Source organism: Pangasianodon hypophthalmus, chromosome 17, assembly GCF_027358585.1.
Source record: "Pangasianodon hypophthalmus isolate fPanHyp1 chromosome 17, fPanHyp1.pri, whole genome shotgun sequence".
Lineage (NCBI taxonomy): Eukaryota > Metazoa > Chordata > Actinopteri > Siluriformes > Pangasiidae > Pangasianodon > Pangasianodon hypophthalmus.
The window spans coordinates 7,112,702-7,353,696 of NC_069726.1; the positions used below are offsets into that span (position 1 = coordinate 7,112,702).

The following is a 240,995-nucleotide window of genomic DNA, read 5'->3' on the forward strand; positions in this document are numbered from 1 at the left end:
CACGCATAATTATTTATGGTACAGTGTTCAGTCCACACAAAGAAGGGGGCTACAAATGGAAGGAGACCTTATTTATTCAAGAAAGTGAAATTAGAAATAAAGGTTTGATCATAGACACAAAAAAGCCTGTGCATTATGGGATGCAGAAGCCCTCTGATGTGCAGTGTCTCTTTTAAAAAAATAAATAAATAACATACAATGAAAACCTTTTCACAATCTCTGTGCACCCCACCTGCAATCCTGTGGGCTTGACAACCATAACCTAGCAACCATGCGGACTCCATAAGAACTAGAGAATGGCAATACTTGTGACTCCCTTTCAGAAATGCAATGTAAAGAAAGCAAGGACGAATTAAAAAAAAAAAAAAACAGACCATAGAAAATAGGGGATGGACACAAGCACTCAAAGTCTTTCACCCATGAAATGCTTGATCTGAATAAGAAAGAGCTAACTCTTGTGTCTTAGCAGACTGGCATTGAAAGGATAAGGAAGGAAAAACTCCCCATCTAAAATAAGATGCTTAAAACACCACACACACACACACACACACACACACACACACACACACACACACACAGAAACTTCTTCTGTAAACGTCCAGGTCCTTTAAGGGCCTTTTGTGCTTCCTGTGCTGTTTATTCGCCTCATCCCTTCTACTGAAGAGGCTGTTATTGCCAACACTGGAGTCTGAGGAGAGGGAGCAATAACGTGGAGGAAAGCATGAGGTTCCCCAGCTGATTTGGGAACCCAAGCAGAAGTAAATAGCCTGCTCACAGTGCACTCTCTCGTTTGGGACTTAATTAGAGTTGAACTTGGTCAGTGACCCCATAGTAATGGAGCAGCAGGTCACCGCTATGACACCAGCCTGCCTGCCCCGTCACTCCGCTACACTTGACTAACCTTTCATAGATGCCTACTGACACATAAGCTTTAATAGAAGCATTAGAAGGGGGAAAAATCTGTTTTTATTGTACATTTTGGAATTACAGAGTGCTGACAGACCGGACTGGAAGGCCCCATTTACACTTGCCCATTTCATGCGTCGAGTCTCATATTCACAAAGGGATTATCTACATAAAATTAATAGTGAATACCGCTACAACCGTCTAGTCCATTTCAGCACATGGATTTTTGTACTTTGTTACTTCTACCTCGTTGTACTTTATTTCTATTGGCATTTGAGTAAGTTTTTCTTATCTTTTCCCCCCTGAGACATTACATGGTTTTGGATGAGGCAATCATCTTTTGCACAAAACTGTAAACAAGTGAAAAACACAGGGCCTTTAAAATATTATCAGCATATAATCTGTACAATCTGAAGGAGGATCACTGCTAGCTAGTAATCCATCATATCTGCCAAAGATGTAGCAATATGCTGTATAGTATCATTTAATTTGCTAAAAGGCTCTCAAACCGATACGTCTGTGTATTGAACAATACAGTCAACAGACTGCATAATAAAGTAGGCTGTTCATAAAATATTGCTAATATTACATGAGGTGTAATATGCATTTAAACTTAACCAGGCCCACACTCCCTGAAAAAATAGCATCCTCTTTATCTCAAATCGGGAGAGGCTTCTCCTAAGCACAGTTTTTCATGAGCTATGATTGCATACATTTCAAACCATTGTGAAACATAATCACAATGATTATGTTTGCTGTATCAAAAAAGTATTGAATTTAATTTCAATTTTGTAATATCTATTAACGCTAGTTCAAATCATGTGACATTATTTTAAATAAATCAGATCATATTTACAGTTTACAAATCGGCTGTAAACATTTAGCATTAAAAGCTAACATAGTACGAAAAACATAGTAACATAGTAGTCCACTTAAAATTGGATTCAGTCCTGCTTTATAACTAGCTATCTATGATTATGTAATTAGTTAGAGAACAGTGGTGCCTCATTAGGGCTTTCAGTGTTGAAATATCAGTCCAGTCTGCATTTCACTGTCTACGATTTGTGCAGCCATGCCAAACAAACTGCATTATTCATACTGACTGCTCCAACAATAGTTCTGTCTGCTTGACTTCACTCAGGCATCTACCACCATTATTGACAGAGACTGCACAAAAATCAATGAAATAATAGTTTTTCCATGGGATTCTTAAAAACGATACTGTTTTGCAAATGCATTGTGTCACTATATGTTTTGATACCCAAATTACACACACACAAAGCCTCAAGCTAATGTGTGCATGCTGATGAACTCAAACTTGTATGAATACATACTGATTTGCACCCTGTCCGCATCCACCGCTCCACATAACCTCTCTTTTGAAAGCCTGAAAAGTGTCCACATGAGTGACAGAGAGGTAAAAAACAGCAACAAAAGCAAGAAAATTCAAGGACACAGCTTTTCAATGATGTCTTCTAGTCTAGACGTATACTCTATTTTCTTACAGAGAAAAAACAATGTTTTTAAAAAAAATTTAAATGAACATACATTATAATACATGGCTAGTTATTGTAGCGTTTATATTATGAAGTACTTGTACAACAATTATGGATGATATTTCAAGACCTTGGTACAATGACTTCTGAGACATCCCATTTAACTTGAAGAGTAAAAATCACACAGAAGGACAATTTGTGAAATGTGTTGTGTTGAGCAAGAACACAAACCCCATCTGTCTCTTAAAAGGCAGTTGTTTTTAAAATAAAAAAAGCACAGGAATGTTCTCCTGTTATTGTCCTTGTGTTAGTTTGCTGGAAAGCTTGTCCAGTTTTTGGACAACAACACTGCAGTTGCTGCCCCACACCCTCCACTTCCTCCTATTCTACTCTAAGAGGAAGTCCGATACTGGAAACAGACTCCATGCTGGCTCCAACATAGCTTACTATATGTCCTATTACTGCTGTTCTGCTCACTATTCAATTCAATTCCATTCAAGTCAAGTCAATTTGTTTTATTGGTAATAACACTATTGTCAAAGCACTGAAATGACAAATGACCCCAACGTTACAGATGTGAAACGTAATTTAAAATATCTTCACTGCAGAGGGGTGAGTGCAAATAAAGAAATGGGAGTCATGTTAACTGTTTCAGATTTACATTTTAACTATTAAATTTGACTTTTATCTCACCTTGCTATTCTAAGCACAATATAACCTGGAAGTAAGATAAATGAATATAGTACATATGGCTCAGGCCAGCTGCTGGGAGAGAAAGTCTTCAAATTCATTAAACATACATGTGAATTAAGAACTTTGGTATCTATGAACTTAGATGTTTACACACTTGGCAACATATTAAATCAACATTAAGTGGAACAAAGCTGAACCACAGCCACACAAAACAGATGTTGTGTATAATTAAGTTGCCACAAACCACAAACCCATTTCATTCGATAATCCAGTACTACCATGTGATTAGTGCCCTTTTCTTTTATGATTGTGAGTTTTATAAGGCCCCGTTGAGTTTGTTTATTGGCAGAGGCTGCTGAGTATGGCCATTCTTAAGAATACAAAAATATGAGTAACTTCACCGCATTTACCATATACTTCCACAAGCATAAGACATTTCAATTTGGTTTAATGTCTAGTTATTGCCTGACCATGCTACTATAGCACATCTTTTTCTGGACAAATTAGCATCTTCTGATGAACTACAGAAATAATTAAATTAAGGACAAGCCAAAAGTCAGGTGCATAATACAAACTAACAGCTTATCAAGCCAGACAAAATCTTGAGGCTGAAATTGGTCTAAATATGTCTAAAAAAAACATTGTTACAAAGACATAGCCAAGAAGAATGAAAGAGAAAATGAAATGTGCTCATGAGTTTCAGGATGGTTGTATAAGGCCACTGCATGGTAGTGTGTCATCCTTTTACCTGTCACAATGTTGTGATTGTATGCAGGCATAAACCAGATCAGTGTTCACCTAATAAGGGAACACAAGCAATTACCAGGCGGTGCCAAGGCTTACCAGTCATTTCAAGGGTCATTTCTGAGAAATCATAAATTATACAGATCTGATTATATGTGACTCATATAAACAGGATTTCTATATGGTTGTTTCTATTCTGTTGCAAATTTGGAATATGTGGGTAAAAATATGGAAGGAAGATTCCAGAAATTTGAAAAATATATCGCAAAAAAATATACTGAGTGTATTTTCCAGTCTCTGCATGACTGTGACTGGCTTAAAACTGCAGAACACAAACACAGATCATCTTTCTGTATGAAAACAATTGTTTGTGTGTGTGTGTTTAGGCATGTTTTATACAGTATGTGTTTTTTCATGTATGGTTTTGAAGTGTGTTAATGTTTTATATGGGCTACCACTAGCTACATACAGAATGTAACTGTGGTTCTACGAATAACAGCCATGGGTCTTGATAATCACCAGGATATCTTCTTGTGCACATTTTATGTAGTGACATATGATGCAGTATTTTTAAAAAAAAAAGAAAAGAAAAGAAACACTGTCATACGAGCCATCTTTGTCTGTGACCTTCTTGCAGAGTTCCCACTGGACCAGAGCCAGCTCTGAATGACAAGGAACCCTTGTGTTTATCCAGAGTTTATAAAAGCATAGTTACACATGCAACTAGCATTCTATTTCATACTTCCTAATGGCAGTGTGAATCACCTGGATAATCAACAATGTCAGCTTAGGACTAAGTGGATAGGTTTTCAGAGAAGACCACCACACTTGACCACTGGCAATAACCTTGTATGACCAGGAGAAAATACATGGTGATACCCATGTAACAGTAGCTTTGTGGAGCAGCACACCTCTAAATAAAGCCAATGAGGAGCAATCGCACTTTGTAAAGTGGTTATGTTAGGTAGATGCTGGTTGCCCTACCTGGCTATGGGCTCTGGTGATGATTTCCACCACCCGATTGACCAGCCTCTACTTTGAAAAGAAAGTCTTTCCTCTGTTACAGATGAACAGTCGGCCTGAGGATCGGATGGCCAGTACCCAGTCTTATTTGAACCATAGGGCACATACGTTCCAGGTACAGCAAGGAATGCTCTGTAGGCCATTTAACTGATGTACAAAATTGGGTGATATGACCTTGGCAGAAATCCCACATTCAACCACAAAGTCACCCCAGAGTAGTCTAGCCACCAACTCATGCAAGGCAAGTTTAGAGCCAGAGCATTCAGTTCTCCCATTCTTTTTGATAAACTGCTAGTTGTCAAAGACACACATTTCAGTTTGACACACTTGCATAGGCTTGTATGGAGAGGCCTAAAGGGACTCCAAAACAAGAAAGCAGTATCACACAGGGCTCACACAGGGCCTTGCCCCTTTCAGAAATAAGTAATAATTTTATTAGCACCCAGAGAGATGTCATACATGATGCTCAGGTGCACTACAATGGCTGCCATACCGCTTTACCATGCCACCCTAGGGCATACATGACCTAATTACTAGGGGCTCTTTCCATCAAGATTGTGTTTTCTGGACTGTTGGGACACAGTGCTTAGTTGGGTATTTATTCAGAGGGGCCAAGCCTACAGACATAGGTCACCTGGCTGAGGGCCTCAAATCGCTCCATGCATTTGGGACAGCAGATGTGCTTGGGAGGAAAGCCACCAGGGTGTTCTGACCACCAGCAAAAGGAGTAGTGGAAACTAAGTTCTTGCAGGCTATCTCAAAGCCACAAGCAGAACTCTTTGGCCTAGCTGCTGAAGTTTGTGTAATATAGGTTAAATCTGAGGTACAGCAAAATAATAAAGTAGATGGTAAGGCTAGTAGTGAGACACTGCATCCTGTCCTGGGCTGTCTGTGTCTGGTAGGAAGAAACAACCAGCAATGTGTTGATTTGGCTTTGGTAGTCCACCTGCACCTCACCAAAAGTTTCCCATTTCTGGACTACCATTTCCAGGTGCAGATGCCACTCCCATTGTTATGTGTGCTGTCTTGACAGTGCTCCACAGACTGTAAGGGAAGTGTCCGTGGTGAATCTTTATCTCTGTTAGGTTACTGCTCCCAAACAGACCCCTTTCATTAGAAAAGCCTTGGATCACAAGTAAGCTAAAACCTGGGCCCCTCTCACCAAGACATGTTTCAAATTGTGGTGTTTGTGGTCCAGTCATAGACTGATAGCCCACTTCTGGAAGTCAGTTCGTTCCAGCAAGCCTAGGAAAATTGCCAATGTTGCTACCAAAATCAGTCCTAGCATCCTCAACAGAAGTTGGTACTGCAGATATCAGCCTGGCTGAAACTGACTGGCAAGCATAATAATGTCTGTCACATGTTGCCATGACAGGGCAGCTAGCATTTTAGCAGCACAATGATAAATGTGACCTGTGACCTGCTTTGATGTTAGGAAGCTCTTTTCTGAGCTCACCTTGATACCAAATGCCATAATGTGTGAGAGGAGGGTAAGCATGTCCTACAAGACCTGCTCCTTGATGGAAGCACATAGGATCTAGATGTCCAAGTCTGACAGTATCCTTATGCTACTGGCCATCAGGAAAGACAAGATTGTTTGCATACATTTCAAAAACACCCATGGCGCTAGAGAGAGATTGAAATGTAAAACTTTGAATTGGAATGCCTGTCCCTGGAAGGCAAAGCTTAAAATGCATCCAAGTTCTAGGTCAGTGAGGACATGAAAATAAGCATTATGATGTCTCCTCTGACATCTTCAGACAATGAAGAGTTCACTTGCTGACTCTTAATATATAAGCTGGTTTAACATACACCAATCAGCCATAACATTAAAACCACCTGCCTAATATTGTGTAGGTCCCACTTGTGCCGCCAAAACAGCTCTCACCCATCGAGGCATAGACTCCACAAGACCGCTAAAGGTGTGCTGTGGTATCTGGCACCAAGACGTTAGCAGCAGATCCTTTAAGTCCTGTAAGTTGCGAGGTGGGGCTTCTATGAATCGGACTTGTTTGTCCAGCACATCCCACAGATGCTGAATCAGATTGAGATCTGGGGAATTTGGAGACGAAGTCAATACCCTGAACTTTTTGTCATGTTCCTCAAACCATTCCTGAACATATTTTGCAGTATGACAGGGAGCATTATCCTGCTGAAAGAGGCCACTGCCGTTAGGGAATACCGTTCCCATGAAGGGGTGTACTTGGTCTGCAATGATGTTTAGGTATGTGTTACGTGTCAAAGTAACATCCACATGAATGCCAGGACCCAAGGTTTCCCAGCAGAACGTTGCCCAGAGCATCACACTACCTACACCTGCTTGCCTTCTTCCCACAGTGCATCCTGGTGCCATCACTTCCCCAGGTAAGTGACACACACACACACCCGGCCACCCACATGACGTAAAAGAAAACGTGATTCGTCAGACCGGGCCACCTTCTTCCACTGCTCCATGGTCCAGTTCTGACGCTCACATGCCCAATGTAGGTGCTTTTGGCAGTGGACAAGGGTCAGCATCGGCACTCTGACCGGTCTGCAGCTACACAGCTCCATTAGCAGCAAGCTGCGATGCACTGTGTGTTCTGACACCTTTCTATTATAGCCAGCGTTAAATTTTTCAGTAGCTCTTCTGTGGAATCAGACAAGACGGGCTAGCCCTTGCTCCCCGCGAGCATCAGTGAGCCTTGGACACCCATGACCCCATCGCTGGTTCACCGGTTGTCCTTCCTTGAACTACTTTTGGTAGGTACTAACCACTGCATACCCGGAACACACAACCTGCCGTTTTGGAGATGCTCTGACCCAGTCGTCTAGCTAGCACAATTTGGCCCTTGTCAAAGTCACTCTGATCCTTGCGCTTTCCCATTTTTCCTGCTTCCAATACATCAACTTCGAAAATTGACTGTTCATTTGCTGCCTAATATGTCTCACCCCTTGACAAGTGCCACTGTAATGAGAATTTTATTCACTTCACCTGTCAATGGTTTTAATGTTATGGCTGATCAGTGTAAATTTGCATAGTTTTGATACTCCAGCATTTGAGGACTGAGCTTGGTTTAGCAATGACTGTCTAAGCTGTGTTTGGCCCTTTTCCTGCTCTTTTGAGAAAGCTTTGGATTACCCTTTGTCTCAGTTATATCTGCTCATGTTTTAACCATTGCTGGCTTAACCAGTTTGAGATGTGAATTCCAATGCTAATCCTGTTTACCTCTGCTTGTTGCAGATATATTGGCTGTAAAGCAGCCTGTCACCAGCCCCTGCCCTTCAGGGGGTTGCTCCATGGAATAGTTGAGTGAGGTGGCCACAGCACACAGGGCAGATTTTGCAGTATTAATGACACTAGATACAAAAACGTATCCAGGTAACTCTCACCACCCTTGGCATTTAGGAGGTGTGAAATATAAATATGGTTTATATAGGTATTCGAATGCAAATATTATCAAATGTATTTAATTTCACAAATATTATCAGTCTTAACAAAGGGCATATACTCATACACTCTATTTGGCCAAAAGTATGTGGACACCTGATCATAACATTCATATGAGGTTCTTCCCCCAAACTGTTGCCACAAAGCTGGAAACATGCAATTGTCTAGAATGTCTTTGTATGCTATATCATTAAGATTTCCCTTCATTGGAACTAATGGGCCCAAATATATTCCATCACGACAATGCCCCAAAGTGTGCACAAAGTGAGGTCCATAAAGCCATGGTTTACACAAGTTGGTGTGGAAGAATTTGAGTGGCCTGCACTGACACTTGACCTTAACCCCACTGAACACCTCTGGGGTGAACTGGAATGCCAAATTCATGCCAGGCCTTCTTGCCCAACATCAGTGCCCAACCTCTGTTGTTCTGTTGTGGCTGAATGGCAAAATCCCCATAGCCACATTCCAAAATCTGGTGGAAAGCCTTCTAAGAATTTAGTGGAGTCTGTTATAGCAACAAAGGGGGAACAACTCAATATAAATGCTCATGGTTTTGGAATGGGGTGTTCAATACTTGGGTGTCCACATACTTTTAGCCATATAGTGTAAATGTAGTGATGCATGGAGCTAAATGTTTATTTATTGTGTACAATACACAGACCTAACACCTTGCTAAAAGTTTATTTGTACAACAATCAACATAAAATACATTAGTTAACAACCAATCCCATATAACTACCGAACTATCCAAACTAATAAATCCCACCTACCTTAGGCCACTTGGGGTTGAGCAGACGAGCCTTGACTGCATCATCTAGTGCTGCTTGGTACTGGCCAAGTTTGAGGCGGGCAGCTGAGCGGTTGCTGTAGAGGATGCAGTTCTGTGGGTCAGCGCACAAAGCTTCACTGTACAGCTCCACAGCCGTGCTGAAGTCACCCAGCTGGCACGCCTCGTTACTGCGCCGAACCTTCTCCATGAACTCAGCCTTGCTCATAACCGGCACCTCAGCCCCAGTGGGTGCTGCCCTGCCCAGCACCCGAGATCCAGCTCCTGTAATCTGCAAACATATGAGAATGAGAGTTGCTTATACAGCTTTCAAAAGGTAATATTTAAGCAAATGTTTTGAAGGAACTGGTATGGTTAGGTGTGACAATACCAATTGCTTTGTTGACATCAGAACTGAAGTAATTTTAAGTGCAGTGTGCCCAGGTACAAAAGTTGTAAAACACACCAGGTAAACATTTGAGCAAAGTATATTTCTAAATTCCTTTTACTGCCCACTAAATCTGAAGTCAAATGTACTGCAAACAAGTACAAACTTGTAAACGTGTGCACTAGGGGGCAGAGTCACATATACCAAACCAGAATATCAGAAAACAGCAACAAAAAAAAGTGTCAATTTGCTACAATAATGACAATGGATAAAAGAAGCAAAAGTATTCAGAGTGATGATGAAAACTTTAGTTGTATACAGTGTACTTGAAAATCATGTGTGGGAATATTTAGGCCTGCAGCAGAAAGTACAAAAGGAGATGTAAAAAGGACTGTAAATGTCCAGGCCTGATAAGGGGGAAACATTGTAAGTTAGTGTGGTTAATGTGGCTCAAAAATAAGGAAATGCATTCTAGGTATTTTAGCATGGCCCGAGTACAGAGCTTACATCAACACACTGTCCATCCCAATCCCAGCGCTACTGAATATATAGATTTGCATAAACCAGTTCTCTGCATTTTGGCACAAATATGTTTATGTGCATCTTTGCAAAAATATAAATCTACCCTAAGAGCAAATCTCTCAAATCCATTAAAATATTCTAGCAGTTTCCCTAACCAAACAAATTATCACTGCAGTTTTTTTTTGTCATCCTTTTTCAAAATATGAAGCTATAAACAGACACTGCAGTGTAATGAACCCCTAAAACAGGGTTTTCTAGCAGTCTGTTAGTGATTGTAGCAGACTATTGTAGCTGTTTGGACTTCTGTATGTGGCAGACTATTGTGAGTTATTTTGCTACACGTAAAGATAAGGGAGCAGCTGCAGGAAGGAGGAAAAACACGGACAATGCAGCTGGAAGTCTCTGCTCTATGCTTTTGGCTGCAAGGAACACAGTGGTGGCTGCTGCTGACTTAAGAGTATGCAAGAAATTTATGGCTAGCCACCTCAGAGCTTCACATCTGGAGTATCCCCAAGAGCAAGAAGGGACGGACAAAGGGGGAGGCCGAGGACGCCTGGGGAGAGAGAAGGAGGGCAGAAGCAGGGATGTCTGGCACAGGCCACACCTCTCCTCTAACAGAACTCTGGGATAGCGCAGTAATTACTTCCAGAGAGAGAAGAAAAAGAGGAAGGTCATAGAAGGCAAAAGCTACGGCTACAGGACGAGTATGAGAAAGTAAAAACACACTGGAGGGAATTCATGAGTCAAAAAAAAGTAAAGGAAGCAGAACGTTTGTGAACTTTGTTTTTTTGTGTGAAAAAACAGTTGATTGGAGGACAGGATAAGGGCATTCTGAGGACAGAGACTGGGTTATTGTGTGAAACAGAGGAGCATGAGACAAGGAGAATAAAGGTGCATGAAACAAGATGTTGAAAAAAAAGCAAAGCACTGTCAAGGCAAGGAGGGGAGAGAAAGTGAGGGGAAGAGAGACAGACTGAAACTGAGGTCAGGAGAATTAAAAGGCCAAGAAAGCACAATGTGTTTTAAGCTATCATACCCCTCTTTTAGATGAGAAAAAGAAAGAACAAAATGGAAGGCAAAGCATACATTAGTAGACTGTATTGTTCTTAAGTTTTTATTTTTTAAATGTACAAATAAATTCATGCCTACCTGCAAGTGATTATGTGAAATAGTCTCCTCAGGCATGTGAGTTCTAGTGAGGTCTAAACCATTCTGTGTGTACAGACAGTCTGCCTGAGAGTAAGACTGTAGTGAGTATTATCCAGGCCAGACACAGATAACAGTGTTGGGTGTGTTTATGTTGGCTGTTGACCACATGGACACGCAACAAGACTTAATGAGAGCCTTGGTGGTGGTAATTCTGCACAGACAAATTTGGGTACCACCAATTCAGGGAGTTCAGGGAGCTAGAGTCAACCTTCAGCTGAAGCAACAAAGTGCAGAACTCGTGCTACATAAGAAGACACATTTGTCTAACCATCCTTGACTTCAATATTAATGCAGCTAATTAATGATATGCCTACACCTGAATCTAACCCTAATTTTAATCTCAGTAGCCACAACGAAACCTTTTGGCTCTTCTAGTTGTTAAATAAAAGCTGCAAATTTTGTAACAACAGCTGCATGTCCCCACAAGGTCAAAACCAAGGTCAGATATTCCTATCCTCATGGGGACATTTCATCCCCACCAAGATATAAAAACATGCCCACACACCCACACCCACACACACACCAGAAGCACGTAAATGTACATCACAGCGGGCGTGTACAGACCCACCACATGCACAAAAATGCCACACGTGTAGAACCCAAACTATTCAACAGTCCAAACATAACAGCTGTAAACTTTCTACAGACACAACAACTAAAAGATGAAATATAGGGCAATTAAAATCTCTTGTAGATGCTTAGGCACTTTTATAAAGTGATCATTTACTTCATTCGTGAAACATCTGTCAGGCGACCTTTCATAAATCATGTCAAATATTTTTGCTATCCCAAAAAATTTCTGATTGGATAATCTGACAGGAGAGAAAAGCACACTATCATTTTTTTCTTTTCAATAGCGACACTGTAACAGATCTCGTATTTAAGTTTTAAAATGAGCGATTTTTAAGTGACACGCTTCACCTAAGATAGCTACCTAAAATTACCATGCTCAATCTGTTTAAACACCCGAACACTTGCAGGACAAAATACACACACATCAACATAACTTGAAAAAAATAAATAAAAATACGACTTTAAATTAATTCTTATTCATGACAAATATAATTAAATCAGTTTGTCAAAAGGTTTAATTTTGTAATAGCTTGTAAACGTGTTTGCTTGATACAGAATTGGATTTGATTTTTTTTTTTTCTCTCCCATACCCAGTCCAGTATTTTCTGCTGATATCATCATGACACTGATACTGGATTTAAGAGCGATGACGTTTCTGTTACGGCATGTTGGAGATGCTGCTTCATTTTCCCTCTTCTGTGGTTCTTCCTCACATCAAATAGCTAACTGAGGCACTAAGTCAAACTGCAGACTCTTTCCAATAATACTCTGGGCCTCAGCTCATAAAGAAGGAATTTTCAACCTGCTTCTTGGGCCCCGGCTCAGCAGAACAAACAAAGTGCCGGCACACTTGCTGTTTCGGTCAAGACCCACTCAACACGAAACAGACAAAACACTGAAACTATCGTTTCTAAGTAGGCAGTACCGCCACCTGTATGGCCCAGCCTCTGGCAGTGGGCTTTATTTCTGCTTCTTCGCTCATGTCACAGGGCCAAAGCACATTCCTGGGAAAAAAAAAAAAAAAGAAGTCTCTCTGTTGGCAGGTAGCTGAGGGAGAAGGGGATGCCCACTGTCATTAGAAGCTGTAAAGACTGAGCTTCACCATGGCATGACGTAGATGTGGAACAGCTGCTCCTCTGGCTGCCCATCAGCCAAAATCCAAAAACATGAAGCAGATCTCAGAACTTGTCCTTTTAAGAGTGTCCAAACAGCACAAATGAAGAGTAAATCTTAGATGTTTACGAGTTGTCATATGACATAAGTGGAATAGTTTCATTAGAAATTAACTGTGTTGCATACTGCCTGGCTCTTTTATTTTTGTGACACCTTTTGAGGGGAGGGATGCTTGAGATTCAAATAAAAACAGAACAATGGCAAATGTTTTCAGGGCTCTATTTAAAGAATCGGCTTATAGTGCTTTCTTGTCATAAATAGCCAACTGCAAGCAGGTGACGCTATGTAGCATAAGCCTTGTGTCCACTGACACCCTAAGTAACAGAGTAGACAAAACAAAATGAACCCAATCTGGACATTTTTCACGAGTAATGATAGAAATCAACGCAAAGCAGACTGCAAACTGTGCTCAGGGAAAATATCACAAGGGGGTACTATAGCATCTTCCTGCAATAAAAGTAATCTATTAATCTAAGTTCAAAATGAAACAAAACCCGTTCTTCTCCACAGACACCCTACTGGGCCAAAGGTAATGAATGCAGCTAGCCAATTGTATTACCAATGGTGAAGGTGCAGTTCATTTTCCAGCAAAATAATTTACTCTGTGTTACATTCAAAATACGTCCAACTCACACACACACACTGAGCTTTTCGGTGATCATTAAGAATTCGGTTTCTGTTTTTCATCTGTCTTTCTCCACTTTCCCTAAATCCCTTTAAAAGTCTTCCTTCCTTCCATCCAAAATATATTCTTCCATGTCTTACTTTCATAGCAGCGTATGATGGTCAACAATTTTCTTTCAATGTCAGTTTGAAATATAACTAAATTATTCAGTCAACCTTCATGTCTAAGTGTATTATCACAAAGACTCCTTCCAAAAATGTTAAATAAATGTGTCCTAGTAAAAAGAATCACCATTTCAACAACTACACATGTTTTTAATTCATACAAGCCCCTGTCTATGTCATTAATATAGAAACGATAATGTATTAGAATGTTAATATAAACCTGTGAACATATTAGAATGTTAATATAAGCATGTGATTTGCCTTACAGCCAGAACTACTGTTTTAAGATTTCCAGCCTAAATGAAAAAGAAAACAAAGGTGAATCTGTTGCTCTCAGAGAAATCATAAAACCACTGCAAAACATGTTACGGTCAGTCGGCTGGAAGCACAGCAGGAGCCACGCAGACAGCACTGAGAAGCTGTCAGTCAGAATCCTGCTCCAGTTTCAACACCTGTTATGTGAACACTAGTGTACTGAAGTGTATACAGTTGCATACTGAGCACTGAGGCGATTATTCTACAGCAGAGGCATCCAACACCAATCCAGGGGACTAGAAGAGTTGATTTCAGGTGTTTTTCCTGCTCTAACACTCCTGCTAAAAATTTGTCATGCTATCTGAAATTAATGTAGTCCTGTGTACATAGTACTTATGTTGTATTTTATGATGCACCATGACCCAATACTGATGTATGTGGATTTACAATTTTGTGTTTCAGCCTGGGAAAACTTTATAATAATAACGATAAATAATATATAATAATAATCATTATATAAATAATAATAATCATTAATATTTAGATTTAATTAGGATGTTAGGCTCATTATTTAAATGTGCATAATAATATTTTGTATATTTTCTGGAGCCCTGCAACTTTTGATTGCTAAATTTTTCATTTCACATTCATTAAAATTATTGTTAGATTCAGGTCGACATCACTGAAAGGCCTATTTGTCTTTGAGTTATTGAGGTTTTCATTAAACCCATTCAATTTAATTGACCCCTCACACTGGCTAATAACTATAAGAACTCTGATAATAATGGGCTGTGATTTCCACTACTGTAATCACTGTTATCAAGTTTTAAAAACCAAAGTTTAGAGCTCCTGGGTGGTGCAACAGAAAACTGTTCGCTGTATTGTCGAGCAATTACGAGTTTGAATCCCAGCGATGCCACAGCCATCTGTGGCCGGGAGTCCAAGACAGCAAAATAGGCTGTGCTCTCTGGGTGGGAGGAATGATATTCTCACGCTCCCCTGTCAATCACAGCGACAGAAGCCGATTGTGGGCGTTTGTGAGCTCATGTATGCAGAAGACGGTGGACAGTGCTTTGGCTGGCTTCGTATGTCTCAGAGGAAGCATGCTTGCCCTGACTCTCTCTGTTTGGTGGCTGTCGTGGCTGATGGGGAGAGCTGGCTGCTGGGTGGGAATTTACCATCACCAGATTAGGGTTTATAAAGTTATTTCACAATTGTGTTGCAAAAATTATGTTTGTTATTAGAATTAAAAGGACAGCCAATCAAAATCACACACTGAACATTTGACATATTGGTTGTGAACATGCCTACTTACAGTATCTCTTACAGCAGTGGCGCAGTAGTCTCAAGACTTCCCGTTTGAATACTTGCGGATAATGCATGTTGAAGGTGGTAGTTAATTTTGAAAGACTACCTTCGCTTTAGGTATAGTTTGCGAGTGTGTATTCGGGGTGCAGCCATTTAGCCACAGGTATAATTGGAATTAGTGTGAACAAATAACTTGGCTAACTACATTATAATGGAGAGCCTGGATTGCTTCAGCACAGACACGACTTGTCAGATGAGGATTTCTTTTATTTATTGTTGCAGAGATACAGAGCTGGAGTACATGGAAGGAGAGCTGCAACAGCAAAAAGTGCAAGTGTGTTGAAATTCTGGGAGAGCATTTGGTGTAATTTTTCTGTGGCATATTAATGTCCTTTCCTATTTTCCTCACTATTCTGGCAAAGGTTACTTTTTTGAGAAAAACTATAAAAATCTTTAGCTTTCGTCTCTTCAGATGCACTCCACTGGCATTCTTCATTCTCCATATTCAGGATACAGTTTAGCATAAACATGCGTCCTCACTGTTTGTATGATGTGCATCATTTGTTTACTCACAATCTCACGCCAGCTTACTAGGCTTTTGGATCTATTTAAGCTATATTTTTGTATAGATTTAGATGACTAAAACAGGTAGCTAATTATAATATCACATGTTGGAGACTGCAGTTTATACAACATCGCTGTTGAATTCTGGAATCTGTTTTGTCAGAAGCTGTTAATTAATTTCTCATTACAGTAGCTCTTTCAGTAGTGTCGGCTGCTAGGCAAATCATAGGTTTATATGCATGCACTCGTTCTAACTGAAGTTCTCATTTCTTTAGTAACAGCTAATTGACAGGGACTTGTGCAGACACTCCACATAATCTAAATCTAATCCTAAACAGATTAAAACACATGCTGTAATTTAACAAAGAAAAACAAATAATCACTGATTTGTTGAAGTTTTCTGTAAGGAATCGCTTGTTTAACATTTATGAAAGGAATCTCCAGTGTCAGAGCTTTGTAAATAGTTACAGTTAAAGCTGTTCCTTTAAGTTTTCTGCCACGATGGAGGACGTTGTGTTTTGCTGTTTCTCTAACAAACCGCATTCTTTTGTCTAATCACTTTCGAGAGAAATTAGCTCTTATAAAGTGACAACAGAAACTAACTTGATCTGTGGATTTTTCACAACATTAAATGTAACTACACAGTATACGGACAAAAAGTTTGACAGGTCACGCTTTATTACATAAAAACACAAGAGGTATAAAACACTTCGGGGCATGTTGTTATAGGTAAATAATCAACTCTGGGTTGGTAACAGAAATAGTGTTTCACAATGGGCTTCATCACAAGACCCATTATTGATTCTTTTCCTATAACTGCGATCCCTGTTATGTTTTATTCCTTAAATATTCTATAATATATCTGATTACTGATTAATATTAACTGAGCACAGACCAAAAATCACCAAAGCATGGTTTGCCATTAAAGATATGTATTGCAACTACTTAGGGCAAGTGCATTAAAATTAAAAAATTTCGTTCCTCTTTAAATGCTGTTATACATGGCTGCTTGTGTGACGTCGGTGTTACCACTTCTGTGCCATGAGGGGATGTCGATGAGAGCATCTTAAAAAAACTATTGAAAGGACAGGCTTGTATCACAGTATACACAGTACATAGCAAAGACTCCTTCTCATTGATTGGGCTGGGTGTGTGGCAGTCCAGCTGCTGCAAACATGCAGGCTAAAGACAGTAACATCCCAGGAACTAAAAAGGAAATCAATGGTGGTTACATCTGGAATTAACTGACGAAAGAAAACAACAAGTAAATAGTTAAGTCTGAAAGGGCTTTCAAATGGATAATAAAATGGCATTCATTTTCCTGAACTGGTAAGTCAGTGATAAAGTAAGCATCAATCAAACAAGGGGGCGGGGCTAAAGACACAAATGGCATTCTACACAAAAAAACAAGTATTAGTAACCTGCATTGCTTTTTCAGAAAAGGATGTTTTAGCAGAATATGTAAATGGAAACAAATCAGGACTGAATCTTTAAATGAGCCAGTCGAACCCAAACACACACACACACACACACACACGTTTGTCTTACTATCCTTGTAAGAATAATTATTAATGCAGCTTATTAGTGCAATACTTACACTGAAATCTAACCTTAAACTTAATCTTAACCTCAGTAACTAATGGGAATTTTGCCTTTTAGTTTTTTAAGAAGTTGCAGTTTTCAGTGTGTGTAAAAAGCAGTTTTCGTCACAGAGACCAACCAAATGTCCCTTACACTGATACTGCTATCCTTGCGGGGACACTGGGTGCCTACCAAGATCTCTCTCTCTCTTTCTCTCTCTTTCTCTCACTCACTCACTCACTCACTCTCTCACTCACACACACACTTGTCTTACTATCCTTCTGAGAACCTTCTGTTGACATAACTATTAAGGGCAGCTAATTAATGCTATATTTACACCTAAATCTAAGTTTAAACCTAATCTTAACCTCAGTAACCGATGGGAAATTTGACTCTTTTAGTTTTTAAAGAAAAGATGCATTTGGCACTTACCAAGATCTCTCTCTCTCTCGCTCTCACACAGATACACACACATATGTTTGTCTTACTATCCTTGTGAGAGCCGTCTATTGACAAAATTATTAATGCAGCTAATTTATGCTATACTTACAGCTAAATCTAACTTAAAATGAATCATAACCTCAGTAACCAACCAGAAATTTGACTCTCTTAGTTTTTAAAGAAAAGTTCCATTTGGTGCCAACCAAGATATCTCTATCTATCTCTCTCTCTCTCTCACACACACACAAACACACACAGTATCAGTTCAGGGAAGTTTTTTTTGTTTGTTTGTTTGTTTTTTCACAGCTAGAGTGAATAAAGATAAGGAGTGATTATAGCTGGACACAGCTCCTTACTAATATCCATTCATAGTAAGGCCAGTAAAAGTACAGGGAGTTAGGATTAAATTAATGAGACCTTAGAGCAGTTTCCTTCATGATTTGAGCTCTGAAATGAAAATGTTGTGGTACAACTTCAGTATCATTTTGTTACAATAAGATGACTCTACCAGAACTGGAGCCTTTTTTTTTTTTTTTTTAAGACATCCAACACTGCAGCTTCTGTAACGTTAAGCTCCTAAGCTAACAACTAAACCTAAATCCTAAAGCAGAGACACTTGAGGGAAAAATACAATAAAAATAGTCATAGGTAACCTAAACAGTAGCTAATTCTTAGTCTGGGGTTGAGCTGAACCCTTCCCCTATCTTACAGAGGTAAACTGTTGGCACGAATGACCAAAAGAAAAAAAGAAAGAAAGAAAGAAAGTGTCGCCATCCGTCAGGATGAAAAGCGTTAGCTCAGGAGACGCGGTGTAGCGGCTTCAAGTCACAAGACACGACTAAAGAGGCTCATATTTCACACTCTGACCGTTTTACCTTCTCTCGTCTCGTTCCTTGTTTCTCCATCCTGTCCTGCTTAGATTTCCATCAACAACAGCAATGTGAAACTTTCAGCCCATGATAGGTTTCTCTCCAAGCCGAGGGGAAAAAGGGCCGCTCAGAGCCAGGCGAGTTCAGAAGAAACATAAAAGCCCGAACTTCGGAGCCGCGCGAGCGAATACAGGGGGGAAAAAACAACAACAACAGCAGCAACAACAGGGCACGCGCGGAGTTTATGCACAAACCGTCAGCAACTCCGAGGGAAAAAGTTATTCCTGGGAAAGTGCGCCATGTTGTCAAATCCGCTTTTCGTGCGGATTTTTCCCCTCCTGGTAGAGGCGGTTCAGAATGGCATGGTTGCGGCGGTGAGGGCTCAATTAACTATTCGTGACATCAGGCGGGAGTTGAGTTACCTACTGTAGCGCGTGCATGCTCCTCTATCACAACACATGCAGCGTGCCAAACGCAAAACTGCACAGCTTTATGCTGGAGTCATAGTCACGGTTATAACCTGAAAAACCTGTGGGTTTTTTTTTTCTTCTGTGCATGACCCAGAATCGTGCAAAAATTAAAAAAAAAAACGACAGGAAATTAAAGAAATGTGGTTTTATTTACAATATTTACAACAATAAACGTTCATGTAATATTTGCATGCATTCACATTATTACTGCATAGTGTCCAGTTACAGCAAATAAATGCATGCTGGAAGCCTCGTGCTCATGTACTGTACAGTTGCTGCACTTCTTTTCTCTTAGGCCTTTTTGGTTTCTGGAGCTTGGACTGCATCCTCAGACACTTTTTGTGCAGTCTGATTGGAGAGTCTTTCCTCTTGGACCGTTTGGAGTTATACCGCTTGGCTTTGCGCCTCGGAGCCGCTAGATGTCGCCAAACAGCCGCGCCTTTGGTCCAGCGCTCGATAAGAGGCGCGTCATTAGAAGAAGAGGTGGAGCAACTGTTAAAGAAAGAGGATTGAGGTTTAAAATGGCAGCCTGGTCATTCTTCATCATTATTAGCACTTTGTAATTAGCACAGTGATTCAGGGAATGGGATTTGTATTTCAGTGTCTTGTTCTATATGCTTTGCTCATTATTTTGGTAGTCAAAATAATACATTTATAGATTCTTTAGACTCCTAGATCCTCTAGGCTCTCTAACTACATGTAAAAATATTAATAATAATTTTAAAAAAAAAGCATATACTTGAGGGAATCACTCCAGGGACAATTAATTACCTTAACAATCCAGTTTCGTGTCTTTTCTCTGTGACACTCTCACAATGTAAATGATATGGAAGGATTAAAACATGACAGGGTGTGCTGTTACAGGAAAATAATCAACTAAGGGATGGTGTGATGTTGCCTCACATCAAGTGGTTTTACTTTTACCACCCCAAAGTTGATTATTTTCCTATAAAAGCATGACCTGAAGTATTCTATCACTGTTATACCACAGCAATTTTTCAGGGATTACAAATTTTAATTCATTAATTAACGAAACAGCGTGCTTTTTAACCGTTTCTTGTTACATTTCACATTGTGGAACGTCCACGAGACATGTTATTTCCTATTATCACTTATATAGCAGCTATAAATAGTCATTCCATCACCAGCCTCTCCAGAATGTGTAAAGTCCTCTGTCCTGAAGACTTTCCCATGGCGGAAAACTTACAAAACACTGACACCCAAGAGAACTTCCATAAATGATAAATAAATGTCTCCTTACAGAAAGCTTTACCATACCAATGTCATTTTCTTTGTTAAAAAACAATTTTTTAAATCCATTTATTAGATTATAAAGCTGTAAGTCCCTCTTACTATAGCACTACTGACAGAGCTGCTGTTAATTAATCAACAACTTTAGGCCATTTACATTCAAAATTCCACAGTGCTGTGGTGTAAAAAAATTCTCTTTTCATAAGATCTGTGCTTTTCACAAGATCTTATGCCCACTAATGTGCATTGCATGGACTATATTTATAATGGTGCACTGTTGGATTTCATGAGTGAACTGGATATTCAACTATACTTTCAATCTTGACTGCAAAAACTACAGAATCCCAAAATAGTGCACTATATAAGAAAACATGGCATGGTTTCTTCCAATGCTGTTGACACTCAGACTGCATTTAATAGCATTTTTACCCTATCCAAAAACCAGCAAATGTCATTTTACATATTCATAAAAACAAATGATTAATCTAGCCGCACTCTATTTAATTAGGTGAACTAACCTTTCACTCCCAGTGCAGTTCTGAGGCAGAAAAAAACAGGATTGAGACACAAAGTCCAGCAGCCAGAAATGAACCTTGTCAACTTCATCCTCTTCAGCAAGCTCTCTGGCAAGTCTGTTGCACATATAGCAAGCTTCAGCTTTTCTGTGTATGTCAGCTCTTTTTCAGTTCTTGGTATTAGAATGCAGTATATGTGTCTACCTGGCTGTGCAGTTGCAGTGGTACAAGGTGGCGTGTTCAGCATTGCGCAGGCCAAATTTCTCCCGCAGTGCAGGTATCTGATAACGACAGGAGTCCAGGTCTTTGTAACTCTCACAGGTGTCCACTTTACCTATAAGGCAGAAGGTTGGCAGTGAGAAGGTTAGAAAGCCTTTTTACTCATATTATATAAATATATAATATAATAATATTATATAAATCAGGTGAAAACTCATTTAACAGACACTTGTTGTACCTTTTTGTCTGGTGTGTATCTCAGGATGGGCATAAATCTTTGGTGAGCCTGTTGTTTCTGCTTTTGTTGAGACTGCTGTTTGTGTCTGTGGTGAGTCTGTTGTTTGTCTCTGTTCTGTGTCTGTGGTTGTGTGTGGTGAGTCTGTTGGTTTTGTTTTTGTTGAGACTGCTGTTTGTGTCTGTGGTGAGTCTGTGGTTATGTGTGGTGAGTCTGTTGGTTTTGTTTTTGTTGAGACTGTTGTTTGTGTCTGTGGTGAGTCTGTGGTTATGTGTGGTGAGTCTTTTGGTTTTGTTTTTGTTGAGACTGTTGTTTGTCTCTGTTCTGAGTTTGTGGTTATGTGTGGTGAGTCTGTTGGTTTTGTTTTTGTTGAGACTGTTGTTTGTGTCTGTGGTGAGACTGTTGTTTGTCTCTGTTCTGAGTTTGTGGTTATGTGTGGTGAGTCTTTTGGATTTGTTTTTGGGGGGTCTGTTTTTTCTGTTTTTGTTGAGTCTGTTGTTTGTGTCTTTGGTGAGTCTGTTGGTTTTGTTTTTGGTGAGTCTGTTGTTTCTGCTTTTGGGGCATCTGTTGTTTGTGTAGTTGGTGAGTCTGTTTGTGTCTGTGGTGAGTCTGTGGTTATGTGTGCTGAGTCTGTTGTTTCTGTTTTTGATGAGTCTATTGTATATGTCTTTAGTGACTCTGTTGTTTTTTCATGAAGTTCCGCCTGCTGAGATGTATTAACTGTAACAGATAGCTTTTGTGGTACAGACACCGATGATTGCTTTTCACTGGCATCTTCAGTGATAATGTCAGATGACATTACCAAGTCATTAGTAACTGTTAGATCTCCAAAAGAGACTGTGTGATGGATGCTTAGATCCAGTTTATCATCTTCCAATCCCGGGAATGTGGAATTGTAATCTGTTGCATCCCTCAGCAGAGCATATGTTGTCATCTGACTGTGTTTACACCTGTTACAAAAGATAGGAAACTGAGGATTATTTTTGTAGTGTATAGTCATGTAGCTCTATTCAGTCACTTTTTGCTTTACATTTTAAGACAATGAGCATTTCACACTGCTAAAGCGTTTTTAAATACTCTAAATATCTCTACTGAAAGGTAAGTGGATTTTTTACACATTGTAATTATTGATCACATACACTAAAAGTTTACTTTCCTCCCACATTTACTTCTATTATATGCCAACGAAGAGCAGTTGAAACTGCGAAGATCGTAGATTTGCTTTGGTTTTGTAATTTACATGATATCAAGGGGATAGCTTACATGCCCCACCAGGTCCTTTCTGCACACTCCATTCTCTGTGAAAATTCAAAACACCGCATCTTGAGGAGGTTGAAGTAGCCGTAACCTACCATACCAGCCATATTATCATTGGCATTATGAAGGCAGTGCCGAAATCTGCAACAGAATCACAGTGACGGATTGCATTAAGATAACATAATAGTGTTATCTCAGTAGGTTACAGTAAATTAAATCTCCTTGGCTGTGGCTCACAAATCATGTTTTGTCACGTCACCAAAGGCTATGTAATAAATAGCTAGTGGTGGCATGTCATACAAAGAAATATGAAAGTTGTAGGGGTATTTGTGGTAATATAATAAGACTTACTTGCTATCACAGTCACAGTGTGATAAAGTGAAGAAGTTAGTGTTGAAAACACCATAGCCAAACTCAAAGGAAGCAATGGTTTGGTCACAGTGGTCATGCTCCCTACAGCACTTATCAGTCTCCTCAAATAATCCTAGAACACAAGAGGACAGATGTAACAAGAAAGCTGTCGATGACCACCAAGCACGGTAGACACAATATCATAATCGATACATTTGTCTAACCTAAGTCTGAAAAATCAGATGCCTTGTTCCCAGAGCCACACCACAAAGTGCCTGGAATCATCCATGCTCGCTTTGAACGCTTCAGATTTTGTGAACTTTCTCCACTGTTCTGGTAAACAGTTTTGCGGTCCATACTTTCAAGGTCTCTGGTCCTGCGCACAGGCTCTCTCAGTTCTGGCAAATATCCCACAGCTACACAGGGGCCATCAGGTTCAACCAACATACTGATGTTAAAGCGTCCATCAGGAATTTCTGAGAAAGGCCTGTCTCTAGCTTCCCAGCACTTTGATGAAAAGCTTTTAATAATGGCACGGTTGTTGCTTGTAATACAGTCCACCAGGCTGTTTTCCTTGTTCCAAATGCTGTCAAATAAGACAAAAGATCTCTCTTTGCCCACTGTAGTCTGGTGAAGGAACATATAATGTGTCTGTCCATTCGAGATAGAGCTAGTCCAGAAGCAAAAATTGCTGTTTCTTGCAGATGTCCAAAAATGACCAGCAGCAGAGAAATTAAGAAAAATTGAAACAAGGCACACTATAACAAGAGAAAGGCAGCGGCCATTCATTTTATTTTTAAATCCAGAAAATAAAACTGCAAAGGTTGTGAGAATTTACTTGAAAATGATCTATAAGGAAAAGCAGTTATTTTAAATTATTTACTACTTGAACTTCAGAAAGTTGCAGAAGAAAGCTACTGAATGTCTCTAACACATCTACTCTAGCTATGAGACCGGGCATTACACCCTGGGTTTTATATCTTGGGCAGAAAGCAAAACTTTCTTCATGTATTGGTCTTACGTCAACGTCAGAGGGAGTGTCAATAAACATGGCATTTGGTTAATAGATTTTTTTTTTATGTAGGACCAGTTATGGTAGCACACACACTTGTTTCTGTACTTGTGGAAACTGACATGGGCACACACACACACACACACACTGTGTGAGGCATCATACATTTACTCATATACTTTATTATGGTTTATCAGCAAAACTTTCATCTTTTATCATTAACAACAATAACATGTTATCTGAACGATGACGTGCCTTTTAACAACATGACAACAAGACAGAATTCAAATTCCAGGGGAAATAAAAGCACATCTGCTGCAGCTGTTAAGAATGCAATCACTAGAGCTGAAATTATGTCAGTGTCTAACAATTTAAAAGCAAAACAGTTTATTAATATTCTCATGTTTTCATCAGTATTGACTCTATGTATATTAAACAAAAGCCTGTCAGCAATTAAATGTAAAGTGTTCAGTACTTTACATTAAAAATCTAATGATGTAATGCTGTTCTGGAGATGCACTGTAAAGATAAGGTGAAAGAAGTCTGGTACACTTAGAGAAGGCTGCAGAGTTTACTTAGCAATGCAAAGTTCACGTTGATTCTTCTTGCGTGTCTGTCTGCAGTGACTGGTCAAACCCTCGCCTGATTTTACATGAACTTTTCCGCCCTATCACCACTGAAGGGAAGTTAATGATTAGCTGTGCATCACAGTAAACTCCCCTTCAGCAATTCAAATTCTAAAGACTATGAAACATGAGATTAAAAAGGATTACATCTAGCTCCATTAAAGGTCATTTGACTGTATTTTTGGGGGAACTCTTAAAGGTTCTTATGTAGAACTTTAAAACACAGTGCCTCCATTTTAGAGAGGGATCTTCAGGAAGCTAAGAACCCTTAAATATCCAGGGGGTACATTTTTCTAGGTGTGCATACATTTATGATGGCAAAAGGTTAGTTTTTGTAATTTGTACTGTATTTCTTTATTTAATTCTTTTAACATATTTTAAACTACACCCTTAGAAAATGGGTTCAAGACTGCTTTAATGTGTTCTTTGTATAGTTTATAGTTCTCCACTTCCTAAAATGCTTCTAGTTTGAAACCCTTTCTAACAGGGAAACACTCAAACTGTTTTTGGCACATTTTTATTGATTCTTGGAAGCCATGACCTTTACATGCCTCATTAATCTGAGAACATCTTTTATCTTGTGTAGAATATGGACAATGCATATATAAGCAAATATTGTTCCCCATAATTGATTGGTGAATTTTCTGCTTTTAAGACCTATTATGTTAAAAACACAACCTGCCCCCCGACTGCTCCTTTCAGTGTTTTAAAAAGTGCAGCATATGGACAACCTCATATCTGAAACCCCTGCCACGCTAAATAATGTGGTAATACCATATCCTGCTTTGTCAACAACGCTTTATGCCATTCGAGTTGATCAGAATGACATATCAATGTCCTGTAGTGCTTTATAACAAATCAAACATCCTGAGCTGAGGTGCAGACAACCCCCAGGCCTCAGATCAAAAGGAGAACAAAAATATCATAATAGCATGCCCCCTATCTTATTACATAATATGGAAGTGCTGTGTGGATGAGCATGCTGTGCTGTTATCAATGTTCATTTTCTGAATACTTTCCTGATAAAATAGATTCACTGGACTCACTGGCATGACTTTCCATCTGTCAATAAAACTGCATATATATAATATATATTAGTATTAGTTTTCTTTATATTACATTGGGATTGGTGTCATATATGATTGCATAGTACATTATAAGGTATAGGTGATTCAAGTGCCCACTTGGTTTCATTTGTATGCTCACCACATATTGTCATATTGTGTGAACATACGAGTAAAAAAAATCATAATAAATCATCCTACTGACAATGGGCATCACAGAGACGTCCTCCTCCACAATGGAAGATGAGATTATGTCACACACTGTCAAACTCGTCACTTGAACTTTGTGCCAGATCTTCTGAGACGGCTGAAGGTGAAGACAGAATCACCTCAGTGCAAACACAACACTCCGGTAATGCAAGAGGTGTGTCCCTGCCAGGTTACAACATATCACTTTCTGTGAGGCTGTTTATTATTAATGACTTTATTGGCTACATTAGGATAATACAAGTGTATACACTGAAAAAACACTGAATAAATAACAAATATATTAAATAATCTTTTAGTATCAGTCGCAATATAACGTGGGCAAACATATTTAAGAAAGTGTCCATGCACAAATAACATTTTCTGAATAAGCAAGCATTTAGTCTGTATATATACACTCGCCATCCATTTTATTAGGAACACCTGTACATATGCACATTTATGCAGTTACCTAATCAGCTAATCATGTGGCAGCAGCGCAATGCATAAAATCATGCAGCTACAGGTCAAGAACTTCAGTTAATGTTCACATCAAACATCGGAATGGGGGAAAATTGTGATATCTGTGACTTTAACTGTGGTAGGGTTGTTGGTGCCAGATGGGCTGGTTTGAGAAACTGCTGATCTCCTGGGATTTTCACACACAACAGTCTCTAGAGTTTACAAAGAATGGTGTGAAAAACAGAAAACGTCCTGTGAGTGGAGGGTCTGCAAGCTGAAACACATTGTTGAGATCAGAGGAGAATGACCAGACTGGTCTGAGCTGACAGGAAGTCTATAGTAACTAAATAAGCACTCTTAACAACCGTGGTGAGCAGAAAAGCATCTCAGAATGCACAACACATCAAACCTTGAGGTGGATGGGCTACAACAGCAGAAGAGTACATCAGGTTCCACTCCTGTCAGCCGAGAACAAGAATCTGAGGCTATCATGGGCACAGACTCACTGAAAATGGACAGCTGAAGACTGGAAAAAGACCAGGTGATTTTTTTTTTCCAATCTTCAACTCTCCAGTTTGGGTGAGCCTGTGCCCATGATAGCGTCCGATTCCTGTTCTTGGCTGACAGGCGTGAAACCCAATGTGGTCTTGTGCTGTTGTAGCCAATCCACCTCAAGGTTTAATGTTTTGTGCATGCTTTTCAGATCAACACAGTTGTAAAGAGTGAATATTTGAGTTACTATATCCTTCCTGGCAGCACAATCCAATCTGACCATTTTCCTCTGACCTCTCTTATCAAAACGTGTTTCCACCCTCAGAACTGTCACTCACTCAATGGTTTGTGTAAACTCTAGAGACTGTTGTGTTTGAAAATCCCAGGAGATCAGCAGTTTCTGAAATTCTCAAACCAGCCCTTCTGGTACAAACATCCATGCCATGATCAAAGTCACAGAGATCATACTTTTTCTTCATTCTGATGTTTGATGTGAAAATTACCTGAAGCTCTTGACCTGTATCTGCATTACTTTGCATTGTGCTGCTGCCACATGATTAGCTGATTAGATAACTACATGAATGTGCAGGTGTTCCTAATAAAGTGGATGGTGAGTGCATATATAGTATATATATCACCCTCAGGTACGTCAACAATTATTACTCAGTTTCATCATTGTTTTTCTATAGTGTAAAATACAATTTTGGATCTGAACATTTTTGAAAAATATATGGGAATATCAATATACAACAACCTGTATATAAGATGTAGCTTGATACGTTATACCACTTACTGTGCAGAATTTTTATCTATTTTATTACAGCAGTCATTTGTCATTAAAGTCAAAATTATTTAGGGGAAGATGCTCATAATTAAAATACTGTAATTACGTCACATTTAAAGTCACATTTACTTTCTCAGTACCTAATGTAACACGGTTTTTCTTATCATCCTTTGCAATAGTGGATTAGATTCAATACAGTTAGACAGTTAAAGATTATCTAAACCACTAATTACATAATAGCTCGTTGTAAGAGCATGAAGCAAGAAGTGCACTATCGTACATGAAGTCAGGCTAATTAGCACAGTAGGAGCAGTTTTAAGAGGGATGAAAATGAATGGTGGAAGACAGGATCGTACGGAGTCACAAAGTAAGATCTATTAGGATATGGAGATCAGCGTATTTCAGTCATCAGCCTCGATGTTGTTTTGATTGAACAGCACATGCCAGCGTTCGATCTTCTTATCTTTGTTCTTCAGGCACTCGTACCAGTGCTTCAGGCATTCTCCTTTGGCTGTGATACCAAGCTGGCAGCCTCCTGTGTTTCATACCACAAATATTTCATATATTTCATCTGCTTGCCATTATGATCATATGGAGAGGAATCCATGTTAAATTGAAATTTAAATCATTCAAGTGGACAAACATGAAAGATGGCGCAATAGTTTTCAACAGTAACATGTGAAACGTGTCGAAATGAAAACAAACCTTTGTTATGTTGTTTTCATGACGCCTGTTCTCTTACTGAAAAACGATGTGTGGATTTGCATTCAAAGAATGTGAGAGAATTAAATGCATTTATCTCTTACGCAACTTATTGTGGTTCACTGTGCTTTAAACACTCCGGCACAAAGCACTAAGCTCGATGTGAAAGCCTTCATTGTATTTCAAACACTAAATAAGGAACATTTAACTGTTTTAATCTTCTTATACCACAGCAATTTGCCAACAAATACAATTTTAATAATTAAAGAATGATATGTTTTATCCATTTACAGCTACATTTAATGTTGTGGAACATCCATGAAACAAGTTAGTTCATTTTATCACTTATATTAAAGCTTATAAACATTTGTTGCCTCACAGCCTCTCTTTGTTCTCTCTCTCAAAGTTAATATATACAAAAAATGCAGGAATGAAGACTTTCCTCTGTCGGAAAATGTTATAGTTTTACCTATAAAGTTAAAGTTATAGTTTTGCCTCTGACTATAACGAAGCGCTGACAACTTCCAAAAATGTTCATTTCTTCTCTCAGAAAACATCACTACATCAACAAGTACACATTTTAATCGATTTGTGTGGAGCTTCCAACCTGCATAAATTGATGTTATAGAAATTATAATGTATTAGAACCAACTGGAACTACTGTCAGAGTGGCCATTACATAAAATAAAAATTTATTAATTAAACCTTCTGACCAGTCAGAATTGAGCATTCAAGAGCGCTGTGGTATAAAATGTAAAAACTGTCCAATCAGATGTCCTCTGACAAATTCGAAAAAATTTGTTCAGCCTGATGATGTGCCACTGACTCATGAATGTATTAAAGAGCTGAAGATGAACAAATCTTGGACAATTTTTTTAAATATTTTGCAATAGGAAATGAACTGAGAAATAGGTAGATAGTTTCAATTAGTCATTACCATGAAAGAGATTAACTGGTGTTCTGCCTGTAAGCCTGCATAACAAACATATCATCATTCAGGACAAGGCTTATGATTGGACAGTTATTACATTATAGCTTTGGCATGTTTCAAACACTGCGCAGTGGAATGAAATTTGAAAAAGCTTGAAAATGTGGCAATTCGAAGTGTCCTGAAATAGTCTATTCTGACACAATTTCAGTATTTCATTCTTTATAAGCAAATCCACACATTCAGTAAAAAAGTGCAAGTAATGTAAAAACAATGTAATAAAGATTTTTCATTTTACCACATTGTCCACAAGTAATGTGAAGGGTGCACATTGCCTGTCACATTTTTCCTAATGTGCATTTTTAATGTGACATGAATTTCTTTCCATATTCATCAAGGTCATGGCCTTCATTATCATGACTTTGGCCTGTGGAATATTGCATGCATATGCCAGTACATGACATTTTCCAGCAGTTTGGGTGTACAAAATAAAAAAAATAAGGAACTGTAGTGTAATAATAATAATAATAATAATAATAATAACAATAATAATAATTGTTATTATTATTATTATTATGTTCTTGTAATAATGTCACTATACCTATGAAATCATTGGATTTTCCCATGTCATAATCCCAGACGGAGATATCCAAAGTCTTCTTTGCTAGTTCACTGTGTTTGATCTCATAGCTGAATTCCTGCAATAACAAAAACTCAGTCAGCCGTGTGTGAAGCATGTCAGTGGCAGAACCCATTTCATGTGACGTGAACAGAATAAAGCACCTTCTTTGTTTTAAACTGACAGAGCTCATAAATGTTCTCTCAAGGTGTCATGTCAATGGTGCTTATTAATAAAACAGAAGGGTATTAGCGAGACAGACGGAGAGAGCAAACCTCATTAAATTCAGGGTTGAGGGTCTTCTTCTTGATCTGCGTTTTATTCTTCGCTTTCTTCCCCATGTCAGGTTTCAGAGAACTACAAAGCAGCATGAAGACAATAAACATGACAATGTGCAGTTCAATTATGAGCTACACTGGAAACTAATTAGCTTAAAAAAATAATCTATCAAATAAACGCTAACATGCTTAACAATGACTGTCATTTAGCATGACCTCATTTGCATAAGGACAGATGGTGGCAAGGTTTTATCCCTTTGGAAATGAGGTTTTTGGTAGATCTTGTGTAGCCCAATTGCATAATGTATGTTTTTGTCTAGAGCACCTCATGAAAGTCTCCATGATGAGAAAAAAATAGGAGTTTGATATTGATGCTTTAAAGACTGAAGGTGTTTACAATGTTATAGCTTTTTTAATACCTACATCTTGACATAAGGGTCAGAGTAGCCATTGGCATCCATGGGAGCCAGATGAGCACAGCGGACGATACCCACAATGAGTTGACTCTGCTGGCTGTTGTAGGTGAGAGACACCAGAATACGTCCTCTCTCCTCTGCATCATCACCCTCGTTTATCTACAGACACAACCCAGCAGACCAGACACAGTTTGTTTCGACTGCTCTGATATTTTATTCTGCTCAATTTTATGGGACAAGACAAATATTACAAAAAAGATTAATTGAAAATCACTAACCACACCATTAATGAGCGCAAACATGAGGATGCATACTCATACAACAAAATGAAGATTTTTAGTATATTCGGTTTCAAGGATGTTCCTTTATTATCACAAATAATAATAATGGTCAAATAGTGTACATTATTATATGGATAGTAAAAAAAAGGTCAAAGGTTCAAATATTTCCCTTTCTGAAAGTGCTATATACTGTATATTGTCTTTTATACAATAGTTCCGGTCCACTAATTTGATTGGTTGAGCGGCGTTCCAAGAGTGCTTATATTTCCTATAACCACACTGCGATGTTTCACTGTGTGTATCACTCCGCTCGTCTGTGTTAGCAAAGTAAAATTCCACTTCCTGGTTTGAAACTGCTACTGCAGTAGTGTTCTCAACATCATCAGTGGACATAGCAAACAATACTTTTCAGGAATATAAATTTTGACCTAAAATATGAAAGGTCATCAGATGAAGATGAAAAGGAAGGAAGAAAGCACCTTTTACCAAAAGCACCTTTAACGCGAATGTACAAATCATTGTGAGCTAGCTAGTGAGAGAGTGTGGCTTCTTTGGGATCTATTTCTGGTAGTGGAGAAAAATATACAGAACATTCGGCCACATTGTGTCCGAAATGTCACTTATATATATTTATACTTATATATATACTTATATAAATGATTCTATATTAATTTCTATTTATAGAACTGTTGTATAAAAGCAATATCGCACTCACAATCATGCAGTTATACCGAATATCGGCACGGCTGCGATTACCTAAGGCTGGATCACAGCTGAGCCAATATTCAGTATAACCGCACTCTTGTTCATATGATATTGCTTGTGCTTTGCCATTATAACTTCCTTTTACATCCTTTATGTATGATTTATTTACCTCCTCCTCATACAATGCCATACCACGTATTGCACCTCCAGCAGCTGTTCGCTTCACCTACATGTGGGAGAACCAAAAGCAGACGGTGAAATCCAAGAAGACATATCACAAGAATATGTGTAATCTGATAACATCAGTCAGTAAGTCAGTGATGCAGCTTACCGGAATAACTCTCTCCAAACACACACTGAAGTTCTTCTTCTGGTTCACTTTGAGCTTCTTCAGGACCACACGGGTTTCCCCAATGAACTCGTTATGTCCAAACTTGTCTTCATCGCTCACAGAGAGTCTGACAGGGAACAACGTGGATGCTGACCCTTAGCAATCTTACAAATGTCATGCCTTTAATTAAGCGGTGAAGTCTCTGAACAACACAAATCGATAAATATCTTCATTCCTTGTATTTATTTATCTTGTATAATCTAAATGGAGGCAGTGAACTGAAATAAATACACAATCAGATTGTCTCCTTGATAAAGCTGATTATTTTTGTAACTAAAAGAGATCAGCTAATGAGTAGTCGAATGTCAGTCAATACAGTATTTACAGCACTCAGTAAAGAATCTGATATCTCTAAACATCAGCTCTATTGCCATTTCCAAATGGAGAATGATGTTAACTCTTGCCTTACATTTACAGATTAAATTCTGCTAACTAAAAATAGGGTTGTTATAATAAACTGAGCCTTGGGAACACCAGAGGCAGGAGAATTTTCAGGAAGTGATTATCACAGATGACAAGTAAGATGACCTCCTGGACCACCTCAACCTCAGATCTGATCAGGTGGCTATTCACCAGCCCTGAAAAATGGCATAAACACAACTCTTCAATACCTGATTTATGTATTAAATGCTACGGAATTTGGCTTGCTTAGAAATCAATCACGTATCTAATACTCCTATATCTACTGTTCAGTCTTCTCTTTTTAAATCTTTGGTGTATATTGCTTTTCAGCCTTGTGATAATTAGTTGTATTTTGATTAGCTGATAATACACAGGCCACCCAGCTTAACTCAGTGGTATAAAGCTGTACACAATGTAGCACTTCTTTAAAGATTGACCTATTTGGAGGATAATGAGAACAAACCATTTCAAGTCCTTGACATATTTCTGGATTAAACAAGTAACGCTCTTTTTTTTTTTTATTTGCTTATTATATCTGCTCATAGCCTTTGCTATTTGATTAAACACCATTAATGATTATACTGCTCTCTTTCTTTGATAATTAACCTTGTCTTTTACATTTGGTATAGAACAAAGCCCTAAATATAACATAATTATCACATTACCTGAGGGTTTTTCTCTGCATGTCCTCATTGGTGATGCCGTGGTAGACCAGCGTCTCATTCCAAACTGGGTTCAACGTGTTGCGCAGAGTCTTTGTGCGTAGCTTGTTAGACTAACAAAAAGAGAAAAATAAACACTTTCAGTGTTTATTTTTATATAAATAAGTTGTCAGGATATTTATAATTCAATCTTTTTTTTTATTCAGCTTCATGAATATGTAGTTCTGAATGTGCCCTACATAACATTGCAAGTGTTCCTAGATGTACATTGCAATGTAAACTAGAGAGCTTTTTGAATTTGTGGAGATTCTGGATGCAATCATTTTAAACAAAGAACCTGTTTGCCTTCTGTGTTCTGTGCGGCTGTGCCAATATAATCATACATTATTTAAACCATATCAGAGTCAGTATTCTGACACCATTTTTGCTAAATAAAACCCCTTCTTGGACCAATGTCAACTACACACACTAGGTTTGAGACTAAATAAACATTTAGTTCCCATTAGTACCATTATTTGAAGAATCCTCCAACAGGCCTACAGAATACACAGACAAGCCAACTAGATTAAATGATTTATATATATATATATATATATATATATATATATATATATATATATATATATATATATATATATATATATAAATATTATACAGTCCTGCACGTCCAAATGTTTACCTTGCTAGCACCTGGAAGCAAATGCAGTTTGACATATGGATCAGCAAGGCCATTGGAGTCCATTGGCTTGAGGCCCTTAACCAAAGAGACAATGATAAACAATTTCAGAAAACATTTCAGAATCTTTCAAATATTTACATGAATTTCAGAGTGTCTTTGTATTTGGTATGTCTGCTTTTTGCTTTAATGACAGTGTGCGATCGAGCTGGCTTGGACTCCAATAGTTTGTGCAAAAACTTATGATCCATTTTACATCATATCCTTTGGAGTAGCATCTTAACACATGCTTCAATAGAAAAGATTAGGAATGAGGAAAATCGGACCTTTTCTACAAAGCAGTTAACATGGTCAATATCATATATTTGCTTACATTTAAATAGAGACCTGGAAATAGTGTAAAATCTTGAATATTAAATATTCAATATATTGAACATTTAGTTTCTTTGTTTTAAATATTTCAAAATTCTAAAATCTTCTGTTTATTTCCAATTTTAAATGGAAAAGAACCATCTCAGATCAATGTGATCTCAGACTTACATATATATATATATATGTATATATATATATATATATATATATATATATATATATATATATATATATATATATATATATATATATATATATATATGTGTATGAAGTGTGGAAATGGACTTTAGAAGAGCTTCTTATTTAATGCAATTTTGGCCTGCTCACAGATGGAACACGATACCTTAGCTCTGATGATATTGCAGTGCAGAGTGTTGTTTTCCTCCTCATAGAGCAAGCTAAACTCCAGCATCCCCAGTGTGGCTGAGAGAGGGCAAAAAATAGCAGCAAGAGGAAATTGAACCTGAAAACAAATTCCAAACTACAAACTAAAGCTACTAGCCTGCAACCAAGATGGAGGAGAATCACTAAAGAGCTGCATGGTAAAGAGCTTAATCGTGAGCAGGGTGTATTAGAGTCTTACTGGCATCATCAGAGTCGTAGTCCTCTACCTCCTCGCCTGTGGCAGGAGTGTGGGTGCTGTTTGGAGGCTGCATAGTAGGTATTGTCCTACTCTCCATCTGAAGGACTCCTTTCTCAAGGACAGTTACAGAAACACATTGGGTGATCTGTGATCTGACCATCATGTGTAATTCAGTTTTACTCCAAACAGAACTCAAACATACAGCTCTGACTCCATACAGCATAGAGAAGAGAAGGAATTATCAAAGTTCCTCTCAGAATGAGAATTACTGTTACCTTTCAGCTCTTTTTTTTTACCTTTCTGCATTAGTGAGCTCGGATAAGACGGCTGCACAGGACTGGCGCTCTTGACAGATTCTACTTTTTTCCATGCTGTCAGATTAGACTGTCTCTCTGCACCCGATTGAGTTTGAGTTTGACTGATCTGAGCACTGACAGGCAGCACTTCTTGCTCAGGAGGCTTCATTTCTGCTGAGTTGAAACAATCAGGAAAGTGATATTACAATTTTCAGGTTCGTATACACTTTTATACGTTTCAGACTCAATATTAAATCTCATTGCAATATACAGACACTGACTCAGAAACTGCTGCTTTCTGACGATAAGCTAGACACTGTCTACAGTTGGGGGAACAGCATAATAATAGGATAAATGTACTTATTCTGTTTGTTACTATGCACAATACACATTCAGACTTCTATGTAATGTATTCATAGTACATTGTTAAACATGAGCCACTATTGACAGGGTAGAAGTGAACTTTACAATACAATAGCCTGTAAGCTAACCTCTTAAACTCAAAGAACCTGAAGACAACTAATTGAATAAGAATTTAAGAGGCTAACCTCCATTCTGTGTGTTGACATATGAATGAGCAGTTGTGCCCTGTTGGGATGATGGTTCAGTTGGAGCATGTAGGTCTCCTGCAGTGCTGAACTGTTTCGGCTTCGAAATGGGTAAAGGTGCAGGCAAGATCTGCTGTGGCAACCCCTTGAAGAACCAGGCACCAGACTGCTTCAACATCTTGAAAAGAGTTAAAAGTACATATATCATAAGCCTGCATTTTCCCTAACTTACACATGGATGGTTACAGACAACAGTTTTCCAGTTGAGAGTTATCAATGAAATGGAGTAATCTCTGGAGAGAAAAAGGTTTATCTGTTTTATCACTGAATTCTATATTTTATTAAAAGATTATGCAGCTGAATTTCCATAAAGAGGATATAAAATAATTATTACTGGTAACTTTCCATTAATTTCCAAATTATCCATACAAAATTCAGTTCTTGAGATGCCAGATGTCTTTTGTGCAAGGAAAAAAACTTTTTGAGGACTTTAAAGGGTTGATACTATTAATTAATTAATAGTGCCATAATATTGGCCTCAGATAGCATGCCATAGTATTTTAAGAGGATTTAAAATGACATAAATATGGTTAAAATTACATAAATGTGGTTACATCAGGCTGTCAGACAGTGACACTGAACTTAATACTGCTCCTCGCTTGAGTAGATACTGCGCAAGAAAGTCTGTAGTTATGTCTGAATAACGTTGTGCAAAGCACAACCCTCAGTGATTAACCACACAGTATGAATTTCCAAAGAAAACATACTGGTGAAATGTTACTAAGATCAGGGGCATCCCTGCAGGGAGAAGAGTGGAACTGACTACCCAGGTGGCCTAGATCAGGACTGTTCAGTCTTATCTGCAAAGATCCACACCGAACCTTAAATGACAAGCCTGGACACCTGTGTCATAGGTGGAGTAGGCTTTCAAAAAGCCTGGAGTAAAAAGAGACTCACAGAGACTGGAGTCAAAATCAGGGTGGAGAATATCAAGTGCATGCTTTTAAACTCACAGTGCACCACTCTGGGTAGTGTAAAAATGTACCCTTGCAGCCCCTGCATATGGTGCCCCTGCATAACTCCAACATTATCATCAAGTATGCTGATGATACCATGGAGACAGGTCACATCAACAACAATGATGAATCGAACTCCAGGGAGGAGATCCGTAGTCTAGTAGCATGGTGTTCCACCAACAACCTCATCACCAAGAAGACCAAATAAAAGCAGCAGACACTCTCCTGTCTAGAAGTTCCATCAGTGAGACTGAAGTAGACCGTTTCTCCAGCTTCAGGTTCCTGGCTGTCCACATCTCTGAGGATCTGTCCTTGCACCAAAATTCTTCAATTCTGGTTAGAAAGGCACAACAGTGTCTTTACTTCCTAAGGAGACTGAAGAAAGTTCATCTGTCTCCCAGATCTTAATAAGTTTTTATCACTGCATCATTGAGAGCATCCTGACCAGCTGCATCACAGTGTGGTATAGCAGCTCCACAGTGTCTGAAAGAAAACCCCTGCAAAGGGTGGTGAAAACCACCCGACACATCACTGGTGCCCAGCTCCCAGCAACCTCATCAGGGACTCCTCCCATCCCAGTCACAGATTGTTCAACCTCCTTCCTTCCAGGAGGAGATACAGGAACATTCGTACCAGAAACGGCAGGCTCAGGGCCAGCTTCTTCCCCACGACTATTACCCTGCTAACTCTACACTACACTGTTAGGCTACTGATGTTTTACTGCCTCTAATCATCCTGCAGTTCTATTCTACACAGTATATTCTGTATTATCTCTATATAATTAACGATTCAGTATATATCTTAGGTTATCTTTATATATCTATATATTATCTGTATATTCATTGTATATTATCCATGGATAATCTGGGTACTGTTGTATATACAATGTACATATCTCTTACATATATTTATGACTACTAATTGCATATATTATACTTTTTTATACCTACATAGTGTAATTACCATTCATATTGTTATCTACTCAGTAGCTGCTGCACATATTCACTGCCCATTGCCTTGTTATTTATTTACTTATATACATATTTAAACTGCACTCTGTTAATTTGCACAATGCTACTATTTGCACTTCCAGTAGATGCTAAACTGCATTTCGTTGCTGAGTACCTGTACTGTGTAATGACAATAAAGTTCTATCTATCTATCTATCTATCTATCTATCTATCTATCTATCTATCTATCTATCTATCTATCTATCTATCTATCTATCTATCTATCTATCTATCTATCTATCTATCTATCTATCTATCTATCTATCTATCTATCTATCTAACAGGTTTACCCTCCAAGTGTGCCTTTAGACTCATTTAGAGTCCCATTAGGATCTGAGAGCGAGCAGTTTAATAAGTTCCACAAAGATTTAGACTTCCTTATTTAATTCTGTATCATCACTATGTTAGATTTATAGTCAACTAAGGTCATATAACAAGCTATTGTTAAGCATGTTTACCTGACAGAATGCAACTAACTTCTTAAAGTGATACAAAATTATTTACAAAAACTGCAAAACTTCAAACATGGCATGGATTTGCACAGAGCCCAATTTGCATAACATAAAAACCACAGAGGAAACCAGGATTTTAACCATAAAGTCTGAATTATTGAAGAATCCAGGCAATTGTCAGCCCTTTGTATTATTTGCAAATGAGGGTGCTCTAGATTAGGGACAAATAAAATACTTTAGTGTCTGCATGATCATGTTGTATTATGGGATGCCGTCTGCATGCTGCCCTGTGACAGCAGTGACTCATCAAAGGCATGAATCATCTCATTATGGTGAAAGAGCCTCCTAAAGTCAGAGGTGCTGAACCTGTCAAGCAGAAAATGACAACCATATGCACCGCTCTCTGTTTCGGTGTGTTAAAAAAAAATAAACAGTTAATCCCCTTGAAAAATTCAGTGACACTTTATTTGAAGGGTACCTACAGAGAGATGAATATGAACTGAATATGAATAAATGGAATAAACAGTATAGATGGAATGAACAGTATATATATATATATATATATATATATATATATATATATATATATATATATATATATATATATATATATATATATAGAATGCACACTTTGGACTGCCTGGATTAAAAAAGTCCCATCGGTCTATTCAGCAGTGATTGAGGACTGTGCTACCTCTGTTTTTATCCTGTTTTTCCTAATGGGGCATAGTAGTAAGGTCTATTTTTAAAAAAATACAAATACAAATACAGATACAGACCGTGGCATTGCCTTACACTCCTACTTCATAGGGTCTTTCTGACACATACTTAAGCATATTCACTGCATGTAATGCTGACGATTTATAAAATGCTATGTCAAAACTCTTGAGTTGATATTAGAGGGTTTATGTGACTTTTTTCTTCACATGAAAGAGAGAAGAAGCCTCAGTTATAATTCTGGGTCAACTGATCGAGATTGCCTCTGACATTTTTTTCCCTTTATCTTGCAAGTTGATGGTTTGTTTTTACTAAGAGCACATACAACACACTGTAGAAGGTATAAATAGTGTTACAAATGCAAATTGGAATAACACTTTAGTCCGAGGGTATAGCTGACTGGTATATGGACTTTGTAAAAATGTAAATTTGTAATGATGCTTGATAGTTTGAATGCAAGGACACTGAAGAGCATTGAAGAGCATTGAACCAATGTTCCTCCATGTTCCTAGAATAAATAGATACAGCAAATACATCTCCCAAAAGCTAATGACAGATCAACATGAATGAGAACTTCCAAAATAATAACTTCAAAGATATGTCAACCCATAATTATAATTTATGGTTCTTCTCTCTTTCAAGACAAAGTTATTATATATTTTTCATCAAAAATATTTCAGATTTTTACATAAGCCTTACACAAATCTTCCATTATTGCTTTCATGCTGTACTTCTGCTTGAAGCTACTGCTCTTGTGACTCACACTCTGCAGTTATGGATGGATATCATAAAAATGTACACTTCCCAAAACAGTTTGCCCAAGTCGCACCCTTTCTTCAGTGAATAATCTCACCTGGATACTGTAGACTTGCTGCTGTAATCATAAAGCCTGTCTTGTGCGCACACACTTAGATCTGTTTGCCTGTTTCTACAGTTAGAAGAAGAGTAATGATTTAAAAACCCAGTATCCTTCTCACCCAGAAGAGGATGGTTTCCCTTTTGACTCTGATTCCTCTCAAGGTTTCTTATTCATGTTGTCTCTGGGAGTTTTTCCTTGCCGCTGTCGCCTCTTGCTTGCTCATTAGGAAACTAAATCTACATTTGGATTGTTGTAAAGCTGCTTTGTGACAATGTCTACTGTAAAAAGTGCTAAACAAATAAAATTTTTATTGAATTATTCATGCCATACTTGTGAATGTGATATGAAAGCCCAAAATAGGTCAAAGAAATTGTTTCCAAAATTTCTTATACACACTGCACAAAGTGGCTGTGTGACAAAGGACCTATGGACAAAGGACATTATGAAATGACATTATTTAATGATTTCTGACCTCTTTGTGTTCACTGCATATCTTGCACAGCCATACAGGGCAGGAACGACTGTTACTCCGAATGCCACACTTGGTGCATATGTGCTGTGGTGGGCAAGAAAACACACACACACACACACTTACATGTACACACATATTGGCCTCAAGAGACTGTACAAGTGCAAACACACTCACAGAGGCCAAATAGCATCAGCTTTCAGTGCATTTCCACAGCATGTGACATCACTAAAGATGGACTTTAGTGCTGATAAGGAATATTACATAGACTTTTCACAGGATGTGTGCAGCAGCTGCACCTGTGTCATATAACTGAATGTTTGTTTGGTGGCACACTATTTTACAATATAGTAAGTGCAGAGTATTTAATAGCTGGATAGTAAATACTTTGCATTATTGGATGTTACAGTGCATAATAAACTACCCAGCTTGTATAATAGAATGTGGTGCCACAACACAATAATTTCAGAGCTTAGCAAGTAATAATGTAGCATTTACAAGTAATACTTGGTGTAAGATGAATATGCAAATGCATAATAAGGATGGTGAGAACTGCCTCATATATTTGAGCATTTTATGCTTGGAAATAACACAAAAGTGGTACTACCAGCTGTCTCAGTAGGGGTGCGTGAATATTGGAATAGAATATGTAGGTAGGTATAAGCGACAAATTTGCAATAAGAAAATAAGTCTACTTATTGATTTGCATTGCATAATTATTAACCCCTCTTGAACTTTTCCACAGTTTGTAGTGTTACAACCTGGAACTGAAATGGATTTGATTGTGTGTCCTGAATCTACACAAAATAGTGTACAGTAGTTTGCATATATAAAAGTTGTGATTGCATAAGTATTCACCCCCGTTACTGTGAAACCCCTACATTAGTTCTGGTGCAAAACACTTGATCTCAATGTAAATAAAGATGGATATAATTGCTCTAGAGAATATCACGTACAAACCCACATTATTATTATTATTTCTTTATATTTCCAACCTGCACCACGTATTACTTACAATACTACATATTTACTTATTAATGTCTGAGTAAATATTTTACTGTAGCACCATGTACCGTATACACTGACTTTGTTTCTTATTATATTATTATACCACACAGCACCTGTGATTGCTCCATATTAACGTATAAATAGTAAGTAGTTACCATAAATTTTTAAAACCATAAACTTAGGATTAGAAAAAATGTTGTAATTGAGTCAAACCACTTGTGTATTATTATATACAGGCCACATAGATTTTACTGTAGCTGTAGATCTGGTACAGCTGTAAAGATCCTAAGACTCCTGCTCTATACCTTCTTGCACTCATCACACATGACCATGCTGACTCCCATCAAGCCGAACTGCTGGCCGCAGAGCAGGCATTGCGAGTGGCCGTCACCGCACGCCGTCCTCTTTATCGTGTCCAGCCGATTGACCAAACGTCTGCAGGACACAACAGCGGTAAGCTCATTACACACTCCTTCAACTACTCCTTAAAGCCCTTAAACACTCCTTCTTAAATTCTACTGATAGAAGGAATCAAAAAAGTCGCTTTGCAAATTAAGTGTTGAGGTCAGGAGTATGGGTGGAATGCATTAGCAGATCAAATAAAGACAGATTGCTAATCAGAAAGATTGATAGAAAGCTGTAGTTTAACATTCACTATTAATGACTTGCAGAGGTGTCCAGCTCTTCCTGACTCATGCAGCGGTTGTAATGGAGCCAAAATGCAGTAGCAAACACCGAGAATGATGTGCTTGTGCTGAATCATTGTAAATCACTTTAGAAAAAAACGTTTTAATGAGTCCATATTTTTCCCCAATAAATTTCTCTTTCCATTTAGATCTAGTAGAAGTGGATTTACTTTTGCTTCAGTTTTCCTCAGTGAAATAAAGTCTTTTTTGCATCAACCAACCAGGAAGTAGACTGAGATCAGAGCACAGACTCAGCAATGATCCAGCACTTTTTGATAAGTTGAGGTTCATGTTTGGTCAAAGAGACTTGAATTAGAGGTGTGCACAGCCCGGGACTGTTCATTTCATCCCACTCCTATCTTCTCCCGAAGAATTCTGGCCAATCCAGCCCATTCCTGAAGGAATTCCGACCAATCCCGTCCACTCCCACAGAAAGTTTTAGCAATCTCTGCTGAAGGTGAATGAATGACCGGAGTGAGCACCATATACATTCTCATGTTAATGAACGTGGCCTTTCTGTGGTTGTCCCAGCACCAGTGCACACCTAATTTGAACACTCTAATCTACAGTCTACTGGTTGCTAGTACAAGGAAGGAGCTGAAAAATGGTGTCAGACTGTACTCAGTAGCAGATCTCACCCAATCCGCTCCTGCTCCATGGCCTCAATTAGCTCGGCCCGGGCCAGCACACTGTTGATGATTTCCTTCTCCTCATCCGTCAGCTCCTCAGCTCCAGTGAATTCCATCTGGCCAGTGTATAGCTGTCAGCCTGTCCTACAGCCACAAGGAGAGAGCAGCAGGTTCACACATGCACACTCGCATATAATCAGCAGCAAATGCATTCACTAGGAGCCAACAATCTTGAGAAAAGAATGTTATTAGCTAGCTATGGCTATATTTTAACTGAATACAGTCGAAACAATTAATACCTTTGGGAAGTAGAAGCAAGCACATAATGAAACATGACATGAAATAATAACAGCAATTGTTAAAAAGGCAAATGAATACTTTTGACAGCCCCTATTATCTTAGGAGCTAAAACACATTATTTATGACTTGTGTGCATTCATTCTCTTTCCAGATGATCTCTTACTACTACTGACAGTGGGTCTTAACTAGACATTGTCATGTATGATCCAAAGTGCTATGGCATATTTCTGCTTTACTCTAGAATGTAGATTGAATGTCAAACAAGCAAATAGGTCCACTAAAACAGATTATTGGCTCGTAAACTGGCTGAAGGTTCTGGACTTGGTTGTTTTTATAGCTATGACAGATTGCTGCAGCATGTGCAAGACGCAGTCATATTAACGTATCCCTTTGTGTTTGAATTAGAAACCTAATAACATTAAGTCAAGTATATTTATATTATCATCCCAACAAGTACAAGCATATGCAGTGGAACAAAATGTTGCTTTTTTTCTAGGACTGAGGACAGGAGCACAATACAAAGGACTACAAAAAAATATTTTAAAAAATAATAATAAAAAAAACATGTATCATGGCTAGAAGGCAACCCTGTTGTGTGAATGTCACAAGAATTATTGATTGGAGTCACCGAATGTTACCATAGAAACAAACTCATTCCTCTGATCAGGTCTTGCTCAGTTCAGCACCTTCTTTACCAAACGCATCATAAAGTTATTCTCATCTTCACTGGGAGAGTGAGTGTTCAATTTGATGCTCGCTCTACCATTTAACAAATAGCTGTGTGCTGCGATACTTATGGAAAACTCAGCCTAGTTTAGTTCTGCTGAGTGTTTGGGGGTCAGCAGGGTGACTGCCTCAGGTCATTCAACCAGCTGGCGGGACGATCAAGAGCTCATTAGATGGGTGGGGGGGTAATCCACAATGCCAGCGGCCTTGCAAATTCATTTATGGTTTAAGTCCACATTGAAGGAGAGAGAGAGAGAGAGAGAGAGACCCTCATAACTGCTTCAGAAAAAGACTGTCCGTTGAGCATTATACTCACTGTAAATAAGATCCAGTGTGTTTAACCCAAGGGTTGCAAAGTCACCATGTTGGTAGAATTTAAAGATCACTCCGCCCTGAAGCACATTAAATATCTGTGATGTGCATAGTGATTTTGGTGCTAATTTGTTGGTTGGTGCTGTATTTTCATTATTCTCATGAGACGTTAGGGGTCGTGTGCCGCTCTGGTGTCACAGGAAGACATTGCTAGTGCAGTCACAAAACTAAACAATCTCAAATATAAAGGATTAATGATACCAATGCATCATTCACTCAAATGCTCAATCAACATAATGTAACCACACACACTTCTCCACTAATTTATGGGAATAAAGCATTAATGACAGCAAATCCAAGCAGTTCATTAATACAACAGTGTATTCCAGATTAAGGTAAGCACTAAAATGGGTTTTTGTTGTTGTTGTTGTTGTTGTTTTAAATTAGCTCACTTATCTGGAGGAGGAAGAGTTGTGCTATAGCAGGAGCACATCCCACATAAAGAGACTGCTGGGTTTTTTTGAGTTTGTACCACACACAGTGCTGTTTTTTTTTTTTTTTTTGAGTTTGTAATACACACACACTGCTGGCTTTGTCAAAAACATTCCACCAGACAACAGATGTTTGATCTGTCCATTCAAATTGAAAGGCTGCATATCACTGCATATTTTAGGCATTTACATCGTGGGACGCTGCAGTGATTGTGATTGGTCACTATTTCACCGGAAGTTTTGAAACGCTTCTACATACTGTATTTGTTAAAAAAAAAGAAAAAAAAAAAAAAAAAAAAAAAGAATGTGAAATAGGTTAATAAGATTGATACGTCATAAATACTTTTACCTCTTTTTTTAAACATATTGAGCATAGACCACTTCACGTGTAAAGCTGTGCTTTGCATGTAATACTGTATGGTTAGACTTACCAGGCTCGTGAAATAAGCGTAATTTCTCATCTTTTCTGTAGTAGTTGGTCTTGTATTTCACATGGTAACGTGGTTTGCTTGTAAAGTATATCACTTATAGTACAAAATACTGCACTCCCACATTACTACAATACCCATAAGCCAAATAACCTCCTAGTCGATCTGAAAAGTAGGGATTTTTAAGAGACTACGGAGACTTTCCTTGTTCTGAAAAAATTCCTGCATTATCGTACCTTGTTACCACTTGAATTACAAATATGACTGTCTCTTTGTGTGTAACTACCACAGAGAAGACATGAAATTAGGCTTATTTTGTGATCCCAGTATGTGTAATCATGTGTCGGGAAAAGCTCGGCTCAATATCTTTTAAAAAGAGGTCAGATTATTTATTACATATTGATCTTATTTAAATAGTGTAGTGGAGAGACTGGCAGAGAAAGCAAATGCTGGACTCAAACTTCCAGAATGCAATGCAGCTATACTACACAGTTGTGACGAGCTACAGCAGATACTCAACTGGACTACAGGATGATGAGTATGATGGTGTTGATAGCGGTATTACCATGAATGTTAAAGCTTTAGAACTTTAGATCTGTTTGAGCAGAGTGTACAGACAGTCTAAAGGACTAAAGCGCTGCTGCAGTGTTGAAATGAACCAAAGAAAACACAGAACACAGAATTCCTACTCCAGAGCTTGGGATGGTCTCCTCGTCTCGGAGTTCAGCAAGTGACGTCAAGTCAACATGGCTGATAACAACACCAGCAGTAAACAAAGTATAATATATATACAAGTATTTTCTTTAGATCAATTAGAATACAAGCATATAAGCTTGTTATATCTATAAACTATACAGTTTAATGTTTTGAGGAAGAAAACATACTTTACTCATCACAGTTAACTGGCTAGCTTGTTGCCAACAAAAGACAAGCAGGAGGTTTCAGTGGTTTTTTCCTACTTTAGCTTGACCACACACAGAGATTGAAAATGGCATAATTCCAAGGTAAGTCAAATGCAGCATAATTTCCATTGTAATCACTATCCGCAAATAGTCAAATAGCATTGTGGGTAATGTAGGAAACCTTTAACCAAAGTGAAATCAAACCCTGATGTCAAAGAAAGAAATGAAAATAAAAAAAACTCAACTCAGAATTTCATTACAAAATAAATCTTCGACACCACTTACGGTCACATGTTAATTATAATCATGCTATATTTGCAACAAAAAAAAAGCTTTCGTTCACACTGCTCCATTAGCATTGCTGACAGGAGGACAATGTACTCAGCAATAATAAACAAAGTGGTCTCTGAGGAGTTAGTAGGGGAATTGACTCTTTACTGTTAAAAATCCACTAGCAAAGAGCAGCAAAGGGTCATGCTGAGGTCAAAATTGATGTGGTCGAGTCTAGCGTTCGAGTCCTCAACCTTAGATAACCAGATCGTTACTCTAATACACTAAAGCACCTAAGTGCATAACATAATGCTTGCCATTTGCAAGACCTTTTATCTTATTTGGTAATTAAGGTCTGTTGAACTATGGGTATGGCCAAGACCATATGTGCATCATTACGCTAGGAGTACTGTATATTGAGCTCGTAGGCTGTTAAGTAAATAGCGTGCTGGGTATTTATACCACTGCTTTATTCAGCTCTGCACTTTTACAACCTCTCCTTTTACAATGAGAGTTTAGTTGACACCATTACGTCATTCATTAACTGCTTTATCCTGGTCAGGGTTGCAGTGGATCCTGAGCCTAACCCTATGGATGGAGAACCTTAAGGAAAATACAATTCTTATACATGCACAAGGTTATAAGAACGTGGCACGTATGCAACAACTAGTCACTGGTGGTCAAATGAAATTGAATTACTGTTTTGTGTTGGATGACCACCAGAGAAGTCACTTCAAATCAGAATGGTGTTTCACTGGCCCTCATGTAAAGTGATTATATTACACTCCCTCTGTAATGGCAAGATGCTGACCTGTGTGTAAGTCAGTATATTAGTGTAATGGTATCCATCTATAAGAGTGAAATATAAATTCATAGACCCTTCATTACATTTGTAACCTCAGTCAGTAATGAGAGTGGACCTTGATAGTTTTTCATTCACTCATTCATTCAGGGTCACAGTGGATCTGGAGCCACTGGGCATAAGGCGGGATTACACACTTAATTGGATTGCAGAGGCACCACCTACATTCACACACTCATTCACATATTTTAGCATAGCCAATCCACCTACTGGCATGTTTCTGGGAGGTGGAAGGAAACTGGAGAACCTGGAGGAAACCTACTCAGACAGGAGGAGAACATGCTTAATGCCACAGAGACGCTACGCCTTGATCATTTTTGCGAAACATTTTTAACAGGTTTTTACTTAGCAATAAATAAATTCTTGTATGACTATTACAATATGTTTAAAATGCTTGTGCCTGGGGCTAAGAAATAAAAATCTGTTTTATTGTTTGAAAATCATGACATGTATCACCACCTCTGCAATATATTCTCCTACACAGCTGCAGTGAGATAAAATTAAAACGTCTGTGGTGTGCCTTTTGACATTACAGTATGCCATATCATCAATGAGTCAGTGTGCTGATCTTTCTAGCTCAACCACTTTAGTCAGATTCAGCTTTTGCCCCATAGAGGCATGCTAACCACTGATTGAAATGTCGAGGAAAGAGTGCTGACAGTGAGGGCGAACTAGCTGAAGATGTGACTGATTGCTGTCTGGGGGTGGAGGGCAGGGAGAGGCAGGGAGGGAGTAAGGGAAGGAAGGAAGGAGGGAAGCACTGAGAGTGTAAAGAAGTGAGAAACACAAATGAACGGAAACTGCAGCGCATTCAGCATCATTGTAGCTATTCATCTCATCAGCGCTTTTCAAAGCCTGCAAATCGAAACGAGCCAGGATTCGTGCCCTTAGCTAATAGTTCAACATTCAACTGACGCAAAAAAAGGCACTATCTCGCTTTTCGGCTTTTTATTAAACATTTCAGCTCAGTGCTCTCTTCAGCGTGTAGTAAAAGAGGGTATTAGAATCTTTGGTGTATATCATCTGGATTTGAACACACAATTAGTTTTGGATATGGGACATCGTTCCATGCTAATTCACAGTTATACATAAGCTCTATGTATGGTGTGTCTGGATGTTACATAATAACACAAATCTGCAGAGAGTGTGGTGCAAAACACTGGCAAATTTGAGATCATTACCTACAGATATGCCAGAGGTGTTTTTACAGACTCTTAAATCATACTCATGCACTCCTGTCCAATTAAAGTTCCCTGTCACACATGAAATTGAATCTGGATCCATGCACTTGCTATGGATCATCTGTACCAGCCAAAGGGACAATAATTTATAGTCAACCTCTAAATGTCATTTACTATTCAAGGACATTCAGGACACTGACTGGATTAGAAATTTATTATCCGCACCATATTCAATGCCATCACTTCTTTAGGTGCAAAGAAAGGTGATGTACTAATTATTCATATGTAATGAGCTTCAGGACAGGCTGAAAATTGCAGTAATGCCAAGCACATCAATCTGAGTTAGTATACTAGTGTACGCCATTATGGACTACAGTTGGATAGATGTTGAATTTCAAGCAATTATCTGGCTGGCAGGAGTTAAAATTACAGATTTCCAATGAACTATTGCAGTGGTAACATACAACACATGAACAGAAATAAATCATAATAAATGGGAGAAGACTGTAAGGTCATGTATATTTTTAGCTTGAGTTTGTAATGAAAAATATTACATTTCATTAGAAGATTTATGAAGTGCAACCTCGAACATGACACTATGCAGGCATAGTAAAATAATGAAAAATACTATTTTGGGCTCAGTTCCATTTCTTGCTGTTTCTGGTGTACCACTAAGGCCTACACTAGAGGTCTTTTGTTTACATGCAATGAGGCCTTGCACAATTGGAGAGGACTGTGCCCATTTCAAGATGATTTCACACAGCAAGACCTCCCTGCCAAAACAATGTGCTGTGAGCGCTGGCAAAACAATATGCTCTGAAAACAGATTATATGGTACTCTAGTACTAAACTGTAGTGATAGAGTCAACTCCATTCTCTGTCTCTAAAGCTATATTTGGCAAATCCATGTGTTTATTCACACTTGAGTGACCCCAGTGCCAATCTTTCCACTCATCCTCAGCTGTTCTAGCAAGCCCCGTGTTATTTGACTGTATTGAGGGCTCTGATGGTGCGATGTGTCGGAAAACCCCCAGGGCATCCAGACAGTGTCTGGTCCCCTTTAACTCCAACACCTGCTCTTCTCATCCTTCCAAACCCAGGCCTTCTGTTGGTATTTTTCAGCCTCCACTTCAGCCAAAAAGCAGAAATCAAAACCATACATAACTAAGTTTAACAGAAAACTTGATGTGTGTGGAGTGCATGGGAAATAGGTTAATGAAATTCATAGATCAAAAGCGAGACATGGAGATTTAATTTGGAATGTTATTCAATGGATGAGAGGGGAAAAGTGGCAAGATGAAGACTATTCTAAATTCAATAATGTGTTACACAAACACATCTGAGTAAAACAAAGTCTCAGAGAAAAGACAGGAAGAGGACAACAGAGCATGACTCAAAGAATGATATATTGTCAGAACTTAAGCATATCATTTAGACATTATATTACATATTACAGGGTGGAAATAACAATTGTCACAGTTTCTCCCTTTGCATTGTGGTTGCCATGGCGATACATGATACATGCTAGTGTTTGTTTAGTTTTAGTTTTAGGCCTGTCTCCGCCCCTGTCCTGTCATTGGTTTGTTTCTCAAATGTGTGCACCATTTCTGTGTTTACTCCAGTTAGTGTGTCTGTGTATAACTTGCTGCTTGTTGTTTAGTTTTTAAGTCTTATCTTGCTTTTGTACTGTTAAATCTGAGTCTTGTTTCCTGCGTTTCAATGTACTGACTGGTTATGACATTTGCCTGTTTTCAATTCTGATTATGGATTGCCCTAATCAAATACACTGCACTTGTGTCCTGCCTCATTTGCTTGCATGCTGCAATAATCACTTTTGTTTTTTTATTACTGAAATCCCAATTATTTATCTCAATTATTCAGGCAAGTTTTGTTGGTTTGTTGCAATTTATTAATTTATCATTTTAAATAAATGGACTACAGCCTTTTCTTTCACGCTGTATATTCAAAGCCCATTCCTTTAAACATATACATACTAGGCTCACTAATCACATCTTAATCATTTGAATGCTAAATATAAACACAATTAGGCTCATAATAAATAATTAAACAAATATGCCACCATATTCATTGCCAATTCCCACCCACTAGCTAATTTGTCCCATTGCACGGCAGCTATCATCTGCAGAGGTCATAGGATAACATGTTTCCACTGCAGCACATTAATCCACCACATCTTTTCAAACTGCCACTTATGCAACGGAAGTAGTTAATTAGCTTTTCTAATTACTTAAATTTTCATGTACATATAATATATGTGCTACTTGCCTGGGATGACCAATGCTTCAGAAGTTGGAATAGTGTTAGAGTTTTTAACAGAATGTACAGGAAAATGCATCAATCCTTTGTTTTGGAGTTGATTAGAAAAAAAATCTGTTCATGTGTGTCAAAAAATAATGCTACCCAGTTTGCTGTAATCTTCTTGGAAAGCTTCCACTGGAAGAATTTGTTTCCATTCAGCCACAAGAGCATTAGTGAAGTCAAGCACTAATGTCGGGCTTTTAGATTTGGCTTGCAAATGACCCATCAAGCTCATCCTAAAGTTGCTGATGGGGCTGAGGTCAGGGCTTTGTGCAGGCAAGGCACATTCCGTCAATCTGTTTTCTAAACCTGATTTCTGATAGGACCTTGCTTTTGTACTGAGACAGGAAACTATCCGCAAAGTGTGAAGCTGAGTGCTGTCTAGACTTGTGTGCCGTAGTGCTCGGGGGCCTAGTCAGAACCATGAAAACCTGCCCAAGCCCATTATTCTTCTGCCACCACACTATACAGTTGGTATTATGCATTGAAACAGGTAATGTTCTCCAAGCATCTACTGCCAGACAGTGATGTGTGACTCATCACTCCAGAAAAAGTATCCACTGCTCCAGAGTCCAATGATGATAACTTTACATCACTCATGCAATGCAGCTCTGGCATTGCATTTGGTGCTTCTAGGCTAATATGTGGTTACTTAGCCATGCAACTAAATGCTATTTAGCTCATTGTTCTGATGAAGTTTTTTTTTTTTTTCTTGCTAGACATTTTCACTTCGCTTCCCATTTTAACTTCACTTAAGCAGGGAAGGTGTAGGGCAGGAATTTGGAAAAGCGTCAGTCAGTGATGGTTTTTCCACTGAAAGTCTGTGAGCTCTGCAGTTTTTCTATTAAGAGATCACCTCAGTGGATGCAGTATAGCAAAGGGATAAACAGTCAGCAGAGAAGGAGAGTGAATTCAGCAGGACAGGAAGAGATGAACTCTCTATAACCAATAAATGAGACAGCATCTGTGAAGGGATCCATAGCTCTGGGGCAGAGATACCACGATGATAAAACTGAAATGCAATTCTGTTCCTGATGAAAGAAGAGCCAAAATGTTCCATGGCAAGTTGCAGGGGCAAGGGTCATCCAGAGAGAGGTGGCATCAGACACTGATTTCCCAAGGTGGAGATGGTGGACCATCGAAAAGAAACCCTGAACACTGTAATCCAGGTGTGCCAAGAAAGAAAGACGTACATCAGGAAGACTGATACACTTAACCAATAACATAAGCTCAGGTTTGGCACTCAGTAAAGACAGTCCATGTCATGTTTTGCCAAGAGATTCCAAAGACTCAGTTGGCACATTTATATAAATACAGTAATCTGATTATCACAAGACATCAGCTTTTGGCAATAACTCATCCAACTCATTCAACAACTGAATTACTCTCAACAATAAATGCATTAACTCAAATTTTCTACTCTGTTTTTGAAAGCTTCATCTTTTACCAAATACTTATTTTGGGAGTTTGCCTTGTAAAAATGTTGCTTTGTAGCCATTTGCCAGGTGTTGCGTTAAATTAAGTCCGTGGCGTTTATTGTTTTTGAGACATCTCTAACCCGTCCGGTTATGTTTACACACGTGTAGATGTTAATAAAAAAAGATTAATGATAACAAGTTCTGCATAACCTGATTATTGGGCTGAAATCCAGGTGTCTGTATTGTTTTTCTTGAAACCCAGTAGCAGTTTTAAACCAATTTACTCGTGGTATTCTGTTTACATGACCAGATGAATTATCTGGTAACTACTCACATTATTGGTGTGCATGTAAACTCAGTGAGTATTTCTCATGAGAATTCTAAGGCAATAAAAAAGCCAAGAAGAGGAAACACAGGTGATGGAGTCCAGCCAAAGTCACTGGTCATAGACTCAAAAATCCTCAACTTGTCCTGGAGGCAAAGGTGAAGTAAATGATCAAATAGTTGCCAGAAATCAAGAGAAAGTGAAGGGATTGAAAAGTCACGCACACACCCTGCCAGTATGATGCAGAGAAATGGTATGATCAGTGTTGACATAGCAACCAATAATGGGTAAAGACGGTTCTTGATGAGTACAGCAGAGCAACAAGAAAAGAGGAGCACAGAGGATAATAATAATAATGCCATCATTCTAAACTGTAACTGTAGCATCGGTTCTGTTATCTGCCTCTGAAATTTCATTTGGCAAATCTGTGTTTATTCACACTTGAGTCACTGCAGTATCAATGTCTCACCTCCAATCCTCAGCTGTTTCAGGTAGACTTGTATTGTCTGGCTTTATTGAGGACGCTGATGTCAAGATGTGTGCAAAAACCCTAGGGGGCATCCAGACAGTGTCTGGTCTGCTGTAACTCCAACACCTGCCCCTCCTTGATCTTGTGAAACCACAAAAGCACTACAAATCCATATCACTAAGTAGGGAAGCCAGTAATAAATTGCTATTTGTTAGAATATTTATGTGGCTACACCAAAAAAAATTCAACATGATAAATGAGAAATAGAACAGGAGTTTAAGAAACTATCAAAAAGCCCCTAGGCATCCTGTACATGGGAGATGTCAGGATTGCAGTATAAAAGGGAAGAAGAGAACAGAGGTGATGCCTGTGGCATCATCACTATTTATACGGGACACAACAAGCAGGAAGCCCAGGAATAGGAAGAGATGATGAAGTAAGAAGTTGGATTGAATAGAAGAGGATAAAAAGAGTAAAAGATACAGTATATGATGAAAATGGACAGAGTTTGACTGAAAGGAGAAAGGGTTTGGGAAAGAGAATGAAAAAGAGAGGGTTGATTCACAGTAGATGTGAAGAGAGATCAGCAAAAAGGGTGGAAAACCCCAATCAGACATTGCTGGGATGATTGTGGTTAATTAGATGTGGTAGCTGTTCCAGACAGAAAGAGAATCACAGGAATGAGCAAAGGCTGAGCCATTATGCAAGAGGGCATTGTGCAAAAACACGATTTTCTCCCAACCTTCATTTATTAAGTATATCCTTTTGTTCTGGGCAGAAGTTGTAAATCGTGATCATTTATTTAGATGAGATGCATAGAAAAATATGAATAAAATACTGTGGTGAGCAAAAAAGTTTCTCAGAACGAACAGCACATCAAACCTGGAGGCGGATGGGCTACAGCAGCAGAAGATCACATCGGGTTCCTCTCCTGTCAGCCAAGAACAGGAATCTGAGGCTAGGCTTTACACTGAAACTGGAGAGTTGAAGACTCGAAAAAGTCCAGGCGATATTTTTCCAATCTTCAACTATCTTGACTGACTATCAGGAGTGGAGCTCAACTGGTCTTCTGCTCTTGTAACCCATGGGCTCCAAAGTGTGATGCATTCTGAGATGCTCTTTTGCTTACCATGTTTGTAAAGAGTGGTCATCTGTGTTACCATAGACTTCATATCTTCTATGAATTTTCTGCTGCTACTGGATGTTTTTTTCTGTGTAAACTCTAGAGAATTGTGCCTGAAAATCCCAGGAGATCAGCAGTTTCAGAAATACTCAAAACAGCCCATCTGGCACCAATAACCATGTCACTGTCAGAGTCACCGAGATCACATTTTCTCCCCATTCTGACATGAAGCTCTTGACTTGTGCTTGCATGATTTTTTTTTTTTTTTTTTTTTTTTGGCATCGTGCTGCTGACACTTGATTGGCTGATTGGATAATTGCATGAATAAGCAGGAGTACAGGTATTCCTATTAAAGTGGCTAGTGAATGTATATCAGCATGGGTGGATATTTTAGGATTCAGGCCTAGTCAGCTTTTGTACAGTAACATAAACGATTTTCAAAATGTCACTCCAAAAAATGAAAAGGTCTAATGTAAGCAGCCTGTGAATTCAAGATTGTCAAACAAGAAGTAATAGTATATAAATTCCCACACCAAATTAGTTATGCTTACAAAGAAGGTGTCTAAAAAACAAATGGAACTCTATACACTCTAAGAAAAAAAATCTAAATCTACAACCCTAAAGAGCTTCTTAAGTCTCTCTGGGGGATCCTGGGTTCGATGTAGTATCCTACAGCAGTTCGTTTTTCTATCAGTGAAGGTTCCAAGAAGCTAAGAACTGTTAACTTTTTTCTAATAGAATGGTTGTAAATTTCCACTGTTTTCATTTCCGAAACAATACCTATAGCAAAGCATGACTAATACCTGATACTGACCCGATTCTAAAATCATCATAATCTTCAGTAGATGCTTTATCCTGGTGCATCCGGAGTCTATCCCAGGAACATTTGGCATGAAGTGGGACTACACTCTCACTGGGATGCCAGTCCATCGCAGCGCACCATGCACACACTCATTCACATGGGGATTTTCTGGTAGTAAATCCTCCTACTGGCAGAGAACAGTGGACTAATTTCTTTGTGCACACTTTATGCTTGGAGTTATGGTTGTTCTAATACATAAATCAGGGAAACCACTACAGTGCTGAACCTTAGCTCAAGGGATTTTATTATAGTTGGAATAAAATCTTTCTTGTGTATGAGGCTCCCGAGTACAGTGATGCGTGGTCTGCTACAGTGCGTTGCTGGGAGAAAACCCCTGTCACTTAGCATCTACTACTCGTTGTGTTACAGGCAAACTGTCACTAGCCCAGGGAAGGGAATGGCAAATTGACATGAGGGGGAAAAAAAGCAGCGCTTTAGCTGCACAAGACTGTGTGGGATGACTCTGGGCTGAAGGGTCTTCATTCTGTGCTCGGTGTGTATACATGTCAGCTTACACACTGCACGTCCACTACAAAATAGGGCTCTGGAGGGATGATTCAAAGTGTCTATTCAGGAAGATCACTGGTTAATGGTTTATGAATGATGATGATATAAAAATCCCATAAAATGATTCTCGTAAATGTCAACATTGAAGCTTAATATAGTAATATAGTAAAGATTTCACTGATGTTTAATATGCGCTATAATGCCACCACACACACACACACACACACACACACACACACACACACACACATCAGTATTAACACATAGCAGATCAACCACCCACCCAGTTTTACTCGGAGGAAGAAGCTTACCATCTTATTAAGAACCTCAGCTAGTTCATCCCTCCATCACCATTTTGAAGACTTTTTCTCTCATGAGATTAAACCGTGCTTTAATCCTAATGCTATTTTACTACACGGCTATATGGCAGGATGTAAAATTAAGCACTGTGAGGCATGTGCTTGACCATCTGTCTGAGCTGGAGGAACACACACCTCTGACTGTAGAGTGTTTATTAACGTCATAGCGGCCATGCCTCTTTGCCAGAGATTCCCTTCGGGAATTTGCTAGAGGCGTCGCTCCAGCACCAACAGGCAACAACAAATTTGTCCTGAGCACACACAAAAATTTCCTACTGTCTTGCCTTGTCTGTTAATTTCATTCTGTATTATTGATTCATTACAGCTTCCTCGTGTGAGGGAAGCCCTCCTACGACACGTCAACACAATGTGCCCATGCTTGTGATGTGACACGGGGTACAGTGGGAGCGTTTAAGCAGCTGTTCAGTCTCAGCTCCCTATTAGCAGACAGAAGGCTTTAAGTGCCTTGTCTTCTCTCTGCCACATTTACTACTAGACTACATTTCATCTCCTATTGCTCTGACTATAATGCTTTATACGAGACATCAACTTCAAAAAATAAAAACATTTCCGACATGCTGACTGGAAGTCTTTCGGCATTGTTGTAATTCTTGCATTGTTAATGATGTCCATTTGAGTCCAGTGCATCACATGACTGACTTAAGACAGACCTAAGATATTAGATATTATCTGATTGCCTAAATGTTGAGGTAGAGTTTAAAAGTGGAAACATGACCTAGTGTCGAGACTCTCCTTCCCAAATTATTTATTTTTATAATTCATTTTCTGTCAACTCCCAGCGCATTAGCACACTCCAGTGTTGCACATCAGGTCCACCATTAATATGCATGAAGCCTAATGCGTCTTTCCGATCTCCAAGCCTCACATACTGCTGAGTTCAATGTATACCTGCAATCTGCAACACTGCTGTCTCAAGCCTGATAAAAAACCATAGCTGGCATTCAAACAAAGCTGAGAGTTCACCCAGTGAGAGTTTAACTAAGTGTGCTTTATACTATTCTATACTAACTTTATACTTCCAGATGAATCTGTGACTCTCATCACACCCAAATTTTACCCTGGAGTCTTTAGTGTTTAAAACAAAGAACCCAAAAGAAAAAAAAAAATCTCAAAAATATCTTTCAACCTAATGAATAATATAGTGGAAATCTTGTCTGTAAGCGAGCAATCACTTTTTATTGCTTTTTAATACTATCAGACACACGGTCTAAAAGCTCACAGTCATCTCTCCTTATTTAATACACTGATCATGAGTCTCCTGAAGGTGTGTGCAAATCCCTGTAGTGCTGCTCCAAATTACTATTGTCAAGATGCTCTGCAAGGCACAAAAAGCCCTCTATGGTCACACTCCGGGAATGAACAATGAGACCCAAACTTACGATTCAACAATTCATTTTTAACAACATATATCTTTCCCCTATGTATGTATTTATATATATATATATATATATATATATATATATATATATATATATATATATATATATATATATATATATATGATGGCATGCAGGTAACTGTATATGATTTTAAATTATTTTTAAATAGATAATCATGTGATACTCATGAAATGGCAGGTCAACTACAACAAATGTAATTGTCACAAATTAATTAATACTTGCAGATAATTGGTACAAAAGAAAAACTACTTGCAGATAATTGGTACAAATTAATTAATACTTGCAAGTCATTGTCACAAAGGAATAACTACTTGCTGAACAGTGATTATGGTTAAAATACTTTGTAATTCATTTCTAATCTTTAACATGCCTCAGCGTTGTAGGAAAGTAATGCTGTTTATTGCTACATCATGTCAGACCCTCCATTCATACAACATCCATACATTTCCATACAGTAGTGTATCATTTGAACAGTGTTATGTAACTAGAATGAGCAACTCACATCCCCAAAATTCAGGCATCAAGAAATTCAATCATACTCCATTTCTTTCGTATTTGTAAGTGTCAGTTCTGGATCAGAAACTCCAATGCTACTAAAGGATGAAGATGTCACGGGAACTTGGTGGACGTTGTGAAGAAAACTTACCTTACGACTGATGATCTGTGCTGCGTTCCGACGCAGGAGAGGAGAGGAAAGGAGAGGAGAGGAGCGGGATCACTCTGCCTGTTTCAGCAGGAGCTAAACGCCTATCTGTGTCTCCTGCACACACTGTCTCCTCAATGTACTGCTGCTCACAGAGAAAGAGAGAGAGAGAGAGAGAGAGAGAGAGAGAGAGAGAGAGAAACCTCCACCCCCTCCTCAGCCGCCTGCATTAAATCACAGAGTTGCTGAGCACAAAAGCTCCTACCTACCGCGCACAAAGGCTTTTTCTCCCTGATAGATGATTTACAGTGAATAATAGTGCTCTTAATTGCTATTGTTAGAAGATTTCTAAGGTAATTGCTTTTTTTCCACTGCTATGATGCAAAAATCACTGACGAATCCAATAGGTATTAACATGGGCCTATTTACGCAAAAATATAGATGAGACCATTTACACTTCACCCCCTGCCGCCACATCTTAGTTACATTTTATTCATTTGGCTGACTTATGTTTGAGATAGGATACAAGCAAGCACTTGAGGGGCTACAGGTCTTGCTCAAAGACCCAAGTATGGCAGCTTGACAATGCTAGCATTTAACCTCACAGCCTTTTATTCAGGAGCTCAAAGCTTTAAGCACTCAGCCACCATTCTTTTATGAAACAGATCAATGTTTTTCCTTAAATTCCTCTTAGATTTGGGGTGAAAAATGAAAAAACATAGGCTACATTTATTTTCAACACTATCCACCACTAAGCAACTTAGTTACAACTTAGCAACTGAGAGGATAACATTTTCATTATGGACTCAATAGTGGCAGTGTGGATTTCACATTGGGATTCAAACTTTCAGCCTTCCTATCAGTAGCCCAAAGCCATAACCACTGAGCCACTGCTGCCCTCTAAACACACATTACATTGCCAAAAGTTTGTGGACACCATATCATCAGATCCATGTGAGTCTTCACCAAACTGTTGCCACAAAGTTGGAAGCACAGAATTGTACAGAATGTCTTTGTATGCTGGAGCATTACAGTTTCCCTTCACTGGAACTAAGAGTCCCAAACCTGTTCCAGCATGACAATGCTCCTGTGCACAAAGCAAAGTCCATAGAGACATGGTTTGCATGTGGAAGATCTCGAGTGGCCTGCAGGCCTTCTCGCCCAACATTATTGCCCGACTTCACTAATGCTCTTGTAGCTAAATAAGCACAAATCCCCACAGCCACAATCTAAAATCTAGTGGCAAGCCTTCCCAGAAGAATGGAGATTATTATAAGAGCAAAGGGAGGACCACATCTGGAATGGGATGTTCAAAAAGCACATATGGGTGTGATAGTTAGGTGTCCACAAACTTTTGGCCATATATGTATCTCTATTTTACTACATAACAGAATGCTATGTTCACTTAATTGTGAAATGGTTGCAAACCCATTCAGCACGGCCTCCTTATTACAGAAATGAAGTCAAAGTCACCAATGTTCTTTATTAGCAAGCTCAAACGTTCATATTCCTACTGAAGTGTGTTTCATTAAGGACTTAAGAGAGTCAACAAATGTTGACTTTATTAAGGCAGGAAAAGTTCAGTCAGGATCAACCTCTAAAGCAGTTTTGCTTTGAGTAGCCGAGTCGATACACAACAAGATCAGGAAAGCAGAGAGCAGACAAAGCTGGAGAAGGATATAAAATAAATAAGATAAAGTGTTTATGGATACAATTACGCACAACAACCATCATTCAGCAGTGAAAGAAACAGAGACACAAAGACATTAGAAAAGAGTGGAAAGGAAAAAAAAAAAACAGCCAGAGAGTCACAAAAACAGCCAAAATCATTAGAGGCTAGTGAAATAAAAGTTGACATTTATATCATATTCAGAAATAGCATTATTCTCTACACATATACCTTTGGACCATTTGGTTACTTGCATTAAAGGTCTTCTTCCTTTGAATGTAAGAATATGCAAATGTGTATACTTACTTGAATATAAAAATCTATAAAATTTAATTAAAAAAAAAAAGAAGACTCAGACCAATCTGGGAAAAACAGAAACACAGCTGTATTACATACTTTTCAATGCAGAATGAGACAGAAATAGCTTAATAGAAAATCAGTCTGTATTCTAGATAACATGCCAAAAATTGACCCAATTTTACCTGACATCACGCTTCTTTTCTCTATATACCTGTATCAACTTGACATTTTAGCTCCAGTCCTGTGGATTTGCTGCCATGAACATTTCCCTGCATCTTCACCCAGGTACAAAGATGTCAGCACAGTTCCGATAATTATCCCAGCACTTTCGATCCACGGCTTGCTAATGAGCTAATGTGCTGAGTCAGGTGTATTTGCAGGGAATTACCAGATGTAGCTATAAATACCGCAGAATTTTTTCCCACACACTATTAAGTAGCCTCACTTAAAACTGGAGTCAAAGGCCCTGATAATGCATCATGGCTTTATTGCCACCTTGTGGCAATTATTCAATAGAATAGTAAAGTCTGGCATAATTAAGCCTGGAGATGTCTAAGAAATACTGTGTATTCAGTAAAACCCTGTGTGGAGCTAAGGGTTTTAGTGTAAGTAATGATTTTGTGAAGGTTGTATTGTCAGAAACAAACAAAAAGTTATAGAATATAAATAAGACGACGCAAAGTATTCAGAAGTTCTCAAACTAATTTTCAAAATTCAGCTTCTCAGAAACGTCCCTGTTTTCTGCTTGCTTTAACATTTTGTGTAGGGCTCGGGGGCTGTAACCCTCCGAGTTCAGGGGCATTGCAGTGTTTGGGTCACACAATCTGAAATGCTGGAGGAGTGTGACCAGAATGAAGAAGAGCACCGTATAACCTGAGGTATCACCCAAACACAAGCTGCCACCAGCACCCTGCCTCTAATTTTCATTTATTTTAGAGCACAGGTCTTCAATCTCTCTGCTGGGGCCTCTGCATTGCAGAGTTGTTGTGCTATTTGTTGTTTTTTTTTTTATCTGAATCTGCTGAGTAACCAGTGCAAAAGAGGGAAGAAGTAATCAGTCCTGCTGGAACCTGGATTAGAAAAATGTGTTAATTATAGCTTGGTGCCTTTTGGTTGATAAAATTCTAATCCCCTTTCGTATTTTCATATTCGGTACTCAGACCTATAGCCCCATTACTGACATTGGTCGTGTTGCAGGTAAAGGAATCAAGGCTTACCTGCAGAGAATGCCATGAAGTACTTGGGCTCTATAAATTCATCTTATTTTCCCTGGAAGCACAAACATCAGTGCAAAAAAAAAAAAAAAGTGCACCTCCTACCGCCTCAGAAGCACTGCACAGCTAATGAAGGACTTTTGTCCAAAGCATCCTGTTTCTCTGGATTCTTTGTGCGCTATTAGGAACTGATTTAGTCCCCTAACAAAAGCCAGGCTAAACAGAAACCGGCATGGGGCGATAAACAGAAACGTCAGGCCTGCTCGTTAATTAGATGAGACCGTCAAACACCTCAGGGATGTCATAGCCCATTAGCTGGGTGGTCCTGGTGGTGGCATGGAGGATGCCCAGCAGGGTGATGTTAGCCAGACAGTGGAGCTTGGGAATTGCGGCCTGCATAAAGGGCAAGTGAGACTTGAATCATCATAACAGTAAAAACCATGGTGTTAATCTGGATATTCAGTTCAATTCAATCCAAATTTATTTGCATAGCTCTTTTAACAGTAGACCTTGTCACAACGCAGCTTAAAAGAAATCCGGATGTAGGTTTTGATCCTTAATGAGCAAACCAGAGGCGAAGAAGAATATCCCTGAGATTACAAGAGAGGACCCCATCCTCTTCTGGGTGATACTGGATAACGGGATTATAAACCATTACAGTATACATACAGTGTATAAATGTGTTAAAAGGATGTTCAGTGTGTGTATATTGTGAATTAAAGTCCTGGGATGAGTACAAGGCTTGTGACAGCAGTGACTTTTTATTTTGTTGGGGGAGGACAACATTAATAACGACAACGCCTTACCAAGAGTCGAGAATTTGGGTATTGGAAAAGGGAGACACATTTTTCTCAGCCTTTGTGTCAGAAACAAGGTCACTGTGGTGCACACGCATTTCTACTGTAAGATATATTGCTGAGATTGGGTGAGGGGAAAGGGGAATAATGTCTGTACATCAGAAACAAGGTCACTGTGGTGCACGCACATTTCTGATGTACGGACATTATCCCCCTTTCCCCTCACCCAATCTCAGAAATACAGTAGAAATGGTTCTGTACATTATAGACACATCACCCGCACCAATACTTTGCCTTTGTTTTGTGGAAATGTATTAGATTTAATTCCAATTATTTGCTATAAAACAAGATCTTGGTGCCAGAGGTGTGTTTTCAGACAGACAGACAGACACTTTATCAATCCCAATGGAAATTGCAGAACTAAACTAGAACTTAAAATAATCCAACTTGGCAACCCTGACATTAACTGTCCTGGCTACTGCTCCTCCCTCTAGAATGGGGCAGCATAATTCTTGCCCCAGTGGGCCATTTATGACCATTAGGCACACATTCTACCCTACAATTGCACAACATCTACAAACGCAAGTAAATAGCATTTTTTAAAATTGTTGGTCACTCCTGAATTACTTTATCTTCATAACATTTATCAAATGGCTGATATATGGTTCACCTGCCTCTATGGACGAGCCACCACTGATGTGCAATTAACAAACACTCCATGAGATTTTTTTTCATCCTGCACCTCCATAAGTGATAAATAGAATAGTGAGAATGGTATCTCAGGTGGTGCCAACCTCTTCTCATCCACTGAAGAGCCCTTATCTGCTCTCTGGAGAAAGAAGTATTGACCTGAGCTTTTAAAGACACACAGATAACAGCCATTCATGTTACAAGGAACTGTCAAACAAAGTTATCAGCCCTCTGAGTTTCATTCTGGACTCTAAGATTTGTGAAAGTAACTGGCACTAAAAATGGGCTGTGAACTAATGCAGAGATCATAATAAGATTGTTCATGGGGCCGGAGATTGAAGTGCCACTTCCTATTATTAGGAGCTTGTGTTTATAGCAGGATTAGTCTTTTCCGGTTTGTGAAAACAGCAGTCAGTGATGTCCACTGGTTCTCCTGGGAGTCTGATATTCCTCAGCCACAATAATCTGATGTGATTTTTGAGAGCCTAATATTTTTCAAAGACATTACAAAAGGCCAGTAACATGTATCTCTAGAAACGAACACTGGAGCACAATCACTACCAGCTAAATGCTGATTTCTGATATATAAAGTCTGCTTTAGAGTAGCTAATACTTTTGTGTAGTGAAATTACCCTAAATATACAATTTAATTCTTCAAAGGAAATGCTGCAAAAGCTAATATTTCACACGGAGTTTGGCAGTGAAAGAGAGAACATCACCTCATACCCATATATTAAAGAACTACTTTGATAGTAGTACTGGATCAGTCAGAGGAAGAGTGCTGAGCATTCAGTGCTCTCAGACGTGTATTCAGTTACAGTTACATGTGCCTTAATCGATGCCATACTATGCTTTCCAGAAGTGGTCTCCTATAGAGAAACCAGTCCAGTCCATGTCTGGATTCCAGGAATTGTAGGTAGTGCATCATGTCAGTGCTCTCTAAAGATAATTAGCCATCATAAATGTATCTGGGTAATGTAATGGTTTTATCTCTAAAAAAATAAAATAAAATCTAAAAAAGAAAAGTGCACTGAAAAATGATTGCAGTTACATAATCAAACATACATAATTGTTAGTGATTTTGTTTAGAAAGATTCCTATTCCGCAATAGATTATAGAGTGTTATACCAGTGTTTCTATAGTAACAATAGTATTTGTTAATAGTAAGTTCTTTATAAGGGTTTTAAATTGTATTTTTAGGGTAATTTCACTACACAAAAGTATTAGCTACTCTAAAGCAGACTTATATATATATATATATATATATATATATATATATATATATATATGAGAGAGCTTTTTTATAGGAGCCGGTTGCATGTAGTGAAATCAGCATTTCCAACTTATGAAATATTCAGAACTATACAAGGAATGTCCACTTCAGACTCGCATTGGATTGATGTCCAACAGTCTGAAGAACCACAACACCAGGTTCCTTCTCTAACACATTTAACCAGCTCAACAAGGACCAAATACATTGAACCAAGTGTGTTACAGAATTTTAAAAAAATTTTAATAAATAAATAAAAACACACTACAAACAGATGTCTTGATTTAGGTCCTGTGTGCCATTACTTCATTGTCATTACAGCCCATAGGCAGTGCAGGAGCACAGCTGGCTTTCCTTCCAACATACACACTGAACACATTCCCGCAGTGCTTAGCCAGCTGCAAAGCACAAAATTATCACACGACACAACATATCCACCCCACCCCCTATTGCTTTTTCGCTTTTTTTAAATCAAGAAATACATTAATTTGGCAGATGTTATTCAAAGTGACCTTCAAGTGTAAGATGAGCAGATTAGGCCCTCGAATTAATCTCAGAGCCACCACTGCTCGTGATATTACAGTAACCAAGTGTCTTACAAAAAAAGTACATACGATGTAACATACGAAGCAGCATCTGGTCAAGATCTCACATCAGGGTTCGTGTACTGCTGCACCAGAAGGAAAGTTTTCGGGTATCTGAAAAAGAAAAAAAAGATTCACCCAGCAGTAGCACACAGCCCACCACTCTGATAAGCAGTTTGCTCTTAATGCTTTCCTCCTCCGCTACTTACAGCGGTAAACCCCTCATTTAATTCTGGAGCATGTGCTTGCAGCTCAGTAAGACTTGTTGGATAAATTAACTGGCATTCCACATGCAGGGATTTCCCTTGCTGGAGAGAACGACACACAATATTAACTCAAAACGTCGTTTTTCTAGAAAACACAGTTCAGCAACTTTTTCCTCAGAGTGACTGACAAATAATAACCTTCAAGGTTGTTTAGGAACTGAAAGTCAGAGATTTCTTCCAGTGCAGCCAACTCATGATATCTGTGCCACAACAGCCATGAAATCAAAGACGAAATGTAAGATTAGGTGACTATGATGCATCAGGATCGCAGCTAAGAATGCACAAGTGTGTCATTTTAGCTTTCACCGTAAACTTCCAATAATAGCAAGTACACAAAGTATTGCTAATATTTCTATTTTTTTTTGGATGATCAAGAAGTATCAAGAGGCAATATGTTCTCTTGTCAAAAACAAAATAGTTATCCAGGTCACAGTTACGTTGGATCCTGAGGCAGGAATACACCCTAGATGTTACACCCATCCATCTCATCCATCCAAACTGAAGGTTTTGAGAGGAAGTCGGAGAACCCAGAGAAACCCACACAGACACAGGCAGTAACTCGAGCACAGGGGACCTGCTGCACCACCATGCCACCCCATTCACATTTGAATAAAAACCAAATAAGACCAAAAAAAACCAAGATATGAGCTTGTTGTTTATTGTTATAGACAAACTGATAAACGGTTAATTGCATTGATAGCCAGACAACACAATAACCTCTATTAGCTTCGGCAGGGCTCACATTCTGCCACGAGAAAAGTTGCTGGGTTAAACATACAGTATATTTTATTGGCATTTAGATATGTTTAGTAAGTACATTCTCCTCTACAAGATTCATGTACAATATACAAGTTCAAAAATATAGTTTGTTTGCATTGAATTCATTTCCCATTTACTCTCTTCAGGATGACAAAAATTCACATTTGCATGTTCTGGGGCCATGAGTCGGACTTTTCATGGTGATGAATCTAAAAAGATCTGGAACTAGACATGGAGCTCCTCAAAGACAAGTGTCAATGTGTGTGTGTACCCAAAGACGTTAGTAAGTGCACAGACGAAACCAAATGATAGACCACAAAGGTGTGCATGGGCTCAAAAATTGTTTTTTTTTACATTTTTAAAAATAATATTAAAAAAAATTAGGCATCAAGGAGCTGAAAGCTTATCAGCAGTTTCTCAGGAAAACACATGACCCTATCACACTTACATACAACACCAGAAGCAACACACACACACACACACACACACACACACACACACACACACACACACACACACACACAAGTACAATAAATGGATGCAGAACAGTTTACAGATTACGAGCCCTGAACATCTGGGCGATCCTCACCTGTGAGAAAACAGAACACTTAGCTTCGTCTAAGGCCATGTAAAGGTATTAACAGAAAAGATTAGTATTGTAATTATGAACATAATTCAAATGGCAGAACTACATTCATAAGTGTCTGAAGAGAACTAGTGAAAAATATAAATGATAAGAGCAGTGGGGGGCGGTTGATTAAGAGACACGCTTCACAATTTTGAAATGCTGAGGCAAGAAGGATGAAAGAAACGCTTTAAACCGTGTGTGGAATAATACATTAAATAACAAAAACAATGGGAATTTAATTTCAAAACGAGAAATACTGTTGACAACATATAAATCCAGACAGATTGGAGAAGAGTTTGGTATAGTCGAAGAAGTAAAGACAGTAACAGACGGTCTGCTGGAAAAGTAAAATAAAAATAGTACAAATTCGACAGACATACCTGCAAGAATACACACCGTAAGCAGATGACCGCATAAAGAAACATTCCCATCGAGAAAAAAAAAAAAAAAAGTCGAGGATTTTTCATCAGAGAGGACCTCAAAATCCTCTGAACATGCAGTCATGTTGTGTTTTCAACAAGGACTCGGAAATTGAGTTCTTATGGTGCTCATACATACGTACATAACAGGCAATTTATTAAAAAGGCAAACAAAAAAGGCACGTTGTTTTTTTTAAAAAAAAAAAAAAAAAAATGACAGATGATAAAAAAAAGTTAGACCAACAATGATTCAGTAACTTTGACACAACCAGGATGGGGCTGTTTAAAAATATCCAATCCTAGAAATCCACGGGTCAAGGGACAAATGAGATGTGCTGGATTTTTGGATTGAGTCTCCCGAAAGAGTAGGCGTTTACCTCTTTCTTCCCTTAAAAGTAAGCGCTACACTGTAAGTAGGGCGTATTGAAGTGGGACACAGCTATATCTTTGATGAAGGGGGGAGAAGAAAAAGAAAAAGAAAAAAAAAAAAAAAAAAAAAAAAACAAGCACGCCGATCAGCTAGGGCTCTGAGGAAGAATTTCCCTGTGAATCTTTTACCTCGTGCCCAAATCTCTATGAGAATAAAGAGACCATGTATGGCTAGTTAAGGCTGTGTGTCAATCACAGGCCTTTTCACGTTCTTACATAATTCTCTGAATAATTCTAATATAATCTTGCTTTGGTAAAAGAAAAAAAGACGAGCAAAAATGAAAAAGAAAAAGAAAAAAAAAAAAAAAAGACAGAAAAACAAGGACAAGACAGCTAAAGCTCTTTTCTACATTTTGCTAACTGCAGCCTGAATGGATTGCGGAGAACTCCACAGCGGATCAGTTCGTTTACGCAGGGGCTCTCTCTCTCTCTTTCTCTTTCTCTCGCTCTCTCGCTCTCGTCTCCATCGTCACGAGTAAGGCTTCATGATGTTCACAGTGGTTTCTTAGCATGGGGGGGAGGGGGAAAAAAAAAAAAAAGGCTGCTTTGCAGGGAGGAGAAAGGAATTTACTCCATCCACATCTCTCCCATACAGACTGGTCTCCGTTTTCTTTTCTTTTTTTTTTTTTAAATTCATTTTCATACATTTTATTTTCGTCTTTCCGTGGAGCAGTGATCACATTTCAGGCATTCAGGTGCGGCTGGCGATAAGGAAAAATGGTTGCTGCGGAAATAGAAACCAGAGTTTAGATTAGAAGAGAGTCAACACTGACATTACAGACAGAAACAATACATTACACATATATTTAAAAAAAAATACAAATAAAAAAAACACACACATACATTTCACATAACATCATACAGCAGTTGTGCTTTTTTTCCTTTTTTTTTCTTTTTCTTTTTCAAAATTCAACATATTTCCATAGATGTGGATAGTTTCTGGTGTAACCTCCTAATGTACAGGGATCTTCATATTTAACAGTCATGTGATATTGAGTATGTCATTTGCTTTGGTTTTAAAAATGTTAGGATTAAAATATAATCTCAGTCTGGTTGGTTTGCTGAAGTCTTCGGATTCATAAATCCAAATCATAAATCCATTAGGTGGCTCACCAGGCAAGTGAGAGCTCTGAATGTGCTGCTCAGTGCTACGTTTTGTTGCCCGGATGCCTAACTGACTAGGCTAAAAATGGTAGCTAACGTAATGTAACAGCATACAGTGAGCTAGTCAGCTAGTTAAGTGCAGTAATACACACAAACGAGTATATAAATTCCTGCAGAGGTGATTACTCAGCCATAGCGATTACCCTTTTCTGAGAAAGTGTCTGATGTAGCACTTTGTGGTTGCGCTCTTCACACAAAGACAGCAAGTAGGTTGCCAACGGTTGACTACAAGCTTCTGTCTTTTCTCTTCACACTGCACATAAGATACTACTCAAAGCCTTTTTTTTCTGCATGTTTAATTGAGACATTTGAGTGAATGTTTATTTTGCTAGGTTTTGTTTCCACATAGCTGTGTGTTCCTGAGTAAGAAAAAACTGTCTGTATTTCACTAATTAATCCGATGTGTAGTGCTACAGTTGGTGGGATTGAGAACGAGTTAGCCCATGCCATCGTCACAAAACTGAGGTGTGTCACTGCTTGTAAAGTCAATACTAGGGATTTTTCCTAAAAGACTAATAGCAAGCACATGTAATCATCGTGTTCCCTGCACCCAGGCTACTGATTTGTCCTCCCCTGCTTTGGCCAGACTTAACAACATTGATTAGCTGAAGATTAAGCAATCAAAAGGAATTTATGAGGATTTACAGTTATGAATACTGTAAATAGAAGCCTGGAAACAAAACTTCTATTTTTTTCATATCCTCTAATACATGTGTGCACTTCATTTTTATTTGTTTGTTTAACTTTGCATATTCCCACATGTACCTGTGAGTTGGACAGTGCTGTAGTCGGAGCCTCATCTGTGACTCTTCTGCTGCTGCATCAGACCCACATTCTCATACACTCTGGAGCTGTCCTCCCGCATACTACACACACACACACACACACACACACACACAAAAACACACGAAAACAAAGCATCTTCATTTAAAAGACAGCTACTAGCTACTTCAGACACTACATACAGGCTTGTGGGATATGATTTTATCTTCCCTGTATACAATATACGATATCAGACTGCCAAAATATCCAGTGCCATTTCCTCCAATTACACCTTAGTACAAGTTAATACTCAAAAATACATCAAAAGAGCAGTCTTTCATCTTTTTCTCTCTAATGAAACAGGAGATTAGTTAATCAAACTATGAATCTGGAATGATCTGCACAGTTGTACTGAACTTTCCAATATTAACTGCCACCTGCAGGAAGCCCCGTCTCCTTCACCCTCTCTCACCCTCTCTCACCTCCTCTCGACTGCGCGGTACTGCAGAGTCACTTAAACATTCACCATCCATGCGAGGTTTTCATGAATGCCGGCGTTCCTGACAGCACAGCTATTTTATTAGCTACATTATTACGCATTCCTGTACTCTCCTTAAACCTGAAATGGTGGAAATACTTATTTTTCTGTCTTTTTTTTTTAGGCTAGCGTTTCTGGACAACTAAATTGTTGATCGAGATTTTTTAAATTTGTAAAATTCCATGCACAGCCATCTATTAAGCAAAACAATAATTGACTAAGACTTTGTGATTTAGACTTTCAGAAACTAAGATTAAGAAAAAAAAAAGTGGTTCTCCTTTCTGTTTTGCTTTCTCACAAGTCTACAGAGTCCACTACTACTATCTGTTTTTATTCTCTCTGTTATCAAAAAGTAATAAAATTTTGCTAACTGCTATCTGACCGTCTTTCAGAATTAAAATCTAATATTACCTCAAATAAAGAGAAGAAGTGGTGTGAATTGTTAAAAATGGATTTATGAACGTATGTATAAACCTGAGCGTTCTGTTAAACATCCAGCAAAGTCTGAATGGGGGAATAAAATAAGAAATGTAATAGTGTTGCTCAAACGCCTGCAGAATGTGCTGAATAAACAGATCTAAAACTGTCTGGGTGCGGCCTAATATTCGACAAAAAACTCCTGATCGATAGCACTCCGCCTGAGACTTCCAGCCTGCTACGACACACAAAAGTAAACACAACGGTGTAAGGATTGTTCAACTTTCTGTGTCTACTGAATAAACACCGGTGAAAAAAATACAATACAATACACAAACAGTAATGCTTTTCATTCGTGACATACACAAACCACTTCACTGCACTGCTTTTAGGTCACTTAATCTCTTCAGTGAAAAACAATCAGCAGTGCTTTGCTTTTTTTTAAGAATTAAAAAGCTGATTTCATGTCAGAAACGAATGGAACTCCCTGCTGCACTGCATTTCACTTTCATCACGCCGTTGCACTTGGGCCACACTGAAATGCAATCACAGCCCTAAGCCTTACTCAGGGAGTGTGAATGTAATCAGAGAAGGGGAGAAAGGCTTGCTGCAGGATTTAGAAGTTATTATCAAAGTTCGTTGAGCGTGAAGTAATTCATCAGTGAAATTCACTGCGTCATGAGAGGTGCAATGAGGGTTTTGCTTTTCAGTGTGGTACATTTTCTGCATGTTACTAATGAAAAGCAATACTGTCTGTATATTGTATTTTTAGTTTTTCCCCATTGGTGTGATTGCATTTCTTCTCCATAGATTATGACCGCCCACTCTACATTCCAAGTTTCAATACTGCCCAAAAGTCTAACATTAAACTAGTTAAATAATGAATTTAAATTTCACTGGCCTTTATGAGCAATTAGTATATTATATATTATAAATTATAAATATTATATATACACTGTATTAGGAGCGTATACATGATGATTGAAATATATGGCATCACAAAAATAAACTGGCACTTTTTTAACCAAACAAAAAATGGATGAAAGAGTACTCACTCAGCACAAGTTGGCGTAGGGGTGCAGGGAGGAAGCGGGCTCTGGTCCCCTCCGCTCAGATCCGTCAGTGAGTACTTAATATTGGTGTACTCTCGTCCTTTGATTTTGCTTTTCTGAAATGAAGAAGCCAAAGGATTCAAGATAAAGCACAATAATCAAGGCTAAAAAAAATAGAGGGCACAGAGTTTGATGCTGATTTCGCATGGCAACCTGAAAATGAAACATTTCACACAACGAGTATAACAGGTACCTTGAAAACAGACGAGTGTACGCACCTGCTCCTCCTCTATGCGGCGCTGCAGTGTCTCTATGTAATGCTGAACTGCCATGTAGATGAAGCGGTACTGGGCCTCAGTCTGCACCATTCCTGAGCGTTGTGACCGCACCATCTGGATCGTCTTGGGCACATCAATATCACAGTCCACTCCTGCACAGAGACAAACAGAGATTTAACCAAAGCCCATACTTTTGAGTTTTAACCTTTTAAAATTGTCAGTTACAGATCCCATTCCCCTTTTAGGCTTTCTGTCGTAGGACTATGGCTTTACCTTTTTCTCTGATGATGTCTATTAAGATGTCAATCACAATAAATGTCCCGGTTCGTCCAATCCCGGCACTGATGAGAAGACAAAAATAAATATAAACATCGCATTTGGGCATCAATGCATCCTATAAGCACCAACATGTCACTTAAGAAAGATGTTCAGGAAAGGAAACTATTTTTGTGTCCTTTATTACATTGCTTGTATTGCATTACGTATTAGCATATTTGTTAAGCGCCCTTGGGTGTTATATAACACATATTAAGACAACATAGATGTGGAGACAACATACTGCAGTAGATATGAGAAAGAAACACAGCACATGTGTAAAGGATTTCAGGCTTTAATTTTGCTTTACCTGCAGTGCACCACGATGGGGCCAGCCTCCAGAATGCCCTCTTGCTTCAGTTTGACTTCCTCCAGGAAGTCCAGCACACCACCGGGATCGGTGGGCACGCCATGATCGGGCCAGGCACGGAAATGGTACTGCCAAACAGTGCGCTCTGTGTTTCCCTGCACAACAAGAGCACTGCAGGGTTACAGACACACATACTGCTCAAACTAAAAAAAACCTGGCTGAAATGACATGCCTTTAGGTGACCTGATCCTGTGGCGCTAATCTCACACACACACACACACAGAGAGAGAGAGAGACAGACACATATGTGATGCAACACAAAGCAATAACAAAAAAATTAATAATTAATCCAACAACTATCTGTATCATGCTACATGGCAGCATCTGCCTTTATTTGACAGATCAATAAACTAGTGTGCAAATCACCTAAAAACCTTTCTGTTGGAAGATTACTGGTCAAGGACCTACTTTTCACGAACAGTTCAGCGGCTCTGACAAATGGCAAAGCTTCAAGGTTTATGGATTTCTTTTGATTACCTGTCCGACTTTCGAAAGCTTCAGCTCTCGCAGGATGTAATCATGGGCTGACGTCTCCTTGACGTTGCGCACGCGCATGGCACCGTATTCCTTTAGCGCCGACACGTCCGGCCAGTACTTCACACACTTACTCTGTAACAAGACACAGTGACATTAGGTTCTCCTGTTCCGCATTATAATCTCTATATTTCTGTTAATTTGCCTGAGGGTCGAGATTTAATTTTATATTTTGATACATTTCAGAAATAGAGACTGAAAGTTAGGGTCTTATATTCATAACAGCCAGCAGTGCTTAAAATACTTGACTCCCTTGCCAACAGCAGACAGAATTTAAACTGATGGGAGCAGGACATAAGCATTCCAACAGAGTGTATAATTAGATGTGTGAATATATTTTTTTTCTTCATCTTCCAGGAAATTGTAAAATGAAAATGAGATAATCTACGAAACAAAGAAACATTTTATATACAATACATACTGACATACAGTGCCAAGAGATACATACCAAGCTCAAAACATCACATTTTATGATCACTTTAATGATGCCACAAAAATCTTTCAGTGTCTCCACATAGCTGGAGGATTTAAACACTTCCAAAGGAAAAAGAACAAACCTTGCTCCTTTCAACCTCTTTAGTCGTCATAACAATGACACGAGAGTTTTCCTGAAACACCATCCTCCAGAAGTCGCTTATTGTGTTCTGCAGGCAGCCCTGCGTGGCGATGTAGCTTTTCTTTAATCTGGCGTTGTTGCACTTCGACTCTAACTCCGGCTGCATGAGGAGATCAGCGGTAAATGAAACGATCTGAAAATACACAGTGCTCTAGAGACACACTGTATTAACTTTGTCCTGAAACTGGCATTGCCTTCTGCCTTACTCTGATCCTGCTATTAAATGTTAATCAAATGTGATCTATGCTCATATAAACACAGTATTTTCCTTTTAAATGGTCATCTGTTTATATTTATGAGTGCATCATGTCATTATTACCATGATAATGTTAGCGTTGATGTAATCAGAGCCCGGCTCGTTTGTGTCGCCATCGTTGAGGACTACTCGCGTGTGGTCGACTAAGAAGAGGATTACAGAGGAAGTAAAGTTACTCACATGCTGAACACACAGCTCTCTGTCTATGTCTCTTCTCAGCCACTTCTATACGGCTCTGCTTTAAGTTAACAGACATAAAGTAGAAGAAAAAGAAACCAAAAATACACACAGGGAAGGATGTTTTTGTATCTGTTCTTGTTCTTGTTCTCAGCGCGTTGGCCCTCTTTGCGACTGTACAGCAGCTTGCACTCCTGCTGTTGAAGTGTCTATGCACAGTGGGAGAAAGCGTAGAAATGGAAATCATAAATCTCAGCATTGCTAAGAGAGTGCAGAGTAATGTAATAACGTCGTTAACTATGTTAACTGAAGCGTGGATGATGGCTCTCACCTCGAACTCTTCCCAGAAGCCCTGTTTGACCTTATCAGTGGCCTCAGCTGGCTTGCTGAGCTCCCGCACTCTGCTCTCGATCTCGGCTGCGTTAATGCGTGTCGTGTTGAGAGGCTTTAAATACAACAGGCAAGAAGTCAACAATAAGGCAACTTCTGACTTATAAGTACAAAACAGTTCTAGACAGAGGATCAACGGTTCTATGTAGAGGATACAGAACTTTAAATTTTAATTTTAACTTTAAAACTTTCATTTAGTCTCTCGGAGACTACTCTTAAAGGAATATTTCTGGACTGTACATCCTTAGTTTTAGGCTTTTACCACAAGGGAAGTAGATTAGGCTAAACTTTGACCTCAATCTCGATTTACTCCATTTACAAGACAAGTGCATATGCATGTTAGTGAAGCCTGAAGTAGGGCTAATGATTATTTTGCTTGCTGAATTATCTTTTGATTTTGATTAGTTGGATTATTTTAAGAATATATTAAATATCAAAACAATTATTTACGAATTATTTCTTTCCAGCATTACAACAACTGAACGCTTAACTAGGCTCTAAGTGATTCATTTTTGATGTGCAGAATCGACTCCGAGCATTGGGGTGACTCGACTCTTCTTTGGATCGACTTTGATGTGAACCGAAAACAGGATGGTGACTTAATGACTTGACATACAACATATATTATAAATATTTGTGTATGTTAAAAAGGGTTTATTGTAGCATTCATCAATGCTACTGGGTCAAAATAATTTTTTCTACTTACAAGGTCATTTATTCACATAGCTTCTCTACTTCTACTGGCATGAAGTGCAGTGAAGTTTTGACTGCCACGGTGTGCTTCTTAATATAGATGAAATTACTGAATGAAATTTGCCAACTATTTGATTTTGTTGATTATTATTGCAGTCCTACTTAGTCCACCACCAGTCTCATACACTTAAATTATAACCACGAATGAACTTTTTTTTCATTCTAGGATAAAATTACTTGGTGTGTGCAGTCACTCTGCCTAATAGCCCACCTGTTTGAGCTGAAGCACGGTGCCTAGTGTTTCCACCATGGGGTTTTTCTTGTAGTGTTCCACCAGGTCTGTCAGGGAGTCAAACTTCTCCCCTCCACCAACATCATACTTCATATCATGCTGAGAAACCAAAAACAGAAATTCAGCTGTTTATAGACAGTCTAATAGAAATCTGTTGGTCCAAACAAAGCAAGTGAACAAGCCAGATTCAGTGAAGTCATCCTCAGTCACGTTTCTGTAAAAGTACCTGGCAGCGAATCATGACATGGGTGACTTTGGGTTTGCTGTCGGTGCTGTCTGTTTTGTCATCGCCGGTTCGCACGGAGAGTACAAAATCCCCAGGGTGACTCTGGCTCTCTCTGACCAAGAAGCTGCCGTTCTTGCCTTTCTCCGTCAGCAGCTTCTCGGCTTCACGGCCCGAAAGGTGACCATGAAACCACCTTGGAGAATGAAATGTCAGGATATAACAAAAGCATTTATTCAGTCAGCAGATGCTTTTATGGAAAGTGACTTACTGCTATAGAGCAGGCACTACTACATAAAAATATGAGCTATAAAACAAAGCCAATCATAAAAAAAAAAGGAAGGAGATACAGGGGTTGAGATGGATTTGGATGAAGAATCACCTCTCTGACGTCGGGTCAGCGCAGTTGAGTGGGTACTTGAGCTCGATCACATCACCGTTCTTCTCCTTTAGCTGCCCGTGGTGCTCCATGTAAAACTGCACCAGCTCAGCCAACGTGGCAAATTTCTCTCCTCCGTACAGGTCGTAGTAGTCCCCCGTGTTCTGGATCTTAATGTGGGTGACTGCTCCATTTCGCCTAAATTTAAAAAAAAATGAGCTTCTAAATTCTTGCTTGCAACATTAATTCCACTGAGACTTTGTAAGCTCACGAAATTGTGTGGGCCTGTATTCATTTTTTCACCAACGTGAATTTTTAGGGTTAGAAACCATGCATATGACTAAGACAGAAGCTAACTTTAGAGACAATTTCAGGACATTTTCAACATATTAACCACCAGAAAACGTTGTTCTTAACGATCTGTGCCAAATTTAAACTTCACCTAAAACACGACGGAGCTTCAGATTAAGCCGAGCTTCAGATTAATGCTTTTTCCCCCAATGACAATTTCAGAACTTACTCTCCACTCGTTGTGATAGTAAATATAAACAATTCCTAACATTTCAATAATCATAGCTGAAATAAATCGCAACTACAAATTATTTGGGTTTTTTTGTTTGTTTTTTTTAATCTGACAGATGCTTTTATCCAAAATGCCAATCCGACCAGAACAGTGAAGATAAACTTTGGACTAAGTGCTACAAAAATTAGTCGCAACACAGTCAGTCAAAAGAATTATGCTTCCCATAATATCTAATAAAAATAATAACTAAGGAAATATCAATACCATTTTTTCAGGCTGAGTTAGAGTCTTTTGCCACTGATATATACTGATGATGATGATGCCGAAATGAGTAATTGACTTAGTATTAACCAATCGGGGCGTCATGGTATGTTTTATTCATATACAATGTTGTATCTTTAATAAAAAGTGTGAGGACAGCCAACCTGAGCGTGCAGAGCAGTATCAGCGAGCGCTCTCATTAAAAATGAGCTCAAGTTGCCGTGAATTGCACCGTGCCTCATGACCAAAGTTCTCACAGAACAGAAGTGCGCTCACGCATGACAGTTTCTCTGCATCACACTCGTGAATACCTTTGTGCGCACAATGCACGGCACCTTGTGCTCATTTTAATGACCACGTCTGCTGATAACGCTGTGTGCGCTCACGTTAGCAGCCCTTGCGTTCTTTATTAAAGAAATGCTGTACGTTTATTTTCAGGTTACTTGTGTAGTAGGAAGATGCTGTAGTAGATCCTCCCGGATCTACAGTTTCACAGTTTGCAGTATGCTTTGTTGGCTTTTCTTATTAATCATGCAATATATCCAGATTGCTCTTGTGATTTGTTCATTAGAATGACAATATACACTATTTTTACATCACGCAGTATCATGTGTTGTTGGTTATTGGTATCGGAGCATTTTTACGAATATGAGTAAATAAGCACAGTATCAACCCAATAACCGATACCAGGATCAGTATCCATGCATTTCTAGTAATAACAACAATAGCGTAATCTAGACAACTGCGAAACTCCTGGAACACTTCAAAATTGATGTGAAATTGTTTGGATGAGCTACATTCTCAGCCATTTCTTGAAGGTTGTGAATATTATAAGCAGGACCTAAATGTAACACCCATCCTCCCTCAAAATATGGGTAAAATGTGCCAACATTGCTAACAAGAACGTCTTAGCAGGCAGGGAAAAAGATTACGCATCAGGTGATACATACTGAAAAAATATTACATGGCCATGCCAGCACATTTTAGCCTGCACTTTGTTTTGTCTAGCAGTCTTATGGATTTTCGAGATGAATAAATGCTTGTGAATGTAATGTTCAATTTAAGACGGAGTTCATGACAACAATCACGATGACAGCGGAAAGAGAAACAGAGCCAATGTGTTGTAACATCGCTGTGCATGAAATGGCTTACAGTTCAGCTTGGAAAACAGATGGACAGGAATGGTTTGGCTCTGACGTGCCACCTAGTGGATGTCACTTTTAATCCTGCAGACTTATACAAAGTACACAGTATGCGCACAATATCGCTCGTGTTCCCGCTGCTTCTGCACACACAGGGCAGCATCACACACTCAGAGGAAAGCATTATCTACCCTCTTCTGCATACACGAGCTCACAGACACCAGCGATTGGCTAGTGTCACTGTGACTGGCAGGGGAGACCCTCAGAGAGACCTTCAGACTCAGAGCACAGCCAGTTTTGCCTCCTTGGTTCTCAGCCATGGACTTGAACTCACAATCTGCCGATGATAGGGCAAACATTTAAAATCTAAAATACTAGGGCTAACAGCTATACGTAAATATGGACACCTTTGTTACCACTATTCATAAGGTGTATATTGTATGAATGCTGGTAGTCTGAGGTGTAATGACCCAGCTAATGCTAAATAACACACTCATACTTACAGCTTCCTTGCATTAAGGCTTTGCTATATATTTATTCCCTTATCACAAAATAATAAATCAATTATTTGTATTTTAATACATTTAAGCAGTGAATGGCTCAGGAGTAGCATCCCGGTATGTGTCTGGGTTTTCTCTATTTGTATCAAATTAAGCTAAATAAGGTCTTCATAAGAGATAAGTACGCATCATCATGTTGATAAAAAGAAAGTGTGCCTCATCTCAATAGAGATAAGACATCCTGTGTCAAACACGATGATTTTTACTAAGTTCTTCAAGATATAATGTGCGTACTACAGCTTCGCCAAGAGTAATGTCAGGGATATAAGTCCTTAAAGTAACCGCAAGAGCATGTGACCATCATTACGAGCAGCAGATTTACAATAAAAGGAAGTTTTTTCTCTGATATAAAGGAACAAAGTGCTGTGAAGATGCAATAATATGCAGAAACAGAGTTGAAAAAAAAAAGGAAGTAGAATTTGCAATGGAGATCCAAGAGCTCCAAAGTGTGATGAATGTATATGTGTATGTTTGCATTCATTTATTATATAACGTAATAAGCTAGATAGTTAATATAGTTTGAATATACAGCAGTTAAAACTGAGGAGGTCCGATGAGAAAAGACTGATGTTATAAATGATGCATTTACTGATGCTTTTACTGATCACAAGCCATTGTGGTTTACACTGTCTAGCACTTCAAGGAGCCCAGTTTCACCACCAGCTACACAGAGCGAGGTTTTTATACTTAACACATTTTTTTTTTAAATTGACACTTCACTTTTGTGAATTATATTAGCACAAATTCCTAAATCCCTGTGGGCTCCATTTTCTCATAAAAACAGACTCACGGCTTTGTGCTATGAGCTCCTTAAAGAAACTGTCTGCCATGAAATGGGTCTGGAGACATAATTTGATTCCGTGCGTCGACGTATTTCTGACCAATGAATGAAAGAGCTTTTTACAACAATGTTTTCAGCCCTACATAACCCTCAGTCAGTGCTGGCTCGTTTAATTCTGTGCAGTGTGAAAGTAAAGCAAGCAGCAAATAAACCAAAAGTATACATTTTGCTCTGATTTGGTGAATAGGTGTCCTTATATAAATATAAAAAAAATTATAATAAATCAAGAGTAACTTAACAAAGTAAGAGTTTAAAGGGCCCACGAAATAAAATTGCCCTTTCATAGCTTTCTGTACTAAGCCACAGCGTTCAATAAATAAATAAACAAATAAATAAATAAAATTGTTCTGGAGATATTATTATTTTAATTTTATAGTTCATCACTTCTGGAGACAAAAAATTTTGATGCTTCGTAAATTCTTGATTGTCCAATTAAATGCTCTCTAGAACCATATGCCCCGCCCCCCAGAGGCAGGTCTTGCTCTGAAGTAGTACCTGGTCAGCCATAAACATGATTTGTTGTTGCAATTTTGGTTGTGTGTCTTCCTGCATTCTATTCGCATTTGGTTGAAGGAAAAAAAAATGGTTGGAGTTTATTGAATTGGAAGAGGCACTTCTCAGGAGTGTTTTTTTTTTTACCAACTTATGTTGCTTCGTCAGACTGCGAGAGAGAGAATGTGATTTGTTTTTATGCACAGTCAGGGCTTTTCCATTACTAAGAGTAACTATGAGACTCTATTTGCTGTTCTTTATTGTTTAGTCTTGTTTAGATTTGCCATGGCTGTGGCTTATCTTGAATCCTATTGGCTGAAGAGTTAAGCAGCTCTCCAGGACATCGCTCTAACTTCCTGTTTCAAAAGGAAATACTTCAACATACAGATTCATTTCACAGTATTTACATGGGAATTTAAAAGAGAGAGCAGTTTAAACTGTGTAGCATTTCTCACAGCCAAATTGCTCAGTGTGTCTTTGCTGCGTTCGGTATTCTGAGGGAGAGGTTTCCGACCACCGTGCCCTCTCCCCCTGTGGTAAGCCTGTGGTGAGCTATAAGCCTCCCCACAGGAAGGAGGGAAAATACTGCCTTTTAACATGAGGCAGAGAAATAAAACTGTACTGGGAAACCAGCTTTCTAGAAAACTCGCTTACAGAGTCACGCACTAATGTGTCTCTTTCTCGAGAACATTTGATCGGATGCAAATTAACGCAAGTACAGGATGAGTCAGCAAATTTCTTCCTGGGTATTATACTCAAATTAAACAACGAATATTTACAAAACACATTTTTGTCATTTTTTTGACGACAAAATGTGTTTTATGTTGTTATGTCTACAACACCAAGAAACTCACACAAAAGGCTCTAAAAGACCAAATTTGAGCTCATGGGTCTTTAAAAAAAATAAATAAATAAAATAAGACAGGAAAAATTTAAACTGAAACTGGAAATTGAAATTTGGTTTATTATAAGCCTAAAAACATCATCTGCATCTCTGTTAATATTAATTAATATAAATTATTATTACATTAATTTATCCAACAGCCTTTAAAATGTATTTATAGGCAATAATCCTGAGCAGGCTTGCAGTTTATTACAATATACAATATATAATATACAATATATTACTGTGTATCAATCTGATTTTCCTGAAAGTAGTGAATCGATATTAGTGTGACGCAGTTTATAAAATGAAGATAATGGGAATCTGCAGGACTTCACACTTTAGGAGTGTGTTTGCACTTACTTTAGGAGTAAAATGCATGTGACGAGATGCTTGATCAGCTTGATCAGCATTGAGTTCACTCTCAAAACTTAATAAAACATTAACTAAGGGAGGAGAGCATGATGTTCATTCAACAGCGCAAACATTTTTCTGATTTTGGAGTTTGCAGCTCTGTTCTGCAAATGTATTCTCTCTCCAGGAGCATCATAAGCTCTCAGAATGGGAATAAACAGACACACTGTTCAGTCTCGCGGCCCTCTCCGAGTGCGTTTTCATTTCCCGCCTCTCTCCGAGACGTCATTTTTGTAATTCTTGTTTCGTCCAGATACTCGCTTCAGCTTTATATGCTGCTGTCTCTCTGTGAGTGCACTGGATTCTCACCTGACGGACAGGGTGAAATCACCCGGGTTGCTTTTACTCGGTCGGGCCAGAAAGCTTCCGTCCACGCCACGCGTCAGCAGAAGGTTCTCAGCCTCCACACCGGTGATGTTGGGGTGGAACCACCTGTTAACACATCCACACTGACTTCAACTGGCACAAAAGCTACAACAAGTGAATGCAACTGAACATCAACTGGATGTAAAGCAAAGATGACAAGTGATCACGTGATGAGCCACTGGCTGTGACTTGATGCATTTGAGTAACAGTGTAGAGCAGGGGAGTGGAAAAAAATTAGCATCATTATTAACCATATCTGACTACCAGTGAACAGATTAAATGATTTCTCAGCATATTTCCACAAACATAACACAGCGGTTGTGTGAAGTCTCTGATAGTGTAACTACTGTCTCCTAGAGCTTTAAAGCTGTTCGAGCTTTAACAAAAGAAAACAAACACATCTTAAACAAGGACATCACTTTAGCTGATGGACTATACACTTATTACAGAAGTAGAACAAGTTGTGTTAATAATCTGATGCTTCATTTTGTCACAAGCACTTTTAAAAAGCAGCTAGCAAAGCTGCTAATATTAAACCCGTGACGTGTCCGTTATGATAGAGAATATAAAACAGGAGTTAGCTAAACACAGCTGGTGAATGAGCAGGGCTTCAGGTGAGCTAGCTCAGTGTTCTGACATTGGTACAATGTTTTTATTTCTTTATCTATCTATCCCTTGTCTTCTGGACAGTTAGCCTGCTAGCTAGCTCACTCGGCTGACTGTTAGCTAACTAGCCTATAGACTGGTGCACAAACCTGCTAGCAAGCTAACACAGGCAAGTTTGAAACACTGGGCGACTCAGTTCATGAGCAATTAAAACTTTCTGGGTTTTGTTCCACTTCTAGCTCAACCTGGAAGCAGAGTCCGGACATATTAGCGTTAGAAAAACAACGCTGTCATATTTTGCTCGACTACTAAACACCAGTGCATAGCGTTTGTTTTGTTTTGTTTTTTTTATTTATTTATTTCCACAGCTCTCACCTCCGAGATGTCATCTTTCCAAGCCTTGTTTCCTCACTCCGGATACTCGCTTCAGATTTAATTTCCTCTCAAGGCAAGCGACTGCGCCGAAAACCCCGCTGCTTTTCTCTGGCAAAAAACCGGCATAAGGAAAAGGCCCGCTCAAAACATGTTTAAATAAATGACCACATACAAAAATAGTCCGAGGAACAAAACTCGGTAGCTAGGCCTCAGCATCGGAGACCTTTCGAGTCAGTTGTAAAACGTCACCAAACATGCGACAAAGCAGAACTGCGTAAAACTCATGCGCCCTCTAGCGCTGGACCTGCTCCTGCACCCGGCCATGAGCATCAGCCCTGTTTATTAACATAAGATAAGTTAAGATAGGGTAGGATAAGATGAGATAAGATAAGATACAAGTTGACACAGCAGCACAAGTAGGAGGAGTAACATCAAAGAAAAGAAAAGAATTTCCATAGAAATAATAGAAACAACAAAATAGATCTGTGTGTATGTACTGTACATATGCTAGAGTTCTATTTGTGTGTGTGTATATATATATATATATATATATATATATATATATATATATATATACACCCACGTACATTTTCTGTACCGCTTATCCTACACAGGGTGGCGGGAAGCCTGGAGTCTATCCCAGGGGACTCGGGGCACAAGGCAGGAGACACCCCGGACGGGGTGCCAATCCATCGCAGGGCACAATCACACACACTCACACACTTTAGAGATGGCAGTCAGCCTACAGTGCATGTCTCTGGACTGGAGGAGGAAAAATGAACACGAGGTGTACACGGAGGAAACCCCCGAAGCATGGGGAGAACATGCAAACTCCACACACAGGTGAGATTCAAACCCCCAACCCAGAGGTGTGAGGCAAACATGCTAACCACTAAGCCACTGTGCCCCCTATATATTATCTAGTGCACTGTTTGGAGATTTTGGCCATTTTGTAGCCATGTAGACAGGGCAGCTGGTATAAATGAGCTAGCAGAGCTTTTATTCCGAATATTAAGTTTTATTTTGCCATCCATATCAGATTATTTGCTGTTAACAAATGTCTTAAAGTGGATTATTTTGGATTTTTTGTAGAATCAAGCACAATAGCACCACCAATGGTCATCAGAAAAAAATACACAGAATGGTATAAAGAAGTGAGGCTGGGGCTGATTTCTTTCTAGCCCAGACTGTAGATTCATGCAGGCCATCAGTGACTGGTGATTGGTGTTCCCTAGATTTCATGTGCATTTGGGATGATTTTCTTTTAACACATATCAGTGATACAGTGGTGTTTGTAAAGGAGGTGGATTATTTACTCTATCATCTGTTTCTTCCCTAAAATGTCTTTTCCCAAACTGTCAGCACACTTCCAGTTCGAGATGGGTAATATTACAAAAACATCATATCACAATAATTCAAGATATTTATATGATACACGATATGTATCACAATACACAGATGTCCAAACTACCAGCAAATCAGTAGTGTTGCTTTTGAAAATAAACCTTTAAACATTTCATTTGATGCTATTACAAAAATAACACTGAAAAGGAGGAAAAGTTTTTTTTTTTATATTTTACAATTTTTAAGTTTCAAACAGCAGAACACTTTCTCAAACCAGTTGTTTGTTATTTTTATTTTTTGTTACCACTTTTTCTGTTCTGATACTGATACTGGAACCTTGAATATCAGTCGATACTGATACTCATCTGATATTTTTCTTTTTAAAAAAATTACTAAAACACCAGTTGCAGCTTCCATAGAAAAATCACTTCCATTGCAAATATAATAAAGTATAAAGTATATATACAATTAAAATCAATCCTAAAAAAAAAAAAAGAAAGAAAGAAAGTTATATGTAAATATTTCCAGTTAAAAAAAAACATTTTCCAAACCCATTTCCAATCTTTTCCATTTGTTGCAGGATCAGGAAAATATTTTTTCTCCACTACTGATCCTTTTTCCCCCCCCTTTTTTCCAGTCTGGTACTGAATATGTACAGCAGGAGTACCCACTTTCTTGCACATTTTAAGTGTTTTTCCTGCTCTAACACACCCACTTAACTCAGGAAGAGCTGTTAATTAACTGATTAATTGAATGAGGTGTGTTAGTAGTAGGCAAAAGGCTCAGATAGGCAGGACTTGGGGGTTCTCCTGGGTTAGAAACCTGTGAATTACTGTATCATTACAAGCACACAGTTCATACCAGGGTTCAGTTTTGCACCAAATGTAGAAGAAATCTACATATATGTACATATAATACATCTACAGTTGACATGCATGGCTCGTCCTGATTTTCAATGTATTACTCTGAGCCACTGGGTTTTTTTTTATTGCTGTTGCTGCTGTTGTTGTTCTTTTTTGCTTTCGCGTTTCGTCTCGTCTAGTTTGGACCTCAGCGCGACCCGTCATAAGCTTTACGTGGCAGTACCACTAAAGCTTTCGGTTCAACTCAAAAATAGCCTCGACTCTCTCCACATTCCGTCTCTGCTCATGGAAAGAGAGTCTGTGGACTCTTAATGGTGGTGGTGGTGGCTTTCTTAGCGTTTAGTAACTTCAGTTTGAAGCGAGAATGTTGACGTTTTCGGAGCTTGTCGTCCTGCTCGGGGTTTTGTGCGCTACAGCGAGCGGCTACTTCGTTAGCATAGATGCTCACGCGGAAGAGTGCTTCTTCGAGCGCGTGAACTCGGGCACTAAGATGAGCCTCATGTTCGAAGTAGCCGAAGGAGGTTTTCTGGACATCGACGTTGAGGTGAGAAGGTGAAATTTAAGGGCGCAGGGCATGCTGGGATTTTTGTTTTTGTTTTTGTTTGAGTGCTAAGGTGCTTGCTAAGTCGCTACCTGCCTGCTGTTGAAGCGGAAGCTAACATATGCTGCAAGCTAAACAGGTTATAAAGACGCTTCCCGAATGGCTTCCTGTAGTAGCTGTAGTGCGCTAGATTTAAGTGTATTAGACTTTGTTTACTTCACTATGTAGCGCGCCTGTAAAGGGAATACACTACTAATTAGGACGCAGCCAGCCTGAGTAACTATTTCACCTGCTAGGTATTAAAGTAGGCTTCTTCTCATGCACTGGTCAGTTAGCTGAAGAACTATGGTGACTAATTCATGTTTCTTGTAGATAACTGGACCAGATGGAAAGCAGATTTATAAAGGAGACCGTGAATCCAGTGGGAAGTACTCTGTGGCCGCCCATATGGACGGCACTTATAAATTTTGCTTCAGCAACAAGATGTCCACCATGACTCCCAAAATTGTCATGTTCACCATCGACATCGGTGAAGCTCCCAAAGGCCAAGACATGGAGACAGAGGGTAATAATATATGACGCATGTTGTACTTTATCCGCTTACTCCATCCATATGGTCAAATCACAGTGTTAATGCTTGCACTCCAGTCTCACATTTTCCCTTTCAGGTATCAGAGGTATACTGATCAGACACTGACGTGTTCCTAAGCCGAGTTTACGCTGTACGAGCTTCGGCTTGATTTCGCGAGCAAAAATCGCACTTCAGAAAAGAATTCTTCGGCCGTGAGTTGAGTCTTGGCAGTGCTATGTGATTTCATCGGTCTTTCATTGGCTGTACAACATGATAAAATCTTACTCCAGTTCTATAACATGCAGAGAATTCCTGTGTCCTTCATGTAAGATTATAGAGTAAAGATCCTCTAACGATAGACCTACACTTAAACAAAATTACTACGTTCTGCTTATGTCATCAATCAGCACGGTCCTGGGTTTGTGCACAAAACGGGGTTGTATAAGCAAATAAGGATATTGTTTTCTGTTTATTGACGTGTTTTGTTTACATTTCACCATTGCCACTACAGCATTTGTAGCCGTCCTGTGAGTTTCGCAGGACAATCCTGTGTTATTCGCCAGTTGGTGGATTTTAGATGAACATCATAGCAGCGCTCTGAATTTTAAATCAAAAATTTCTGATAATGCCAGAATTTTGTTGTATTGGGTCACAGTGGTGCCAAAGTGAGTACGTCAGATTGTGTTGAAAATCACCCATCTCAAAACTCACGACCAAAAAATCCTTCTGCAGCGTACAGTTTTTAGTCTGCAACGGAAAAATCAGGCCTAAAATCGTCCACTGTTTAGCAGGCTTTAAGTCTGAGTGCGAGTGATGCTATGACGGTCATCTAAAAGCCGTGTCATGTGGGACAGCTACAAATACCGTAGAGGTGATGGTGAAACGTAAGTCAGACATGCTAATAGACAGAAAAGTTATCCTTATTACCGCAAGTTCAGGAAGATTGTCTTGTTTATGTGACCTCGTTTTCTGCACCTGACTGGATTGTGCTGATTGATGCTGTGTGCAGATCGTAAGAATTTTTTCCATCGTACAATCTGACGTGAAAAACACATTATCCCACTGTCTATCAGAGAATTCAGCCAGGATTTTCATTTGGATCATCTCGTACAGTCTTAAAATACTGCTGAAATCACATCGTGTACCAGCCTTAGTAACCGCACTGACTCGCCGTAAGTTCCCGGCATGTGAAATGTCGCAGGTGTGACGGCTGCAGACGTCAGATTGTTTACATTGCTATCGTTTTACTGTAATTCTGAAACATTGCAGTAACACTTTCTGTGAAGGCCACATGTATAACGACCTGTGAATACATTCATAACCTGTTAAAGCCTTCATATGGCATTATGCACGGTATTATAAGCATTACAGTTTGTAGCCATGTAAAGATTATGGCTTTGTGTTTATAAATTAACAGAACACCCTAAGTAGTGTTTATAATACTTGTAATCGCCAGACATCAAAGAAATTCTGACTGAATTTATATAATAATATCAAAAAATTTTTTGCTTTATATAATGTTGTAGTATGATTTCTCATTAAGCTCTCTGGTATAATTTATTTACTAGAACTAAAGGGGAAAACAATCAGGACCGGTCTCGAAATACATCATGCAAAGCGTCTTTCTTTGGAATTGGTGCCATAATTTCATTGTTATGAAATGTGATATGTGATGTGCTGCTGACATGATTGCCTTATAAATGCGTTGTAACGTAATATGAATGCGGTCATAGTTCATTATGAATATGACCTTCATATATCTTTCCACTGTATAAAATGTGTGTTTTACCTTGGCCCTGACTGTTGACTTGCTCCTCTTCTCAGGCGGTGGTGACAGCTGGGATGGTAGGCACAGGCAGCATAAACAAGATCACTTTAACATGGAAAACTTAATGTGTTAAACATGCTGCTTTAACTCTAACCTGTGTCCTGGTTTGGTTTTATCTCTTAATGAAAGCCCTTGTTGCCTGTTGCATTGTGCTTATAATAAGATGCTGAGGAGTAACAGGGTGTAACAGTAGTACCGAGTGTCTCATGATTATATTGATACGTTTTAAAATTCATTTCCGAGTTGGCTGGTCAACATTTTATGCATGTTGTGTACCATAAACATAAACTTACATTTTGACAGCAGAATGAACAAAAGCACTTTGCTTGGCACTTCTGTTGCATGTGCTGACTCTTGTCGTATTTGGAGTATTAGGCTACGTTTTAGAAATCTAAAAAGCAGGAAGCAGTTAAACCCTCCATTTTAGTAATTTTTTTTGCTACTGTGCTGTATTTTATATATTGTCTCTTTTTCCCCCTCTTCAGCTCACCAGAACAAGCTAGAAGAGATGATCAACGAATTGGCCGTGGCCATGACGGCCGTCAAGCATGAACAGGAGTACATGGAGGTCCGGGAAAGAATACACAGAGCAAGTAAGTCACCGCGCATTCGCTCTCTCTCTCTCTCTCTCTTTTTCAAGCTTTTGATGTGAAGAATGCACTGCTACATTACATATTACATATAATTATTCTGTAGTCTGCATATCGTACATAAACTATTTACCAGTAATGATTAAAAAATAAAATTAGATTTGAAAAACCTAAACCACATGAGATTTCTTTGCCTTAATAAGTCTTATCTGCAGAATAGATCTACTTAACTCTTAAGGTCTTGGTGTACTTCGTACTTCATGTGAATTAAATGACGTGATTTTTGGAGAAAACTAACAAGCGCAGCTGTTGTGTGAAGGCTTCACTCGCTGTGTTAAGCACATGGCAGCTGGATGAACTCTGTGGATGAACACGCTACATGACAAAGCCCGAGATCGGAATATTCATACAGACAGCCAAAAAGAAATCATAGAGAGTATGCTAGCTTGTATACCTTTAGAAGAATGTAGTTTACAACCTTCATAAAAGTTTCACTGAGGTGTTTATATCATCTATTCTGCAGTCCTTTATTCTCCTAACTTTTTGTGCCTACTTGCATTTCATTCCTCTAAAGCTTGGGGCTTGGTTTGGGTTAAAGACAGTTAAGTATGGCCTTATTTTCAGCAATTTCAGATTAAGCAAAACAATAACCAGCAGTTTAGAAAGCTTTATTTTATTAAATAATAGTGGTCAAATCCTGACTAGCGCAACAGAAAAGCGTCTGGATATTGCAAGTTCAAATCCCGGTGAGACCACAGTCATCTGTCACCAGGAGCCAAGAACACCAAATTGCCCATGCTCGCTCTTGCTCTCTCTCACTCTCTTCTGTCAATCACAGCATCACTAGCCAATCATAGGCGTCTAAGAGCTCATGTATGCGGAAGAGGGCAGATAGCACTTTCCTCCGTGTGTGTGTGTTACGCTGCCCTGTGACGCAGTTTGAAAAGATGTAGTTGACAGGCTTCACGCATCTCAGAGGAAGCACATGTGAGCCTTCATCCTGCCTGGTTGCTAACTGTCTTATGATGGTGGGCGGGAATTGGCAGGTGACCAAATTGGGGAGAAAGTCCAGAAAAAAAAAACTGAGAATGCATCCTACTGTGTAGTTGAACGTTTGTTAATTGTAAATATTAACATCACAGACTTGTCCATTTTCTCTTTTTGTTTTTCCTCCTCTAGTTAATGACAACACCAACAGCAGAGTGGTGCTGTGGTCATTCTTCGAAGCCCTGGTGCTCGTTGCCATGACCCTTGGACAGATTTACTACCTGAAGAGATTTTTCGAAGTACGACGAGTCGTGTAAAAAAAAAAAAAAAAAAAACCACGCTTCCTCTCTACTATCAAGACAGTCATTCACTACTCCAAGGATTGGCTATCCTGCCTCAACACCTTTCAGAAGAGTACTTCAGTTTCCATTATTGTCTTTACTTCTGTGTTTGTTTAGATTTCATTTAGTTCATTTGGGGAGCTATGGTCTTTCAGGCAAATCTTTGGTGTTCACTTTTAATTTTTTTTAACCCCAGTTCTTACTAATCTGTTTTATTTTGTGGAACTTGTTTCTTTTTGCTTCTTGTCTAGTTTAATCTACTTAATGGACAAACAGTGAAATAAAGAGGGTGTATTGGCTGTTGCTTAGAGAACGCTACAAGCATTGCATGGTGTATATTTCATGATACTGTAGAATGTTTTAATTGTCCTCAAAAAGAATGATTTGGTTGTTAACTTGAAATGAAAACGAAAGTGGTCTGGGAATTGACTTTTGATGCACACCCTTCGTAGGCTTTTCAGCTTCTTTAACTTATATGGCACATAATTAACGTGTATTAGCCAACCTATGGAATATGACTGTTTACGTATTAAAATGGCTTTATTGTATTTTCAGTCATTTAAGTATAATTTCCATTTTGCAGGGTTTTTTTCTGTTAACTGGGGAAGGGAGTAATTTATGTACTTTTTTACTGTTACATGTCTGTATGGACATTTAATTCTTTAACATTTGCTATACAGAAAGAAAATTGGCCATGACTACTGCAGAACTGATGATAAAACTGTACAATATTGTAAAGTAGGATGTTCAAGTGAATCAAATATGTACTTGATTTAATAAAACATGATGTTCTTTGAAAATCTCATTTCCTCCAAGTGTTAACTCTTGGCTTGCTGTTCCTATATGCACTGACAATACGTCCAACGTCATATACCAAGGTGTTAATTAATACGCCAAAATAATGTGCTATTGTGTGTGTGAGTGTGTTATTAACATTATTTCATGTGTGTTATTGTGACCTCTATTCTACAAACGTCTCAGAACTGAAGTTATCTAAGGTCAGCTTGATCGTGAAATAAGTAAACACACCATGGCTGTGCTTGGATTACAGGGAAAAAAAAAACATCTCAACAGCTTACACATTAATCCTTATAATTAACATTCTGTAATGAAATTTGAGTTAATTTTTAAACTTCTTTCATTGACATATTGATCTCTTGTCACTTTTATTACCCAGAATGCTCTTCGACTATTTGCTGATAGTGGCGCCAGTGAGAATTATTCTTTGCTTCGTCTCTACCTAAAGAGAGTGATGCAGCAGGGCTTTAGTCCTTTAGTCTGTCTAACTGTCTCACCTCCTCATCTGTACACTGTTCAAACAGCACAACTTCCAAAGCATCAACTTTCTGGCTAATACTTCCATCAACATCATCACGCCTGTCAACCCACAGATCAGAACTAGCTGAACAGAGTCTCTGCTGTCACTCAGCACAACTGTGCATTGCATTCTGGAACTTTGAGTCCAGTGTTTGCTGTCTCCACTACATCTACATTGGATTTCTCATTAATGGGACACTGAATGAAAAATGAAGAGTGAGAAAAGAATCTCCCGCTCCATCGTGTTTAGGAGCTCACAGTGAAACCTGATTGTCACTTATGTTTGAAATCAGTGGAAACTGACTCCTATTGGACACCGTTGGAACCTGGCTGGCAATGTCCCCCTGTGACTTTAGTGTGGTACACAATCAGTAATTATTAATTCTTACAAGAATAACAAAAACACCACACCAACCAACAAATTAGCACCACAATCAATAAACACATCACAAATATTTTAATATAAACATATTTAAAGTTTTTCAGGGTGGGATTTTCCAATAAGGCAAGAAACTAATACAAGTGAAAAAAATTCTGATTTTTTGTCTACATATTAGGATAATATGCCTTATAAAGCACACTAACTAGTATGAAACCACTTTTTTTTATGTTTAGAAGCAAAGATCTCATTTTCATGACCTGCATTCATGAAAATGTACACATTCATATCATATCTCTAATTAGACTGATGTTGCAGGGGAATTTCCCAAAATGTTGGATTATTGTTGGACTTACATTTGATTTTTATGCTGACAAAAATTTTATAATAGTACATGGGATTTTCTTGATTAATCAATAAATAGCTTAAGGTATAGGGGCATGATGGCTTAGTGGTTAGCACTGTTACCTCACACCTCTAGGGTGGGGGTTTGAATCCTACCTCTGCCCTGTATGTGTGGAGTTTGCATGTTCTCCCTGTGCTTCAGGGGTTAACTCCAGGTACTCTGGATTCCTCCCCCAGTCCAAAGACATGTGTTTGTAGGCTGATTGGAATCTCTAAACTGTCTGTAGTGTGTGTGTGTGTGTGTGTGTGTGTGTGTACCCTGTGATGGATTGGCACTATATCCAGGGTGTCCCCTGGGATAGACTCTAGGCTCCCCATGATCCTATGTAGGATAAGTGGTACAGAAAATAGATGTAAATTACAGTATATTTTAAGAATATATTCTCTAAATGTCTTTCTCCTGAGAGTGTCTTCACAGTGAAATAAAGTTTTTAATTCTACTCCTTTAAAAAACATTTTTATGAAAATTTACTCCTATTTAATAATGACTCATTTGCATACATAAATGTAATTTTTCTAGTGCAAAAAAAGAACACTTGTAAGAATATCATCAATCTATTGATAAAGATTAATTGTGATATCTATTATTTTTTATAAATACTCCATTCACCTGTAGTGTCTCGCCTTTACAAAATAATAATAAAACATTTCAATTTACTGTACTGTGATCAAAAGTGGAACGCAGTACTTGTGCTTTTGTTCCCACCCGGATCGCGCACTCTGTTGCATCGAAAGCATGGAAATGTGTTTAGTGAAACAGAGAAACTGAAAAGCAGAAAAATGGAGAGTATAAGCGATGGAAAATGGGATAGTTTACCAGTGAAACTTCACGACAGCATACTGCTGACTCTGAAGAAGCTGGGCTTTATTTACATGACTCCAGTTCAGGTATTTTGAACGTATTTTTCAGTTATTTCTAACTAGCTAGCCTCTTACTCAGATGTTCTAACATAGTGTTGAAATGTTTCATTTTAGTCAGCATGCATCCCTCTCTTCATGAGCAATAAAGATGTTGCAGCTGAAGCGGTAAGTGCTTTTTGTTAGTATTTGTCTAAAAATAACTGGGGTAGTGGTAGCTCAGTGGATAAGCTGTCATGAGTTCAAATCCCAGCACTGCTAAGCTGCCACTGCTGGGCCCCTGAGCAAGGCTCCTAACCTTCAACTGCTCAGCTGTATAAATGAGATAAATGTAAGTCACTCAGGATAAGGGTGTGTACCAAATGCCATAAGTGTAAATGGACAAACAATAGTTATTTTGGACTTACCTAAAAATCTGATAAACCTGCAGGTTACAGGCAGTGGGAAGACTCTTGCTTTTGTCATTCCTCTGCTAGAAATCCTCCTGAAACGCGAGGAGAAGCTGAAGAAAATGCAAGTAAGTGAGATCAATCACTGCTGTATATAAATATCAGCCATATTGATTCATTATATTATGTTATACACATATTTAAATAATACACCCAACCTCCATCCAACATACATAACGTTACTAATTTATTTTAGTATCGCAATTTAGTATTTAGTTTTGCATTTATTGCACATTATTGCACATTACACATCACACAAATGGCACACATTGCACAAAACTGCACATACCTGCACTTTATATCGGTACTGTTGGACTGCTGCTGCCACCATCCAGAAATATATTCTTATACACTTTTTAAAAAATCCCTTAATATTTTATATGTATATATTTTTCTTATATTTAATATCTTTCTTTATGTTTTTCTTTATATATATATTTTTATGTATATATTTTTCTTTATATTTAATATTTTTCTATATTTTCTTTTTATGTCAGAACAGTTGTATAAAGCATTTCACTGCAAGTCGTACTGTGTATGGTTATGCATGTGACATAAAATTTGAATTTTTAAACACATGTATAACATAATGTAGTGTATAACACTGCTGTATATAAATATCAGCCATACTGATTCATTATATTATGTTACACATGTATTTAAATATCTTATTTTATACTAATGAGATTTTTCAAACCGCACAAATATCATTGTGAAGACAGAAAGGAAGAAGCTGGACCAGGAAGCATTGTTAAAACCTGAGGTCTGCTCTGTCCTGCACATTTTATACTTTCCCAGCTCACATCACTCCTGATACACCTAATCAGCTATTTAACAGAGTGGAAGTGGGTGTGTTAGAGTAGGGGAACACTAAACTGTAAGGACAGGCGGTTCTCCAGGACTAGAGTTGGGAATCTGTGGTTAAAACAATGCACTTGTTGTTTTTTATTGGTAAAGTCATGCTTAAAACCCAAAGACAGACTTGGTGGATGGTGGATAGATGAATAATGTAAAAACTGGCAGAATGACAAAACCCAACGGGCTTGGATGGGCGATGGACGCAGGTATGACGCGTGTACAAGCCCTTAATCTATGACCAGGATGCCGGATGTGGATTGTCTATGCTGGATAAAGTGGTTGAATGAATGCTTGAATGCTTGTTTCCCACTCACTCCTCTGTTTATAGTCATTACTTGTGCCACTTTTGCAGGTTGGCGCTTTGATCATCACACCGACCCGAGAGCTGGCGATCCAGATCAGTGAAGTCGTGGGCCAGTTTCTTGAGGAATTTCCTCAGTTCAGGTCTGTTTCATAGGTATAAAGAAGTACATTATCATTTCTGGCAGAAACCAAAGAAATGATACTTAATCTTGAGTCTCTTGCTAACTATTTCAGGCAGATTCTTTTAATTGGTGGAAGCAACCCCATTGAAGATGTCGAAAAGTTCAAGACCAATGGGTGAGTGGTGACTGGTTTTGGCGTTTTGGTTGTAACTCAGATTTGGTCTAGTGTAACGTGAGATATTTAAACCATAGGGCGAACATCGTGATTGGAACCCCTGGGCGGCTGGAGGACATGTTCAGGAGGAAAGCTGATGGCCTTGACTTGGCCAGCTGTGTGAAGGCTTTGGACGTGCTTGTTCTAGATGAAGCTGACAGACTGTTGGACATGGGCTTTGAAGCAAGGTGCTGTTTAAAACCAAACTGAAAGCGCTAGTAGTTAGAAAGGCAGTCTAGTCCAGTTTAGTCCATCACGGTTAACAAAACATCTTACCCTGTTTCAGCCTGAACACGATTTTGGGCTATTTGCCCAAGCAGAGGCGCACAGGCCTTTTCTCAGCAACGCAGACTCAGGAGCTGGAGAAGCTGGTGAGGGCTGGCCTCCGAAACCCGGTCCGTATCACGGTGAAGGAGAAAGGAGTGGCAGCTACTAGCGTGCAGAAGACACCAGCGAGGCTTAGTAACTACTACACAGTAAGCAGAATGACAAGAAGAATGTCTAATATGTGTGTATACGTGTATGTGTATATATGTGTGTGTATGTGTGTGTATATATATATATATATATATATATATATATATATATATATATATATATATATATACATACATATCTCAAGGAAATCAAATGAAGTAAAGCTTATAATTGTGTGCAAAAGTTTGCACACTTTAACTTTAATAGTAAAACCAACACATTTGATGAAATCAAATAGTGCCTGTACACTTTTCCATCTAGGTTATTGTAAGTTTGTTTTTCTATTTTTCCCTAAAATGTTTCTGATTGTTTTTCACAACTTCTATACATTGTAATTGTAAAATTGAGAGTAGAAAAATTTCTGACATGATTTATCTTGGTTTCATTTTTTTTACATCACAAAAACCTGCAGTGTTAACAGGAGTGTGTAGACTTTTTATAACCACTGTAACTTGGTGTTAATGCTTTATTTCTTTATTTCTCATCTTTTTGGCAGATCTGTAGAACAGAAGACAAGTTTAACACGCTGGTGGCTTTCCTGAGACAACACAAACATGAGAAGCAGCTCGTCTTCTTCAGGTGTTTGCTGAAAGCTTTTATGCAGAAGTGAAAGAAGCGAACCGCCCGAGTCCTTTCTTTCACATTTTATCCACTTTCCAATTACTGTAAAGCTCCATCAATGTCTTTATTCTTTATTAATTAATTTATTTCACAGCACATGCGCTTGCGTGGAGTATTTCGGCAGAGCGCTGGAGGTCTTTATCAAAAACGTCACCATTCTTTGTATCCATGGCAAGATGAAGGACAAGCGGAACAAGATCTTCTCTGAGTTTCGGGAATTAAAGAGGTACCGGACCTCGTTTTACTGTAACGCACTCAGTTCCCTTTTTCCATCTGTTAAGGTATTGTTTATCCATTGATCACTTCTCCTTCTTTGAGGATGTGCATCTTTCCTTGCTCACAATGTATACTGTACTAAAAACAGGGAAAAACCTTTTCAAATCTGTACAGTAATGGATGAAAAAAGGAGTCTAGTGTGTACGTCCATGTTGTTTGTTGGCAACAAGTAGTGCTCTTTATTTTAACTGATCAAGGCTTTCAAATGTTTTTGAAAGTTTTCAATGTAAACCGTTTTGAATGTATAGTGTTAGCGAGACAAGGGAAAAGATATTTTGCCGTACTTCTTATTAATCAATCAGGGGCATCATGGAACGTTATTTAGCTGTGTTTATGTTTTCGTGGTTTAAATAGCGGCCATGAAAATCCCAGAGGTCCGTGTTTGCGTACTAAGGCTACATGGGTTGTCGTTTTCTGTATTATCTACACATTGTGCATGTCACATGGTATCACCTGGTATTGATTGTTTGTATCTGAGCATTCTTTATGAATGCAAGTACGAGTAAATGAGCAGTGCCAGTATCTATATCAGTGCAATCCTCTGATATTTTCACAATTTATAACGAGTCAGAATGCTTTGACTTATTATTGGAATACATGGGGTGAATGATTCTTTTCCAGCTTCACTGAGATGTTTCTAACTTGCAGTGGGATACTCGTGTGCACTGATGTGATGGCAAGAGGCATCGACATCCCGGATGTGAACTGGGTGCTACAGTACGATCCTCCCAGCAGCGCGAGGTAAGAACACAGCTAGTAGATGTAACAGACTGTACTTGTATGTCTCGAGAATGATGTTCAACAAACCCAGTGACCAAATACCTCATTTTTGATAAATAAAGTGGCTTTCGTAATTCGTGGTTTTGTAAATAGATGACTGTAGGGTTTTCACAGTTTCACTGTTAGTCACTGTGCATGATCAGATAGTGGTTCTCATCTCTTCAGCTGTAACTCAGTAAATGCACAGAAGAACACGGCTAAGCAGCTCGGCACGTTTCTGCGCTAGTTAGTTTTGTTGTTGTTGTTGTTTTGGATCCACTCAGTGCTTTACCTCACATCTACTCTCTCTTTCAGCTTATAATGACATCGAGACAAATACTGACAGTGTGCCACATTTTTCAAGTTGGATACAAATGAATTACTTCGTAAAGTGTTTATGTAAGACATTGATGAAAATCCTGTAATTTTGGGAAAACGTTCGTAACCTACCCATGCTCCTGAGTGTGTAAATTTCCACATAAGAACAACATAACTAAATCTAAACCTCGACTGATTGGCTTCAATTCATATAAATCTATGAGTTCCTGCATTTGTATATAAGCATTATGCGGTCAAGTTTAAATAGTTTGTGTATTTTTAATTACACACAAATTTCAAAACTTACAGTGCTGCTAGAATGTTTATGAACCCTTTACTATTTTCTGTATTTCTGCATAAAGTTGCCCTAAAATGTGATCATCATCTAAGTCTTACATAAAAAGAACCCAATTAAACAAATGACACAAAAACATTATAGTTTTTACATTTATTTATTGAGCAAAATTATCCAACATTAAATATCTTTGTTGGAAAGAGTGTGTGAACTTCTAGGAGTATGAGTTAATTTGAAGGTGTAATTGAAGTCATGTGTTTCAGCCAAGGGGATGGCAATCAGGTGTGTGTTTAGCAGGCCCACCCATGTTTCTAGAACTTATACTTGGGTCTTCACTATCAAAATCTGGTCTTCACCACACAGGTTTATGGAAGTGTGCCATGCAGAAATACAGAACATTGTAAAGGCTTCTCAGACTTTCTAGCAGAACTGTAAAGTGTGCAGCACTAAGTGACCGATCTGCTTTTCGCAAGGGCTTGATTTTAATATTAAAGTAATAATAAAGTCAAAGTTTTAGGGTGACGCAGATTTTAGAGAATGCTTTCTTTCCTCAAAAGAACATGAAACATTTATGTTGGTTATGTCATTGTCAGTTTTTAAATATGTAAACATATATAAATAAAATTTAAATTGATTTTACGCACTTATAGCATTATCGTATCCCATATTGCATTATTTATTGCATTAGTTATTGCATTTCACATTTTTCTTCAATATTGTGCAGCCCTCATATATCGAATACACCTTATCTGTAATTTGGCTCCAGATTTTGGCCTTTCAGGTGCTGCTGCACTCTTACATATTATTTATTTTTTATCGGCATAGAAGTGAGTCAAAATAACTTTCACTTCTACCTCTGAGAAAGTATATTTTTGCCTTTTTGTGTGAGCTTAGCCTTTTATGGAGTCTTGTGAGCGTCACTAAATGCATATCAGCATATGGTACTTTAGCGGTGATTGTAGTTTTATCAACATAGGCATGTGAATATGAAGTAAATCAGAACTTTCAGAAACTTTTGTTAATCCTGTGGAAATTTTTAGTCTGGTTTGGCTTATGCAACTATTTACACACAACGTTACTCAAAAATTGATAAATGAGGCCCAATGTAAGAGATTATATGGAAAAGTCATTCTCAAATATGATCTTTTTATTTCCATTTTGTTTATGTTATATAGTGTATATATAAGGATGTGCAAAGATTTCATAATAAATCCTTCCTTAAACTTTCACCAGCTTATCTGTTTTTAGTCTGTGTTCATTTTAAACTAGGTTAACATACCGTGAAAATTTTAAAACTTTCCATATTTCAAAAAAAAAATTCCCCTAGATGACTGTGTTTCCCTCCTGCAGTTCTTTTGTGCATCGATGTGGCCGAACTGCTCGTATCGGAAACCGAGGCAACGCTCTGGTCTTTCTCCTGCCAATGGAGCAATCCTACATCAGTTTCCTGTCTATCAATCAAAAAGTAGGTATTGGTAGAACTTCATCTTATCTGATCAAAGTGCGTGCTTGGTTTGTCAGAGAATCTGATGTTTTCATGCTTTCATATAACCTGATAGTCATGTAGATCCCCTGCTCTGCTCACCTGGATCCCCCAAAACCCATTATATCCCCCAAAACCACTGAGATATACTGATTGAGGCTAAGCCTCTAATAGTAACAACCAAATTGGCTGATAATATCCATATATTTTAAAGCAGGATTCAGGAAAACGTCCTGCAATACAGTCTTTAAAATAACTTGCTGTGATCTGCTGCATTATGTGATGTGTAGGTGTCGATGATATGCAAGCATTTCATTTGTACACACCCTCCAAATGAAGCTTTCACTATTCTTCCTAGTTTAATGAGACCCAAACATCAGAAATGAATTAAGTCTTCATTTCCAGCTTCATCTGGCATGGAACAATTTGAAGAATTTATACTATAGTAACTTTATGAGTCAGTAATTGAATAATAACGAGTTCAGAGTCGAAAAGGTGAGTTGAATGAATAAATAGCTTGTGTCCTACAGTGTCCTCTCCAGCCATATCCTCGTGTGAAGGACGTAGTGGACGTGTTGCCCAAACTGAAGGCTCTGGCTCTAGGGGACAGGGCCGTGTTTGAGAGAGGAATGAAGGCGTTCGTCTCGTTTGTCCAGGCTTACGCAAAGCACGAGTGCAGCCTGATATTCCGGCTCAAAGGTCAGTGCTAATTAACGTCTTATAGGACGTGCACATTGTTTTAACAAAAGATGTCATGAAGGCTGATGGAACAAGATTTGATGATGCAGCGAGTATGTTTTTTTAAAGTTGCTCTGTCTTCTAAATTATTTGCATAACTCTGTGTGTGTGTGTGTGTGTGTGTGTGTATAATATATACATATACATATATGTGTGTGTGTGTGTGTGTGTGTGTGTGTGTGTGTGTGTGTGTGTGTGTGGATAGATAGATAGATAGATAGATAGACAGTATATTTTTTGCATATTAGTATATAATGGAAAGGTTGAAAGATTCACGTTTTATTTTGGAAGACACAGCAAGTGCAAACTTATCCATATTTAATCAGCATATACATATTTTATTTAAAACACTACAGGGTGTGTTTTAAAAACAGGGTGGTGTGAAGCAAAGACACTGTTACCACTCCAAAGTTGGCTGTTTTCCTTTAAAGTCAGGTCCTAAAGTATTTTATTCCTTACATTTAACATAAAAAAATAACATACAGTCAGGTCCATAAATACTGGGACAGTGACACAGTTTTGGTAATTTTGCCTCTGTACACCACCACAGTGGATTTGAAATGAAGCAGTCAGGATGTGACTGAAGCGTAGACTTTCAGCTTTAATTCAAGGGGTTTAACAAAAATATTGCATTAACCGTTTAGGAATTACAGCCATTTTTTACAGAGTTCCTCCATTTTCACAGGCTCAAAAGTAATGGGACAATTGACTGATAAGCAGTTTCATGGCCAGCTGTGGCCTGTTTCCTCCTTATATCATGATAAATTAAGGAGATAAAAGGTCTGGAGCTGATTCCAAGTGTTGAATTTGCATTTGGTATCTGTTCATGGGAACTCTCAATATGCCGTCCAAAGAGGTGTTGATGCAAGTGAAGGAGGCCATCATTAGGCTGAAAAACCAAAACAGACCTATCAGAGAGATAGCAGAAACTTTAGGAGGGCCAAATCAACAATTTGGTACATTCTTAAAAAGAAGGAATGCACTGTCGAGCTCAGCAACACCAAAAGCCCTGGGAGACCACAGAAAACAACTAAAGTGGATGATTGCAGAATTCTTTTCTTATTGAAGAACAACCCCTTCACAACATCTAGCCAAGTCAGGAACACTCTGGAGGAGGTAGGCCTATCATTGTCAAAGTCTACAATCAAGAGCCACCTTCATGAATGTAAATACAGACGGTTTACCTCAAGATGCAAATCTCTGGTAACACTCAAGAACACAAAGGTCAGATTAGACTTTGCTAAAAAACCTCTAAAAAAAGCCTGACCAGTTCTGATGCAAGATTAACTTGCACCAGAATGATGGGAAGAGAAAAGTATGGAGAAGGAAAGGAAGGGCTCATGATCCAAAGCATACCACATCATCCGTCAAACATGTGGAGGCAGTGTTATGGCATGGGCATGTTTGGCTGCCAATGGAACTGGGTCACTGGGGTTTATTGATAATGTGACTGTTGATAGAAGTAGCAGGATGAATTCTGAAGTGTACAGAGCTATACTTTCTGCTCAGATTCAGTCAAATGCTGCAAAACTGATAGGACAGCGCTTCACAGTACAGATGGATAACAACCCAAAACATACTGTGAAAGCAGCCCAAGAGCTTGGAAATTAAATGTTCTTAAATGGCTGAGTCAGTCACCTGACCTCAACCCAACTGAGCTGCTTTTCACTTACTGAAGACAAATCTGAAGGCAGAATGACCCACAAACAAGCAGCAACTGAAGATGGCTGCAGTAAAGACCTGGCAAATCATCTCAAGGGAGGAAACTCAGCATTTGGTGATGTTCATGGGGTCCAGACTTCAGGTAGTCATTGACTACAAAGGATTTACCTCCAAGTAATAAAAATAATCCTAATATTTATGATTATATTAGTTTGTCCCATTACTTTTGAGCCTGTGAAAATGGAGGAACTCTGTAAAAAATGGCTGTAATTCCTAAACGGTTAATGCAATATTTTTGTTAAACCCCTTGAATTAAAGCTGAAAGTCTACGCTTCAGTCACATCTTGACTGCTTCATTTCAAATCCACTGTGGTGGTGTACAGAGGCAAAATTACCAAAACTGTGTCACTGTCCCAATATTTATGGACCTGACTGTATATCAGTAGAATATACTTTCCTAAGTCAGCCTAAAATATGTATTAGCCTGTTTAATATGGAAGTTTGGAGTTCATGAGGCGTGTTCTCAATAATGAGCTTTTCTTCTTGCTATCTTGATCCAAATTTGACTTCAGCTGGTCAAATGTGCTACAGAGCAATACAGAATGTTAATAGAGTTTTTTTCCTTTTTAATTTATCACCTGCCTGTATATATTTGTATTTTGTGAGTATATTTAGAGGCGTGTGCGTAATACCCCTGTTTCCTCGTTGTATCCATCAGATCTGGACTTTGCCGCTTTAGCTCGAGGCTTTGCTCTTCTTCGTATGCCCAAGATGCCTGAGTTGAGAGGCAAGACGTTCCCCGACTTTGAAGAGATCACAGACACGGACTCCATCCGCTTCAAGGACAAGAACCGAGAGAAACAGAGGCAGAAATCATTACAGGAGCAAAAGGAAAAGGAAAAGCAGGCACCATCCCTAAAAAAGAACTTCATTAGGAACAAAGCCTGGTCCAAGCAGAAATCCAAGAAGGATAAGAAGCGGAAGATGGCTGCCAAAAGGAAGATGAATGAGGTTGGTTTTTGTTAGACTTATAGATTTATGTGTATAGATATATATCTATATATCTATATTTATCTATCTATCTATCTATACACACACATACAAACCACAGTGCTGTTGAATTCTCAATACTGATTGGTCAGAAGTTGTTGATTAATTACCTATAATAGCAGCTCTGACAGTAGTGCCAGCTGCATGGCAAATCACAGGTATATATTAATGTGCTCGTTTTAATACATTATTATTTTTATAGTAACAGCTAATGCACAGGGACTTGTATGATATTTGCTCTACATAATAGTATAACTAGTAATAAAGTGATTACAATTGTGTTGTTATTTAACAAAGGGAAATGTATAATCACTGATATGGTGAAGCTTCCTGCAAAGACGAGTCTCCAGTATCAGTGTTTTGAAACGGTCAGGTTTCCACCACAAGAAAGCGTTCAGGACGGATTAGTTTGCACTTTCTGGTTTCTTGGTAACAGGATAAGCTGCATTTTGACTTCTGTACTTTGAGAGAGAGAGAGAGGGAAAAAAGAGGCAGGTGAACAAACAACTGTTTAAAGCTGCAATGATGCAAGTGAAAAATTGAATCACTGACAAATTGCAGTGGCATAAGAAGAATAATACACAATAAGAGGTGGTGATATAGGAGAATAATCAACTCTGGTGTGGTAACACATCACACCACTCTGTCACTTATTATTTTCTTATATCAGCACATCCCATGCGGTTTATTCATTATTTAGTCATTTGGCAGCAACTGAAGGTTTAGGGCTCAAGCGTGTACATCATTTCTGTCTGATCTTATTCTAGTCAAGCATAAAGTATATAGCGGCACTTTGCAAATGGCTGTTGATTCAGAAACAGTTACAGTTACAGATCTTCAGTTATAGTTTGTTTTAATGCCTGTTTTTGTCTCAGGGATCAGACATGGAGGATGAGGACATTGACGAGCTTTTGAGCGACACACGTCTACTGAAGAAGCTGAAGAAGGGCAAAATTAGCGAGGAAGACTTTGATAAGGAAATGAGTGCTGGAAGAAATTCAAAGCATAAAAGAGCAGGTCCCTCTCACGAGGACAGCGCAGAAGGAGAGAGTGAATGAACACACAAACCTGGACTGTACTTCAGATTTCAATTCTGCTGAGATGTCATTGTGCTGCATCAGCACAGGCAAAAATTCATACAACTTTGTGGTTTCACATTTGTTATTGTTGTATATCAGCATCTATAATTATTAAAGCCTGTAGGATTTCTGTAGTGAGAAGAATACTGTATATGTATTGCAGAAACCGGATTTTGTAAACAACATTTTAAGAATTTGACATTTGATTCTTATCATTTCATGCAGTCTCAAAAGAGGCTTTTCTGTAATGTCAATTTAAACGTGTCTTTCGTTGAAAGGGGGGTGAGAACGCATCTTATAGGGCAGAGTTGCATTCGCAGAATATCTTGTGCAGAATAAATGTCCATGTATTTACATTACTTTATGGTGTGACAGTTTTTCTATAATTCCTAATAATCAGTAGATTTGGTTAGAGTACACAAAATGCAACAGTTATTTAAATCAACATTAGCTAGACATGAATTGCGTAACAGTAGTAGCCCTCTAAGAGAACTCCCAGTTTGGGTGAAAGGGCTTATTTCACAGTCCACAGTCCAATTTTGTAATGAAAACAAAACCTTTAGGACAAAATTAAGACAAACATTTTATACCAACAAGACAGTAACTGTAGTGTGTCAGGTTTCTTGTTTCATTATATTACAAGCAGCAGTTTTTCTTGATATGTGTTTCAAGTCTGCCTGATATCATAAAATCCTCTGTTGTCATAGCAACCTAAAAAACCAAGAGGTGTATTACGTTTTCTCTTAAACTAATTTTGTGTTCATTTTCTTCTTGTTGCAAGACATACAAATTAAATTTTTTAGCTTCCAGGAATAATAATAGCCAAAATAACAGTAATAACAACAACAATAACTATTATTATTGTTACGACTGTAGGTGAATTGTAGAATGGAGGTACAATTATTTTTCATTTAAAAACAATGGAAGATGCAAATTTTGCACTCGGATATATTGTGTATTTCACATGTATTGTGTAAATCACAATAAAAGATACTTGGTGGTGTTATTTGGTTTGAAATCAAATAAAAAATTAAACAACATATGCATGAATTACCTATTATATCTGATGCATAAGCATAAAAGAGTGAAAGCAAGGTTAATATTGAAATACGAAATATTGAAGTATAATGCAAAATATTAATGTATTGAATTGTGAAGTACACTATATGGCCGAAAGTATGTGGACACCTGATCAGTTGCACCCATATGTGGTTTTTGATCATTCTATTCCAGATTCAATCCCCACCTTTGCTGTTATAATGACCTCCACTCTTCTGGAAAGGCTTTCCACTAGAGTTTGGAGTGTGGCTGTGAGGGTTTGTGCTCCTTCAGCCACAAGAGCATTAGTGAGGTTGGGTACTGATGACAGGCGAGAAGGCCTGGTGAGCAGTCAGCGTTCCAGTTCATCCCAAAAGTGTTGGGACGTTCTAAAACGCTGAATGTGGTTTAATGTATTAAAACAATGAGCAGGGAAAACCATTTTCTCTCACATTTCTTTTGTCATAAACACTACTGCTAAGACAACAGCACCATAATCCAAGTGGAAAGACAAATATTTATATGTTAAGAGTTTTCTCCCCATAGAAAACCATTATAAAGAAAATGCAATAAGACAGTGATATTGGAGGACCAAGTTCAGTATACACCTTATTAATAAAACATGTACTATACTGTACTATGTACATGCAAGCAGATGAACCCATTATCTGAATGCAGCGTGCAAAGGTGTATACTGAATTTGGTCCTCCGTTAAGCATTTTCTTTATAATGGTTTTCTATGGGGGAGAAAACATGTAACGTAAAAATATTGTCTTTCCACTTGGATAACGGTGCCGTTGTCTTAGCAGTAGATAATGTTTATGACAAAGGAAATGTGAGAGAAAATGGTTTTCTCTGGTCTTTGTTTTAATACATTAAACCACGTTAAGCGTTTTCACATTAAGTATTTCAGAATGTCCCGAAGGTGTTCAGTGGGGTTGAGGTCAGGGTTCTGTGCAGGACACTCGAGTTCTTCCACTCCAACCTTAACAACCCATGTCTTTATAAACCTCGCTTTGTGCACAGGAGCACTGTCATGCTGGAACATGTTTCTTCATAGTTACTGTGAAGGGAAATCTTACTGCTACAGCATACAGAGACATTCTGTACAATTATGTGCTTCCAACTTTGTGGCAGCAGTTTGGGGAAGAACCACATACTTTTAGCTGCAGAGCATATAATGTGAAATATGAAATAATGAATATTATAATGTATATTATAAACAGGCAGCTTTCTCCAATATTAATAAGTCATTATTATTTCCTCAAAAAAGGAAATGTGTTAGCTGTTAGCAAATCAGTTCACTTTATACTTCAATATTCCATGTTTCATTGAATTTCCATGTTATAATATTCAAGATAGATAGATAGATGGGGTGCCAATACTTGTAGAGTTGAGTCTATCACTAGACAGATATTGAATATTATATTATGCAGTGGAATTTCAGTGAAACATGGAATATTGAAGTATAAAGTGAAATATTATGAAATGTTGCAGTAGGGAGGTCGCGTGGCCAGAGCGCCTCAGCTCTTCTCTTTCCTTTCCGGAGCGCACTAAGTGCGCATGCGCCGTTATTAATCCTGCTAACCTCCAACATGGCGGCGAGGGGCCATGTGCAAGACCCTAACGACAGGAGACTGAGACCCATTTACGGTACGAATTCATTACTGCACGAGTAACAGAACGCCTGTAATATGTGTCTTTGTGCATGTGCAGTCAGGGCGGTGAAGAGCTGGCTGTATTTGCGGTTGGTTTGAGAGGCGTGGAAGCCGGTAAGGCCCTCTCAGAGCTCCGGCCGCGGACTCGCTTAGCCTGCGCTTCCCAATGACAGCGCGCTCCAGCGCACGTTTGTGCTCGTTTGCTAAGAGCTAACCCGTTTCCTTTTAGACTGACTTATTAATACTGGAGAAAGCTTCTTCTTTATTATTTCCCCTTTAAAGAATTCGAGGTGTGTTGCAGTTGACGGGGGTTTCTTTAGCTAAGTAACATTAGCTCGCTAGCTAGTTAATAGATGTCAGGTGAACTAGCCATGTTAGCTAGCTAGCTAGTTAATAGATGTCAGGTGAACTAGCCATGTTAGCTAGCTAGCTCGGACGCCACAGCTTTATTAGCGCCGTGGCTTTGAATTGGGTTGTTCATGACCAGGTCAGTTAGTTGTACTTTTATTCAACATTAAGAAAAGCGAAATAGTGCAGCAGTTTTGAACACTCCTGTCCACTAAAGGCTGGTTTCGCACCTCATGATAATCCCAAAGGAGATCTCAGTACGCTTTCCACGCTGTCTAGCTTAAGCTGGTTACATAGTAGTTTTCCAGAAATGAGGTGTGAGAAATGGAGAGCATTTGTGTGTGTCGTGTCATTGAGCCGTTCTCCTCATTCGCTGGCTAATCTGCTGTGAATGAAACCCTGCTCAAGGTGTCGAAGATGTCCTAATTATTGACAGCCTAGTGTGCTGATGAGAGTCTGCTGTATTCCTCTGCATATTAAACCCAATCGGGTGAAAATCATTTGCAAGCTCATTTGACTGTAAAAGACCTGGACTTCATTGCTTCATGTCTGCTCCCATCTCCATTTTCTACATCTTAGTTTTTTCATGTCTACTAAATATAGGCTGTACTTTTTTGGGGGGATTGCATACGAGACATTTGGTGTCACTGTTCTGTTTTCTCTCTCTCTCTCTCTCTCTCTCTCTCCCTTCTGAGCCTTGACTGTAGAAAGCTCTTAAATCAGATTGTCATGAAGTGATCAGTCCAGCACACTTCATACTTTTTATCCATTAATAGTTACATTTAATGTTGTGGGTTGTCTGTGAGAAGTTAATTCCTGTTATCACTTGCATTATAGCAGCTTTTCCTGAACCAGTCTCTCTCTTTCCTCTCTTTTGAAATTAAGAAGACAAAAAAATGGCATGTTGGAGAGAAGCTGGAAAGCACAACATGGCAAAAAAAAAAGTGCTGACACCTGCAACTTCTTCCATAAATGTTAAATACACATCTCCTGGCAGAAATGTTCGTGTTGTTTTTCTTCGTTAAATAACGACACGCGTATGCGCATCCCTGTGAATGAGCTGTCATTATAGAAACCGTAACATAGCAGAAAAAGCACACTGTTATATAAACCTGTGATTTGAACCCCAGCCGACACTACTGTCAGAGCTTCTGAACACCTTCCGATCGATCAGAGTAGAAATTCAGCAGCACAGTGGTATAAGTCAGTACATCACATCTAATATTACAACCACTCGTCTTTGTAACTAGCGTTCCGAATTAATATTTCTTTTAAGAGTAAATGCAGAGCTCATTAATCGGACGCTTTTCAGCTGTTGTCCTGAAGTACCTGTTCCTCGCATAATGTGGTGTTTTCTTAGCTCTTGGCACACATGATCCAACTAATTAGTTATTAAACAGGTCCTTTCTGAGTCCACATAGCTGTTGGAATAGGAAAAACACTGAATGTGTAGTGATGAGGCGCTCCGATGTGAACGGGATCCTCACCAGATCAGTCACTGCTCAGTGTTATTAATTCATTTATTTATTTGTCATTTTCTGCTAGTAGTATAATTCATATCTTGCATGAACAAGTACTATGATGAATCTGTAAGTTTTATCACTATACATACATACATATGTGTGTGTGTGTGTGTATGTATATATATGTATATATATGTGTATACGTATACACACGCACGCACACACATATAAAGCATTATTTGAATATATAAAGCTGTGGTTTTGTGTAAGTCATGTTATCTCTATAGCCTAGTTCTTCCTGTAGGGTAGTCGAGTGTTTGAGCAGTTTGACTGTAGTCATTTTACACGAACCTCTTATGTGAAGTGTTTCTATTAAAAGTTGTTCATCTGCAACTTTAGCGGTTAAAAATATATTGGTATCGAGCAGTACTTAAGGTTTAAGTCTCGCTATCAGAAAAGAGAATGTAGTATCCTGCCGTTTCTAGTTCAAGTCGTGGTGCCCTACAAAATGGAGTTTGACTGCTGTGTGTGCTGCTGCTGAGAATTTTACAACTTTGTTACTGAAAATACTGTTTAAGTGAACAGCACGAATTAAACAGAGCTGTTGCTGCTCTCTGACACAGGGACACTATGTTGCTTGAATAGATTTTTGCAGTTGTCAGTAATGTTGACAAATTGTTGTGGCTCTAAAAGGGTCTAAAGGAATATGTTAAGCAACAAAAATCCATGAACAGAATAATGAAGTGAACTGCGTATATGAATTTCACCTCAGGGCAGGAGATCCGTCTAAGTCCACGTATGTTGCATTCTTTTCTTTTTCAGTTTTATGTGTAATGTGTATATAATGACACGAGATGTTGAAAAAAAATCAATGTTTTGGACTGAAAACAATAAATAATACAAACACATTTAAAAAAAAAAAAGCACTCATTTCTCCTTTGCTTGTTTTTCCTCATTTCAGATTCTTTGAATGGTTCAAATCAGTAAACACTATGGAATGGTGTGTATGGGATGTGTACCAGCAATTACCGTGTAGATTGCTGTTAGTGCCTGATGTACTGCTAATATGGATCACTATGTGCTTTATAAAAATAGCAACAGGGCGACGGTAAAGGAGGGCGACATGACGCCTGGAAAAAAAAAAAAATGTGCAGGATTTTCCAGGTGCTGCAATTTGAGAATATTTTAATCACTCAAAATGTATTTCTTCATATGTTATTTCCATAATTTAAATCCTATCTTTTAGGAAAGCAGAATAAGGTTGCAGAGTAGACATCTTAACCAGAGAAAAGAGCATGTAGAACAAAATACTCGTGCTTCCAGGTCGAGTCTATTTACACTGAAATGTAGTGCAGTAGCATTGTTCAATGAAAAATGTGATTCAAATTTTAATTTAAAAAAAAAAAAAAAAAAAAAGGTACATCGGGCACTAATGCCAATCTTTAAGTAATTGCTGGTATACGTATCCGATATACATCATTCAAGATCGTTCATTCATTTCAGCCCCAAAATGACTGCAATGATGAAAAACAAGCAAAGAGCTTTTTGTAATATTTATTGCTTTATAGCAAACCTAAATTCGTGTTCCTGTAAAGAGTAGATCTGCAGGATGTGACCGTCACTGACACCTGCTACCAGGGACTCCTATACCAACACCTTTTTTTTTTTTTCCCAGTCGCAAAACTGGAGTGTAATTTGTATGGAGTAATGCGTGAGCTTGCGTTTGATACTTTGTGTTGTGGAAGACCCAGGATAGGTGGAGCAGCTATTCCTAATAGAGCCAGTGGTGCAGTGGAGGAGGCTCTGAAAGAGGATCCCCGCTGCAGGGGGACATGCCGTCAGCGCGATTCTCACCCAGGCATGTGCTTCTTCAGAGATCTTCAGTGACAGGCAGCAAGATATCATTTTGGATTTTGGAGGATGTTAGAAGAACCTAGCTGTTTTCCAACCGAAAATTCTAACTAATACAGTCAGTGTTCTCTTCCTGTCGTTAGCTTTGGACAGCATTTCTAATACTTGGTAACTCTGGCTAACAAATTTGGTTGCTACTTAAACAAGTCTATGATGTGTGTGTGGTTATGATGTGTCATCTTTCTCACATACCCCATACATGTGTATCGTGCTTCAGGGGAAGGTTTGCAGAAAACCGTGTAGTTGATTTTGCGTGAATGTGGCTCATTATCACACATTTGACTCTGAGCTACAGAGACTTCGGGACTTCCTGTGGTGAGATGAAAGCTATCTTATCATGGCACTCAGTGTTCAGAAAAACAGCTCTTATCCAACACTGCTTTTGGAGGGAGGAGATCATTTGGATACATTTCAGTGGAGATTTCACACATCTCAGGTTCTCTTCATCATAACCTTGCTTCGTTAGTCCTGGCTGGAAGAAAGAGAGAGAGTTTGGTGCGAGCAGCAGTTGCATAAGAATTCCGATCGTGTCAGCTCGCTTTGACCCTGCATTGATCCGTTACGCACTCACTTTGTCTTTAATCAATTCTGTGTATGGTAGTAGGAGGAGTTCGCAGTGCTCTGTGTTTTCTAGCTGCATCCAAAGGTGTAAGAGAAGTTTTGGAGATTGGAGGAGCTAACAGTATATGTAGGTGTGCATCAGAAAGACTGAGTGCTTAAGGCGAGACATGATGCAGATAAATCGTGAACAGTTTTAGGCTTCGGGAGAGCTGGGAATAATGTGTTGTGTTAGTAATGTAATATTTATTAATGTGAGCAGGGCAACAGATGGTTAGTTGTATTACTAGATAAGAATGTGACAATGTGCTTGAACCATGTGGCCAATTGTAAGTCAGTTGCCCCGCCAAATGCTAGTACGCTAGCCACTCTCCTAACATCATCCTCAGGAGAAGCCATGTAGCTTCTCCTGATATGAGATATAACGGAAGTGACTTGTACAGAAGATGGAGTGAGGGCTTGATTACATTTCAAGGTTTATTACACCTTTTACGACGAACAGCCTACTTCATCACGCAGCGTTGAGTGTATTGTTCAGTACTCAGACATAACAAATCAAAAGCCTTGTATTGAACAATACGTTAGAACGGGGTGCTCACACTTCTATGACAAGAGATCTACTTTTTCATTTTATTATTATTATTATTATGGTAAGATCCACCATGTAAATTATGCACGTACACTCTAAATTTGGAGTTTGAGAAGGTATTTTGATGTTATGCGATCAGTGTTAGGAAGTTTCATCAAGAAATTGCAAAAGTAATGTACAGCAGCGTCAGCGGTGGACAGAGAGGAGGTGGGTCAAACTGGCAGGTAACAGGTGATGATTCTCACCCGTGTCTTATTACCGCCAGTCTATTTATTTGTGTCTCTTTGTGTGTTCAGTAACTGCCGTGACCAGAGACAGAGAGTGAGATATAGTTGGCGGCGCTTGTGAGACATGCACACACACACACCTACACGCCGGGAAACGCGAAGTTGAACTTGACGGAGTGAAAGCTGCGAGTCCTGGATGGACCTGGAGTTGTTGTGCGTTTGAGTATTTGGAAGTGCGCTGAAAATCATGGACTAATTAAAGGAATGTCTGGAGCTCAGCAAAAATTCTGCCATGTCTCCCTAGTCTTCCTTCACACCCTCACACACCAGGGTTCTATATTCACCTATTAAGAGCACCCCTGCGTTAGGATATGTGGTGTAGCCAAACCCCTCCTGCCTCTGTATTTTAATCGTAATGAAGGTGCTTCACGTTAGAGACGTGTTAATCAAGCTTTCAGTGAACTCGCTGAGTAAACAGAAGGATAGGATTGGGTTGGTTGAGACTGGGACATGATGTTACCTTCAGATTTAGCTGAATGATGAAGCTTAGACATCTGTCTTCATATTGCATTTCACTCAGGAGGGAAGAAATGCAGAAATGACTTTCCACATGCAGTACAAAAACACTGATCGTGGTTTGAGTTGTATATAGTAATATCATGAATACTGCTGTGTATTCTGTAAACAAATAAAAAAAAAATCACAACAGCTCGCCAGTTGACTTGAGGTTGGCACACGGATTGTACTTAAATCTGAATTGTAAATCAATAGGTAAGCAATATTCAGATGAAGGCAGCTTAATTATTATTGTAATGACTATTAATATATTCGGTACAAAAGAAAGCCTTGTATCTTCAGCAGGTCAAGCTGAGTCTGAAGATGTTGAGATAAATGACCTTGTACAGTGCAGCGTTTTGATAAATGATTTATGACTCTGCTTGCTGTTATAATTATTTTCAAAAAAGAATTAGGGTTTGGCGCAGCGAGTAGCATTGCCGCCTCACGGCTCCAGGGTTTCCAGTTCTATCCTGAGCTCAGGTTACTGTATGTGAGTTTCTGTTCTCCATGTGAGTTTCCTCTGCATTCTCTGGTTTCTTCCCACCTCCAAAAACATGTCGGTAGGAGGACTGAGTAACATAAAATGCCCCTAGGTTTGTACGTTCAGGATGTATTCCCACCTCACGGTCAGTGGATAAAGCAGGTACTGAATGTAAGTGAGTAAGAGAAGTGTGAAAGAAGTAGCTTGTTTTTTTGTTTGTTTTTACATTTTCACATGATTTTCTTGGTAATTGAGCATAAATTAATAGCTGTTCTGGTCAAACACAAGATACTGACTTTATGCCTCCAGTGTTATGTGTTTGTTAGCTAGGCTACATAAGATCTAGACATGACAATCTCTCAAATGACGTATATGCATGGATGCTATACGCTGTACATATTCTTAATAGTACCTGTTTTTGTAACGCCTCGAATAGCACATGTAAACAGAAACGCATCTTTACTGTTGTAGGACCACACGTCCTGGAAGTGCACCAAAACAATCATCAACAAAACCTGAAAAAGCACTTTCTGCTTTTAATGAGCATTTATGATGTAGCGCGTCCTTGCTTTGTGTCGGCCTTTCAGAAAAATACAAGTCACAGCGCCATCTGGTATCCTCCACCCCCTCCTGCTGCGACGTAGAGCAGACTGTGAGCACGGAGTACTTCTGTTTTGGCAGTTTTAGCACATCATGTAGATATTAATTGAACACTATATCTCGCTGTCTCTCCCAGTGTGAGCACACTACTCAAACTGAAAGGATGCAATGTACAGAAGACAGAAGCCGCTTATGTCTCTGAATAAAATTCATAACTGTGGCATCGCTGTCAAAGTTGTAGCACCACGAGCAATGTTCCAGATATTGTCCATAATCCATCACAGTGTTTTTTTTTTTTTTTTTTTAATGATTGCAATGGCTTGGGGCAGTGAAAGCTTTAAGGATGATGCCTATATACATAAATAATTAAAGATCTGTGTACTGCTTCTGTTGCTTAAAAACACGGCAGAAACGTGGTGTTCACGAGACTAATGATGTATGTCTCTACATGACTCATTTTGTTAGACACTAGTTGAATTTTTGCCAGTAACCATTTTTATATATATGTATATACACATACTTACTAATTATTATTTTCTCATTTTCTCATTTACACCGACGCACTGATCTCACTGCTTGGTCGTTTTCCATGATTTCCATTTGCTTGCCAAAAGTTTATTTTAAAGCTGCATCAATATCTTTTTTAAAACATATGTTTTTGGTACTTGTTGATACTGAAATGAGTAACGTGCTTAGTGTTAAGCAATCATGGGCATCATGGAACATTTTTTTTATAGCTCTGTTTGTTTCCCCAGTTTAAATAGTGGCCATGAAAAGAGCACACATGCATGTTCCTGCACTTACGCTCCTAGCCTCGTTCTTCATCATGTTAGCTAGTTGATTTTAAATGACTTCCTTTTTTAAGATGTAAATCACTTCTGTACAGCTGTAAGTAAAGTACGTTTCATTGTTTTCATTGTGTCAAAATCCCTCCCTGTCAGTGAACGATAAAGACTGATCACCAAGAGCAACATACAGAGCAAGAGCTGTTATTTTCACTGGTGAGAGCTGTCAAACCAGTAAACGTGTAACGAAACGGCGTATCGTATCGTTCAATCCGCTTCAATACTTCTCCGTATTCCAAGAATACATTCAACCTGGTGACACCAGTGAAAGCTTGGCCCGAGAGCTGATGTTTAATTTGCCATGTTTGTTTATTAAATTCTAGTGCACAGCTTTTGTGCAGTTATATGCTGCTAACAGTTGCCAAATCTGTTAGTATTAGCTTTATTTGTTAATTAGCTTTATTAAGCATCATCATCAGTTATTGTTCTTTTATAATGCTGAATGATTTAATCAACTGAAAATGGACAGTTAATGTACATATTCAGTCAGTGCTTGTTTTTGCTTTATCAAACATGAAGCGTACCGCAGTTTGAAACTGAACTAAATGTCAAATGTATGACTAATAGACTAATCTATTACTGACTAATAGATGTGAAAATGCTTTTAATCTGATCGATAAATAAATGTAGCCCTCGTGAAATTAAATGGACTCCAGACTATAGCGTATTGTGATATGCACCTTGACAGTGATCATTTTAAACTACAGCATGAATCACTTTTTAAGCCATGCTTCAAATGTTACCTTGCAGATGTTTTAGCAGTAAATGAAATGCAACTTCTTTTCGTAGTGACCGCTTTGAAATAAGCTTGGCTGTAAGTAGCTGGCTAGAGGCAAAGGAAAAGGACAACCTGGTGAAATGTCTTTGTCCTCTGTGTGGTCTAGTTACTTTTAGTAGCCAGTTGTCATGATAAATGGCCTTGTGCATTCTTTTAGTGTAACCGGAGCACTGATCTCACACACCAAACATCACAGTGCACAGTCTCGGACAGAAGCATATTTAAGATAGAGTTGTGTCACTATCCTATTAGCTCACATATCAGGCTTGTACCCTGTGAGCAGTGTAATCTTCAGAGTATTCTCAAATTTGTTTTCTACCTGCACTATTAGTGTACTTGGCTTTGTCAGTCCTTCCATGCTACAGTCAGATGTGTGGATAGTACATTTTTATATCATGATAATTGTTTAACTCTCCTGATTTAAGATATTATTACAACAACATGCTATCAAATAAAACTAAATAATTAAAGGTACATCAACATGTGTTATGGACTGTTCAGTGATGTAATGTAAAGCAAATGACTTCAGTGATACTTTCAAAATGAGTCCTGTACTAATCCAGTCTCCTTACCTCTATTGATGTTGAAGAAATATTTTTTGTTGTATGACCAGGTATTTGCACATTTCTAGTTGTAGCTAAAGCATTGGTGCATTTGATTTCCACTGCTCTCTCTCTTGCGGTAAATGTCTTTTCATTAAACAGCTTTTTTTTTCTTTTTTTCTTTTTTTTTTTTAAATCCTTAGTTGAACCTTTTGATAGATCGCCTATAAAAAGCTCTTGATCAATTGTAGCTTAGCAACTGTAACTAGGCATGTTTGCCTCTGGCAAGCTTTCTGGACTTAGTGTAAAGTAATTCCACAGCTTGGTGCATGTGGTGCTAGGAAATCAGGTAGCAGATATCCTGAAGCCCAGTTAAACCTATTAGAAGCATAGTATTGTAGTGGATATGTATGACACCCTGGAAAGAAGATTGGCCCACCTAATTAAACGACAGCACTGCGTGATAGAGATCAATCTAAACAGTCTAACCAAAGTCTAGGACACAGCGAGAGAGTGTCACTGTGTTGTGTGCTGATAAAATATCTATAATTAGTGAATATGAATGTATATGACTATATGGCTGTTAAAGAGATTGAAAGTTATGATCCAAACTGAACACTTCTTTTTTTTCTTTCTCTCTGTCTCTATAGATTATCTTGATAATGGCAATAACAAGATGGCAATACAGCAGGCTGACAAGCTGCTCAAGAAGCACAGGGATCTCCACTGTGCCAAAGTGAGTAACATCCAAAGTATCCCAGACCTCCAGTGTGCACAAATGAACCTTTTGATTCAAAAACAAATAAGTATACTTTCTGCTTAACCTACACTACTTTGACTCTCTCTCTCTCTCTCTCTCTCTCTCTCTATATATATATATATATATATATATATATATATATATATATATATATATATTACACACACACATACACATGCATGCATATATGCCAGTTAGGATGAGAGTGTCTTAATATAACCAGCAGCTGAGTATAGTAACAATTCTACATGCAGACCTACAAAACAACCACATCTCTAATGCTATGTATAGAGTGCAGTGCAATAACTAAATCTCCTAAACTATTTTCATTTGAATTATAATAGGCTTGAGGTAACTGAAGATAGTATCAGGAATCTCTAGTTGATTCCAGCTCTTGATGGCCGCTGAGTTAGAAAAATTAAATGTCTGTCAGAAGACGTGGTGTCTGCAGCTATAAGATCAACAAAAATAAATTGTTTTATCTCCTAATATGTTTCCTTTTCACCCCTTTTGCATCATATATGAACCTTAATAACCTGCTGTCTGACTCTGGAGCAGAGCAGCAAAACATCTTTCTCTGATGCACCTTAGCTTCCCTTGTCCCTGCTTCCCAAGCTATGAATGTCTTGGCTTGCAAAACATGAACAGGGGCTCAAATTAGTATAGTGAGATGATCAGTGATAGTTAGGTGGGCAAGTAAAATGACATTTTGCACACGATTGCACTAAATTATACCCTACAATTTATCTCAAGACAGTGGTGTGGTTTTTTTTTTTTTTTGGGCTGCATCCACCAAACCCAGATTTGTCCATCAGACTGCCAGTGGCGGGAGATTCCTGACGATGCCACAGCCATCGTGGCTGGAAGCCATTACGGCAAAATTGCCCATGCTCTCTGTGTGGGAGGGATGGCTTACTCTCTCTCCCCTGTCAGTCACAGCGACACTAGCAAATCGCAAATCGTGGTTGTCTGTAAACTCATGTAAATGGAAAAGGGCAGATCCTCAGAGTGTGTCACGCTGCCCTGTGATGCAGCACGAGCAGCAGTTTGAAAGTATGCGTTTGAATGGCTTCACGTGTTTCAGTGTTAGCTTTTACCCTCCCCGGTTGGTAGCTGTCCTATTATGGGGAGAGCTTGGAGATTATTTATTATGTGAATACTATGTAAATGAATTTTTTTTGACAATAATGTGACTGATGATATAGAGATTATTAAATATATGTTAAAAGCAGAATGTATATCTTTATTGATATATTTTGTCTGGTGCTGTAGGTTCTAAAGGCTATTGGTCTGCAGCGCACAGGGAAGCAGGATGAAGCCTTCACTCTGGCTCAAGAGGTGGCCAGCCTGGAGCCCACTGATGATAACTCGCTCCAGGCGCTCACTATTCTCTACAGAGAGATGCACCGGCGTGAGTGGCCTACAGCAGAGTGCAGCATTAGTGCATGCTAGGGCTATGATACAGACAAAATCATGTTGCCTTCTATTGTTACCACAGTATGCAGATATGTTTAAAAAGCACATAACGGTTCATCCAAATGCATTGATTTCTGCATGAGATCTTACCAATTTACACCATAAGTGCTTTGTTGTTTTAGTGTCATTATAAAATGGTTACTTTCTCTGTCTATAGCGGAGTTAGTGACCAAGTTGTATGAAGCAGCAGTCCGGAAGGTTCCTACCAGCGAAGAGTACCACTCGCATCTCTTCATGGCATATGCACGTGTTGGGGAGTACAAGAAAATGCAACAGGTGCTCTTTGGCTCATTTTGGTTGCTGAAATTTCAGTGCCTCCCTAATTAGAATATTCTCTCCATTTTCGATGTCTACATCTCATCTCCATTATCATTCTCTCTAATGTCTTTGCTTTTCTGTCTCTCTTTAAAACAGGCTGGAATGGCTCTTTATAAGATTGTTCCCAAAAACCCGTATTACTTCTGGTCGGTTATGAGCCTAGTGATGCAGGTATGTCCACTTGCAGCACAAATTTCTCACGATGTGTATGCAGGATGACAATTCTCATATGTTCTAACATTGTGTGTCAGGCCATTTCAGCCCAGGACGAGAAGCTCTCCCACACAATGTTCCTGCCTCTCGCTGAGCGCATGGTAGAGAAGATGGTCAAAGAGGAGAAGATTGAAGCCGAGGCAGAGGTAAGAACGTTCTTCTTGCTCCAGCTGGACTCGTGCTTGTCTTCATGACGTTGAGGTATAACGTGAGTTGGGTGTTGTCTCTTCCAGGTCCAGTTGTACTTCATGATCTTGGAGCGTCTGGGGAAATACGATGAGGCGCTAGAAGTGGTGCGAGGGCAGCTTGGAGGTGAGGATGGAGCCATAAAATGTGGGTAAATGCTTTTATAACCTGAAAATCAGTTTAAGACTGAATTGATTGGGTTATGTGTTTGTGTCCTTCACTCAGAGAAGCTCACCAGTGAGCTGCAGAGCCGGGAAAACAAGTGCATGCTGCTGTACCGCCAGCTAAAGCGCTGGCCTGAGTGCAATGCCCTGTCACGCAAACTGCTCCTCAAAAAGTAAGCCATTTTCTCTGCAAGAGTCTTATAATAAGTTGCCAAGTGCCTTAGGGGGTTTATACTCGATCAGCTGCCATTCTAATAACCGACAGCCTCAAAAAGGAGGCTTCTTTGTGTATTGGTGTCCCTCTTATAATGTTTCTTGGCCAAAAAATAAAATGATCTATTCAGAAGGTGCACAGTTAAACTAGTAGAAGTAGAATTAGGTCTGCGGTGGTTATGAAGTCCGGAGGTGACAGTATCACCTGGATGCGTAAAAGCATTGCTGTGAACTCCGCCATTTCTTTTGCGTGATTTGGCGCTTTCTTTTGCACCCTGAAATTTCCAATTGCCTAAATATAATACTCCTTTTTCCTTTTCCTTTTTTATCGTTCACATAACCAGTTCAATATAACTTTTTAATCATACAAATCGCAATGTTCAAACTGTTGTATCTGTCCAAAACAAAGTTCAGTACTTTTGTTTAAACTTTTGTTTAAACTTTACTGTTTAGTGTAGAACATGTATCAGCCAAGAAGAAATAACAAGCAGTGGTGACGAGCTTAAAATAACTAGCTTGATATTTCCTGAAACTAAGTTAACCAATAGTAGTAATTAATAGTAACTGCTTTGTACTAAGAGTGGTTTACAAATAGAAAAGCAAAATCGATGTTATGCTATACCCTGTACAAAGCATGTAACTTATATTTTGTGCAATAAATGAATAAATAGCTGCACAAATGACATCACAGCAGTTGCTTTTCCTCAGTTTGGCAAAGTAGCTTCAGTGAGGGGGAAAAAAAGTAGCTTTAATATAGTTATCGACTTTTTATTAAAAAAAAAAAAAAAAAAGTGTAGCTAGCTACTTTATCAAAAAAAAAAGTAGTTTAGCTGTACCTTGCAGCTTGACAAGTTACAATTGCACAGTAGCTTCCCCAGCACTGTGTATTACATATCAGTGGTTGGGTCTGGGCCATAAGTAAATATCTAGCCCAAAACATAAGCTAGATTCCAAATTGCTCCCTATTTTCTGCCTAAGTGCACTAGGTACAGGATGAATATTGCCTTTAAGAGTATATAGTGTCCTAATTGAAGCCTTTTGGGATTCAGCCTTAGTCTAGGTATTCAGCTATATAAAACAACCACAGTTGTGTTTAGATTGCATGGCCTGATGAGTCATTTGTGTAAAACAGAGAAAAACATGGTTGCATCTTAACCTTGTAGCATCTGACTTCTGTTTTCCACCACATTTTTTTCTGTAGTGCACTACCCAAGGGTGCGGAACTCCTTCTTCGTGTTCGGGTTAACTGTGTGCTGCCAGGGCTTAAATAATAAAATATTATGCCTTTGAGATTTTGATGCTGGTGTCATGGTTTTGTTCTTGCACAATAATTGTGCTTTATTTTGTACAATAGTGATTTTATTTGCTTTAAAAAGAAAAAATATTGGCATAATCTATTATTGAATAAACCTGAAAAATTGCAAAAAAAAAAAAAAAATTCATTACCAGGGTCTGTATCACATCCAGTCAAACATATAAAAATATTATGGTCTTAATTGGTCGTATCTTTTTTTCATAATTTCTATCAACAAACATTATCAGAGATTGCGTTCTTTGTCCATATCATGCAGCCCTAGTTTATAATGTTGACATCAACAATATGTCCTTCTCTCTCGCCTGCCTCTCTGCGTTCGTTACACACTGCGTCCTGCCTCCACACCCCCACACTCCCACCCACACACACACCCTAAAGTGCATTTTTTTTTTTTTATCTTCAGAAAGGGTGTGGACTAACAGCAGTCATGGGTGGACTACACTCCATATCCACTGCACCAGGATAAACTGGTTATTGAAGATGAATGAATGAATGAATGAATGTTCATCCTTTTTAAAATATTAACTAGAACAGACATTTTGTACCACCTAAACGCTTAGCTAGCTTGTTAACAGTACTTGTTAATTATTTGAAGTTCTGTCTGCTAAGGTAACCCTTTGCTGACAAATGTGAAAGGGGAACTCTCAAAACCAACAGACTATGTTTATTAAATTAGAATTTTTTTCCAATAAACAGATTGGAACCATGACAGAAGAGGGCGAGTTATTGACTAATGACCTTTTCTTCCTTTCTTTCCAACCATCCAGCCCTGATGACTGGCAGTTCTACTTGTCATATTTTGACTCTTTATTCCACCTCATTGACCAGGGCTGGACACCTCCAGAGGAAGGAGACCAGTGAGTGCCATATATATTGCAGCAATTGAGTATATCGAGTTAAACCTGGTCCACTAGATTGCATCTGCTTTTTTACATTACAACTATTTACTTACACAAGAGCACTAGTGTGTAGTGACAGGAGCATTTTTTTTTTTTTTTTAAGTCCATGAGTTGCCTATACAGCATATAAACAGGCATGTAAATATAAGTAATATACCACTATGTAGAAGTTTATTCAGATATTATTTAGTGATTAAGACCAGCCAGACTCATTAGGACAGAATTTTGCACAGTGACGTCTCAACGCTCCAGTGTCCTCTCTGATATTATTTATGGTTCTTTCCCCGGTACTGTAGTTGTCTGGAGGGTGAAGTGCACTCTTTGGTGGAACAGGCCATCAGTTTTGTGGAGGAACGGATAGCAGCAGAGGATGGGAAGGAGTCCAGGCCACTCAGGGGCCCCTACCTTGCTCGTCTAGAGCTTATACAACGTCTCCGGCTGAGGAGCTGCTCACAGGAACAGCAGCTTGGTAATTCAGCATTGTTGCATATGTTATAGTCTGATAGTACTTCAGCTGTCTGCAATAGTTAAAGAGCCACTCCAGCACCTTCATTTCCTGTATTCACACCCCCTGTGTCACCTGACTGGCTGCAGGACGCACTGATGTTATCACTTGATAGCAGATAGAAAGCTGAACGGTAGAGAATGTCATTTTTATAGCTCGGATACTCTTATTAGCCCTGTAATTAACAGCACTGATCTCAACATTATAAAACATATTGTGTTTGCACACTCAGCTCTTGACTGTAGCAAGTCTTTGGCTGTTATTTGCGTGACACTGTGTTTTCTGTCTCTTGTGTGTCTTCGTAGATGTGCAGGAAGTGGCTTTGTGTACATCAATCTTATTTCTTTTGGGAAAGAAATAAATTATAAAACCATTAGTACAGGTTTCTATTAATTAGATTTTCTAATATAAAAATTTTGCTAACAAAATTTACTCACTGTGAGATTATGAGAAAGCGCCATTGTCATGGAATGATGATTTAAAAAGCCTACACTGCACAATAAACTCTTTGATTCTTTGGTGCCAGACTTAATGTTAAATGTGTTGATAGGAATTTTACTCAATGCCGAAGCATATAACTTACAGGTTCAGTGTGCAGCATTCAGGGGAAAAAAAGTAAACATATTAAAAAAAAAAAAGTATAAAAGCCAAGTTTTTTTTTGTTTTGTTTTGTTTTTGCTGGCCCTCTAAATAATCCTTTTATAAGGTCTGGTTTTTGCTATTTATTACTAGGCAGTGTCAGGGTAGACGAGTCTGTATCAGATGCACACAGCAATTTTTGTCAGGGTTTGAATGAAATCAAAGTTCATATAGACAGACTAATACACTAGTAACAGTAGCTTTTGTTTAAATTTTGGAATGATGATGAATAATGTAGTTTTAGACCGTGTTTTTCTTTCACATTTCTTAAATGTGTTCTTTAATGCTGTTTTAGTTTATTTTAACCTGAATAATTAAGTTGAACTTTGAGTCAGCTCCCAGTTATAGCAGTATTCTGATATATATACCTGATGTATATCAAGAGCTGAGGGTTCGAACTAGGAATTTGTTAGCATTAAACTTTCATAAACTAATTGCCTAAAATTCATAAATGGTTTCTAAGGTTAGAAAAATTATTTACATGTACATGTTTGTGAAGGCAAGTATTTGACCTAAAAAAGCATGCAATGCTCATGTTTGTCCAAAATTACATACTCTCAGAGAAACCTGCCCTTCTGCTGCCTTTAAGATTTGAAAGATTTTAACTGGGGTGAAGACACGCCCAAACTGCTGCCTGTTGATGATTTTCTGTAGTGTCCACAATAAGTATATCCTCTATATCAAATATTGTGAACAATAAATGAACAATTTGACATGTTGCATGTGATTTGTGTTGCTTATGACTTCACGTGTAAAGCAGGCAGAGAGGTTTTTAGTGACTGTTTCACGTTGCCACAGTAATTGTAGTAATATTTATAGAAATATGCTTCTCATTTTATTCATATCATGCTTTTCACAGGTGAGCCTCTAGAGCTGATGTTTCAGTTCTTTGTAAAGTTCGGAGACAAGCCATGTTGCATCACGGATCTAAAGGTTTTTCTGGACCTTATCGTGCGGGACCAACATGTCCAGGTAATCCCAGTCTTTCGGAAAATCTCCCAGGACCGTCTCTTTATTATAACGTGCAATTCACTCCTCTAAGTTGCCTTTGTTTACCATACATTATGCACTTCTGCTTTACTATCAGAAATGACAAACAGGTATAAAGTGCTGTTTGTTTGCAGCTAAGGTCTCACAGAGCTGACTCAGAGCATTTAACAAGCCCCAGTGGATTGTGTTCTAATCGTTCTGTGTATGGCTCAGTTCATTAACAGGCTGACGGAGGCGGTGCCCCTCGGGGCTGCAGATGAGGCTGGCACGGCCCTTCCGGGAGACACACGCTCACTGCAGAGGCACCTGTGTGTAACGCAACTCAGCCGCTGCCTAGGCCTGCAGCACGCGCTCAGTCCCGAAGGCAAATTGGCCCTCATCCGTGAGCTCAAGCATCACTACCGCCATGGCTTACAGTTTGGTAAGCTCCTGCTTAAAAGTGAAATGCTCATCCCAAGTATGGGTTAGGTTCAGACAAAATTCAGTGTCCTAATGAGCCTTCTTAGAGATTCATCTCCTGCCTTAGTCTTAATCTAAGGAAGAGCACTATGGACGATTGGTGTTTCTTTAGCCCCTTAAACTCCCAGGAACCATCATTGTGTCTGACCTGCGTTCCTCACTCTTGCAGCCGTGTACCTTTCCACTTAGTTCCATGACTGTTACAAAAAAACAGTATGTTCACTAAATACTATAAAAGAAAAAATAACCGAATAATACTCTAGCACCCAAAAGGGGTAAAAAATGGCATGGTCACATAAAGTCTGTAGTGATGTTTTATATTTTTAGTGCTGATCCTGTTAAGGGCAGTGGTTCTAAAAACAAGTTCTCAGGGCCTGCCAACTACCAGACTGTCCACATTTTTGCTCTATTCACATGTTTGCGCTGGGATAGAGCAAAAAATGTGGACTGTCATTCTCAAACCAGTTTCCCAGAGTCAAGGGTATAGAGGGAAGGGTCTTGTACTGTTTTTCTTACTGCATGCAAATTCCATTTAAAGTGAGCACAAGTTAAATTGGTTAAACCCTGTGTTGAAGTGGCATGTTTTCTCTCTCCATTCAAAGGAAAGTCCTGTTTAAAAACGGAGCTGCAGTTCTCGGACATGTATTGCCTCATGGCTGCTCACGTCTACATAGATCTGTGGATAGAGACTGGTAAGCTTTGTTCTTCAACTCTCCTGTGATGAGTTTCCCATGAGTCATGTTTAAAAAAAAAAAAAAAAAACAGATCACATTGAGAAGGCAGAATGAATCTCTCGTCCAACACTGTATGATCAAGTCAATCCTAACAATATAATGCATTTCAGAAGTTTAGTTTCTGCTGTCTTCATGGTTAACTGCTCTGTATAGTATATGAGTGAAGTTGTAGCATGTAAGAAAGCGTGTTGTATGTTTGTGGACAAAAAGAAATGAAAACGCTGTTTAGGTCATGGGTCAGACACCTAGTGTGCATGCTGTTTTTAGTTTGCGTTTCAGTGAGAACGGAAAACCTTTGGGAAGTGGACTAATAACAAATGGCATTTTCAGTTTTAACTTGGTTCGTGTGGACTAGGCATTAGAAGAGGGAAAACAAATCTGTATAGCTGCACCTCTACTGGACCTCCTGGAGTTTGGTACTCCTGAGATAAAGGTTGTTGTATTTGCTGTGGCTATTGTTAATTGAATTATGAAATTGAATTTGATTGATCTGATCAATCACTATATTCTGACTTGTAATATTTACCAAGAAGTTGTGGCACTGTGTTTCTGTCTCTGCTACCTTATGCAGTTTCCTGTGTTGGGGATTGTGTGTTACAGGTGATGAGCACATGCTGTGGCAGTGTCTAGGGTTGCTGGAGGAAGGTCTGTCACACAGCCCCTCTAACGCGCAGTTCAAGCTGCTGCTCCTGCTCCTCTACTGCCGTCTGGGAGCCTTCGAGCCCGTAGTGGACCTTTACTCCAGCCTGGACGCCAAACACATTCAGCATGACACCATAGGGTGAGATGCTACTTATACACAGTGTGGAATTCTGGTAAAATCACTTCAGAATCTCATTTTGTTTTATTCTTTCCATTCACAGATACTTATTGACTCGCTATGCGGAGTCCTTGGGCCAATTTGCTGCTGCTTCTCAGTCCTGTAACTTCTCCCTCAGGTTTTTCCATTCAAACCAGAAAGATGTAAGTTGTTTGTTCTGCTGAGAAAAGTGTCCGTGCCTTCTTCCTCATGCTGCTGTCATTTTCCTGCTTTCTAACTAACTTTCTCTCTCTCTCTCTCTCTCTCTCTCTCTGTCCTATTTCAGACCTCAGAATACATTATTCAGGCATATAAGTATGGTGCATTTGAGAAGATCCCAGAGTTCATTGCTTTTAGGAATCGACTGAACAACTCGTTGCACTTTGCCCAGGTGCGCACAGAGAGGATGCTGCTGGACCTCTTCCTAGAAGCTGACATGTGAGTCTAGTTTGTTAATAGAAACAGACCCTCTAGTGTTCCTGATTCAATCATCTTTTTAGTAAAATCAGGCAAACATATGGCCAGTAGTTACTTTGATAGGTTTGAGAGACCATGTGAAGTCAGTTAGTAATTCCTGTAAAATACTCAGTGACCTCAAATCTGCACCACCAGACACAACATCCTGATTTGCCCACTGATGTAAGGACATTTTAGCTAGAAGAAAGTAAGATTTTACTGTTGTCTGGCATTAAAAACCACAGCAGCACTTTTTTTCTCACTGAATTTGCATAGTTTGTCACATGTCTTAAAGAAATTGATCACCTACTTTAAAATTACATAATTAATGTAGGATGATTAAAAGAGCATTATCACTACAAGAAATGTCTCCTTTTTGCATCTGTGTGTATACACATGGGTGTTTATATGTATGTTGATCTGTGCTTTTTGCAATTCTTATTCAGATCATCCACTTTAGAGGAAAGCTTGAAGTCCATGTCTCTGTGTCCTGAAGAAGACGACATTCCATGGGACAACATAAGGGACAACCGGGACCTCACTGTCTTTGTCAGCTGGAACCCAAAAGACCGGTACAGTATAGTGATCTGTTGATATTCACACACACATGCACTACACACTCTTAATACTCATGCACACTGATCACCTTCCTGTGATACCCCTTTTTTGATTTGATGTCTGCAGAAGGGTTTTTAGTCCTACGTATTATGACTGAATCTGTTAGTATACACTTAATGTGATTTGATTAAACACAAAATTACATGGTTTATCTGATACTTAGAACACATGGTTTGTCATTTGTTAACCCTGGCATCACTACTGAGAAAGCTGATCTTTGAATAATGAACAGAAATGGTAACTGTGAGTATGTCTCACCTACAGAGAGCTGAATGAGGAGGACAGGCAGCGCTCTCTAGAAGAGGAGTTACTGTGGCTGAAGATCCGCTCTCTGACTCTGAGGCTTGTAGGCTGCCTCTCCTCACTGTGCCATCCTCCGTCACTGCACAACTCGGAGAAAACAGCCGAGAACGGCGTGTGTGCCAAACCCTCAACCCTGCAGCCATTGCTTTCTCTGCTGGAGAACACACTCAGCCAGGCGGCTCAGTTCACCGAAAAACACTCGCAGGTGAGCCACTGCACCGAAGCCCCTCCAGCCCAAACCCCCCCCGCAGCGTGCGTGCGTGCACACACACATGGGAACATTTTACAAGGTGTTAACTGTGATTGTATGATTGTTACAGTCTTATGCAATTACACTGGAACTCTTATGTAACATTGAGTGCATTTACACAGACACTGTTAATCTGATCCATTATCTGATTTTGCCTTTTTGTGAAGACATGGTCATGCTACTAGCAAGAAATGCTATCTTAATGTTGTTAGCAGAGTTCACTAACTGTGTGCCTGCATAAGAATGAACAGTGTCGCTTTTTTTCGGTCAAGGGTTTTCTGAATTTCTTTTTTCTACCATTTCCTTCTAGCCGATATGAGATAGCCAAGATTATACTTGGTAGACGTGAAGTCAGCGCTACCAAAATACCAATCAGATTTACCCATCTGCTTACATCAGCTCTTTTCTTTTCTTTTTTTTTTTTTAATAACCTCAACTAAATTAAAGTGGTTTCTTTCACTGCAGACTCTTTGTGCCTGAGTTTGAGCAAAGCTGCACCCAATTGATATTTTTACCCTTTCATTTTTATTATATTACTTAAGTAGTAGTTTGTGCAGTAATGGTAAGTATTTCTGCTTCGGAATTTGAATGGTAAAAGGAATGAGAATTAGCAGAGTGGCTGCCCTACAACTGAGATTTACACCTAGTACTGTAAAAAACTTTATTGATCAGTCTAACATTTTAGACTAGCTGGAACAGAGGAGTTGCCGTGATGTCAGGTCAAGTGGCTTTATTGTCATTTCAGCCATATACAGCTAGTTAGTACACAGTGAAATGAAACAGTGTTCCTCCAGGACGTGTACTCCAACCGCAGTCTTGGTTGATTTCTGCCGCTTTCCCTGAGCATCTGGCGCTAGAAATGTGTACAAAACCAACACACCACATAACTTGTGTAAAAACAAAAGCACAGTGGAAGTACACACTTTTCTATCACTAGCACTATCCGAGTTTCTGCCGTTGCTGGAGAGACGATGCAGTCAATCATTATATGATCTGACACAAACACACACAGCAGGTTTTAGTTATAACTAAATTATTGTTAGGTATATAATTTTCTTCATAATAATATGAAAGCTAAATAAAAGACCGGAATCGTTTTTTAAATAAAGGACTAAAATCATAAAGAAAAGTTAATGGTTTTTTTTAATGATAATGAGTATTTGTAATTGCTTTATGTTTTAAATGCATGTTTTATTGTGTGTGCAGCAGCAGTACCCGTTGCTCGGTCCTCCCTCCACTCGGATGGCGCAGGCTTTAGCCAGCGGGAGTTGCCAGTGTCAGCTCTCTGTCCTGCAGCTGCCCCTTCACCTACAGGAGCTCGAGGCTGCCGGTTTGGGTACGATCACATGATGCTGACACGCTGAACAGTATGGCATTGCATGTGGTTGGTTTGGGGCGCGCACACAAGTGAACTCTCTCTCACTCACTCTCTCACACACACACACACACACACACACACACACACACACACACACACACACACACACACAGCAGTGCTGTTAACTGTTGTCTCGTATTTACACTTTTCCCTTTGTTTCAGATCAGTCAGCAGAGCTTCAGGCTCAGATATCTAACCTCTTCAAATCATTAACAGTGCAGCTTCAAGGTACTTTGCTTTTTTTATTTATATGAATGTTCTGCATTTATTTAAGGTGTATCAAATAAAAACCTGCCTTCTTTCTCTGCTAGATATGCTGAATAAATGCAAAGGCGATTTGTTGGAAGTCAAAGACAACCGAAGTAAGACGCAGCCTTCTCTATTAGAAAGCCTAGTTTACTTTGTCGAGGTGAGGCCTTTGATTTACCAAGTGCTTACTTTTCATTTTACAAATGCTCTATTATCACATTTTTAGTAACATGACATTTTTCCTTTTGTTTTTTTTTTGCCAGACGATTTGTGTTGTCCTTTGGGTGTCTAGTTACTGTGCTAGCACGCTGCGGCCGCTCAAGTCTAGCTTACAAAAGAAGAAGAAAAAGAAAAAGGACACCAGTGCAGTAACAGTAAGAGCATCTTTATAGTTGGATCTGGTTTGGAAGAGGAAGCTCTGCAGAAATAAGCTTGTATTTATTTCTGTATTTCTCTCTCTCTCTCTCCCTCTCTTTTTCAGCCTGTAGTGCTCTCTGGGTTCCAGGAATTCACTAGCAGCCTGCAGAACATTCTCAGCCAGGCTCTAGATCACATTAAAGATCAGGAGAGCAGGCTAACAGCTCTGAAGCTGGAGAGTCTCTCTCTGGAGGGCTTCACGCAGACTGAGGTCAGCAGTGTGAGCCATTTCCACTTCGTGTATCCATGATGGGCTTATGTCTGTTAAGTAAAAGTAAACCTGCACAAAAATGGTTCAGTGGTTCATAAACGAAGATAATACACAAAAATCAATCACTTTTGCTTAATTTTATAGTGAATTTGAACTTAGTTGCTATAATTATTTAGGAGGGGAAGTAGCCTAACAGTGATATCATGGTGATGTTTCATGTCACACCCACTTTTTGTTCAGTCTATCCTGGCAAATAATTTATTTTGGAATTATTTTCATATTTTGTGACAAAAGACCAGACATTTGCATGGTGTTAATTGGGATTTTTTTTTCCATTCAGTTAGACAACATGTCTGACATTTGAAGGTGCAAAATATTTTTGTGAGATAAAGGTTAAACAAAAAAGCAGTTGTGTTGAACTTATGTTGGTTGCATAAGTATTCCCATATTGTCCAGTATTTTGGCTCCATCCATCTTGCATCCAGTCCCTACTGTTGAAATGCATCCCCACAATATAATGCTGACACCACCATGCTTCACTATGGGGTTAGTGATGAGCACTGTTGTGTTTCTGCCAGGCATCACACAAAGAGTTTAGTTTATGTCTCATCAAAGATAATTGTTTGCTGTAAATAATTTTGCAAACAACCCCCACCCCCCCCCCCCCCCCCCCTACCCCCCACCCCCGTTCCAGTTTGAACTGTAATAACACTGGGGGTGTTATTAGTTTCAGGATAAAAAGGCTTGATATTTGTATGTGTGTTTTTGTGACTGGTGTATTTTTTTGTTTGCGCAGGAGGAGAGCGCCTTCACGAAGACTGTGATGGATAAAGTGCAGAGCAGCTACCAGCGCTCACTGCAGGAGGTTGGGGAGCTGCTGAGGAAACGAAGTGACACCCTCAAATCCCTGAAGATCTGATCGTCAGCCCGTCTAACACCTCTGTCTCTCTTGTCCTTCAAGGCGGTCCATTCACTTCTGCTTGTCTTTGCTCTTTTCTGACGCCACCTCCCTCCCACAGGCACGCACAAAACTCCCGACCGGTTCAGCACAACCATCTGCGGTGCTCTGAGCCACCGATCAAGTGGATCCCCATGTCCTCAGAATGCTAGAGAGCTACGTAGGCAAACCAATAAGCAATTTTAGAAGAGCTGCTCTATAAATTATTGTACATAGTGTGAAGACTCACTCGAACTCGGAATTAAAGTGAACTGCTTTGTCCTTTTTCCCTCGCTGTCTGATGTTGTCTCTTTGTTGGTATCTAGCAGTCGATGCCCCTCTACCCACCGTCCCTGTCAGCTGCTCCTCCTCCTGAGACCATACCAGAGCTTGACTCGATAGTTTTCAGCAGATGAGTGGCTAAGCCGCTGATGGTGCTTCAGTTTGAGTCCTGCTTTTTGAAGTAATGTATGGTGGATGTGTGTGTGTGTGTATGTCTGTGTGCGTGTGTGTGTAATTGCATTTGCTTCAAACTGGCCTTTGAGCAACACAGAGTGAATGTTGCTTGATGCGGTTCATTTGCAGTTTATCAGTTTTATATTGCTACAAGCAGAGCTCATGTAGGACACTGATGTGTGTGTGTGTGTGTGTGTGTGTGTGCGTATATGTATACACAAAACACTGCGAGATGTAGCTTTCCTGCGTAACGGTTTGTTCTCCAACTGCAGGAACCGTTTACGTGAAGTAGCGCTTTATTATGGGGCTTGTCTCAGTTAATTCACAAATCAGTGATCTTGCATAGATGTAAATGCTCATACAGTCTTTAAAATCTGGATTGTTTTTTAAAAAAAAAAAAAAACTTTGCTTTTCACGCAGGCCATCGGTTGTGTTGCATTACTAATGTCACTCATTAAAAAGGGGACAAACACTTTTTTAAGATGCATCATGTTTACTGTTTATACTGTTTTAGAAAAAATTGTAAATTGCACTGAGGTTCCCTGAAATTGTGAGGATTTTTTTAAAAATCGATGCATACCAAAAAAAAAAAGGAAAAGAAATCATGTCACTATAAAAGCGCAAGCAGCTGAAGTGGTTGTTCATGTGTTGATCTGTAATAAGGGGAGTGAAACAACTGTTTACATATTGCGTTAGGATGAAATGACAAGCTTCTTATTTATAGTTGGGGGTAGTGTGTGCTGCAGCTTTGCTCTGCTTTCGAGTTGTGTTTGGGTAGATGGGTCAAACCTTCTTTTTTTTTTTTTTTTTGTTATTTCTTTTAATCAAATGAAAGGTGTGGGAGGATTGTGCTGTGTGAATGAACAGTTTTTGTGGCGCTCGACCCTCAAAGTTCGCCGAACTGACACACTAGCGGACGATATTTCTGGACTGAAGAGCTCGCTTTGAGAATGCCGAGAAGTGGTTGACAATCCGTTGTCTTTTTTTTTTTTTTTTTTTTTTTTTTGTTAGAAAATATTATTTAAAAAAAAAAAAAAAAGGAAAATAAAAACACTGGAATGTGAAAGGATGTTTTTTTTTTTTTTTTTTTAAATAAAACAGAAACATACCAAAATGAAATGTGACTTGCCATTTGAAACAAGCAATGCAAACGTTTAGAATGTAAACGTTAAATACAATAAATACATTACTGTAACTGCAGTAGTATAGTTGAAACCTTTAACATTTAGTGTGAGGATTTGGTTTTCAGGATAACCATATTGAACTTTCCCTTATTGACTTGCCTTCAGAAGAGAGGGCAAACCATGGAAAATGTGATTCAGTTTCCCTATATCTTTTTCTGTGTTAAAGGTTAAATTTAACTACAATTGGGCAACCCGGACTTTACATTTGAAATGAAACCTTATCTTTATGAAGCAGTGTGAGTGTATTATATCATCATTATTATTGTCACCATTTTGAAATTCACATGCTACATTTAAAAGCAAATTTACTCATATTGCTGCTGCCTGTGAAATTAATTGACAGGGCTCATCAAACGAACTCCACTAGAGCTGACAGTAATGGAATGCTTTTTGCTGTGTGCATGACCAAGTGGGAAATGGGAAGTCACGAAGGATCTGTTTGAACGGCTCTTGAGTTTTTCCGAGACCTCTGACTTGTCCGAGTTGCAATTCCGTGAGGTTACTTCAGCGTGGCAGTGCTCATAGTAAATCAAAAGTAAGAACAAGAAATAACAGCGTGATTTAAGGTTTTTAAGCAGTCTTTTGAGTTTCCGTTTCTAATTGTTTATATAATCTCTAAATACTGGGTGATACTTTGACTTAATTGAAATTGAAAGATTTTCAGACTGCTCTTTTGTGTAGTTTTAGGCACTATAAACAGTGAATCATCAGATCATCATATTAAAAAATAAATTAAGCACTAACTAAACAACTCTTTAATTCCAGTATTTGTAGAGAGAGGACAGAGCCCCCTAGGGCTCCTCTGTTTCCGACTTCAGATGTCTGAGTTCAGCTGAACCCTGTAATGTGAGTTCCCAGTTGTCGTGGACGCAGCATTTGACCACTGACATACAACTAGTGATTGAGGAAAACGGAGTGGCTTGCATAACTAGGTCATATCCATGTTTGGGGAAAGTGAGAGGTATTTCAACCAGAAAACAAAAAAAGGCTAAAATTTTGAGGAAATTAGAAGACTTTTTATCCTGGTGTCTGTCTTAATTCAGCTAACAGGGAAGTTCTACTGATTTCTACTGTAAAACATTTAAAATGTTTTAATTTAAAAACAAAAAAGAAGCTATTAGACTCACATGAAGATACTTTTTTTTGAAACGTAATTCTAATTGGAATTCCTTAATTCAATTATAGCACTAAATTTTGAAAATATTTCCGTCATGTGCCAGTCTTTTTTTAAATTTTTTAAAATTGATTTTTAAAAAATACTTTTTTAAAGTAAATATTTGAATAAATATTTAAACTTTGATCATAGGTGTGGACATACAGTGATAATTGTGTTACTAAGAGACATGAGAACATGAATTAAGTATTTTTTTATTGTTTAATATGCAAAGTGTAATTAAACAGGTTCTGGCTCTGAAATATAAACATGACCAAATATGACTTATGATTAATGATAAACTGCATTTTTATAGTTAATTAACATGTAACTAATTCTGAACATAAGCAAAGGACATAAAGCAGCAACACTGCTTACATCATGTACCAGGGCTGAAGTGTGTAGGTTTGTCTGAACGCTGGATGTTGAACTAAATATCTGTAGACATAAACTGCAAGTGCACTGCTGTGATCCTGCTCCTATCTGCTCCATAGACAGGTTTCATATATATCTATGCTTGGGGATTTCTCATTTCCTCCAATGATGCACACAAAGGCTTCTTGAGTGTTAAATGTTCCCTGTGGAGTATGTGTTATAAACCAGGACACTCATTTATAAAACATTATTAAGATCAGATCTTATCCTAAATTCCATGCATTAAAAGGGATGTACCATTGTTTAGGTTTTGTGTGTCCATGCACCTGTATGCTCAGTTCCCCTCTGATGGAGGAATTTAAATAAGTCGTGCCAGTTCCATGAATCTTAGACCGATTATGAAAATGATAAGAAAAAAAAAGCAAAGAAATAAAACACATTATGCATTAAATTACATGGTGTCAGAGAAAAGGCAGTGTGAAACGACTAGGTTGAAAAAAAGGTTTGTACAGAATCTTAACTTACCGATAACTAATAAGTAAAGAAACAATGCATGAAGGTTTTATGCAGAGAGCATATTTTCCAAGACTTTTTGGCTCATGATTAGTGGATTATTTGCCACTATTGGCTAAAATTGGCCAAAATCCTTTTAGCCTTTTAAGAGGAGAAAAGTGGCATGACTAATTATAGCCAGTGATATAATTCTCTAGAATTATATATATAATATATATTCTCTAGGTGAAGTCTATGGGTAACTCCATATTTGGGAGTAGTCTATGCGTGTCCTTATAAATAATGCGTCATTAACAAACAAACAAACAAAAGTATAGCAATAGTAGCTGGTAACAGTACATTTTAGTCCAGTATGGTCTCTTTAATGGATGCAGCTACATTCCCAGGGCTTATTATAATAAAAGTGTTAAGATTGCAGTGTAGGTTTCTGGGTAGAGCTGTACTGCAGTTGTATGGCATAATGACTGGTCATTTTTGGTGTCAGGTATGTTCACAAAAAGAAGTGTCACTTTGCATTAAATCTTTAACAGTCATAAGGTTATGTGTAATATTTTTCCAGCACGTCAGATCGCAGTGGATTACATTTAATAATACTTTCTTTTTCGGATTTAGAGAAATACAAAATAGGTCTTTTCTAGGCACAAACAAATATTAAGAAGTGCACAATCAAACAAGGATAGGTAATACTCCCATAATTATGCAGCTCACATTGCTGTGCAAAGTTCTTGTACTTGGACTTGAATTTGCCAGCTCAGAGTGTTGCGAATCCTCACCGGAGACACGAGCTCACCAGATAAAGATGTTCTAAAGTCACCCTATAGTGTAATATGTACAATATCTTTAATATAGTGCATCTTCTCCAACCTCTCACCTTATATCAAGAGGTGCTACGGACTAGTGAGTGGACTGACTAAATGTTGTACAGGCTGCTGCTTTAGTCTGTAGTCTCAGGGTGGCACTTCTTATAAGCCTCGCATTATTGTGTCATTTACCCCAGCCCACTCCACTGACTGGCTACTTCCCTCTCTTGGCCCGCCCTTTCCTTGAACTAGTCTTGCCTGAGCTGTGTGTGGAGGGTCCTGGCGTGGATGCTGCGGGGGCTGAGGCGATGTTGATCTGGCCCTCCTGGATCTCCTGGCGTGTCTCGGCAGGCATGCGGCTGATCTGCTGCTGCGTCTCCAGATAGAACATGACGTCACGCAGCTGCTCCTGGAGCTCGGCAATCTGGGCATCCTTGTTAGCGGTGGCCTCCTTACCCCGACCCTCCTCTTCTTGCAGCTTCGCCTGGAGCTGCTGCTGATTGGCTCGTAGACATCGGTTCATCTCCTGCTCCTCCCGCAGCTCCTGGCCCAGCTTGGCCACCTTGTTGTTCAACTGTGAGCATCTAATAATGGGAGTGGACATGAAATGTAGAACTGCTCTATATTCGACTTCCAGTCTTCCATACAGATAGTACAGAAGCCCTGAACTGCACATGCAATGTTATTTCAGCTCCAAACTCATTTATTTATTAACTTGTCATTATTTCACGATTATATATTGAAGTAATAAGAAATCATTCATTTCAACTGTCATATAAGATCCGTCATTTTTTTCATCTCTTATTATATGATATGCTGTATGTTAATGCATTATACACTTGTATAATAAGATAAATATTGATATCTGGAAACAGAGTTAAATTGAAATGAAGATATTGAGCTAAAATAATGAATTAATAATTTAACTCGAAATAACCACATGACACTTCTGTAAGATAAACAAAGACATGCAATTGCTGATTAAAAAATTTTTTAGAATATGGGTAAATACACTATAGACAGCTAGTTACTTTTAACTGTAGCATCTCAGTGGTAGAATGAATTTGCTGCAACACTGAAAAATCAAAGATTTCTCATCTCGGAGAGTATTTAAATGTTACTGAAACAATCTGTACTCTCCCTCTGCGTGCATGTGTAATTATATGTCTATCTAGGCGTGCTCGACTTACTGCACTGTTACATGTTGCTGCTTGCATGTTATGTTGCACCCTATTTTAAGTGAGTATTCCTCTTGTAAGGCTGACTGCGTAGGTGTGCTATTGTATTTTTAACAGGCCTGAATACTCAAAATTGCTCTGACCACTTGGTGCTCTCTCTTTCTCTGTGTGTGTGTGTGAGTGTGCCTGACTGTGTTAGGGTGTGGTTCTTGCTACAATTATCCTGCACTCATTTCTAGAAACTGAAATTTCCCTCACAGGCAGCAGAGGGCTCTAACTGTACACACAGCTCCTACAACGGCTCTGTGCTTAGATGGTGTTCTGCCTCATTTCATCACTTCAGATAAAAGCAAATGCCAGAAAAGTAAATAGAGTGAATATAGCATAGACGTTTACTTTTTCTCCATGGTCTGTTTCTCTTTGGTTAATTCGTTCAGCTTGAGCTCCAAGTTGTCGCACTTCTCAATTGTCTCCTTAAATTTGGCTTTCATGTTGTTGATCTGAAACCAAATAACTCATTATTACTTTTTTTTTTTTTTTATCTATGTAGCTATAAAATAAATCTTAACATTAATGTTACTGGTTGCACTTCCAAAACTAGGTTTTACCTCTTCTGCTGTTTCTTTTTCTAGATGAACAATTTTATTTTCCCAGTAGATGCGTTGTGATTCCAGTTGGCTGGTCAGCAAATAAGAATACTGGGAAAAGGATGGTGAGTATTATAAAATGTGTAATTGAACCCAATGAATTAATTATGTGTGTTAAACTGGAGCTATCTCAAAAAAAACACACTTCAAGCTGTAGTGCGTCGATCTTCTCATCCTGACAGGAGTCACCCTCGCACTCGTACTGCACCATTTTGCCGTCTGTCTTGCTGGCCACCAGCCGATGCACGTAGTTATCTTGGATTACATCGACAACAAAATACTTATTCACTTTACGCAGGAAATCTGTCTATTCAGGCACAGGAGGCCAGAAATATGCAGCATGACACATAATGTTTGCTGTAGGTTTGCATACCTCCTGCGTAATCCCAGACTCTCTGGTTGGTCAGCTGCATGGCGTAGGTGTGCTGCGTTTCCTCAAAGTGCTTGTAGGCATGGCGACTAACATAGCGGCCGCACCCGATGTGGCCGCAAATCAGGCAGATCCACAAGTTCTGTGGACAAAGTGTAACTTTTGCTGTGTATGCATTTAAATAAGTTCTACATTTAAAAGATATACCTGCTGTAATCATAAACTGCTCATCCCAGGACTATTATTCAAAGTATGCTCATACTGAACATCCTTTCAACACCAGCTTAGTACTACTGGCCTTTACCCTTCTACAGGCGCATACTGCAGTGATTTATAATCCCATCAGAAGCTCAGTTTTGAGTCTGGTTCCTCTTAAGGTTTCTACTTCATGTTGTCTCAGGGAGTTTTTCCTTGCAACTGTCTACATCAGGATTTCTGTAAAGCTGCTTTGTGACTGTCTACGGATAAACACACTATACAAATAAAACAGACTAGAGTAGAAATGAAACATCTGGCTACCTCTTGCACGCCGCACTCAAAGCACTTATTCTCCTCCACAGGCTCTGGGGTCTGACAGTACCTGCACACGGGGCACCTAGAAAGAGACAGCTGGCTGTAGGCACTCTTAAATACACATTCAGAACATCATCAATTCTAGCGGTTGGCAGCTTTATTGTCCTCGCCTGAACGTCACTGTCACTTTGCTCACCTGATAAGTCAAAGGTCATCTGCTACAATGCTACAATAGCCTAAAAGCAACATGTCATGATATTGTTTGGAAAGACCAAGGAAGAATGGAGAAAATTCCCAGCAGGTCTTTTTTAAACAAATAAAAGATGTTAGAATAGTAAACGTGAATAGTGAACGTCAGTGCATTATTATGAATGACGAATACAAAGGGGAAAAAGTCAGTATATCAAAAACTCATAACCTCAGTTAAAAAAAAAAACAAAACAGCTGGACTGAAATGAAACAATCCACTCACAATGAGCTGTAATTATAGAACAACACTTTGTAGAGTTTTGGGAAAATTGTGGATAAATTATGTTTGGTTTAGCCTGGCTTTAGATCTGGAGTAGCTGAAAGGTGAGTGTGTAGAGTGCGTGTTACTCACGAGGCATCCTCCCAGCGCTGCAGGCATTGGCTGTGGAAGCTGTGGTTACACAGGGTGGTGAGTACACCGTTCACCGACTCGTCCATGCGCTCCAGACACACCGTGCACTTGGGCAGCTCGGTCAGGTCCATCACCGGTAAACTGGCCCCCTGATGGGTTAAAAAGCAGTAAATCAGCCCCATAGGCTTAAAGAGCTCTACAAGACATGCCACTATTTGGAATAAAAATTAGATGTTCAGAATAAAGTCACAATATTATAAGAATAACGTCAGTATTACAAGGAAACGAAATTGAAATTAATTGAAATTGAAGTGACACAATGACAAGATGTACACATAATCTCATAATATTCTATTTTATTATATGTAATAAAATGGAATATTCAACCTCTTTAATAACCCCTGTTAATAATGCAGGGTTTTATATATATATATATATACATATATAAATAAAAATATATACACAGAAAAGCAAGATATATCATGTCAGATGACCTTTAATGTGATATAGCTACCAACGAATAGCTACCAAGGGAAAAACAAACATTTTAGGGAGAAAAAAAGAAAAAACTTAGAATAACCTGGCTGCATAAGTGTACATAACCTTTTATGATATGAGGCATGTGACTGTGCTCAGAATTAATCACATTCAATCTCATGTTCAAAAGTGATTATCATACATCTGTCATCAATGAAGTGATTCTGATTAATCCCAAATAAAGATCAGCTGTTTCTGTAGGATTTTCTTGACATCGTCTTGGTTTCTTCTGACTGCTGAAGCCGTGATCCCAAAGATCTTAGAAAGCATGTACAGGCTCTCATTCTTGAAAAGGTATCAATCAGGAGAGGGGCACAAAAGAATTTCCAAAACATTAGATGTACCATGGAACGCTTTAAAGACCATCATCAACAAGTGCAAAAAATGGAGCATCACAGTGACATTAACAAAAACAGGATGTCTCTCCAAAATTCCCGAAAGGACAAGATGAAAAGTTATCAGGGAGGCTACCAAGAGACCTACGGCAACATTAAGAGAGCTGCAGTAGTGTCTGGCAAGTACTGGTCACTCACGTTCCAGCAAGACAATGACCCAAAACACAAATTCAAGTCAACAAAGAAATGGCTTCAGAAGATGACGATCGATGTTTTGGAATGACCCAATGTTTTGGAGTCCAGATCTAAATCCTATCAAAAATCTGTGGAACAGGGCCGCTGGAGAAACGGGGGCGAGCTGGCATTTGACCCGGCACCTTTCAAACTACTGGAGTGGTGACAGCACTTCCGGCAATAACATAATATAATATAATGTAATTTAATATGTGCTATAATTTTCCATAGAAGTGGAATGTAACGAGTTAAACCTAGCATTGTATAAGGAAGCAAACACTGAGACGTTGTGGGTTCTTTACTGTTTAATAACTTGATGTATGTTCTACTCGCGGTATTTGTTGTGCCACAGGATATCTAGTTTAAATCTCATTAATAGCTCAAGTGTTATTAAAAGCATTGTATTTGGACCCACCACTTTCAGAGCAGTGGTGCCTCCCCCTGCTGTGGAATGACTTGAAGAAGGCTGTGAGCAGGAGTTCGCCTTGCAGTGTGATAGATCTGGAGCATTTTTGCCAGGATGAGTGGAAGAAAATTGCCAAATCAAGACATGCTAAGTTGGGAGACACTCACCCAAAAAGACTGAGTGCTGCATTACAAGCAAAAGGTGCTTTACCAAAGTATTAGTTAAAGGGTGTGCACACTTATACAACCAGTTTTTTCCCCTATACATTTCCACTTGTTTTTCACTCGAATTTTGTTGGGTGCTATATCACATTCTGACATGCTCAGACATGTTTTAGTTTGGTTTCTTTTATTTACCTCACAAAAGCCCACAAAAAAACAAAGGTGTGTGGACTTTTTATACCCACTGTGTGTGTGTGTGTGTGTGTGTGTGTGTGTGTGTGTGTGTGTAAACAGTTGCCATAAATGCAGTTGAATGCAGTTTTTTTGTAAGTAACCTGGCCAAGATTTAGACTCACATGTTAATAGCCTGAAAGACAGCTTATGCAGCTCATCCACTGATTTATCACAAAGCATGTAAGCATGGAAAACATGAAGGAGGATGAAAAAAAAAAAAAGCACACGATGAATACAGACTGGTGTTTGCTGCCTAATTGGTACCTCTTCAGACTTGATCACCTCGGCCCTCTCTACATAGACCAGCTGGCACACAGCGTCCTCGATGGAGTTGAACTGCCGGCCATTGCAGGTTGTATAGAAGCTGTCAGCATCAGCCTATAGAAAGATGTAGAAACATAAGCATGAGCAAAATGTCTGCATAATCAAAGCAGATTTAGGAATAAAACTGGTTAAAAAAATCTGTTCTACACATATACACATAAAATACTACAGGGATGTGCTGATATAGGAAAATAAGCAGCGATGGGGTGGTGTGATGCAACCCAACGTGAAACGGAGTTACTGTTACAACCGCAAAGCTGATTATTTTTCAATATCAGCACACCCTGATGTGTTTTATTCCTCCTATCCCACAGCAATGTATTAGCAAGTATCAGAATGAGTGCATTAATATAAACCTTGCAGCCGAGCTATCTGAGCTGCTGTTAAAGAAATTAATCACCTTCTGACCAATCAAATTCAAGAATTCAACTGCTGTGGTATAAAAGCAATCTCACATATTCCTGGCTAATTGTAGTCACTGCACAAAGGCCAGGCTGATTGGAACGTACCTGGGCGGCAAACTTAATCAGCACCATGTACTGGTTGGGCGTAGAGTCACGGATAATCTTCATGTGCTCCATGACGTCATTAAAGGGTGCCACAAACTTCATGAGGTCATGGCTGGTCATTGTTGTGGGTACACTGAGCACGCAAAGCATGGCGCTGCGCCTCACGTCTTCTGTCAACGACGTCATCTTGCTGTAGCCGAAGAAAAACACGGGGTAAAACCACAGCTGCATAAGCGCATTCTTCCCAGCATCCAGTGGAACAAAGAACCCATTGTTCACACAATCTGTTTTTCACAAAATGCCTTTCAAAAACTAACAATGTAACGTATTGTACATTAGTAATGGAATGTTACCATAATTTTAGCTTGAGCACTGGCAGTGGATACATGAGGTTAATGTAGGAAATGTCAGCTCTAAGATATTTATTTCAGTGTTGGGTGTAGTATATCAGAATTAAACATTCTGCACTTTAAGTCAGAATAATTTCTAGAAAATTTGGAGATATTCTCCTCTCTGTCATTTAGACAGTAGACATTGTCACAAAGCAGCTTTTCAGAAATCTGCGTGTAGATTTAGGTCCATAATGAGCAAACCAGAGGTGACAGTGGCAAGGAAAAACTCCCTGAGATGACACAAGGAAGAAACCTTGAGAGGAACCAGACACAAAAGGGAACACTGCCTCTTCTGGGTGACACCCAATAGCAGAATAATAAAAAAAAGAATCGTGCACTGTGAACAGGCCAAAAAACAAATGATGTGGATCAAGAAAATCCAAGCAAACAGGATGAGGACGTGTTTCTGCTTGCCTGTCAATCATGGTGCATTTGTATTCATTGTAACTTTCAATCCAGTGAGCTACACTGAGCTAGCTTGAGCTAACGTCCTCCAAAATATCTGTTCATATGTCCTAATTCAGTTCTTTATAAAAGATACTGCACATTGTAGATTATCTGGCTTTGAAAAGTCATCATTTCATCAAACATCAACTCTTTGCCTCACTAAACAACATTATGCCACTTACATTGAATTTACATGTACTGCATTTTTAGTAAATTTTTAGTAAATTTTTATGTACATATTTAGTAAAGAGAGTAACTAAATAATTTTTCACTCAGTCATCTTCAGTGAATGCTTTATCCTGGTCAGGGATGTGATGGAGCTGAAACCTGTCCCAGGAACACTGAGGCAAGAGGCAGGAATACACCCTGGATGGGACACCAGTCCATCGCAGGACACCGTACATACACTGATACACACCTAAGGGCAGTTCAGTGTAGCAAATCCATGTACGGACAGCTGGGAGTTTACCCCATGAGAATTTAATTTAAGTAGGTGTTTAGTTATACAGGCATCTTCACAGACTTTACAGTGTTCTTACTTTGTCTTGTAGAGGTGCATGATGCCATGGATAATCTCCACAGATGGGTTGCCACTGAAGAAAGAGATCTGATCTGGAAGCTGTTTGGAGGGCGATTCAGCGACATTGGTGGCATCGATGTCCTCCGTTTTACTGCTGCCACTTTCCTCTGTTGACTGCGTGCCCTCTTTCTCCTCTACAAAGAAGCATGCAATTTTCTGAATTTCAGCTATGTTCTTGATTCATTCTGCTGCTAATACTACAGAACCGCTGACTATCAGTGTTGCACATGGTGGTTTACGGAGAAAAAAAAAAAAAAGAATTTTCCGAATACTTTGCTCAGTATTACATCTACAACTGAATTCCTGTCAGATGTGTCTACACTTTGTTACAATTTTTTAAAGCCTCAAACACGTGGTCTATTAAACTGCCAGGTTATCTTTCAGTTATTCATTTATTCAGTATGGACTATGAATTATTTCACAACTAAAGCAAAACTAATAGGAAAGGTATGTAGTTGCAAAAGTGAGGAATGAGTCTCGAGCAGTCAAAAGGTTCTATGAGTTTAAGGGGTTTCTGCTTTTCTGCTTTTCTAGACAAGCCAGCGCTCCTCAGAATCAGTGTGCTGACTCTCAGCCACCACCACACCTGTACTGAGCTCTTGATCAGTGCGTTTAGGTGAAAAAATGTGGATTCTTATTTGGGAAACACTCAATGAATGTACGGAGTTGCTTCAAACCTGAGCTCGCCACCAGAGTCTCAATCACCATGTCTGCCATGGCCCGGCTGCCGATGTGCTGATGGAGGATGGCGGCCTTCTCGAGCTCCGTCTTGCCCCCTAATGTCACCCTGGCAGAAGCCAGGGCCTTGTCTCGCATCTCCTCTTCAGACATCTCCTCATCTGTGTGCGGAAGGACAGACAGAAAGCACGTCACTTCAGTATGGATTTATTCAGTCATCCAGATCCAGCTAGTTGTGATAAGTCAAGGCTTACAACACAAACACACAGAATACAGTGAGCACTGTGTGAAGTCACGTGACGTACAACCTGCAAACTGCACAGTGACTCAGGACAAATGTATGGAGGCAGAGTACATGGCAGGAAAGTTCTAGAAAGGCGAGGAAACCTATTTTTTAGCTCCTGTATGAGTCTGGTTAACATGTTAGCTAGTTAATTAGTGAGTCTGCAGTCTGGTGGTCTAAACACTACTACACAGCAGTCATTACATGACTCACTACTCTCATTTAGACAGCTACTGACCACTCATAACGATAAAGAAGTGCTTTATTAGGACTATTACAGGGCCTCCTGCTATTCTTTCAGCTTGGCAGCTTACCAGCACAGTACTGAAAGCCTTGTGGCATGAGCGACTGGTCCGCGAGCTCCAGACGGATCACTACAAGTGATACGCTCATGTGTTAAACTGTTAGCTCACGCGCTAAACCCTACAGATTTACCTAGCACACAGCAAAACAAAGCGCGAGCTCGTTCCCGAACACATAAACAAAACGTCAAAATACTGTTCAACAACTAGCTTTCGTAAAACTGACTTTTCCTAACTGATATATAAACTATACATGACTTCAGTGTTCCATCATTAGGTACAGCTTTTGAATAAGAAAACAAGAGATAATGACTAAACTTGAGGAATAGAAAAATTAGCTGTCATCATCCACTTCCGGGTCAGGGGATTTGACGTTTCAAAATAGAAGCTCTAGCTGTGTGATTACGTCACTACTTTTCCAGGGCTTTCCATAGGGCACTCATTATACTGTATATTGTTTTGTTAGGATGAATTTAGTCTAAAAAGATCACGGTTTCAAGGTATCACAGTATTAAACGACTATTTAAAACACACACATACACAAGCCTGTGGTGAAAATTAAAGGATTTGTTGACATTTATGACCAAGATTTTGGATAAAAGTCTCATTGCACTTTTTTGTATATCTAACAAAAACCAAAAGGAAGAAAAAATCAAATCTGTTAACTGTTTTTCTTTCCTAAAGAGCTATTTTAGAGAACAAATTTTCCATTAGGTCTCTTACATACATCAAGCTGGATGCGAATGGATTTATTTGTCTATCTTTTGTATGAGAAGAGTTACACTTTTATATACAGATTACGCTGTCAAGTTTAAATAGGCTAACTTGTGTATTTCAGTTACACAAGTTTAATTAAACCCAGTCATTTCATATTAATGGCATAAATAAAAGAAATATTTAATATTTTTAACAAAAAACATAAATAAAAAGGAGGCCAAAATTAGTCTATAAATTATGACAAATAAGACCCGTTATTCAATGAATAATGCCGCTGTATAAAAGGAGGATGCGCTGCAATGACTCAGCTTATAAATTGGTGACTTTTACCATGGCATGTTCTTTTAATGCTGCTGCATTTTATTAACACTTTATTAGAGCCATCCCTAAGTGACTGATAAGTAACTGATCTGGTATGTCTCAGGCTGCACTGTGCCATATATTCCCTAGTGTGCTGCGTGACTTTCTATGACACATAGGATACACATGGGCTGAAATGATTTCCTATGACATCCTCCTGCTTTTCCAACACAGCACTGGGGAGAGTGCGGTGGTGTGTGGTTTCTGGCCGAGAGTCGCTGAGACACTGGGATTTGTATAAAAAAGAAATAGGAGTTTCTCTGTGTGATGTGCTTGGTTTCCATGATCACCTGGGTACAGTATATTTTTTCTCTGTTTTCATGGCAAACCTTTTTCTTTTCACATCACTTTGTTCACACTCGATTCAGCTTTTCTGTAATTCGGTTCCAGAGTTTGGCCTTTTCAAGGGGTTGTTATGCTCCTAAATACTACATATTTTCATTGGCTTAGACATAAGTCAAAATAACTTCCACTTCTGCCTCAAAGAAAGTCTTTTGCTGTTCACTTGTCATTTCAGCGCTGTGAGCTTTGCCTTTTATGGAGTTTTGTGGGCGTTACCAAATGCAATTCAGCTGTGCCGTGCACACGCCTGGTAATTCACAGGTAATTGGCATTCATCATCATATGCACATGAAGAAAAATCATAATTTCTGAAACGTTTGATAAATGAGGCCTATTGTCAGTATTTATCATGTTGTCATTATAAGCTGAAAGAAAGAGTGGGGTGCTGAGCCAAAAAAAAATAATTCTAGGGTTAGGGTTAGAAAAAAAAAATTCTAACTAGCATGGCAGTGTGAAGAGCTGCTTAGCTGAAAATAGACAGTTGTTTTGTTTAGTTCTGGTCAGCAATGCTGTGGTCTTCTGGGTGTTTGATAGCAATGTAATCTGTTTACAACAGAAGTGCATTACACAGCCATGGAGTTTTCAGTGCAGTCCACTTCCCCTGCACAGAGAAACAAAGGTCACATGGAAGAAGTTGCACGTGTTTTGGGGAAGTCGCAGACGGACACAATAGGGATAAGAAGCACTGGAGTATGAACTTATGATGATCAGTAAAAAAAAAAATAAAAAAATGAACGGATAGACTGTAATAGATGGATAGACATTTTAACCAGGATTTTCAAACTGTCAGTGATAACTGTCTGATCATACACTTATCAGACTAACCATGAAATCCGGACAAAGTCATAACCCTAATGATGATATACCATGATCAGAGAATCTGACATTATACTGTTAATGTATACTGTTAATTATTATTAGTATTATTATTTTATTTTAACCTTATTAGGATAAAATCATTTCTACATTTCTACATGTTGATAAACTACTGATGAGTAAGAGACTCTAATAACAAGTGCATTTCATAATATGCTTTTTTTTTATAGCAGTTTCTCTATCCAAATGTGTTAATATGTTTTGGCACTGCAATATTTCGGATAATTTAAAGGTTTAGTCCATGAGCAGAAGTTAGTCACGTTAGCAGAATTTATTTAACACTTTGGCTGTCTTCCAAAGCACTTAAAACACTGAATGCTAAAGAGAGAGCTTTCTGAATTCTGCAGTGAGAATGATTGGCAGGTTGCAGACACCTCCTCGTCCTGATCGGTTAAATGTTGTTGGTCCACATTATTGTAGGTAATTATAGAGATACCGTACCATGATAGAACAAAACCATGATCTTGGCTAGTACAGTGATCACGCTGTGAAGATTTGATGCTGAGATCTACATTCGGTCGCAACAGCAGCAGGTTGGATTTGGTGTTTGACTGCTTCTATCAGGGTGTACACGGATATAACACAGTTTAACACAACTGTACAGACTGTCCTGGATCGCAAACACTAGATGGCATATGAACACACACAGGCAGACTAGTGTGACACCTTTTTTTTAATATATATACCCCAAGAGACTTTATTTGCATGTTTAGCTCACAGCATTTTTCCTGGAACACTAAGCCATAAGCAACAAATCCACCAGAGTGATCAATTACTATATGTGTTAGGTGTTTTTCTCTCTCTCACACTCTCTCTCATACACACACACACACACACACACACACACACAAATCAAATTGTATATATTTATGCTCTCCTCCTTTCATAGCTTCACACTTACACTCCAAATGTTTTACTGTTACTGCTGTACTCTTGCTCCCCGTATGCAAAGGAAAAGTATTTGCATATTTGTGACATGTAAATCATAAAATGACACTAGTACCTATGCTTTATATGTTTCATATATACAAACATATATAAAAATATTTGATATTTCAGTGCCATGACATGACATACTGAATATTGCTTATATATATTTTGGACTTTTTTCACACCCACACACACACATACACACAGACTCACGCCACACTCCGTCCATGCTGAGTCGATATTATGGGTGGGACCATTCTCAGCGTAGACACTGACATAGTGGTGGCATTTCAATGTGTGATACACTGGCTCAGGTGTAACAGATACAGCAGCCTTGTTTAAACACTGTATTCTTTCACTTCCTATATTGTTTGACACACTAGTGTGTGTTCATGGAACATACTGGTTCTCAAAGTGGCATCTGTGAAGCATAGCCAGAGGGTAAGTGTTTTTTTTGTGTGTGTGTGTGTGTGTTTGTTTTGTTTTTGTGTTACTGTGGTGGAAATCATGATCACAGTAACTATATTTATTACTGAGTATTTATTTCTTGGCTGGTTTGGCCAGTCACTGGAATTAAATGTGTTTGATTAGTTGAATCTCACTAACTCAAACACAAGCAGCCCTGTAAATATGTCAGCTTGGACCTTATGTCTTCCTTTCACAAATAAAAAGCTCTACGGCTCCAATAAACAGCCGGAATATTATTGTACGAATGTAAATAATGAGCCTAATATCTCAATAGTTGGATTATGTTCATGAAATAAACATATGCTGAGGGAGTTGACGGTATTTTATGGTTATATAACTATTTTACAGTTAATGGGTTAGTAGTTTATCAGTTTCAGTTTCTGATCACAGGACTGCTGTTGGCTGAGTATTTTTTGCTTGGTGGACTGTGAAAAGCAGCAGTGTTATTTCTCAGAACTGCCTATATGCACATGATACACTTATACCAAAGCCATACACACCACATCATTGTAACAATAGTGACATGGTAGTGATGGTGCTGTGGTGGTCTCTGTTCACTGATGGATGAGCTAGAGGGCTCACAAATAGGTTTACCTGATAACATAGCCACTGAGTGTATGTATTTTTTCTCCCATATGGATCTGGTGATGTATTTGAGCTCACACGACTGGTCTATGAAGTTGAAGGAAGCATCAAGGACATAACATATCAATTTTTTTCTGTCTGTTTCTATTTCTCCTAAATATTGCGCATCAAATCATGAAAAAGACAAGTGGCGCACTGCAAACTGTTTGAGAAATGATTTGAAATATAATGTACACGTGCATTTCTGCTTTAAAGAATGTTATTTCTAAATGTGTTCTAATGTTCTAGGAAGAAATGTCGTCTAATCGTTATCAGAGGAAGTAGCTGTGGTATGAGCTGATGTGCTCATTTCGAATGAGTCGACTCTTTTAGATGATCCGGCTCTTTGGTTGCAGTGTAACTCAGTATTCTCACCTCAGAATGGGAATGGAGAAGTGTGTGTGAGACTGTCAGCTTTTAGGAGACAGTATGACAGGGAGGATCAGCAATTTATCAGGATAACTGTGAAGGAAGTACTGACCGTGTGCAGAATATTAATGCATGTTTCCTGTTTGTCAGTGCACATTTGCTGTTTTAAAATGCAATATACTAAAATAATGCTACGTGGATTATGATTTCGGTAACAATATCCTTGAAAAGAACAATCACTGGTCAAAATATGGCACGTCATCAGAATGAGAATGTACTTTTGTACTGCTCAGAAAGATGAGCCGTTTTGGGAAGTCGAGCTAGTCGACTCTTTTTGGTGAAATAAGTCGAAAAGAGCTGGAATTCTGGAACTCAACAAGTGTGTTTGTTGAGTACATTAATAATTTAGAGTAATTTAGAGTACTGTATGTGCACTATCTCCCACTATCTCACTGTCTGACTGTATACAGTGTGTCTGTCTGTGTTCACTCTGTGTTTACAGGTTCCTGCTTCTGTACTACCATTCATTTCTCATTTTTGCACTGCGTCTGTGTAGGAGTGTGCAACTGTAGCCCAAGAATTTCACTGTGTATAGATGCTTAAAGCACTCTTTATGCACATGACACTAGACACTAAAGAAATGTTCTTTAGTATGGTAGTATGCTGATTTGGATAGAGCTTGTGGAGCATACAGTTTCACACTCTACTTGCCCTACTGTTCAGTGCATTAGTTGACTCTGGCATTGCGGTTAGATGTGGTGGAGAAGAGGAAGGGGGAGGGGCTTAGTGGAGAGATGAGCAGATAGGTGGAGTTTAGAGTAAGTTTTGAGTGGAGGTCAGCGAAGAATTACCTCCTCCTCTTCTTCTTCTTCTGTCCTTTTCACCATGCTATGTGCTGAAAGAAGACTTTGAGACTTTCCCAAAGCTCTCTCTAGTGATCTGTTGAAGGTAAGTTGTGTGAGTGTGAGTGTGTGTGTGTTTCTGTAGTTGTAGTTTTCGTGCAGTGCTGCAGATATAGTCGCAAGAACTTGACTTCTTCTCTTTCCTTTAATCTTGTCACCATCTGTACTTCCCGTTTCGCACAGTTCAGCTGTTAGTCAGAGCTCGTGCATCCACGCAGCACTAGCAGGAGATTGATCAGATGCTATGGTCAGTGCACACAACACGCTAACTGGATGCATTGTGTAGTGCTGTGGAATAACTGCAAACTGCATGTACGTGTGTTGGGACATGGCCAGGATTTTGCAGGAAGGAAACCAGCTTGACGTGCTGTAGACTGTTACAGACAGCTTCGTGGAGGGAAATTTGAACGCGTGCGTGGAAATGTGCAAGGAACATCTGGAGGAAGAGCTGAAGTGTACACGCGCGAGCTGTGTTGAAGCGCACGCGCATTCCTCAGGTGTTGTGTTGTGTTGTTTGTGTGTTTGTGTGTGTGTGTGTGTGTCAGGAACACTTATCGATGAGACTCTATTCCAAAATGATCCTCATCTAATGTCCTGATCATCTGATGTTAAGCGGAATAACTGGCTTTAACCGGAATGCAATAATGTGTAAGACCTTTTGTGTACAGCGGCGAAAGATCAAACGAGTATGATTTGCACGCGCACGCACGCACACACACACACGCACGCACACACTCGTGCTTGCCTATACAAGCCTTCTGATTTCTCTGAAAACGCACCAGAAAGCCCCTTAACTGAGGACTAGAAGAGAAGCATGAAAGGAGTTACAGAACCATATCCTGAAAACCCTTTTTGGTTTGCATTTCATTCCCTCTTATTACTTTATTTAAAAAAAAAAAAAAAAAAAAAAAAAACTTTCATTCGTTTATTTTTTGCTGCTTCATATTTTTAAAAAGGGGCGGGGAAATCTGGTTAGGGGCGTGGCCAGACGTGTACACGTCAGCCTATCCAGGTTTTTTAAAATGTATTCCAACATCAGTTTATTAAAATCCATGCTACCCTTTGGTTTTCACAGATGGGCGACCAAAACCTTCCCGCCATGCTTTCGGAGGATGAACTGGAGAAGAAGAAGGAACACAGGACAGTCACGTTCTCCCAGTTCTCCTCAACTGTACGAGCCGTGCTGCGAATTCGCCAGAAGTACCAAGCGATGAAAAGGCGCCGCGTGGACCGGTCAGCATCCCAGCACAGTGCTCATTTAATGTCTCAGCGTGGTGATCTGCGCTCCACCAGCCCCAAGATCTTCACATTCGATATAGTTGATGGTAATAGTCCTGTCAATGTAGGCAAGAAAAAGAGAAAGAAAAAGGCACGCGTCCTGTTCCCCAATAGCAGCCGCCGAGTCTTGCCCACCAAGGAGCAGAGCCGGGCCAAGAGCTGCCTGGTCTTGCTGTGCGTTGTGGTTTTCTTGCAGGTTTACAACGCCATCGAAAACTTGGATGACCATGTGCTCAAATACGATCTGGAGGGACTCGAGAAAACCCTTAAAAGAGAGGTTTTTGGACAGCAGGAGGCAACTGATGGCCTGTTGGGCCATTTAAAAGATTACTTGTCCACATACGTTCACAGTAAACCTTTGGTTGTGTCTCTTCTTGGGCCCAGTGGTGTAGGAAAGAGTCACATAGGAAGGCTATTGGCTCAGCACTTCCGTTCTGTGGTGGGCGAGCAGCTGGTCATGCAGTACTTCGTCCTCCACCACTGTCCCACGGGAGGAGACGTCCCACTCTGTGCCGAAACTCTGACCTCCCAAGTCTCTGAGATGGTCACTCAGGCTGAAGAAGAGGAGAAGATCCCCCTGTTCATCTTTGATGAGATGGAGCACATGCCTACTGAGCTGCTGGACACTGTGCGCGTTCTCATCGCGAAAAAGGACAACAACGAATATCTGAACGCCATCTACATCCTCATCAGCAACCTGGAGCGAGAGGAGATCACAAAGTTTGTGCTGCAGAACTCCACGAGCATCACCAGTTCGGGCCGAGGGCTCATTAGCAAGGAGTTGAACGCTTTGCTGCTTAGTAATCTCAAAAAGCACCACCTGCTTTGGCTGGAGGCAGAGTTGCTGCCTCTCACACTTCTGGAAAAAAGCCATGTGATGGAATGTTTTATCGACGAGATGTCTCGGGAAGGATTTTACCCAGAACGTTCTCATGTAGAAAGACTAGCAGACGAGCTGGGTTACTATTCTGTGGGTGAACGAGAGTTTTCACGCACTGGATGTAAGCAAGTGGTGGCAAAAGTGAATCTTCTGTGAAACCAAAGGCTGTGTGCACTGAGGCCATGCAGAAGTGTATCCTGTTAGTAGAAGAATATTCGAGGAATACACTGATGCATCAAGATCCGTACTAGTCTGCGATGGCTGGAAAAGACTGGCATGGTTTCACTGTTATTTTTATAGCTCTAAACAGGAATGTTATGAATGTTGAATTTTAAAAGAAAATTACTGATTTTTTTTAATGCCATTGTTATTTTCCCCAATATATTTGTTAATGGAAAGTGTCAACGACTATTTCTCTCTCACGCACACACACAGCGCAAATGGATTCCTGTCTACTTTGTTTTGTAGTTGGCTGTTCCTGGTAAACTTTTGTAGGATGAGACATGTCAACAAATGGTAAATTCTCCCTAGAGAAACTAGGGTGGTGCAGCTGAGAGACCTTTCCGGAAAAAAAACACTGAATATAATATTTCAGGGCAGACCTACAAAGCCAGAGGTTTCAGTGAAATACTCAGAAACAGGAGTAAAATAAAACAAAAAAAACTGAGGTGAAAGTACTGAAACCTGACCATTTTTCTGTTAACCTCCTTTGAATAACCTGTACCTTGGTGTCTTGGAGTCAGAGTCCCCCATTTTAGATGAGCATAAGAATTGGGATAATCATGTATTGTATTGCCTGAAGTTCTTATTTTCCATCGTATTGGAAAACGCTCTACATGCTCTAAGATATCTGTACTTTTAGTACAGCTCCAGGTTAAAGATCACACACAAATTACACTGTAAAAGCACACATCAAACTAGAGGCTTGGTGATTATTTTTTGGGTTACAGTGTAATAAATTCTGATAATTCAGTAGAAACTACTTTGTCACCATTTGCTTTGCCCCAGTGTATATGATTATTGAAGGACCGAATGAACATCATGTTATAGAATTATAGAACATAAGTAAAACTACAACTCTAAGTATTTATCGTGTATCATTTCTGTCGTTTTTTTATCCTCTTTTTTAAATCTAATCTTCCAGAAACTGGCTGTGATATATTATACAACAAAAGATCAGAGATAATATTCTAACCTGAAAATAAGCTGCCTTTTTTTTTTTTGGTGGGGAAAAAAACACCACCATGTTTAGCTCTTTATTACAATTTACCTGTAGCTAGAAAACGAGGTAAAGTGTCTGAATACAATCAGGTCTGATTAATAATAATAATAATAATAATAATAACAATAATAATAATAATAATACACATTAATGAACATGTTCAACTCAAAGTAAATAACATTTATTGCTCCCTTAACACCAGTTTTCAGTTCAAGTTTATTGCAGGATGCAGATGAAGGAATTTATCTACATGTTCTCTCACTACTCCCATTTAAAAGTCTGTGTACCAACTAAGACACTGCAACCTATTAGCATGCCTACTTTTCATACCGAAATCCCCCAGAAGAAAGCGGCTAATGCTTCACTTATATTACATTATGCATTATGCAGTACTCAAACTGGAAAAAACCAACTTCAACTGCCATTAAACGCCATGAAAACAGGTTGTAGTGCAGTGTTTTTTTAATAACAGATAATTATTTGTAACAGAATATTTTAAATTTTCAGACTTAAGAACATTCCTATCATTGGTGGACCATCTATGTAGAGGATGGAAGCGTTTAGCGTTCAAGTGTTGACTGCATCACTCAAAACAGCACCGATTATCACGTCTTCGTTTTTCGATCAAGTGACATGATGGGGTTGCTTGAGTACAAACAACAATGGAGGGTGGAGGATAAATACCACTGGAGTGGGCATTTATGCTTCGAGTTCAAAGCCCAGTCCAACTTTATGACCTCCAGTGTTGAAATTCTTGCCATCGATGAGTGCAGAGAGTGTCACCTTCACACCTAAACAAGACAAGGAGGGTGGGGAACAGAATAAGTTCACATGTCTGTGGTGTGAGAAACAGCTGAAAACCACAAGAGTGAAAGTTTATAAATGCAATGATTACCTGGCCGCAGACTCTGAGTGTAACCAAATCCAATCAGACTGGCATTGTTCACCTTGGCCTGTGAGTGCAAAATTAGAGACAAATTATCATGAGCTTCATTTTTTCCTCAATGTAATCATTGTGAACTCTAGTTTCTGGCTCCTGAGAGAGTCTGCAAGAAGTTTACTGAAAACTCTTACAATGGAAAGTCTGGCAAGATGCATGATAGTTCTGGCTATCCATCTACAATGTCCATGTATATTTACATACAGAGCAATGTATCTTTTATTACTCATACTCACTAGGTTATTGATAGTGATGATAGTGGTGCCAGAGCCCTTGCTTCATCTCTACCTTAATGTACCGGTGCAGCAGTGCTTTAGTCTTTTAGTCTGTCCAGCTCTCTGACCTCCTCAACTTCCATGCTAATACCAAATTACCAATACCAAAGCAATCGAGCAATCGTCTTGAAGATTGCCAACCACTCTGGACATTTGAGCCCAACTTTGAGATAAGAAGCTCTCGCTCTTGTTTTTAGGAGCTAACAGCTAAACCTCACCTTGTTTGAGATTTTTTCTTAATTTTTCTCCTAGCAATGTCCCTGCGATATCAGTACAGCACACAACCACAGGAATAACAAAAAATACAGCACCAACCACCAAATTAGAACCAGAACCACTAAAAACATCACAAATATTTCAATATAATAAATTCTGTTTTAGGGTGGAGTTTCCTTTAAATGCCTAGTTTAGCTGTTGGCCTTTTTTTTTTTGGTTAAACTACATACAGCTTAATCTATAATTTTATAGCCGAACTTTACACTGCTTCGTTTTCGAAGAGATACAGGACTTTATAGATATTAGGATTTATTCACGAGTCTTAGTCTCTGCTTTTTCATAAATGGCACCATGAGTTCACGTCCTGACCACTTCAAGCTCACTAACTCACAGACAAAGAAGCATCACTGTCCAGCTGGTACTTGGCAGCGATGCCAAAGCGTGTGTTGTTGCTGCCAGCAGTCCAGGCCAGAGTGACCGCAGTCTCCAGCTGATTGTTCACCTTCTGGTAGACAGAGCCTCCGAACTCGCTTCCATCATTTCTGAACCAAAGAAAGTCATATTTAGGAATTGGCTGCTCATCACCCAACACTAAAAAGACCTAAAAAGATCCCATATCCCAAGATATCAACAGCAATTGAAAGAATGAGAGCTATTTTTTAAAATGGTACCACATTTTTATCTAGCCGCTGAAACTCACACATTGGTGTGAAGCTGGAAATCGCCAGCCTTGTAGCCAAGAGCAAAGTTGTTCTGCACCAGCTTGGACTTAGCTGTGTCAAATGCCATTTGGTAACCAGCCAACCAGCCTGCGTAGCCCAAAACAGCCGAGGAATGCACGACCGGGCCCTCAAAGTCAACATCGCACGACAGGTTGATGTAGTCTCGCTTGTAACCAGTCTTCAGCTTGCCACTCTTCTTGCTATGGTAAAAGAAAGAGAATATATTAGTGAGGGCAGGGACAGTTAGCTTCCTGATGAAGTTCATTCTTATTGTTACACTATATAGACTAATTAAAGTGCAAGAGATGCAGTGTACAAAACTACATTAATAATACCAATCCAGCCTATTATTGTCTCAACAGCAGAACTTTTCTCCATTCCACCAACAAACAGGGCTCCAAAATGGTGTAGCAGGCGTAAGCGTTCACAAAGGCACTGTGAGATGCCACAGCCATCCCTGCTCTTTAGCTTAGAAAGGAAATGTGTTCCTCAGTCCCTGTCAAAGTGATGCTAGCTAATTCCAGTCATCTGTTATGCATGTTATGTACACAAAAGAGAGCAGTTAGTCTCTCCTCCAAAAACATGAGCAGCAGGTTGAAGCACTGTGGTGGCTTCACATGTCTTGAAGGTAGCACAGTAGCCTTCACCCTTGCAGATTTATAGCTATCGTGCTATAAAAACTCAGATAGCAAGTGAATACTGGCTATAACTAAAGGAAATCTTTTAATTAATACATATAGCAATAACACCGTATACCACAGCATAATAACACTAGCTACAGCCAACCCAGTACATACCTCACAGTACCATCAACAAACTTCTGACACTGTTTCTGATTTTCATGAAAACCACTCACCCTGTGTTTGGAACAAAGGACGTATCAAGAGCCACCTTCAAGCCCTTTGCCAGCTGTTCAAAAGAGACAAATCATTTTACACCACTGATACTATTAGGAATAATCTGATAACGTAAATGAATGATGAATTTTTTGAGAGGCTTTTCACACCTGGTCCTCCACAGAAAGTTCAGTAGCGAGAGTGTTGTCCGTGTTCCATTTCTGATTGAGACCCAGGCCCAGCTCCTTCAGCTTGTACTTCGTCTCCAAACTCCCACCAGCCTTGCCAGTGTCAATATTAGTAGAGCCAGATGTGTTGAATTCCTGGAAGTAATATATATGAGAGAGAATTTAAGGACTAAATCAAATAAACCACACCTACAGGGGAATTACTGTAGTCCAGCGAAGTGAATTTATAAATTAACTTCATTAATAAATAATTATAACTCACCAGTATCAAGTTAATTTTATACCAAAAGTATAACAGAATTATAAGATCCATAAAATATGAAGCATCTAAAAATGGATGTGGCAAATACAACTAACAACAATTAAGCAACATTTAAGGTAAGAAAATTCTCCTCAATACTTTCTTATCTGCGTAAGAAAGTAATACTTATCTGCGTAACCCACAGTAGAACGTGGTTCAAATTAAAACAGCCATGTCTGCATTTTTGCATGCAGAAACTGTAATCCTGATTTTATCATCTGCTCAAGCTGCAGCACCTACTCATCTTATTCTTTCTGGAAAAGCATACAAATTACATCTCTCCAACATGGGTCATCTGCCTACTGCAGAAGTGCATCATATATTCAATTCAATTTGATTTGTATAACACTTTTAACAACAGACAGCTTTACGAAGCAGTTTTACATGCTGCAGAATCAGGTTTAGTTCATCTGAATCTTTCAACAAAGAATATTTGGCAATGGCTGCAACTCAGCTATAGCAATCAGATTCACAGACCAAACAAAAGGAAGTTGGCAGTAACAGGAAATCTGGTTATGGGTAAAAGAGAAACAAAAAGTGGAGAGGAAGGAAAAACTTCAGATTAACTCACGACTCCATTCTGCGACTTGGTCTTGAGGTCCAACTTAACTATTCCAAAGCCTACAAACAAAGCGAACGACAAGACAGAGCTAGAAACAATGTTTCATAAAATACAGCCAAAAGATTTATTCTCTTATTAAACCCATGCTAGAGGTATTAACTTACCATATCCTTTGCTAAAGATATCCTTCGCCGCTTTTCCCAGGTCGGAGTAGGAAGGAGGAACAGACATTGTACCTAATAAAGTAAAGGTTTCAATCAATGTCTATGTTTACATGCACATCAAATTCAGTTTGTCTATATTTGGGTTGCAACCATATTCTATATATATATCGGAATATTCCTGTGTACAGAAATTGCCATTCCTAAATACGTAGCCTACATCTAAGCATCTGTTATCACCCACAATTCCTTGCGGACTGAGCATGTGCGTATATCTCCTTTCAGTGGATTTTCTGAATAAGGTGTTTACATGCAACAAATTTCCCACTAAAAAAAGGTGAGAATCGGAATTTGGGGAATCGGAATATTGTCTTAATCTGAATCAGGCAAACGGATACATGAATCAATACTAATTAGATTATTGCCAAACTCAGATTAATATCAGAATATTGATGTGCATGTAAACGCAGCCAATGACAACAAGGAGTACAGGAGTGTCTAACACTGATCCTGAAGACTAGACGCTTTACATAACATCCAACAATAAGCAAACACATCTATCCTGAATATTAATTCAAATCAATTTTAGTTGTACACTTTTTTTTTTTAATCAGTTGTCACTGTCACAACGCAGATGCTTGTCGTTGATCAACGATGCTTAATGTAATGCTGTTTAGGCGCTGATGTAATCAGCTAGGGTTGTACAGATACGATACTGAAAAGCTGATCATGTTATAATATTAACGCGTGTGATGACTGACAACACAGATCATGCATGTAAACACAGGACACACCTCGGGTTAAAGCACGTCATGATGTTTTTGATATTTTTACATAATTTGTAATTAGAAGCTCACAGAGAGCGAAACAGGTCACTAAGAGGATGTGTGGATCAAATCATTAGAGATTACTGATCATCCCTGCCAGTAAGGAAGTTACTTCAGTACAAAATTACCGTAAAGATACGTATTTAATTCTGCACTTATTTCTATGTAGCTGCAGAGTTGTTTTTTGTTTTGTTTTTAAATATCCTCATGATAACCTTGCTAACCTTGAACTCAAGTCACGTGGTTTCTGCTGCCAAGAGTAACATCAGCATCAGAAAGCCTTCAAGGACAAATCCTCTCTAACAGGCCTGTCAGACCCTCCACTAAAGCTGGATCACAATTACACACTAGGTCATACTTATTTAAAACAAAATAGTTTAATAGGAAGAGCTAAATAAATATATTTTATCACATACAAATGATGTGTAACCTCAAAAGAGGATTTACAGACACTGTCTATAACATGTGCACTGTTTCTCCTCAGAGTGCAAAAAAAAAAAAAAAAAAAGCAAATTTAATTCAAAGTGAATAATAACGCTCAACTGGAGGACATTTTTGTTATTTTCTCCTGTTTATTTATCTGTTTTTAGAGCAGCTATTCACTCTGTAACTAAGCAGCTTATCTCCTGCATCTGTATTTAACGTTTGTTCATCTGTGCAGAATAGATACAGGAATAACAAGCTTAAATAAATCACTAAAGAGTTTATTTTTTTAAAAAGAAAAATGTTGCAGCATTCCTAAAAAGGTTCTCTTGCCTTCCTGCACTGTACATTTTTAAAATATGTTTAAATATTTCATTTTTATAAATGAAATATGACAGAACTGACATGCTAACTCGCTAGCTCCTTTTAGCATGACTCGAGTAACCTCAAGCGTTTTTTTTTTTTTTTTTTAACAAACATGGTGTATTTGTGGAGCCTAACGCGATATATTAACTCAAGTCTTTTTTTTTTTTTTTTTGGAAAATAATAGAAATTTCATACCAAAACTGTAACAAAAGCTTGAACCCACAAAAGCTTATGTCCTTCTGACGCAACCCACTAGCTCCTCAGCGTGTCTGTGGTAGATATGCTAGCTTCTCCACAACATAGAACAAAGCCACAACGGAGACCGCACACTTCCGTACTAAACAGTACGGCAAGCAGTGTGCTACCACAGCACACAGCCACAGCTGCGCACTACGCTGGCATACTGCTCAGTACGCTAGTATGCACTTCCAGGCACCATCAGAAGGGGGCGCTGATGTTCTAAAGAGAAAGTGATGTGAAGGTAGACAAGTTACACACCATGATTCAAAGTAAAAGTGTTTCAGTCAGTGTACAATCATGAGGCTTAGATTAATCTGAAAAAATGATGATAATATGACAGAAAAATGGAAGACAATATGAAAGATAGAACAGAAAGCTGACTCACCAAAACTGGAACTGACAAAAGAAGATTAGAAAAAAAAATCAAATCTTTTTTCAGTCACAGAAGTCACAGAAATCACACTTTTTCTTCATCCTGATGTTTGATGTGAACATTAACTGAAGCTCTTGACCTGTATCTGCATGATTTTTTTTTTTTTTTTTTTTGCATTGCAATGCTGCCACCTGATTGGCTGATTAGATAACTGCATGAATGTACAGGTGTTCCTAATAAAGTGGATAGTGAGTGCACACACACACACACACACACACACACACACACAGAGTGGGATCCAAAAGTCTGAGACCATGTTTACTTTGTTTAGATTATTATGGTTTATTCCTCTTAATAGTGTTTTTTTTTATTATGAAGAAACATTTAATTTAATTATTTTGAAGGCATATTTGCTTTAAAGCATTTCTTTGCATGTGCTTAAGACTTTTGCACAGTACTGTATATCTCCTGCCAATTTCCTATGATTTTTAAGCACCGCGGTTTGTAGAGTTTACAAAGAATGATATGAAGAACCAAAAACTTCCAGTGAGTGGCAGCTGTGCAGGCAGAAATACCGTGTTGAAGGCCAGACTGGTTTGAGCTCCCAGGAAAGCTACGGTAACTCAAATAACCAGTCTTTACAAATGTAATAAACAGAAAAGAATCTCAGAACTTAATGAACCTTGAAGCAGATGGGCTACAGCAGCAGAAGACCACATCAGGTTCCACTCCTGTCAACCAAGAACAGGAATCTGAAGCTACAGTAGGCACGAGCTTTTTTTGAATCTTTAACTGTTCAGTTTGGGTGAGCCGGTGCCCACTGTAGCCTCAGACTCCTGTTCTTGGCTGAAAGAAGTGGAACCCAGTGTGGTTTTCTGGTGTTGTATTAAGACTGTCCTGTATATAAGCCCATCTGTCAAAAAAACCTGTTTTCACTTTGTCATTATGGATTATTGTGTGTAGATAAATGGCCATCCATCCATCAATCCACTGTACTACTTATTCTACACAGTGAGCCCGGAGTCTATCCCAGGGGCCTCGGGGCGCAAATTGGGGGACACCTTGGGCAGGGTGCCAACTCACAGGACACAATTACACACACTCATACACAACAGACAATTTAGAAATGTCAATCAGCCTATTACGCATGTCTTTGGCGGACTGGGGGAGGAAACCGGAGTACCCAGAGGAAAACCCTGAAGCATGAGGAGAACATGCAAACTCTGCGCACACAGGACGGAGGAGGGATTCGAACCCACAATCCTGGAGCAAGACAACAGTGCTAACCACTAAGCCACCATGGATAAATGGCCAAAAAAGGTAAATATAATCCTGTTTGAATTGAATCTATAATGCAATAAATAATAAAAACAGTAAACACAAACACATTTATGTGAATGTATGTATGTACGTATGCATGTATGTATGTATGTCTATTTATGTATGTATGTATGTATATGTGTATTTATGTATATATGTATGTATATATGTATATATGTGTATTTATGTATGAATGTATATATGTGTGTGTGTGAATTTATGTATGCATGTATGTATGTATGTATGTGTGTGTGTGAGAGAGAGAGAGAGAGAGAGAGAGATAAACATCTCTAAAAAAATTTTTTTTTTCAAACCAATCTCCATCTTATGTTACCAGACCACTAAAAGCAGACCATAATTAAAGGGCGCTGTCAGACTGTAGACATTTTAAGGTGTTCTTGTTTTATAAATACGGAATTTCTAGGAACAACCAAAGCACTTAACCGAAACTATCCCGTTCCACCTTAAAGCGCGTTGTTTGTGAAAACTATGGCGTTGTGTATGTGAACGCAGACGCCCCGCCTACAGGGCTGATGTTCGGCCTTTCGCCCGATGCTGACAGGAACCAGGAAACTTTGTGCTGTCAGAAGGTGGTATTGTGTAGCTCTGGGTAGACTGTTCAGAAACTAGCCCCGGATAAAACTGAAAGTCAGGTCAGCGAGAAGCGGCTAGTGAATAAAATGTCCGGAGAGGTGAAATTCGTCAACCCCTTCCACAGACCCCGCTGTCTGTCTGCAGCTGCGCCGGCTGGAAAAGCAAAACTCACTCACCCGGGAAAAGCCATTTTAGCGGGTAAGCTGATTGCTCAGGCGCCCTGCCACGCACTGTGCAGGGCTGCTGCAGTGTTTCACAGCACGGCTAGTGTGCTCTGTACAGAGACTGAATGAGAATATAAGAACAGACAAACACATGTTGTAGTGTTTCAGCCATTGCACTGGGTTCACAGCTAGAACAGTAACACAACTGGTGCTTTCTACAGGAGTGTGTCACATAAACATCAGCACACTGCAGGCAAGTATCTGCTGGGATCTGGCATGGACATTTAAAACACTGTGTTCCCATCTCTTAATGCTTGAGATTCTTGTTTTTATTTATTTATTTATTTAAATCTGAAGCTTTTGGTCCTTACAAGTGTGCTGTGCCTGTATAATCCCCAACAATCATGTGTTTTTGCTTGCAGACAAATTTTATGTCTATGGTTATGCAGCATGACAAATATGCCATGCATTTGATCTTTTTGTTTTTTTTTGATTAGATAACTTAGAATAGACACTAGGTGTGGAACTGGATGGAAAATCATACTACCGTATGATAAGCTTACAGGATATGATGGTTTTTAATACGGCATGGGATCTGCATGTGTGTGACATACAACTGTGCAGTATTTCTTAGCAAACCAGTGGAAAAAAGCAGTTAGGATATTTCTAAACCATGATTATAGTTTTCTGATTTGTGTATAAGTTCTTTTGTTAATATTTGTTCTTTAACAAGTAAGCAACCTTGATTTTAATAATCGATATGGACACACTACACCTGGATAATGAGATTCAATAATTTAATATTCAAATATTTCAAAAGTGATTAAATTCAATTTTATTCCGTTTTATTTATATAGCGCTTTTAACAAAAGACATTATCGCAAAGCAACTCCACAGAAACCAAGATGTAGATTTAGATCCCTAATGAGTGAGCCACAGGCGACAGACGAGATGAGGAAAAAAAACCTTGAGATGAAGCCGACTCGAAAGGGAATCCATCCTCTTCTGCGTGACACTGGATAACGAGATTGTAAATCATTACAGTACGCAGGTTTAGAAGAGTAAAAACAAACTGTATGTGTTGTTGAAAGGACGTTCAGTTTGAGGATATTGGGAATAAGAGTCCTGGGATGAGCACAAAACATAATGATTTTGTCTTAATGATTACAGCAGCTGTTGTAAAAACTCTTTTCTGTGATATTATTATCTGACATAATTATTTCAGATTTCCGTTAGAACATATAGCACTATTTTGTCACTTCAAATCTCAGTTAATTTTGCTCTAATATATGCAATATGTGAAATATAAATCAGTTGATTGGGTATTCATTGGGTATGCATTTTAACTCGTCTTAATGTTATTCCAGTATTTGTCACTTGTTTCAATATAAAACTCGTTCTTGGAGCTCTAGTTGACCTTCATTTCTTTGTCAAAAGGACAGAATGAGCAATATGTGACTAGTTTTATTGCTTGACCCTGATCTATTTGACCGTTTCCTCTTTAGTCATCCATTTAAGAAATTGAATTTTGTACAGTCATTGAGAGAGGGCTTTGCTGATTGGATGAAGTGCATGCAGTGTAGTGGGTCACCTTCCTATCTTAAAAATAAGATGTTCATGTCAACAATTATTGGATATTTAATGCTCCAATAATGTTAATGTTTTATTAGCATCTAATAATAGCTTTTTAAATTAAACTTCGAGACTGACATTACGACCTTTGCCGTGGTACGACTTCCTTCCTTTGTTTGTACATAATTTGCATAAACAGTCTATTTTTGTGACATATTTTGTGACACATTCTGAGTTGTCACTTTTATAAATCCAAGGCTATGAGGAAGCATCATTCAGATTAAAGCATACCAACCCCTCCCAGAAGTAGAAACATTTCTCAGCTGTATTTAATCATGATGCGCATAGATGTGGGCATGTGAACGTTCAGCATTTGTGCTCCAGTGAACGAACCAATGACTCAGCGTTTCCAAAGACACGTCACACTTTTCTGGCTTGGCAACTGCACACACAGTAGGAACAAACTCACGGCCTGGTCTCGTACTACTGTCAGTCTGGCCATTCCTATTCATATACGCAATGCAAAATAGCAGTATAATATAATAATAAAAAAAAAAAACATAATATAGAAAGGCATGCATTGTGTGGTCATGCGTGTAGCACAGCCACCTTTTTCTGGCTTAAAGTTGGACTTTACTTTGTAGTTTGCCAGTTTTCTTGTTTGATGCGTGTTGTAAGTTTAACTTGCTCATAACCTTTGCACTCGCACTGATAGTCGTATAGTCAGCAGCATTGTAGAGAGTGAATCAGAGATAAGAGTGGTGATCCTCTCATCCAACCCAGGAGCTGATTTAAATTCATACTCACCCTGAGATTGAATGAAACTAGCTACAGTGAGCATTATCATTTGAGTGAAATGCTTTAGAAAGCAACCAGAAGATGCTGTTTATAAGATGAGTTGATCATGAACATTCTTTCAAAACCCCACTCCCATACTAAATAAACCTGCACAACAAGTTGGAAATAACCTCCTTCACTCCCTTATTATTCAGTAAATTCCTGCTAAACAGGTACACTGGTTCCTGGAGAACTGGTATTTTTATTTTAATTGAACTTTGTTGGTTTCAATACATTCATTTGGCCTCATTCTCGAATGTTTCACAAATTACGAAACAACTTGTATGCCAGGACACGCGAGACATATTGCCTAAGCATGTGTCACTAGTCATTTTTTCTACAGTGACATACATAATGATAATGAATTAATCTTTTATCCCAGTTCATGCTAATATTGTGCTATCATTAAAAAAAAAAAATCATAGTAAAATTGAGTGAGTTTGAGTGAGTTCAGTTTGCTATGTATTTCTGAACGTCCTGTTTAGGAATTATAGGAGTGCCTTTCCTACGAAGGATATACACAGTGCTGCATATAAGACACCTCAAAAAGGAAGCTGTGTTTATACATCCTTCTGAATGGAAGATCAAGGGTAATTAGACTGTAGAGTTTGTAGCAATAGACAAAAAAACCATCCACAAAGTGGCAGTTATGAAGGTGAAAACCCTCTACTTAGTCAGAGTGCTTGGGAGGAAATGAAAGGTTTAAAAAAAAAAAAAAAAAATCCAAATAAAACTGTAGCTCTTATTCAGCTCATAGTGATGTGTAGAAAAAGTCTCTGAATGTGTAACAGGATAAAGCTTGAAGACCACACTGGGCTTCACACTGTCTGGCTGCAGTTAGCTCGTGATCACCAAAACTGGAGGATTATTACAATTACGTTTATGGCATTTGGCAGACGTCATCATCCAGAGCGACTTACATTTATCTCATTTATACAGCTGAGCAGTTGAGGGTTAAGGTTGGCAGTGCTGGGATTTGATCACATGATCTTCTGATCAGTAGTCTAACATCTTAACCACTGAACTGGTCCACTGTTCACTATAGTTACTTAGAGGGCAGAATTTGGCATGAATTTAGGGGCACTGCTTGCCAAAGTAAAACTGCAGGGGACTCCCGAGTGGCGCAACAGAAAAGCTTTCGCCCTATCATCCGTCAATCATGAGTTCAAATTCTGATGATGCCACAGCCATCCATGGCCAGGAGTCCAAGAGAGCAATCACAACGACACTAGCCAAACATGTGCATCTGTGAGCTCATGCGTTTGGCAGGGGGAAGATAGCGCTTCTTCCAAGCGTGTTACATTGCATGAGCAGCAGTTTGAAAAGATGCGGTCTTTGGTAGCTGTTGTGTGATAGGGGAGAGATGCCTGATGGGTGGGAATTTGGCGTGACTAAATTAGGGAAAAAGCCGGAAAAAAGTAAAACTGCAATTATTCAGCTAACCAATAGCTAGTTACTAGCTACTAATACAAACTACTTGTGTAAATATAGCGTATGTACAGTAGTAACAGATAGACTGTGATGGGTATTAGCTCTCATTCTTTCTGTAACATCTTTAATAGTTAGGATTTTAGATCGACTCCTCGAAGCTGTCTGATGCTAAAAAGTCACCTAAATACAAATATATGACTGTATATTGTATAAATGGAGTGAGCTGAAAGTAGTTTTCTTTCGAAATGTAGTGATAGAAGCCAGAAGTATTACGTGAAAGAAAAGTGAATTAGCAAGGTACTCCATTGTGTCGCAAATCTACTGGTGGCTCAGCAGTTAAGCTACTATTCTTAGGTACACTATACGACTAAACGTATGTGGACACCTGAGCATCACACCCATATGTGGTTCTTCCTCAAACTGTTGCCACATAGTTGTAAGCACATGATTGTCTAGGATGCCTTTGTGTATTATAACATTAAAATTTCCTTCACTGAAACTAAGAGGCCCAAATATATTCTAGCATTACAATGCCCCTATGCAAATAAGTGAGGTTTATAAAGACATGGTTTGCTAAGGTTGGTGTGGGAGAACTGGAGTGGCCTGGACAGAGCTCTGACCTCAACCCTACTGAACACCTTTGGGATGAACTGGAACGCTGACTGTTCACCAGGCCTCCTTACTTGTCATCAGTTCCTGATCTCACTAATGCTCTTGGCTAATGGCCATGGCTTTGGAATGGGCACATATGGGTGTGATGGTCAGGTGTCCATATACTTTTGGCCATATAGTGTACCTGAGAATAATAGCAAGAATAATATGTATAATGACAGTTCTATTCAGTGTAGGTCAGTGTGTTGTTGGAGCAGTACAGATCAGTATTGGCTGTGTTACAGGGTGAGGAATGTTTGCTTGGTACACATTAGACTCCTTACTATGAATTCAGGATGAACTGAACTCCACAACACACCTAAATATTGTGGCTTAGGGCCAAGGTCTTTACTTTTATCAAACGGATCATCAAGAGTCAAGGATCTAAATATCCTGCTTGCACACTATTTGATTCATTTTTTTACTTATTTAAAAAAATTGTTGTATATGTTACATTTAAATTGTAATACATGTTAATGTGTTAATGACTACAACTTATTTTGATTAAAAAAAAAAAAAAAAAAAAAGAATTTTGTTCTCGTAGCTTTCTGTCATTAGACAGGATTAATTGAAACACTGTTAGTTTATGCTGATCCAAATCCTTGTATCTTTGGGACAGAATAACATGCATGCGTGTGTCTGGTTGGGTTTTAATAAGCAGTCTGGGAATGTGACGTGTCATTACCCGTTGCTGTATTCTAACAGGCATGCAAAGAGTGCAAAGAGCATGTGGTGCCATTGTGGCGGAACCTTGTCGGTTGTTTCCCCACTACACTGTTAAGCAGGAGGACTTGCGGCTCTTCGACACACCCCTTCAAACCTGACGAGAGGCCAATGGGTGTTTTCTGTGGGGAGAATCGCACAGAGCCAATCACACGACATCACACGAGACTCTGCTGTTTGCTCCTCAACAGCAGATGCCCTGAGCTGAAAAATTTAAGGAGGCTCCAGCTTATTGTGGATTACTTCTTTTAAAATGTTTTAGTTAAAAACTCAAAAAAACAAGCCATGATTTTATGATTTGTAAAGGGTATTTAATAATTCATTGCTTTTTTTTTTGACATCATTTCTGTTCAATGCTATTTTTTTATATGCCAAATAGCAAAAATTCTTTCACTTCCTTAGTGTTTTCTCTTCAAGTGCAGATGTTTTTTAAGGGGTCTTTAAATCATTGTCCCTAATTCAAGTGCCATACAATCAAGCCTGATCATTAAACTAGCATAGGCAAAATCTACTGACAATTTTCTTATGCATTAGTATCATCTTTGGCTTATCTTTACGATCAAACTCATGTCCTGTCGGAGTTCGTGTGAATTTAAACAATCTGAAAAAAAGGTTAATTTGAATTAAATAATTAAGATAAATATTAGTGCCAAAAATAAGTATAGCGAGTTGGCTATAGTAAGTTAGGCAGTATAAGTGATACCAATGTTAATAATCACTGCGGAAATCTTTTAGTTTAGTCTAAGAATGTACTTTGTAAATGCAAATCCGAATAATCAGTGGGTGTCAGTAGTTTTTCAGTTGAGTAATCGGAGAATTTGCATACAAGACGCACAACAAGTCTTCAGCACCGGGCTGTGCAAACACTCTCAAAGATCACTGCACTCTCAATGATCATTCAGATTATTACATGGTTTTATATCAGCAATGTCAGACTGCTCATCTGATTTTCAGCGTTTGATTAATTTCCTTCAGCATTTTGGTTATATGACATGAGGATTTGTTTATTTGAATCATCAGGATGAAACCTTGGGTCCACTTGGCTATATTTAAAAAAAAAAAAAAAAAGCTTTAATTAAACCTTACCTGAATTAAATCTGACCTATTCCAATTCCAAAAAGAATAAACACCTAGATATGATTAGATTTCACATAACTACCTGTAGGCGAGGCTGGAAAATAGTTACGTTTTCTACCTGATTGTGATCATTAACAGCTTTATACAAACAAAAAGATTCACTTTCATGACTGTTTTTATTTATTTATTTATTTATTTTGCTGCAACGTTGGATAAAAGCACCTCTAACTCAGCTTCACTCAGATATATTTGTTCCCTTCTCCACTTCTTTCCTTGGTGCTTGGATAGTCCGCTGAACACGCTGCTTTTATTGGCACGCTGCAGTAAAGTGATGTATGCATATGGTGTGTAAATAAGAGATTAGTGGGTGGGAGCTGTGTGTCCATGCAGCTGAAGCTGTTTTGATGTCGTACAACATGAATTTCATGTTTCATGAATCAAAGACAGATTCAGTTGCGTGATATTTTGTGCACTCAAACAACCCCCATGCTTGTTTTTGCTTCTGAACATTCAAATTTTTAGTTAGAAGCTGAAATCCTGACTCCAAAACCCAACTTTCTGTGCATAGAATAGCAAATCTAAACTGTGATATTAATATTAGAAAGGATTTGGTCATGTTTTCTGTCTCATCTACTTTTTTTTTTTTTTTTAACAGTTACCTAATTACACTTCGTTTCTTACTTATTGGGAGTGTTTTCGGAGAAGGACATATCACAATACAAATATAAATATATTTGTTTTATCGGTGTCGGATGTAAATATGGGCCTCCCTGTTTTCACAGGTGGAATCGCAGGAGGGATTGAAATCTGCATCACTTTCCCGACAGAGTATGTGAAGACCCAGCTGCAGCTAGACGAGAAGGCGAACCCACCACGCTACAGAGGGATCGGTGTGTGTCTCCTTTTAACCCCCCTCTCTTTCATTTAGATTATATTTAGGATGAAGTGTGGGAGTTCTATAGAGAACAATAACTATTTTAAAACCTGCTATTCCTACAAAGTGTCTCCATTTTGTTTCTCTGTAAATGCTTCAGTCATGTCCTGGCCACGTGGGTGAAGAAAAGAGCAGGTTTCGTTAGACAGAACTGCATGCTAAGTTCAAGGGTCAAAATGTGCCTCTTCTCATATCTCCAGCATGCATCAGAGCTTAACCAATGGTTCATAGTCCCTGGACTTTAGAAGCCAGGCTTTTTTTTTTCCACAACTTGTTTTCCAGGACTGATTGTTCCACTTGGGAAATCTGCTCTGCTGCGACAGCAAGCCAAATTGTAGATGACGTTCACTGGTTTTATCATTGCTGGACTGAGGGTTCATTGACGTAATCAGTGATTTATCACAGATTTTTTGTAAAACAAGCATTCAGTCCCTTCCACACTGAAACACCTATGACCCACATAACAAGCATGGTGTCCTCCATAAAAAGAAAAAACCCACCTTGAGCAACTTTCACATTAATCTTTGTTAACACTATTAACATGTGATCTTCAATGGTGTATAATATTTATTTTATAACTGAATTCTGAGTTTTTGCATTTAAACTACTTTCATTGACATGTTGCTCTATTTTCACTTAGCTTAACGGTTTTCTACATTACCCACAATGCCATTTGACTACCTGCTAATAGTGGTGCCAGTGAGAATTAGCTCTCGCTTCATTTTCACCTAGTCTCTAGAGCACGAAGGTGCTCGTGGCAACTGCAGCCCCAAAGCCACCACAGCAATCGCAGTCCCAAGCCATTACAGTACAGCTCCCCATATGAGATCCCCAAGCCATCTCCACAGCCTCCACGTGGCACCATCCCCAGCAATCCAAACAGTTCTTCAGGCCGTCCATATGGGGCCCCAGCAGCAGCAGCGAGCGAACTCAACTGATGAGAACTTCAACCAGAAGTAGGGCATCAGGATGGGTCAGGCAGGTCCGGGGAGCAGAAGAGGTCAGGATCACTGGCATCTCAGAAGTAGCATGTGTAGCTCGAGAGAGAGAGAGAGAGAGGGAGAGAGAGAGAGAAAGAGAGAGAGATGGAGATGTCTCTCCAGCTCCAGCTCTCTCAGCTCCTAAGCTGTACACTTTGCTCAAACGGATAAGCTTCCAATGCTTTAACTTTGATGCTAATACCGAGGTCAACTGCATCACACTCATCGTCTGGCAGATCGCTCACTAGCCAAGATGAGTCTCTGCCTAAATCGGCGCAACTGCATCATATAACTGCATTGCATTCTGGACATTTGAGTGCAGCACCTGCTGTCTCCACTGCGTTGGATTTCTCGTTAATTTCTTGATATTGAATGTTGCTGGAAAATGGCGAGTGAGAAAAGAAGCCCTTGCCCTTTTCAGCAAAACCTGTCATCTCTTACTTTTCATTTAAATTATTTCCCCTGTGGTGTCAGAGTGACAAACATCTGCTAGAGGTTTCCTTAAACATTGCCATGCCAACGTGTTTATTTATGTCTTTTTCTCTCTTGCACAGCTGATTGTGTGAAGCAGACAGTCCAGGGTCATGGTGTGAAAGGTCTGTACAGGGGCCTCAGCTCGCTACTCTACGGTTCCATCCCCAAAGCTGCTGTAAGGTAACCAACCCTTCCAATGGCCTTCTAACAGAAGAAACACCTGCTGCTTCGTAGAAACATTTTCTAAGAAATAAAAAAGCTCATCACAGTAGTGACACCGGCAAAGTACTGTCAGTGTAGTTGAGTAACAGATGAAGAATTCAAGGAGTGACTACAGTGTAATTCAGTTTGTTTCAGACCAGTTCTACCAAATCATTTGACCTTTGCACCTCATGGAGATTCAGAAGCACTTATTTGCCCAACTGATGAAAGAAAGTGCCTGCTTTTATCTCTTACTACAGTTGTCTTGACATTTCTATGTACTGTATAACAAATATAAATAGATTTGTTTAGTGAAAATCGTCTTTTATGCATGTTGTCCCTTTTGTCCTCAGGTTCGGCATGTTTGAGTTCCTTAGTAACAAGATGAGGGACGAGTCTGGGAAGCTGGACAGCACCCGAGGCCTGATCTGCGGTCTGGGCGCTGGAGTAGCCGAGGCTGTCCTGGTGGTGTGTCCTATGGAGACGATAAAGGTGCGTGTGTGATGTTCATCCTTATTGATCTTGGAACCAGCATCAGTTGTTTACAACTTAAACCACAGCAGAGTTGAATTCTCGACTGCGATTGGTCAAAGGGTGTTGATTAATTTTCTATACTATACTATAATAACATATGAACCTTCCAGGAATAGGTTTGGAAACAGTATCTTCACTTTCACAGTTGAAATAATTTTCACATATGCTAGCTGTCCTGTTGCAAGGCCAGCTAATTTATTCCTGGATTTTGATAATGCAACAATTAAAATGTGTGTGTGTATGTGACTACACAAATGAAATATGATTACACTTTTAATATGATTAATATAATTCACACACAAGTTGTACTTTTCTAAAGAGACTTTAGTATTTACCAATTGTAAATTTCTGTTTTATGTCCAATTTCAGGTTAAATTTATTCATGATCAGACCTCAGCAAACCCCAAGTACCGAGGCTTTTTCCACGGCGTCAGGGAAATAGTCAGAACACAAGGTTTGTGCTGCCACCTACTGGAGATCAGATTATGGCTTGCCTTAATCTTTATTTAATTTAAGAGTTTAATTAAAAATTTAATTAAGATGTTTCACATGCAGATTTAATAATGTGTCCCTTTGCTTTGACAGCTTCAAACGCAAAGCATGGTTTTAGGCTTAAAACTGACATCAGTGTTACAGTGTTAATGTAATTAATTAATTGGGGACCATTTATGCACATGAGAAACTTGTGACTGCTAATGAGGTTTCATGACTTAAAAACATAACCGCTGATTTTAGAACAAATAGTTAATTGTGCCTGGAGCGTTATGCAGACTGGAGTGGAATGCGGTATGACTTTGTAATCCGACGACTTTATTGTGTTCCTTACAGGACTTAGGGGAACGTATCAGGGATTGACAGCGACAGTATTGAAGCAAGGATCAAACCAGGCTATTCGCTTCTTTGTTATGACCTCCTTGAGAAACTGGTACAAAGGTCTGTATTTAACTTCAGCATTTAATGTTCGTGAATTTCACACATGGTGCATACGCAGGGCAGCGAAGGTTGAATTTGAGGTTACAAAGATTGTGTTTGTTTTAAAACCAGGTGACAACCCTAACAAACCCATAAACCCTCTGGTGACTGGAATTTTTGGAGCTATAGCCGGGGCCGCCAGTGTGTTTGGAAACACGCCGCTTGATGTAATTAAGACTCGAATGCAGGTGAGACTATAAATAAGGAATTATATTAGTTTGGAAGTTCATGATACTCTTAGGAGATAAACTGATAGCAATGATATGTTCTTTAAAGCCGTCAACAAAGATTTATGGCTATGCTTATAATTCCTCAAAATACATTAAGGACTATTATTAATTTCTTGATCAGTTGTAACACGTGAAATTCCCGATCAAATTTTCCCCATACGCACTCATTGAGAAATCAGTAGCAGGACCTGACAGGCCATAAACTGAGTGTAATCACCAAACTAGTGCATCATACATATGACAGCCATATCATACATCAAAACGATCGGCTCAGTGAGGAGAATTGCATTGTGGGGGATGACAATACCCTCGACTCAATGTGCAGAAGTGCATTATGGGTGACATGGCGTCACTTGCACATCGCCACAAAACTGATTGTAACCACAAGACTACTGGTACATATGACATATCAAAACGCTTGTCTGACTGAGGAGAATCGTGTTAGTGGGTATTTTATTGACGACGTAAACCATCATCTTAACAGCTGCATTACTGAATTTGGCCACCCAGCACTAGTAAAACTCTACAGATGATAAAATCCGGTGATGCAGCTGGTTTTTAGTCAACCAAACCACACATATGTTACACCCAGCTTCATTCCACTTCACTGGCTCCTGTTACCACATCTTTATCACTAATCAGGGCCTGTCTTCCTTCCTGGACTTTTTCCTCTTATATGCTACAATAATGAAACAAGCTCCCCAACTTTGTTGACCTTGCAGATTTCATCACAATGTTCAATAAGCATATATGGGTAGCGCTTTACATTACATTTCCTGTATTATACATTACACATAACATTAACAAATATTTTTTAAATAATAAATTGTTTAAGCCAAATAACAGGCACCTTCATTAACCAGTGTTTTTTCTCGTCAGTGAGTAAAATGAAGCTTACAATAAACAATACGAACCAACACCTTAATGAACATTTTTGTGGTTGTTAACTTGCAAAATTCAGAACTGACCCGGAAGAGACCATTAAGGAACGTGGTGTCAATTAATTTGTGCTCATTTGTGTGGACTTAATTTTTAGCCACAGATTGAATATGTATTAGTTTAATATTAATCTATACAAATGTCAATTAATACACGTGTTAACATACTTTGTTTCATTGATAACATTGTGAATTAATACTGAAGTTCATGGTTTGTTAATGTTAACTAATGCAGTAAATAATTTTACTTAAGGGAACTTTAATGTAAATCGTTACTCGTATATATAATGCCATGTCGCATGCTGAACTAGTGTCTGTTTATAGCTATGAAGCATATTTAATATTTTTAAAGATTTTTTAAAAGAAAATCATTGACATTTCAAATTTCATCCTAGAGCTCTTCAAGATGTTGCTAATACCATGTGTAGTTATTGATATGGTTCAGTGAGCAGATGTTTATTTGGCATTTATGGAAGGAGTTTCCAGTTTAAGCAGTCAGAAGGTTAAGTTTTTTGACATGGGAAAGTCTTCAGGACTGTTAATTTCAAGAGAGAGGAAAAAAAGAGAGGCTATACTGTGTGTAAGTGATGACAGCAAGTAACTTGTGTTACAGATGCTCCACAACATGAGTATAAAAGAACAGCATAACTATAAAAGTATAAAAAGTATGATGTTCTTTATAAAATAAAAATACATAGATTTAAATCTCTGAGATAAGAGAAATAAAACATTCAGAGGAGTGCTGTTATTGAAAAATAATCAAATAATGGAAGACGTTATTATTTGATTATTTTCCTATAGCAGCATGCCCGCTGAGTGTTTTATTCCTCTTATACCACAGCATTTTGTAACTCATTATTATCACTATTTTTAGTGATTAAAGAACGACAAATCATAAGAACAGTTATAAGAACAATTGTTGGCTTTATAGAAAGTGTTTCCATGATTTTTTTTCCTAATGTTTAAGCTTTAAGTCATTTAAAACAGGACTACTAGAGAAATGATCCATGGTGTTATGCTGGTGTCTCGGTGTGTAATTCAACATCTCTCTACAGGGCCTGGAGGCGCACAAATACAAGAGCACTGTGGACTGCGCCATGAAGATAATGAAACACGAAGGACCAGCAGCGTAAGTGAATGACTGAGCAGTTACAGATTACTATGCTGTATAACTAATCATTAGGAATGTTGATTTAATGGCATCTTTGTGCTCTAGGTTCTACAAAGGTACTGTTCCGAGACTTGGGCGCGTGTGCTTGGACGTGGCTATCGTGTTCGTGATCTATGATGAGGTAGTGAAGGTTCTTAACATGGTGTGGAAGACAGATTAATGCTGAGAGTGCAGCAAAGGCAGCTCATGGAACACGGCCAGACCTTCACAACGTTGACGGGGAAAGTGAGACACGATGTCAGTAGGGCAAAGCAACATCACACGAGCTGTGAACGTGTTTAAGTTCCCTTATGTAATTAAGATTAAAAAAAAAAAAACATTCCCAAAAAAATGTGATATATATAAAAATACTTGAAAAATTAGTTAAAGTGGGAAAAAAACATTGAATACTCCATGGTATGGTTTCAGTAATGGAGTCTTTGAAAAGCCAAATGTTTATAATGCGGAGCGATAAAACTGGCTTTTTTAAACATAATTTTTTTTAGTGTCATAGTTTTGTTTCTAGTATTTTAGCCTTTTTTTATTCTACATTTCTAACTGACAACTGAAAACTCATGAATCTGATTACTTTTCCATTATGTTTATTTTCGGATCAGTTGGTGTTATCTTATGTAAAGACACTAAATATATATGCAGTGATGAGGACAAAAAAAAAAAAAATCGTCCTTGCACAGGAGTGCAGCATGTGTTACAGCCATGAAAAAAAGTTTGTTAAGGAGGTTAAATCCAAAAATGACAAAATAATAATAATAATGATCATAACAATAATAATAATAATAATAATAATAATGACATTAGTAATAATGAACTAATGTTAATAATAATGCAAAATAGTAATGCAAAAATCTAACTTTAATTCATTATTAGCATTGTAAAAGTGTAATTACACTTAAAACTTATTCTTGCACTGAACAACAACAACAACAACAACAATAATAGTAATAATAATAATAATATTTGATTCTATTTGAGCACTATAAGCAAGAATGAGCTTTCAGTGGAGTTATACTGTTGTCTGGGTGATTTTTTTTTTTGTTCTGATTAAGCTAATATGATATGATTCCTAAAGTGTTTGCTCGCGTATTTCTAATTTCGTGTACTGAAAAGTTCTTGGATCCAAAGAACATTGAACCAACCTGACACACCACCAAAGCCTTTACCTCCCAGAAACACACATTCCTCGGTATCTCCAGTAAATACATGCACTTTCAAAACCTTAAAGGATTTGGTACTAATTTAAATGAAGTAATGAATTTACTTTAAGTGCCTGACCAGTATTTACTAGTGCTCATGATCAGTGTGTAGCTTTTCTCATAAACTTTTGCCAGGAACAATGATGCCAAGTTTTCTTTCTTTTTTATTTTTTTACATTTTTTTTTTTTTTTTTTTTTTTAAATAAATTTTGTCTATACCCTGAACAACAATCTAAATGCAACCTAGAAGACTATTACTAGTGCTGTTAACTAGTGTAGGGTCATGTTCGGTCGACATTAGATTTATGTGTGCTACAGAATATTTTATTATTTTAATATTATTAATGCTAAAATGATAAGAATCCTAAACCTGCCCCAAATTGTTTGGTTTGAAAAGCTGTTCATGGAACTGAAATTGCCTTAAACTGTTCCTTTTTGAGTGCCATCGTCAGATTGATCACTTTTCCTACCTCAAGAAATTCCCCCGGAATCCTAAGTGTCAAGAAGGAGCCATTAGATGTAAAGAAATGGTCTCTGTCTCAGTGTCTCCCTTACTTACATTGCATATGTAATACACTGTATGCATATACATATACATATATGGATTGAAATATCTTTGGCAAATGTAAAAAAAAAAAAAGTGTCATGATGCAAAAGCAAATGCAGAAATGTAGATCTTTGTGCTACTTAATGTTGTGTGTGATATGGGAGCATAACACTGTGTGTAGTCTGTATGTTCAACGAAGAATATTTGTGCCTAATTAATATATGGTTGTCTTCTGTATTAAAATGTTTATACCTTAAAAATGGATGTCGTATTGAGTGTTAGTGTTTTCTTCTGGTCGCTGACTCTGTTCTGTGTGTACGTCTGTAACGTTTCTGTCCACGACCCATCTTTACTTCACCGTTTAGAAGACGTTCTAGCGCATATCATGGAGCGATACCGGATGTCATGAATGATTGTATCTGGTTAATAGTGAAAAGAAAACACTGATGGACATTACTAGATCCTACCTGATGCTCATTGAAAGACTGAAAACATTTTCACCTTTCTATTATATTGACACGTTTATTTTTTAATTCAGCATACAATGTGCCTTTAAATTATGTTCTTAATTTTCAATAAATCTTGGTGGCTGGAAATGAACTTGCCTGAGTTTTTAGCAAGAAGCTACCTGGCTATTTTTTACTGTTTTGCAGCTGAATGAACTGAGGAAGGTTTTTTTATTAAGGTTATTTCTACTGTTTTCCCTGCTGAAAAAACAAACAAACAAAGACCCTCATAGAATTTGTAAAGGTTTTAATGGTTATAATAGGAATTGTATTGGTTTTAATGGAAACGAATGGTCCCTGTGGGTCTGTACTGGAAATTTGGGGGCGTGTTATGTCTAATGGATACCATTAAGGATGTATGTGCCTAATATGTCCTATTATGTAATGGAAACCATTTGGTAATAGTTATAATGGTTAACAGCTGATGGTTTTTAATGGCATTTGTAGTGGAAACCATTAGAATTTCTGTGATGGTTTCTATTTTTTTTTTTTTTTTCAGCAGAGCTGCAGCTAGTGAATGAACTGAGGAAGGTTTTTGTTTACAATGTGGAGTTATTTCTACAGATTTGAATGAGCTGAGGAAGGTTTATTTTTATTTATTTATTTATTTTACAATGTGGAGTTATTTCTACAGTTTTGTAGCTGAATGAATGAACTGAGGAAGATTTATGCTTACAATATGGAGTTATCTCTACAGATTTGCACCTGAATGAACTGAAGAAGTTGTTTATTATTTATTTATTTATTTATTTTTTGCAATGTGGAGTTTTTTTCTATAGTTTTGCAGCTGAATGAACTGAGGAAGCTTCATTTATTTGTTTATTTATTTATTTGTTTGTTTGTTTACAGTGTGGAGTTATTTCTACAGATTTGCAGCTGAATGACGTGAGGAAGGTTTTTTTTTGTTTGCAATGTGGAGTTAGTTCTACAATTAACTGAAGAAATCTTTTTTCGAATCGCTTTTGTTCCAACATATTGACGACGCGTGTCCTATCCTGCGTTCCGTACTGACTGCCTCTGTCATCACTGCCTAGAGATGCCTCGACATTAAATTTTCCTACTTTTGGAAAATAACGATGGCCTTTAAAGGGGGATCGCGGGGGTTTTATTTTAACACTGTGCTGTCTTTAGCCCGGTCCTTGGCTGCTCATCGCCCGGCTCCGATTGATAAGGTAATATCAGGACATAAACATTTCAAAGAGGTCATACAGGCTAACAAGCTAGCATGCTAACTCCACTTCCTAGAACTAGCCGCTCGCGTCAAAATAAAAATGTAGCTAGAGTGCATGTGTTGTTTTTTTTTTTTAGACAATCTCCTGTTATTGGTTATTAGATTAGCTTATTTCTGATGAAAACGTCACCGATTGATTTTTTTTCAAGCATGAATAATGGAATATAAATGGCAGTAATGTCCATCACATACAGTCTGATGAGTGAGTGCAGTCAGAGTAACACTTGAGGTGTTGAAATGAAAACATCAGCTTGAGTAATCAGACAGTAGAGCAGTGCAGACAGCACCTGGGGTCATCATCTGACAGCCTTCATTAGGGATCAAACATATGGATCCTTTATAGTTTACTCCAATTTCATATGCGTTACACATGAACACAAAATATAGCATATTTACACAATGTACTTATTTATACACAACACATCCTATTTCCTATACAGGGATGGATTAGGAAAATCTAGGCCCCTGGACAGGAAGTTACATTTACATTACATTCATGGCATTTGTACATACACGCCCTTATCCAGAGCGACTTACAATTATCGCATTTATACAACTGAGCAGTTGAGGGTTAAGAGCCTTGCTCAAGGGTCCAGCAGTGGCAGTTTAGCGATGCTGGGATTTGAACTCTCAACCTTCCGATCAGCCGTCCAACATCTTAACCACTGAGCTACCACTTCCCTAAAAAAAAAAAAAAAGAGGGGGCTCTCCTCCTCAGCCTGCTTCATATGACCACCACACAACCAAGCACATGCAAAATAAACTGCATACATTACTACATCCCACATCCATTCGGAGTATTTGAGAAGCCTTTGTGCTGTGCAGAAAGCACAACTGGCTCATTTCTTGCTTTCCACTTCGCAAACTCATCCAGCGAATCATCAAAGCGCAGCTCTTTGACAAGCAGACAGATGCTGATGAGCAGCAGTGACAGCATGATCAGACTTTTTTTTTAATTCTGAGTTTTAATCCTCAGGGAAGATTAACATAGGATTGTGCCATATCATATATCATATCATATTGTATCGTATCATATCCATGATATACGGTACATCCTCCCCACGATAAGAATTTGTCATCCCGCGATATTGACGACGTAGCTGATGATGTGTTCACGCACCACAACATAGGCCCGTTACACTTACAACGAGAAAAAGCATGCAGGAAGGCAGAGTTCCAACCCTAGACCAGGAAGAAGAATTAATGCCCAAAAAAGGAGCTTCCTGTCAATCAAATGTCAATCAAACGTCTGTGATTTGTAAAGTGTGTCAAAAACCCGTATCAACAAAGAGTTACTTACACATTAAAAAACTGTTCCACCATCTCAAAATAAATAAATAAATAAATAAAACACCAGCAAGAATATGAGGAAAGCCAGAAGTCGTGCGAGGAGAAAGCGTCAACAAGTAACATAAAACAAACTCCTTTAACATCTGCGCGTTTGCCAGTTGCACTTCCTATGATTAAAAAGTAAATGCTGGAACGACCTGACGGAGGCGGAGGCATTCTGAGACGTGTTGCCAATCCGAGCTGTTGACAAGGAACCGGCTTTGTATGAGTTGTTAATTTATTGGGTTGTTTTTGCGCTGATTTGCAGTTTTGTAACTGAAGACATGTTTGGCCTTGTTACTTTCTGATATGCTGTTTGCACTATTTTTACCACTCTTTGTGCCATGACAGTACGAAAGAGCTTGTATAAGTGTTTACATTTTCATTAGTATGTAGTTTAAGAATAAAATCAGAATCTGTGTTTACATTGCAAACTTGTACATGATTTGAATCATTATATACTGTTTTGATGTTTTGCAGCATAGTGTAAGACTTTGCACAATTTAAACAATGTATGCACTTTTACAGAGGAAACTAATTTTTATGACATTTCTGTTTGTTTTTCTTGGGATTATATTATGTTTTTTTGGGTTAGATTATGAATCCTGCGAGTATTGATGTTCGTAGTTTCACCTGAATTTTAATTTCTGAATAAAATTCATATTCTTTTTTTTTTTTAGCCTATTTAGTTGGTATAGTTTAGTATTTGATGATGGTCAGGGTTAAGTTTTCCTTTTTTTGGATTAATCTTTGTGTTTGCACGGCTCTCAAAACTGTATGCTGATGCGACTTGTGGCCGAAAAGTGTTTAATGTTGCTATTTTCATAGTCATTTATATCATTACTGCAAAAAATGCCATGAAATATCGTGATATATAACATTCTATGGCTTCTCTTTTCTTTGTTCCTCCCTCAATTTGGTCACCTGCCCATTCCCACCCAGCGGTCAGCTCTTCCCTTTCACACAACAACATGAACCCAGCTGACTGCGTCTTTTCAAACTGCTGCTCATGCTGCTTCACATGGCAGCGTAACACACTCAGAGGAAAGCGCTATCTGCCCTCTTCCACATACATGAACTCACAGATACCTACGATTGGCTAGTGTCGCTGTGATTGACCGGAGAGAGAGAGAGAGAGAGAGAGAGAATATATATGCTAAATTTGATGGCTGTGGCATTGTTGAGATTTTTCTCATGATACCATGAATGCTTTTCTCTGTCCTTTTTAGCTTTTCATTCCATCTGGCCACAGTAAATGTGCGTTTATGGTTATCCATGATCACTTGTCTAGCTCCAGTAAGGATCTTACCGACTCATCGGTAGCAAATTCAGACCTACACCCCAGTAACATTTCCTGATTTGTTTCAGGTTCTGTGACTTTCTGTTCATTAGCCCATGTTCTATATAGACAGCAGAATAGTCTAATCGTTCACTTCAAATCCATGACCAGGGCCCCAGGCATATCCACTGTAGGCTGTTCCTGTATACACTGTATTAAACATTGTCCACAAATAGCCAGTATTGTTGCCAGGTTGATGATTATTCAACTAAGCAGTTCCTATGTGACTCTTTAGGTCCAGAAGCTACAATGCATGTGTCCAGTGGATTTCCGTGGCGTTTTCCAGCTGGACGAGAGGAGAAGAGATGCCGTGATAGCACTCGGTATCTTCCTAGTGGAGTCTGAGCTGCAGGTACGAAACACTTCTACACAATCTACAGAATCAAGAGCACTAATTAGCTTGATTGAGTGATTCAAGTAAACAAATTCGTACACTACGCTCATCACTCTGCAGTTGTAGTCCAGCGGTAGTCCAATGGTAATGCTTCCTACACCCTTACTGTGCAGGTTAGCAGTCTGAAGCAGTGAAAAGACTTGGACTTTAGGCAGCGAATTTCATTTTAACTAAACTTTCTGCCACTTTCTATGACCCTGAAGCTTCCTTTACTAAAGTAGCTACTGTCATTACGTGCCCTTTAGGACTCTTGAAGCTGGCTAGATTAAAAGACATTCACCTTCTGCTGATATTTAACTGCAGATTTTTTTATTAGTCATAAAGAAAATCATCTACGTCAATTCATTTACGCAAAATTCTCAACATACACTAGTTAGAACATGCGAGCATTAAGGACAGTGGAAAAATGCTTAATGTTAATGCAGTGTTGATCTGAAGAAAACTGTGAGCAATAGAAAAAAAATAAAAATGTTTTATTTAATTCTGTATATTGTGTACAATAGGTTATAGAGTCCAGAATAGTTTCATTGTGATTACTGTTTAAAAAAAAAAAAAAAAAAAATTCTAATATAATCTGGACTCCACCCATAGAATGATATCACCAGAAAATATTTGGTCGATCAGATGAAGTGAAAATGTGACTTATTTGTCATGATTTAAACAAACGTCAGTCAAGCATTAAAAACTATTTTGAGATGTGTAGGTGGTTTATTGAATGTCTGGTTTTTCTGCATTATGCATATGTTTGGAAATTGTGGCGTGAAAACAGTGGACATGGCAACCAGTAATCATCCGATTGTAGCCAAATGAGAACCTTCATTTTCAGCTCTGAGACGTGCAGCTGTATCTGTGAAACACTGTCTACAATCTTCACTATTCTTTTTTTTTTTTTAACAAACTTTGTTATAGATTTGTATTTTATGACGTCTACATTATTGATTCAGTACAAAAACATTTTAGATTTCCAAACATTAGTTTTCCAGCACAAAATTAAATGTTCCAGAAAAATGTTTGTATGTCAGTAAAGAAAGCAGCAGATTACATAAGAGACACTTTTCAGACAAAAAACATAATGAAGGCTGTTGGGTTTTGCTGCAAAAATAAGAAGCAAGTGCGACAGTCAAAGTCTCCAGAAGAACTGTGGCTGCTTCTGCAAGATGCTCAGTAACACTTACAGCTCACTTCCTTATAAAACTGCACTAATTGTACCTGAGACTACTAATTTTTTAAAAGCAAAGGATCGTCACACCAAATATTGCCTTTGTTTCATTTATTACTGTTTACTGCTCTTTATAGTATTTTTTTATGCAGAAACATTTAATTTCATTATTTTTGAAGGCATCTTTGCTCTACAGCATTTCTGTGCACGTGCCTAAGACTTTTGCACAGTACTGTATATTCATATTTTCTCTAAGCAAACAGGGTTAGCAGACTCTGTGGAACAAAAACACAACCAAACTAGTGCTATTTCTTTTTCTGCTGATTTGTGTCTGTGATGTCAGTTTTAACCAATAACCTATGTAAGGAATAAAACATCACAGGGCATGCTCTTACAGGAAAATAATCAAGCCGTTATTGAGAAATCACACTTTTTATCCATGTATTGCTGCATGTAATGTTTTTCTCACTGTCCTCCTTTTATTTTCGAAAGCAAACAAAAATGCAGTTGCCAAGAAACCACAAATTCCTGTCCTGAAAGCTTAAAATGACAGTTTTACCTCTGTCTGTTATAAAGCGCGGACTCTGGAGACTCATTCCATAAATGAACTTCACAATATCAACGTTTATACATTTTTCTTTGTTAAATAACAAAACGTTCTAATGATATTGATGATTAGATTCCTTAGATCTCTTACTATATAAGCAATAGCATTAAAACTAGTGCAGTAATATCAACCCTGTGATTTGAATCACAGCTGGCACTATTGTCAGAGCTGCTGTTATAGAAAACTAATCAACACCTTCTGACCAATCAGATTTGAGAATTCAAGTTTTTTAAATAAAATGATAGAATATCTAAAAAACAAGCAAACAAACAAAAAAAAATTATTCATAGCACAAATCAGCACAAGCAAATAAATCTGAATGAGTGAAAGTAATCACTAATAATCGATAATAATAATAAATAATACACTTCAGGTTCTTCTTATGATTTTTGTTGTAGTTGTTTGCTCTACTGTTTGGATATGGATCTGATAAATGTAGTATTTGGATTCTTTTGTTATTATTATTATTATTATCATTATTATTATTATTATTATTATTGCTTGATTCTCTCAGCACAAAGATACTATCGTCCCGTACCTCCTGGGTTTGCTGAAAGGACTGCCGAGAGTGCAATGGATTGAAGAAAGCTCTGAGAGGAAGGGAAGAGGTAGATCACTCACACCTTCTCCTAGAAGTTTAATTTTATGTTTTAAAATGAGTCATTCGAATTCACCTTTTCTGTAACGTTCCCACTATTCCTGCAGAAACTCTCCCCGTAGCTGAGAACTTCTGCTTTTGCTTGGTCACTATGCTCTCTGACGTCGCTCAGAGGGATGAGACTTTACGAATCCAGGTAGGTGCAGTGCTGCAGTCTGAGCATTTAAACATCTAACTTTTCTACACAACTATCATTAGAAGAAGGTAAATCTAGTGTACCTCTATTCTGAAGTAAACTATTGTGCTCCCTTAAAATGATTTACTTTATAGAAAGGGATTTTTATAAAATTTTGATCCTGCATTTGGCCAAGCCCAAAATGGCAAAATATTAATCTTTTAATGATCTTAACAACAAATCATTGTTCAGGAAATGAGCAAGAATTAAACAGGAAGTTAGTATGGGATAGCTTTTCTTTTTGATTTCTTTAAATGTTTAAGGCTTGTGGCTTAATGGCTGCATCCGGTGTGGCAGCTAACCAAATAATGCTAATCTTTTAAGAAAAAAAAAAAATCCCAGAAGATATATTTGGAAAATTTTGTACACCCAGACATGTATTAGTTTTGAATTTTACATCAAACATTTTAATCATTATCATGATTTTACCTTTGCGTACAAAAAGACTGTAAGTGGATTTCCATATCTGTAGCTTTTCCCCAAACAGTTCACTGCAGCAGTGGAGCAAATGGTGGCACAGGAGGCATCAGGAGTGCATTAGTTTAATTCTTGCTAATTTTCTGACCAATGATTTGTTCTTTGGCCATTAAAAGCTTCATATTTGCCATTTTGGACTTTTGCCCAGGAGTGTAGATAATTTTTATTAGCATATCTTATTGACTATCAATTATGATTATTGAATTTCTATTTCTGGAGAAGTATTATTTGTCACAGAGATTTCCTGTTATTATGCACAAGGCCTTCTGACTTGTTATTTGATATTTGTTCGGGTCATATGGCTTTTGAGCTGACAGAATTGTGCCAATGTACGTCAGCCTGTTAGACTAAATCCGCAAATGTCTGTGGTTTCACTCGTCACTGTGGGTGAATTCTGGCAAACAGAAATTTGACCAGAATTGGATTTTTGTCCTTATCATATACTTTGACCTTTGGAAAAAAAAAACCCTAACGATATTTCCTCTAAATGACGTAATGTAGACGTAAAGGAACCAGTTTAACAAACTTTAAATTGTTTTTGCTAGCTTAAGAGTTCAGTGTGTTTTCTTCATACACTGACTGTCAAACTTTGATCCAATTTGTTGGTTATGTGCCAATAAATATAATAAATAATAAATAATATTATATAAAATAAATAATCTACTATATAAAAATAATAAATATAAATATATAAATCTAATAAATATTTAAATCTAATCTAATAGTGAACAGTGATCAGTCGAGCCAAGAGCGATGATGATGCTCTGGTTTATCAACATGGTGACTGAACTTTACCTCAGGAAATGAGATTAGACACACTGACGTGGATAATGCTTATGATCAAAGTGATTATTTATTTCCATAAACCTATGTCATTGTCACGTTTAATTATTTTTATTTAGTGCATGTTAAATTAAATGCGAATCAGTAGATTTAGACAGTCAGTGTCTTGGTGTCATTCAGTGGAGTCTGAATGGAATCTTATCTTAAATGCAGATTTCTCCTTTTTCACTTTTTGGGGTAATCAGATGTTAAAATTTATAAATTTATTTTTGATTGAGATGCAAAAGAAAAACGTTTTTCATTTCAAGAAAGTCTGTATTTTTCAGAATTATTTGTAGTAGAAAATGTCAGAAATTTACCAGGTGAAGAGTTTTCCCAGTCCATCACACATATGTCTAGAATAAAACTGTTTCAAGCTTGAAATTAGTAAAAAAAAAAATAAAAATAATAATAATAATAATAAAAAGGTTAGGTTTATATTTGGTTTATTGCAGTTTTATAATAGGAAATACTAGACATGTTGGACGATATTCAGAATATTCAAGATATTTTCACTTGCTGAGATATCTTTTTTTTTTTGCAGTGCACTTAAACAAGGTCTTGAGACAAACAGAAGAAAGAAAGGAGTCATTTTAATTATCCAAGAGTCATTATGAATCATAAATGATTGATTTTTGTATAAATTTCTCGTCCCGTACAGATTTTGGAGGTTGTGATGGACCTCATGCAGGTCCTCCTTGAAATATGTCGCAACCCCGAGGATCAAGACAAAGGTCTGCATTTAATAAGCCCCACATTTCCATTTTCCATTATGACCTTTAGTAGTGATAATGAAATGCTCTTAAATATGAGACATTTTTAAACTGCAGTGGTTCTGGCTGATTAAGGTGTGTATCTTTACTCAGAATACCTGTGTCGATACACTCTGCCATGTTTGCTGGGTGTGGTGCGAGCATCTGGGCGCTACAGCAACACAGATGAACCGCTGCTGTCCAAGCTGTTCCCGCGGACGACGGCGCAGCCGGTGACTGCCTCGGAGGAGCCGGAGTCAGTGAGGCGGCGCTCCTTCAACGACTTCCGCTCCATCTTACCCAGCTCGCTGCTCACAGTGTGCCAGAGCGACACGCTGCGCCGCAAAACCAGCAGCGTCTCCAGCATCTCCCAGCAGGTGTGGGGCCGCAGTGCCACGCCTTACCAGTTATCGGCGCTTTATTATAATATATAATAGAGCTGTTCAGTGCAGTAGGTTGAAGTTCGACCAAAAATGTGAAGTGAACAGAAAAATGGTACCACCCCTTTTTTAAAATTTCCTTATTTGTTTGAACTTTTAAAAAGTGCAAAAAACCATACAAGGTTTTGTCATATTCCTAGTAAAGATTACATCTTTCACACTCACTTTTGTTCTCAGTTGATAATGTATATAAGTATAAATTTGTTATTCATTCATTAAGGAAGAAAACACGACAGGGCTTGCTGTTATAGGAAATTAATCAATAATGCAATAACAGGTCTTGTAGTGTTTTATTCCTTTTACACCACAGCAATATGCCAGTGCTAGCAAGGTTTTTTTTTTTTACATTTGAGAGTAATGTCATACTTTTTTAACTTTTAATAATTGCATTTTAATGTTGATGAATGTCCATGAAACAAGTTAGTTCTTGTTATCACTTATGTTATAGCACAATGTAAACAGCTGTTACTTCATCAGCCTCTCTTTTTGTCTCTTGAAGTTAATAACACACAAAAGGTAGCTTTTTGTATTACAGAGAAATCGCAAAGGCATCCGTCCTGAAAACTTTGTGTCTTCAGCTAAGTTTACAGCAACACATCTGATTGTTTGCGAAGCACTTATACTGGAGACTCCTTCCAAAAGTACTAAATAAACACAGAAAACTTTTCAACAATCACACGTTTTTTAACCTTGTGTGGCAGATGCGGCACATAAACAAGTCCCTGGGAATTATAATAAAACTATAATGTATTAGAACATTTGTATTACAGCAGGCACTACTGCTATGATAGAAAATGTACCTTTGGAAGAATCAGAATGCTGTGCTATAAATGATGAATCATGTCTTCATGAATCATGTCTGGCCTCTTTATGCAGGTTGTGTGGTTGAAAATGGTGATACACAGTGATAATCATGACTGTATCCTTCATGTTTTGTAACAGGCAAGTCCAGAACGTACAGGATTGCCTCCAAGCTCTCCTGCTGACCCTTCTGCTCCTTACTTCGAAGGTAAAATTTGAGCATCATAACCATTGTAAATGTCAATATGAAGTCAAATCCTCTTAGAGCCTATGTGTCAAAGAGCATGTTCTTTATAAAAGCAAGAGTGACATCCTCTTAGTTGAAATAAAAATCGTCTAGACACGCTGATCACAGTTATGTGATACAGAGTTATCTTTATTCACCAAGCACACTTCATTTCCCTTTGTGACGATATCAACATGCAGACCACTGAGATAAAAATGTGTTGTATAACAGTGCATCTTCATATAGTAGGGCGTAAGTATGACTATGATGCTGGAAAAGCAGCCGCTGAATTATTCATCTGTATGGTTAATTATTAATAATATTAATATGCACCTTTATGGAGAGTAAGTATATTATTATTATATATCTACAATTGAGGCCAAAAGTTTACATACACCTAGGCTAAAGGAATTTAATTTCAGTTTTTCACAACTCCACAGATTTACCACGTTACCATACATTTCTTTTGGCATGACAGTTAGTCATTTACTTTCTTAACATCAAAGTTCATTTTAAAACATTTAATTAGAGTCAAAACATGTCTCTGTAAACAGACTGGAAGATCTGTTTTAGAAGCTTCTGATAGGCTAAAAGGACCTACCTTTAGAAACAGTGCCTTTGAAACCATGGGCAAATTCACTCAAGCAACTCATTCAAGATCTCAGGAAGAAAATTGTCAACCTCCACATGTCCAGTTCCTCCACTGATCCCCAAAACAGCAACTAAGAAACTGGTGAAGGAGTTGCAGGCATCAGGTGCCAAATATGTACATCCACCATTAGGAAAGTCCTACACCACCATGGCCTGAAAGAATGTTGTGCAAGAAAGAAGCCCCATTCTTAAAATTCCATAAAAATGCTAGACTGAAGTTTGCAGATGATCACCAGGAAGAAGACCTGTCCTTTCGGAGGAGTGTTCTCTGGTCAGATGAAGAAATATTTAAACTGTTTGGCCATAATGATCAGTGCTATGCTTAACACATAGCACTGATCATTATGGCCAAACATTTTAAAGGGTAAGGCTTTAAAGGGTGTGTAAACAGTTTAAAGGGTGAGGCTTTTAATCTGAAGAACACCTTCCCAACTGTGAAGCGTGGGGGTGGCAGCATCATGTTGTGGAGGCGTTTTACTGGAAAAGGGATTGGTGCACTTCAGACAATAGATGGCATCATGAGGAAGGAGGATTATCAAGAAATACTGAAGCAACTCCTCAAGCCATCAGTCAGCAAGTATAAACTTGGTTACAATTGGGTTTTTCAGCAGGACAATCAAGTCAAGTCAAGTGTCTTGATCCTAAGCGTACTTCCATAGTTGTAATCAAATGACTTACAAACCTGACCCAGTTACAGCAGTTCTGTCAGGAGGAATAAGCAAAAACTCCAGCAAAGTATTGTGAGTAGCTTGTGGAAAGCTACGCCAGCATTTGATTCAACTTAAGCAATTAAAATTCAACTTAAGCAATGCCACTAAATATTGACGAAGTGAATGTAAACTTTGAACCCACTGAAAATCTGATATAGTAAATAACAGCTGAAAACAGACCTCTTATGGAAGTAAAGTAGATACCCTAATAATCAGAGAGAGAGAGAGAGAGAGAGAGAGAGAGAGAGAGAGAGTAATGACAAATAGGAGGTGCACTATTGCTATTACACTATTTTTTTTCCCAGAAACGTTCAGAGGGCATCTGGTTCAGAATGCATTAAGACTGGGATCCCGCAGGGCGCAACAAAAAGTCATGCGAGCAGGAGGTTTTTACTTTTATGTGGGTGCAGTCAGATATGAAATATTATATAATTGCATAAGCGAGATTAAAAAACAGTCCTGAATCCTCTAGCTGAGTCAGTTATGAACTCAAGTGATGTAACTGAGGTTGAACAACTGTTAGAACCAGCACTCAAACACCATGCTGTCAGTGCTGGCATTTCTACCTCTGTTCTTTTATTTTTATTTCATTTTTTTTTTTTTTTTTTTTTTTTTTTTTTTTTTAATAACAGTGTTTTCTAGTGTTTCTGGGGGTTCATATTTAGATATAGAAGATGTCATTGTGTTACACCCATACTGATTGTGCTTTTCTTTGTCTTGTGTGTATTTGTGCTTGTTATAGCAGGATCATACCTGCCTGATGGCAGTGCTGTAGACCCGGACTACTACTTTTCCACCATCAGCTCCAGTTTCTCTGTGTCTCCGCTCTTCACTGGCAGCAGCACTAGAGGCTTCGACGTGCCTTTGGACATGCTGAGGCGTCTCCTTCAGATGGTCAGTGCTCCACATTCATCCTTCTCATCCTACTCTGCTTGTTTTACTCTGAAGTGTCCTACACATATAGATGGATGAATGCATGAGTAGATAGATGGGTAGATGTGTGGACAGACAGATGGATGGATAGCATGAATGGGTATACACTTATATAAGTATGTACTGTGCTTAATTGATCCCATAAGGAATATCCCATAAGCACAGTGAAAGCGCCAATAAACACCAAGCAGAACAGTAAATGCCCTAAATATAATCTGAGGAAATAACTGAAATAAAAATATTATTTTAGCAAAGTTGTACTGTCTAATGTTTCACATGATCTCTACTAATGAGGCTTCTTTGTTATCAGATTGAACAGTTTGTCGCTGAGACATTTTTAAAGAAGCTGGATCAAATCATGGTCGATGTTTTGGAGGTAAGGTGCATTATTTTTGTCATTTGTCAATGATTCGTCCTGGGTCAGTAATAACGTAGTACACTCTATGATCCATGCGTTCTGTTGCAGAGCAATCCTGGTCATCACCTCTTCTACAAAACCTTCAGTGACCCTCTGTATGTGGCGATATTTAAAATGTTGAGGGACACGCTATACTATATGAAAGGTAAGGCAGGTAATAATAGTCTTTTATACTGTAAGGAATAAAACTGATTGACTAATGAATGACACATCAAATGTTTTATCCATTTTCAGTTACGTTTAATGTTGTGGAACAGCCGCAAAATAAGAGTTCCTGTTATCACTTGAGCTATAGCAGCTATAAACAGCCGTTCCCTCATCAGCCTCTCTTTTTCACTATCTTGAAGTTGATTAAACCAAAAAAACAGCTTGTCAAACCCGGAATGCAGAAAGTCCTCTGTCCTGAAGACTGTCCCATGGGGGGAAACTTACTGACTGACACCTGGCACTTCTTCAATAAATGTCAAATTAAACATCTCCTTATAGAAAACTTCATCATATCAACGATTATACATTTTATTTGTTAAATAACAGCACATTTTAATGCATTTATTATTACGCTAAAATGTAAGTCCTTGCCAAATCCCTGCCAACTGAAACATGTATTTTACTTATTAGTATTATTATTATTATTATTATTATATTTCTTTTTACACAAAATGACCAAAAACATGTAGAAATTGGTTGCAGAAAGAACAGAACACATGGCTGGACATGATATTGATTGGGAGGAAAAAAGAAATCCTACTCCCTATCAGTATCTCAGTGTTACTATTGAACTATTAAGGTTGAACCTTATATCACGGTCTTATTATAGTCATAATCATGCGCATATACTGTACATAGGAACATGCTCATTGAACAACACCCTTTTTTTGTAAAAATCAAGTCTGCATTCATGCATGTCTCTTCCAAATCGCGAGCATGTTAAACAGAAAAGCTGCATTGCCGTGCACCAGCGCTTTCCTTCAAAGCACACAAAACTTACGGTTCTTTCATTTGTCCCTTCATGCAGATTTCACTTTGACTGGACAATGTATGCTCAGACTATTATACTCCTAGTTGCTCCTCCAGAGGCTATTTGAAAAATCAGTGATCAAGAAAGTAATCTACTTTTTTCATGTTTATTGCACCCATTCTTGTATTTCATGTGAGTGTTCTCAGTCCCTGCTGATAACGGGTTATGGTATGTCAGAGAAGTGGGCTTAAACAAATGATCCCCAATGCACAAAAATATCACTTGATATGACTGTGTGAGTCTACAGTCTGGGCTAGAATGAAGTCAGTCCCAGCCTCTACTACATACCATTCTGTGTATTTTTACTTATAACTGTTGGTGGCGCTGTTGCACTTGGTTCCGCAAAAGTAAAAAAAAAAAGTAGCCTTATTTTTATGTATTTTCTCTTTAGCCTCTCTGCTAGTCCATAAATAGCAGCCTGCCCTGGAGCAGAGAGAGCCACAAACAAGCACGAGTTTGAGCAAGCGTTACACTAATTATGAAGCATTCAGCCAAACTCATAAAGTAAATATATGTGCATAATAATGTGCATATTCTAAATCTGCCTACAAACTGATGGCTGATGGCTCGCCATCATAGAACGTTAGGTAAATTGTTCATGTCCAGTATTATTGTAAACAGTTAGACCCTGTGTTTTATGTGCAGACCTGCAGACGTCCTTCGTGAAGGAGGTGCACGACTTTGTGCTGGAGCAGTTCAGCAGCAGCCAGTCAGAGCTACAGCGCATCCTGCATGAGGTGGAGTCCCTGCACAGCGAGCTGAGCCCGCTGAAGTTACGATGCCAAGCCAACGCTGCTTGCGTGGACCTCATGGTGTGGGCGGTTACCGAGGAACAGGGTGAGAGCATCATCTTTTAGAAGTGCGTGTAAGCACTATAGATAGTGGTATAGATACAGGTACTGCTTGCCAGTAGTAGTGTGGCCTGCAGAAAACCCTTTTTAGTAGAAAATGTAGTAGAAATCGGAATGCAGAAAGCCTTCAGTCCTAAAAACTGTCCCATGGCGGAAAATTTAATGACTGACACCTATCACTGCTTCCATAAATTGTAAATTAAATGTCTCCTTACAGAAAACTTCACCATGTCAATGATTATACAGTATACAACAGAAATGAATACACCCCTGTGCAATATCACTTTAATGTCAAATGATTCAAAATTGTATCACTTCTCAATAATTGCATTATTTCTAATTAGACAAGTAGAGAATTTCCTCTTATGAACAATCATAACAAATATTTTAGAGAGACTATATTTGAAAATACAGGCCCTAAAGTAGAAGCTCAATGCAACAAAAGTGAATACACCTGTGATCACTGACACACAAGTTAGAAAAAGTGTGACAAAATTGAGTATACCTATACACCTGTGATTTCCAATTAGCCTAATTGCATGAACATGGTTTAAAAAAAAAAAAAGACCTTTGTACACCAGAACTTTCGCAGTTTTGGACCTATGGGCTGTGTCTATTTGCGAGTCTGCGTCACGCTCCACATGGAACAAAAATTGCCAGAAGAATTGAAAAATCTGATTGTGAGACTTCACAAACATAGAAAAGGATACAGGAAGATCAGTGACTAACTAAAAATCAATCAAAACACAGTTGCAGCAGTAATCAGGAGGTATAGCACGAGCCATAGTACCACTAATATGACGCCACGGACAGCGTGCTACATGCACAATCTAGCTCTGAAAAACAGATGGGCACATGCTGCAGATGTGGCACAGGGGTTTATCAATCAAATCGTTTCTGGGATAGCTCAGACAGTGCAAAGTACATTGCATAACGTCAACCTCTATGGACTGCGTCCAAGAGAAAAAAATGCTTGCTTGCTGTTTGGCACAAAACTGCAAGATTAAACTTTGCTAAAGAACATGAAAAGAAGATAAATTTGTTCAGCTCAGATAGGGTGCAGCATGTTTGGCGTGAACCTGACCAGGACTACCAGTGTGAATGCATAGTCCCGACAGTGAAGCATGCTGATGGGAGTGTCATGAGTGCACAAAGGTGTTGAGGAGATGACATTTACCCAAAGATGGCACCATGCATGCCTCTGGATATACCAAAATACTGACTGACAAGGAGTATCCCAGCATGATAACAATCCAAAGCACACTGCCAAACTCGCACAAGGGTTTCTAAACAAGAAAGAAGTGAAAACTACGACCTGGCTAAGTATGTTGCCTGACTTGAATCCAGTAGAACACCTTTGGGGCATTTTAAAGAGAAAGGTAGAGCAACACAACCCATCTAGCAAAGAGCAGCTGAAAAACATTGTCTCTGAAGAATGGTAGAACATCTCTCCAGAAATTTGTGCAGCACTGGTATCTTCTATGCCGAGAAGGATCGAGTCTGTCATCAAAAATAAAGGTGGACATATGAAGTATTGATGAAGTATTGAAAAAAATAAAAGATTCAACTCTCAGTAATGAGGGTGTACTGACTTGTGTTGCATTGACTTCCTACAGTGGGGCCTGTATTTTTAATATACTGTAGTAAATCTAAACTGTTAGTTTTTTTTTTATTTTACGTAAGAGCAAATACCCTACTGTTCAGCTTAGAAGTAATGCAGTTACTATATACAGTGATACATTTGGCATTTAAGTGATATTACACAGGGGTGTTATCACTTCTGTTGTATACATTGTGTACATTTTTCTTTGTTAAATAACAGCACATTTTTAAGTTGTTTATTATTAGGCACAAAAGTTCCTGTTAAACAGTGTAACACTGTAACATGTATTTTACTTATTATTTGCACAAAATGACCAAAAACATGTAAAAAGTCATTGCAGAAAGAACAGAACAGATGCCTGGTCATGATATTGATTATGAGGGCTAAAAGAATTTTACTACCTAAGAGTATCTCAGTGTTACTTTTGAACCTTACTATATTAAGGTTGAGGCATTTCTCAACAAATCTGCAAATCTGCTTACCCCAGAAGTGAAAAGGGAGAAAATCGCATTTAAGATTTTATTCCAATTTCATCATAGCTAGCAAGGTTTTAGGCATCTTTAGGCAGACTGACTGTTTTTACTGCTGCATTTATTAAACTGCTTCCTTACCCAACATGATCTTTGCGGGAAAACTGCCTAGAAAAGATTAGGAGTAACATTTCCATGTGATTTTGGCGAAATATATTTATTGTTTCTTAAAGGTGAAGTGTCAAAGTAAGTTATAGGCAGAAGAACCCAATTTTGGCCATATTTTTGCTGTTTGCTTGAGTTCAGGCACAGCGACATCCGGTGGCTTCTCTCAGGGTGCCACTCTCATGTCCTTATTTACTTTAGCTTTCTTTTTTCTGTTTTTGAACTTTATTCAGATTGACCATGCTGGTCAGTATACCCAGCAACCAGTTGGCTCCTTGGCAATAAAAAAAAGTTAATTTGATTTATTTCACTTCCTGGTAGGTGCTGAGAATCTTTGCACCAAGCTATCGGAGAAGCTGCAGTCTAAGACGTCCAGTAAGGTCATCATCGCACACATGCCACTGCTCATCTGCTGCCTGCAGGTTAGTGCTGGAGACCTGAGCCAAAGCTTAATTCAGAATCCTCCCTGGTTTTAGGGTGAACACAGAAACTGATCCAACCTCCCAATATAGTGGGGTTTCTGTCCATTGTTATGTAAATGTTACATTTGCTCACAATAAACGCTGAAAGGACAATGGGATGGAAACACACAATGATTGGCTTGTTGTAGTGTGGATTGTTTCAAATTAAAACTTGTGAAACATTTATATGAAAACATTTGTGAGCTTAAAATTGGCCCTGACTTCCATTCAATATTGTATTGGTTGTGACTAAAACTAAGACTAACGACTATAAAAGGCATATAGTTTCGCATACTGAAAGGAGATTGGTAATATGAGTGGATAAGAAAATGGGTAATAGTAATGTAAATGATTCAAGAGAAATACAAATAATTATATTAGACTAATAGATGTCTTGTTGCTATGTTGTTCTAGGGTCTTGGGAGGCTGTGTGAGCGCTTCCCAGTGGTGGCTCACTCCGTCACCATGTCTCTGAGAGACTTCCTGGTGGTGCCGTCGCCTGTTCTGGTCAAGCTCTACAAATACCACAGCCAGTATTCCAGTGGTGAGACCCACAATCACTATCACACCTAAAGTGACTACCAATTTAGATCACATACATGAGGACACTTCTGTTATTAGAGTGAGGGGGATCAAGGAATCGGACTTGAAGAAATGAATCACTTTCCTCTTTTCTGAATTAGGAACCGGTGAGATTAAGATCCACGTGACCAACGAGCATTCCCAGTCCACCTTCAGTGCCCACGCCAGTAAGAAAAGCCAGCCATCCATGTATGAGCAGCTCCGAGACATCTCCATAGACAACATCTGCAGGTAAACGAATGATGGAAATGACAGATTTTCACGTCACGCTGTAATGCACAGTATGTACAGTAGAATGGTGGTAAATACTGTACTACCCTACAGCAGCCTTGCAGGTTGTTGTGTTCCTGTGGTCACTCTTAAAATGTTTAGTTGCTTGTATCCCATTTATTGCCATTTAGGTGCCTGAAAGCAGGACTGACCATGGACTCTGTCATTGTGGAGGCGTTTCTTGCCAGCCTGTCCAACCGTCTTTACATCTCACAGGAAAACGACAAGTACGCGTTTGTTTATTTGCTTCACCTCTCAAGTGCTGAAACTGACTATCTGTTCTTACAGAGTAAATCACTTATATCTTTACAATTGAAAGCAGTGTCACTGGAATGTTACTACTTCTTTTCTAGGGATGCTCACCTTATTCCGGATCATACCATTCGGGCATTGGGGCACATCGCGGTGGCCTTGAGGGACACGCCACGTGTAATGGAACCCATCCTCCAGATCCTGCAGCAGAAGTTCTGTCAGCCGCCGTCCCAGCTCGATGTGCTGATCATTGACCAGCTGGGCTGCATGGTCATCACCGGCAATGTGGGTTTGCCCATACACAAAAAGTTTTATTATTTTATACTGCTAGATGAAAAGATGTTCTTCATAAATGGGGGCATTTTTGTATAGTGCACATTGTGTGCTTAAGGCAAAACTTTCTCCTTAGTTGAGCTCAGCAAGGACATGTGAATGCTGAGTGTGCTTTCGCTGTGGAATCGCCTGGAGTGAAGCATCACTGTTAGTTTTCAGGTTACGAGCCGTGAAATGGGAATGATGAGGGCCACATGCCTTTTGTGTCTCTAAAAGCTGCCTGTCAGCAGCAATATTTACACTCCAGTGCCTTGAAAAAGTATTGCCCTCCAGAACGTTTCCATATTTTGTAGCATTAAAAGCTGGAAGGCCATATGTAACTCAACGTGATGCTACCACCACCATGCGTCACTGTAAGAATGGTGTTCTCAGGATGACGAGCAGTGTTTGCTTTCCCTCAAATGTAACACTTTGTGCCAAGGGCAAAAAGTTCAATTTTCTCCCATCAGACGAGTTCTCTAGCAAAATCTGGGGTCTTTTCGGAACAGGTGTATTTATATTGAGATAATTGCATCCAGTTGGACTCCATTCAGCTAATTATGGGACTTATGATGGCAACTGGAAACACAGAATTAATTTTGTTTCACAGCAATATGAGTGAATATGTATGCAATTTAATAATTTTGAAAACTATATTGAAACCCCCAACTCCAATATTATGGGTTATTTTGTGTAGATTCAAGACATATAATCCCATTTAAACAAATCCATTTTGTAACCCTACAAAATGTGAAAAGCTTCACTGGAGTGAATACTTATGCAAGGAACTGTATAAAGTATGTGCAGTAATATTAGTTTTAAATAACTACCTAAATAATCTCTGCTATCTACTGAAACTGTGTGAGAATTGTTAATAATACTTTATTGTCCATCTTTCAGCAATACATATACCAGGAGGTCTGGAACTTGTTTCAGCAAATAAGTGTGAAAGCCAGCTCGATGGTGTATTCCACCAAAGACTACAAAGATCATGGATACAGGTAATTACACGTGTCACTTCCTGTTATTCAGCAGCACATATCATAACTTTAAAACAGAGTGCTTACACATAATATGCATCGTTAAATGAATTATTCTCATAAATTTGCTATCATGGCCAACAGTGGATCTGAAGTTGCAAGGAATATTATTTATATAATATCCTGCAATGCGCCATGTGATATGCTAAGAAGGAAGGTAGCCTACACAAAGCAGATGCAATTCAACTAGGAAGGTATATGTATATTGTTTTGACCTACTACTGAAGAGCAGGTTTTCTTTAATGCTCCATTGCTTTTCTTTCAACCACAAAGGATCTGTTTTAGAATATGATTAAACCTGAAACTGGTTGAACTCAGAGGGTTCCTGATTATCCTGTGTGGTTATCTACCTGTCTCTGCAAGCAAAACAGGTTATACTATCAGGCCATGGAAGAAATTTGCATTGCAAATCTTTAGATTATTTATAATTATTTGTCAAAACACAACATCTCGGTGAAATCTGGGTTTCTTTTTGAGTTCTATTTCACGTTCCTAGTAGGAGATATTCTGACTTCCTGAGCTGTCTGGAGCCTCTGTTTAAAAATAGCTTTCAATTTTCCCTAACCAGAAAACATGTCCCTGGTAGCAGTACCCTCATGGTTTTTAAGGGTGATGTCCTTTTTTTTGTTCTGTATTTGCAGGCATTGTTCCCTGGCCGTGATTAATGCTCTGGCTAACATCGCGGCTAACCTGCAGGCTGAGCAGAAGGTGGATGAGTTACTTGTAAACCTGCTGGAGCTGTTCGTTCAGCTGGGCCTGGAGGGCAAGCGTGCCAGTGAGAGAGCCAGTGAGAAAGGCCCAGCACTTAAGGTATACACACGTACACTTTCCAAAGCCTGTTGTATTACACAGAGAAGAGACTGTACAATTCATCACTGAAAAGGAATCATTGCGAACAACAAATAGTGTGCACCAGTGACTTCAATCAAGTCATCAATTCATCTTGTTGAAATCACCACTGCATTCATCCTGTGCATAGACAGTTGATTTGCAAGTCAAAATAAATGCTATGCCATTCATGTCTTATGATTGGTGGAGGAGGAAGTAAGAGCCAGGAGAGATAACGAGAAAAGAAAAAGGGAAGAGAAGTAATAAAACAAAATGACAATTTCAGGTCGAAGCCAAAAAAAAAAAAAAAAACCTGAATATCCTTAGGATTTCATCAACTACCAAGTTTTTGAAGAGGGCACAGAGAGAGATGATGTGATCTAAAAAAGCACCAGACGAACACAGTGAATGTGAGTTCTGGTTTCTCTGTGACTGTGCTATCCATTTCCATAATGCTTTAATCAGCTCCACAATTATTGGCACCCTATGTCAAAGGTGGGTAAAAGTCCCCCTCCCACCCCCAAAAGAGGTTATTTGTGGTTAATTATCGCAGTCTCACAATCTCACACTGAAAATATGGGCTATCTAACTTTAACTGAAAGAAATTTATTCTAAGAAAAATGTATTATATATGTATAATATGTAGATATATATATATACACACACACATGCATATATATATTCCACACCTCACGGTTATCACCACTTTATTTAAGGGTGCCAATAATTCTGGAGCTGACCATACATATATGAATGGGGTCCCCACTCCTGGATTCTGTATGCTGTAGGGTCCAGAAAAAACAAGGAACTTTCATACGTTAAGACACGTGAAACAGGTCTAATCTGCCACTAGGACAGTTAGTGATTCATTTCAGCTAAAAGATCAACATTTTCAGATATCTTCTGGATTCTAGTGATACGGTTTTTTGTCATTATGGAGGTATTAATGCAGGTTTGGCAGTGCTTTTTGTTGTGTTCCAGCACAACTGAAGGCAGCTAGTGGCATTACCGATGTGTTTAGCTAGTATTATTAATGCAGTGCTTATTACCACCAGCATAAGAGGATTTGCTGCAGTTCATGGGTCTGTAGTTTAATACACATAACAGTAATAAAGCTATATTGCATTAGGATTAGAAATTTTTGGAGCCATTAGTAATGGCCCTAATGAATTAGTAAGCAACACAGAAAATGACCGTGATTGAATTTTTTTTTCTTTTAGGCTTCAAGCAGTGCTGGTAACTTAGGAGTGCTCATTCCCGTCATCGCAGTGGTATGAGATTAATTGCTTATCCAAAATGAGTGTGAAAGCCATGATGTCCGTTTTTTTATTTACAAATGAATCAACTTTGTTTCATTTTCAGCTGACCAGACGTTTACCACCGATAAAGGAGGCTAAGCCCAGGCTGCAGAAGCTTTTCAGAGACTTTTGGCTCTATTCAGTCGTCATGGGCTTCGCAGTGGAGGGCTCAGGTGAGCTGGAATTGTACTTAGTATGGCTGTGTTATCCTAGTGTACAAATAGTACGTCAAAATACTATATACGAGAGTGGTATGCAGTTTTCTATGCACTAATTTTGTAATGTCTTCTCCAGGTTTATGGCCAGAGGAATGGTACGAGGGTGTGTGTGAAATTGCCACTAAATCACCTTTGCTGACATTTCCTAGTGGAGAGCCTCTGCGCTCAGAGCTGCAGTATAACTCGGCTCTGAAGAATGACACAGTCACTCCAGTATGTTTACGTCAACTCCATTGTGGAGAATTTACTTCTGAAGGATTCAGTCATTTAGTAAAATTTGCCACGCCTCCAACCGTGGTTTATATCTAAAGGGAAATAGTACGGTCATGGTATACCGGAAAGTGCCGCAAAGTTCTTAGTATTGTACAGATCCATATTTAAGTAAGATGCGCTTACTTACTGGGTTTGTTTCTTTGTAGGCTGAGTTGAACGATTTGCGAAGCACCATCATTAACTTACTGGATCCTCCACCTGAAGTAGCAGCCCTTATCAATAAGCTGGACTTCGCCATGTCTACCTACCTGCTTTCAGTCTACCGGCTGGAATATATGAGGTACTTCAGCAATATACACGTATAAGGTTTAAGCCTATTGTGTCTACTGTATAGTGTGTGTGTGTGTGTGTGTGTATATATGTGTATATATGTGTATATATATATATATATATATATATATATATATTACACACACACACACACACACTGTACAGTAGATTATAGATTTGTATTTTATGACTTCTACATTATTGATTCAGTACAAAAACATTTTAGATTTCCAAACATTAGTTTTCCAGCACAAAATTAAATGTTCCAGAAAAATGTTTGTATGTCAGTAAAGAAAGCAGCAGATTACATAAGAGACACTTTTCAGACAAAAACATAATGAAGGCTGCTGGGTTTCGCTGCAAAAATAAGAAGCAAGTGCGACAGTCAAAGTCTCCAGAAGAACTGTGGCTGCTTCTGCAAGATGCTCAGTAACACTTACAGCTCATTTCCTTATAAAACTGCACTAATTGTACCTGAGACTACTATTTTTTATTTTAAAGCAAAGGATCGTCACACCAAATATTGCCTTTGTTTCATTTATTACTGTTTACTGCTCTTTATAGTATTTTTTAAATGTAGAAACATTTAATTTCATTATTTTTGAAGGCATCTTTGCTCTACAGCATTTCTGTGCATGTGCCTAAGACCTTTGCACAGTACTGTGTGTGTATATATATAAAACATCTTTTCATGGAAGCTTCATACCAAGTCAAATTCCTTGTGTATGTGAGCATACTTGGCAATAAAAGCTCTTTCTGATTTTGAGTCTGGTATAATATGTGGAATAAACCACGATGGTGTGTGCTGTTAGAGAAAAATAATCCATCAATGTCTGGGTGCTCTGATGCAGAGTTACTGTTACCAGCCCAGCGTTGATTGTTTTCCTGTAACTGCACGTCCTGAAGTGTTATATTCCTCTGATACCACAGCAGTTTTCTAATAAGTACAGTTTTTTAATTAATGAACAATTTGTCATACTTCTTAACTGTTTATAGTTACGTTTAATGCTGTTGAATGTCTGAAAAAAAAGTTATATTATTACAGCTTGTGGCAAATTGCAAGGTTATATTTATTTAGTATTTTAACTACTAATAATGAATACAACTTTGTAGCCACCAGATTTTATTTACAGTGAGTTAGCATTCACATTAGGGAACAAGCCCTTGCTTTCGCATGAACATTCTCTATAATACAATTTTTACAAATTACAGAATGCTGCGCTCTCTGGATTCAGACCGTTTCCAGGTCATGTTTCGTTATTTTGAAGATCGAGCCATCCAAAAAGACAAGTCGGGTAAAACATAGACTTAAATGGTTACTACTAGTGCATATAACTAAAGGTATTCCATTGTGAGTATTCCATTCATTGTGGTGAGTGAATATGAAATTTTGGTTTTTATGTTCCTCTTCTTCCTCAGGGATGATGCAGTGTGTGATTGCGGTTGGTGACAAGGTCTTTGATGTCTTCCTTCAAATGATGGCAGACAAGGTAGTCCCTGAAATGATGCAATTTGAATGTAGGGCTGTTTAAAACTTGTTAAACTACTACTACATGTCTTTATTTCCTGCATCAGCCCAAGACGAAGGCTCATGAAGAGGAGCTGGAGCGGCACGCTCAGTTCCTGCTGGTCAACTTTAATCACATCCACAAACGGATAAGGCGCGTGGCCGACAAATACCTCTCAGGCCTGGCAGAAACGTAAGCATGCACTTCCTTTAGGAAAGCACTCCACAAATTTCAGGCAGCTCTAGTCCTTTCTTACTTAGCTCATATCCACCAAAACACAGTTATAGTGGTTGAAAAACTGTATGATCTTCATTTTAATTCTCTATTAAACTTATTTCTTGGCATACACGTTTATTCTAGTTACAACTGAGACACAGTTCAAGCAGAGCCCTGAGCAGCTGAAGGTTAAGGCTGCTTTCACACTAGCCATTGTTCCTCAACTGCCAGTGTATGATTTACATGTGATCCAGGGGGAAGCAGCCGCAAGGTGGAACGAGGTCACTTTAAAAAAAAGCAAAACACTGCTGCAGGGGTTTTTGGTCACACTGGTACACTTCCAGAGTTCAATTTTTCAGAAAAGTGCCAACTGATGTCAAGCGCTTTTTAACTTCCGAACCGGTTGTAATTCAGGGGACAAGTAAGATGAAAAGTGCCGGTGAAAAATTAGTCTTATTAGTGAGCCCTGTGTGTGTGGGGGTGTGTGTGGGTGTGTATAACGAGGGCTCAGCAGACAGGTGGACTTTGACTGAGCTTCAGGACTCGCTTTATTTTTCACAAGCGCTTTTAAGTATGCTTTTCAGCGACGTAACAGAAAATGATAAACAGTCCTAATAGTTTGTAGCTTTTGCCTCGTTCAAGTTCAGTATTCCAGTGTTACCTAAAAATAACAAGCTACAGTGAAGGCAAACCACTCCTCATCACCAGAGTTAATCTTTATTTAATTTTTATTACCATCATAAAAAATCTGCTCCAGAAAGACAGCTAGGCTAGTCAGTTAGCTGATGCTATCTAGGGGTGATAAGAATGTTGTTATGGTTACAGTGTGTATCATGTGAGCTGCATATGAGCACAAATAAGTGTAATGAACGATGCTTTTTCTTGGAAAAATAATGTTAAAGCAGCCTATGGGGCATGTTCATGCTCAACAGTGACTATCAGGCAAACCTGGGATTTTGCAGCCATCTTGTCTGCTGTGATATCACTGTTATTAATTTTTAAGAATTAATTTTGATTTTTTAATCTTTTCAGGGACAATGTTTTATCACTTTTTTCTGTCCCCTGATAAACCCCCTCAGAACTGGTCAGTGACTCAGTGGCACAATGTCAAAATGAAAGTTTTGACATTCAGAGCTGAGTACGAGATAACTTGAGAAATAAAGAAATTAAGAATATCTATCTATCTATCTATCTATATACATATATATATATACATATATATCAGCTGAGCTGAGAATATGACAATTATCATACTAATGTATTTACGTGTTCTGGATCCTAGCTTCCCTCACCTGTTGTGGAGCGGCCGAGTATTGAAAACAATGCTGGACATTTTGCAGACGCTCTCCCTTTCGCTCAGCGCTGTGAGTTTACACACCAATTCTAGTCAGAGTATTCTCTCTGTATCAGCGGCACGTTTCCATTATCACTTTTTTTTTTTTTTTTTTTTTTTTGCAGGACATCCACAAAGATCAGCCATATTACGACATCCCAGATACTCCTTATCGCATCACTGTTCCTGATACTTACGAAGCCAGAGAGGTAGGAATCTGAGGCAGCAGTCATGCTTAGTGCTTGTTTGGGTTTTTTCCCTGAATTTAAGTGTTTTTCTTTTCTGAGAACACTACATTATCTCCTGATTAAAATAGTATTACCATGACTGGATGATAGTAGCTATTGTTTATTGAGATTATTACCATGACTGGATGATAATAGCTATTGTTTATTGAGATTATTCATTCAATTAGTAAAAAAAAAAATTTGGCTGCTCCTTTGTCACATTGATGCTAAATAGTACCATGGACTCAAAATACATAATAAATGAATATACAATAGAAAACATATGAGTGGGGAGCTTGTGATTTAATGTAGTCTATAAAACAATGACAAACATTATATATGTGGTTCTATTATATGTTAAAGCAATTGAAAAACTGTAAAATTGTGATTATGTTTAAAATATACTTAACTGTACTGTTTTTTTTTTCATAATTACCATGATATTTCTGTCCTGATGCAGAGTATTGTGAAAGACTTTGCTGCACGCTGTGGTGAGATTCTGAAGGAAGCCATGAAGTGGGCACCATCCGTCACTAAATCTCATCTACAGGTGAGTGTCAGGAGAAAAACATGGGTCATGAAGTCCCGTTGTTCCCTTGTATGTGATTTGAGTGTTTGTAGAGCTGTGTGTTGTGCACTGTTCAGTTCAGTTCAGTTCGTTTGTATATATCACTTTTTAACAAAGGACATAGCCACAAAGCAACGTGACAGAAATAGGTGTATAGATGTAGATTTAAGTTCCCCAATGAGCAAGCAAGAGGTGACGGCAGCAAGAAAAAAGACAGCTGAGGCAATATGAGGAAGAAACCTCGAGAGGAACCAGCCTCAGAAGGGAACCAGTCCTCCTCTGGATGATGCCACACAGTGAGATAGATCATTACAGTGTACATGTGTAGAAGAGTAAAGACAAACAGAACTAAGTGTGTTGAAAGGATGTTCAGTATGACCACAGTCTTTCCTCGTTTATTTATTCTTGGCCAATTGCCAACTGCCACTTAGGTCTCCTCTATAATACGATAGCTACCAGTCTGGGAGGGTGAAGACTATCAAGCCATCCTTGTCCGAACTGCTGCTCATGCTCACAGATGAGCTCACAGAGTGTCGCTGTGATTGATAGAGGAGAGAGAGTATCGCATCCCTTGCATCCTGAGAGCACAGCCTTTTCACTGAAGCATGGCCAGTTTTGCTTTCCTGGACTCCTAACCACGGATGGCTGTGGCATCGTGGAGATTCGAACTCGCGATGATCTCTGAACTATAGGGCAAACACTTGGGAGTCTTTATGATGATCTTTATGAGTATCCAGGTCAGATTACTCACTGAAGCCAGGGTGACACACGGCCATAAACTGTTTTTGGGAAGTGCAAATCTTTAGGGTATCTACATGGGACCATCCAGAGCAGTAGAAGGTGAGCCACAAGCAGAAAGCGATTCACAGTTGGTCCTAATGTGTGTGTCTGTACTGTAGGAGTACCTGAACAAGCACCAGAACTGGGTTTCAGGTCTGTCTCAGCACACAGGCCTTGCTATGGCTACGGAGAGCATCCTGCACTTTGCAGGCTACAACCGACAGAGCACAGCTTTGGGGGTGAGTCCTCGGCACTGTACAGCAAGGCAAACACACACATACACACATACACACACACACACACACACACACACACGAGATACTGGTTGTGCTTATCTTTGCTGCATTAATGCAAATGGATGTATGGTTAATACAATAAATGCAGTCAAACATAAAAGGCAAAAGTTAAATTAAAAAGTATTAAATTATATGGGTCTGGAGTTCTTAATAATAATTATTATTATTATAATTATTATTATTATTATATATATAATTTGATTTTAACAGCCTTTTCTCAAAATAAGTTGGATTAAGTGAGTGTTTATTTACAATGCTAAATATACAGATATACTATATATGGAGGCATACAGTTACAGGAAAGTAATCAGTGACAGGGTGGTGTGATGTGGCCCGAGGCAAAGCTGAGTTACACCCTGGAGTTGATTATTTTCCAGTAACATCACATCCTAAAGTGTTATTATACCACCGCAATTTGCCAATGATGACATTTTTCATGAATATGACATTTTTTTTATTATGTAATAATAATATTAGAATGAGTGCATTAAAATAAACCTGTTATCTGAAATACTGCCACCACTATTGTTGTGGAAAATTAATCAACACCTTCTGACCAATCAGATTTGAGAATTGAGCAGCACTATGGTGTAAATATATATCCATAGCAGAGCTAAGCTCTTCAGTATAAGAAAAACCAAACATGATGATCATAATTACATTTAATTATCTTTACCTGTACAGCTCAAGTTGAATAGTAGTCATGTGAATGAATGTGCTCTGCCTGCAGACCAATCAGCTCACAGAGAGGCCAGCATGTGTTAAGAAAGATTACTCCAACTTCATGGCCTCGCTGAATCTGAGGAATCGCTATGCAGGAGAGGTGTGTGTGCTGTCTCATTCATTTCTTGATATTTACACTGCTCTCTTTCATGACACTGGGCTAGTAGCAGACTTCGTGTGTGTGTGTGTGTTCCATATAGGTGGCAGGGATGATCCACTTTTTAGAGGCGACACGCACCACCTCAGACCTGAATAAGATGATGATCCGGCAGCTGAATGAAGCTCTGGAAAGGCAGCAGCCGGAAGAATTTACTGAGGCTATGTTCAAAATGGCAGCGCTTCTTATCACCTCCAAAGGCATAACAACTTGCTCATGGCACCTCTTGTTTTCTAGAAATAGATTTTAACCTGATTTCCAAAAACCTTTCATTTATTGTCATTAGATGGGAATGTTTAATATACCCAATATGGAAGGAGTAATTGTTTGCCTGGTTGTCAGTTTGGAATTGTGCACATGGGTAGAGTGAACTGAATTGTTACAGAATGAATGTTTATGTACTGTAGACTGCGACCCGCAGCTCCTGCATCACCTGTGCTGGTCCCCACTGAAGATGTTTACTGAGAATGGCATGGAGACGGCTATAGCCTGCTGGGAATGGCTTCTAGCGGCTAGGACTGGCGTGGAGGTCCCGGTAATGCACACTTTCCTACCTTCTGTCATTTTATTTAAAAAAAAAATCACCTAAAATGTTAGTAGAAACATTCACATTCTGAAAAACTGATCGACATAATACTCCAATCACAATCTGCATTTTCTGGTTGTAGTTTATGCGTGAGATGGCAGGTGCCTGGCAGATGACGGTGGAGCAGAAGGTGGGGCTGTTCTCTGAGGCAGCAGTGGAAGCTGATCCTCTGGCGGCGTCTGAGGAGAGCCAGCCCAAGCCCTGTGCCCCCAACGTCATCCCCCATTACATCTGGATCGAGGTTAGTGAACTATTTACTATTAACTATTGAGATAATCATGCTTACAGCACAGCACTTCTGAATTCTTAAATCTGATTGGTTAAAAGGTGTTGATTAATTTTCTGACAGCATGGCTATGACGTAATATCTGCTGCAAGGCAACAGTTTTTTTTTTTTTAATGCATTCGTTCTAATCCATTATTGTTTCTGTAGTAACAGCTTATTTACAGCGACTTGGCATATGAGCAGATATGTTAAGCCTAATTGTTATTGGTTCATGGTGTAACAGATAAAAAATGTATAAATGTTACATATTACATTTATAGTAATTATGTTTATTTTTGGTCCTCCAGTTTCTTGTCCAGCGCTTTGAAATCGCAAAGTACTGCAGTGCAGACCAGGTGGAGATTTTTGGCAGCTTGCTGCAGAGGTCGCTGTCTCTCACCGTGGGAGGCCCGAAAAGCAGCCTGAACCGGCATGTGGCAGCTATCGGACCTCGCTTCAGGTTTACAGGCTGCTTCCTGACTCTTTTTCCTCTGATATGGTCACATTCCCTGTTTCATATTCCACAAAAAGAGTGAAGAGTAACATGAATCAGTGTAACACTTTGTTGGGAAGTCAGCTGGTCGATTTTTGCATGCAGGTTGCTGACGCTTGGTCTTTCACTGCTTCATTCTGATGTGGTTAGCAACGCCACCATCCGCAACGTGCTTAGAGAGAAGATCTACTCCACTGCCTTTGACTACTTCAGGTACTTTGTTTTGTTTTTTTTTGTTTTTTCAAAATGTAGGATTTAATCATTAATCACAAAAACAAATATTGTTTTAAACCATGGATTTGATCATCTGGTTTCTAAACTATTGTATCTATGGATACTTTAATGAGAAGCAGATTATAATCGTAGATGCTTCTCCCTTTTCAGTGTGGCATCCAAATTCCCCACTCAGGGGGACAAGCGTCTGCGGGAGGACATCAGTGTCATGATCAAGTTCTATGCCAGCATCCTTTCGGACAAGAAGTACCTTGCTGCTAGCCAGCTCGTGCCACCTGGTGAGCCTGGCGCCAATCCCCCTCAAAGCTCGCTATCCGCCGGGATTTTCGGATCGCTAATCGTTTCCAGCACTTCTCCGATATCGATCTTAAGTAAGCCTGCCTTGCTCCACCTGTGCTGACTTGCACTGCCTCGGGAGCATGCCATCGCAGTTCCAATTTGCCACCGCGCAAATTTGAAGCCTGCACTTAAAAATTGCACGACTTTGTCACCGCGGCCGCCGATTTATCAATTTGTTGAGAATTGAGAAATGGCTCCGCCCCCATCTCCCCCACCAGTGCCACCTTTGCTAACCATTGTAGAAAGCATTCTCTCATCCACACATTAGCACGCTCATGTAGAATGCATGGTCATTTACAGTATTAGAGGACTAATTTAGACTCCATCCGCCCCTTAGAGTCCCCTCCATTCGTGTGTTGTACCACTACCGCAAGAAGACACCATAAGAAAACAGAAATGGCTAAATTGAAATTTATAGTAATTTGCAGTGCAGGTATTAATAATAATCCATGCAGATAGTAAAAGGTAGACTGAATGTGCTGGAATTACATCAGGGGATCGCCTGTAAGATGTTAAGATGGAAAAAGCCACTTGAAGTGATAGGATTGAATATGATATGATAATGAAATGGGGATAATCAGTGAAAGTGGATGTATGCCTACTGAAGGACATTTTGCTCGACTTTGGCAGACAATCAGGACCCGTCGCTGAACAGCCTGTCTGTGATGACTGCTGCCGACCCCAGGAACACCATGGACATGTCAGTGGGGACGCGCCAACAGAGTGCCCAGGGCTGGATCAACACCTACCCACTGTCCAGCGGAATGTCCACCACTTCCAAGAAATCGGGTATGACTGCTATGTACTGCTTTGTATAATTGTGTTAACCTCACACTCCCCGTAATGCAGGACTGGACTGAAATGTCAGAAGACCCTGCAAAAAACTTGCTGGAGCGGGCAATTTTTTACTTCTATGTGGACATATGAAGCAAAGAACGGCCAAGTTGGTTAACACGGGAGCGTATTAGGTGCAGCGATACGTGACGCATTTACTGCATTCATTCATTCATCTTCAGTAACTGTGTTTTAAATGACTAATTTGTTTATATTTTTGGAAAGAGAACCATCTAGGGTTCTTAGAAAATATCATCTACAAGTGCAAACAATAATAAAACTTGAAGTAAAAGGCAGGATTGGTCAGAATTTCTTTAGGAGTGGATGGGAGCAAGATTTAAAAAAAAAAAAAAAAGGTTCTACTCCAGGCTGATCAGGATGTCCAGAACGGTTGAGATCAACCTGTTGTATCTGTCTGTGGATACTTTACCTGTTTAATACGATGATAACTACAATGATTAGTTTTTGTGCTCATGATTATACTTTCTAGCTGTAACAACCTAAGATTGCAAGCCTGTAGCTTTAATGCTGCTATTTGTCCACCGTCGTTCAAGGCCACTGTGTTACAGTAATTTCCCTTTCCTTCTTTATTTGCCACAGGAATATCAAAGAAGAGTAACAGAGGCACTCAGCTGCACAAGTACTACATGAAGCGCAGAACACTACTACTGGCTTTACTGGTAAGCCTCTATTTTGTTTTAATCCAGTCTTAATTTTCATTTTTCACTTTTGCAATTCGGAGAAAGCAGCCTGTTAGAATTCTGTCACAATGCTCACTTTAGCCATGTTATCACACTTTCTCAGTCTAAGCCCTTTAAGCCAGTGGAGCTCTCAGCCTCTTAATTCTCTCCATCTTTTCCCATCCAGGCAAGTGAGATTGAGCGTCTGACCACGTGGTACAACCCACTGTCTGCCCAGGAGCTGGCCATCTTTACAGAACAGTCTGTAGAGACCAGCATTGCTAATTGGAGGTCCAAGTACATCAGTCTGAGTGAGAAACAGTGGAAAGACAACGTCAACCTGGCCTGGAGTATCTCTCCCTACCTTGCCTTGCATCTCCCAGCCAGGTAAGTAAAAATAACTTACACAATTACACTCATACCTGTATAACACAAGATTAGTTGCAGCATAATCTGCAACATAGTGGCGAAATATGTTCACCCTATCATCAGGAGATTGTGAGTCTGAATCCTGACAACGCCACATCCGTTCATCCATGTTCTCTGGGTGGGAGGGACAGCATACTATCTCTCCCCTGTCAGTCACAGTGACAGTAGCCAATCGAAGTCATGTATGCACGTATCCTCAGTGTGTGTCACTCTGCCCTGTGACGTAGCATGAGCAACAGTTCGAAAAGATGCAGAGGTTGGCTTCACGTGCCTCGGAGGAAGCACATGTTGGCCTGCACCCTTCCCTGCTTGGTAGCTGTCATGTGATAGGGGATAGAGATAGCTAGTGGGTGGGGATTGTCAAACTAGGGAGATAATGTGCGGAAGATCCAATTAAAAAAAAAAAAAAAAAAAATGATGAATACATAAGACAGAGGGAGTAAGAAAATAGTAAGACAGAAGTCCCCAGATAGCACAACAGAAATGTTAGCTCCATCTCTGGGAGATTGAGTTTGCACCCTGACGATGCCACAGTCCAAGAGAGAGCATAATTCCCACCTAGGAGGGAGAGATTGCTTTACTCTCTCGCCTGTTGATCACAATGACGCAAGTCAATTGTGGCATGTATGCACAAGTTCAGCTGCCCTGTGAATTAGAAAAGATGCGATGGCTGTCTTCACATAGCTCAAGGAAGCGTATGTTGACATTTACTCTTCCCATTTGGTACTTGTAATTCTGTAGTTGAGAACTAGAGAGTGGGTGGGAATTGGTAATATCCTTATTGGAATTAAAATGCGCTAAAAATCCAGAAAAGACGCTGTGAGTTTAAGTGATTGAAAGGGACATTTACAGACATATAAACACTCCATGCTGATTTATTTGCATAGTTAATTAATTAGACAATTTGTTTTTCTATAAATATTGATTTCTCTAATTTTCACCCTTAATGTTATTTCTTCTAAATGTTTGTCAAAATATTTGGTTGCTTCATGGGTGTTGTTATAGATGGATTTCCTAATTGCAACATCTTACCAAGAATAAAATGGCTAAAACAGTTTTGGAATACTCTCCAGTTTTGTAATACTATAATGTTGTTGACCTTTATGGCCTGTTTTGCAGGTTCAAAAACACAGAAGCCATTGTAGCTGAAGTGACCCGGCTGGTTCGGCTGGACCCTGGCGCAGTCAGCGATGTCCCGGAGGCAGTCAAGGTGAGATGCTTTCAGAGGGAAAAAGAAAAAAACGATGTTCCCTTTCATTCAACAGACAGGCATAAATATAAAAGACAACAATTGCACTTATAGTTAACATGTATGACAGCTTATGATTGTTGATTTTTTACACTGCTTACTCTTCTCTCTTTTTTTTTTTTTGTTATTTTACTCAGTTCCTGGTGACATGGCACACTATTGACGCTGACTCACCTGAATTGAGCCACATCCTGTGTTGGGCCCCTGCTGACCCCCCGACTGGCCTGTCCTATTTCTCCAGCATGTACCCTCCTCACCCCCTTACCGCCCAGTACGGAGTCAAAGTGTTGCGATCTTTCCCTCCGGTACGTACCAGTGGCCACGTCCAGAATGCTTTGTTTATAATGGGAGTTGATATTTATCATAGTTTCCTTGTAATGGCACTATTTAATAATTTAATTTAATTTAATCGCATAATGTAAGAGAAGTGGTGAGCCTTTCCAATAATACGATGTGATGGCATGTCTCAAATCAACCTGCAGTTCCCTGTGTAGCGAATTGCTGTTTGTAGATATCTGCTGGAACAATGAAACACTTTCTGGAAAATGTGATCTCATACAGTAACATAAACACGTGACTTCAACAGCATAACGTTTGCTTAATGACAGCATATTGCACATTTTAACAAATCATCAAAATATAATGTACTAAAGTGTTATGTATTAATGAATAATCAGAGCTAGAGTGGCGTCGTAAGTCAAATTTAACTTGCCTTTTGCGATATATTTGTAATATCTTCAATATATATCAATATAGTCTTCATCCTTGGGGAAAAGGGAATCACTGAAGGGGAAAGGACGCGGGACATGAAGGAGGTGGATTTGCTTCTGGTAGTGGATTTTATCTACATGAACTTTGACTTGTGAATTCACAAACCTCTATCTTGTGAGCTGATAGAAGTCCAGAATCACAGGCCATCAGTACTGCATGTGACGACCTGATTTTGACTAGGCAGCGAGAAAAAAAACAAAGTCCGATGTGACAGTGGCCTAACACTCATCAGAGCTTACATAGTGTTGATATGTTCAGCTCGATGGTCTGACTAACTGATCACGTGATCAAAAGGAAATCTGGGTGGAGAAATTAAAATCAGTTAAGTGTGCAAAAAAGATGGAATGTACTTTTTGTTTTTATACACTCACCTGGTTGCTTATAATTATTGCAGTTAAATACACTATATGGCCAAAAGTATGTGGACACCTGACCATCACAACCATATGTGCCTTTTCTAAATCCATGAGTCATTAATGCATAGTTGGTCCTCCCTTTACTGTTATAATAACCTCCACTCTTCTGTGAAGGCTTTCCACTAGATTCTGGAGCGTGGCTGTGGGGATTTGTGTTCATTCAGCCACAAGAGCATTAGTGAGGTCAGGCACTCGCTGTCAGATGAGGAGGGGTGCAGTCAGTGTTCCACTTCATCCCAAAGGTGTTCAGTGGGGTTGAACGGGTTGGAAACAGGTTTCCAGTGAAAGGAAATCTTAGTGCTACAGCATACAGAGGCATTCTAGAGTGTAATTGTTTGCATACAGCTTTGTGACAACGGTTTGGTGGAGGCCCATATATGGGTGTGATGGTCAGGTGTCCACATACTTATATATGGCCATATAGTGTATCAGTTCAGCCACTATGTTATATCATTTATGCTGTTAGAAGAAGAAGCCTTTATTTGTATCACATATACATTACAGCACAGTGAAGTTATTTTTTCGCATATCCCAGCTTGTTAGGAAGCTGGAGTCAGAGCGCAGAGTCAGCTATGATACGGTAGCCCTGGAGCAGAGAGGTTTAAGGTTTGAAAGTGGCAGCTTGGTGACGCCACGGCTTGAACCACTGACCTTCTGATCAGTAACAGTTGAGCCACTACTGCCACTGTTAGTATGGAAGTGTCCCGTTTACTACATTTTAGTGGTAGAATACTGTTTTTCTCTCTGCCTGCTTGGAGTTACTTTTTAGCAAAGGTGCCACAATTGCATTTGTCTCTTAGCTTTAAAAGTCATGTATAATCTACTATTCTCATTGTCCAGTCCAGAATTATTTTTTGTGAAAATTCCACGGATGTCAATTAACATGTACTTTTTCTCATTTTCCTCTGTAAGGATGCGATTCTGTTCTACATTCCACAAATTGTGCAAGCACTCCGGTATGACAAGGTAGGAAGCTTTAGCATGTGGCACAGTTTTCCTTATGACACACAGGACAGCGTTTTCTCGTGTCTCATGATGCGTCTTCTTCACTCCTCTGCGACAGATGGGGTACGTGCGCGAATACATACTGTGGTCTGCACAGAAATCCCAGCTGCTTGCACATCAGTTCATCTGGAACATGAAGACCAACATCTACCTGGATGAGGAGGGTCACCAGAAAGACCGTGAGTAACTGAGAGTGAGAGTGATCAAAATCAGAGAAAATGATCATTAGTCCTAAATAGTCACAATAATGATTACATTGATCAATTTCTGTACACAGAATTAGAGTTAGAGCCTATATATCAGTAGGCATTTATTAATATCATAGGCAGTCACATGTGTTTCTCAGGTATTAGCTGCTTGAGCAGATATGTTTTTAAGTGGAATCTCAATCTCTGTTGGTTTTCCTTCACTGTTATTAACAATGTTCAGATAAATCTTTGAGGTGAAATACTCCCCATAGGACATTCTGATTTACAAGCTTGTTGTTGGTCTGTTCGTTGTATTAAAGACATTGTAGGTGTTAACAATCATGTCTTTTTTTCTGGTACACAGCGGACATTGGTGAGCTGCTGGAACAGATGATGGAGGAGATCATAAGCTCTCTGTCTGGCCCGGCTAAAGACTTCTACCAGCGCGAGTTTGACTTCTTCAACAAGATCACCAATGTCTCTGCCATTATTAAGTATGTTCTCTCACACCAGTTAGTAATAAGAGAATGTCTCTGTTGTTCTGGGATTCACAATGTGCTATTTTCTTCTTGTCAGGCCGGTTCCTAAAGGCGAGGAGAGGAAAAGAGCTTGCCTCAAAGCCTTGTCTGATATCAAAGTTCAGCCAGGTGAGTGTTAACTTCCAGAACATGTTCATTTTATACTTCTGTCTTAGTACCTTTTTTATGCTCCTCTTTTTAATTTGGGTTTATGACCTATCTTTTGTTCTGTTCACTCTTCCAGGCTGCTACTTACCAAGCAATCCTGAAGCCATTGTTCTAGATATTGACTACGAGTCAGGAACTCCGATGCAGAGGTGCGGTCTCTGAAACAGCTAAAGCAAACGAGATACATCATTACTGTAATACCGCAGCTAATTGTAGTGCTCAGTATTTGTATGGTGGACTGGGAAAACCAGTCAGATGTCTGTGGCGGGGGCTGAATTCTGGCAAACAGCCAGAAAGGATGAAAACTTTGATAGGGGCTAAAACATAAAATTTTTCTGCCTATAACACATTTATTACACTCACGGCACCTCTGCTTCGTTTCATTCGGCCCGTGCGGTCTTGCAAAAAATAATACTGAAATATTACTCAACATTTTCACCCTACTAGAATTCACAGCAGATTAGCTGTTGCCTGCATTTTGTGCGTTCTCTGTCAGAACACATGGATTTGCATTTCATACCACTGGTTAAAGTGGTCACCTGTCTGCTGCGTTTGATACGAGCCAGACTTACATCTGAAAGCTTTTCAGAAACACATAAGGTGTTGGTTTTAAGTGTGATTCAGTGATTGACGCCAAATCCCAAAATGTCCTAGAAAAATGCTGGAAAAACAAATGTTTGGAGATGGAGTGTGAAGACCAGAGAGATGGGAGACTCATAATTGTAATACAGTATATAACTATAGAGTTGAATAGTTTTTTATTAACTCTTCTTTTTCCTAGAAATGTCTTATTCTACTTTCAGAGAGTCGGTTAGTCAAAAGAATAGAATAGTGTTAGTCAATAGATAATAAAATAGATAATAATATGTTTTAAAAAAAAAATGAACAGCCTTACGTCATGGCCCTTTAAGGGCTCACAAAAATATTAATATGGCCCAGGCAGAATGTGAGTCTAACACCACTGAGCTATAAGATACTTTGATCCCTCAACTTTAAGTAACCATGAATATACTGTATGTCAGGAGGTAATGAGCCAGTTTAACAAATGCAGCAGTAAAAACAGCTAGTCTGCCTGAAGATGTCTAAAACTTTGCTAGTTAAGTGTGATTCCCTCAGATAGAGAATGTCAGGTTTTAATCAGGTTGTTCATAGCTACATGCGTCTCGTAGTGAAATGGATGTAAACTGAATCGTTTCAGTTTGCGGTCAGACATCAGATGTCGAAATATGATTGGGAAAGGAATCTGGTTAATAGCTGTAACCAGATTTTATAAAGCTGTAACTTGTGGTTAAAATGCAAAAGAGAAAATTTCAGTTCAGGAAGGTTTGTCGTTTTCAGGACAATAAATAATAGAAAATGCCAAAGTTTCACCATGTGAAGGGTTTTCCCAGGCTGCCACACATTTCATGTATCAGGACATTTCTGTTATATTCATATGTTTGTATTTTGCAGTGCTGCCAAAGCTCCTTATCTGGCAAAGTTCAAAGTCAAGCGATGTGGAGTGAGTGAGCTTGAGAAAGAAGGTGTGTTGGATATTCCTCTCTCTCTCTCTCTCTCTCTCTTTTTGTCTCTGTCTCTTCACTGCTTTGTGCAGGTCTGATATAATTGTGGAATAAAAAAAAATTGGGTTTAAACATTGTTTTTTTTTTTTTGCATTAGATTTGCTTGTGTTTTCTAACATTTCTAAGGAATTATGCAAAGAAGTGTGTGTTCAGCCATATTGAGAAACATCAAAATTGCATCATCAACTATCACAGCTGTATTTAAGTGTCAGACCTTGTTGTCTTTAAACATTCTTTTATTTTCAGCATAAATGCAGTTAATAACACAAAATACTCTTCTACACAACTAATTGATTATTGCTTCATCCCTGCCTGCATATGTACCTGCATAAGTGTGTGCCATGTTCATTCCAGGTCTGCGATGCCTCAGCGATTCTGTAGAAGACGGCGGAGAAAACTCTGAAGCCGCCCAGAAGGTCTGCTGGCAAGCAGCCATCTTTAAAGTAGGAGACGACTGCAGACAGGTTAGTCATCTTCCCAAAGTTTCAGGGCCACAGCTCTTTGGAATACAATGTTGATCATTTTTGATGATAAATCTTATCTCTTGTGATAGGACATGTTGGCGCTGCAGATCATTGGGCTCTTTAAGAACATATTCGCGCTGGTGGGGCTTGACCTGTTTGTATTCCCATACAGGGTTGTTGCTACGGCTCCTGGAGTGAGTTTCACTGCATAACACACACTACTCACTGTTAGGATGTTAGCTATTTTCTGTGAGTTTTGCTTAGTTTATTGCCGGCTAATGAAATTCTTTTGCTTCTGCTTATATTCACTTTTGATTTGAAGTTTTTAAATGTACTTTACAGTAATAAATGCAGAAATAAATATATAAAGTGGTGATAGATATCAGGAATAATTGAAGAGAATATTTTAAGAATAAATGTAGAGATTAGTACATTTCCAAATCAGGTGCAAAATTGACTGTTCAAGAGCCGAGAATGTGTGTGTAAAAAGCACTGTATGTTTCTTCCAGTGCGGTGTAATTGAGTGTATCCCGGACTGTAAGTCTCGTGATCAGCTGGGCAGGCAGACCGACTTCGGCATGTACGACTACTTTAGAAACAAGTACGGTGACGAGTCCACTCTGGCTTTCCAGAAGGTGACGTATTTTAAAACTAACACTCATTTGTTTCCTTTCAACCTTTATACATGAAAGGATTAAAACACGATAGACCTGCTGTTGTAGGAAAATAATCAATGGGGTGATGTGATGCCACTCCAAAGTTGATTATGTTCCAGTGACAGCATATTCCGAAGTGTTTTATTTCTCTTATACCTCCACCTCTTATGCCAACACCAACGATTTTTCATTTATGAAATGAACGTCATGTTGTGGAACGTCCATGAAACAAGTCCTTTTCTGTTAGCCCTGATGTTATAACAGCTATAAACAGTCGTTCCCTCACCATCCTCTCCTTTTTACACTCTCTTGAAGCTAATTGGACAAAAATGTAGCTTGTTATGTTACCGATTAACCACAAAGCACAAAACCTGTGTCAGAAAGTTTACAGTTACGTTTTAACACTTTAATTGTTACAAAGGACTAACACTGGAGACTCCTTCTAAAAATGCTAAATAAATGTCTCCTCACAGAAAACGCCACTATATCAACAGTAACACAGATTTTTGAATACGTTTATATGGATCGTCAGACAAAAAATTCCCTGTGTAGTAATACTACTATACTATTATATTACAATAAGCACATTAATGCAAATGTTGTAGCCGAAACTACTGTCAGAGCTGCTGTGATAGAAAATTAATCAACATGTTCTAGCCAATCAGAAAGAGTATTCAGCAGTGCTGTGGTATAATGCAAAGTAATTAACATTTTTTAATGTTATGAATTCAATTCAATTTATTTATATAGCACTTTTGACAATAGACATTGTCACAAAGCAGGAAATCCAGATATAGATTTAAATTTGTCCCTAATGAGCAAGCCAGAGGTGATGGTGGCAAGGAAAAACTCCCTGAGAGGACATGAGGAAGAACCCTTGAGAGGAACCAGGCCCAAAAGAGAACCCTTCATTTTCTGGGTGATACTGGATAGTGCAATTATGAGTTACTTATTCACAGCTGTATACTATAGTCCTTATGGTCACTCAGTGCTGTGTGTGTTATATGTAGTTGTAGCTGTGTGAGTAATGGTGTGTGATAGTGACTGGAACATTGAGGGATAAAATAACAGGGCTTCCAGAAAGCCACTGTTTGGGCTCTTGAGCAAAGGGCTTAATCCTCAACCGCTCAGCTATATTAATGGGTTTTATTCTGCCTCGGTTCTAAATAGCTTTGGAAAAAAGCATCTGGCAAGTGAATAAATTTACATTTATTCTATAGCTGTAAAAATGGTTAAATTGCATGCTATTCTGTCGGATGTCTGTTCCCTTAAACAGACAGCCCGGTGTCCTAATGCATTGCCTGTGCTCTTGTGTCCACCAGGCGCGGTATAATTTCATCCGTAGCATGGCTGCCTACAGCCTGCTCCTCTTCCTGCTGCAGATCAAAGACCGGCACAACGGCAACATCATGCTGGACAGCAAAGGCCACTTGATTCACATCGGTATGTTTGTCTCTGATTTCTAAAACACATCAAGAAAAATGAAAGACCTTACTGATGAACACTCTTTTTTCCAACAACAAAAAAAAAACTGTAAGAATAAACCGCAAGAAAAAATTATAAGAACATATATGTGATATGGTTTATATATATATATATATATATATATATATACACACACACACACACACACACACACAGAGTACTGTGCAAAAGTCTTAGGCACCCTATTTTTTTTAGTACAACTTTGTTATAGAGTTGTATTTTATGACATCTACATTATTGATTCAGTACAAAAACATTTTAGATTTCCAAACATTAGTTTTCCAGCACAAAATTAAATGTTACAGAAAAATGTTTGTATGTCAGTAAAGAAAGCAGCAGATTACATAAGAGACACTTTTCAGACAAAAAACATAATGAAGGCTGCTGGGTTTTGCTGCAAAAATAAGAAGCAAGTGCGACAGTCAAAGTCTCCAGAAGAACTGTGGCTGCTTCTGCAAGATGCTCAGTAACACTTACAGCTCATTTCCTTATAAAACTGCACACACTGTACCTGAGACTACTAATTTTTTTTAAAAGTGAAGGATCGTCACACCAAATATTGCCTTTGTTTCATTTATTACTGTTTACTGCTCTTTATAGTATTTTTTTTTATGTAGAAACATTTAATTTAATTATTTTTGAAGGCATCTTTGCTCTACAGCATTTCTTTTCACGTGCCTAAGACTTTTGCACAGTATGTGTGTGTGTGTGTGTGTGTCTGAAATACCAGAACAATGAAGAATCTTTGGAATATTTACCTGAATTTCAGAGTTTCTTAGTATTTGGTATGTGCCCTTTTTGCTTTAATGACAGTGTGCACTTGAGCTGGCGTGGACTCCACACCGTCTGATGCATTTTAGATCAAATCCATCGGAGTCTCGTCTGAACACATGCTTCAGTAGAAGAGATTAGGCATGAGCAAAATCTGACCTTTTTATTTTTTTTAAATAGCAGTTAACATTTCAATTTCATAAATTTGCTTACATTTAAATAGACACCTAGAAATAGTGCAGAATCTTGAATATTAAATATGAAAGATATTCAACATTTATTTCCAATTTTAAATGAAAAAAAAAAAACCTTCAAGTTTTTCGCCACAGGAAAGTCTATGGACGCAGGATGTTGAATTTTGCTGTGTCTTGGTAACAAGCGGCATTCTTTTTGTCTTGTTAACTTTAAAATAACATGAGAGAACTATATAAAGGTATATATAAAGGTATATATAAAATAATAAAATGTTGGAAAATTGGTGCAGTATAAGAGGAACATGCTGTTTTAAGAAAATAATTAGCTTTATGGTGGTAATGTCATCATACCATGCCATCATTGATTATTTTTCCTATAACACCACCCCCGATGTGTTTTATTCGTGAAATAGAAAGTGCGGTTTTGTCTTATTGTAGAATTATTTCTTTTTTGGTGGCTGTAGATTTTGGCTTTATGTTCGAGAGCTCTCCGGGTGGGAACCTGGGCTGGGAGCCAGACATCAAGCTGACCGATGAGATGGTGATGATCATGGGGGGCAAAATGGAGGCCACTCCATTTAAGTGGTTCATGGAGATGTGTGTGCGTGGATATCTTGCTGTAAGGTGAGACGTAGGCCTCGTAAATATTTGATGATGAGGGATAAGGTGTAAGGCCAGGACACAGGGTTAGAGTTCAGCCTGATATTAGTGAAGAGAAAGAAATCTATGTACAGGGCAAAGCTTTCATATTTGTGTTCTCACCTCTCTTTCTGTCTGTCTTTCTGTCTAATCAAAGGCCGTATATGGATGCTGTGGTGTCATTGGTGACCTTGATGCTGGATACTGGCCTTCCATGCTTCAGAGGACAGACCATAAAACTGCTCAAGTATGTTGTGTGTGTTGCACTTTGAACTGTAGACCTTGTCACAAAGCAGCTTTACAGAAATCTGGATGTAGATTTAGAGCTGTAATGAGAAAGCCAGAGTTGACATGAAGAAGAAACCTTGAGACTCTAAAGGGAACTCATCCTCTTCAGGGTGCACTCAGTAGTGGGATTATAAATCATTGTAGCGTACAGGTCTAGAAGAGGAAAGGCAAACAGTACTTGGGGCATTTTCACACTTGGCCCAAATACTTGAGTCTCATGATTGCAATTCCATACATCACTATTGTGCACACAGTTTTGCAAAATGGTATGCAGTAGGTTCATCCATTTGCAGATTATGCTTTTGGTGCCAACAGTCAAGCTGCGAAGAAAAGCACTTTTTGGATACATGGCATGTCCTCTCATATACTACGAGTATATTATGAATAAGAGTCCTGGGATGAGCACAGGACAGTGTTTATGGTTACAGCAGCAGTTCAACAATATCCCAGTGAGATTATCCACTGATGCAAGGATAAGTTTTGAACATAAACTGCAATAAGCCAGTGCTCTTAATAAGTCAGACTTTCTTCTAAATAAATGTTAAAAATATGTTTTGTTGTTTGTGTATTACAGGCAAAGGTTCAACCCCAACATGAGTGAAAAGGAGGCTGCGGCATTTATGATTAAAGTCATCGAGCGTTGCTTCCTCAGCAGCAGGTACAAGCTCATCATTATTATTATTATTGTTATTGTTGTTTTTATTGTTAGTAATTAATATTAAACCAATTTGTCAGTGTATGAGACTTTGTATGAGAAATGTATGTATGTATAAATAAATATGAGAACAATGACAGTGGTCAATTTTAGTGGCTGTAGTCGATAGCCACGTTATAGTTTGACTAATGGAGCACTTTTCTGTGTTGCAGGAGCAAAACCTATGACATGCTACAGTATTACCAAAACCAGATCCCATACTGATGGCACTATACTTCATCCTCCTTCACTCCATAATTATCTACGCCTCTTAGCTGTCCCCCTTCCTCTGACATCAGTGGCCATATCTGACCAAATGTCCATATATAAGGACAAGCACTTTACATAATTCTTAGCCCCCCAACACAGAGAGAAGGTAATGGCAGAGTGGAAATTGTAGGTCATTTGTTTCCTGCAGAGCTGCTGCAGAGCCTCTGTAGTCATCTGCTGTACAAAATGCTGTATGTTCAATGAGTCTGTTTTTATCTCCCTTTAAGATTTACACTGTAATGGACTCAAACCCCTTACGTTAACATTTCACTTTGAATGTTTACAGCATTCTAATCTGCAAGACTGGGTATGGTTTGTTTACTACCAGAGAAGCCATCTTTGTCACCTTGACCCACATAGTACTGTAATTGCTTGTGTGCTCCTGCAGCAATCTGCTATTGCGCAATATGTCTACCTGTACCGTGTCATGTTTTAATAGGCTGTGCACTGGATGTTTAATTATTATTCCGATCAAACCATTGGTGTTATCTTAAAGACATGCATATAATTGGAGTACTTTTGCATGTACTTGAATAGACTTTTTTGGTAATGCTTTCGCTTGCTAAAAGGATCTTAATGTCTCAGATTTCACACTTCAGCTCTTATGCTTGTGGCAATCTGTAAAGAATTGGCTTCACTTTATTTTAACTTTATTTCAAAGAATTTATTCACTGTGCTGTCTGGTGGAATCATTAATCTGTTAAATGATTTTGTTTTAATAGACATTATCCAGAGAACTATTGTAGTATATGGAATGTGAAGGTGAACCTTATTTTGTGTGTGTGTAAATAAAGTCTGAGATACATGTGTGAGATTATGATCAATGGCTGAATGATGACGCAGAACTTTATATTATTGTAAGCCTTAATGTTCCCATTAGTGCATTAATAGATTATCACCTTCTGTATCTATCAAGTCAAGCTTTGTTCCTTTGGTGTGTTTTTATTTATACAGCTGTGCAATAAGCCCCATTTTACTGGTGTCTTGTTAGATGCTGGTTGGAAAAGTGGAGCTGTGATGGTGAGCTCTTTTGTGGTGAGCTCAATAGACTAGTGCTCTACAGTCAAAATGCTAGTTGGCTTTACACAGACTGCATGGATGTGGAAAACAGGGATTTGCTGATTGCATTTCCAGTACCCCTGATGTAGAATGATGGTGTGTTTCAGTTGAAGTTTAATATGCTCCTATGTCAAATAATACAAACTGTTTAAAAAAAAAGTGTGCATGTGTTGTTTTTTAACGTAGCTTACTCATTACCTTTTCTGTATAAAATATATTTTCAATACATTTCCATTTCTGATATAAACTAAGCCAGCTATATGTGCTTCTGTATACATCCTCACCGTAATGAAATTGAAAGAAAAAACGAATGATCGTATCATTTTGAAAGCCTAATCTGGATGTCTGTTTGGTCAGAGAGGGCTGTTTGGCCACTCTGAGTCTTGCTTTCATTAATATTTAATTGAGAGGCTGAAATGTGGCACAGAAACACTGAGGTGATCCATGGAGAGCTTCTACTTCTATAGCTTCCATGTAGAAATACAGGAGATCTCATTAATTCACCTCCAGCAGTCGGTATCTCCAAATATCACTTTCTCTGTTCTGTTCTGTTCTTTCCCTCTCCTTCCCTTTGTCCTTGAACCATCTCACACACACACACATCAGTTGTTCCAGCTCAGGATTGTAAGAATAAGGGAACAGAGTGTGAGAGTATCAGTTCATTCTCCAGAAGCCCACACTCTCTCTTGGAATTCCATGTCCATCCATACATTAGGCCAAATACAGCATTGCCATGGTAACTGGCTCCCTTGATACGAAAGAGGGGATGGGAGCGTTCAGTGTGTGTGTGTGTGTGTGTGTGTGTGTGTGTGCAGCAGTAATTGGTATTGCCACTGTCTATCCCCCCCCCCAAACATGCCCATTCATTCACGACAAGCAATTTTCAGAAAACATCCCCTCCCCAAACACACAGTCTTCAGCTTATCATGGGGCCAGCAATGTTTATGCAGCTCTGCAGAGTAAACCATGAGTTACTACAACAGCTTCAGTGCATCTTGACAAGTACTCTGGAACTGTACTGAAGGGATGAACACCATTCTTGCAAAAGATATGCCCTCAATTGGTGGTGTATGTGATGATGATGTATAACATCATTCCAAAATCTCCCTTAGATTTTCAACCGGGTTGAGATCTGGTGACCGTGTAGGCCATAGCATATGATTCACATCATTTTCATACTCATTAAACCATTCAACCCTTATGCCATGTAGATCGAGCGTTGTCATACTGGAAGAGACCACTCCCATCAGGATAGAAATGTTGCCTCATCAGATAAAGGTGAACAGTCAGAAGAACTTTGTATTGACTTGCAGTGACCATTGCATAACGGAGCTACCATTCCCCCACTTTATCACCCGTGTTATCATCCGTAGTATTTTTTTCAAGCCTTTTTTTCCATCACACAGCAATTTAATTTAATCTAGCTTTAATATTGCTTCTGTAAAATGTACAGTTTTCACAGTTTTACACTTCCTTTCCTTTTAATTCTAGCTAGCTGGCTAATATGAAATCTGATAGGATATCTGAGGCCTTTAAGGCTGGATTTAGGCTCAAAGACATGCCCAAACCTGCAGGCTGCAGACAGGCTCTCCTAAAAATAAGGCAACAACACTCCAAATTTACCCTACAAGGCACCTAAAAGTGGGCAACATAGATATAACTTAATATCTTATATTTATATATATATATATATATATATATATATATATATATATATATATATATATATATATATATATATATATATATATATATACATATAACACCACTTTTTGAGATGCCTGCTTTTTATAGTTGGTTAAAAATCCATATAGGTAGCTTGCAGCAGAAACTGATATAAATGCTCACATTGTTAGCCCTACCCACATTGTTATCGATCCAATTGTGTTAGCAAACACATTAATGAACTGGGAGCTAGCTAGTATATTACCTTACCCCTGTGGTACATTAATGGTAGCGACACCACAATTATGAAGAATTGAATTCTGTAAAGAATTCAAAATGTGCTGTTCTTGCAGCTTAGTATACCAATACCAGGGGTTCTTCAAGTGTAAAATAAATGGCATGGACCCTCTCAGCACAGAGGTACTTTATGTACATAAATAGTCCATCTACTGACTGTATATTATAATCATTTGGGAGCCATAGATCCATATAATAATTTATTGGAGCCATAGAGCTTTTAATTCTTGAACTTTCCATTGACACAACACATCTGGTCCAAGTTGACATTATTTATAGTCTTACTTGTTTTTGAGTTAAGGAGGGTTTAAGTCAAATTAAGCTAATAGCTGTAAGAAGTTAAATACAATAATCTTGATAAATTTGTCTTGTGAAATCACAGACCACAGGGGCCCATGAACCCCACTTTGATAACCACAGTCCTACATGTACTAGGGAGGGAACAGCAATGTTTACATAGTACATTCATTTTTCTATATTATAGACCCATTATAAGTGTGAGAACTTTGAACACAATGTAAAAGCTCAGTCAGACCTGAGTAATGATATTCCTTAATGAGCTTAAAGCTTAAAGGTGGGTTTCATCCTGGGATACCATTCATGTGAAAGGTTTATTAGCTGAATAAACAAACACACATTCATGCACGCCTCTGGTTTGCTAACTGTTTTAACTAGAGGTGGGTTTGATGTAAAATCACTTAGTTACCTTGTCAGAAAGAGTTTCATCAATAGGTTTGGTTGTAAATCCATTGAAAAAGCTGAAACATTAATCAGCCTAGTAATTATGCAAATGAAATACATTTGAAGTGCCTGCTAATCTCCTCAGAACTAATGAGACTGTGTGTGTTATGATTAAGGATAAAGGTGATCAGAAGTAGTTCTAGGTATGGGGTTTTGGATAGTGTGTCTAGTATGTTAAAAGAAGCAACTATGGAGATTGAAAAAGGAAAACCAAAGCCTTGGTGTGGCACAGGTTTTATAGCATACCCTGCTCTCTCTCACAAACACATGGGGCTAATACAAGCTGACAGTGATGAATGGGCTTAAAGGGGATACTGAATTTGGATGCAGCACTGGTGTATTTATGCATGTGGGTGTTGAGGTCGTTTTTGCTGTTGAACCCACTCTAAATCTGCATATACCCAGCATCTTGGTCTCAGCGACCCATTATGGTTAATCAAATACAGTTGACAGCCTTTGATTTCAAAAAAATTGTCTGCTTATTACCGCTACACTGCATACACTCTGTTATGAAATATGCAAAGATACATGCAGAGAAAGAGCATCAACCTATCAACCCATGATATCAAATTACGGAATTAAAAATGGCACCAATTCTTACCCAACACCTTTATTTTCGTAGTTATTTAGTTTATGTAAAGCAAAGCTTTATATTGTAACTGAAGTGAAGAGATTGACTCCAAATGTACAGCTCAGCTGGTCTTTTAACCACTGAAAAATATTCATCCTATGAACCATTCTCTTTTCATTGCCATGTCTAGCAATGCCATCTAGAAATGTTTGGCAGAGAGAAAGACAGGGGAAAAAAAACAGATGTCAGATTTTACTTTGAATCTTTTTTTTTTTTTTTTGCACGCCTGGTCTTTTGTGGCCTAGTCCCTTCAGCTCCAGAAAAGAAGCCCATTATGCCTAGTCCCAAAGCTTGCCTTTCTATAGTGCCATGGCACAGGGCAAATGGAGGAGGGAGGAGTGCAGGCCCCTCTCTCTCACTTTCTCTGTGAGAGCTGCTGTACTGTTCCATGTGAAAGGCTCAATATGCTAAATGTGCACCCTCCTTGTGCCAGCCACCTGTAGTGCCATTTCTTTTAGGCTGTGGCAGTCAGCATGGGCAGACTGGACCGTTACATTCAGCCCAGCGCAGAAGGGATGAAAGAAAAGAATAGAATAGCTTCAATGCTGCTGGACAGACTCGCATGTTAACCCCCCCCTCCTTTTTTTTTTGAATTAATCCAGTGTTTGAGAGGCAGCTGCTGTACTGATGTAGCAGACACCTGGTGAAACACTGCTTGTTTTTAACAGAAAAACAAATCACATTTTTTATGCATGCTTAGAAAGGTTGAAAAAGAATTGGGAGACTGTGTGTATGCGTAAAGTTCTAAACATCAGGAAATTTTGAAAAAAAAAAATTCAAATGTGTCAAGTCATCAGCTATGGCACCTGGCAAGCTTGGTTGTTTTCAGATGTGTAGTGCAAATTTGCATTAGGCAGCAGATGCCACATTTGAAAACAAAAATCATCGTCATCAAGGGCATCTGACAACTGAATTGCCTTTCATGCATTCAGCAGCTTCTTGCAAGATCTGCATGTGATTTGGCCCCCCTCGCAGATGTGACTATAGTTAATCTATACTTAGCAGATGGGAGGAGAGTGGGGAGGGGGACGCAGCATCAACATACTAGTCATTGTGCCTGAAACTGACCCCATTCAGGGTCATTTGGCATGTGACACCACTCGAGGCGGAGCTAAATGGCCCCATGGAATCAGGCACACAAGGGCCATAAAAATGCCAACCCTCTATTCCCTTGGGGTAGGGAGGTGCTCGCTGGCCTCTTGACACACACTGGCAAGCTTGAGAGGGGAGACAAAGGGAGAGGGCTGGCCTAAATGGGCCGCAGAGGATGGAAGAAAATGGCGCACGCTAAGAATGAAGCTATGGAGCGCGGTGAAGTGTTGGCCCCCTTCGTTGGTGAAGCTTGGAGAGGGGCTCCCAGATGGCAGACGGAGGTTTGTGCCATGACTGGTTTGGGGCGGCTTCCCTCTCACCCGTTCATCATCAATCACTGGCTGACTCCCCAAACTGCCAGTTCGAGCCACACGCTACAGCATAACAGACTCTGAGCCGTTGGGACGAGACTTCCCTTATGATACAGGTCTGGACGGGGAAAGAAGCATCACAAAACACACCCACAGACATACGAAAAGAAAGAAAACTGGGCACAAAGTATGGGTTTTTTTGATCAAGATTTTAATGATTCTAAAATGACTTCTCATAGCTGTACATTAAGACCATAAGGAGATGAGATCACCTCTGTACATCGTATTGTGTTCGCATAACACAATTCGAGCTGCAAGCTTCATGTAGCTCGGCCCTGAATACAAGATCTCTGAGGAACTGAAACGTGAAACCATGGTGTTGTCCGCAAGCCATGTTCAAGGCTAAAAAGACTGTAATAAAGACAGTAATTGAACAAATATTTGCAACTGAAATATACCATTCTGAGGTAAACAAATCCCTAAAACAGACAGATATATATTCAGAATGATGTCTATAAAGTCAATGAGACATACAGACACTGGAATGGGCAGAGACTGGCTAGAAGACAGTGAAAAAAGGCTGGCTGAATGCTCATATAGGCAGCAGGAACACAGTATTAGGTGCAATATGGCCTCAAGAAAAAAGGACGTGGAAAACACAGAGGTTTGTAGAGCTGGCTTTGGTTTACTTAGGGGTTGGTTTGGTAAATTGAGGTCCAAGTGGTTGGTTAACATTTAGCAGTGTGAGACTTCACAATACTACACAGGAAATACGTAGCGCTGCTGCAACAGGCTACAAATCATAGCAGCAAATCAAAGATCAATCTTCTTCGGTCTCAAAATATTGATCAAGTGATAATTAAGATAACTGAGCAAGTTCTCTAGATTCTTTCAAAAGGTCATTCATAAGGGACCTTGCTGTCAAATCGCAAAGTGCATTTTATAAAGCTTATATTCCATCTCTAACCACACAACACGCCTGCATGCCACTTGCTTTTTGACGGACTTGGGAGGTGAAGGTGAGCAGAAGAGAGTTCATTCTTACAAAAGCTTTGGCTTTGTTGGTCATATGTAAATAGGACACCCCCTTGACAACCTCCAAAGAAATAAAGGAAATGGAATCCACTAGGAGCCTTGAACCATGATAGCGTGACAACACCACTGCTTTCAATAAAGAACACAAACACGACAAGAGTGCTTGTTACACAATTAATGAAAGTCCCATATTGTATCAACAGACAGAAGCAAACAGATAGGGAAAATGTTTTTTAAAATAAAAAAAAAAAAAAAAAACCCCACACACAACAACAACAACAACAACAAAAAAAAACAGCCTTCAAGTCTTTAATACAGAAAAGAAAAAAAAAAAAGAACACATGATCCAGAGAACATGCATGCTTTAAGTGAGAGAAGGCTCAGGATGGAGCCGATCCAGCCTAGAACAGGAACACTTCATGGGACCACATACATTCCTCACGCCTACATCCATGTGGGATTTGTTTTGTCGTCATTTTAAGCAATAAAATTAAGACCCTGAAAACACCTTGTCTCCCACAAAGTGAAATCTTTAACAAAAGTGAAAACAGGATCAAAAATAAATACATTCATCACTGACAATAGACCTTTGATGATTTAAAAAAAAAAAAAAAAAAAAATTGAACACTGTCAGTAAGTGTTTGCACCAATGTGGTTCAGAGGAGAGGCCAGTCAGCTGGAAGCTGCTTCTTTTATGGTTCTTTCAGCAAATGGCTCAGAAAAACAAACAGTAATCATTAGAAAATTAACAGCAGATTAAACAAGGGATAGCGAGACCCCTCTTTCCCTCCAACCCCCCCACAAAAATCCTACATGGTCTGAGGTAAGTCATGTTTATGTAGCTTCTATTCATACTCATGTAGACATTTGAAAGCAGCAGAATAACAAAAATAACCGGATGTGATAATACACTAAGAGCACACGCACACACACACAGACACACCCCACCTCTCCCATAGCACATTATATCCAGGCCATATAGGGACCTGTTTTGGGGGGGATGTAGACATTTTCACAAATCATTTTTTTCTTTCGGTTTACGACACCTTTACAAAGAAGCATGCTCAAACTGGCCTCTCCTCTCCTGAGGTCGGAGACTGTAAGTGTTTATGTAAACAGTGAGATATACACAAGAATCATTACATCAGATAAGCGGTCAATCATTCGGTATGTGCTTTGGTTTAGAAAAGAGTCTGAAATTTTGGGTATGAGCTTTATCTTATTTGTTTATACACTTTATGCTTAATATTTTTTTTTTTAGTTCTAAAACACTCTGAAACTTAAAAGTAAAACTTTCATGTACATCTCTGGCTTTTTTCTTTTTCTTTTCTTTCCTTTTTTTTCTTTTTTTTTTCGAAAGCGTCATTTGAAATGGGAACACTCTTAAAATCTATTTTGTAGGAAACTAGTGTTTTTTTCATCATTAAAATACAGAAATTGACACAGTATTGACACAGTCTTACAAATGTAGTCGAAAGTTCCACATTTCAAAATATGTAGAACTATCCCTGAAGTCTGAAGTAGAAACATTATTGTCACAGTTTGAAACTTTGCCATCTTTTTCATGCTCTGTCAGCTATAGCTCTGAATACTTCGGCCATCTCTTCTAGGACACTGATGTACTGGTTAAGTGCTGATATGTACACAAGAGATCAAATGGCAGCTTTTTCCTGGAATCCTGTGTGGTATATGGAAGTGACGAGGAGGACACAATAAAGTCTCCCTGAGTTGATAAGAGTACTTCAACACCAGAGTGCATGCCAAACATGAGCTGCCCAATCAATACAACTAAATTTTCCTTAATGAAACCAACTTTAACCTTGATAATAAACCATTAAAAGAATTTATATTTTGGACCAAGAGTAGCTTCCATGATGCAGGAGCAAATGGGACAGGACTACAGACTAAACAAATGGCCTGAGAATTTGACACTGCCCATTATGTCCCTAACTGCTTAGCCCAAAAAAAAAGGCGTCTACAGTGTAAGAACTTTGATATGTTTGGATTAAGTCTCTGGAAAGATGGATTTGGACAAAATTCCAGGAAAAAGGAAGTCAGTGTACATTATTCTAGAGTATATGACAATAGCTGCACCTTATGATCATTAGTAAGCACTTGCACTGGGCTTTGGATTAAGAACCAGAACAAATAAAACCAAAAAGGAATGCCATTAGAATTTGCATTGACAAGGGTAAAAGTTACACATGGAATGTGATACACTGGAACTGGCTGTAAATCAACAAAATGTATAAATAGAGGGCATTAAAAAGTTCAGCAGTAAAACATGAATACTCTGATGAACTGATAATGTAACAGTGACCCCAAGTCAGTAACCTAAGACAACAGCTAGGATTTTGGAATAACTCGTCATTCTCTGAATAAAGCAAAGGATTTATACAATACTTAGCAACTGACTAAATGACATCAGTTCCTGTGTGAGCCACAAAAAAAGCACCCAAGAGCATTTCTGTTGACTGTAGAGGCAATCCAGTGTATTGATTCCTCACTGAATGAACTTCTCCAAAATGGTGGTCATGTAACAGAAACATCATGACTCTACTCATTTTGTCTTACTTCTTTCTTTTTTTTTTTTGGTCTGAACTAAAATAAATTAGTCCTTCTGAAGTCCTTCAATAAAGTACATCTGAAGACAAAAGCAATGACAAACCAACTTGAGAAACTAATGTAAACTTCAAAAGTGAAAAACTGCCAGCCCACCAATCAGCAGAAGTTTTACAAAAGTTGTTCATTGGTTTTTAGTACAATGTCCACTATAAACTAACATTCCCACATCATTCCTCTTTACTGAGAACTAAAAGTAAAAGAAAAAATCTTTATAATATTTTTTTCTCCTGAAATGTTATTTTCTGTATTTAATCTAAAAACTTTGGTAGTGACATTCTACAGAAAAAGTTTGTTCTTAAGCCATTATTTTCCTCAGTACTAGTTTTCTCTTTGGATTTCTTTAACATAAAACTTAAATACATGCATCCAACAAGCTACGTTCTAGTTCTATTATGTTAAATATGTTTTAAAAAAAAAAAAAAAATCAAACCTTTGTTGAGAGATGGGCAGGTTAGGACCATTCTGAAAACCTCATCAAACTTTATACAACCTTGTAGGGGTAAGCTACATCTACACCCCCCTTTTTCCATCTATGAATGTACTGTTCTTAAGAATTAAGAGGTAGCAATGTGACAAGACTATAAAATAGGTTTTTAGTGAAGGAAAAACCTTAAACAAAACTGAATAACAGTACCGACAGAATTAACATTCAAAATTCAATAAAACAAACCCTACCCATCACCCAAATCACCCCATCCCAAAGAAATATCAAAAGAACTACCAGTTTAAACATTCACTGAAGCATAACAATAAATTATCTAAAACAAGTACCATTACTTTTGGCTTTTGTCTCGACAGTAAACCCCTATATATTATATGAGTAAACATTAGAGCTTTAAAAGAACACCCAGAACCACTCTTTTCTATACCCCCATTTGCCCATGTCCAGACGCAGAAGGAGCCCAACAATGGTACATCTAACTATACCCATATTTCAGGCCACTTTTTGCCACAACTGAAATGGTTAACCAACTAATGGACCATCATGAGGGCTAGCAAAATGTAGAAATTACAATACAGACTGAATTAAATTGAGAAATTGCATGCTATGGTATGAATGCTTTTATGGACCCTGTTCCCCTTCAAGGGCTAGAAATAGGCAATGGGCATATGGTACAGACTAAAGCTTGTGAATGTGTTTGGTCAGATGCACAAAGCTTTTATATAACACCATAAACATTTCTAAAGGCTCTCAATCATATATTTCAATCTTCCTTTGAACTGGAAAAAAAAAAAAAAAGTTTAGCAATTATTAATTAATCGATTAGAGACTTAACCGTATTTTACACATTCTGTGGTCCATTTTCTTAACTCCCGCCCTTGCTTTTAAGGACCAAAGGAAGTGAAATTGTATACTTGGGGACAAGTGAAACAAATAATGAAACCAATGCATAAACTGGTGTGAAGTGATCTGGAGAGCCCATGGAATTTTGAAACAGCATCAGTGCCCGCAGAATATATTTGCAGCATTGAGGGGGAAAAAAAACAAAACAAAACAAAAAAAGATGCCACAGAATCATACCAATTTTTGAAAAGGATAGTCTTTCAACTGTTGGGCTTTAAAATTTTGAACTACTACTCCTGTCACTCAAGCCAAGAGTGAATCCTCTATCGGATCACCCACTCATAGCCATCATCTTCACAGAATACAGGTGTGCACTGTACTGAAATCTTTTTGCGCTCAAGGTATTCCATTCAAAGTGTCTTTGGCTTATGATGGGGAGGTATGCATTCGAAGGTGGCTGATGAGGTTACGTTGTTGGGTGAACTTGCCCCCACAAAGCTGACATTCATAGGGCTTTTCCCCAGAGTGTACCCGCATGTGCTCTGTGAGTCGATATTGGCGTGTGAAACGCATGCCACACTCCTCACAGGCAAAGGGCTTCAGACCAAGGTGGCTGCGCATGTGCCGCGTCATGGTGCCACGCTGCGTAAACATCTTGCCGCAGATGTTGCAGGGAAAAGGCCGTGTAAGCCAGTGCGTCTTCTCATGCTGCCGCAGTGTGGCAGGATCTTTGTAGCTTTTATTGCACACTGTACAGCAAAAGCGTCGCGAATCTACTCCATGCACTTGGACTGTCTGAGATGACAGGTCCTCAGCTTCAGCCTCGTCTTCCTTTGGATAGACATCGTCCTCCTCCTCTTTGATGTAAAGCTCTTCCTCCGTATGGGTCTCCACATGGGCGTTTAGCTCCTCGGAGCTAGGGAAACCTTTACCACAGGGAATACAGACATAAAGGTTGTCGCCAAGGGCAGGCTCAAAGCCTTCCTGCCGATACACATAGTTGGCACTGTTGCGTCCACCTTCATTCTCGCTCTGGCCACTCTCTTCACTCTGCTCCTGGCCATTCTCCAGTCCTTCTTCCTCATCCTTACACTGGTAGGATAGATCCGAGTTGACATTTCCTCCACCTGGGAGCCGTTCTCCAGCCACATTTAGCCTCTTGGCAACTCCATTGGGCAAAGTGGACCTTTCCATATCTTCACCTTTGTGGCCCTCACCCTTGGCTTGTCGCCTGGACCGAGATATCTGGCGGGTGCTTTTTTGTTGGTCAGGGTCTGGAAAATGCTGGTTCTCGTCACATTCCTCTCCTTCACCTATTTCCATAGGCTCTCCAGTGGTGAGGCCCTGTGGGTTGGTGGGGAGATCATCGAACGAGGCACTGTTGGCTGTGGATTCTGAGGCAGACTGAGGTGATTCTTGTGGGATACTGCTTGGACTTACTTCTTCAGTGACTGTGCTTCCTGAAGGGCTTTTCTTAGAGAGGTCCAGGCCAAGCTCCAAGAGGCCACCACTGCTGGTGATGTGGCCATTGCTCCCATTCTTACTAGTAGAGGGACTGAGAGAGTTGGCTTGGTTTGCACACTGAGCATTCCTGACAAAAACCTCATCCTCTGACAACTCATCTTTGAGTAGCTCCTCATGTCTCTTTGTTTTTTCACTGTCTTTAAACCCTGAAATTTGGTTTGGTGTGACAGGTGTAGAGGACAGCCTTTGGTTTCTAGAAGTTCTTCCATTGGTAGGAGTTGTGGGTTTGTTGTGGAGGGATCTGCCATTGCGTTTCAGCTTTTTTCTGCAGAGAGCAGCCAGGTCATGGAGTTGGAGGTAGCTTGCTGCTGTTAGGAGGGCATTAAAATTGTGGTCACTGACCTGATCCGAGGACAAAAGCTTGCCAGTGTAAATAAAGTCCAGTATCTGCCGAAAAATTGACGGGTTGACCATATCTGTGTCGAGGTTAATTAAGTTGTCATGCAGGATGAGGGACTTAAAGTAGATACTACTGGCTGCCAGAATGTTCTTGTGTGCCCGGAAGAGGGCATTTTCTACAACTATAATCACATCACACAGATAACCTTTGGCTCTTTGTTGGTTCAGCTGCAGCAGCAATTGTTTGGCATGATTTGGCAGTTCCATTTCCAGCTTTTTTTCTGCACCTAGAAACCTGTAAAGATACAAACGAAGATCAAGAACAAGAAAAAAACTGAAAGAGATGACTCACTATGCTGTTCAATCCTTTTGAGATATACAATAATTTTCTGATTTCACTTAATATGTATTTTGTACAAAACTAAATCCAATGTTAATAAGCTCACCTTTTTAGCTGAACTAAGGAAAAACACTGTAATTACCAGAAATTCCACAACCACAACAGACTTTCAAGCAGAAACCTGCACAGCACAAAACAGCCCGCTTCCAGCCTTTATATGTGTAGAAAATCAAATTTTTGCTTTTGATTCACTCCCTTTCCCTAATATAAACACACCAGTCCCAGTACAAAGCAGATAAGGTGGTGCAAGCAATAGTAACATTCAACATTTTTCTTGTCTTAGCCTTCTTAACGTTCCTGCCACCACTCATTAATGCCAGCCTCCAGGGTCAGTCTCTTTGTTGAAAGATGGGGGTTGGGGAAAGGAGACCAGTGGATGTTTCTGACTGGCTTGCACGAAGGACAACATGAAACTCGAGCCTGAGGGAACACCAAGGGTGTGGTGGGAACAGGTAAGCCAGCAGTCCCTCCACTGGATAAGCAGGCCCTGACTTGTAACAGAATCTTTGCAATTCCCAAGATAAAGGTTATGTCATTCAGCAAGTAGTGCTGGTATTGGTTGTGGAATCTACAGAATATCACAATACTTGATCAACAGAAAAGAAGAACTGTCACCATGAATCAAAGTGCAACTAAAAGTGTATTAATAGACTTACTTACATCTACCATGTTTGTCCACCTTCTGCTAGAGCTCTTACACTGCTACATTCCTGGGCAAAAAAAAGGGGGCCAAGTCCAAAATGGCAAAATATTAAGCTTTTAATGGTCTTAACAACAAATCATTGGCCAGAAAATTACCAAGAATTAAACAAATGCACTCCTGAGAGCTCCTGTGCCACCATACTTTTGCTGCAGTGAACTGTTTGGAGGAAAAGCTAGAAACACTTATTTATATAGTCTTGTTGTACACGAAGATAAAATCACAATAATGATTAAAATGTTGGATGTAAAAATTCAAACTACTATGTGTCTGGGTGTACAAAATATTCCGAAAATTTATTCTGGGATGTTTTTTTCTTATAAGATTCGTCCTTATTTGGTTTTCTGCCACACCTGATGCAGCCCATCAAGGGCCTGATAACAAGCTCATAAATGGAACCAGGACTGATAGCGCAGGGAGAGAGCTTCAGTATTTGTTTAATTCTTGCTAATTTCCTGATCAGTGATTTGTTGTTAACACCATTAAAAACTTAATATTTTGCCATTTTGGGCTTGGCCCATTTTTTTGCCCAGGAGTATATATGTATATACGTCAAGTAAGTAAATTCATAAGCCACTTAAGTACCAGCCAAATGCGTGGACGCGCCTATATTTTTACACGTTTTAGAATAATCCCAAAGACATAATGATAATATCATTATCAATATCATGCTATATTATCATTAATTAACTTTTAATAATAATTAATAAAATTATTATTAAAATAGCATTTGCAACTTTGCAAAACTGTGTTTCCTCAACCAGCTTCAAGATATATGCTTTTCTAGCAATCTTGAAATTTCCACATATGCTGAGTGCTTTTTGGCTACTTTTATTACATTCTAAAGGAAAAGTACTTGTACCTTGGGAGGCAATTAATTTAAAAGGTTTGTAAATAAGATCATACACAGACTTCATAAATGCCTTCACTATTTATGGCCGATTTGACGAATGTCAAGCGAAAGCTTGTCCTTAAGAGCATGAAAAGCCATACAATCAGGTGGGTCCAGATTTTTGTTTCATATTGTAGGACTATTCTGCAGCCAGCAGAAGCACTCACTGGACAGAAGCATATTCAGGGGTAAAAGAAGCTACAAGGCTAACAAGTACATCCTTGTGATCGTTAGGCAGCCGACCTCATTTGCGTGGATCATGTGAACTGAGCTGTTACTTTTAACAGCATCAGCAGTTAAGACTGGTTTTCTACAAATCAGAAGTATCTGACTTTAGACCCAGCAAACCACAGCACTGCAGGGTTTAGCATTCTACTTCATTTCACACAACTGATTCAACTCACAAGCTCCTTTCCAAGAACACAAGTTGAAACCTTTGTTTTAGAGGAGGGTAAATACAATTCACAAATCAGTCTTTGGACCTCCAGGACTGGAGTCTGACACACCTGGTATTTTAGATCTCAGCAAGTGAGATATTTCCATATGGCAAGTCAAAAATCTTATTTCCCCAATGTGTAATAGACCGATTTACCACACTTTGGCAAGTTCACTGTAATTGTAACAAATCCATAATTTACTAGGTAAAAGCAATATCAAGGTACGCTTCAGGGATGAGAACTTTGTTTTTGTCAGTGTCTGAGACAAGACACACCGTGGATTACGTCATGTAAAATTATTCTGCAGAAAGAGCTTTTGTAAACAGCTTATGTGGAGGTTTTTATAATTAGTCTACCTTCACCATCAAAGCCAGCCCTAACACTAAATCTAGTCAGTGTGGTAACATCTCTCAAAAGACAGTTTTCAGGCCTGGAGTATAAAAGCACACTTTAAGGATTACCCAAACAACAAACAACAACAACAACCCACGTCTGTCTGACCAAATGTCTAGATCAAGCTTGCAGCCCACAAAAGAAAACCCACTGGCAGGAAAATAACCCAAAAGCAAAGGTAATTAGAGAAAAGAATTTATCCGAATTGCGTACATGGGTTGATAAGGTGCTGCCGACCCTTTTTATTGCTCCATAGACATTCCTATCCACGAACAGGCCTGCGCCAGCACTGAGATGAAACAACTGGCCTAATCAGCAAGATTGCTACCTGGAGGAGGAAAAGAAAAAAACAAACAAAAAAAAAAAAAAGAAAAAAAAAAGAAAAACAAGAAACAAAAAAAAAACAAAACAAAAAAACAAAAAAAACAAAAACAACAACAAAAAAAAAACAAAGTGCAGAAAAAAAAACAGCTGTACCATGGGTAACCTTGTCTGGCAACAATGTGATTAGCCTTGTAAACAATTTCATCCAATGAAAGGTTTAAGGATTTAATTTTGTGTTTGCTCGAAATCATTTGTGCAGCTCTTATGAAAAATGACACCGACTAGAAATACAACCAACATATTTTCTCCCACACAACAAAATTTATTGCCCTCTGCATAACTAGGCAAGAATTCGGCAAGAACGATATCAATACATGCTAGATCCTTATCATCAGTAATAATATAAAGAGACCTTAAACACCTAATGACAGAGCAACACAGCCACGTCCAAGGTATGAAAAGTTCATCAGACCAGACCATTTATTTCCCATAGTTAGTTAAACATGTCCTGACTGAAACCAACCAGTGTTCTTTAGAAACATGCCAAGCACTCTGTAAGAATTTATCTTTTTCACACACAGATTGATAAGGTGCTGCTGACCCTTTTTACTGCTCTGTAGACATTCTTATCCATGAACAGACCTGCACCAGCACAGAGATGAAACAACTGGTCTAATCAGAGAGATTGCTACCTGGAGGAAAAAAAAACTGAAAAGGGGAAAAAAAAAAAAAAAAGAAGAACAAGTTGTAGACAAAACCTAATGTGGGATGTGATTAGCCATGTAAACAACTTCATCCAAAGCCGCAAAACCCCTGCGGACTGTTTTTATTGTGTTCAATAAAACACACTTATGCAAAGATTAAGAAGATTATGAAAGATTATGCTGGCTAGAAATGCAGCTTATATAATTTACCATCACAACGGCCTTTTTTAAGAATAACTGCATTATACGAGAGATCTTTGTTACTACTAATAAAGTATATTCAAGCAGTGCTACAAGTTTCCTTCCCTTGACCCAAACTGCTAAAACTACCTTGACCATAAACAGACACAACCTGTGTATTCAGTATAATTCTAAAAGCCCACCTAATATTAGGTTAATTTCAAAAATATCTAGCTTCAAAACACTTTTTCATAATCTGTTTAGCACTTAAAAGACAGCAGTCTTCACTCATTTCACGAACACTAATTTAATCAAAATGCCAGTTAGAACCAAGAGCATGTTATCTCAAGAATGCAAGACATTCTCCTTTCACTGCCCAAACCCATTTTCATTCAGTATGAGAGACATACCTTATTATTGTCAAACCTAATCCCGAGGGTCTCGAAGTGTTCAGTAAATTCCGCTCAGGTATACAGGAGAGAGCCTATTAAATGTTAGGTCAACAGGTTGTCACAAACACGGTTCTCAGTTGTAAGCCTGATTGATGACTATGATGATAGCCTCGGCTGGGTCTCTGGACAAAGAATTAAGTTAACTAACTTTAAAAAACTAGCTGATGGAAATTACGGGTTGTGTTTACCTTGTCCTTAGAGTGATGTAGCTATCATTCGGAAATGTGTGCCTGAGATTAGCAAGGAACCTCAATGCTTGAGTCAAGCTCTTTCCACTTTGAAAGCTGGCTGCTGGTGACAGTGATTAACATGAGCACCACCATGGCCAAAAAAAAAAAACAAAAAAAAAACAAAAAAAAAACACAGAATTTCAGAAGGAAACCGTTTCCATTGCAGACAAAATAATGACTCAAAATGAAACGTCCATCTATCTTGTGTACCGCTTATCCTACACAGGGTGGCAGGGAGCCTGGCGCCTATCCTCGGGGCACAAGGCAGGGGACACCTTGGACGGGGTGCCAACCCATCACAGGGCACAATTACACACACACATTCATACACTACAGACAACTGGCATACAATGCATGTCTTTAGCCTCGGGGAGGAAACTGGAGTACCTAGAGGAAACCCCCGAAGCACGGGGGGAACATGCAAACTCCATGCACACAGGGCGGAGGCAGGAATTGAAATCCCAACCCTGGACGTGTGAGGCAAAAGCCACTGTGCCCCCGCCCTCAAAATGAAACATTTATGTATTTTAGCAGCGTTAGAGACATGGGGCAGCAAAAAAAAAAAAAAAAAAACAAGCTAAAACATTGTGTCAACGCAGTATTTCTTCACAGATCTGCAATAAGAAATTGCTGAAATGTTACAACACACAAACATGCCAAGCGTGCCGGGCAAGATTTCACACACACGGCACTGCCTTAAAGCAACACAGTTCCACAGTTCCTGTTCCTCATCCCAATTTCTAAAAGGACTGCATTCAATTTGACTTCAATTCAAAATCAAACATCTTTTATCCCATTTTAGTCAATGACATTTGACACAATGTGTGCATCTCCTTGGCAGGAAACCTTCTACATTAATGTAAGTGAATGGATGGCATTAAAAGCCCTTGGTTTCATTGCTCTCATTCAGGGAAACTGTCACACACATGAGGACTACCTCTACCCTCAGCAGATCCCTGCAGAAGGACCACTTTAAAACAACACCCCCTCCCCCAGCCATTAAAACAGATGAGATGAAAGGTTCACTCAAGAAATCCAATCATGTTTAGTACAAAAAAAAAAAAAAATTATAAATTCTGAGCCACAAGAATAAAGTTGCTGTAAATGCCTCAATAGCTTAGCTCTTGTTGGAAATGGCTTAGCTAATAGTACAGTAACATAAGCAGCAGCTCAGGAAAGCACAGAAACTGTACATCAGTACCTCACAAGACACTAACACAAATAATGGTACTACTTTTTATTTTTTATTATTATTATTTTTTTTAGTGAAATTGTTGAAGAGTGCTGCTGCTGCTACTGCAGCGCGTGCACAATCCCAAACTGGAGTACACACAAAACAAACACGCAGTTTCACTCTCACCGCAAAAACACACTCTTACCTGCGATTCACGCACATTTACACTACCCATAAAGCACCCAGGGTTTTAAAACCACACACACATCAGGTTCATTCTCGAAATTTCCGCCGGCAAAAACCACAAATCGCGATTTTAGCCCCAAAACATCCTGCTATTATAAAAGTCAAATAAAAGCCGCACTGCTTCACACACAGCGACTGAACCCATTATTATTATTATTATTATTAGTAGTAGTAGTATTATTATTATTATTAGTAGTAGTATTATTATACTAATGAAAGAAGCGTGTTTTTACCTAAAAGCAAATAAATCCAGTGAATGAAGCACATTGCTCCTAGCTTGCCAAGCTTGTACTGGCGCTGTGGTGTAAAGCACTAAACAAGAGAAGCCCCTGTGGGCGCACACACACACACACACACACACACACAGTCTCTCTCTCTCTCTCTCTCTCTCTCTCTCTCTCTCTCTCACACACACACACACCGTGGTAGGGTTTCAACAACCTGGGTTTCTTTTAAGAACCCGAACACGTAAAACGCCCTCACAGCGACCTGCCTTTCCACCAAAACAAAAGCTGCCGACAGAAGACTTTACCTTAATAAAGCGAGCGAAGCTTCACACAGCCATCCTGCTTCCTCACCTCACAGCTCTGCGAGCGCCATCTTGCAGGCTTGTGACGTGAAGAATCCTCACCCCTGACCCAAATTTGAATAAAAGCCAGGAGAAGAGGGGGTGAGAAAGGGAGAGGGAGAGGGGGAAATAGAGGGAGCCACCAATTCGTTTCAGTGCCCCAGGCATTTGGTTATATTCGGTTATATGAGCTAGTCACATTCACTCATCCAGGCCATTGCTGCCCACTTCTACATTCAAGACATATATATATATACCAAATATATATATATATATATATATATATATATACACACACTTTATTCTCCCCACTTCTCACTTCTACATTCAAGATATATATATATATATATATATATATATATATATATATATATATATATATATATATATATATATACACACATACACTTGTACACTGAAGAAAAATCATGCAGCAATAACTAACTAAAGAAAATGCCTATGCAATGTGACATTTGTTATGCATCAATGTGCGGCCTGTTAAACTGACTAAGCTACACTTCTGCAGTAGTTATTGCCAGTAACTGATATACAGTTAGGTCCGGAAGTATTTGGACAATGACGGATTTTTGGTGATTTTGCCTTTATACACCACCACAGTGGATTTGAAATAAAACAATCAAGATGTGATCGAAGTGTACAAAACATCTAAAAAAGCCTCCCATGTTCTGAAATGATGGGAAGAGAAAAGTATGGCGAAAGAAAGGAACAGCTCATGATCCAAAGTATACCACATCACGTGTCAAACATGGTGGAGGCAGTGTTATGGCATGGGCATGTATGGCTGCCAGTGGAACGGGCTCACTGGTGTTTATTGATTATGTGACTGCTCACAGATGTAGCAAGATGAATTCTGAGGCTTATAGGGCTATACTCTCTTCTCACATTCAGCCAAATGCTACAAAACTGATAGGATGCCACTTCACAGTGCAGGTGGATAATGACCCTAAATACACTGCGAAAGCAACTCAAGACTTTTTGAAGGCAAAGAAATGGAATATTCTTCAATGGCCAAGTCAGTCGCCTGATCTCAACCCAATAGAGCATGCTTTTCACTTACTGAAGACAAGACTGAAGGCAGAAAGACCCACAAACAAGTAGCAACTGAAGGTGGCTGCAGTGAAGGCCTGGCAAACTTCTCCAGGAAGGAAACTCAGTGGAAACTTGATGTCCATGGGCTCCCGACTTCAGGCAGTCATTGACTGCAAAGGATTTTCATCTAAGTATTAAAATTATGGTTACATTTACAATTATGTCACTTTGTCCAAATACCTTTGAGCCCCTGAAAATGGAGGTACTTTGTTGAAAATGGCTGTAATTCCTAAATGGTAAATGCCATATTTTTTTGGAACCTCTTAAAATAAAGCTGAAAGTCTAGACTTCGATCACATCTTGACTGTTTTATTTCAAATTCATTGTGGTGGTGTATAAAGGCAAAATCACAAAAACTCCGCCATTGTCCAAATACTTCCGGACCTGACTATATATATATATATATATATATATATATATATATATATATATATATATATATATATATATATATATATATATAATCAGTTTATATAGTCCACAAGACAAAATAATAACTGAATTTACACTAATTTGCACAAACCAGTTCAAAAGTTTACATCCTCTTGGTTCTTAATACTGTGTTGTTACCTGGATGATCAACAACTGTTTTTATGTTTTGTGATACTTGTTCATGAGTTTGTCCTGAGCAGTTAAACTGCTCACTCTTCTTAAGAAAAATCCTCCAGGTCCTGCACATTCTTTGATTTTCCAGAATCTTCTGCATATTTGACCCCTTTCCAACAGTGGCTATATGATGTTGAGATCCATCTTTTCACACTGAGGACAACCGAGGGACTCGTACACAACTATTACAAAAGGTGCAAACATTCAATGATGCTCAAGAAGGCAAAACACTACATTAAGACCCAGGGGGAAATTTTGAGCAGGATGATTGGTGTAAATAATAATAATAATAATAATAATAATAATAATAATAATAATAATAATAATAATAATTATTATTATTATTATTATTATTATTACTATATTTATAATGTTCTTTCCAAGCATTACTTTTCAGACAAAAAACATGAGACCTACTGGGTTTTGTATGCAAAACAAAACAAAACAAACAAACAAACAAACAAATATATATATATATATATATATATATATATATATATATATATATATATATATATATATATATATATATATATATATATATATATATGTAATTAAAATATTAATAAAATATTAATTTTTTTACTGTTTACTGCACTTCATAGTATTTTATATATAGAAACATTTAATTTCATTTTTTTTCCTCTACATCATTTCTGTGCATGTGCTAAAAACTTTTATAGTGTACACACCCTCCCACCCACACACACACAGTGTATTAAGGCATAATGCATCCAACCAATAACATTTTTTTTTATTTTTTATTTTTTGGATATATCAATTTCGTCTATTGGTTTTAATGGCTTTTTTGCAATTTAATCTATTTTAATTACATTTAACTATAAGGATGAATGTCACACATACATGTTATAGGAAGGTTTAAACAATTTATCATGCAATATTAAGCTACACATGTCATGTTTACTTTGATACTTTGGTACTTGGTAATTTATTGCCATATTTATGAGTATGAATATGTAAATCTTATGCTATGGATCCACAAGATCTCGGCCCAGCAGAACACCTACTGAAGATAAATGCTCTCTACCACCGTGCTCAAACCACAAATTGAGGAAATATCTTTTGGAGGAATGGTGTTCACTCATCCAGTACAGTTCCAGTAGAATCTGTGCCAATGAAGCTGTTCTGGCATCTTGTGGGGGCCCAACTCCTTTCTAAAACACTTTATGTTGGTATTTACTTTATAAATCATACTTATACTGTATATATATAAATATGAGAGAGAGAGAGAGAGAGAGAGAGAGAGAGAGAGAGAGATCTTTAAATTTAAAACTCTGTGGATGGTGACAGGTCAAAATTTTAGCTTAGTTTTTCCTCAATACTGGAATGCACAGGGTAGTACACATTTTAGGGGTTTCCCTGTGCTTTAACACACTTGATCCAACTTGTTAGGTAATTACCACACACTTCATAAGCAGTATCATGTGTTTGCCAGTGCTGCTTTTCACCCGGACTGGAACTTTTCCAAGGATATCAGTGCTTGCCCTCCCACCTTGTTGTTCTAATAATCCTGTTTAATGGTGTTGAGACAGGACGTCATGCTGTGTACTCCTGTGCCACCCAGAGGACATTGGGAGAAATTAATGTTTCCTTTCCTTACTACTTTTCTCTTCCAGAACTGTCTACCCCATTTTAAAAAATAATGCAGCACATTTGAAGTGTTTCACTGAACCTAGAAATGATTATTTTTACATCCTAATCTATCTTCTTCTTCTTCTACTTCTTCTTCTTCTTATTATTATTATTATTGCTGTTGTTGTTGTTGTTGTTGTTGTTGTTACTACCCACAGAATGACCCAGTGATGACTTTTTGGTTTTCCTCAATTCTAAAATAAAATATGATTATGGAATAGACCATGTGAGAAATATGTGAAGTATTAAGTGCAAGGTTTCATAAGAGGCATCATGAAAATATTTTAAAGTTTTGTGAGGTCATGTGCCTCTGGGGATGTGAATGTCTCTTTCATGTCTGTATAATTTAAGTAAGGAATACAAGGGTCGTGTTGTGTGATTAAATGTTTTTTACTCTTTATTATTTATACCACGGCAATTTATAATGACCACACATTTTATTTTTTTTTTACAAGTAATATGCCATATATATATATTTTTTATCTGTTTAATGTTATGGAATGTCTGCTAAGCAAATTAGTCCCTGTTACGCTTACAGCTGCTATTAAACAATCGTTCCATCACCTGCCTCTCTCTTTTTCTCTCTCTCT

The 240,995-nt window shown here is 38.7% G+C and overlaps 12 protein-coding genes across 24 annotated transcripts in view; 6 read left to right on the forward strand and 6 right to left on the reverse strand.

The window, feature by feature from the left end:
- Window positions 1-19,230, reverse strand: part of ttc28 (tetratricopeptide repeat domain 28) — a 207,744-nt gene extending 188,514 nt beyond the window's left edge. Inside the window, exons 1-2 of one of the 2 annotated variants that reach the window (XM_026943887.3) lie at window positions 18,737-19,230; window positions 9,063-9,350 (exon numbers count right to left, since the gene is read on the reverse strand). In XM_026943887.3, coding sequence (XP_026799688.3) covers window positions 9,063-9,350; window positions 18,737-18,766 — 318 coding nt within the window. In that variant the 5' untranslated portion in view covers window positions 18,767-19,230. The remainder of the gene's footprint in view (window positions 1-9,062; window positions 9,351-18,736) is intronic. The other variant, XM_034312754.2, reaches the window with a different exon arrangement.
- An 8,166-nt stretch (window positions 19,231-27,396) lies between these two features.
- On the reverse strand, window positions 27,397-61,427 carry rph3aa (rabphilin 3A homolog (mouse), a). Of its 2 annotated transcripts, none has more exons than XM_026943666.3 (16): window positions 57,281-61,427; window positions 42,369-42,503; window positions 41,350-41,479; window positions 40,040-40,123; window positions 35,514-35,691; window positions 34,966-35,139; window positions 34,670-34,777; window positions 34,430-34,509; window positions 33,718-33,792; window positions 33,042-33,151; window positions 31,915-32,041; window positions 31,753-31,809; window positions 30,605-30,756; window positions 30,179-30,260; window positions 29,886-29,982; window positions 27,397-28,189 (listed from the first exon to the last, which is right to left on the reverse strand). In XM_026943666.3, exons 2-16 carry the CDS (start codon window positions 42,473-42,475, stop codon window positions 28,056-28,058), a joined length of 1,695 nt encoding a protein of 564 aa, XP_026799467.3. In that variant the 5' UTR covers window positions 42,476-42,503; window positions 57,281-61,427; the 3' UTR covers window positions 27,397-28,055. The 2 variants fall into 2 exon arrangements, with proteins under 2 accessions (XP_026799467.3, XP_026799468.3); XM_026943667.3 differs by having other exon boundaries at window positions 27,398-28,189; window positions 34,966-35,136; window positions 57,281-61,426.
- Window positions 61,428-64,704: 3,277 nt separating this feature from the next.
- On the reverse strand, window positions 64,705-81,450 carry ptpn11a (protein tyrosine phosphatase non-receptor type 11a). Its single transcript, XM_026943640.3, has 16 exons — window positions 81,222-81,450; window positions 80,184-80,306; window positions 74,762-74,956; window positions 74,383-74,575; window positions 74,136-74,255; window positions 73,113-73,226; window positions 72,894-72,990; window positions 72,668-72,747; window positions 72,290-72,448; window positions 71,676-71,807; window positions 71,139-71,293; window positions 70,787-70,854; window positions 70,514-70,665; window positions 70,239-70,351; window positions 68,232-68,332; window positions 64,705-67,026 (listed from the first exon to the last, which is right to left on the reverse strand). The coding sequence occupies exons 1-15, from the start codon at window positions 81,233-81,235 to the stop codon at window positions 68,263-68,265; spliced, it is 1,785 nt and encodes a 594-aa protein (XP_026799441.1). The 5' UTR covers window positions 81,236-81,450; the 3' UTR covers window positions 64,705-67,026; window positions 68,232-68,262.
- A 2,164-nt stretch (window positions 81,451-83,614) lies between these two features.
- On the forward strand, window positions 83,615-89,091 carry tmed2 (transmembrane p24 trafficking protein 2). Of its 2 annotated transcripts, XM_034312805.2 has the most exons (5): window positions 83,615-83,972; window positions 84,342-84,534; window positions 86,365-86,385; window positions 86,854-86,961; window positions 88,138-89,091. In XM_034312805.2, the coding sequence occupies exons 1-5, from the start codon at window positions 83,793-83,795 to the stop codon at window positions 88,260-88,262; spliced, it is 627 nt and encodes a 208-aa protein (XP_034168696.2). In that variant the 5' UTR covers window positions 83,615-83,792; the 3' UTR covers window positions 88,263-89,091. The 2 variants fall into 2 exon arrangements, with proteins under 2 accessions (XP_034168696.2, XP_034168697.2); XM_034312806.2 differs by lacking the exon at window positions 86,365-86,385 and having other exon boundaries at window positions 83,619-83,972.
- Window positions 89,092-91,084: 1,993 nt separating this feature from the next.
- On the forward strand, window positions 91,085-102,955 carry ddx55 (DEAD (Asp-Glu-Ala-Asp) box polypeptide 55). Its single transcript, XM_053241041.1, has 14 exons — window positions 91,085-91,275; window positions 91,363-91,413; window positions 91,676-91,762; window positions 92,905-92,996; window positions 93,090-93,152; window positions 93,230-93,379; window positions 93,478-93,667; window positions 94,165-94,247; window positions 94,384-94,515; window positions 95,214-95,306; window positions 97,288-97,402; window positions 97,951-98,119; window positions 100,539-100,831; window positions 101,746-102,955. Exons 1-14 carry the CDS (start codon window positions 91,168-91,170, stop codon window positions 101,926-101,928), a joined length of 1,809 nt encoding a protein of 602 aa, XP_053097016.1. The 5' UTR covers window positions 91,085-91,167; the 3' UTR covers window positions 101,929-102,955.
- A 1,544-nt stretch (window positions 102,956-104,499) lies between these two features.
- On the forward strand, window positions 104,500-129,088 carry naa25 (N-alpha-acetyltransferase 25, NatB auxiliary subunit). Of its 2 annotated transcripts, none has more exons than XM_034312717.2 (24): window positions 104,500-104,640; window positions 114,196-114,281; window positions 115,578-115,716; window positions 115,939-116,057; window positions 116,196-116,270; window positions 116,351-116,458; window positions 116,546-116,624; window positions 116,724-116,835; window positions 118,958-119,047; window positions 119,386-119,558; window positions 121,093-121,205; window positions 121,437-121,644; window positions 122,285-122,374; window positions 123,017-123,197; window positions 123,280-123,379; window positions 123,502-123,653; window positions 124,118-124,243; window positions 124,554-124,797; window positions 126,049-126,178; window positions 126,383-126,448; window positions 126,532-126,629; window positions 126,733-126,843; window positions 126,951-127,097; window positions 127,894-129,088. In XM_034312717.2, the coding sequence occupies exons 1-24, from the start codon at window positions 104,583-104,585 to the stop codon at window positions 128,014-128,016; spliced, it is 2,928 nt and encodes a 975-aa protein (XP_034168608.1). In that variant the 5' UTR covers window positions 104,500-104,582; the 3' UTR covers window positions 128,017-129,088. The 2 variants fall into 2 exon arrangements, with proteins under 2 accessions (XP_034168608.1, XP_053097015.1); XM_053241040.1 differs by having other exon boundaries at window positions 126,052-126,178.
- A 1,938-nt stretch (window positions 129,089-131,026) lies between these two features.
- brap (BRCA1 associated protein) lies at window positions 131,027-141,617 on the reverse strand. The gene is made up of 12 exons (XM_026943966.3): window positions 141,259-141,617; window positions 140,661-140,822; window positions 139,943-140,117; window positions 138,565-138,754; window positions 137,996-138,109; window positions 135,825-135,973; window positions 135,230-135,305; window positions 134,714-134,852; window positions 134,486-134,595; window positions 134,302-134,391; window positions 134,090-134,193; window positions 131,027-133,099 (listed from the first exon to the last, which is right to left on the reverse strand). The coding sequence occupies exons 1-12, from the start codon at window positions 141,335-141,337 to the stop codon at window positions 132,730-132,732; spliced, it is 1,758 nt and encodes a 585-aa protein (XP_026799767.1). The 5' UTR covers window positions 141,338-141,617; the 3' UTR covers window positions 131,027-132,729.
- A 3,136-nt stretch (window positions 141,618-144,753) lies between these two features.
- On the forward strand, window positions 144,754-149,390 carry tor4aa (torsin family 4, member Aa). Of its 4 annotated transcripts, XM_034312670.2 has the most exons (4): window positions 146,579-146,880; window positions 147,018-147,081; window positions 147,171-147,331; window positions 147,910-149,390. In XM_034312670.2, exon 4 carries the CDS (start codon window positions 147,910-147,912, stop codon window positions 149,146-149,148), a length of 1,239 nt encoding a protein of 412 aa, XP_034168561.1. In that variant the 5' UTR covers window positions 146,579-146,880; window positions 147,018-147,081; window positions 147,171-147,331; the 3' UTR covers window positions 149,149-149,390. The 4 variants fall into 4 exon arrangements, with proteins under 4 accessions (XP_026799604.1, XP_034168561.1, XP_034168560.1 ...); XM_034312669.2 differs by having other exon boundaries at window positions 147,018-147,331; XM_026943803.3 differs by lacking the exons at window positions 146,579-146,880; window positions 147,018-147,081; window positions 147,171-147,331 and adding an exon at window positions 144,754-144,912.
- Window positions 149,391-150,373: 983 nt separating this feature from the next.
- zgc:56235 (Voltage-dependent anion-selective channel protein 2-like) lies at window positions 150,374-156,374 on the reverse strand. 2 transcript variants are annotated; one of them, XM_026943804.3, is made up of 9 exons: window positions 156,227-156,374; window positions 154,419-154,490; window positions 154,264-154,313; window positions 153,374-153,526; window positions 153,224-153,276; window positions 152,346-152,567; window positions 152,037-152,187; window positions 151,110-151,167; window positions 150,374-151,005 (listed from the first exon to the last, which is right to left on the reverse strand). In XM_026943804.3, the coding sequence occupies exons 2-9, from the start codon at window positions 154,483-154,485 to the stop codon at window positions 150,914-150,916; spliced, it is 846 nt and encodes a 281-aa protein (XP_026799605.1). In that variant the 5' UTR covers window positions 154,486-154,490; window positions 156,227-156,374; the 3' UTR covers window positions 150,374-150,913. The 2 variants fall into 2 exon arrangements, with proteins under 2 accessions (XP_026799605.1, XP_026799606.1); XM_026943805.3 differs by having other exon boundaries at window positions 156,255-156,323.
- A 2,139-nt stretch (window positions 156,375-158,513) lies between these two features.
- On the forward strand, window positions 158,514-173,451 carry slc25a1b (slc25a1 solute carrier family 25 member 1b). The gene is made up of 9 exons (XM_026943942.3): window positions 158,514-158,756; window positions 165,796-165,903; window positions 167,482-167,581; window positions 167,956-168,094; window positions 168,506-168,590; window positions 168,965-169,069; window positions 169,181-169,296; window positions 171,332-171,405; window positions 171,493-173,451. Exons 1-9 carry the CDS (start codon window positions 158,645-158,647, stop codon window positions 171,605-171,607), a joined length of 954 nt encoding a protein of 317 aa, XP_026799743.1. The 5' UTR covers window positions 158,514-158,644; the 3' UTR covers window positions 171,608-173,451.
- Window positions 173,452-174,675: 1,224 nt separating this feature from the next.
- Window positions 174,676-218,974, forward strand: pi4kaa (phosphatidylinositol 4-kinase, catalytic, alpha a). 4 transcript variants are annotated; one of them, XM_026943736.3, is made up of 55 exons: window positions 174,676-174,865; window positions 177,828-177,944; window positions 180,267-180,360; window positions 180,458-180,546; window positions 182,546-182,618; window positions 182,751-183,013; window positions 184,019-184,085; window positions 186,207-186,358; window positions 186,708-186,773; window positions 186,864-186,960; window positions 188,479-188,670; window positions 191,244-191,344; window positions 191,798-191,927; window positions 192,067-192,196; window positions 192,367-192,462; window positions 192,589-192,772; window positions 193,700-193,800; window positions 194,481-194,649; window positions 195,888-195,938; window positions 196,030-196,138; window positions 196,260-196,396; window positions 196,603-196,736; window positions 197,939-198,021; window positions 198,146-198,216; window positions 198,302-198,426; window positions 199,733-199,814; window positions 199,909-199,992; window positions 200,471-200,560; window positions 201,478-201,597; window positions 202,385-202,477; window positions 202,578-202,734; window positions 202,942-203,069; window positions 203,203-203,361; window positions 203,694-203,845; window positions 203,984-204,091; window positions 204,263-204,483; window positions 205,082-205,240; window positions 205,886-205,965; window positions 206,153-206,352; window positions 207,514-207,604; window positions 207,781-207,948; window positions 209,743-209,796; window positions 209,894-210,014; window positions 210,388-210,517; window positions 210,600-210,670; window positions 210,786-210,858; window positions 212,162-212,232; window positions 212,626-212,735; window positions 212,825-212,929; window positions 213,245-213,370; window positions 214,714-214,834; window positions 216,306-216,465; window positions 216,638-216,727; window positions 217,343-217,426; window positions 217,636-218,974. In XM_026943736.3, exons 1-55 carry the CDS (start codon window positions 174,770-174,772, stop codon window positions 217,685-217,687), a joined length of 6,387 nt encoding a protein of 2,128 aa, XP_026799537.1. In that variant the 5' UTR covers window positions 174,676-174,769; the 3' UTR covers window positions 217,688-218,974. The 4 variants fall into 4 exon arrangements, with proteins under 4 accessions (XP_026799537.1, XP_026799538.1, XP_026799539.1 ...); XM_026943737.3 differs by having other exon boundaries at window positions 186,210-186,358; XM_026943738.3 differs by having other exon boundaries at window positions 204,263-204,390; window positions 217,636-218,973.
- A 4,744-nt stretch (window positions 218,975-223,718) lies between these two features.
- hic2 (hypermethylated in cancer 2) lies at window positions 223,719-237,114 on the reverse strand. 2 transcript variants are annotated; one of them, XM_053241511.1, is made up of 2 exons: window positions 237,001-237,114; window positions 223,719-230,631 (listed from the first exon to the last, which is right to left on the reverse strand). In XM_053241511.1, the coding sequence occupies exon 2, from the start codon at window positions 230,601-230,603 to the stop codon at window positions 228,900-228,902; it is 1,704 nt and encodes a 567-aa protein (XP_053097486.1). In that variant the 5' UTR covers window positions 230,604-230,631; window positions 237,001-237,114; the 3' UTR covers window positions 223,719-228,899. The 2 variants fall into 2 exon arrangements, with proteins under 2 accessions (XP_053097486.1, XP_053097487.1); XM_053241512.1 differs by lacking the exon at window positions 237,001-237,114 and adding an exon at window positions 236,702-236,823.
- Between the last annotated feature and the right edge of the window lie 3,881 nt (window positions 237,115-240,995).

What these genes read in the sequence shown, in the direction of transcription:
- brap (XM_026943966.3), bottom strand. Translation starts at nt 141,337, where the DNA reads ATGAGCGTATCACTTGTAGTGATCCGTCTGGAGCTCGCGGACCAGTCG. An exon ending in GACTCTGGTGGCGAGCTCAG is followed by an intron (nt 140,118 to 140,660) that starts GTTTGAAGCAAC and finishes GCTTCTTTGTAG; the next exon opens with AGGAGAAAGAGGGCACGCAG. An exon ending in AGTCTGGGATTACGCAGGAG is followed by an intron (nt 134,596 to 134,713) that starts GTATGCAAACCT and finishes ATGTAATCCAAG; the next exon opens with ATAACTACGTGCATCGGCTG.
- naa25 (XM_034312717.2), top strand. Translation starts at nt 104,583, where the DNA reads ATGGCGGCGAGGGGCCATGTGCAAGACCCTAACGACAGGAGACTGAGA. An exon ending in GGTGCGAGGGCAGCTTGGAG is followed by an intron (nt 116,625 to 116,723) that starts GTGAGGATGGAG and finishes TCCTTCACTCAG; the next exon opens with AGAAGCTCACCAGTGAGCTG. An exon ending in CTCACAGGAACAGCAGCTTG is followed by an intron (nt 119,559 to 121,092) that starts GTAATTCAGCAT and finishes TGCTTTTCACAG; the next exon opens with GTGAGCCTCTAGAGCTGATG.
- ptpn11a (XM_026943640.3), bottom strand. An exon ending in CCCATCGTGGTGCACTGCAG is followed by an intron (nt 70,855 to 71,138) that starts GTAAAGCAAAAT and finishes TCTTCTCATCAG; the next exon opens with TGCCGGGATTGGACGAACCG. An exon ending in AGACATCATCAGAGAAAAAG is followed by an intron (nt 70,666 to 70,786) that starts GTAAAGCCATAG and finishes GTCTCTGTGCAG; the next exon opens with GAGTGGACTGTGATATTGAT.
- ddx55 (XM_053241041.1), top strand. Translation starts at nt 91,168, where the DNA reads ATGGAGAGTATAAGCGATGGAAAATGGGATAGTTTACCAGTGAAACTT. An exon ending in AGAAGCTGAAGAAAATGCAA is followed by an intron (nt 91,763 to 92,904) that starts GTAAGTGAGATC and finishes CCACTTTTGCAG; the next exon opens with GTTGGCGCTTTGATCATCAC. An exon ending in GGCTTAGTAACTACTACACA is followed by an intron (nt 93,668 to 94,164) that starts GTAAGCAGAATG and finishes TCTTTTTGGCAG; the next exon opens with ATCTGTAGAACAGAAGACAA.
- zgc:56235 (XM_026943804.3), bottom strand. Translation starts at nt 154,485, where the DNA reads ATGTCTGTTCCTCCTTCCTACTCCGACCTGGGAAAAGCGGCGAAGGAT. An exon ending in TATCTTTAGCAAAGGATATG is followed by an intron (nt 154,314 to 154,418) that starts GTAAGTTAATAC and finishes CTTTGTTTGTAG; the next exon opens with GCTTTGGAATAGTTAAGTTG. An exon ending in AACTTTCTGTGGAGGACCAG is followed by an intron (nt 153,277 to 153,373) that starts GTGTGAAAAGCC and finishes TCTTTTGAACAG; the next exon opens with CTGGCAAAGGGCTTGAAGGT.
- hic2 (XM_053241511.1), bottom strand. Translation starts at nt 230,603, where the DNA reads ATGGAACTGCCAAATCATGCCAAACAATTGCTGCTGCAGCTGAACCAA.
- slc25a1b (XM_026943942.3), top strand. Translation starts at nt 158,645, where the DNA reads ATGTCCGGAGAGGTGAAATTCGTCAACCCCTTCCACAGACCCCGCTGT. An exon ending in GGGAAAAGCCATTTTAGCGG is followed by an intron (nt 158,757 to 165,795) that starts GTAAGCTGATTG and finishes CTGTTTTCACAG; the next exon opens with GTGGAATCGCAGGAGGGATT. An exon ending in AAACACGAAGGACCAGCAGC is followed by an intron (nt 171,406 to 171,492) that starts GTAAGTGAATGA and finishes TTTGTGCTCTAG; the next exon opens with GTTCTACAAAGGTACTGTTC.
- rph3aa (XM_026943666.3), bottom strand. Translation starts at nt 42,475, where the DNA reads ATGGAATTCACTGGAGCTGAGGAGCTGACGGATGAGGAGAAGGAAATC. An exon ending in ATGGAGCAGGAGCGGATTGG is followed by an intron (nt 41,480 to 42,368) that starts GTGAGATCTGCT and finishes TGTGTCCTGCAG; the next exon opens with ACGTTTGGTCAATCGGCTGG. An exon ending in GCAATATCATCAGAGCTAAG is followed by an intron (nt 33,793 to 34,429) that starts GTATCGTGTTCC and finishes TCTTTGGTTAAG; the next exon opens with GGCCTCAAGCCAATGGACTC.
- tor4aa (XM_026943803.3), top strand. Translation starts at nt 147,910, where the DNA reads ATGGGCGACCAAAACCTTCCCGCCATGCTTTCGGAGGATGAACTGGAG.
- pi4kaa (XM_026943736.3), top strand. Translation starts at nt 174,770, where the DNA reads ATGGCCTTTAAAGGGGGATCGCGGGGGTTTTATTTTAACACTGTGCTG. An exon ending in TCATTCCCGTCATCGCAGTG is followed by an intron (nt 195,939 to 196,029) that starts GTATGAGATTAA and finishes TTTCATTTTCAG; the next exon opens with CTGACCAGACGTTTACCACC. An exon ending in CTTCGCAGTGGAGGGCTCAG is followed by an intron (nt 196,139 to 196,259) that starts GTGAGCTGGAAT and finishes TGTCTTCTCCAG; the next exon opens with GTTTATGGCCAGAGGAATGG.
- tmed2 (XM_034312805.2), top strand. Translation starts at nt 83,793, where the DNA reads ATGTTGACGTTTTCGGAGCTTGTCGTCCTGCTCGGGGTTTTGTGCGCT. An exon ending in TTCTGGACATCGACGTTGAG is followed by an intron (nt 83,973 to 84,341) that starts GTGAGAAGGTGA and finishes TGTTTCTTGTAG; the next exon opens with ATAACTGGACCAGATGGAAA. An exon ending in GGAAAGAATACACAGAGCAA is followed by an intron (nt 86,962 to 88,137) that starts GTAAGTCACCGC and finishes TTCCTCCTCTAG; the next exon opens with TTAATGACAACACCAACAGC.